General features: G+C 40.9%; 36 protein-coding genes and 1 pseudogene across 60 annotated transcripts; 18 read left to right on the plus strand and 19 right to left on the minus strand.

Annotated features, from left to right (window-relative positions):
* Positions 1–42,529: 42,529 nt before the first annotated feature.
* Positions 42,530–43,999, minus strand: LOC6565089 (calcineurin subunit B). The gene has a single exon (XM_001991351.2). The coding sequence runs from the start codon at positions 43,962–43,964 to the stop codon at positions 43,398–43,400; it is 567 nt and encodes a 188-aa protein (XP_001991387.1). The 5' UTR covers positions 43,965–43,999; the 3' UTR covers positions 42,530–43,397.
* A 7,378-nt stretch (positions 44,000–51,377) lies between these two features.
* LOC6565088 (microtubule-associated protein Jupiter) lies at positions 51,378–53,852 on the minus strand. Of its 2 annotated transcripts, none has more exons than XM_032738173.1 (5): positions 53,689–53,852; positions 53,412–53,608; positions 52,973–53,338; positions 52,045–52,392; positions 51,378–51,872 (listed from the first exon to the last, which is right to left on the minus strand). In XM_032738173.1, the coding sequence occupies exons 3-5, from the start codon at positions 53,154–53,156 to the stop codon at positions 51,724–51,726; spliced, it is 681 nt and encodes a 226-aa protein (XP_032594064.1). In that variant the 5' UTR covers positions 53,157–53,338; positions 53,412–53,608; positions 53,689–53,852; the 3' UTR covers positions 51,378–51,723. The 2 variants fall into 2 exon arrangements, with proteins under 2 accessions (XP_032594064.1, XP_001991386.1); XM_001991350.2 differs by having other exon boundaries at positions 51,378–51,875.
* A 10,124-nt stretch (positions 53,853–63,976) lies between these two features.
* On the plus strand, positions 63,977–66,112 carry LOC6565130 (N-acetylglucosamine-6-phosphate deacetylase). The gene is made up of 4 exons (XM_001991348.3): positions 63,977–64,334; positions 64,694–64,962; positions 65,059–65,599; positions 65,692–66,112. The coding sequence occupies exons 1-4, from the start codon at positions 64,124–64,126 to the stop codon at positions 65,874–65,876; spliced, it is 1,206 nt and encodes a 401-aa protein (XP_001991384.1). The 5' UTR covers positions 63,977–64,123; the 3' UTR covers positions 65,877–66,112.
* A 1,678-nt stretch (positions 66,113–67,790) lies between these two features.
* On the minus strand, positions 67,791–69,970 carry LOC6565129 (ras-related protein Rab-10). Its single transcript, XM_001991347.3, has 4 exons — positions 69,557–69,970; positions 68,534–68,733; positions 68,366–68,455; positions 67,791–68,141 (listed from the first exon to the last, which is right to left on the minus strand). The coding sequence occupies exons 1-4, from the start codon at positions 69,681–69,683 to the stop codon at positions 67,944–67,946; spliced, it is 615 nt and encodes a 204-aa protein (XP_001991383.1). The 5' UTR covers positions 69,684–69,970; the 3' UTR covers positions 67,791–67,943.
* Positions 69,971–70,246: 276 nt separating this feature from the next.
* On the plus strand, positions 70,247–72,731 carry LOC6565128. The gene is made up of 2 exons (XM_001991346.3): positions 70,247–72,006; positions 72,081–72,731. Exons 1-2 carry the CDS (start codon positions 70,303–70,305, stop codon positions 72,498–72,500), a joined length of 2,124 nt encoding a protein of 707 aa, XP_001991382.1. The 5' UTR covers positions 70,247–70,302; the 3' UTR covers positions 72,501–72,731.
* A 395-nt stretch (positions 72,732–73,126) lies between these two features.
* Positions 73,127–74,930, minus strand: LOC6565127 (annotated as a pseudogene).
* Positions 74,931–75,956: 1,026 nt separating this feature from the next.
* Positions 75,957–78,475, plus strand: LOC6565126. The gene is made up of 2 exons (XM_001991344.2): positions 75,957–77,750; positions 77,825–78,475. The coding sequence occupies exons 1-2, from the start codon at positions 76,020–76,022 to the stop codon at positions 78,242–78,244; spliced, it is 2,151 nt and encodes a 716-aa protein (XP_001991380.1). The 5' UTR covers positions 75,957–76,019; the 3' UTR covers positions 78,245–78,475.
* A 169-nt stretch (positions 78,476–78,644) lies between these two features.
* On the minus strand, positions 78,645–82,335 carry LOC6565125 (protein obstructor-E). Of its 2 annotated transcripts, none has more exons than XM_001991343.2 (4): positions 82,079–82,335; positions 79,907–80,122; positions 79,641–79,835; positions 78,645–79,253 (listed from the first exon to the last, which is right to left on the minus strand). In XM_001991343.2, the coding sequence occupies exons 1-4, from the start codon at positions 82,128–82,130 to the stop codon at positions 79,024–79,026; spliced, it is 693 nt and encodes a 230-aa protein (XP_001991379.1). In that variant the 5' UTR covers positions 82,131–82,335; the 3' UTR covers positions 78,645–79,023. The 2 variants fall into 2 exon arrangements, with proteins under 2 accessions (XP_001991379.1, XP_043072137.1); XM_043216202.1 differs by lacking the exon at positions 82,079–82,335 and adding an exon at positions 80,715–80,733 and having other exon boundaries at positions 78,687–79,253.
* Positions 82,336–84,759: 2,424 nt separating this feature from the next.
* Positions 84,760–87,417, minus strand: LOC6565124 (protein obstructor-E). The gene is made up of 4 exons (XM_001991342.3): positions 87,220–87,417; positions 86,041–86,238; positions 85,773–85,976; positions 84,760–85,655 (listed from the first exon to the last, which is right to left on the minus strand). Exons 1-4 carry the CDS (start codon positions 87,269–87,271, stop codon positions 85,402–85,404), a joined length of 708 nt encoding a protein of 235 aa, XP_001991378.1. The 5' UTR covers positions 87,272–87,417; the 3' UTR covers positions 84,760–85,401.
* A 2,527-nt stretch (positions 87,418–89,944) lies between these two features.
* Positions 89,945–98,635, plus strand: LOC6564872 (cytoplasmic dynein 1 intermediate chain). 11 transcript variants are annotated; one of them, XM_032737843.2, is made up of 10 exons: positions 89,993–90,063; positions 90,507–90,817; positions 90,898–91,044; positions 91,181–91,308; positions 91,874–91,936; positions 92,327–92,347; positions 93,908–93,955; positions 96,391–96,546; positions 96,679–97,601; positions 97,662–98,635. In XM_032737843.2, exons 2-10 carry the CDS (start codon positions 90,663–90,665, stop codon positions 98,013–98,015), a joined length of 1,995 nt encoding a protein of 664 aa, XP_032593734.1. In that variant the 5' UTR covers positions 89,993–90,063; positions 90,507–90,662; the 3' UTR covers positions 98,016–98,635. The 11 variants fall into 11 exon arrangements, with proteins under 11 accessions (XP_032593739.1, XP_032593740.1, XP_032593741.1 ...); XM_032737844.2 differs by having other exon boundaries at positions 96,394–96,546; XM_032737846.2 differs by having other exon boundaries at positions 89,994–90,063; positions 91,904–91,936.
* Positions 98,636–99,397: 762 nt separating this feature from the next.
* On the plus strand, positions 99,398–101,313 carry LOC6564871 (annexin B10). 2 transcript variants are annotated; one of them, XM_032738508.2, is made up of 5 exons: positions 99,398–99,574; positions 99,683–100,394; positions 100,484–100,665; positions 100,877–100,879; positions 101,085–101,313. In XM_032738508.2, exons 1-5 carry the CDS (start codon positions 99,563–99,565, stop codon positions 101,139–101,141), a joined length of 966 nt encoding a protein of 321 aa, XP_032594399.1. In that variant the 5' UTR covers positions 99,398–99,562; the 3' UTR covers positions 101,142–101,313. The 2 variants fall into 2 exon arrangements, with proteins under 2 accessions (XP_032594399.1, XP_001991376.1); XM_001991340.2 differs by lacking the exon at positions 100,877–100,879.
* Positions 101,314–101,443: 130 nt separating this feature from the next.
* LOC6564870 (TIP41-like protein) lies at positions 101,444–103,027 on the minus strand. The gene is made up of 5 exons (XM_001991339.3): positions 102,801–103,027; positions 102,381–102,721; positions 102,085–102,304; positions 101,742–101,903; positions 101,444–101,678 (listed from the first exon to the last, which is right to left on the minus strand). Exons 1-5 carry the CDS (start codon positions 102,843–102,845, stop codon positions 101,589–101,591), a joined length of 858 nt encoding a protein of 285 aa, XP_001991375.2. The 5' UTR covers positions 102,846–103,027; the 3' UTR covers positions 101,444–101,588.
* Positions 103,028–103,125: 98 nt separating this feature from the next.
* LOC6564869 (xaa-Pro aminopeptidase 3) lies at positions 103,126–105,190 on the plus strand. The gene is made up of 3 exons (XM_001991338.2): positions 103,126–103,614; positions 103,681–104,491; positions 104,578–105,190. The coding sequence occupies exons 1-3, from the start codon at positions 103,288–103,290 to the stop codon at positions 104,988–104,990; spliced, it is 1,551 nt and encodes a 516-aa protein (XP_001991374.1). The 5' UTR covers positions 103,126–103,287; the 3' UTR covers positions 104,991–105,190.
* Positions 105,114–106,610, minus strand: LOC6564868 (delta(3,5)-Delta(2,4)-dienoyl-CoA isomerase, mitochondrial). Its single transcript, XM_001991337.2, has 4 exons — positions 106,454–106,610; positions 106,142–106,304; positions 105,456–106,080; positions 105,114–105,313 (listed from the first exon to the last, which is right to left on the minus strand). The coding sequence occupies exons 1-4, from the start codon at positions 106,509–106,511 to the stop codon at positions 105,215–105,217; spliced, it is 945 nt and encodes a 314-aa protein (XP_001991373.2). The 5' UTR covers positions 106,512–106,610; the 3' UTR covers positions 105,114–105,214.
* Positions 106,611–106,882: 272 nt separating this feature from the next.
* On the plus strand, positions 106,883–108,128 carry LOC6564867 (ribokinase). The gene is made up of 3 exons (XM_001991336.2): positions 106,883–107,055; positions 107,119–107,667; positions 107,732–108,128. Exons 1-3 carry the CDS (start codon positions 107,000–107,002, stop codon positions 108,045–108,047), a joined length of 921 nt encoding a protein of 306 aa, XP_001991372.1. The 5' UTR covers positions 106,883–106,999; the 3' UTR covers positions 108,048–108,128.
* A 230-nt stretch (positions 108,129–108,358) lies between these two features.
* On the minus strand, positions 108,359–108,890 carry LOC6564866 (translation machinery-associated protein 7 homolog). The gene is made up of 2 exons (XM_001991335.2): positions 108,852–108,890; positions 108,359–108,779 (listed from the first exon to the last, which is right to left on the minus strand). Exon 2 carries the CDS (start codon positions 108,771–108,773, stop codon positions 108,579–108,581), a length of 195 nt encoding a protein of 64 aa, XP_001991371.1. The 5' UTR covers positions 108,774–108,779; positions 108,852–108,890; the 3' UTR covers positions 108,359–108,578.
* Positions 108,891–109,191: 301 nt separating this feature from the next.
* On the plus strand, positions 109,192–115,716 carry LOC6564865 (ADP,ATP carrier protein). 2 transcript variants are annotated; one of them, XM_001991334.2, is made up of 4 exons: positions 109,192–109,368; positions 114,224–114,524; positions 114,616–114,743; positions 114,829–115,716. In XM_001991334.2, the coding sequence occupies exons 2-4, from the start codon at positions 114,228–114,230 to the stop codon at positions 115,301–115,303; spliced, it is 900 nt and encodes a 299-aa protein (XP_001991370.1). In that variant the 5' UTR covers positions 109,192–109,368; positions 114,224–114,227; the 3' UTR covers positions 115,304–115,716. The 2 variants fall into 2 exon arrangements, with proteins under 2 accessions (XP_001991370.1, XP_032593837.1); XM_032737946.1 differs by lacking the exon at positions 109,192–109,368 and adding an exon at positions 111,872–112,042.
* An 823-nt stretch (positions 115,717–116,539) lies between these two features.
* On the plus strand, positions 116,540–118,091 carry LOC6565218 (ADP,ATP carrier protein). The gene is made up of 3 exons (XM_001991333.2): positions 116,540–116,995; positions 117,055–117,182; positions 117,446–118,091. The coding sequence occupies exons 1-3, from the start codon at positions 116,678–116,680 to the stop codon at positions 117,918–117,920; spliced, it is 921 nt and encodes a 306-aa protein (XP_001991369.1). The 5' UTR covers positions 116,540–116,677; the 3' UTR covers positions 117,921–118,091.
* Positions 118,092–118,172: 81 nt separating this feature from the next.
* LOC6565217 lies at positions 118,173–125,060 on the minus strand. Of its 2 annotated transcripts, none has more exons than XM_032737945.1 (4): positions 124,978–125,060; positions 124,513–124,755; positions 119,125–119,292; positions 118,173–119,024 (listed from the first exon to the last, which is right to left on the minus strand). In XM_032737945.1, exons 2-4 carry the CDS (start codon positions 124,660–124,662, stop codon positions 118,827–118,829), a joined length of 516 nt encoding a protein of 171 aa, XP_032593836.1. In that variant the 5' UTR covers positions 124,663–124,755; positions 124,978–125,060; the 3' UTR covers positions 118,173–118,826. The 2 variants fall into 2 exon arrangements, with proteins under 2 accessions (XP_032593836.1, XP_001991368.1); XM_001991332.2 differs by having other exon boundaries at positions 124,944–125,056.
* Positions 125,061–126,888: 1,828 nt separating this feature from the next.
* On the plus strand, positions 126,889–140,150 carry LOC6565215 (rho-associated protein kinase 2). 8 transcript variants are annotated; one of them, XM_032737832.2, is made up of 11 exons: positions 126,889–127,193; positions 127,264–127,340; positions 127,673–127,831; positions 131,864–132,009; positions 132,095–134,980; positions 135,067–135,341; positions 135,581–135,774; positions 135,846–136,030; positions 136,536–136,641; positions 136,718–136,942; positions 139,938–140,150. In XM_032737832.2, the coding sequence occupies exons 3-11, from the start codon at positions 127,809–127,811 to the stop codon at positions 140,038–140,040; spliced, it is 4,143 nt and encodes a 1,380-aa protein (XP_032593723.1). In that variant the 5' UTR covers positions 126,889–127,193; positions 127,264–127,340; positions 127,673–127,808; the 3' UTR covers positions 140,041–140,150. The 8 variants fall into 8 exon arrangements, with proteins under 8 accessions (XP_032593723.1, XP_032593725.1, XP_032593726.1 ...); XM_032737834.2 differs by lacking the exon at positions 139,938–140,150 and adding an exon at positions 137,382–137,865; XM_032737835.2 differs by lacking the exon at positions 139,938–140,150 and adding an exon at positions 137,382–137,864 and having other exon boundaries at positions 135,608–135,774.
* Positions 140,151–143,537: 3,387 nt separating this feature from the next.
* Positions 143,538–150,311, plus strand: LOC6565214 (myristoylated alanine-rich C-kinase substrate). Its single transcript, XM_001991329.3, has 4 exons — positions 143,538–143,666; positions 143,763–143,823; positions 149,082–149,578; positions 149,656–150,311. Exons 2-4 carry the CDS (start codon positions 143,807–143,809, stop codon positions 149,799–149,801), a joined length of 660 nt encoding a protein of 219 aa, XP_001991365.1. The 5' UTR covers positions 143,538–143,666; positions 143,763–143,806; the 3' UTR covers positions 149,802–150,311.
* An 876-nt stretch (positions 150,312–151,187) lies between these two features.
* Positions 151,188–155,561, minus strand: LOC6565213 (serine/threonine-protein kinase PAK mbt). The gene is made up of 3 exons (XM_001991328.3): positions 154,269–155,561; positions 153,919–154,190; positions 151,188–153,104 (listed from the first exon to the last, which is right to left on the minus strand). The coding sequence occupies exons 1-3, from the start codon at positions 155,455–155,457 to the stop codon at positions 152,628–152,630; spliced, it is 1,938 nt and encodes a 645-aa protein (XP_001991364.1). The 5' UTR covers positions 155,458–155,561; the 3' UTR covers positions 151,188–152,627.
* A 626-nt stretch (positions 155,562–156,187) lies between these two features.
* On the plus strand, positions 156,188–156,757 carry LOC6565212 (probable small nuclear ribonucleoprotein G). The gene is made up of 3 exons (XM_001991327.3): positions 156,188–156,274; positions 156,340–156,487; positions 156,559–156,757. The coding sequence occupies exons 1-3, from the start codon at positions 156,243–156,245 to the stop codon at positions 156,607–156,609; spliced, it is 231 nt and encodes a 76-aa protein (XP_001991363.1). The 5' UTR covers positions 156,188–156,242; the 3' UTR covers positions 156,610–156,757.
* Positions 156,758–157,477: 720 nt separating this feature from the next.
* On the minus strand, positions 157,478–158,493 carry LOC6565211 (40S ribosomal protein S19a). Of its 2 annotated transcripts, none has more exons than XM_001991326.3 (3): positions 158,452–158,493; positions 158,085–158,155; positions 157,478–157,961 (listed from the first exon to the last, which is right to left on the minus strand). In XM_001991326.3, the coding sequence occupies exons 2-3, from the start codon at positions 158,153–158,155 to the stop codon at positions 157,562–157,564; spliced, it is 471 nt and encodes a 156-aa protein (XP_001991362.1). In that variant the 5' UTR covers positions 158,452–158,493; the 3' UTR covers positions 157,478–157,561. The 2 variants fall into 2 exon arrangements, with proteins under 2 accessions (XP_001991362.1, XP_032593804.1); XM_032737913.2 differs by having other exon boundaries at positions 158,368–158,455.
* A 301-nt stretch (positions 158,494–158,794) lies between these two features.
* Positions 158,795–161,206, minus strand: LOC6564541 (CWF19-like protein 2 homolog). Its single transcript, XM_001991325.2, has 4 exons — positions 161,095–161,206; positions 159,831–161,036; positions 159,049–159,771; positions 158,795–158,980 (listed from the first exon to the last, which is right to left on the minus strand). The coding sequence occupies exons 1-4, from the start codon at positions 161,179–161,181 to the stop codon at positions 158,852–158,854; spliced, it is 2,145 nt and encodes a 714-aa protein (XP_001991361.1). The 5' UTR covers positions 161,182–161,206; the 3' UTR covers positions 158,795–158,851.
* A 177-nt stretch (positions 161,207–161,383) lies between these two features.
* LOC6564540 (actin-related protein 10) lies at positions 161,384–163,042 on the plus strand. The gene is made up of 3 exons (XM_001991324.2): positions 161,384–161,561; positions 161,643–161,795; positions 161,986–163,042. The coding sequence occupies exons 1-3, from the start codon at positions 161,491–161,493 to the stop codon at positions 162,884–162,886; spliced, it is 1,125 nt and encodes a 374-aa protein (XP_001991360.1). The 5' UTR covers positions 161,384–161,490; the 3' UTR covers positions 162,887–163,042.
* Positions 163,043–163,857: 815 nt separating this feature from the next.
* On the minus strand, positions 163,858–169,813 carry LOC6564539 (exportin-5). Its single transcript, XM_032737910.1, has 2 exons — positions 169,406–169,813; positions 163,858–168,764 (listed from the first exon to the last, which is right to left on the minus strand). Exon 2 carries the CDS (start codon positions 168,674–168,676, stop codon positions 164,903–164,905), a length of 3,774 nt encoding a protein of 1,257 aa, XP_032593801.1. The 5' UTR covers positions 168,677–168,764; positions 169,406–169,813; the 3' UTR covers positions 163,858–164,902.
* A 357-nt stretch (positions 169,814–170,170) lies between these two features.
* On the plus strand, positions 170,171–178,021 carry LOC6564538 (protein ELYS homolog). Its single transcript, XM_001991322.3, has 6 exons — positions 170,171–170,447; positions 170,773–172,071; positions 172,227–172,417; positions 172,492–173,322; positions 173,690–177,734; positions 177,808–178,021. The coding sequence occupies exons 1-6, from the start codon at positions 170,339–170,341 to the stop codon at positions 177,876–177,878; spliced, it is 6,546 nt and encodes a 2,181-aa protein (XP_001991358.1). The 5' UTR covers positions 170,171–170,338; the 3' UTR covers positions 177,879–178,021.
* Positions 178,022–178,440: 419 nt separating this feature from the next.
* On the minus strand, positions 178,441–180,749 carry LOC6564537. The gene is made up of 3 exons (XM_043216224.1): positions 180,637–180,749; positions 180,323–180,438; positions 178,441–179,366 (listed from the first exon to the last, which is right to left on the minus strand). The coding sequence occupies exons 1-3, from the start codon at positions 180,747–180,749 to the stop codon at positions 178,441–178,443; spliced, it is 1,155 nt and encodes a 384-aa protein (XP_043072159.1).
* Positions 180,750–184,082: 3,333 nt separating this feature from the next.
* On the plus strand, positions 184,083–185,517 carry LOC6564536 (RNA polymerase II subunit A C-terminal domain phosphatase SSU72). Its single transcript, XM_001991320.2, has 3 exons — positions 184,083–184,420; positions 184,536–184,794; positions 184,862–185,517. The coding sequence occupies exons 1-3, from the start codon at positions 184,194–184,196 to the stop codon at positions 184,961–184,963; spliced, it is 588 nt and encodes a 195-aa protein (XP_001991356.1). The 5' UTR covers positions 184,083–184,193; the 3' UTR covers positions 184,964–185,517.
* Positions 185,518–186,078: 561 nt separating this feature from the next.
* LOC6564535 (UPF0729 protein GD16342) lies at positions 186,079–186,755 on the minus strand. Its single transcript, XM_001991319.2, has 2 exons — positions 186,687–186,755; positions 186,079–186,624 (listed from the first exon to the last, which is right to left on the minus strand). The coding sequence occupies exon 2, from the start codon at positions 186,609–186,611 to the stop codon at positions 186,294–186,296; it is 318 nt and encodes a 105-aa protein (XP_001991355.1). The 5' UTR covers positions 186,612–186,624; positions 186,687–186,755; the 3' UTR covers positions 186,079–186,293.
* Positions 186,756–187,283: 528 nt separating this feature from the next.
* Positions 187,284–188,155, plus strand: LOC116804924 (small integral membrane protein 4). Its single transcript, XM_032738306.1, has 2 exons — positions 187,284–187,658; positions 187,728–188,155. The coding sequence occupies exons 1-2, from the start codon at positions 187,505–187,507 to the stop codon at positions 187,820–187,822; spliced, it is 249 nt and encodes an 82-aa protein (XP_032594197.1). The 5' UTR covers positions 187,284–187,504; the 3' UTR covers positions 187,823–188,155.
* Positions 187,825–188,155, plus strand: LOC6564534 (protein BRAWNIN). The gene has a single exon (XM_043216261.1). The coding sequence runs from the start codon at positions 187,825–187,827 to the stop codon at positions 188,017–188,019; it is 195 nt and encodes a 64-aa protein (XP_043072196.1). The 3' UTR covers positions 188,020–188,155.
* A 5-nt stretch (positions 188,156–188,160) lies between these two features.
* LOC6564953 (zinc finger protein 558) lies at positions 188,161–189,550 on the minus strand. The gene has a single exon (XM_001991316.2). The coding sequence runs from the start codon at positions 189,471–189,473 to the stop codon at positions 188,217–188,219; it is 1,257 nt and encodes a 418-aa protein (XP_001991352.1). The 5' UTR covers positions 189,474–189,550; the 3' UTR covers positions 188,161–188,216.
* Positions 189,551–189,920: 370 nt separating this feature from the next.
* Positions 189,921–237,843, plus strand: LOC6564950. Of its 2 annotated transcripts, XR_004365268.2 has the most exons (7): positions 189,977–190,361; positions 232,671–232,727; positions 232,828–233,016; positions 233,570–233,763; positions 234,069–234,171; positions 235,812–236,093; positions 236,131–237,843. XR_004365268.2 is itself a non-coding variant. In XM_032738326.2 (6 exons), the coding sequence occupies exons 1-6, from the start codon at positions 190,256–190,258 to the stop codon at positions 235,970–235,972; spliced, it is 810 nt and encodes a 269-aa protein (XP_032594217.1). In that variant the 5' UTR covers positions 189,921–190,255; the 3' UTR covers positions 235,973–237,841. The 2 variants fall into 2 exon arrangements, 1 of the variants encoding a protein (XP_032594217.1); XM_032738326.2 differs by having other exon boundaries at positions 189,921–190,361; positions 235,812–237,841.
* LOC6564952 (protein nullo) lies at positions 210,356–211,087 on the minus strand. Its single transcript, XM_001991315.1, has one exon. It carries the CDS (start codon positions 211,085–211,087, stop codon positions 210,356–210,358), a length of 732 nt encoding a protein of 243 aa, XP_001991351.1.
* Positions 222,261–226,905, minus strand: LOC6564951. Its single transcript, XM_001991314.2, has 2 exons — positions 226,859–226,905; positions 222,261–222,879 (listed from the first exon to the last, which is right to left on the minus strand). The coding sequence occupies exons 1-2, from the start codon at positions 226,903–226,905 to the stop codon at positions 222,261–222,263; spliced, it is 666 nt and encodes a 221-aa protein (XP_001991350.2).
* Positions 237,844–242,109: the final 4,266 nt, after the last annotated feature.

A 242,109-nucleotide genomic window follows, 5' to 3' on the forward strand; every position in this document is an offset into this window, starting at 1 on the left:
TGATTTTCAAACTGTTTCCACATTTATACCGTCGAATTTAATGTAACTGTAATGTAATTAATGTAATGTACAAAATAAACATAATTCAATCAATATTCAGGTTGTTTGTGTACAACTTACTTAAGGCTTAATATCCTCAAATCCTCAAATCAATGTAGTGCAACTTTCGTTTCAAAGTTTAAATAAAAGTAAGCAATTTTTATTATTTATGATTCAGAATCTTTATAATTATTGAATAGCCAGTGTATTTATTTTATTATAATATTTAAAAATGCTAAGTACATGTATTAAGAGTTTAAAAAAGACATATCAATAAATATGTAAAAGAGTAAGCCAAGAGAACATGTTCGTGCTTGTAGGCAATAAAGTGTCGAGCAGTCGGAGAATGTCTTTAAATATTTTATCCAAATATCTCTATATGCTCGCAAGAGCTGCTATAATTTTGTCACGAAATGGGTGTAGTGTGTTGTGTACATCTCCGACTCGATCAAATATGATAATGTTTTTGATAAGTATTCAAAGCTATATCGAACTGGTCAACTAACTTATTTGTTCATACAATTTTAGATAAACAAAAATGGACTTTGAATTACTATATTTTATAGGTACAATCGGTCCAAAAACGATATAATGCTTTTAATGTTTTTGCAGACGTTTTTTAACTTATAATTTTATTTTAATATTCGGCGTTCCTCGGATAGCATTTTGAATTTCCGAATTCACGACAGGGTATTACACAGTCTTTTGCATCTAACGGTGTTCTTTAACTTGTTTTATTTGTTGCATTTCGCACAGCTAAAGAAAATTACCCGTTATACACCAAAATGTACTGCCTGTTGTCTGTGTGTGTGTGTGTGTGTGTGTGTGGAGGGATTGCAAATAGAGACTCCGTCTCGCATTGTGAACAGAATGGGAAAGGACAGGGCTAGGTTGAGGGTAAGGGAGCTGCAGTTGGATTTGGCCTGTGGTCTTTTGGTCGTGGTAGCTGCCAATTGCCATGTTTTGGCCAACGTCTGGTGACGCCTCTTTAAGGCGCCTGCGAAATGCGAATGCGACTGTGAATGCAGTTGCTATAAAATTTAATTCGCCCAGGGAAATGTGAAATGGGAAAATGGAAACAGGAAGCATTACGTGACTCTCTGATGGAGTTGAGACGTTGAATACACAGCCATGTATTTCGAATAGTTGTCGAAATCGTACGGCAGCGATTCCAAAACGAGACGAAACACAACAGCAAATCTAGTGCCACCATTTAAAGATGGCCCTGAACAGTGACAAGATGCCGCCGGAGAAAGCGATGTCTGTGGCCAAAACCAACAAGCAACTTGCAGACCATCGAAAGAGAAGGCAACGAAGGTGGCCACTCATCCTGCACACCCTGTCCAACTCCTAACCAAACAGAAACTCTCGATGTTGACATTGATATTGAGAGCTCGAGGGGTGAATGATCGTACACAAAACGGAGCGCCAAAAGTATGATGATTTCAATGCATTCCCAGAAGCAATCGACTAACACAACAATGTCCCACGCATAGGAGCAACTCCAACTCGAACTCAAGCAGCATCGAGAGTCAGCGATTGGAAGCTTAACAATCAAACAGTGAATTCACGAGAACTGCAAAATTTCGGAATCAATTAAACGACTTTTGTCGCGATTTTCAGTTGAGGTCAATCACCTATTTAGAGATACATTTGGATTATCTTGTAATTTCTTAAATAAGCTCTAATAATTATATTTTCCCAAAAAAAAACAACATACAATTGAAATTTCGAAAGAATCGAAGGTAAGAGGTGTTGTTTCTTATAAAGATTATTAAAGAAAGAGAAGGTAATGAATATTTTGAGAACAACTAATTGTAAATAAAACAATCAATCAAAAGATATGCAGAAGCCAAAATAAAGGAAACAGGTTTATCCTAGTAAAGTTACGGGATTCCATAACTTCAAAAAGAGCTTAAGTTTTTCGATTCATGGCAAACACTTGTAATGCAATTTAGATGCATTCCAAATAGCAATCGGTTGAACTGCGATACAGATTAAAAAACTGTGGTTAGGATGGCCACTTGAGGGAGTCCTTAAAATCTTTGAGACTTTCTTCTCCAATACTCTGCCGTTGGCATCTTAAACTCATTTTATGAACTGGAGGGCAACTGACATGACCAACTTCCTAGGCCACTCAAAGGCACTCCAAGTGAGTTGAATCGAGCTCGAGTAGTTCCGAGTAGAGCAATTCTCGATACGCTCCGTTGGCATTTGAAGCGCGTCTTTGACTAACACTCGAGTCGCTGACGGTTACAATTTCCGGCCTTCCGGCTGTTCACTCACTCATACACTCACTCCCCCATTGAGTCAGTGATTCACTCACTCACTCACTTACCTGTGCGCACATTGGACAGTAGGCAACTGACAGTTGCGTTGCGTTGCGTTGCAGTGCGATGTGATGCGATGCGATGCGATGTGCTATGTCTCTCCAGCTGTCATTTACACTTGCCAAATTTAAAAAAGTTATTTACAGTTGCACATAATCGGTCTTTTAATTTTTTTAATTTATTTTGTAATATTTAAAATCATTTAGTTTAGTTTTCATTGCTTCTGCTCCTGGTAATTACGTGTAATCAGTAATACTACTACTACAAAAAAAAAATGTGGAAAAAATATATTTAATTAATTTTACATTGCACTCGTTTTTGTTGTGTTTGTTGGTGTTGATGTGTTGACGTTCAAATTGGCCTGCAACCGCATCAAAGTGCACCGCAAAACTAGCTAAGCGATGCCACCGACGGCAACCGCAGAATTCATTGACGATTGCAACTGGAACTGTTGCCGTAGTCGTGGCCAACGGCAATGGCAACAGCGGCAGCAGCAAGCAGACAAAGTGGCCAATCAGCTAACAAAAAATCACTCAAATGCAATGGCACAAAACACACACGTGGCACGTGGCACAACACAAAAAAAAGAGGCTAAGCGCAACAGCAACACACAAAAAAACAATAGCAGCAGCAGCAGCAACAACCACAGCCACAGCAAAAGCAACGGCAACTGGGGGAATCCCTAACAAATTAGGTAGTTAGCAATTGCTAACCTGCCAAGAAGTTGGCCAAATGCAGTTGACACAGATGCTGCTGTTGCTGTTGCTATTGCTGTTGCTGTGTCTCGCTTTTTATGGCTTAAAATATGTCGTGCTCCTTGTTGTTGTGAGTGTTATTTGGTTGTTTGTTTCGCACGTGTTATTTTTATTTTTGGCATCCGCATCCGGTACCCGGTACTGATGTCAACAAGCTACCACACGCAACTAATTCAAAAAATCCCAGCGAACGGATTACGCTACGATGTTGCTGTTGTCGCTGGCCATTGCTGCTGTCAGCTGCTGAGCCCTCAGCACGCCAGCAACAGCAGCCGAACAGCCGAGCAGTCCTCGGGTCTGCTGTGGCCTTCGTGTTTTAAATCGTTCGAAGTCGTTCGCATCCCGAGCAGATGCTCGGCGAAACGAGGCGCTTTCGTCGAAACGAAGCCTGCCACAATGTTACACGAAGCAACTTCGTCTGGCATCGTTACCTCAGTCGCTGCTCGCATGCGGCAGCAGCAGCACGTGGCAGCGGCTAACATTGTATTCTGTATGTACGTGTGTGCGTCTGTCTGTCTGTCTGCTTGTCTGCCTGTCTGTCTGTCTGCCTGTGTACTATTAATGTGTTGTGCGTATTATTTAAAAAGCAGCTTAACCTGCTTTTGTGACCTTTTCCCTTGGCCGACTCACAGATTTGTCCATTTCACATATCGATGTTGCAGCCAATCCTCACAACAGTCAGCTTGTTTGTCTGAGTGTCTGTGTGTGTCTCTGTCTGTTGATAAATGAGATTTATTTTAACATTTCAGCATGTTCCCCACCGAATTTGACACATTTAGATGCTTTATTTTTTATATATATATTTCTATATTGTGTGTCTGGGTCCCAAATGATTTTCAATTCATTAGCAATCAGTGAAAATAATATTTCAGAGCAATGCTTGAAACCAACTTAGAGCTTGCCATCCTTGCGGTTAAGGTTGTGGCTAGCGGCGGCCTCCTGCGACGCCTAAGGACTTCCCTCTGTCAAATGTGGATAGCTTTTAATTACTGTCTGTCCCCTGTCAAATGCAAGGAGTAATATAACACTCAACGCTTAAATAAACAATTTAAGCTGAATGCTCTTTCAACTCTTGTTTGATAATAATAAAACATAATGGATTGTTTTTTAAGTGATGTTATTGTTACAGTCTCTGCTAATATCCCATTTAAATTGATAAACATTAATTGATTTTAGAGTCAACATTTTCAACCCAGAAAATTGTTTTTAATTGACAATCTCGTTTTATAATAGTCTAAGGCAATTTTGCTTACCGCTTGAGTGCTTTGTTAACCTTTCTTTATTTGGTTATTTATTTAGATATTGCAAATAAATATGTAATGGAAAATACCTCTTTATAGTTTATCGCAGATCATAACAGTTTAGCCTTCAAATCAAGATTATTTACTTGATTTTATTTCACAAACATAAAATAGTAGCAGAATGCAAGAAAATCGCAGAAAGGACATCAACTCATTGATTATTGACACTAAGCATCATTTTGTGTTTGAATTTAATTGATACAAACATTCGAAATTAAGTGACCTTAGATTAGCTCTATACATCCAATAATTTCTAAGCCATGTATCTAATCACATTTCCTAGCAAATTAGATGGTGAAGCGCCTGACTGCAAGTATATCAGTATTCATTTCGATTACATTACCAGTGCCGCCCTTGCCCCAATTGCGATCCTTGTCAAGCTATAAAAATCATTTGTTGGCGTTTGGCTTTACTGACACGTTCATAGGTGTTTGGAGTTGGGCGCTCAGGTTCTAAGGCAGCTCTGGCATTTTGGCCCCATAATTCGCTCAACATCCGATATGACCGCAAAACGGCAAATTGGTCAAGTCGGTTGCCTTTGCCAACACGTAGTTATGGGAAACAAGAAAACCCCAATCGGCTTTGCACCCATTGCAACATCCCTCCGCAACAACTTCAACGACTCCGGATCCTATTCCAAATTCAACTCCAAGACCCCTTGCCTAAACACAACCCCTTCTGCCTTCCCTCCACAGTTAAACTACCACCTCCAGTAGCCGATGCAGTCGATGTGTCGATACTGATGCAAATGGCAGGAAATGCTTGATAACGACCAGCGACACACATACAAAGTACAGTGATCCCCAATTAATAGGAATCATCCAAGTGTTCGAATTTATGTAGCATTTTCAATGCAATACATGTACTTTTAATACTTTTAATGCTATACACATTTCACACATTTTCTCTAATTAAAAGGAAATTGTTCAAAGCTGTTTAAAATTAGTCTTAAAAAAAAGTATATATATTATATTAATATGAATATTATATGAATTACAATAATGAATATATTATAGCTCTCCCAAAATTGAGTAAAAAGGTTGACTTATTATCATTTGCAAACATATTTTGATGAGAAACTGCCAACTCGCCTGAATCAGCTCTCAAACCCGATGCGATCTACTTTGCGGGCGACCACGGTATTGGAAATTTGAATGAACACACATGCAGACAGGCAGGCAGGCACATATATGAAGCTGACACTAGATTCACATAGACCAGAAGAGATTGGTGGGGCACCAACTTCTGCTGCTGTTGCCGTTGCCGTTGCCGTTGCTGCTTCTTCTTGTGTTGCTGATGGCTGATGGCTCGTAGCTGATGTTGTGAAAGTGTCGACATCAGTTTGGTCCAGGCCAAAACACATGGAAGCACTGCAAATGGCACATGGCAGCTATGGCAGACCAGCAGCTGCCCCACGCCGCTTGCCGCTTTCCATTTGTCTCTTGCCGCATGCCCCATGCTCCATTCAGGATTCGTTTCGTTTCGTATAGCTCGAAATCGCGTATGAATCTGAATGTGAATGAGAATGAGAATGTGAGTGCAAATGGAAAGGGAATATGGAGGAGCAAGCATAAAGAACCGCAAAATCATGAAATTGAAATGCAATAATGAAGGCTTCATGGTCGATCGCTCAAATACACACACACACACACGCACACACGCACAGACACACAAACATACTCAGATGCAGATACACTTTCACACATTTAAGGATAGATAGTTAGAAGCAGCAGAATCAACGCTAGCAGGCAAAGACCCAGCACTGGCACAGGCAAAGTGCAATCGACACGCCACAATGGGGCAAATGAACACATCAATTAATAGCCGAAAGCTAATGCGATGTGTTAATATTCACAAAATGAACATTTTTGTGTACACATATCCTGTCCATAACCTTTTTTTGACAAACATAGTTGAACTTGTGAGAGCTGAGACTGTCGACGATTTTCAGTCAAAAATTTTAAGTGTTCAGAAATTGGCGGTATCTTTCTGATCTACCAAGGTCTATCCGAATGTCCGAGGTTATATCTCAGCTATTTAAATGACATCCAAGTGGTGCTCCAACTTATCAATGATTTTGCCTTATTGGCACGCTTTCATTTGCCTTCCGATCGAAATTTGTTTCTTAGATGATCGCCATAAGATTGAATGCCAAACGATGAATAGCACTTTCAATAAACTGTAAGGATAGAATAGAGTTTGAGTAAATTTTCTGAAAAGCAATAGCAACATCTAATTGATAGATTTTATTTATCACCTCGATAACATGCTTTTTGTTCTTGATTCTTGTAATTTCTTGTATTGCTAACAGCCACTGGGCGTTCATAAAAAGTCGAACATTAGACCATTGTGCATGATGTGTTAGTGTGTGTTAGTGTGTGTATGTGTGTGATGGTACCACAAAGTTGCCATATTTAAAGCATAAAAGCAACATTTCCGTTTGTCGCATGCCAACGCAGGCGGCAGGGGAACGGCAAGCGTACTGAGAGGAGTGGTGAAATATAGGAAAGGTTGAGGTAACCAAAAACTAGGAAACTAAGCAGAGGCCGAGGCCTACACCAGCATATTTCTAAACATGTGTGTGTGTGTGTGTGTGTGTGTGTGTGTGTGTGCGTGCGCGTTGCAGTCATGTACAACATGCAACAAACGTGAGAAACTAAAATGAGTGCAATTTGTATGCCACGTTTAAGGCCAAAGTGAGAAAAGGGGTACAGCCAAGGCAAAGGCTGAGAGGCTGTTGCTGAAGCAGACTATGAGGCTATGTGAAAGATTCTGTCTGCAGGGCACACTGAAGTATGGAAAAGGGGAGTGTGTGTGGGGGGTTGTGGGGGTTTACTTTTGCCAAAAGCCCGCAGCACAAAACTGAAAGGAGTAAGGAGCATATTCACCACGAGGCAATGCGCATCTTTCATTCTTTTTGACCAGCAATTTCATTTTTGCATCAATTGTCGCATAAATTATACAGATTAACACACAACCATCACACACACACACACACAGACACACACACACACACATGCAGACAGAGAAACACATAAACACATGTGGCACACATTATTAAATTAAATTAAAAGCAATTCACCACAAAATGAAGAAGTTGTACTAAAAGCAAGAGAAAACGAATGCATTGGCCATGTTAAGGATGAGAGTTGGTTAGAAAGAGAAGGAAAGGGGTAAACAACTGCAGTTACTTGCCGCTGTTGCCCTCACTCAAATGTTTCAGTAATTGTTTTAAAGTAACTGCCACAAATTGAAACGACCAAAGGACAAGCAGCCAGAAGGCCGACACAGAGTCAGAATTTTAGATGGAATTGCACATGGGGCAATAGTCATAGTCAGAGAAACGAAGAAAGTGAGTGCGTTGCAAGAAATGATAATGAAAAATAATGAAATACCCTGAGAAACAGACAGCAACAAGAAGAAGACTACTGTAAATGTGTACATTCCCAATGAGCATCATCAGCCGATTTTAGTCAGAACTCGAGTCAGCAATCTCAAAATGTTCATTGTTTTGAACGTTTTTATGGATTAACCTGAAAACCTGAAAGTTAAATCATTCTAACAAAAAAAGAAATAAAACATGGTTTCCCATTATATATGCAAAGGAAGCTGAGGGTATCCAACTCATTCATTGAGAATGATATTTAAGATGAGCCATTTTAGAACACTTGTCACATTGTTCAAGAGACAATTGTTACGCAGGGGAATGATATAGATCGTTTTTAACCTTCATAAGGATTGAAGAAGCCCAATATCACAACACAGATTAATTACAGCAGCCAACTCGATCATTTTGACCTCTTTTGATATGCTCCAAGACCAGTCAGCGATGGTCAAACTTAAGCTGCCTGTCAGCAATAAATTTCAGCTGGTTCCAGGGCTGTTGGCTGCAACTGCAACCGAGCGCAATTTAGTGCAGCATGCTCTTACCTTGAAATTAAAGGCAAGTAGAGATAATCGCTTGCAATATTCCCCATAGGAGAGCAGCAGACGAGAGCGCATTTCACGTATGTCAAACGCTAGCCTATGTTAAAGGGCGTTTCACTTCTAGAAGGGGGAAGTGGGTCCAATTGGTGCATGTGCAACGTGAACGGATCGTACTCAAGTTTCCGGGGCGGGCCGTTAATGGCAATGGCAATGGCAACAGCAATGCCTGACTGACGTACACAAAACCGAAATCTAATTTAGTTTGTCAAGTGGCAGAAGCGCGACACATCAGCTACTGCTTGCAGGTTGCAGGTTGCAGGTTGCAGGTTGCTGACGCCTTTGTGACGCTTAGATGCCGTCGCAGCCCGACCAGGGACATGTTGCGAATGTGAATCCGGATGTGGATGCGATATGGTGGCTCGACTGTCTGTCACAATGATACTTAAAGCTGTACCCACACAGCCGCAGCTTTTGGGTGCCATAATTAAGAAGTCCCCCATGCTCAGCTGCAATTGCGAGCTGCAGCTCCATCTGAAAATTGCTTCAGCTATGCCGGCCGGCTGGAGCTCGGCTGTCTCGGCTTAGCCTCGGGCTAGTTCAATTGCCTGGCATTCACCTAGCAGCTGCTGTTGCTCCACAGCACCTCAGCTGGTAGACTGCTCAGCTGCTGTAGATTATCCTGTCGCCTGCCTGCAACTATGAAAATGGCTGACAGCCGCACCAGGCAGCAGGAAGGCAGCAGGCAGCCAAAATTTTAAATTGCCAGCAAAATGTGAGTTAGCCCTAGAGATGAGCTCGTGTCAGATTTGTTTTCCCCAACACGAAATTAACACGACATGGTTCAATTTGTTTGATTTTGTCATGGTTATTTTTTGCCAACTTACTTGCAAAACTGTTAGATAAGTTCTGGGGAAAACGTGTGCAATTATTTAGCATCTTAGCAAAATTGTAAAATACTGTTATTTATCTTTGGATAACTAATACTATATTGATTTAGTATGAGCATCGTTTTCAATTCGTGATTTCGTGTCAAAAACTGCCAAAACTGCTGTTCGAAATCGAGCTATGATTTTTGGAAAACGAACGTGTCGTGTTGAGTGGCGTGGCAAGGAAAGCGTGCAACTCTAGCTTGAAGTACGTGTGGCACACAGTATGTGTAACTGAGTGGTCGGGGTTAAAGGGGTAACAAAGTAAGTGAGGGCAACGGGTTACGGGTTACGGGTTATGGGTTACAGGTTACGGGTTACGGGCTTGGAGTGTTGCAAAAATATACTAAATATAAATGCACATAAAAATTCAATTTCTCTAAAGTGTAGCTAAGCATGTAATTGAATTTGTAATGGCGAATATCGTTGGAATCGTCTACAACTCAGCCATGCCCACACCCCTCTACCTACTCCTACACCTATTCCTATACCTATACCTATACCTATTCCTATTCCTATTTCCATTTTCATTTCGTTCCATTCTGTCGCGAGTTTACGTCTCCATTGAGTGACTGACTGACGGACAGACAGACTGTCGCCTGCATAGATCCATGATTCCAGCATTTATATTTAAGTATGAAGATACACACATACATGCACACATTTGCATGTTTGTCTATCTGTGTGTGTGTGTGTGCGAATGACTCACTCAATAATATAAATGTGTATGTCTGTGTCTGTGTCTGTGTCTGTGTCTGAGTGTGTTTGACTCCAATTTCAATTCCATTTCCGATGCCCGTCTTCACATGTTATGCCGAAACTGGCATTTTTATGCTTCTACATCCTTTGACATCTTGGCATCTACCGAAAACAGTCAAAGCAAACACTGCCAGCGGCTCGTTGGCATCAATTGAGTTTTTAATAAGGACATCTCTGCGCTCACCCCCACCCCAATCCCCAATCCCCCCTCCTCCACCCCTCTACACAGTACACACACTTCAGCCACCTACTTAAGCAGTTCTTCTTTTTCCAACTCTTCTGTATCAAAGTCAACCGCATTTACATATAAATATGTATATATATATATATATATTAAAATATCCATTGAAATCGGCAGCGTCAACTGCAAACAGCAGCCATTTGCACTCAATTAAGATGCACACACACACACACACAGACAGCGCCGGCAAACACAGATTGCTTTAAAATTTCGAATTACCAATTATAATAGCGTTGAAATTATAACTGCGAGTGATATGTGCGAATATATACAGCATCGTCAATAACAAAAACGCTTCTCACTGAAGTGAACACAACAAAATTTCAGACAATTAGTGTACGATATTCATTTGTAAAGATTTCATTGTACACCTGTTTGTATGCTGTGTATTTACAAAGTGCCCACTATAAAAATATATACATATATGTATACCTATATATAAATATATATATGCAACTGCATATTGTATATCGTGCTGCCACACAGCGTCTCCCGCAAGGCCATATAAAGCCATGTAATTGGTTTGCAGCACATTCCGAAATTGGGGCAAAGACGACTCTGCGAAGCATGCAACAAAATGCGCGGACACATTAAAAACAAAAGCTTCTTGCTGTTGCTGCCGCTGTTGCTGTTGCTGTGATACCCTTTAGATGAAGAAGAAAACAGAAAACAGTTCCGATTGACCAAGATGATACATATTACGATATATCCTGCTGTCTGTCTGTATATTTATTTCTATACAAAAAAGTCATTCGGCTTCATGGATAGCTGCTGTTATCAATTTATTTGAAGAGACTTGTAAAAGCTTACTGCAAGTAAGATGTGGACAACAACAAGTGGACTTTGTGTATTAAGGGTATGTAATATCTGGTTTCTCCTGTTTCCTTGTTGCTGTGTAAGTTTACTTCTGTTTGGCCATCAAACACGCTTATACGAGCGTGTATATGTATATAGGTCTGCGTGTCTGTGCATGTGCGTGTCCTTATGACACCAGCCCCAAAGCGAATGAACCAATTTTCGAACTGCTGACCAAGTTGATGGCCATAAACGTTGCACCGTTGCACCGTTGCACCGTTGCACAACTGCTGCCATGGCTAGCCAGGTCATCGGTTCAGCAGTGTAGCCGTTTAGCCGTGTACCAGTCAATCAAACAGTCACTCGGTCAATCAGTGCCAAGGACAGCGCCTACTCAATCAATTAGTAACTGTAGGAACTACTCGTCTCAGCAGAAGACAAGCACGACGCAGAGCAACACGGCACAACATATTGCCATTATCGCCTGTCACCAGTTGAGCCGAAACTGTGTTGGGGAAAGAGGGGCACATTCCAGCCAAGATTAAGTCGGTAGCTGGAGGCAACAGGAAGCGGCAGCAAGTCCGCTTCATTTGCTTGGCATGCAAATTGCAACAAGCAACGAGCAGAGGAAACAATTATGTTGATCCAATGAAGCAAACTGTGATGCGACAGACACAGTTACACTTTCTACTGCTACTGCCACTGTTACTACTACAACAGCAACAACTACTTCAACAGCAGCAACAGCAACAGCAACAGCAGCACACTTGCAACGCGTGACACGACCATGACACATTCTACAGACAGCAGACAGCACACAGCAGTGGACAGTTGACTATCGCCAGCACTGTGGTAAAAAACAATGTTGCTTGTGCTCTGCCTTCATAACTGTGTAAATTTGTAAAATGCAACCAGATATTTTGTGTAGGCGAGTGCAAAGTACAAATTTAGCAACTGATACCTTTGCACCATTTTGAACAACACACTATGCAACTTGTACTCCCGAGCAAAGGAGCAGCTTAAGTGAATAGCGATTTGGTTCTGCTCAAATCGCTGTACAATGCATATCTGAACAGTTTGTGCTGTGTTTTCGATGTGTAACGCGATCTGCATAGAGTTACTTTTCGTATTTTGAAAATAAAGCAGAAAACTTATGCACTGGCTCCATAGTGCTCGGCAATCAGCCAAATGGGGTGTGGGGGGAGGAGTGGCAACAGTATCGTGGGCGGTTGTGCCCGAGCACTTTACAAAATAAATAAAGTGAAAATTTGCTGCTTCCGGCCTTTATGCAGCGTCACACGAATCCTCGTTGCCCGTGTGTCCCTATTCGTGTCCATATCCGTATTCGTATCCGTGGCCATGTCCGTGTGTCTTCCTCCACATCTCTCCCGTTCTTTGCCATATTGCGCCACGTCTGCCCTTCTGCCTGGCTTCTTGCTTTCTTTTCAGCATAATTTTAAATGGGACGCAACGAGACGTAAAGTGAGAAAGCTGCAACGGCAGCAGCGACGCCAACTAACTGTTAACGGCTCGTGGCATGGCAAATGCGTGCGTGCGGCTAGGAAAACCTGCTCCTTACCCTCTTCTACACCCAACCACCCACATATTTCATTTCTCGCCTACCGTCTGCTTCATCGGCATCGTCATTCTCGTTCTCGTTCTCGTTCTCGTTCTCGTCCTCATCTTCGTCCACGTTCTCGTTCTCGTCCTGTGTGCGTGCAAATGCAAATGATGCTATCTGTGCCTGCCCCAAATGCCTTAGCCTACCAGCTCCCTGCCCGACCCACGTCCTCACTACGACTGCTTGGCATACCACAGCCGTGTGCCGGATCCAGCGCAATGTGCACAAAAAAAAAAAAACTTTTCATTGCCGTTAAGAAATTGATCAAGTGAAAAGGTGAAAATTGATTTTGCGACATGTGTCGCACGTAACCCCAACTCTGCCTCCGCCTCCGCCACCGCCCCACGACACCATCCCCGCCCCCGCCTCGACTACTTTGTATATGTGTCTCAATTGTTTATCAGGCGGCAGGTTGATGATGTAGTGATGAGCGTCTGACTTTGAGATACCCTGCAATCATCTCCGAGTTGCTCAAACATTTGTAATTAATTAATGATATAGAAAGCACACAGTAATCAATTTGGGCTTTGGCATTAAAATTAAATAATTTTCATAATAATACCTCAAGATATATAATTAAAACTTTTGAACGAAATATATAATATATAAATAATTCAATAATAACTTCATCTCAATTTTGCCGCTTATCAATTCAGATCAGAAAAATAGAATCTTATATTTGCTTAGTTTCAATATACCCTGTTTGGGTAAGTTTAGGTGCGTTAAGAGAAAGAATACGCACACCTGCGACTTTTATACACACCTTTGCTGACTTTTAGCGACTTTCGCTCCCCCGTCAACCTGGTCACTGGCTGAGTGACTGAGTGACTGGCGTATGCCGTGTCATTCAATTACGTTAATCAAATGATGCACAAGCACAAACACCCTCTCTCGCCATCCCCCAATCCCCATACCCATACCCATCTCCATCCCCATCCCTATCACCTTACCAATCTCAACCTCCATTCCCTTGACATTCCACTGTATGCCTAATGCTAAGCATTGCGGCTTCTGCTCCTCTTGTGTTGATTTTTGTTTAAGAGCATAACAAAAGAGACGCACACACACACACACACACACACACACACTCACACACACACACACACACATACGCACAAACACGCATCTTTATATACTCATATAATACCCAACGGGAGAACAATTCAAGTGGCACAAGCTTTAAAAATGCCTGGGAACCTGGGAACCTGGGAACCTGGTGGGAAGGGGGGGATATACAGAAAGTTGCAAGCATTTAATTTCTCAAACGCAAATGTAACAAAGTTGTAAGAGGAGTAAAACATATTTTAATCAGATTATAATATTAACTAGTTTCAAACATGTTGGTTCGTCTATTCTTATTCTATGCTTTATAAATAATACATTTCATAGATTAAACTGAATAATGATTTTGTGTTTCACTACAAATTCCTGCTTACTAAATCATTTTAAAAATCTTAAAATCAGCCTCAACCGAGTTTTCAGCCAACACAATTTTTTCAGCAAATATCGAAATTTCCCGACATCAGTTGGGTCAGTGCTCAAACCTATCTTGTTACACAGGTTTACAGATTTGTTTATTTTTTCTTTATTTTATGTGTCACTCATGATATAATTTAATTTATAGCTTTAAAGAAGTGTTTACTTATTGTGAACTGCTTTTAATACACATTAAATAAATAAATAAATAAATACATATTAAAAAGTTAATAGAAACCGGGTATTGAAGCGTTCTTATTGCTGAACCGAAAAAAGTGAATCCATTTGTCGCATACTCTCGGCGGGGTCAATACTTGACTGCTCACATGACCAGGCGCTTGCCACAGAAATTGCATTGCCAACTGGAGATGAGCTTAAGAAAGGAGTTTGATTTACACACGTAAGGATGCTTCAGACAATAGCTCCACTGGGATCTGGGTGTCAATAAGGCGAGTGCGAGTGCGAGTGCGAGTGAAAGGGAAAAGGGATAGGGGATACGGGATACGGGATACGGGAAAAGGAAAAGGAGATGGCCATTAATTGGAAACCACTTGAACTGGCCATTCGAATAAACGAAGAAGCCTTAAAATGCAAAGTTCAAAAAGCAGCTTATGTTGTTTTTCTTCTTGTTTGTTGCTGTAGTTTTTGCTGCTGTTGCTGTTGTTCTTAGTGCCGCAAATTGCAGGGCCAAAACTTTATCGTGTAATCATTTTAAGTTCTCTTTCTTATTATTTTTGCAACTGCAGCAGCAACAAAAACAAACAGAGCAACACAGAGGGAGAGAGAGAGAAAGCTTTGATGTTAACCAAAAAGAGAGGGAAGCCAGAGCGAGAGCCAAATTGCAATAGTTTCTGTTGCCTATGTCATTTTCAAAAGTGCTTAGTACCCGGTTTCGACTTGATTGTTGTTCTCATACCCTGTACATATAAACTTACCAATGATGAATGGCATATAAATTGAATTGAAAACTTGTTACTATCACCATAAGAATCACAGCCATACAAAATATTGGAGCTGTAATATTGAATACAACTAATGAATAATCCATATTTATTCTGCTTTCGAAAACATAAGAGAATTTGTCTAAAGAAATTATCAATCGTAAAATATTAGCAACATAAAATATGTGTTTAGGTCTAGAATTAAAGATCTCTTATATTTTGAGCGTTTCTTGGAAATTTCCAATGCCAATAAATGGCTTTATGATATGTATTAATCGAGCTAATGCTTTGGTTTTTGGTAATATATTGGCTTCCTTTTTGGTACAAAATTGTGTACAACAATCGCATCAGAAGCTCGACGGTTAAATTAGTAAATATAGGGTATCTCCGAGTCAGGTGCATGCAACTTTTGCATTTTTCTTTGGCATTGCTATTGCGATGTGTTCACAGTCGGTAATTGTTGTGGCTGTTGTCCTTATTGCTATGGCTGTGGTTGTTGTTGTTATTGTTGTTTTTGCTGCTGTTGCAGCTACTTTGAAGTTTTGTATATAACTTTCATGACACTTTGTCGTATTGTTGTTTTCTACTTTGCAACGAACGTGTCATATTCAGTTATGTATTTATTCCAATTCCACAAGCCTCTTCAATCTCCTATCTTCCCCACTCTCCATTTCACAATTCCACCCACCCTCTGATGGTCTCTCTCTCTCTCTCTCTCTCTCTCTCTCTCTCTCTCTCTCTCTGTGTCTCCCAGTCTTCCGCCTCACCGCAACTGCTCTCATATTTCAGATCTGGGCCAGTGCTTAAGTTCTGCTTTTGAGCATCCGTTTTCAGATTTGCCAGCTAAAAATTCTCTGCATCTGCATCGCAGCTCGCGTGGGTTTCGGACCAGGAGGCGCTCGAAAAAGTTGCATGCAGCAAGCAACAACTTGCAACTGGCAACTGTCAGAAAAATGCTTTGAACACGAATCAAAAATTTCGTCTCAGTTCAGTCAAGTGATAGATGGAAATGTTTTAGCAGCAGACAATAATAAACAGATATTATAGCTTTGATTTCCCTCCTTAGCATAAAACTATTAAATATTCAATTTCTTAGCTAGCGAGAGACTTAAACGAATTACGAATTAATATTTTTTTTTTTAGTTGCCCCACTCGCTTTGTTCACATAGATATTAGCAGCATATAACCCCTTGCAAATGGCCTGTAGTCACAGTAGTTGATTACGCATACGACAAGTTGTATCGCTCAAGGCACTTATCGCAACACCTCACGACTGTCAACTGTCAACTGTCAACTGTCAACTGCCAACTGCCAACTGCCAGCTGCCAACAGGCAATTGACTCTCGGCCGATCTCCGGGTCAGAATTGTAATCAACTCCCCTAACTTCAATATTACGCCGCAGGAGCGGAAAAAAGGGAAATCGCAGCTAAAGCTTCTGGGTGGAGTTTGACCTAAGCGATAAGGTAACCAAAAATTTCGAGCGACTGCGACGTCAGCGTCGCTGCCAGCGTCTCAGTTGTCATCGCTGTAAGTGCTTGAAAGTCAATTTTGAATTTAAAATACACCACGTAACGCAATATGTTGATCTTTTGAATACGAATGCGAAATCCACGACTCTACAACTTAACTCTAATGTTATTTGAGGGTTGGCGGCAGTGTGATACGGCCAGGAGGCACGGGTAGCGGGGGCAAGGGTATAGAGAGGTAGCATGGGTGGCAGCGCTGAATGTGAAATGTGGAATGTGAACACAAAATGGCAGCACAAGCAGAAATGCAAACACACACACAATAGAAAAAGCTGAGGCAGTCGAGAGTGTCCGACTGCAAGTCATCCTGTACCTATCCAAATGTATTCATGCAAACACATTTGCAAGAATCTGTAAGATAAACAAAGCATTTAAAGCATTGATTTTAATTTGCGGAAATTACAATTAACTAGAGCTCACTTAGAACCCTTTCTTATGCCATTTCTAAAGGAACAGGGTATAGAGTGAGCGAAACAAACATATGCACCCAAACCCACACACACACACACGCACACACACACACACACCCAACAAATTTAAATAAACTTTACTAATAAAATGTCGTTTACAAGTGGCAAGTGTCGACGGCGACGGTGACAGGTCCCGAACCTGAAACTGAGGCTGAGGCTGAGCTAGAGACACAAACAGAGACAGGAACTGAGCCTGAGGCTGAGGCTGAGACTTTGACGGACTGTCAGACAGGCACACGACACGACGAACGTATTAGAAGCGTACAGCCGACAGGAGAGAGATGGGGTCGGGGCAGGGGCGGGTGCGGGGGTCGGGTGCCGGGTGTCGGGGGTCGGGTTTGTACGGCTTAGCGAGCTACGTTTGCGACGCATGAGTTGATGCCGATGCCAACAACGTATTAATTTTGTGTATCAAAATAAACTTATTCTTCCTGGCGTTGTTGCCCCACAAAAAGGCAGAGAGACAAACACTGAAAGTCTCGAAACGTGGACGCGGGGTGAGCAGCCAAGTTACAGTACAGTTTACAGTTGCATCAAGTCACAGAGCTGTAGATAGAAAGAGAGCAGCCAGTGTATGTGTGTGACTGTGTGTGTGTGTGTGTGTGTGTGAGTGAGTGAGAGGAATTTCATGTATAAATATCTACATCACGTTCCGTGCTCGGGAATGCCAATGTAAATATTTTCAAACTTTGATGAAATAATCAAGGTAAACAGTAAATGTCGTTGTTGTTGATGTTGGTCTTGTTGTTTTTGTTCTTATGCTGTCGTACTGGCTGTCGGCTGTCGTAGTCACTGTCCTCATTCTTGTAAGCCGTCTCTCAGCCAAACCCCCACCCCCCCCCCCCACCCATCTTCTGAACTTCAATTTCCAGCCCGCAAATTTGCTGTGACTGGCGGCGACTGCAGTTCGTTCAAGTCGAAGTCGAAGTCGACATCGTCCGACAGCGCTGCGGTCCACGTGTCTGTCGCCTGCTGGCATTGTATACAGTTACAGTTACAGCTACAGTAACAGTTACATTTACAGCTACAGTTACAGTTACAGTTACAGTCACATTTACCGTCACAGTTACAGTTACAGTTACAGTCACACTTACAGTTAAAATTACAGTTACAACTGCATTTGGCATCCAATGTTTTTGTATGTGCAACCCTCTCTGCCCTCTCTGTCTCTCTATCTGTCCATTCTGCTGTCTGCCTGCCACCTGCTGCCGCCAATTCCCCTGTTTGCTTGGCCACACATAAATGTTTAACTGCAGCCTGAAGTGGCATCATGGCAGAGCAGCGCTAAAGCAACAGAAAGAGACAGAGACAGAGACAGAGCCAGAGCCAGACAGAGAGCGAGCGCAGCTTGTAACAAAAGCTAATCCGTTTCTAGTTGCAGACTATAAACAATTAACTTTATTGCTTAGCTTCAGTGTTCAAATAGGGTTCAAATTCGCTAAAAGAAAACAAAACTATTTTTAAATGCTGATAGAGCGACCGTTGGCCAAGAGGAATAACCGTTAATGCTTGCAATTAATATGCCATATTTTCTGCTTAATAATATGAATAAAAGTAGTAGTTTTTCGAACGATTGAAATTGATGCATGGATTACTGGAGTAATAATCGAATAATCTTCTGTTAAGCTTGATTGTTTGCATTGTGTGCATTAAATGAATATTGCGCTGTGGGAATCTTTTGCACAAGAAACCGGTTAACTTAAAGCGTTGCATACCTTGTGGCGCCCTCATTTAGTTGTCCGCTGCAGCCAGCGCCAGCGCACAATTGCATGCAAAGTGCGACCAGACAGGCAGACGGTAGTCCCAGTTCCACAGTGTATATTGTACGGGTTCATATCATCAATCACTGGGGACTTCATGCTGGGCTATGGCACAGATTTGGCGCAGTCAACGGCTGCCTTCAGCTGGGCGATTCGAGCCAAGGGATTCGGCCTTTGGCCTTAAGGCCCACTGCCCCCCCCCCCTCCCTCCCTTTAGTATTTGTGAGTAAATGTGTGTGAACCAAGCCCAGTAAATGTCACACGCCGCTGGGTAATGATGAACCCCTTTCGGGCAGCTGTTTAGTCAGCCATAAGATCATCAAGGCTGCTGGCGATAACCTTTAAATTGCTGTCCACAGACACACACACGCATAGAAGCCTGTCAAATGCTGTTCAAACATATAAATGTCAGTAGACGAGGACAATAACAACAATAGCCGTCCCGCAACTGACAGTATCCGACTACTAGATACTCTACAGCCAAGTAGGAATTTTCCTTGTAATTTGCTTCCACCATTTCTTTTTGTACCTAATTCCCGCCAAACAAGGCGTTAGATATGGCAAACGTATGCTGTCAACCACTTGCTCCAGTCCATTAAGCCTCTTCTGTCCTGTAGTTAGGGTATACAAGAAAAAAAAATAGAGCTGAGTGCAGAGCCAATGGGCCAAAAAGGCAGGCCAAGTCGCGCAGGTGCCACAGGATGCCGGGGCGATTGTCACTTTGCCGCCTGCCACTGCCAGAAACCTAAACTCTATACATGTGTGTGTGTGTGTGTGTGTAAGCATTGAGCAGCGTTTAGAGGCAGCCCACACAAACTCACACACACACAAACACACACACACATAATCGAGTGCACTGAGATAAACCACCATAAATCTGTTGCCATCATTTTAAAGCGATTACTACAAATGGATGTGCACACGGAGCGACACCGGTGGCAGCGGTGGGCGAACACGGGGTAGGGTGGGGGGAGGGTTTGCGACTGCAGCGACGGTGACGATGACAACGGTGGAAATAAAAGCAAAAAATCAAAATACAAAAAAAAAAAAAAACGGCAGGAAATGCTAACAGTAAGTATATAAAAACCGTGTGAAAACACAAGCTAGCAAACGTATGAATAGCAAACCAACAGCTAATACGCACACACTCATACACACACACACACACACACACACTTATACACACACACACAGGCACGAATGTGTAACCATGAATACCTGACTCCAGCTTCGATTTGGACTGCGATTCCTTCTCTTTCTCCTTCTCGCGTTGCTAGTGCACTTGGCCAGTTTGCCATTCGACAGAATGAGGCTAGGGGCTAACAACAGTACAAAACTGCACTTCACAACAGAAATAGCAAAACACACACACACACACACACACACGTAAAAAAAAATATAAAAGGCAGACAGACAAACAAAATAGAAGCTGGAAAAAAAAAAAAATACTCACACAAAAATTCGCGAGTAAATTGCTGTGGCGACCAGCGCTCCAAAAATGTAGAGCATGCCGATTGTGGCGCTGCACAAACAGGGTGATTCAACTATCAGTTAAGCGAGGGCAGACATTAGCAGACTACCTATCACAAAATAACGTTGTCGTTGAAGATTAATACGCATCACGATATTTATTTTTAGTTTTTCAAGCTTGGTATTGCCTCTAGTCAAAGACGAGATTAGGCTTATACTTAACTTGAGTATAGTTAAAGCCAACGATTTGTAATTAAATATTAAAAGATAAACGAATCAAAACTCTTGGAGATCGCGATCAAAAGAGCTACTCTTTGTAGTCCTATGTATGTAATTGCCTAAGTACCCAGACAAAATTATTCCAAGCACTTTTAAAATCGGTTGAGTGAATCTTGAATCTCCACCCAGGTATGATAGTTCCTAGGCAGACAGGCTATTAAGTGAATCTCTTCACAACCGACTTATACTAAACATAGAAATTTGTATGTCGAAAGGAAGGTATTCATAACAGATGCCCTGTATGCAGGCCATGTATGAAAACGATGCTCACTGGCTTGGAGTGTTGGTTGGTAGTGTAGGTAGTTGAATTGTTGGGTTGCCGGCTCGTTGAGCTTTTAGTAGTACATATGTGGTGTCAATTGATGTGTGACGCCTGTGCACAAATGAAATTTAATGAGCCAATTTAAAGTTTAAAGCCATATTTATAAACTGTATCTGAATTGCAATTAATTGTCTGTGCGACTGCAATTGCAATTACAACTCGCTGTAGTTCCGGACACAAAAGTGATTGGGGTAAAATTGACTTGCCTGGTCAGAGGCAGATGTTAGCTGGAAGAGAGGCCATATGCCATTAACCAGTTATTCATCGGGTAATATCATCATCACGCATTTGGTGCACTTTCATCGAACTTATAAGTAGATACATACATTTATTTGTATATACATGCATAATTTAATTTAATATTTAGTTTCAAGCCAGCTCAAAGGAGAAGCGCAAAAATGTGAAGCTCATTTCACATCTCGTTTATCAGAGCGCTACATTCATACTTGCTACAAGTGATTGCGTTAGAGTTTAAATGGTTGATGAATGTTACCCGGAGTGAAAATCAACATCAACTAGACCAGCCAAAAATGTAGATGAAATGAAAACAAACCCAATATGCTCACCACGAAATATAAATTCTCTTGAAATACATGTTTTTTAGAAACATTTATATATGATACATACAGAAATTAAAACCAGTTTGGTAATAGCAGTTATAACTCCACATAGACAAAAGGAAGCTGCAAATCAAATTTATGTTTTCAATTTATGAGAACGAGCAAATAAAATAATTGTTTGAAATTGACCTTGAATTGTTGGTAACTCGGAATTGAAAATTGAAATTTAATAATTGTTAGTCTTAAGTCTGGCAATACTCACTGCTTTAAATGAAATGTTTAAGGATTCGACGAAGAGAACATAAGCTAAAATATCCTTGGAGGCCACAGAGACAAAGCGATGCCGCAAATCAAACGTTTTCAAATACGAACGGAACAAGAAAATGAAGATTTTAGATTAGGTTACATTTCATTGAGTGAATGCTTTCCACATTGTCAGGTAATATTCTATAGAGACCTTGATTTTATTGTAACTTCGCAGTTGGCAGTAAAACGCTTAATCAGCGAATGTCTCTCAGCAAATGAAATCTTATCCATCGAATTTGTTATAATTGAAACCAAGAATGGAATGATCAACTCGATTACATGGTCAACAACTCGAACTAACTCTGGTTGGTACGCGGTAGGATTCTTTATTCCTTGATACGTTGCATGGTGCAGAGAGTAGTTGAGTGGTTGAGTAGTTGCTATGCTCATTTAAGCCATAGTGATCCAACAAACGCTCAACATGGTGCCAAGCAGCATTCTCATTCTCATCCTCATCCTCATCGTAGTCGTCATCATCGTCAGCATCAGCATCAGTCAGCGGACTCACGGTTCCAGCTAGCAAATTGATTCAATGCAACGCCCGGCAACAAAGTGTCCAATGTGGTTAGAGTTGCCAGCTGCGGCGGCTGTGGAGTCAGTGGCATGGTTGCATTTTAGTGGGTATTGCCAGGTGGCGCGGTTCCCAGCAGACGTTTGCCCCTAGTCCCCGACCCCGCACCCCGACCGAACGATTTTCATCTATGGTTTTGGCCATTGCCCATTGCCTGTTTTGGTGTGTCTTTGGGACAGTGGCAGCTCTGGCAGTGCTTATGTTTGCATTCCTTTTTGGCATTTTTGCACTTGAATAACTTTGAAATATGGGATTAAATCGTCTCTTACGGGATTTTCTCGATTATAGCTATCAAGGCGCACGGGGCAATGGGCAGCGGAAGCTTTTTAGTTGAACATGGGCATGGTAAGGTCATCTCTCCAGCTTCATACACAGCTTGAGCTACAGCTACATCCACAGCCCAAGCATTGCTTTGGACGAGGGTCGCCAGTGAACCTGAACTCTGCACCCATTCACTGTCCGTCTATCTGTCTCTGTTATACTCCCCGCCACCTCTCAATCCACGTCTCTGTCTGCATTGTGAAAGTGTTGCGGAAAAGTGTAGGCACTATAGAGCGAAAACATATTTTTCTGACAGTTAGTCAAAGTAAAATGAACATTATTCAGAACTCATGCAATGAATATTTCTTAGACCTTATATTGTGTTCTATACAAAGTATATTTGATTAAATTAAGTATTATTACATTGTATTAGACAACGAAAATCTCAATTTTGAATATGATTTTGTATATTCCAAATTATTTGTATATTTATTAATTAATTAGCTACATGTTGTATACCTCAAGTAAGTGTCATGAACAAATACGGTATGTTCATGCCACAAATATGAATCTTATGTTTAGAAGAGTTCAGGCAGCTATTAATGTATGCCAGATAAAGTGGCGTGCGCCCATCGTACAACGTCGCATTCTATGAACACTGGTGCCGCCGGAGTGGAATGCCGTCGTAAAGCAGTAAAACAAAGCGGCGAGCTAAGCTTTGAAGCACACAAGTACACTCATACACACACGCACACGCACACACGCACACACACACACACACGCACATTTCAACACATATATATATATATATAGATATATGTATGTGTTGGGCTGCTGTTGCTCTGGCTGCTGCTGCTGCTGCTGCTGCTGCTGCTGCTGCTGGTGTTGTAACTTTGTAAAGCATTGACCAATCTGCACACAAACAAATCGCGAAGCTCGCAGTGACGCGGCGATGAGTGAGGAAGTAAAAAGAAGAGAGCGGCAGACATTGGGGCAGCTTTAAGCTGCCAGTCGCATTGACGCACTTATTGAGACGTTAAGAGCAAACGCATAAGCAACACAAAACAGAAACAGAAACAGAAACAGAAACCGAAACGAACAACAATTCGCATCATCGCTTATGCTTATGAAGCGGCAACAATACAAAAGCTCTTCAAAACCGTTGCTGCTGTTGACAGCGACGCAAACTGCATGCTGCATGCTGCATGCTGCTGTTGCTGCTTCTGCTGTTGCTACAATTGCTGCTATTTCCCGCAGAAGTAGGCAACAGTTTTTGGCACGGCGCTTGAAAAGTTGTGAATCGACTTTATGCTGGCCACTGCGGCTGCCTGCGCACAATGGGCCAAATATCCTCAGTTTGATAGCTAAATGAAATATCTGGATTCGTTGCTGTTCACCAAGGTTGATTCGTTGCCAGCTAAATGCAGCTATTTGGGCAGTTTGTTAACGCTAGATAAAAAAAAAATAAAATAGTTGCCACCAATAGTTATTGCCCCTAGTACCTAGTACTGTGCCTGTTGTCGACACTCCAACACTGACTGCTGCTGCACTTGGTCGACACACTCTGTGCGGTTGCCTGCGGCAGCAATGAAAATAAATTTTCAGCTACATGACGACTATAAGGCTAGACGTGGACACAAAGTGCTACAGCATGCTACGATTCTCTGCTGTTGCCTGCATGTCTATATATGTTAGTGTGTGCCTGTGTGTGCGTGTGTGTGTGTGTGTGTGCGTGTGTGTGTGTGTGTGTGTGTGTGTATGTGTGTGTGTGTGCGAAAGTGCATTTGCCATTTTGCTGGCCCCGTTTTATGCGCAAACGTTAAGTCAACACAATTTGAAATTTAGTTTTTATTGAAAATTGTCGAGCGTCCGCCCCGCTTTGGACAGCAATCACAAGCCGCTGTCTCTGTCTCAGTCGCTGTTGCTGTCGCTGTCGCTGTCGCTGTCTCTGTCGCTGTTGCTGCCTCTATTGGTGTTTCTGCCTGTCGCATCCTTGACTGCCTTCTGTTTTTTTTCCCCCAATTTGCAAATCGTTGGCTGCACCAATTACCGTTTGATCACCGCCTGCAGTAGCTGTAGCAGAATGAGTAGCATTCGTTCCCAGCCACTTCATAAATTGTTGACACTTTCCGTTTCCCCTTGGCTACAAGTGAGCTGAGCTGAGCTGTACGTCAGGCAATAATTAAGTCGACTTTCCACTCCAAGTTCCTTACACACACACTCACACACACACACATGAAAATAGACGCGAGGTGCTCGGCTTAATGAATCCGAATGGAGAAGGGGCGAGTGGCAATGGTAAATGCAAAGGCAAAGTCAAACCCAAAGCCGAATCCGAATCCGAAGCTGGCACGTCAAACACTGCAAATATTTATGCCGTGTGGCAGAGCGCGCCATCAAAATGCAAATGGCGCGCAGCCTAAATGTCGGGCAGGACGCCAGACAGGATATGCGAGCGCATTCTCGAGGACGTGAGGAACGCGTTCCTCGCTGCTGATTGCACGCCACGCATCTCCTCCTCGACTCTTCACTCGACCGAGTTGAATTGCAAATGTGTCAATTGTCAACTTTCTGACTGCCAAACGGAATCAGTAATCCCCCAACCGCCAGCCCCAACCCCAAATCCCTCTATCCCCTTCCATTAGTCAGTCTTCAGTCGTGTGTGAGGGTTGTGGCGACGATGAGGGCGGCAGAAGGGGAGAGTGGGCGTTTTATAGTTACTGTTGTTGTTGTCCCATTTGTTGCAATTTCTTGGGCACTTTTCTTATTCTTTGTATGCAATTAACGCTGCAATTTGTTGAAGCCGTCCCAAACACCCCCTCTTTTGCCACCCGCTCTTGGCATAAATTTGAGCACAGTGTGCCAGTCGGGGGGAAAACATCTAGGAGTGGTACTTGACAAGATTTGTCTTCGGCTTGTAGCCATTTGGCAACAATTACACGACTTTTGTTTGCCACTTTTTATGCTCGCTTTGGCTTGCAATACTCTGCATTCAAAAATGGCTCTAATTGGGTATACTATACATACAGTTACTGAATACCTTAAGCCTATAAAATAAATAAGGGGAATAGATCTTAATTATCAATAAAAATACATACATTCTTTTATTTAATCTAGATAATGTAACTCAGACTCAGTCAAGAAATATACCTAGTCACTATCGATTTAAAGGGAATCATTTAATACTGCCCATGCATTTAATATTATTATTTTTATATATGCCAATGATTCCAGGGTATCTCTCAGATCTGCACTTTTAAATCCAACGCAGTAATATATTTGATTTTTGTTCTTTGCTGTCAAGTATTGCCTTGCACTTTCGTATGCAGACGACGAGGACGAGGACAATGACGATGACGGTTTGTGGAGCATAGGTCATCATTTAATCAGAATAAAAATTCAATTGGATCTCTCACAACCTCAGTTCGCATTGTGAAGCTGGGCAAGGGACAGAAGGCAACGGTTACTCGAGCCGATTAAGCTCAAGCTTCCTTCCACAGAGTGCACACATGTTGCATGTGCCTCTACCTCGCCCTCCTCATCGCTTTGGCAAACTTTGCCACTCGACAACAAAAAAAAAAGTAGCGATAAAAAGTACAGCAAACGAAAGATTTGAGAAGCTGATGCGCAACAAAATAAAGTACTCCTTAAATATTTACGTTCCATGGATTCAATATATGCGGTGGCCCAGCCTCAGGCCACACACACACACACACACACAAAGACATGGGCTGGTCGACCAATCAAAGGCCACTCGACAGGCTTAGCCAGCGTCTGCGTCTCGCTGCTCGCTGCTGCCTCCTCATCTGCCATACGGCTGGAGTTCAATGCACGCACAGTCCACAGATTAGACGGCACGGACGACTGCCCTCACACTTTATATGCAAACAACAAAAAAAAAAAAACAAAAAATACTAAAAACCATTGGAAAAAATACAATAAGAATGCGACGTAGCTGTTCAGCTGAGAGCGGCAGATAGCTCCAACCCCAAATAATAAAGCAGACCACGATTCTAAACAGTGAGGTTTAAAAAGAGAACAAGTAAAGAACTGAAAGGATGAGACCATGTGCGCTTACTATCCTTAAAGTGATGTAAACAGAAACACAAATTCAACAAAAACTTATGTGTTGAGTCCTTGCGATTGCCCTGCAATTGGTAACTAAGTGCAAGTTCCACATGCTTATACGTTATAAAAGCGTATAAGTAAAGCTTCAATCTTAATGTTTATTGAAATCATTTAGCAGACTCCCAAACTACGCCAATCGGAGGTAAGTTGCAAGCTTGTGGGAACACTAAGAACATTCAGTAGCAATTTTCATTTAAATATGTGATTAAGTTTCAATTTTGTAAATAAAGACTGAAAACCGATAGTCGCTCCCAAAGTTACCACCTTGGCGCCCAACGTGGGCTTCAAAGGCATTTATATCATTTATTATAATTGGCATAAATATACTTTTAATTACACATAAGTCGATTAGTTTGACTAAATTGCTGCCACAATGAGTCCGGTTGTGATACACAACGCAAGCTATTAGTTTCGAGCGGAGAAGTGTTTTTATTTTTGTTGACAAATAAATGTAATGATAAAAAAATGACTGACTGGCGTTTCTTAAATCGTTGCCGTCAAATGGACTGCTCATATAACAGCCGTGGAATTCATTTGAGACTCACTCAATGATATTATAGTTGTTGTTCGTATTATTGTTGTTGCTGATGCGGCTGTTCATGGTGCTTGCAATGATTGTAAAAAGATTAAAGGGCATTTTAATTAAAAATTATATTTATTTGATTTAATTTTTATTGGCGCTTTTTAAAAAGCCATTTAACGAGCGACAATACAAACTGAGAGGACAGAGCACAAGCTTTCCAAGTGGGCGCTGACCAGCAACGGGTCGGTGGTGGTCCGGAGCATCTCACTCTCTCTCTCTCACACACAAAAGTGTGAATTCAACAACGCAAGGAAATTAATCTTAAGCCGCAGACAGCGAAAAGCCAAAAATAAATCAACAATGCAATAATTTATCAGAAAATATGTGTCCGTTGCAAGTGCAGCAGCAGCAGCAGCAGCAGCCCACGTGCTGAGAGTGACGCTGACTCGCTCGCTCTCGCTCTCGCTTGCATTTAGTCGCTGCATCTCGCTCTCGCTCTGACTGCATCCTAGGACTAGGGACGAGAGCGTGTCGCATTTATACAACACGAGCCTCAACTAAAATCACTCGCGACCCAGCCTCCATCGACTGCTACATTCTGCGCTTTTTGCGTTTTGCTTGAATTTAAAATTTCATTTGATGTTTTCTTTTTCCAATTCATTACTTTCTTTTCCAGATTGTGCATAGCAAACATGAAATCATTTCTTTTTCAAGTATTCACCCTAATTTTATGTTGTTTATAATTTAAAAATATTTATCAAAATAAACCCATTCAGTTTTAATGGCTTCGTGTCACGAATGAAAAATCCGACACGCGGCCAACTCTACGCAAAACTATGCAACAGTGTTTGCGTTTGAATTTGGAGCGTCAGCAGAATGAATCAGCTGCATATATCACAAGCAGAGCGGCAGAAAAAGAGAGCTAGAGAGAGAGAGACGGGGTATGGTGAATGAGCTGCTTGCTGCTGTTGTGGGTAGACGTGTAGACTGGTAGACGGTAGACGGAAGGGGGAAGGTGGAGCTGGCTAGCCGGCACTTAAGTCTCTGTAAAATCCACTCTCATGGCAACGCCAGGCAGCCAGCACACAAAAACAGCATCCATGAGCAGCTGCACAAGCCAGTCCTGTCCGAGCCGGCGGACGCAACTGGCCACGTTTGTGGACGCACGAAATATGAGCTAAAGCGTCAAACACACACACACAGACACGCACACAGACACACACTCACACACACTGAGCGGCACAGGCTCAGGTTGGTTGCCGGCTCGTTGTCAGTTCATGAATCAGTCGAGGCGACCACGTCAGAGTTCCACAGTCAGTCTGTCTGGCAATCAACACCAACAGCAACGGGCCCACATGGGCATGGCCAACGACTACATTGTATATCTATCCTATACTATCTACTATCTAGCCCCTACAGTCCACTGTCCACATCCCCCCACCCCCCCACAAACAAACCACTCCCTTTTGACCGCCTGTTTCAACCTGTTAGCGCATTTGCCTGGTTAAAATGTTGCTGCTTCATTATCTGGCCTCTGTTTCCAGACTTGTGCGCCACTGGCAGTCGAATGCAATAATGTGGGTGCATTTCACACCTACCCTTAACGAACACACACACACACACACACACACATACACACCGCCACACCCCGTTCCCCCTCAACAATCTCTCACTTGTCGCTGTCATCGGGCAGCGTCGTCCGTTGCAGTTGCACAAATTGCTTAAATTATGCAAAATATGCGCGCGACCAAACCAAAAGCACAATTCGCACGGCCATCAGCACTTCGCACCATCCTACAGGGCCACTACCCCGTCCTAGAAAACAGACGCAGTCTATCAATGGAGCCAAGAGACACATTTTCTAACAAAAAGTCATTTCAAAAAACTTATGTTGACCATTAACTGATTCCAAATACGTTAAATTGTTCGCTAACAAAAGGCTTCCTTAACAAAAGTGTTAACACCACAAGATAACAGACTAAACACCAATTTAATACAAAATAAACCAATAAAGATTTAAAATCGAACAAGATATGATTGAGATTGTATTCACTATTTGTTTACCATTGTTTGAATTATTCTTCATTTGTGTCGGAAAATGTATCAGTTTGACCCATAGTAAAGTGTGGCAGAGACTATGTTGGCATGTGCTTCGTGGTGGTGGAGGGTTAGGCGATGCGGGGGAGGGTAGGCAGCAGGAATGTTGTCTGTCCGTTGGCCATAGCCTAGGCCCGTTGTCAACGCATATTGACGACAACAACAACACTTTCAAATTCATTTTCAAATTGATGAAACTGGCGTGTGTGTGTGTGTGGGTGTGTGTGTGTGTGAGTGTGAAAGAGCAACTCGACAAATTCCTGTCAGGGAGTCTAGGGGAGGAGAGGTGAAAGGTAGAGGTTAGGGGCTTACCAACGGACTTTGAAGTTGTTAAAGGGTTCGATTGGCAGTTCATGCAATGCTGCCTACAACTTTAGCAGGTCACTTCCAAACCAAATCCATCCCTCCCCCCGGGATCCATTTCCTTTCTCCTATCTTCTATCCACCGTGCACTCCACTCTCAGCCCTGTGCAGTTATATATTTCGTCTTGGCCCACTTTTTATCCGCGTTGTGCTTTGTATTCACAAATCCAATCCAATTTAAGAGTGTAATTACATCAATTAAACTTAATCAAACTGTTTCAAAGAGACGCGACGCGAAAAACGCAACTTCAACTTTCAAGGCGCAACGTCTGCCACGCACAGTGGAGCAAATACCGTAATTAGGATTTCATTATTGTCTAGGAAATGAGTTCAGTAATCATTAGGGCTTCAATTTGGTAACATTTCGAATCCCAGTATCGAATTGGAATATTATGTTGTCCTCAGTTATAATGTTATTTTTATTCGGATTTCGAGTTGATTTGTAAAACTAAGGTAGAATAAAAGAGAGCAATAGAATACACTAGTGCTCATTCGTGTTCAATTTAATTAAACTTAAACTGTCCAAAACCTAGTATTACACACACAAAAACATATTCTTGCTTATAGTGAATCAGTTCCGAGTATTTTATTATTTTTAGTAACTTAACGAATGGAATAAGTTTAAGAATAAGAGTTTCTGGAATATATTTATTAGAATCTTGGAAGCAAACGATTATATTTTTGTATGGCTTTTGAAGTGTTCAAATAATTACAATATTTAAACCACTATGCACATTTGAAGCTCCGCCTATCCTTCCTCAAGTATCTCTCTCTCTCTCTCCCTCTCTCTCTGTCTAACTCGCTGTTATTCTCGCTCTCTGTCTAGCGCACTTTTGTGAAAATTCACGTGCTCAAAATTCGCGCACACTAATTAAGTGCCTGGGAAGTAAGAAGTAAGTTGCCTCATGATGAGCAGCAAGATGCCGCAGCAGGAGCCACCCCCCTCAAATCCAGCAAAGCAACCCAAACATTGGCCACCTCTAGCACCTGCTGCTTCTGCTTCTGCTTCTGCTCTTGGGCTTTGGCATTAAAATCTTGCGCCCTTACTTCATATAATTTATGTTACATTTGCTGGCTGTGGCATAACTTTGCCCTATGCAACTCGTACTTGGCCTCAGCCGCCATTCAATCCCGCACCCGCACACGCACCCGCTCCCGCTCTTCCTCTCTCTCTCTCTCTCTCTCCCTCGTTCTGCTTGTGTGTCTGTCACTTAGTCAGTCCGTCAGTTCGTCAGTCACTTTGAGTTCCAAATCAAGTCAGGCAGCCAGCTGTGCAGGTGAGTGTGTGTGTGTGTGTGTGTGTAGGTTGGGGGCATGTGGCACGTGACTTAAATAAATTGCAAAAATCTTTCTCACTTTGCTTTCCTACAAGTATTTCGCATAGTTCTCCGGAATCCTCAGCCCCAACCCTAATTCCCCTTAACGCCCAAAGCTTTTGCTCTGGCCTTTGTTCTGTGCCGAAAACGTTAACATTTATGTGTATGTGCGAGTGTGTGTGTGCAAGTGTGTGTGTGTGTTGACTTTATTAGCAGTCAGAACTTGGCGTAGCGCCACCTGTCGGCAAGAACTTTGCCACACATAATCAACACCTAATCAAAGTAATAGAAACTTATTGAATTAATCGCTAGGCATTGAACTTCAACTTGTTATTTGCACTGATTTGTAGGCAGTTAACCCTTCCCCACCACCCCCCCCCCCTTCACCCACCCCACAAATAACCCCAAGTTCAACTCAACTTGTAGCAAGCCCAATTCTAGCAACCGATTTTGCCAATCAACAGATTAATTATAAGCACTCGCCTCCTATATATCTCTCTCTCTCTCTCTCTCTCTCTCTCTCTCTCTCTCTCGGTCTCTATCTATCTATTTCCTGCTTCTTTCTCTATCTCTTTGTGTGGGTCTGGGCAGTGTTGACAGCTGTCAACAGTTGTCGCAATGTCCGCCATTTGGTCGGTCGTCAATTTTGATTAGTTCGGCATTCAGCGGAACGTGTCAAAAACTCAAATGAAACCAATGCACAATGCACAGCACACATCCCATATCGAAATGAAGTGCGAAATGGTTTTCAGATTTACATAAAATCAAATTAAGTTCCCACAATATCTTAGTATTCTCAGTAAAATATGAAGTTTCTCTTTCTCTCTCTCTCTCTCTCTCCCTCTCTCTGTCTCTGTTAATAATTTTGCATATATTGTATCGATTAATAAATGTCAAGCCATGGAAAAAGAATAATGAGCTTATTTTTTAACACAATTACTGTGATCAAAATAGTATTGCTTTTTTAATGATAAGTACCTATCGATAACATAGATTGTCTATCGATAGCAATATTTCCATTGCAAGTATTCAGGGAATAACACACATTCATAAAAAGTCTATAATCTAACTGTGTATCTAAATGAAACTATAAATAGTTGTAAATAACTTGTCAGATCTCTGTTTAACTCGTTGCAGTACATATATTACCGCAAGAGATGCTTTTCAAACTACCTAAACAGCCACAAAAAGCCGGCAGCAATGTTTGTGAGCCACAGACGAGGAATAGAGGATGCGATATACAACTTCTTTTGTTGTAGGCGTTGTCATCGTTGTCATCGTTTATCGTTGACGCAAATTAAAGAAAGATATGTATGTGTGTCTCTATGTATTTAGAGAGTCGGGGCATAATTATACAAATTGGGAATGCAATTAAATTTAATTGTTCAATGTTGCCGGCACTCGTGAGAAGCTGGCAACTGTTTTTCCTCAGCATCTCTCGCTATCTCTCACTTCTCTTAAGTGTTGGTATGTGTGTGTGCCATGTGTGTGGGGGTGTGATGCTCCTGCTGCTGATGCTGCTGATGCTGCTGGTCGTGTTTCGGTATTTCTTTTGCCCTGCCGCCCAGTCAATGAAATGTAAAAACGTTTTGAGCACGAACCATGTCTTTCCCCTGAACAACACCACACTCTCCCCAGCCCCACATCCCCTCCCCGATGCTCCTGCATAGTAGAAGAGCGCGTAAGTACCGTAAATAAAACAAGCTAAAATTATAACAATCGTGCTGCAAGAGAAGGGCGGAGTGGGAGCAGCAACACACAAGCACAAGCACAAGCAGCTTGCACGTCTTAAAAGATGAAGCAACTATCCGAAGCGGCCTACCAATCCCGCCACGAGCCCAGCCCCTTTCCCCAAACAGGTCGCAGCTCATCCCTGCTGCAGGCAGGCAGGTAGCCAAAAAAACATCTTTTAATGATACATCGGCTGGCAACGGACAGGAATGAAAATGCACAAGTAATGAGGCGCAGAATGTGACAAAATGAAACAAAGCGCACAGGAATTGAATGAATCACAAGAAGTAGAAGTAGTAGCCAACACACAACAACAGCAATTGGTGGCCACATTCCAACAATTCTTTTGCCCAGCGCTCGTAGCAATTTGCGTACGGCATCCGTTGACCTTCGCATTGGCAGAGAGGGTGTTGCTGGGTGCCGTGATGGGTGTAGGGGGGTGTGTGGGTATTTGGGTTGCAGATTGAGGGTACGGAAATGTATAGCGGGCACATCTTCAGTTGAGTTGGGCAAGGGTAAGCAAAAAAAAACAACGGAGCAGGGCCCAGGTGGCGAATGAATACAAAACAAGGTGACTGCAAATGCCAGCCAAATGACACTCTACAACAAAATAAAAGTACTTGCTATCAACAGCAAACAGAACAATGTTTAGCTGTGTTCAATTCAACCTTGATACTTTTTGCACCATATTGAAACTTAAGAATGAGAGATGCATAGTATATGCATATTCGTCCAATCAATCAATTATATCTGAGTTTTCCTTGGAGCCCTAACAACATACATATATTGGATCTATTAACCATTGAATACCACGCAGAAGTTTGAAATTTGAAACACATGTTTTTAATTCGTAACGTAACGTTAAATGTAAATATTTTATTATTTGTAAGTCTCCTCTGTCGACTGACGATTCGATAATAAAAAATAAATAATCTATTCCATTTATTTGGCTTTAAGACATAGCATTGAAATCGGCCAACTGTACATTTCAAATATCTTGCAGGACAGTGTAAATATTTGTAGCAAGTGCAAAATGTTGCCCTCTGCATTTAGTGGCCTATTCAGAACTGACAGTTTGCTCTTATCGTGCTTTGTTTACGCGCCAATGCACCCAGCTACCCCCAGCAGCCCCAACCCTTGAGCATCCCCAACCCCGCACAACACTTGCTGTGCTCATTGGCACAGAGGGGTAGGGTTGTGGGGTGAAGGCTTTGAAAGCTGAGGACCAAGCAAAGCTTCTCGATTGTGTTTGGTGTGGGTTGAGCATTGGGGTTTGGTGTTTGTGTATGGATGGTGGTGGTAGTGGGGAATGAGTGTGAGTGTGGGTGTGGGGTGGGATGGTGGTAGTACATAATATCTTAATTATTTCTTTACATGTGTTTTAATTTTTAGTAAGCTCGCTTCTCGCTGCTGGCTGCTTTGAGGACCGCACACGCCACTTGGCATTTCAGTCACGTGCTGCAACTAATGCGCCACGCCCACGCTCACGCCCACGCCCTCGTCCGCCACGCCCTGCAGCACACAGTGCCAAGCATTACATTGGCAACTTGAACAGATGAGTCCTGCGGCAAGGAGTGAAGCGACTGCTCTTATTCCAGTTGCTGTTGTTGTTGCTGCACCAGGCCGGCTGTTGAATGCCAGACGCAAAGGTAAATGTTAAAGCAACTAACTAAATGTACCAGGCGAAGCTGAGTGGCTACAAGGAGGGAGGGGGTATGGGAAGGGGGGTTGCACAGCCAGTGCTTCAGCTGACGCACGAATGCCAACGGCGTCGAAATTACTAGCAGAAGAGGGACGGTGGGTTAGAAGACAGGCAACACTCGCTGCCAAGTTTTCTCAATTACTTGGGCTGAGCCTTGTTGCAGGCCGCAACCAGCCACACCTTGTAGATCCCCAAAACACTACCTGCCCCCCAACCCCTCCACTCCCATTCAAACGCTCAGGTCCTGCCTGAGTGTTTGACTGCTGCCTGCGTATGCATGTTGATTAAACGAAAAAGAAGAATAGAACTATGAAATTTTAGTGGGATTCTGCCATTTGCTGTCTCTGACTCTATAATACACAGTCGAGTTGGACGCGTGTCGTGTTTTCTAGTCAGATAAGAGCAGACACTTTTAACAAATATATACAATCATATATGGAAGTAGCCCATTGTGCTACTGATATTAAAGTTTAAGACTATTGTAGATGCTTCAAAGTTATTGAAAATATTCTTTTACATATTTGCAATACTGTAATAAAAGCTATAGATTATTATTGATTCCACTAGTCACTAAATAAAAATGATTTTAAACTTGCGAAGAGTAGGAAATGTATTATATCTTATCAGTAAAGACTTCGTTTTGTGTTAATATGGCAATTTATTATTCATTTTGAAGCGAATAATATCTTATTAATAAAAAATAATAACATAATAATAATACTCATGAGTTTTGTGTGTTGAGAAAGAACCGACACGCGTCCATCTCTAAGACATGCTCCCGCCCTTTTCGCTGCTCAGTGTGTGTGTGTGTGTGTGTGTGTGTGTGTGTCTCTGTTTCTCTGTGTGTATTAATCCAACATAATTAAGAAATTTAATTAAAGTGCAGCGCGTACTGAATGTTGAATATTTTTGTGTGTGCAGCTCTCTCTCTCTCTCTCTCTTTTTCTCGCTCTCTCTCTCCCTTGCACGCACACACATCCTAGCAGTCTTACCGCTCTAGCAAGCGCTGTGCAAGCTGTCAAAGTGATTGAGAGCTTCCGTCATTTATGCCTTCAACACAGTCATCCTCAAGTCATTCAGATAAAACAAATCTAAAGTCAAAACCAAGAAAAAAAAGAAAAGTTTTCAAAACCGTCAATCGGAGCACAGTGTGGCAAGGCACCTAATCCCCATACTTAGCCATGCACTTCAGTAAGCAGTAGTTGGATGTGCATAGCAGCTACGATGCCTATGCGGAGGCAGCCACCGAAAGAAGCTCGTCAGTCAGCTGGACACGGAGTTGCATGATCCGATCGTCACAATCTTTCAGCGCGATTAGGTCTCCGCTTCCTCACCAAAGGGCTCAAACAGACGAACCGCTCGCAACAGCAGCAGCAGAAACTGCAGCTACTGGATTTATTTGGCGATGACTTTAGCAAAACACGACAAGGCCATTGGTCCACAGTAAGAGGAGCAACTACTAGATTGCCCCACTACCGACACTTGAATCAGCCAACCCGTACACAATCAAATATAAGTTACACGTCCTTGGCAGATAGGTAATAATATTCGAAGAATTGATCTAACTTAGCAAAGCCTTTGTTACTATTAACTGTCTGTTAATTTACAAAGAAATAGCCAAATTCATTAGGCGATCAATTTCATTTTTATTTTTGTAATATATAAACCATTTTGAAAAATATAATTTTAAATTTGGGTAAAAACAATTGACGAATATTCTCACCCAATGAAAGCTTTAATTTGCGAAAATGTTTTTAAGTTTTTATCACAGTAAGCTCAAGTTATATTTATTATGACAACTGATAATTGAACATCAATTATATATACACATATTTAACAAGATTTCGTAATATAGTGCTGCGTATATATGTGAATAGTTTACTTGAAATTATTGATCTGCAATATTTGTACTTTTGCAAATACATTGATTTATTGCTAAGATTCACGATGCGCAACAACTTTGAACAATGACTAAGCAAATGTGCAACGCGTGAGTTGCATTGCTGTTATATCAATCAATCAATCAATCAGTCAGATATTCAGTCAGTTAGGAAATTGGTTACTCTTACGCTGTTGCTGCTGCTGCTGATGCTGATACTGATGCTGATGTTGGTCCACACCAAACTTTTGCGGTTGTCTAGCTATGTCACTTTAATGACAACTGTCAGCCGAAGGACTGAGGGGGACTGAGGAGAGCGGTTCAAAGGTTAATGCAGTCACAACAGTGCATGACAAACAAAACAAGAATGAAAGTTATATTCAAAGTGCCGAAGATTAAATACCCTCGCCGGCATCAATGTATTCTAGTTTCAGAGTTGACTATGTTTTCTGATTGTTTTTGAACAGTTTCAGGTTTTTTTATACCCTAAGCCCATTGAAAATGGATTTGTGCAAATGTTTGTAACAAGCAGAACGAAGCATATCCGACCCCCGACGTATTTGTGAGAAAATGTTTGCAATTCGAGATTATAAAAAATATTTGCGCTGCAGTAGTTTGTGCCATAAGAAATGACAGCACTTGCACACCTGCTTACATTTGGGTGTGCAAAACGTTTCAAAGGGAAATTTGGCAATACAGCTAGAATATATTTAAAAGCTGTTTCGTAGTTTATTGTAGTTAGGCTCACTTATTCAGACAGCTTTCTTACTGGTTTAATTAACAATTTAATAATACTAATACTAATTCGAATTAATGCATACGTCTGTAGAAGCACTTTTCAAAATTAAAGACGCAAGGTGAAGATCATGCTTGGCGATTGTTCCAATTGTATATACCCACTGCTAGGATATAAGCTATTTTTGCACAAAATATGCATAAGTACATAAATAAATGACTGCATATCTGCACAACAAACACACAGATACACACACAGATACACACACATACACACACACACTCTTGACTGTTTTTCGGCTGTTGCTACTTTATGTTTATTGTTTTTGCTGGTGTTGAACATTTTTGATTTTTGCGGTCGCTGCGAGTGCTTCGATGTTTTTTTTCCCCCCGATTGTAGTGGACAGTTCCGTTCAGTCTGTATATCGGTCTACTGAGTGTGTGCGTGTGTGTGTGTGTGTGTGTGTGTGTAGGTTCTGTTTGCCTGTGTTTCTGGTTTGTGTCTCTGCATTTGTGCCAAACTGTTTGGCTGTTTGCATTAAAGCTACGCACATTTGTTGTTGCTGTTGTTGATATTGCTGTTTCTGTACTGTTGCTGTTGCTGTTGTTGTTGCTGCCTGCCTGTGTTTCAAGTGCACAATAAACGCGGATTCTCTGCCAATATTTGACTGCAATCATTTCGGCTCGGCTGTTGCTGCCTTTTTGTCTGTCTGTCTGTCTGTGTCTGTCTGTCTGTGCCTGCCTGCCTGCCTGCCAGTTCACTGTCATGTCTCTCTCGCCACAACCCATAACCCCTCGGCTTTGCCACTGTCTAGCTGAGCTGAGACCATGGCAGACCAATAAACCGTATAACACCAAAAATACAAAAAAAAATCCAATAGCAGGCGCTGAAGAAGCAATAAGGCCGCATCAAACACTGTTGACGTCGTCACACACACACACACACACACACACACAAACAGCTTTCGTGCACCATGAGGCGTATGCGCAATTTTTATGCGTGTGTCTGTGTGTCTCAATCGAGACAATTGGTCTGAGCTTCGCAGGCGCTTCACACATTCCATTTATGACCCGCAGACCGTCACCTAACACACTGCCGCGACATCCAGCGAGTACCCAGCCCTTCCTTTCCCCGCCATCATGCTGTCTCCTCTCCCCCCCTCCACATTTGCTTGTTGATTTTACGTCGCTGCTAACATTGGTTTTAGACTTCTCGTTGTATTGCGTTCTGCTTCATTTTTCACACCCTTTCTCTGTCCCCCTGTACCTTGGGCCCGGCGATTTTAATGCGTCTGCTGCGTTTTGGTGGCGCCAGAAAAGTATGCAATGCTTTTTTTTATGTCCCAGCCACGATTGTAATGACTTTGTTGAGCAGCATCCAACATGAGACACACACAAATACACACCAAATGGAGCAACTTAGCAACAACTTGCAAGAGGAGCCTTAAGAGTGGTTATGGAAAATTGTATGCAAGGTTTGGTAAAACCCCAAATCTTAAGGTTTAAGCAACAAGTGCCACTCACCGCTGTAACACAAATTCTGTTTTGTAAATATGTTTACAGTTTTTGTACATATATATATACAATTTACTTAGCTTATATATTATAAAGCTCAAGGATACACGTAACCATTCAAGCTTAAGAAGTTTAAATCAATTCGAAACTTATTCTTTGAACAAAAACTTGGTTATATAAAGAAATAATAATAATAAAAAAAAAGCATAATGAAAAAATTAATCATACGACATTAAGCAAGTTTTCACTTCAAACACGGTATTCAGAGTTTCCAATTTTCCGCAATTTTTGCTAGCGCTTGCAAATGTTTTCGTATTTGTGTGTGTGTGTTGCATGCTATATTAATATCGTTGTGCTTGCTGCGGCTTCTTGTTATAGCTTCCGTTATTGTTGTTGCTAAAAGCGCAGAGGCTCTGCAAGCGTGAAAGGGTGCGAGAGGGAGAGACATGGAGAGAGAGAGAGAGAGAGAGAGAAATGGAGACAAAGTGAAAAAGTAGATTGGGCGGTGGGCTTACTGTATCTGTAATAAGGGCAATAATAGAGTTGACCACAAAAGCAACAGGCCAAAAGCAGCTGGCGCAGCGAACTTAAAAAAAAAAACCAAAGAAAACAAAGCAAAACAAAAAAAAAAGAAGGAAGAAGGGGCTTTAGTATGAAGGGAGCCGACAAACAAAAGCGATAACTAACTAAATAAATAACATAAATTAACAAAATTTGTAGACAATTTTGTCTGTTAAGTGTAAAACTTTGTAGTTGGCTCTTTTTTAAGCTGCTGCTGGGTCAAGGCAAAATGTCGTTGGGGTTGAGGAGTTTTCCGGAAAGGGACACCAAAGGGGCAGCAGTTCGCAACGTTGCTGCAAAAATGTTTACGCTTCGTTCGACTTGTGTTGTCGTTGGTAAAATGAAAATGGGCAATGGCAATGGCAATGGCAATATAACCATATGAAGACCACCCCACACATTCATAGAGCAAAGCGTCGGGCGATGGCAAAATGAAAGGGCTAAAGGGATGCAATGTTGTGACATCAAATGTTCATGTTAACAACTTTTCTAAAACTCAATGAGCTGTTGTTTGTATTGTTGTTTGTCGCCTCTGCTCTCGGCGCAACACTAACACAGATAGTTAGACAGACTAGCAGTGAGTGAGAGAGAGAGAGACAGAGAGAGAGAGAGAGAGAGAGAGAGAGAGAGATAGACAGTAAAAGAGAACGGGGAGGAGAGCAGACATGCACAGTCAGCCAGGCGCAAACACGTCGAGTGTTTTGTAGCAAATAATTTTGCACAAAGTTCTCTCCTTAACGATTTGAACACATGTTAACATGAAGAGTAACAACTACAGCAACATCAACAAACACCGTCATAGCCCCACGGATAGGATAACAACACTTCGACATGATAATAAATATGTTTAAGGGCGCAGGACGCGCCACGCGACCAGACAACAAGACTTCCAACTTCCAAACCCCCCAACCATTCACCTCCCCAGTCAATCCATATCTACCTATGCCAGCCACAAGATCAGCTTGACTTAAATGGTCAGCATTTACACAGGAAGAAATGTTAGAGAAAGTATTTAAAGTAAAAAAAATATATATAATTTTAGCGATATAATAATGATTGAAGGAATGTCGCTTTCAGTAAGTATTTCTCAACAATAATTGACTGATGTTTCAAATGTACTTAGAAATAGTCTGGATTATGGATTGAAAAAAAACACATGCTTAGATATAACATATCTATATTGACTTGGCTAGCGATGATACAGCAATATTATCGAGTACTTTCTGCATGGGCAAACAACACAATTTGAACCTAAAAAGATTTATTTTCAACGGTTTGCGCTATGAGTCTGAGTGTATGTCATGGGTTGAGTTAGTTTTAAAACAATTATGAGCAGAAGGACCTCTCCGACTGTAGGACTGTGAGCGTGTGTTTTGCAGTCTGGGACTTGGGGCGACTCGAACTGAGCCAAATTATCACATGGAAAATCTGTGTAGTGTCATTTGCGGCAAGAAGCCAAAGTTGCAGTCATTCATAAATGTGGCTCTGACAGGACGAGTCGGAGCAGTTGGAAAAGGTGTTGGGGTAGCGGGGGGCATGTACACGCATATAGCCTGGTTTATATGACGGCTAATAAAACAGGCAGCTGGAAGAATGTTCATTCGTATGCACCGAACGGGACGCCAGCGAATGCCAATTTCGCATACCAAATTCGCATGGGCGCTTCTTTTTTACTGGGGTGAGTGCGGGCGAGTTTGGTGGGCGTGCCGGGGCAGGCATATTGCGTATTTGAAACACGTTTAAGCAGCTGCTGCAAATGCATGAGAAGCAATAATGCAAAAATAGACGAAGCAACGAAAAAAAAAAAAAAAAAAAAGAGCAGAAGAAGTCAACGCCGACGACCAATGGAACAAAAGACCCAAGCTGAAGCGTGACAAAAAAAAATAAAATAACGAAACAAGAACAAGTTAGAAAGACTCCTTAGTACGCCGAAGGATAGTTACCCTTATCGATTAGATACCCTTATAGCAAGCTGCTAATGACGCGATATCGAAAATCTAGCAAATTCGAAAAACGAAAGATTTTGTTCAACAATTCAATTTGCAAGTTTTCATGTTAACTTTAAGCCTTAACTTGGTAAAGAGAGTATTCATCGACTTCTCAATAATATACAGATATGTATATTAACAGAATTCAAGTATCCTTCTAGGGTATGCCTAGAACGGTAAAATTGTAAGTGTAAATTATTGGATGGTTGCTCAGAAATTGAGTTATGGCCATAAGGACGCTTTGTGGCCATAATCGTACGGCAGCACTCAATGGATCGCTGATGTAGTGGCAATCAGCACGAAAGGATCAGGCACCAGCTGTGTCAGCTCCGGCATCTGCATAGACAACGGACAAAAGGTGATGGGTGGGGGGAAGGGGGAAAAGGATCAGCTTAGATGCACTTTGAGCGCACTGCATTAAATCTTAATCAATAGTCAAATTATGCTATTCTATTGCATTCAGATGCCAGGTGGCGCATGGAGTTGCCATCTGTTGTTGAAAGTGGATAAGCTGGCACTAAGCTAACTCTGCTGCCTGCTGCATGCCTGCCACATGCAACATCGCACATGCGAGGCAGCCACCGACTTGTGCATATGTCAGGAGCAGCCTTAACAACTTGCCCGGCGCCAGTTGCACGTGTGAAGAGATTTGACAGCAACCCAAACCAACAAAAAGGATACCCACCGCCCACCCACCTGTCACATTCTCCGTGGCCGCCCACCCACAGTCGCTGGCTGCGGGCAGAGCTGCAGGCAGCGAATCATTTGCTGCATCTTTTGTCTTTGCATTTTCACGGATGTCCCGCGGTTCGAGCAGGACTGAGAAGAGCGGGGAGGGGGGAATGAAGTGGTGATAGTAGTGAGAGGGGGTAGGAAGATACTATGAAGTGCCATTGTTCCGTTGTTGGTTTTCCTTATTTTCTTCATCTCGTTGGCTTGCTCGCCGTGTGCTTTTATTATTATAAAATACGCATGAGTTAGTGTGCATATTTCAAGGATTTTGTGTGTAAAGGGATAAAAATGCAATCAGTCGCAAAAACCAGCAAAGTGAAACTGACAAAAAAAAAAACGAAAAAAAAACTCCAAGCGAATGACAGAGACAAAAACGCGACTATCGCTTCGCATCTGCCTATCCTAGGAACCCCATCCAATCCCATTCATCTAGTTACACAAATTGCACTTACAACTTCATTTACATTTTTGCGGAAGGCGTGCGAAATGTGTAACAAATAATTTGAATATTACACGAAATTTGGTCAAGCGAGGAAAATAATACTAGTTCGGGCGATCACTTCAAATGTCCACAGCTAAACTATATTTTCTAGGTCAATTCTTCAGAGAGAGAGAGAGAGAGAGAGAGACAGAGGTTGAAATTATATTTTATTCAAAATGTAACAAATTACTTGCAATAAGATATGTAATTCAATTAACGTAAATAAAACATTAAAATCGCTCAGATGTGTGAAATGCACACCTTGAACATCATCATCATCATCAGGATACCCAGCAGCAGGTGTTGTTTGGATATCAAAGAGCTGCGACACGCGTTGCCAATTACTCAATAGGATGAATGACACCCAGAAGCACAATGAAGTGCCAAAGCAGCACTTGCAGTATGTCACACACATACACAGACACATACACATACATACAGAGACTAACGCATACATAGGTAGAAACAACAGTTAGCTGGTAACAGGTGACCTCAAACCAAATCTCCAAAATTGAGCCGCAAGTTTACGGGGAGCAAGTGAGACGGGAGGCGGTGTCGTAACATATGTATGTAGGCAGCCACATGCCCAATAAAGACACACAAGTCAAGTGGCGCACCATTTGCCGGGGGTGGGCGATGGGGACTTAGCGGAGGACACGACGCTGCTTTCAAGTGCCCCATTAAAGTGCAAGCTGCTTCCATCGCTCGCTCTCTCGCTCTCGCTCTCTCGCTCCCGCTCCCGCTCTCTGTCGCTGTCTCCTTCGCACACTGAAGTGCCTGCAAGTAAATTTCAAGAAACAATTTTCAGGAATGACTTAACTTTTGCGTTTATATGAAAACTTTTGGCAACGTGATGTTATGCGAACGGCAAACCGGCAAAACCGGCAACCGGCAACCGGCGAACAGCGAACAGCGAATATGCAATTTGACTCAACTGTGAGGATGGTTTGGGAGGCGGCAACATAACCCATTTAAGTATATGTTTATATATACATATATAACTTGCTGTTTAGCTGAAGCGCAGCGAGAGACTCTCATCGAGATCCACATTACGTGTGATAAAGTCCAAATCGTCGCAGTTAAGGAAACCTTTCAATTGCTTCACTTGCTGCCCCTCTTGCGGCTGCTGCTGTTCCATTTCATTTGCAGTCACCAGCTGCTTGAGTTTCCAGCGTATGGCACGCAGCTCATGCCGTGTCGCCGGTAGACAACAGATCAGCTCCTCGCACCGATCCGCGCTAAGCAGCCCATCGCCATCGTCATCGTACATGTGCAGCAGCGAGGCCAGCTTGTGTTGCAGCGGCACGTGGCGTCGGAAGCGCGACAGGCCAAGTATAAAGTGTTGGAAGCAGAGTGACGGATACAGATACACTTCGACCAGGCGTTCCGCAAACGGATGCTGCGCCACAGGCGGCACCTTGAGCAGCTCAGTCCGGAGAACCGAATTGTTCGAGTCGCGTCCCAGCGTTTGATACTGCCCCAGCAGATAATCGATGCGTTGCGGCGAGAAACCCGACTCTTTCTCGATCTGTTGCAGCTTCGCGGCGCTCAGATGCCGTGATGCGACGACACCCATTTCGAGAACCAACAACACAGCAGATAAAATAACACTTTTTCACTTTTTGTAACAATTTTGAAAGACTGAGTTTGTTGGAAGATATTTGTTTGATATATATATATTTTTTTTTTTTTTTGTTGCGCTTGACAATTAACTGGGCGATAGCTCGATGCAGCAGTTGTCCCTGAAATAGTATACTCTACAACAATCCAAAGGTGTCAATAATTAAATATTATATATTATATATTATTGTTATCGCAAATCATTGCAGAATCTGTAAATGTGATTCGAAGACAAAATTAAAATTAATTAAAATTCATTGCACTTGTATCTATTTCATAAATATTTTGAATGGATTTTTTAAAGATTTTCTCGATATGCATATTTTATATGCACATTTTATATGTATTTAGCGAAAGTTAATTCAGTGTCTATTAAAACGGATCAATGCTCTAAATTGCAGAAAAAATTTGTATATTTTTACAATTTTACTTTCTGAATAATAAAAATGTACGGCGAGTTTCAAAAATGCAGAGCGATTTTCTTGCTTTGAGAACAATGGCAAAAGTTAGACACTTTTGAACTGTTGTCAAATCGTTGGCCAAATCAACTATATTTTGAATAATATAATAAATACACACACACACATATACACAGGTTACTCCGCATCCCTTGTCTACCTGGCCATATATGTACTTAACTACCATCTCCAACCTCTGGTTGCTCGAATCATCCGTTGAAGCCTTCACGTATTCTGGCATATGTCAAAATTAATTTCGTTGCCAACATTTTGACAGCTTCTCATGCAAACACTTGGCCAGAGCCAAAAAGCAAGCAGCAAACCTATGCCCCATCATGAGGGTGGAATTGAAATGAATGCTCTCTGAACTGCCATGAGCCGGTGTTGGGCCTGTAAAGGAATTGTAGTTGGAGGGGATGGGTGTTGGTGTTGGTGTTTGGGTTTGGGTTCGTTATTCATTGGCTCTCTGAGCTGAGAGGCATTGCTTTTTGTTTGTTTTTTGCGCAATCATCGGTATACATTTTGCCACATCAACGTAAAGACACATTACACGTCCCTTTGCCCCTCCCCTTCAGCTCCACCACCTCCCTACCTGCTCTCACATTTGCTGGCATCATTGATTTGATATGGAAAATCATGAAAAGTCGCGCCTTAAGCCATTTCCCACAATGTCATGCAGTAGAGGAGGGGAATAGAGGGTTGGCAACCCACATTCAACGAACATTGCCCCTTGGCAAAGAAATTACAAAAATTAAGAGAACATTTTCTGAATGGTAGCCCCAGCTGGTAACGATTGGTTCCCATTCCCTTCCCCTTCCATTTTGTATGGGCAAATTAATGAAATTAAATCACCTTCATTTTAATGGATCCCTAGCTTGACCCTTAGGGCAGCCAACACCACCCACCCCACCTATCAGAGCCACCTTTTAGTTTCACACAAACACACAACGCATATCAAAGAGGCAGATCTGATTCCACTATTGTCAATTAGAGTTAAGTGCGTGGTGTATATTTGAATTTGAATTAATTTTATGTTAAGAAATTTATATAAAAATACCAATTTGATATTTATTTATTTCATCTATTTGGGTTTTACTTTTTATTTTAGCTTAACCCAATTTAACCTAAAAATGTAAATAATTTAAAAAAAAAATCATTTTTCATTTTTCAAAAGTATGTTCGTGTTGAGTATATTAAAATGTCGAGACCTGTTAGGTGTGTTATGATAGAAGGCACAACACGCACTTAACACCAGAATAAACTTCTCACATAAAAGAGAAAAACCTGAACTCAATGCCCTGGGTGGCTCGCCGGTGAGGTGGGGGTTGGAGGGGGAGCGGCGGAATGAGAGGGAGGAAATTTTTTGCTGTTTGGTGTTTGTGTTTCGCCTGTTTTCACTTTCGACATCGTGTTAATACGTATGAAATTGTTTGGTGATGGAATCTCGGACGTGATACGAATATTGTGATTTAATTGCAAACGATGCGAACTGAATGGAAGTGGGGCGGGGGACGTGGAGAGAGGTGCGAAAAGGCACATAGAGCAGACCTCAAGCTAACGTTAAAGTTTGTTCCCCTCAGACATGATTCACGCTGCGAATCAATTTCTTCCCAATGTCCAAAACCAATCCATGAAAAAATGAAAAACAGCGTCGACTCTTAATGCTTTTACAGTCTGACGATGAACAACAAAAATTAGCAACTGGCAGCTACAAACGGAAAAATGGTTTTTGGGATGGGATGAAGAGATTGCAAGGCATTGGAAATGTGCGAGTGAATCATTGAATGAGCGAATGAATGAATGAATTAATGAATGTGAGCTGTGCGCAACGTGCGGTGCAAATTGTTTGAAAATAGGTGTTGCCAATACGTTTTAAGCTTTTGCCTCGCCATTTCCCTCTCAATCTCTCTCTCTCTCTCTCTCTCTCTCTCTCTGTCTGTCTCTCTATCCCGCCCTTTCCATCTCGCTCTCTATCTGACTCTGGTCACTTTCATTCCGCGCTTATATGCTGCTGAAATCCAATTCGCTGCTGAAGTTGTTGTTTTGATGGCAACCCGGCCCGAATTATTCCTGATGTTTTTTGTGGCTCTGGCACTGCTTCAACACTGCAAGTACTCAATGTTGTCGGCTTATCGATCTATTTGCTGTCATTGGCATGTCAGTGTCATTCAATTTGAAGGAAATGCAGCAATTGTTAATTAATTGATGACGACCGATAGCTGCACAGCTCTGAATGAATGTAATACGTCTGATATGATATGTAAACACAAATACAAAGCAAAACATAAATGTAATAATCTTCTCAAGAAAATTAAAGCCAACGCAATACTAGCTAGACTTTTTAAATAAAGGATTTGTGGTTGGTCAGGTGCCCTTCAAAAAACCAAATAAAACAAAACAGAGAAAATAATAATATGTACTAATAATAATAATAATAATAATAATAATAATAATAATAATAATAATAATAATAATAATCATAATAATCATAATAATAATAATAATCATAATAAAAGTAATAATAACAACAATACTCGTAGTTATACTAATATGTATAATAAAAATAAAGCATAGCAATCAATTCTTAAATGAACTGAGCTGCAAATCGAGTTTCTCACTCACATTTATTCTTCATTTGGGATTCCAATGGGAATGGGCTGGCTGGCACCCGACCCGGTTATAAATGGGAAAGCCAGCAACTGTTGGCTCATACTCCAAGCTCACAAGCTGCCCAAGACCGCAATTCGCATGTGCCACGCGGCGTCTGAGCATTGTGCTGTGTTTTTTTTTTTTCTTTCTTTTTCTGTTATTCCTTGATATTTTCGTTTTTGTGTTTTTTTTGTTGCAAGGCCCGCATCAGTTGCATTGTCAGTTGATTTGCCTGCCGTCTGTCAACACTCACTTAAAGAGGACACACACAGTCACAGTGGGACAAACAGAGATAGAGGAAGAGAGAGAGAGAGAGAGAGAGAGAGAGAGTAGGAATGCGCGTTGTTGCAATTACGCGAATTCCCCATATACCGTTAAGAGGTTGGCCAACAAAGATTTTTCTAAGAAAACCGCTGGAGGAACGGCGGCATTCCAAACTAAATTACAAACAAAAATGTTGCTTACAACATGAAAACCAAAGCGGAAACAGCAACAGCAGCAACTGAAAATGTAAACAGAACGCAAGCTAAGAAATATAGCTGCAAGAAAAAATAAAAATATCAAAATAAACACAAACGAAAAGCTTGATGCACTATATAATAATCAGCATTCGATTTATTTCTTTAATTTTGGGATTAAAAAATGTCATCTTTAATTCGAATTTATATGTGGAATCCTTTGGTTTCAGAAGTGCGTGCGCCGTTCTGGGTCTTAAATATGTCATGATATGTGCAAAAGACCCTTTTAGTAGGGTATTTGCCGGAAGGATACAAAATTGAATATGAAATGTAGCGAAGGACCACTGGCACTGGCAAAGGCAACAGCAAGTGACTGACTTGCGACTCCGTCTTCGAGTCGCCAGCCACTCACACACACACACACACACACACTCTCACACACCCGCGCACAGGCAGCCTATGGAGGTGGGGGGGTTGGGTTTCGCAGCGCATGCAATTTGGTGTGTGTTTCCCAAGAAACCTTTGTTGCATTATTGCTGCAATTTGCAGAAGTGGTGACGTGAGAGCCATCAGAGTGCTGCGGCCACGAGAATATTGGCCCGAATCACACACACACACACACACACACACAAATATGCACAGCCAACGAAAACACTCTCCCCATCTACCAATCACCCCTGCCTATTGTCCAGCACAGTGCCGCCGTGAAGCTGCCAGACATCCAACAAATAACAACTAAGTTGGCAATTTGGAGTCGCGCTCAGCAAAACTAAAGCCAAAGCAAAACAGCAAACAGCCAAGAACAGCAGAAATGTAGACCAAGTTGCAGAGGCAACAAAAAAAAATAAAGAACACACTGAAGTGAAGTGGGGCACAAAAAATGCGCAGCTCATCTCCAAAAGTGGTTAGTGTTGGGCCACTTGAAGAATGGGCTTAGTGGGGGGTTGGAGGTTGGGGTTGGGGTTGGGAGAAGTGTGCCACTTCATAAATAACCAACAGGCAACGCACCTGCAAATCATTGTGTAACATTAAACCAAACTTGATTAATTCTTGTTGCCAAATATACGCATGGCAACTTTTGGCAGCGCACGCCACTGCTGCTATCGATGAAAACTAAAAGTGCCAATTACAAAAATAAACGACTGCCAAAAACTTGTGCACAAAAACAACAATATAAATTACCGTATTATTAGATAAAAACAACAACAAAAAAATATGAAATAAAAAGTAAACACTTACCAAGAAGTACCGCTGCATTGCAGGGCGCTTGCAGAACTTGAGGTGTTCTTTTGGTTTGTTTATTTTCGTTTTTTATACGATGCATGCAGTCATAAGTTCATGTCGAAGTCGTCACGAAGTCATGGTCAGTTCCAGCTTATATGCATTATTTGCATGCATGCCAACGAACAGTAAACACAGGCTAATGTAAACGATATTCAGCTGCCAGAAAATACATACAAATACATATTACATTATATATTACGCCACATATGTATATACATATACATATACAAAATATATCCACGGAAAATTCAACAAAAAATCGTATATCTGAATTAAACACACGCCTGAACAGCCGTTGAACATTATATATACATATACTTTACATGTTGCGTATACGTAATAGTTTATATTTTCTTACGTAATTGGTTGTTTATACAACTAAACATAAGTTTGTGTAAAAAGTATGCAACAGCCACAAGGCGGGCAGAGACTAAAAAAGTCACAGACTATAAATTGATACAAATTAATACAAATTAAAATATAGGTTCTTGTCCATATTAGTTTAAAGGTTTCGGGCGGTCAACATATCAGTTACGTTTTCCAAAGTATCTCCATATCCTCTATTGAGAGGTATATATATGTATGTATGTATGTATGTATGTATGTAGATGCAATTTTGATTTTATACGAAAAACGTTCGATCGTCTTAGCAAGCGAGCATTGTGGCAAGTTCTTCAAGTGCTGGCAACAAATTTGTAGCATACTTTTGCGGGCTACTGGCAGCCAATTGGCAGCCCAGTGTCCATTGTCCATCGTCCAGAGTCGCAGAGTCAATTGTTGGGGCCAACAAGAGCTCTACGCAGGCCTGCAGCCAAGAAAGCAGACGCGGACAGGAGTAGGGAAGGGGTGGAAGGGGAATGAATAAGAAAATGAAAAAGAGAGATGGGCAGCAAGTTAACTGCAGCTGAGGCCGCAGCACTCGGACAACCGCCCCAAGAAGTTTGCGAGTTGCCAAAACAAGGCCAAGCAGTGACGCAAACAACAGCAACAATTGCAACAACAAAAACAACGAAAACAACAAAAACAACGACAAGGGCAATAATATGAAATAAATTCCAACAAAGAGAGAGGGGAAGATGGCGGATGGATGGTGTGGGTTAACGGGTAACGGTACAAATCCGTACAAATTGAATAAGAACTCAATCTTGGCTACTGTCAAAACAACTTTTTGGGTCCTGGCAACCGGACACAAGCGAACCCTCCGCCAGACACTGAGATGGACAGACGGACCACGACGAAACGGAAAGATAAAAACATGGTAGCGGCACAGAAATGCGGCAAAAAAAAAACATTCACACACACAGACACACAGAGGAGGCAACAACAACAAAAAAGGGGACGAAGCGGAAGCTATATATTGAATTGAATTGAAATGCCTTGGCAATTGTTTGTGTATCATTATAGTCATCATCAATGTGCTCATCGACTCGCCAGATGTCTGTGCGCGTGTGTGTGTGTGTGTGTGTGCCTCATGCCGCATGCCTCATGACTTGCTTGATATATCTATCATCTTCATATATTGTTATTATAGCTTGATAGCTCTGAATTATATTTTACAGTCGAATTTTTGTTGCTGCATTGTTTTTAAACTCTTTTATTTGGGATTCACAATTGTTCTACAATATATATTATTATCTTTCTTTTGTTTATTTTTTATGGAGTAATAATTCTACATTTTATGTATAAAAGTTACCCAACTGCCATGAAAATCCCCCCCATATCCTTCGTCGATATCTCGTCTAGTTATGGAAATTTAAAGTTGAGATTGTGCTTTAATATGAACCCGCCAACAATAGCAACTGGCTGAAATCTAATGATATATTTATTGAGATTTTCTTATGTCATGAATATATTCTGCATGCCGTTCTAACTTCAAAAAGTTATCGATAAATTGACCAGTGTCGCCGTTACATATTGCCGAAAATGTCAAATGCAATTTGCCAAGACTTTGAACTCCCCCACAAATTGTGTGAATGTGGATGAGCATGTATGTGTATGTGTGTGTGTGTGTATGTGTGTGTGTGTGTGTGTGTGTGTGGGTCTCAAGGGGGTGTGGCGTGTATATGTGGAGTGAGACTTGTCATGTTATGTCAGGCGATCAATTGGTTGGTTTGGGTTGCTGTCGTCTCGTCTGTCGTCAGAGGCCGCGGCACTATTAATTATCATGTTAAAATGTAATTAATTAAAGATGTCGTCAACGCAGGGCAACGACGGCGACGGCGACGGCGCCGGTGCCCGCACATAACTTTCAATGAAATGTTAATAAATTACATAATACCGAAAACGAAATTACAAACGCCATCAACGATGACAGGTCCAACAGTCGCAACAACAACAACAACAGCAACAAGGCAAATAACAACAATCGCTACCTGATAACAAATCAAACGAAATTTTTGCTGTGCCCATCGACAGAATCCAATGCCATCCCAGCACAGTGGCCATTCCTCACATTTTTCCATACAATTCTATGGCAATAGGAATTTCAGAGAGGAAACCATTTGAGTAAAAACACAAATATTAAAACGGTAATGAAAATTTTATTTTAAAACAACTATTGATTTTTCCTTAAGTTTATCTTAAACATTTTTAATATGAAATTTGTTGCCTGTTATTGTAGTCAATTGGTCAATTGTCTTTGTTTCCGGTGTGCATTTTGTATTTAGTATTTTTGTGGTAGTTTGTTCCGGGTAATTGTAGTAATTGTTTGGTATTACCCTGTCTTTGGTAATTGTAGTATTCGTTGCTGTGTTGAAGTAATCTTCATTGAGTATGTATGTGATGGCTTTGTTTTGGTTTTTCTTTTTCTTTTTCATTTTCATTTTAACTAGACTAAATAGTTGCTAAGTGGGAAAGTAATTTGAAATTACCAGAGGCCAGACGAATATCCGCCGGGTGGCACACGATTCCCATTATTGACGGTGCTAATGTTAATCGTCTCATGTGAGTTCATGCCCACTGGTCCTATATAATCTTGAGTGCCTGGCTTGTAACCTTCTCCAGTAAGTGGATTGCCTTCTGTCAAAGAAATTGAAAAAAATAAATAAATAAATAAAAATAAACAGAAAAAGAAAATGAACATTAATGGTTGATCCAAAGTTGTTAAAATTCTGATTAGAAACTGTATAATAAATATCCGACACACAATAATTATCTATATCAAAGTGTATTATTAAATAAAACATACCCCGGATCCTTGGTATCATCTGCCTTAGACTACCAGAGCCGTCGCCCTGTATTCCAAAGTCACCAATTGGGTTCTGAGCAGATATGTTAACGGATGTTCCCTGAGAACAGTTGCTTGATTGAAACGCATTTGAATCATGCCTCATATTATTGAAAGAGAACGGACGTTCTGGATTGGTACCCGTATCAGCGCGACTCTGTATATTTACGTGGTGCTTATCTGACTGGTCGTATACACTGTTTTGAGCGGGCACGGGCCCAACATTGGCACAATCAACATCCGATGAGCTACTCGATTTATTTGTAGCGGTACGGGACGCGGCGTCCTCTGATTTATCCTTGCTATTTGCTGCAAAATTGTATTTAGTATCATTTTTTTGTATTTAACCAAGAAAATAAAAGAAAACAAGAGAGAACGTTGCAGTCGACTGCGAAATACTCTGATCCCCGTAAGTCATACCATCTGATAACAGGTGCCACAGAGCAGGGTGGGTGTAGCCAAGAAATTCTGATCTTTGGTGGAGGTTCCTAGTAATCTATCCTCCAAGTTTGCCTTATCTACCGCAATTTAGGTAGATATAGGCTTTTGCCGAAACAAATTTTTGGAGGACGATCTTAATAATCTATCTTTAGTTTTCATAACTACAGCTCCACGTTTAAAGTGTCGATCTCTAAGGGTGTCGGAAAAAGGTGCGTTCATACAGACAGACGGGCTTGATGATAGAGCATGATGGACATTGCACAAAACCAATATAATACCCTGATACCGAAGGTATTATATCAGAGTATAAGCAGAGAAAATTAATTTTAATAGTTGCTTCAAAATTGCTAATATTCAAAACCCTTTGGATGGCAAAATCCACAGGTAGTAGGAATATCCAGCACATAATTATCTACCATCTACTACTGTGATATTATTTAGAACCAACCCTGAATCTTTGGCTTTATCGGCTTCAGAACGCCGAGACCGTCCCCATTTAATCCAGTGCCAGTAATAGGATTTCGAGTAGGCATGTAATTATTGATGCCGACCTTGATGCAATACACATGGTCAGACTGGCATTTTTCCTTCGAGCAGCCCTTTGACTGAGGCACAGTTGAATTATTCTTCATATTTCCGATTGTTAATAGAATCGCTATTGTATATTATATATTGTTTTAGGCCCGACTTCGTTCTCATCAACGCGACAATAAAGATGCAATACACCAATTGGCAGGAGGCACAGCTAATAATTAGATTAATCCGTTCAGACTATTTTCGAAATGCTTTGCTTCTGGAATAACCTTGCTGTTTGCTGCCAAATTTTATATTTAGTATTATTATTATTATTATTATTTTATTTTTTTTTATTTTGTTTTTTCACTTACTGCTTATTTTGTGGAGAGCTGTTGGATATGAACACTTTTCAAATGCGTATTTTTCCCCGTTTGTACAACATATAAAAGTTTACAGCTCGAGAAGTTTTTATTATTTGATTTATATTGCTGTAGCTCGACGGAGACAAAATATTATTTGTATTCAGGCGCTGGCAACTGCGTTTGAAGCGAAAAGTTTGAGGCGACACCTACTTTCGAAGGATTCATATATATTCTTGCTGCTTGCAGAAGAACTCAATTTTTTTGTAATTATTATTTTTGTACTTACTAAATATTTTGGAGAAAGCTGGTAGATTTCAACGCTTTTCAAATGCGTATTATTATATTATACTTTATTATTTTTATTAAAGTTCTATAAAAGTTTACAGCTCAACAATTTTTTTTATAATTTAAATTTTATTTTCAGATGTGTTCAGCTCACAAGCTCGACTAAGATTGAGTATTATTTTTTCCTGGCGGTGCACGATCCAGATGAAGCGAAAAGTTTAAGGCGACGCCTCCTATTCTGAGTACACATTTCCTGAGGCCCCGTTTGATAATAGGTGATTTATCTCAATTGTCTAGTTTATAAATAGCTTTTCGTTTGCTGTCAAAAAGCTTCATTTTTCTTCAATATATTTAATATGGACTACGGCCTACATCGCCAGTCGATGATTTGCTCAAGATTATACACATATATATATAAAAATAAGTGATGTACAAACGTAAAAAAATTGGTGCAAAAATATATAGATTAAATGTATAAAGCATATTCTGATTTCTGCAACGTTTTTCGGGCTTCGGTGCCACAGTGTGGCAACTCCAATCGCTGATGTATGAGTGTTTTGTGTGTGTGTGTGTGTGTGTCACATAGGCAGGCCCATAATCCGCATGTAAAACAAATTAATAAATAAATAATAAATAATAAATGTTCGTAATAATAATGACTAAAGAAATATCAGAAACAATAAATTTTATTTGAGTAGTCGCCAAAACCGCCAGCAAATGCCAAAAACAAAGGCAAAAATTATTAATGAAAACGTTTTGGGGGCCAGCGGGATGCGCTTGGGATTGGGATTGGTATTGGAGTGAATTGTACGTGAAGGTTAATGTGGAGCTGGATGTGGGGCCACTGTTCGCAGGCTTGTCATAAACGTTTATAAATTTTTATGAGCGTAAATATAATTCGTAACAATATTAAAACTGATGCGTCGCGCTTTATTAAATAGATGCAAAGGGCTACGGGCTAAGGGGTTGGTGGTGCGGGGGAATAAGGACTCCTGCCGAACAAACAACAGGCGCTTTAAAATAATTTATCGCATGTAATATTCACACACACGTACACACACTCTGTTTATGTGTGTGTGAGTCGAGTGCGTGCTTGTTTTTGGCTTTTGGATTTTGGTGTAGCCCGTCGCACGTTTTGAGGCACATTTGTAAGCAAGTCAGGCAATCGCTTGCCCAATTAAATGCGTTGAAAACACACAAGCACACACACAGACACACACGCACAGACACACAGACACACACACACACAGACACGCATACACACTCAAACACACATAAATGTTATCACAATAGCTAATTCTCAAAGTCAAAACACTCGGATTTCAGCTCACAATAACAAAATGTACAGCACAAAAACCGCTCACACACACAAACAGACACACACACACACAGACGCACACACACACATACACACACAAACAGACACATTTAAGCCATTTCCCATTCCTACCACGCACCTGCAAGTATCTCGAAGCAAGCGCCCCAATTAAAAATGTTGCACACTGCTAATAACGATAATAATTAATAAATTATTTCTATAAATATATACATATCTATATATATATATATATCACAAAGCTCGGTTGCTGACTGATCTGAGCAATATGATAAGTTGCTGTAGAACGCAAGTGCTCTTGCAACTATTTGCGCAACAGTTGTTGAAGTGCAGTTTCCGCTTTTGTTGCAGCTGTCGCGTTGTGGCAACGCCTCACGCTCCTTTTAAAGCGTCAGTTTAGCTGACAGTTGCCTTCTGAGGCGACGGTGCTCGTCTTTTCAGAAATCATTTCACTTGTCACAGCGACGCACAGTCGATGGGCGAACCCTTTCAATAGCACACACACACACACACACACACAAACACACAGATACACACACACACACACACACACACACTTAAGAACAGCTTTGCAATGCGCGTTGCCCGTTTATCAAACGCTTTTCGAATGTTGTGTGACGTCTTCACGGAGTGCGCTGCCGTTTATCATCCTCTCATCTTAGTCGCTGGCTCTGCCTCAGCCTTTGCCACAGCCACAGCCATTGCCTCAGCCTCAGCCTCAGCCTCTGCATCTTTGCATTGCGTTTCCTTTTCCTGTGCCACTTCTACCACTTTTTCAGCCAAAGTAGAGCAAGAAAAAGCGCAAATCAGCCACAATTGCCGCTGACAGACGTAAGCACCGCATACTTTCAACCTATGCTTGTGTGTATGTGTGTGTGTGTGTGTGTGTGTGTGCAACACTTATGTGTGTGTGTGAGTGTATGTATGGCTTTGACATTATTTGTGCTGCAAGCTGACAGATTTTCGTTACGGCAGCATTAAATTGATTTTTGACATTTCTTTCCATGCATATGGGAAATAGACGACACACAAACAGACACACACACACACACACACATACACACACACACACACAGAGACTTGGTTATATTTTAGAGTGTATTTTATCGCTTCTAAGATAAGCAACTGCCCCGTTCCCATTCCAGAAGGAACCAATTCATTCCATATTTACTTTGGCCATGCATTTGACCTGTTTTGTATTATTTGTATTTTTATTATTTTAAGTTGAACCCTAACTTTGTGTATTGCAACAGACAAGAACGGAGAAGGGCTATCGTAGGCATGCCAAAGACTACATACACTTGTAAAACGGAGTCATAGTGTCGACTAATATATATATTTAAAGAATCGACCGATTGTTCCAATGATATACATATATATATTTGATATGGTATTCCGATGTTGATCATATTTTGTCCAATTATATGTAGCACGCATAACTGCTGAGTTTGAGCACGAAAAGGTTTTCATATATACAAGAACTCATATTCTAACTGATTGTTGATATGATATAGCGATCCGATCAGGCAGACTCTGACGGCCTAGCTTGCATAGAAACGAACAGACAGAAATCGGCTAGTGATGCTGATCAAGAATATATATATACTTTATGGGATCGGAGACGATTGCTTCAATGCGTTACGAGCTGCACGACAAAATTATAATACTCCCTAGAAGGGTATAAAAAGTTTTGCTTAATTAATGCATCCTAGTATGTGTAACAGAAACTAAATAAAACTTTCATAAAGCAATAAAAAGAAAATCAAAAAATATTCCACTTTTTAAGTGAATTAAAATTATACTCTGGCCAAGCAAACTGCTAAAGCCAATTATAACTTTAATATTATTTTAGGAAATTGAATAACTTTCAACTGATTTCATGTGTCACAAATCCGGCAACATAATAATAGACAAATTGTGTTGGACATTTTGTGTTAAAGTGAGATCAAAATATTAAGCTGACTACCATATTAAGCTGAACCTTTAAATGATTAAATGCTTAAATGCTTTAACGTATTTTTCGCATGATACTCTTAATAATCAATTAAAGACTTAAAGAAACAGTTGGCTTTAAAATTTGTTCAAATAACCAACAAATTGAGCAGTTCGAAAAGTTTTATGCACAGCAAACACACCATTAATTGCAAATCATAATTGGTAATTAAACTTCAGATGCAACTAAAATGCAGTCAGGCCTAATTTTAGCTTTATTGCACAATAATTGAGCAATTTATTTTTATACCCTGACAGATAATGAAAGAGGCAACGCCGGCCACATAAAATATATGCATATATATTGCCATAGCTATTTTGCTTTATATATGTATGCGGCAGACAAACTACTTTATGGATGGATCTGATCACCATATGTTATAGCTATCATTCGAATACTTAATCAAATGATGGCAAAGTTGTGCAAAAAACAAAAAAAAAATATTGGAAAAAATTGGACTAATATATCATATTCATACCGATTATATGGATGTGTGCAAGAATCAGGAATATATTGCACCTATCAAAGGATATATGATTAAGCACACACCAAACCGATGTTAACTCTTTTCTATGCGGTTCTTTGATTAAAGTGCAAAATTGGTGTGGCTGCCTAACGCTTGATCGAACCGAACTCTGAACTTTGATGTCCATTAGCTAGGAAAGTAGCCAACCACCACCCATCCAGCTCCAACTCCCCTGAACCATCGTGTGCATGCAGTGCTACTGCTGAGCACCTTGGGAATTAATTTCTCACGTTTCACGTACAATTTGTATGGCCGGAAGCGTTTTCAATGCGACGCTGCCTGCTGCCTGCTGCCTCAACTGGCTGCAATCCAAAGCCAAACCACATAAATCCCCATTCCCATTCAAACTGGCTGCTCGCTAATGAAGGTTTCATATTGTTGTTATACCCTTTGGCTACAATTAGTGTCATCGGGTATTTAGACTAAATGAGAAAATACAAGAATATGCACAAGTATTCTCGTCCATTCTCAAATTTCTTAAGTAATAATCTGCATTATATATATTTTTAATTAACTTTAGTTTAATCAGTGCTATATAACTAACAACACTGCAAGGTTGTCTTAAGCCAAGCCATTGCCGAACAATTAGTTAAGCAAATTAGTCGCATTTATTTGATTCACTAAACAATTTAGTTGTTGCTTTATCTATATTTTGATATAGAGGGTATATCGCAGTTCATCAGTGGTGCATGATTGACACACTTGAACTTAGTTGTAAGTTTGTTATTGCTGCTTCTGGCGTTGGCTTTGTCGAAGCACACAAATCGCCGCACATACACAATGAGTCCGATTCCGCATTTGGCTCAGGCTGGCCAATACGGCCACGCACCAAAATGCATTTGTGTGAGCACAAACAGACACACACACACACGCACACACACGCACACACACGCACACACACACACACACACACACACACACACACGCCCAGATATTGTGAACTGTATTTGTTGGACAAAGCGTGTAAAGTGATATTTGTACCCTGCACGCACCGCACAAAACGGGTATCATCGATTTGTGCAAATCTATGTTGAAGATTTTGAATGGAGTTATCGGCTTGCATGCATATAGAATAGAATAGAATAGAGAATCGAAACTGCGTGTTTACCGTTTTAAATACAGTCTCGGAATCGGAATTGGAATCGGAATCAAAACCCAAATCATTATTTCCCGTCGATCCCGTTACCTAGGCGTGTGTTCTGCGTCTGTGTTCAAGTTGGTATACCCATTTTTAATGTTTTCAGGGTATAATAAGAAATAAAGTCTATTCTAAATTAAAATCCTGATATATCAGCACACCTGCTGACACCTTAATATAATCATAAAGTTTAAATACCAACCGATTATTTTTATCAATTTATGTGCGATGTTTTTAATTATTTTGCTCTAGTTTTTTTTCGACTTTTTATTGTATAATAAATAACATGACAATCAAGGTAACAATAGTTAACCAAGTTTGAAAATATCACTACCAATATTTTTATACTTTTCGTACCAGAAACGGAATTGGAACCCAAATTCGTTTCTTCTTTATATGGGTACATTCACGTGTAAGTTTATCCACTCAATTGAATAGTTCAAATGTATTATTATATTAGTAAGAAATGCACAAGAAAATATATATATATATATATCAAATATATATGTATATCAAAGTACAATATGAGAATTTCTTAGTCTTGCACAACTGCATACAGGCTATTCCTGCAATCAAACACTTTCGTCTACATTCTCACCTATTGTTGTTGGTTATTACTCGTATTAGCTGCAAGAGCTTCAGCTTCAGCTTCTGTTTTGTTTCAGTTGCTTTCAGTTAGCCACATCCCCTCCCCCCCCCCCCCCCCCTTTTAACTGCCTGACCACCAAAACTCCCCATCACAAGCCCATCCTCCCAAGCATCAGCTCCAATTCTCTCAGCATCCCCATCGGGCCACGTCGTCGTCAGAGTTGTCATGCATGTGTTCAAATTGCAGAGGATTATGGGACTTAATTTTATGATTGCTTCTTTAATCAGAGACCTAACTGCACGCCAATTATGTCCTGACCGGTGCTAATTGTTTCTTTGTTGCTTTGATTCTCTATTGCCATTTCTTTCTCTCTCTCTCTCTCTCTCTCTGTTGCGCTCGAGTAGTTGCTGGTTGTATTTCTTGGTTCTTACCATTTAAGACAACTCATTTGATGTGGCCTTAATCGATGTGCGTTATTTGCGATTAGTCGAGCGCCAAATGAGCCACGTAGTCAAGGCATGTCTAGGGGCTGGGATTTTCATCTTGGCTCTCATTTGTCTTCTAGCTTGCTAAAACTTGGCCAAACTCCACCAGCACCCATACCACCCATACCACCAATACCACCCAGCCACAACACCCCCAACTTCTGGCTGATGCTGCATGAGCAGCACACTCTGGAGCATAATGAATGCGTGCTTAGCCATAATAAAATGTAGCGGCATTGCCCAACAAGCCACATAACACGGCACAAAATTCACACAACTCTCACACAGTAAGCAAAAAATGCAATACACACAGAAAAATGTAAGGAAGGCAAAAAGCAAAGATAAAAATTGTCGATGTTTAATATTCTATTTACTATTGTAATTATTAAAGGGCAAGAGAAATACGTGTGGAGATGCAATGATTTAAGGAAATTCAATTTGATGTAAATACTTTTCAACTTATTATAAATCATTACTCAAAATATTCAGATGGAATTTAATATTCTACAATTTCTGCATTTCCAATTGTGAAACCATCGAAATTAATTTATTCTTATTTTTAACTGGTTGGCAAATACTTTTGAATGTACAAAATATTTGTTGAGTGTATTTGAGACTGGTGGCAAGGCTGATTCCGAGGCCGCCCGCAAGTTGTTGTTGTCGTTGTGGCTGCCACCGTTGTTGCTGCAGGCAATGCAATAAAACATGTTGCAATGCAATGCAGCACCGCAATCATTTTGCAGTGCAACATGTGGCGGTTGGGATCGCACATAAGCACCAGACAAACCAAAATCCGTTACCCAAAGCTCCGCTCTCTGTGACCCAGCCACTGCCCCTGCCCCTGACCCTGGCCCATGCTTCACACTGTTTCTAGTCATGCTGAAAAAGCCGTAAATAAATAATATGCAAGTACATGCTCAGTGCAAATGAATTCTCTAACGTGTAAATATGTTGCTGTCCAAAGTTGCCACAACTAAGAACTACCCTGTGCGCAACTGTTACACGATTAAATCAGCGATTGCCAAAATGAAAAAGAAAACATCGGTTTTTAATCAATGACCAAGTGCGACTGATGAATGTGTATATAAAGTTTTCAATTTGACAATTTTATGGATGCGAAAACTTTTCCCGACCGATCATTTTTCTAAAAAGAAACAACAAAAGGACTGTGGCAAATTTAACTCAAAAATAAGAAATATTTTTATAATTTTTTTTATTTTTTTCTTTATTTTGTTTCAGAAAAGGTTATATAAGTGTCTATGGCTATTTCGATTATTCCAATAGGAACTGTTCCAGTACGATATAATGGTCCAATCTGGCCGGTGTACTTGGTGGCGGTGCAACAAAAAGTCGAATATCTTCCAAGTTTCACACATGAAAACAAACTGAAAATATTCTCTATAAGAGTAATAATAAAAGAACTAACTTTAATGGTATCTAGGTGGAAAATAACGCTGCAGATTATCCTATTGATATTGAGAAAGAAAAAGTTAGTAAGCTGGAAGGATTGAGCAGGACAGACGACAACACAAATGCTTAAATGACAACGTCTGTGCAAACGTCCTCAACACACCCCATCCAGTCTCTGTGGGATCACCGTGCCAAAATCTGTGCAAGTAACTCCTGTCTTCAGCGTGTCCTGTAAGAAATTATGAAATGTGGTAATGTATCTCACCTGCATTTCTGTCAATCCATTGCGATGGGTTGGGAGTTAGCAGATGTGTCCATCTTCCATGCCCTGCCGACGCTGCATCGACGCTGCTCTCGCAGATCAACTGGCACCATTCCTGTCAGGACCACGGCTGCTTCGTCCGAGACCGTGCGAATTCCGGAAATCACTCAGCCGACAGCTTCTTTCGTAGTCGTTTTTTAATTGGACACTGCCGTTGCCCAAATTGGTGCCGCGCACAACAGGATAGAGGCTGCCACTCTCGCGAACAGTAGACGCCTCCCTGGCTTTGTGCCCCAATATTAAGCCACATGCGCGCGCTGAAGACCCCTGGATTTTAGCTGCTTTTTGGCTCACATACTCGATATGGGGCCGGAAGCTGAGCCTATTGTCCAGCATGACGTCCAGGTATTTTATTGACTCCTTTGATTTGACTACGTGGCTGTTGACTTGCAGCTGTATGTACTCAATTACTTTGCGGCTTGTTATAAGAACAGCCTCGTTTTAATGGCCTGTAAGTTCCAAGCACGCATCCTGCATCCATTGGGCCACAATTTTTATTGCCGCATTCGCTGTCGACTCTACCTCCTTACGCTCCTTGGCCACCACGACCAGTGCCAGGTCATCTGCAAAGTCTATAAGGCTGCAACCCTGAGGCAGCTGAAGCCTGAGTACCTCGTCCACAGCAGTGGACCTACAACCGACCCCTGTGGAACTCCTGCTGTGTGTGTGTGCGTGTGTGTGTGTGTATGTGTGTGGTGAGTATTTATTTTTTATATTTTCATTCGGTTTTTGTGCGACTTAACTAATTATAACTTTAATGCAGTTGCTTGTTTTCAGCACTTTTGTTTTTTTGCGCTCGGGTTTTTTGTTTTTTTTTGTTCATAATTTGCGAGATTTGCCGTTGGCGAGCATCATCAAAGGGTTGCCAATGACAACGTTTGTCCTTTTAACCGTTCAAACTTTGCTGTAGCTTTGTCTCTTCACAAAATTCAACACAAATGCAAATGGAATGTTGGATGTTTTTTTTCTTTCTTTTCTTTTATTTTGTTTTTTTTTTTTTTGTTGGTTGCGGGTCGGAAATGGACTTATCAGTTGGCTTAAATTTTGAAGACGATGGCGAAAACTTGAAAGCTTTTAGGCGATTTTCAAGCAGCATTTGCGAAATGCGGCTTCGAGAGTCATTAAGTTTATTAAGTGCCAGTGCAGATAACCTAAATGAGTGCATGCCAAAATGGAAAACCAAAGAAGCTAACAACTAACCCTTCATTCTCTCCCCCCTTCAGTTGCTGCTGTGCCTATGCAAAAATACAGTAGAACTTTCAGTAAGTAAGAATGTTAATGAAATTCGAGTTTTGATAAACTTTCAGATTACAAAAAAAAAACGTTCATAATCAATTTTGAAATAAAGAGAGACTAATTCGAATACTTATAGCTTATTCAAATTTGAATTAATTTTGAAACAGAAACCGACATAAGCGGGTTAGGAGCGACCACTGTACCGCCTTACAGTTTCTGAATCATAGCCCACCCGTCCGTCCGTCCGTCCGTCTGTTCGCTCACAGCAAAGTTGGCCACCAAAAGTATACGAACAAGTGCAAGAGATAGCAAACAATGTGCGGCTGTGGTGCCTAGCAAATTGCCACTGCAAGCCGCAAACTTCAGTGAGGACCGCAAAGATTATCGCTATCGGTATGTGCACTATACGAAAGAATGGGAGCGTGTAAGAAAGATAAGCACAGAGTTCCGTGACCGTATTACTCACTTATCAAGTGCTTATATATATATACATATGTATATTGCTTATCGCTAGCTGCTCTACGCCACTGCTGAAAATAATTGCATTGCAATTTAGGTGACGACCAAATAGCCACCAGCCTTATCGCCGAAACGACCACCTTATAATTGATAAGAATTGCAATGTAATTTGCTTACAACGCTAAATATTTTATTTTTTCCTCTTAAGCAAATGGTTAAATTCAAACATTTTCTTGCGAACTTTCTATGCATTTTTTCCGCTATCTGCTTGCATTGCATCAAATGCAAATAATGTCTTAACTTTTTTAATAAGCCAATTTGTACCTAGAATTAGTTTAATAAGTGAATTTAAATTCAAATTCAAATAAAGATATATCGATTGTAGCATTTCGACTTATCGCTTATCGATTTGCAGCCAGTCACTTTCTCGTTGCTATGACATGTTACAGCATTGCAGTAACAATGGCAGTTACGGTTATCGATAGTAATACTATCACATATGTTGCTTGTTTACGGTACGCAGCTCACAGCTGTTTGCCGTGCGTATAAAACGAATCAACAAAATGTTGATAAAATAGCGATGCATAATAATTTAAATATTAACTTATTATTAGTATGTGCACAAAACCATAGGCCATAATACTAAATAAGTACAGATTAATGGCAAGCCCTATAGCAATTAAAGCACAGATTACTTACGTTTTTTGCACACCTATTGTGTAAACAGCATACCTAATAAATGACAAGCGTCAGCACCGCCGCTTATTTAGACTGGAGCTTCGCCAATTGGAAACATTCGCCATTCAGTTTCCCAACAGCAAAGCGGGCGTTGTTCAAGTTCGACTTGTTCGCTATTGTTTTTGTTAACCCATATTTTATTTTCGCTTTCTGTTATTTTGTTTTCGGATTTGTTTATCGCTGTTGTTGTTATTCGCTCACAATATGTCGCAGAAAAGTGTTAGGCAGCTAATACAATTTACCAATTGTCGCCTGGTGCGTGATCATCGAATCGTTCCCGATGATTTGTGGGTGCGCGATGGCAAGATCATTAATCCGGAGCCAGTGTTCTTCGATGAGCGCGTCAAGGCGCATCGTCGCATCGACTGCGGCGGCGCCATCATTGCGCCCGGCTACATCGATCTTCAAATTAACGGTAAACATTATGTGTGCGCTGTTGTCGTTGTTGTTGTTTTTGTTGTTGTGCCAAACTGGGCCAAGGTCAATTTCACTTTCAATCCTTATGCCAAGGTTGCCAATTTTTCCTTCACTAGCGACAGCTGGTAGTGGGATCGTGAAGTAAGCATAATAACCTACTTGTTAATCTAATCAGACACTTGACACTGCCCGCCTCCCACTAAACCCAATTTGTAATCGTAAACACTGCGAAATATTTAGAGAGAAGTAGAGAAAGAAATAAACAATAAATGGCAAATGAATACAATTGAGTAGTTCAGTAACTCAACGATGAGAGCGCTTCACATAATTCGAATGTTTGCAACGTTTCGCCAACAGGTGGCTATGGCGTTGACTTCTCCCACGATACAGAGACAATCGAGGCGGGCGTCCAAAAGGTTGCCACTGGTCTCGTCAAATGCGGTGTCACCTCGTTCTGTCCCACCCTGGTGACGTCACCCAATGACACCTATCACACAATATTGCCACGCATGCCACACCACATTGAGGGCGGCGCTGGCATTTTGGGCGTACACGCGGAGGGACCCTTTATCAATCCGCGGAAAAAGGGCGCCCATCCCGAGAACTGTATACACACGATTGACAATGTGAGTACAGCGATCTCTTCTCGATCGATGGGGTAGCCTTTAAAGTATATCGAGATTTCCCCCCATTAAATATTCAACAATATATTTTGTAATTAGGGCATGGAAACGTTGCGTGCCACATACGGCTCATTGGATCGGATCAAGATCATAACGCTGGCGCCGGAACAGGTGATGGATGCGAGCGTCATCAATCAGCTGGTCGATGCGGGCATCACTGTCGCCCTGGGCCACTCCATGGCCACCCTGGGCGATGGCGAACGGGCCGTGGAGCATGGGGCGACACTGATAACGCATCTGTTCAATGCGATGCTGCCGTTCCATCATCGCGATCCGGGACTGGTGGGACTGCTCGCCTCGGATGCGATACCCGCTGGCAAGACCATATATTATGGCATCATTTCTGATGGGGTGCACACGCATCCGGCCGCATTGCGTATAGCGTATCGCACCCATCCACTGGGCCTGATTCTTGTGACGGATGCGATTTCGGCGCTAGGATTGAAGGAAGGCATCCATCATATTGGCCAGCTGCCGCTGGAGGTGAAGGGGGGCAAGGCGTTCATAGCCAATACGGATACACTGTGCGGCAGCATTGCGCCCATGGATGAGTGTGTGCGCATCTTTAAGCGTGCCACGGGTATGTCTTCCCCCCATCCCATGCCCCCACCCTCACCCACTGGGTAACAGTCTAAAAACTCGCATGGTTTTTCTGCTCTTTCGTTTTTTTAGACTGCTCCACGGTGTATGCAATTGAGGCGGCCACCCTGCATCCCGCCCTCTGTTTGGGCATTGAGCATGAGAAGGGCACCTTGGACTTTGGCTCGGATGCCGATTTTATACTGCTCGATGACAGGCTGCAGCTGGTGTCCACTTGGATAGCGGGCATTTGTGTGCATCAGCAGTGCAGCGAATAGAGTACATCTACCATCTGCCATCTCCCTCTTTCTCTCTATCTCTGTCTCTTTCAATCACACAACAAATAGCTGTTTTTGTTTTTTGTTTTTTATTTCTGATTTATGTTTTTTTTTGTTTTTAATATGATTGGATTAGATGACGCTTTAAATTGTTCTTTATATTTAATCATTAAATCATTTGGTGTGCACAACTAAGCTAAATCCATATACATTTACAAATAATAAGTATTACGAAAAAAAATTATTATTATTATTATTATATATATATATATAATAGGTACAGTGGTCGCTAGGAAGTTCGAACTTACTGGAATTACAATCAATTTTATTGCCTAGTGAACATTTTTTTTGTAATTACATATCTCTTGTTTGCAAGTCTTCAATATAGGATTTGGTATATTACAATCATTTTATTTTTTTTTGTGTAATGGGAAACAAAAAAAAATACTTAGACAAATTATAGTTATTGGCTAACTGGAGCGACCACTGTTTATACATATACATATAAATATGTATATTTACCGAGGCATGGTTTGTTCTCATAGACACGGCCCGACTGCCATTTTTTTGTTTTTTTAGCGGTTTTTTGTTGTATTTTTTGTTTTTGTTGCAATCAGCTGACGAAACATAATTACATTAAAAAACATACAATACGATATTTCAATATGTATCTCGTTCCTAATCTCACTTCGAGTAGTGATCAATTTTTCACGTTTTATTCCTTCTTTTTTTTGTTTTTTTTTTTTGACAATAACAGAACAAAAAGCAAGTTGAAGCTAAGCTAACTAACGGTAAAACCGCAAAGCAGGTAGGCAGACGATGAAATATGTATATATATATATATATATATACTTATATATATGCTAGCGTTACACATATGTATGTATGTGTGCATGTATGTATGTATGTTTGTAGTTGTTTCTGTGTGTGTGTGTCTCCTTGTGTATGTATCCAAAAGTGGTTCCCTTTAAGCTTTTAGAAAAACTGTTAGTCTACAAAAAAAAAAAAACACACACACACTCTCACATGCATTTCAGTGTGTGTTTGTGTGTGTATACAGAGAGACAGAGAAAGAGAGGGAGAGAGTAAGTCACATGTGCGTCTGATGCGTTCGTTTCCGATCGGTCTGTTTCACGTTAGCTAACTAGGGTCGCATGCCACAAATAAATGCGTGGCATGCAAAATGCAGTTTAATTTATTTGTTGTTGTCATTTTACAACTATTGCTGTTTTTCGATTTCACTTGGTTCTTTGCTGTTTCAATCCGTTCGTTGTGCGTCAACTAACGAACACTGTTTGCTTGTTCACATGTTGTATTCCTGTGTGCATGTATGTGTGTGTGTGTGTGTGTATGTTGTAAATTTACTCGAAATTACATTTTACAATATATATATTAAACATTGGGTAGGTTCATCATTCTTGGTTCTTTCCACTGTCTGTCTGTGTGTGTGGCTAAGTTAATTGCTTTTTGTTTTGTAATACAATATTACAGTTAAACACTGTCATTCCGCCTTGGATGGGGTTATGACACTTGTTAGTTTCCCATCGTGTTGTCCACATTGGAAATGCAATTGGTTAGAGCGAGACAACATGTAGTACAATGCGTTGCTTGCAGGATTGCCGCCGAGTAGTAGTAGTAGAAAACGCATTTTGGTATTGTTCGATTTTTTTTTGTTTTGTTTTTGTTCATTTCATTAAGTAATATTATACAACGATCTATATAAAAAGTTACAAAAGGAATACACACACACATCGAAAAAACACTGCTTTTCAAGTTTGCTATATATAATGCTTATGTGTGTGTTCAACATTTGCATGTACAGTTTGTCAAACAAAAAACAAAACACACACACACACACAAACACACGCTAAAAATTCAAATGAAATGTTTGTATTTAATTAGAAGACATTTGACTTGAAATTGTGTGTGCTCTTTTCATATTGCTAGCAATTGTTTGTATTTATGGGTATGTGTATGTGTGTGTATGTATGTGTAGATCACAAAAGCAACCGTGTGTTTGAACGTTAAACTAACAGTGTCATAGCCACCCCTCCCCCCCACCACACATTACGCACAACATTTGTTGTAGCCGGGCGCCTTGTCGCTATTGCCGCGATCGATGACCACTCGTTCGGGATTCTCGGCCGATTCGCGTCCAGCTGTTTTATCTAATATGGCCTCGGCAAGTTCACAGAAAGCGCGCTCAATGTTTATATTTGATTTGGCGGATGTTTCCATAAATCGTATACTATGCTCCCGAGCAATCTGTTTTCAATTAGACAAAGAAAAAGGCACAGTGAGTAACATAGAGAGAGAGAGAGAGAGAGAGAGAGAGCGAAAGCGATAGTGAGTGTGAGCAGATTGTTGATGGGAGCAGTCGTGCTTTCTTTCGTGACACGAACGAACAGTCATGATTCAACACAAATGCGCCCATCTTTAGTTGTTGATTAAATTGTTTATGCGTGCGTTTCATTATGCATTCTTCTTACCGCCTCGCCGCGCTCTTTGTTGACCACTCGCTTGTCCGTCATATCGCACTTATTGCCCAATATCATCTTCTCCACATCCTCATTTGCATGCTGCACAAAGCAAAAAAGAGAGAGAAATTGAGCAAAATGTATAATATTTTAAGAGACTGCTTGTTGCAACGTCTATACCTCGTCTATATTTCGCAGCCATTTGACTATGTTCTCGAAACTCTTCTCGTTCGTTATGTCATAGACAAGCATTATGCCCATCGCTCCACGGTAATAGGAGGTGGTAATTGTGTGAAATCTCTCCTGGCCGGCCGTATCCCATATTTGCAATTTGATTTTTTTGCCCCTCAGTTCGACTGTTTTGATTTTGAAATCGATGCCTGCAAGGTAAACAACAATAATAACAAATATGTTGATTAATAGTTTATTATTTCAGCAATGACGTCACAAATACATAAATATTTATCGCTTTTGCAATAGAAATTTGCGATCGATTTATTCAGCTACAAACTCCAAGGTAAATTACAATAACAACAGGTCGTTATAATTGGCTAAACTTTAGTTAAATATGAAGTAATGACGTCACAGATGCGCAGTGTGTTTATCGTACGATGAACATACATATTTGATAACGATAACTTATTAAGTTGAAGGAATTTATTAGTCAAGTGAATCATAACACGCACACTGTTGCATGTACATGTGTGTATGTATGTGCGCATGTGTGTGTGTGTGTGTGTACATACTTATTATTGTATATGCGTCACAACAATTAATCTAGTTTACCAGATAACTAGCTCGCTTGCAGTGGTTAACCAGCAACAGCAACAACAACTTATAAATTGAGTTCGACTAATGCGGGCTTCTCAAGTCCAAAGGCTATCGGCTCCGGCGCAATAAACCATTTAAAGGTCTTTGTACACACACACATACATACATACATGCATTCACATATGCATTGGTGAGGAAGGCTGGGGGTGATGCTGCTTTTAATACAATGCCACGCCCAAAATGCAGATTCAAGTCAGGGTATCCTTGTTGTTATTGGGCGCCGCCAACAACTGACAACTGCCGCTTACCAACACTCACTCACCCACATTGAGCGCACGCAACTCTGCAGGGATGTACATGCATATATACACACACACACACGCATTCACACATGCACATGTAAGTGAAGAGTGCACTGCGCCATTTACTTACCTATGGTTGATATAAATGTTGATGTGAAGGCATCATCTGAGAAACGAAAGAGTATGCAAGTTTTTCCAACTCCCGAATCGCCTATGAGCAGCAGTTTAAAAAGCAAATCGTACGTTTTCTTTGCCATTTCACGTTACGGCACGCGCACAAACGCACACGCACTCACAGTGACCAACACACACACACACACGCAACGCACACACACACACTCGCAGGCTCTACAGAACAAAGCAAAAAAACGCACAGGTGACACAGGTGAATTGTAGGACTAATTTGCTTTTGTTATGCGAATGCTTATTTTGTTAATATTAGCGCGCTAGTTAATGCTGTTCAATAATGTTGTTTGCTGCAGAACTTTTTTGAATGCCTTAGCACTTTATTTTTCTACGCAATGCAATTGTTGCTGTTGAATCCAGTGTGACCGCAAACGGCGAAAATACCAAAACAGTTTATTTGGCTGCTTTTTGCGTTAGCTATTTTATAGACCCATTCGCTGTATTCAAAACGATATTTCACTTATCGCGCATATTGCAAAATGCAACTCTGCATTCGATTACATGTCTCCCATAATTTTGGCTAACGGGTTGTGTCTTGAGTTACAACAGAAAGCATTTATCGAAAAACTAGAGAAAGTTTTGTTCGTATTCTTAGCGATATTTTTGCCGATGTATGTCGTTGCTTATTCAACACTGAAGCCGCGACATACATATAAGCAAAGATACACAATAAATAAATACTCGACCATTATGGACCTGGACTGGCAAAACAGTCTGACAGAGATCAAGGACCGTGGCCAGTATCTGCTACATTCGGAGAAATGGGCCGATTGTCGCTTTGTGGTGGGCTCGCCGCCGAATCAACGCTTAATCGTTGGCCACAAACTGCTCCTGGCGATGGCGTCGCCCGTCTTCGAACGGATGTTCTTTGGCAATTTGCCGGACAAGACTGATCCGATCATCATACCCGATGTGCAGCCGGAGGCGTTCGAGGCGATGCTGGAGTACATATACACGGATCGCATAACAATCGGTTCGTTTGACAAGGCCTGCAAACTGTGCTATGTGGCCAAAAAGTATATGTTGCCACATGTGGTGACACGCTGCACTCATTTTCTATGGACGGTCCTGAGTCCGAAAAACGCCTGTCGCGCCTACGAGTTCGCCAAACTGTTCGATGAGCCGCGTCTCATGCAGAGCAGCATGGATCTGATTGCGGCCAATACTCGTGAAGTGCTCTCCGATCCCAGTTTCCTGGACATTGAAGTGTCCACTTTGATGGCCATATTTGATCAGCACCGGCTCAACATTGACTCCGAGCTGGATCTATTCAATTGCCTGCTCAAATTCGCCAGCGAACGTGGCATTCTCAATGAGAATGCCAACGATGAGGTGGCCAGAAAATCATCCAGTTCCGTGGAGCGACAAGATGCGGCTGACAACAACAGCAGCCACATTGCCAACGATGTCGTTGTCGAGGAGATCAAAATGGAGCCCGATGTGGCCGCAATGGTGCGTCATCTGCATCAGGATGAGGATGTCGATAATTTTAAGCAGATCGCTGGCAGCAGATCCGCTTGCAGTTCACCCATCACTGTCGCATCCGCGTCCGCCTCCACTTCGAATTCGAATGCCAATTTGAGTGCGTCGACTGGGCAAGATGATGATGTTATCATTGACAGTGATGCCTCCGGCAATGCAAATGATGAAATGAACGCCGCCGAGGCGGCAGCCAACATGATCAATATGATGGATGCCCAGCGCACAATAATGGATGGGGCCATGTTGCGGCAGGCGGTAAAGAAGATACGCTTCCTCACGATGACGCCGCAACAGTTCGCTGAGGGTCCGGCACGGTCCAAGCTGCTGCAGCAGCACGAAGCACTCGCCATACTCATCAAAATCTTGAGTCCCACGCTAAATGATATGCCCGAGGGTTTCTGTGTCTCGCGCAGCACACGCAATTTCTATGAATCTTCGCATCGTCAACGCGAGCTGAGCTCCTCCATTAGCAGTGGCAGCGGTGGTTACGGTGGCGATATCGGTGGCAGTGGTGGCAACAATGCCACATCCATATCTGGTTGCTTGCCGGGCACAACGGGACGCAGCATCTATCAGCCGGTGTTAAGCCGGCGGGTCAGTGTGCCCCTAAATTTAAACGCCTCGCACATGGATCATATGTCGATGAACGCCAGCTTTGGGTTTGGCGATGAGCTCACGCTATCAAATAATGCCAACGGTGCCGCCGCCGCTGCCGCATTCGGTGATGCGTTCGAGGGAGCACCAGCTCAAGCACCATCTCAAGCAGCTGCTCCGCCCGGCAATGAGAACAGTGATGTCAGCGTGGAGAGCAGCTCGCATCACGACATGACCCAATCCTATTGTATGTGCTCGGTGTCACGTCAATTTGACTATAAAAACATCAGTAGTACAGACTCTGTGCTCACCTTTCAGGTAAGCAATCCTCGCTAGAAATAATGTTCTCCATGTGCAGTAATCATTTGTTAAAATCGAATTTTCATTTCAAGGTGGATACCAATATTTTTATACTGGGCGTACAGGTGCCGACGCAGGTGCTCTGCGGCGAACTGACGACTTCGGCAAATTTTGCTAAGCGATACACCGAGGAGCTCTATGCGCACATTCAGGATATGAACGGCTCGAGGATTACGTATACGCACTGTACGGAACGGGTGCGATACGATTCACATCTGGACATTATGTTCGATCAGCCCGTTTACATCTATCGCAATCAGATCTACAAGATATATTTGCAATTCAACAAGATGGGCTGGTATCCGATGTACTCCTGTTTGCCGGACACCATTTGGCAGCGTGTCAAATTCATGTTCAATGTGGGTAATCCGACGGAATCGGTGCGCGATGGCCTCATCCATGCGATCATATTCTCCACGCCGCAGGATCACATACGCCATTTGATCGACTAATGTCGAAATGGATGTGGACGTGGTGGCGTGTCTTGTTCGGCATATTCGATGTGATAGACTAATTTCTTCCAATGTATCAATGTACAGTGAAGCAAGCCCCCCTCCCCTGGCCACTTGCAGCGATACAAATCCCCATTATTTTGTATCTTACTTCCACAGCTCGCTTCTACTCATACAATAAATACTTCTACAATAAATAAATAACTACTTTTCTCAGTTTTGAGTCATTAATCAATGCTGTTGTTTTCTGTGCTAAGAAATGGCGTTTTCTCTCAGTGTACACACACATACATCTATATCTATATCGATCGTAATTCTATATATATTTTTATATAATTTTTGTACATTTGAAATAGATCCTTTCATAATACAACAACAAAAATAAAAATAAAACACTGAATTTTCACTTTTCAAAAATATTACAATAAATAAATTTAAGGTTTATTGCATTTTGTGCTCATTTTTTGAAAATAACAAAAAAAAACTTTACAAATGATTGTTAAAAAAGAAGGGAAAATTATCAATAATTATTGCAATATTTAATGCTAGGAAACGGGAACGAGTGCGAGTGCGAGTGCGACTGGGATGGGCAGTGAGTGAGAGAGAGAGAGAGGAAGAGCGTGTCAAAGTAACGGAAGAAAAGAAAACAAGAGAGCGAGCGAGCGAGACAGAGAGAGCTGAAGTGAGCTTTGAGCGCAGCTCTTTACATATATATGTACATATGTACACTTGTGTGTGTGTGTTGCATGTGTGTGTGAGTGTGTGTGTGTGGTTCACACTATTTGCCATAGCTGGCACAACCGCCACTGGCATATTCGGGCTCCTCGCATGTCAGCGTGTGCTCATCGAAGACCTTATCATCGCCGCAGCTGATGAGGCGCGGATAGCCCTCGACGCAGGTGATCAGGCGATGGCAGTCACCCGACACCGGGAAGCGGGGGAACGGCCAAAAGCGTGCGGCAACCGAATTGGGATCCACCTTCTTTGGGCACTTGAAGCCAACAACAGCTGCAAAATGTTCAAATAAATATCAAATTTTGACTATTTATTATTTAAAAAAAGAATTGATGGAATTTGCTAAAATGCACTTAAACCAAATGCAATTCAAATTTTAAAAATGTCTACTTAAAATTGACAATATTTATTTATTTGTTTTGAATATGTTTTTTTTTTAATTGATTGCATTTTCTAAAATACCAAGTTTCAATTATAATTTTTAAAAATTTCTATTTAAAATTTACTAGTTTGTTTTGTTTGAGTTTGAGTTTTTAAGAGTTGATTCAAATTTTTAAAATGCATTCAATTCCATTTTTTTCAAATTTAAATTAAGATAAAAATGAACAGAAAAGATTAGGCTCACCCTCGGGATTGCAGTGATCAAGGAGCTGATCGGGCAGTCCTGCTCGTGGGGCTCGCCATGGGCGCACTTGATGTACGTGGTCGAGCAATCCTTGGACACCGCATACAGCCCAAACTGATACTCGCAGCCGGGTGTTGAAATAGGCGTGGCTACAATCGCAACGGAGAATTGAAAGTGAATCATTTGAGTATTTTTCTTCTTTTTTTTTGGGATTACTTACGATCCCAGTGGCGTCCCTTGCAGTCGACGGCCCAATTGTAGTTGCAGTGATTGTGAACGGCGCCCTTGCCATCGAACAGCAGACCATTCCAACAGGTCTCCAGGGTCAGAGTGCCGTTGGTGCAGAGGAAGAACTGATCGCAGTTCTCGGTATGCGCATAGGCCTGTTCGCCATATTTCTCGGGGCACTCGGGTGTGCCGACGGCTAAGCCGTGACCTGTAATTCAAAACGTAAGCAAGTGAGGATCGTTATCGTTATCGATTATATCGGTATGGGCAATATAAGCTGCTTATCAGTTTGCTGAACTTGTTTGTTATCGTCGTTATCGAATTCGTTATTGATACTGCCAATGTTATCGATGGCAGCCAGCAATTGTCAACAGCGGAAAGTGTCGTTGTTGTTGTTTTACTGTTTTCCCACCCATTCCAATGGTCATTATTCAACTTGATCGCGCACTTCCTTCCTTCCCACAACTTGTAACTGATCCAACACACGACTGGTTTGCTTTTTTTCCTTTTGTTGCAGTTGCATTTGCTGTTTTTGCTGTTGGTGTTAAGTGCAAGTGACGTCGTTTGGGGCCGGCACCGGCTTTGTGAGCATCTTCGTCTAGCGATGCAGTGATGTAACCAAACAGTGGACACCCAAAGCAGCAGCCTCTTTTAACAGGTTGATCGTTTTACGACTGCATGTGTGTTTTCCAGCTTATCTTCTGATTTTTTCTGGATAACCGAGCCATCGCTTATGTGCGACAGCATATACAAATATATTTAAAAATTTACTAAATATTTCCGGTAATAACTTCCCCATAGCTTATTGGTAATTTTTCGAAAACGTTTCTCGAGACATTTCGCAATGCCATTTAATATGTGTTTTCAGTTTGGCTTGAGAGGCACTTCAACCTTTTGTCGAGCTGTTTGAAAAACTCGTTGGGTCTAGATATTTATAATATATACTGTTATTGCCTTTAATTATCAACTGGTTTGACGGGCCGAGTTCTGCTTCAACATTGATATCATTTCAATGTTTGGCCATTTTAATTTTAATTAGAAACCCATTCGTTTTGCTATACAAATGCAGTGCTACAAAATCGATTAGCTATGCATAGACACCGTACTTCGCCTCTCGGTTGATATGCACTCACTCACCCACATAGAGCCCACGCAACTCTGCAGGATGTATATACACACATACACACACACACGCACACATACATAACACATGTAAGTGAAGAGTGCACTGCGCCATTTACTTACCTATGGTTGATATAAATGTTGATGCGAAGGCATCATCTGAGAAACGAAAGAGTATGCAAGTTTTCCAACTCCCGAATCGCCAATTAGCAGCAGTTTAAAAAGGAAATCGTACGTTTTCTTTGCCATTTCACGTTACGGCGGCACGCGCACAAACGCACACGCAGGCTGTTCAGAACAAAGCAAAAAAAACGCACAGGTGAGTTGTAGGACTAATTTGCTTTTGTTATGCTAATGCATATTTTGTTAATATTAGCGCGCTAGTTAATGCTGTTCAATAGTGTTGTTTGCTGCAGAACTTTTTTGTATACCTTAGCACTTTATTTTTCTACGCAATGCAATTGTTGCTGTTGAATCCAGTGTGACCGCAAACGGCGAAAATACCAAAACAGTTTATTTGGCTGCTTTTTGTGTTAGCTATTTTATAGACCCATTTGCTGTATTCAAAACGATATTTCATTTATCGCGCATATTGCAAAATGCAACTCTGCATTCGATTACAAGTTTCCCATAATTTTGGCTAACGGGTTGTGTCTTGAGTTACAACAGAAAGCATTTATCGAAAAAGAAGAGAAAGTTTTGCTCGTATCTTAGCGATATTTTTGCCGATGTATGTCGTTACTTATTCAACACTGAAGCCGCGACATACATATAAGCAAAGATACACAATAAATAAATACTCGACCATTATGGACCTGGACTGGCAAAACAGTCTGACAGAGATCAAGGACCGTGGCCAGTATCTGCTACACTCGGAGAAATGGGCCGATTGTCGCTTTGTGGTGGGCTCGCCGCCAAATCAACGCTTAATCGTTGGCCACAAACTGCTCCTGGCGATGGCGTCGCCCGTCTTCGAACGGATGTTCTTTGGCAATTTGCCGGACAAGACTGATCCGATCATCATACCCGATGTGCAGCCGGAGGCGTTCGAGGCGATGCTGGAGTACATATACACGGATCGCATAACAATCGGTTCGTTTGACAAGGCCTGCAAACTGTGCTATGTGGCCAAAAAGTATATGTTGCCACATGTGGTGACACGCTGCACCCATTTTCTCTGGGCGGACCTGAGTCCGAAAAACGCCTGTCGCGCCTACGAGTTCGCCAAACTGTTCGATGAGCCGCGTCTCATGCAGAGCAGCATGGATCTGATTGCGGCCAATACTCGTGAAGTGCTCTCCGATCCCAGTTTCCTGGACATTGAAGTGTCCACTTTGATGGCCATATTTGATCAGCACCGGCTCAACATTGACTCCGAGTTGGATCTATTCAATTGCCTGCTCAAATTCGCCAGCGAACGTGGCATTCTCAATGAGAATGCCAACGATGAGGTGGCCAGAAAATCATCCAGTTCCGTGGAGCGACAAGATGCGGCTGACAACAACAGCAGCCACATTGCCAACGATGTCGTTGTCGAGGAGATCAAAATGGAGCCCGATGTGGCCGCAATGGTGCGTCATCTGCATCAGGATGAGGATGTCGATAATTTTAAGCAGATCGCTGGCAGCAGATCCGCTTGCAGTTCACCCATCACTGTCGCATCCGCGTCCGCCTCCACTTCGAATTCGAATGCCAATTTGAGTGCGTCGACTGGGCAAGATGATGATGTTATCATTGACAGTGATGCCTCCGGCAATGCAAATGATGAAATGAACGCCGCCGAGGCGGCAGCCAACATGATCAATATGATGGATGCCCAGCGCACAATAATGGATGGGGCCATGTTGCGGCAGGCGGTAAAGAAGATACGCTTTCTCACGATGACGCCGCAACAGTTCGCTGAGGGTCCGGCACGGTCGAAGCTGCTGCAGCAGCACGAAGCACTCGCCATACTCATCAAAATCTCGAGTCCCACGCTAAATGATATGCCCGAGGGTTTCTGTGTCTCGCGCAGCACACGCAATTTCTATGAATCGTCGCATCGTCAACGCGAGCTGAGCTCCTCATATCGCCATGTGGCCGCTGGTTGCACCATTAGCAGTGGCAGCGGTGGTTGCGGGGGCGGTATCGGTGGCAGTGGTGGCAACAATGTCACATCCATATCTGGTTGCTTGCCGGGCACAACGGGACGCAGCATCTATCAGCCGGTGTTAAGCCGGCGGGTCAGTGTGCCCCTAAATTTAAACGCCTCGCACATGGATCATATGTCGATGAACGCCAGCTTTGGGTTTGGCGATGAGCTCACGCTATCAAATAATGCCAACGGTGCCGCCGCCGCTGCCGCATTCGGTGATGCGTTCGAGGGAGCACCAGCTCAAGCACCATCTCAAGCAGCTGCTCCGCCCGGCAATGAGAACAGTGATGTCAGCGTGGAGAGCAGCTCGCATCACGACATGACCCGATCCTATTGTATGCGCTCGATGTCACGTCAATTTGACTATAAAAACACCAGTGTTACAGACTGTGGCGTCACCTTTCAGGTAAGCAATCCTCGCTAGAAATAATGTTCTCCATGTGCAATAATCATTTGTTAAAATCGAATTTTCATTTCAAGGTGGATACAAATATTTGGATACTGGGCGTACAGGTGCCGACGCAGGTGCTCTGCGGCGAACTGACGACTTCGGCAAATTTTGCTAAGCGATACACCGAGGTGCTCTATGCGCACATTCAGGATATGCACGGCTCGAGGATTACGTATACGCACTGTACAGCACGGGTGCGATACGATTCACATCTGGACATTACGTTCGATCGGCCCGTTTACATCTATCGCAATCAGATCTACAAGATATATGTGCAATTCAACAAGATGGGCTGGTATCCGATGTACTCCTGTGTGCCGGACACCATTCGGCAGCGTGTCAAATTTATGTTCAATGTGGGCAATCCGACAGAATCGGTGCGCGATGGCCTCATCCATGCGATCATATTCTCCACGCCGCAGGATCACATACGCCATTTGATCGACTAATGTCGAAATGGATGTGGACGTGGTGGCGTGTCTTGTTCGGCATATTCGATGTGATAGACTAATTTCTTCCAATGTATCAATGTACAGTGAAGCAAGCCCCCCTCCCCTGGCCACTTGCAGCGATACAAATCCCCATTATTTTGTATCTTACTTCCACAGCTCGCTTCTACTCATACAATAAATACTTCTACAATAAATAAATAACTACTTTTCTCAGTTTTGAGTCATTAATCAATGCTGTTGTTTTCTGTGCTAAGAAATGGCGTTTTCTCTCAGTGTACACACACATACATCTATATCTATATCGATCGTAATTCTATATATATTTTTATATAATTTTTGTACATTTGAAATAGATCCTTTCATAATACAACAACAAAAATAAAAATAAAACACTGAATTTTCACTTTTCAAAAATATTACAATAAATAAATTTAAGGTTTATTGCATTTTGTGCTCATTTTTTGAAAATAACAAAAAAAAAACTTTACAAATGATTGTTAAAAAAGAAGGGAAAATTATCAATAATTATTGCAATATTTAATGCTAGGAAACGGGAACGAGTGCGACTGGGATAGGCAGTGAGTGAGAGAGAGAGAGGAAGAGCGTGTCAAAGTAACGGAAGAAAAGAAAACAAGAGAGCGAGCGAGCGAGACAGAGATATACAGAGAGAGCTGAAGTGAGCTTTGAGCGCAGCTCTTTACATATATATGTACATATGTACAGTTGTGTGTGTGCGTGTGTGTGTGTTGCGTGTGTGTGTGTGTGTGTGGTTCACACTATTTGCCATAGCTGGCACAACCGCCACTGGCATATTCGGGCTCCTCGCATGTCAGCGTGTGCTCATCGAAGACCTTATCATCGCCGCAGCTGATGAGGCGCGGATAGCCCTCGACGCAGGTGATCAGGCGATGGCAGTCACCCGACACCGGGAAGCGGGGGAACGGCCAAAAGCGTGCGGCAACCGAATTGGGATCCACCTTCGTTGGGCACTTGAAGCCAACAACAGCTGCAAAATGTTCAAATAAATATCAAATTTTGACTATTTGTTTTTTTTTTATTGAATTGGATTTTCTAAAATGCATTTTTAAACCAAGTTTAATTCAAATTTTTACAAATTATTTATTTAAAAAAAGAATTGATGGAATTTGCTAAAATGACTTAAAATTGACAATATTTATTTATATGTTTTGAATATGTTTTTTTTTTAATTGATTGCATTTTCTAAAATACCAAGTTTCAATTATAATTTTTAAAAATTTCTGTTTAAAATTTACTAGTTTGTTTTGTTTGAGTTTGAGTTTTTAAGAGTTGATTCAAATTTTTCAAATGCATTCAATTCCATTTTTGTCAAATTTAAATTAAGATAAAAATGAACAGAAAAGATTAGGCTCACCCTCGGGATTGCAGTGATCAAGGAGCTGATCGGGCCAGTTGCAGCCATGGATGCGTTCATCGTAGGCCAAGCCAGCATCGCAGTCCTGCTCGTGGGGCTCGCCATGGGCGCACTTGATGTACGTGGTCGAGCAATCCTTGGACACCGCATACAGCCCAAACTGATACTCGCAGCCGGGTGTTGAAATAGGCGTGGCTACAATCGCAACGGAGAATTGAAAGTGAATCATTTGAGTATTTTTCTTCTTTTTTTTTGGGATTACTTACGATCCCAGTGGCGTCCCTTGCAGTCGACGGCCCAATTGTAGTTGCAGTGATTGTGAACGGCGCCCTTGCCATCGAACAGCAGACCATTCTCACAGGTCTCCAGGGTCAGAGTGCCGTTGGTGCAGAGGAAGAACTGATCGCAGTTCTCGGTATGCGCATAGGCCTGTTCGCCATATTTCTCGGGGCACTCGGGTGTGCCGACGGCTAAGCCGTGACCTGTAATTCAAAACGTAAGCAAGTGAGGATCGTTATCGTTATCGATTATATCGGTATGGGCAATATAAGCTGCTTATCAGTTTGCTGAACTTGTTTGTTATCGTCGTTATCGAATTCGTTATTGATACTGCCAATGTTATCGATGGCAGCCAGCAATTGTCAACAGCGGAAAGTGTCGTTGTTGTTGTTTTACTGTTTTCCCACCCATTCCAATGGTCATTATTCAACTTGATCGCGCACTTCCTTCCTTCCCACAACTTGTAACTGATCCAACACACGACTGGTTTGCTTTTTTCTTTTTGTTGCAGTTGCATTTGCTGTTTTTGCTGTTGCTGTTGGTGTTAAGTGCAAGTGACGTCGTTTGGGGCCGGCACCGGCTTTGTGAGCATCTTCGTCTAGCGATGCAGTGATGTAACCAAACAGTGGACACCCAAAGCAGCAGCCTCTTTTAACAGGTTGATCGTTTTACGACTGCATGTGTGTTTTCCAGCTTATCTTCGGATTTTTTCTGGATAACCGAGCCATCGCTTATGTGCGACAGCATATACAAATATATTTAAAAATTTACTAAATATTTCCGGTAATAACTTCCCCATAGCTTATTGGTAATTTTTCGAAAACGTTTCTCGAGACATTTCGCAATGCCATTTAATATGTGTGAGTTTTCAGTTTGGCTTGATGTTAACTGAGAGGCACTTCAACCTTTTGTCGAGCTGTTTGAAAAACTCGTTGGGTCTAGATATTTATAATATATACTGTTATTGCCTTTAATTATCAACTGGTTTGACGGGCCGAGTTCTGCTTCAACATTGATATCATTTCAATGTTTGGCCATTTTAATTTTAATTAGCCATTTAACCCATTCGTTTTGCTATACAAATGCAGTGAGCTCAAATTCAAATCAATTTGCTATTTTTATACATTTCAAGAGAAATTTGTTTCAATCAAAATATTGAATACTACAAAATCGAATATTAGCTATGCATAAACATCGTACTTCGCCTCTCGCTTGATATGCGGCAAACGTTAGATTTAAGAGGATATGTCCAGTTTTAATTAAGCTATAAATACTTATTATGGGATTCAATTTATTGAATCTTGATCTGATTGGAATATTGTGACTTTTTAATACCAATCTCGAATGAATTTCAAATTATCGTCGTACACTAATAATAGTGCCTACGAAAAACCATAAATGTTATAACATACGAAAATAGTTTGGTGTTACTTTTCGTTGTCAAGAGACTTGACTTACTTTTTTTCTCAGTGCACACATATGTAAATATCTGGATGCTTATGAAGTTTTCTTGGCTGACAGGGTGACTCAGTGGCTCAGTAGCTCAGCGGCTCTACCTAACAAAAGCAAAATTATTGAACGTGATTTGCATGCGAAGTCCGTGGACAATTGCGTATTTTATGGCAAGGGAGGCAGGGGTGGCGCAACCACCCAACTGAAGTTGATCAACTTCAGGGTTAAACGTCCGTCACTTTTACAGTTGCAGCTAATTGGAGCAGAAAACGTTAGAGAGGGCAATTCGAATTCCAGTTCGAATATCGAATCGAAATCGAATCAAATCAAATCAAATCTTTGGTCTAGCCTTCGTCAAACTAGTCGACCACTGGTTGACTAGGTAATTAAACTGGATTCTGGTTGGAGCTGGTGTGCGAGAACAAAAACAAAAGTAAAGAAAAAAAGAAAAAAAAAGCAACAAAAAAACGGTCGCACTCAAATGGTTTTGGTTTCAATGCGATTGCGATTGGAATTTTTGAAAGTAAAAGCTCAAGCAATGTGCCCAACCCAACCCAACTCAACCCAAGCCAACCCAAATCACGCAATGGAAGGTTGCGCTAATTGCTAATTCTCCCATTGGCGATTACATATATTCCACAATAGTTAAATAATTCAAATGAAAAGCAAAAAAAACATATACAATTATTAATATCACGCTCACTTACCGAAGGCAAACATGGCCAGGATCAGGACGCTGCTCACTTGCACTCGTTGCATGTTGCGGCGAATTCGAAATCAGCTAACGGAAATGCTAATAAAAAAACAACAACAAAAAATGGCAATTGACTAAAAAAAAAAAACAAAAAGTGACAACAGCAACAGCGACGACGGCGATTTTCAATTTCGATTTAAATATTACAGCGCGACACTCAAAATTTCCGCTGCAGACGTTTCACGTTTTAACGGTTGCGCGTTCCAAACTCAACTGAAAAAGATTTATACCGCGCTCAAGAAGAAGAAGAAGCAGAAGTAACAGCGCAGACAGCAGCAGCAGTAGCAGCAGCAGCAGCAACAGCAGCAGCGGAGGCGTCCGCAACGGTGGCGACAGAAACACAAAAACAGAAACAAAAGTTTGCAAAGCTTTTTTCTGCTTTTTTTTATTTGGCTTTTGCGTTTGCGCGCCGTATTTGAATTGAGTGTAGTGGATGAGGCGGAGAGGGAGGCGCATGCAGTGCATGAATACATGTGTGCTGCACACACTTAGGTGTGCGTGTGAGTGTGTCTGTGTGTGTGAGTGTGTGTGTATTGACTATGTTGTCACAGCGCAGAGCATGCGCAATGATTGATCGACCGATTTTGGTATAAGTACAAAATGCAAAACGTGATTTGGGATTTTTCTTACTGTTGTTGTTGCTACTGGAGTTGCCAACATGTGTGATTGAAAGTAAAAGGCAAAGCTCAAGCAGCTCGTAAGCTTCATTCATTGATTGCATTCGGCTTGCCTCGGGCTCGTGTGTGTATGTTGTGTTTGTGTTCGTGTCTTGCTTTGCTTTCGTTCGTCTTGCCGATTACCGTTACATTGTTAACTATTGCAAAACTGTTGTTGTTGTTGTTGTCAGTTAGCCCAGGCAACTGACGATTGCATAACAAAAACTTAGCTCGAAAGCTTGGCTTTTGCTGAAGTGGGCATCATGGCTTCGTCATCCTGGTTGTTATGCGGATAAAATCAACCCTATCCCAATCATATTTTAAATTTCGCATTAAGCCAAAGTTGTTAAAAGTATGTCTGAAATCGTTCACGGAATTCTTGAGTTTAAGTTAAAGTGTACTTGAGATGAGAGTGTGAGCTTAAATTCAACATATCCATCACATTTATACCCTATAACCACAACTACACCACAAAATAAATAAAATGAATTGCACTCACAAATTTTACGAAATCCGTAAGTTTTTTTTATGCAATGAACACAAAACTGATATATAATGAATACAGCATTTATCTTGTGCTTGAGTAAAGTTTTTATTGAAGTTATCTTTTTGTATGAATTGTGTTGCTGAATATTTGTATGAAGACACAGCTTTGTAAGGGTATCAATAGTTCAGTCTGTTTTAGATTATTTGTCTTGGTTCGTTTACTTATTGGCCAAATGCAATTAACGGTTATTGTGTGTGTGTGTGTGTGTGTGTGTGTTGGTTGACAAGGGGCTAATGAAGCTCACTTAATGTGGACCTAAGGGGCCCCTTAGGCACCTATTAAATAATAGGATGCGAATGCGGAAAGGGCAGGGGCATGGGGAGAGTGGGTCTCCATTTCAAATGCAAGACTAACGATAAATCGATTTGCCCTCGTATATGTATTATATATATACATATATATAAATCTTCATATTCGCAAGATAAACACAATTGGCATAATTTCAATCTTGTTATTTAATCGAATGAGTTGGCAAATGGAAATGAATATTTTGTTGTTGTTGTTGTTGTGTTGTGAATGTTGTATGAATGTATTCGTTGTTGTGGGTATTAAATAAATTGCGCTCAATCTATGATTAATCACTCAGTGCATTCCTCTTTTTATTATAGGGGAGAAGATATAGTATTATTAGTAAAGATTGCGTGAATAGCGCAGAAAATGGAAGTAATACGAAATAGTTCAGAAAAGTAAATCAAATTATTGATTCAAACAAAAGAAATTCAGTGTGAAAAAGAAAAATGTTGAAAGATCAATTAAGAAAACAGTTTAGGTTAGGTTATATCGGCTGTCAGCCCGGTAGGCAAGAAAACAGTTTAAGTTTAGCATAAAAAGGAGTCAAGAATGAGAGAGAGAGATAGACAGAGAGAGAGAGAGAGAGAGAGAGAGAGAGAGAGAGAGAGAGAGAGAGAGAGAGAGCGATAGAGAGAGAGAGAGGGAGGGAGAGAGAGAGAGAGAGAGAGAGAGAGATAGACGAGAGAGTGAGAGAGAGAGAGAGACACAAGAGAGTGAGAGAGAGAGAGACAAGAGAGTGAGAGAGAGAGAGAGAGAGAGAGATAGAGTATATAGACTAAATTAATAGGTCAGTTGAGGAAAGTCATTGGTAATAAATTTACAAGAAATTAATGGGTAGTCTAGACCAAAGAACCTTCACTTAAATAAGATATAAGTGGAATAATCTAGAAAAATAGTTTAAAAATAAAAGATGAATATTGACAAACTGTCCCAAGTTTATAGATCGATTATTATGGACATAAAAAGTGAGTCCATAGCTATATTAATATATTAGAGTAGATGTTCATAAGGATCAAAGAGGTACAGAAATGTAATAGAAAGATACACAGGAAAAAGAAAACGAGAATTTTGATAGATGATAAAAACAGAATATGAATAGATAGATAGATTATAAAAAGAATAGCAGTTTATATTTTTAAATAGATACAATATTTAAGAAAATAGATAGTAGTAGAAAGGAAATGTAAAACAGCACAGATGGTTTGTTATTTTTCTGATTTTGTATATTAATTAATAGATAGTAAATGAAAGAGGAAATATATACACAAAGAGTCATATAGAAGTTAAGATCATAGATAGAAAGTAGACAGTACAGAGGAAAACAGAAGATTGTAGATAGAATAAAAGATACAGAAAGAGTGAGTAAAAAAGCTTAACAGAGAAGAGAGAAGAAAGTATGATACTCGTTGTTCGTTAGGACAAAGTAGCGAGTAACGAGCAACGAGTATCGAGTATTAAGTAAAAAGTTTTGGAAATTAAGTGCTACACATACGCGCTATAGGAATAGGCTACAAACTACTAAGTTTTAGTGACTACTACGCGCGTCCGGCCAGTGGCTCCAATTTTGCCTCCGGCTCCAGGCTCCGTATGTCTTGCTGTCCAAGTCCAAGTCTAACTGTGTCTTTTTCTGTGTCTGTGCATGTATGTGTGTGTGTATGTGTATGTGTGTGTCTCTCTCATTTTGGGTATCTGTTGTAGACGCGCGTTTTGGGGGCAATGGGTGAAGAGGATGTGCGGCTGTGCGTTGTTTATCGGCGGGTGGCACACGGCAGTGCGTCCGGCTTAATTCTTATCATCGGTCTCCTTGTACCAATCCTCACAGCCGGGCACATTCTCGGGCGCATCGCACATCTCGCTTTCATCGTTGTAGACCTCGCCCAGCTGGCAGCCCAAATCGCGCGGATCCTCGCCATTCAGACATACATAGAACTTCTGGCAATCGGTGGGATGTGGATATCTGGGATGTGTCACCACTTGGCCGCGTAAATCTGACTTTGGCTGATCTTTGGGGCAGGTGAAACCGCTCTCCGATTTTTCTGCGCAAAAAACAAAGAAGACAGTCGAATACAGCCGGATAAGTATTACAAATAATAATTATGGACAAATATAAAGTGTTAGATAGTTAACTATAAATTGATAAAGTATGTGCTTACTCTCTGGATCGCCGCAACCCTCACGCTTGGCGGTGTCGGGCCAGACACAGGTGCCAGAATACTCATCAAAGTGCAGACCGACGGTGCACTTCATCTCCAGGGCATCGCCATCAATGCAATTGTAAAAGAGATTGCAAACGCTCGCATCCGGATGCGCAAAGAATCCGTTCTTGCGTGGACAATACTTGCTCGACTTGGGCTCCTCTGTTTTGTAAGGATATTGGGAAATGTCAACGGATCATTTTGGATTTCATTTTGAACAACTTACGCAACTCCGTCCGATCCTCACAGTCTACATTGAAGGGCTGATCGCACTTGTTGAACTTGCGATTGAGCGGATCAAAGACGAGGCCATCGGGACACAGATGCGCCTTGGGTACGCCCTCAGAGCATTCAAAGTATTTGTCGCACTGCACCTCATCCGCAAATTGGCCATTGGGTTTTGGGCACTCGAAGTCAGCTGCACCTAAGATCGCAATAGACAACAACAAGTTCCATTAGCTATCGATAATAGGAGTCTTTTTTTTGGGGAAAAAGTTCATTAAACTGTATATCGAGCAGTTTTGTCTTCTTTTTATTATTTTTGTTTTTTGCCTCGCTTTCACCGGTCCCAAACCAGTGTTTCCTACTTGAAAAAAAAAAGTGGTAAGAAAAACAGATCAATTGACGATCGAACATTGGCAACAAGCCGCATTTGGGTTTTTCCTGTTTCTGGCCCTGTCTTGCAGCAATTGTAGCTGTTACCCGCAGCAGCAGCAACAGCAACAGCAGTTGCATAATCGAGCTTTGGGCTTGGCTCGGTCGCAGTCGCAGTTTCAATCGCAGTCTCAGTCGAAGTCGCAGTCCCAGTCCCAGTTTTAGTCTCAGTTCCAGTTCCAATTCCAGTTACAGTTGAAGTCGGTTGTCCGGTTTTCCCAGACGCCCAGGCCCAGACTTAGCCACAGCTCTTAGCCGGTTTTCTATTACCTGTTTTTGCAATTGAACTACGGCATTTAACGCATGGCTAATAACGCGACATTTGACTGCCATCTAAATGTCAGACAGGGTCGTACACACCTATATTCATATACATACAGATATGTACATTCATTTCCCGTTTCTAGCATTAGCCCGATAAATCTATCAAATGCAAGCGTGCACTCAACCGAAAATACATATTTACCGTTGCTCAACGGCAGTGTCGCAATGGTTGGCGTAGATAACTTTTAACGAAAGCTTGCACACATTAACTAATACCAACTAATATGAAGTCAATGTCAAAGTGTTTAGCACAGAGCTGTCAAATTTTTCAGTTCTTGTTGTTATTGGTTTTATTTCGTTATTTCGTCAACTGGCCAAAACGAACGGAATAAAACCGATCGTTGCACAAAAACAAATTGCTTTGTTGCTCGATTGATCGATTTGAGTGCAAACAAAGGAAATAGAAATGAATTAATTCTTCACTCACTTGTCGCCGCCACATAAAGCGTCACAGCAATGGCACATAAAAATAATTTCATTTTGTTTTTTTCTTTTTCTATTTTTACAACAAAACTAAATTTAAAAAAAAATTAATGTCTCACAACTGTGTGAGTGTGTGTGACAATCCTTTCAGGCAAAAAAAAAAAGTTATAATAACTTTTAGCGGACAACTAAATCGCGACTCCAGCGTGCGATGGTTAAACTTAAACTAACAACGAAACGCCAAAGAGGCGCACTTTTCAAGACTTTTTCACCGGTAACGGCAACAGCCACAGCAACAGCAATGCTCAATGCTGGCAGCGCCGTCGACGTCGCTTGGGCGCAGGCGCAAAAGTAAACCTGGGGAAGCAGCAGCGGCGGCGACGGCGAAGAAAGGCAAAACAAAGCTGTAATGAAGCAAGTAAATACATGAATACATATATATATATATACATATGTATATATATGTGCCCCCATAAAGTGTTCAATTTGTATGTGCATGAAAGCCCCAGTGAAAAAAACAAAGAATACTAAATTCATATGCGCCAACGATTTAACTGAAACTTTGCCGGTTAACGACGCGCATTCAAATGCTGAGCAATTTACAGCAATAAAAAGCCAAAAGGTATAAGAAAAGAAGCAGACAACAACAGCAACAACAACAGCAACTTGATAGCCATCCAAATGTTAAATTCAAGACGAGCGACAAAACCCTTTCAAATAACAGCTACACCATTTCACTTGGAGCTGTTGCGCGTGTACATATATATATATATATATATATATATATATGTGTGTACACGTTCAAGCGCCATCGATTAGTAAATGCAATTTTAAAAACGTCATCAGCCTTTCGCTCTGGCCACACCCAAATGAAGTGGGCAAAAAATAAAAATAAATAAATATTAGCATATGCACATAAATTTTGGCTGCCAGTTGGCAAGCCAGGTGGACAGGATGCGTAAGCGCAAACCAAGAAAAAGGCAACTGTGTCAAGCAGTTCCAAATTGTATGAATTTGAATATGAAATATGTACGTATGAAATGAATGGTAAATATATTGGCATTATACATAATATAAGCATTAAGCATACATATGTAAATGCGGCTATGCTAAATGTGACGCAAACGCATTGCCCGATAAAGTAAAAAGAAGAAGAAAAAACCTGTTGTCCTTGAGCAGCATCCAAATAGCCGGCAAACAGCACGAGCATAGTACGAGTATTAAAAAAATAACTTAATTAAAACAAAAAAAAAAACAAGAAAAACCACAGGCAAAGGTAGACCTAAAAATCAGTTAGCAACTAGTTAAAGTTCATTAAATAAACTTTTACTTTCGACCGGCATTCCACAAAAATACCAGAAAAAACTAACAGCTTCCACAAGAGCTTCTAGCAGAAGCAAACAATATCAATTCTAAAAAATTGACCAATATTAGCAAATGAATTTGTAAATTATGTGCGCATCATTATAAACTGTTTTCATAATAAATGCAAACAGCTCTTGCAATTAGCAAAAGCTGATAAACAAAAAAAAAAAGACAAACTGCTTCACAGTTTGGCAACAACGAATTTGGCTTCATTAAGTTTTCGTTGTTTTCGTTGTTTTCGTTGCTGTTGTTGTTGTTGTTGCTGTAATAACTGGCAGATGCGCTGATTTACCACAATCAACAACAGCAACTAACAGCTTCTGCCTGGAGCATCAGCCAAATGAAAGATTTTGTAATTCAAGGTTTTTTTCTTTGTTGTTTTTTCTGTTTTTTTTTTTTTTTTTTTAGTTCGCTTGGACTGCAGTCAGCCAGCCACGTTAGCCAAAAGAAAAAGCTCCAGCTTTGTGTTGTATTGGAGACGCTCCACAATCAGAGTTAATATTATTGGCATTACGACATCGATGCATATGCAATTTATAGGCCATCAACTTGGTGGCTTTTAAAATGAAGATGCGCCAACCTAAAGGAAAAATAAAAACAAAAATAAAACTTGTAAAAGACAAAATACATAAAAATCAAGCAACAACACTTTTGTTATGTACAATGCATATGTACATATATTAAAAAATGTATTAGTGTACAATTTTTAAGGCTGGGCTGCGCTGTCAAAAGTGAACGAACCGCCCAACTATGTCATTGTCACTGGGTGCGTTTGTGCGTGTGTGTGTGTGTGTGTGTGGGTATCACACAACTTGGCAGACAAGTTGGTCTTTCACATGGCATTTGGTGCCAGGTCAGCCAAACAATTAATGGGTAATTATGGAAAAGGCCGCTTAATATGCCAATTGCACACACACACATACACACACAGAGAGTAAACCCACAGTTTACAGTTATGTTTCGGTGCATAAAATCACACATTACAACAAGTAGCATTCTCATTAGCTTTCTATTTCCATTGTGGCCACTTGTGGGTGAACCACTATCATCGAAGGCGGATTCTTAATGATTTCACTTGACGTTGAAATGCTTCTTGCATTAATAAATGTCACTATTGGTAGGTGAAAAAAAAAGCTACAACAATTAAATTGCGTTTGCGACATTTTCTTTGTTTTCTGCTTTTGCACAACAAAACAAAACAAGTTAAGCATTTTTCAAATTGGCGCCCTCAAGCCTAGCCAGATCAAATGAAAAACGAGCATAAGTGTAGTGCTGCCACCTCTGCGCATTCCGCAGGCTGTTGCTAGCTACGGTATTTCTGGTATATCGATTATATCAACAAATTTCATTTGCTGCCTGCGGTCACACTGGCGTTCTTCGCAAAACATTGCAGTCGCTTTTTCAATTGTAATAAAATGTTATTTTAACAACAATTTGAGAGCGTTAAATTCGACAGAAACCAGCGTGTGAACAACATTTAAAGGTGTGATTCATTTGTGTACTAAGTAATAAGTGATGTGCGTTATTCCGTTGATCATTTATGGAAAGCAGAAAATGGGCACACGAGCGAAAAGCTGAAAACGACGTCACAACGACGACAGCGCTGTTTCTGCTGTTGCCTCTGCTTCTGCTGCGCCGCCGTCATCACATCATTGTGGTTGGCATTTGAATATTGATTTTTTTTTTAATTCGACATACAGTTTTGTTGGCAATCCGGCTGCTGGCATTTACCCAACGAATTAAGGATAACAAATTTGCATAAAGTTTTATTACAAACGCAGACACACACACAATTGTGAGGCTTTCTTAAATTTGGCCAGTTGCTGTTGTTGTCTTTTGTTGGGGTGACATCATCAAGCAGCTGCGCTGACCAATATTGGTTAGATTTTGGCTAAAACTGATTCATTGTTTTTCTATCTGTTGCAGCAAGCGTAGCTTAAACTGCTGCTTCCAAACTGCACTCGCTGTAGTTGTAGTTGTTGTAGTCCAATAGTCAACAGCCAATCCCCCACCCTCTGCACCCAAAAAAACAAAAAAAAAAGACATTTACTTGCAAGAAACGAGAATTGCCACACCTCCAAAATGGATCGCAAGGCTGAGCTGGAGCGTAAGAAGGCCAAATTGGCTGCACTGCGCGAGGAGAAGGATCGACGTCGTCGAGAAAAGGAGATAAAAGATATGGAAGAGGCCGCTGGACGCATTGGCACCGGCACCGGCATCGACAAAGATCAGCGCAAGTGAGTCGATATAAAAAAAAATATATATATATAATCTAATCTGTATAATCTCCATTGTGATATGAATCATTTTCCTTTAGAGATTTGGATGAGATGCTCTCATCACTGGGCGTTGCGCCCGTTTCGGAAGTGTTGTCATCGCTGTCTTCAGCCAATTCGCTGACATCCGATAATTCCAATACACAAACGCCCGATGTTAGTTTGCAGGCGACCGTCAATGGACAGGGGTAAAAAGATATAAATAAGAAATCATTGGTCACACGAAAAGATGCTCTAGAAAGAGTGCCATTTCGAGCGACCAGCGTAATAGATTCTGTTTTCTAATCTGATATTTATCTAACTAATATGAAAATTAACACACAGCGTTGGCAAAAAGCAGCCACTAAATCTGAGCGTTTACAATGTGCAAGCAACAAACATTCCACCAAAGGAGACACTTGTCTATACGAAACAAACACAGACCACCAGCACCGGCGGACACGAGCGTGATGGTGCGTATACAATATATATTTATATATATTTACATATATATATATATATATATATATATATATATATATATATATATATACTTGATATATACTTTATATAAAAACACAACACACAAATGTATATATATAGTACCCTATGCTAGTTAGTGTAACCAAATCGAAATCATTAATGGCTATTGTGTAAACACTTTCCATAGTTTGTTATTTTCTGACTACTACTTTATTTTGTGTGTATGAATTCACAACTCTATCTATATATATGTAACTGTGATTGCCTCTCTATTTTGCCGTCTGTTCGCTAAAGTATATACTCGAAATGCTCTTCTAATATACAACATATGTATTTAATACAACACACCCCGTCCATTCATACAACACTCCAAAGTAGCCCGCACTATGTCCACTCTTCCCCCCGCAACCAACCCGCCACCAAATCACACATATTTGCCACATTTGTGTTGCGCTTTAATCGTTGTTGGCTCTGAGCTCTGAGCTGTCGCAAAGTTCTGATCGAAACAAAATAGAGCAAGCAAATATCATAAGTGAAATAAAATAACAAATACAGTTTCTTCTTGCCACTCATCGCCTCTGTCAGGATATATGGAGGACTGGTGGCGTCCACGTAAAGGTATTAAACATAGTTTTAAGCAGCCACCAATTTCAAATTTTAGATAAAAGCACATAATAATTCTTTATGATAACCAATAATGCAAACATATACAATCTATGTATGTATTTGTATGCTATATATATATATATAAATTTTTCATTTTCCTTGACATATTACATAGGCTCATTTATTTATTGGTTTTGTGTTTTATAATATCATTTGGATCATTCATCGTTTGATGCTTTCAGTTTACGCATTCGCTGCTTTCAATTTTGAATTCAAACACACAAATAGGCAATGTATTTCATTGTATTTGTAGGCATTGATTGAGCGCATTTAATAATTTGTCTATTTACTTTTTCTTCCCCCTTTTATCTGTTCTTGGTACGCACGCAAAAAAAACTGCAGCTCATGCTACGGATTATTATGGTGAGTAGTTGTTGAGTTTTGTATGTAACTACTTAAATACCTATCCCAAGTAGAAACTATAGAATATATATATATCCATCATCTATATATCGATATGGATATGCTGCATATGTATCTCTTGTATTCTCTCTCTATCTCTCTATACGTATGTGTATCTCCCAAAATCTCTCGCTCTCGCCTTCTCTCTCTCTCTCTCTATTTATCTCTGTCTCTCAATTTCTTGCTGTAGTTACTCGCTACGTATAACCTCTCGTTACTTTTTACTCGTTAGTTTTGTGTGTATGTAGTTTCTATTCTATAGTATTACTGCTTGTCGCTCTTTGGTTATGACTGATAACTTGTATCCAAATATCCGTACATATCTATATAAATTCTTAAATTGCTTTTTTCCGAAACAAATTATTCCCTTATTTGATTTAATACGATTTGAAACTACAATTTGGAGATTTTTGTTTCTAATTATATTGATTGACTTATATGTAGCGCTCTGACAGCATAATATGCAAAAAAAAAAAAGAAATTCAGTTTCTGTCAGCATTATCGTCTATATATTTATATATATATATACATATATAAACGAAACGTTTATAACTATGTATATGAAATTGTTCAACTCCACCCAATTTATAAGTTTTTTTTAATTCGTTTAAGTAGTTGACATTTTTTAAGTTTTTTTTTTATATATATATATTTATATACATATATTCTTTTCTTAAGAACAAAAAAAAAAACAAAGCTCGCATTTTAATTTTGCGGATAACAGTTAACTGTTCTGCACTAGTATTAGTTATTAGACGAGGTTTGCCTTGTTAATCTTCGTACTTTTTTGTTTTTAGCATAACCAAAATTATACATACATATATATATATATATATATATATATTATATATATATGTATGTCTAATATTATTATAATGTGCCTAGCCAGCTTTTCCAACGCAAGTATCGAGTATAACTACTGATTATAATCTTAAGTATAAAACAAAATGTAAGCTACACCTACACACTCACAAAACACACACACACAACACACACACACATTTATATTGAACACGAATGCATGTGATAAGCACTGAGAAATATCATGTATACTATATAATATATAAACATATTGAATTTAGTATTTATCAGTTATAATCTTAACATTGTATTATAATCTGAATGGTCGCCCCTTTTGGCCGACTTGTGTGCTAATACTTATCGAAAAACCATAATTTATGTTTTACATCTGCATAATATATATGTACTCCAGATGTGTCATATAACATCGATACACCTCCACGAAACATTTATATCCATAATACTCAATTGCTTTTTATCGTTTTGTTCAAACATTTTTTTTTTTCAATACTTTATTTTAAACAACAACAAAAATTGATTAATTCAAAGGGCGGTTCGTTATGGCCACGATGCGAGCGTTAATTTCCGTTGATTTTGAGTGAACCAAGAAAAAAAAAAAACAAAAAAAAAAAGAAAAAAAAATAACAAAACACCAAAATCAACCAACAAACAACCACAATGTATATGTACAATATATTTATTTCTTTATATTTCTTCAAGATGAATACAATCTTAATCCGGGTTTAGAGTGGGAGGATGAATTCACAGGTAGGTACACCCAACCGAAAGGCGTTTTGAAAACAGTGACGGGAATCGACATGAAGCAAAATAGGAACGTACAAATTCTAACTACAACGCGTTGATCACAAGTTTAATTAATCAAATTAATTAAAAATTAAAAATTACAACAACAGAAAATGAAGATAATAAGCTTCGCGCTGGCTGTCACACTCTAGAAACACACACAAACACACACGCAGACAAATACACTACCCTACCGTCTCCCTCTCTCTCTCTCTCTCGCTCTCTCTCCCTGTCTCTATATCTCCCTCTGTCTGTCTTTAAGAAGATTATAACCGTTACTTGCTGAATACTTAATAAATTCCATGTGATAATCTGCCTGCCTGCATGGATCAAGCCTCATTTTACAAAAACAATAACTCCCATTTCTTCATTAATTTGTGCTCTAACCTCAAAGTCGCAAAAACCCATCTACATCATTCAATGCCAACAACTAAGCTAACTGCGTGCAACAATTAACCTTAAAAAATGACTCGAATACCGAATACTCTCATTCAGAAATTATAGCCTAAATTCTTCTGTTTCTTATTTTGGGGAAATTTTACGCTAGCTGAGAATTGTCTGGCTTTGTTTTGGCCGTTGACGTTTTACTTTCTAAACCTATCTATCTCTCTGTCTCTCTCATTTTCTTACGCACAATGTAGCCCAATACTGGCTGTCACACACACACACTCTCTCCCTCTCCCTCTCTCTTGCTATATTTTATTTCACCAATACACAAGCAATTTCCAGCTCGCTATTTCTCGCCATCTCACTCACTCTCTCAACGAAGCACAGCAAGCGAAGCGCGTTGTCGGCGGCTAATTTAAATGTACCGTTAACTGTTAAATGTACCCACAACACAGCACACACAAAAAAAAAGCGAACTCTGTTGGCTGATTATGTTAAATGATAAACATAAAACAAAGGAAACAAGAACAAATCTGTAATATATTCTAGCATAAAATACATACATACATAATTATAAGCGCAAAAATTTATAAACTGGGTGGAGAAAACTGAAAAAAATGTGTTATACAATAATATAAATTAGAGACGAAAAAAAGGAAGTGTTAATAGAGTTCTGCAGACATATGTGTTAAAATTGAAACTAGTTCATATCTACCAAATACTCACTACAATACATTATAATATTACTTGAAATATACCTCTATTCTTCTCTCTCTTTATCTCTCTTATGCTGCTACACTATATAAAAATGTACATCCATATATATAAATATATATATATACACACACACACACACACACATATACAAACATATATTAACGGCGTATGAGATAAAAATTAATTTGTTATTTTTATATTTTAAAAATAATCATTTTTTGTTTTGTTTTATAATTGGCTTTATGTATTAAGTTGAACGGTGTAAGTCGAAAGCACAACTAACAGCAACTAGTACATTCGCACACACGCACAAACACAGAACACACACACACGCACGCACACACACGCAAACCATACATAAATAAATACTTAGTGTATAATATCTATTAAACATTTTACTCTTCGATATTGCACTAGTATATGTGCGTGAGTGTGGGTGTCTCCCTCTCTCTCTTTCTCTCTTTCTCCCACTGTCTTACTCTTTTTGGCGGTTAACCGTCATTCACCTGATCTCCCTGACTATTTATGTATATATTATATACTGTGGTCGCTCAATAGTAAGCGGAAACGATTCTAATTTCAAAACAATAGCAATCTTAAAATTCTATTTTTCTACAAAACAAACTTAAATATTTAAAAAATTAAATTTATTAAAAAATGTTCTCAAAAAGAAAACGAAATTCAAGAGTTGGACAGCTACAATGTCGAATTGATATCTTTCGAGCGACCACCGTCTATTTTATCTATTCTATCCATTTTCCTCTTTCGCTAAAGCCCGCTCTCCATCTACTCCCACACACAGGTGTGTTGGAGCTGCTCTTTAAGAGTTCAAGAGTTGTGCTCTATCTCTCTCTCTCGCTCTCTCTCTCTCTCTCTCTTGTCGATCCATATTTCTTTTGCTCTTTCCCAACACTGCGCCTTAACCTAACCGCACTTTCGCGAAAACAAATCTACACAACAAACACACACACACACACCCATACCCACAAAGCCCCTTTAACAAAGCCAAAACAAACAAAAAAAGAAAGGAAATAACGAATTTTGCTAGAATGACAGAGACAACAAGCAAAAACCAAATATACGAGAAACTATATGTGTAAAAAGAAACGCCACGAATAACCGTTAAAGCGCCCGTTATAAGAAAAAAAGAAACTAAAACAAAATGCAGCTAAGAAAAGAAAAAAGAAAGTCAATCAAAAACTAAAAAGTAGAATTGTTCCTGTTCTGTCGATTGTCATGTTCCTCTAGCTGTGTTAGTTTTATACATTAAACAGTGCTTGCATTTGATGCCCAAGGAGATGACGAAGAGAGCTCGCTGCCACATCTCGATCACGGCTTTAGTTCCAAACTGCCGCCCGGCTATCTCACCCACGGACTGCCCACGGTCAAAGATGTGGCGCCGGCCATTACACCACTCGAGCAAAAGAAGGAGCAGGAGGAGAAGAAGGAGGGTGAGTATGCCGAAAACAAAAAAAAAAAGAAAAAAGAAAACTAAACCAAAAATATATAATATATAAATTATGCAAATTATCACAATTGTACACAATATAATATAATAAGCGATTTGTATCCGATTTGTGCAGTCAAGGAACTGTCGGAGGAGCAGAAACAAATGATCATCTTGTCGGAGGACTTCCAAAGGTTCGTATTGCGCGCCGGTCGCGTCATTGAGCGCGCCCTCTCCGAGAACGTGGACATCTACACGGACTACATTGGCTGCGGCGACAACGAGGAGGCCAACGATGAACGATCCCATGCACGTCTCTCGCTGAATCGTGTATTTTATGATGAGCGCTGGTCAAAGAATCGCTGCATAACGAGCATGGACTGGTCGACACACTTTCCGGAGCTGGTCGTTGCCTCGTATCACAACAATGAGGAGAGTCCCAATGAACCGGATGGCGTTGTTATGGTATGGAATACAAAGTTTAAGAAGCAAACGCCAGAGGATGTATTCCACTGCCAGAGCGCTGTGATGTCCACCTGCTTTGCCAAGTTCAATCCGAATCTAATATTGGGCGGCACCTATTCGGGTCAGATTGTGCTCTGGGATAATCGTGTCCAGAAACGTACACCCATACAGCGTACACCACTCAGTGCTGCGGCGCACACACATCCCGTTTACTGTCTGCAAATGGTTGGCACACAAAATGCGCACAATGTCATCTCGATTTCGTCGGATGGTAAACTGTGCTCCTGGTCGCTGGACATGCTTTCCCAGCCGCAGGATACGCTCGAACTGCAACAGCGCCAGTCGAAGGCAATTGCCATCACAAGCATGGCATTCCCGGCCAATGAGATTAATAGCCTGGTTATGGGCAGCGAGGATGGCTATGTTTATTCCGCATCGCGTCATGGCTTGCGATCGGGCGTCAATGAGGTATTTGAGCGACACTTGGGTCCGATAACCGGCATTTCAACGCACTATAATCAATCATCGCCGGACTTTGGTCATCTGTTCCTAACGTCATCGATTGATTGGACCATTAAGCTCTGGTCTCTCAAGGTGAGTGACTACTCTGTGATGATTCTTGGTATCATTTAATTAATATGTTTGCGTTTGCAGGATACCAAACCGCTATACTCATTTGAGGATAACTCGGACTATGTGATGGATGTCGCCTGGTCGCCCGTTCATCCCGCCCTTTTTGCTGCTGTTGATGGTAGCGGTCGTCTTGATTTATGGAATCTCAATCAGGACACCGAAGTACCAACAGCATCAATCGTTGTCGACGGTGCGCCAGCGCTCAATCGCGTCTCCTGGACACCATCCGGACTGCATGTGACCATCGGTGATGAGTCCGGCAAACTGTATGTCTACGATGTGGCTGAGCATCTGGCGCTGCCGTCGCGCGATGAATGGTCGCGATTCAATGCGACACTCAATGAGCTCAAGATGAACCAAAACGACGAGGTCTAAACTTAACCCCAGGGCATTCAGGCATGATTCATTTCCAGCCGAGATACGTTTCGTCTAAACAATAATCGTTATTGCTATTCGCATTCGCTGCCAAAAAGTTGACAAACCACGCAAAAAAGCAAACACAAAAAATCGAACCCAAAACCATACAATTTTTGTAATGTTTTCTGTTTTGTATAACTTTTAAATTTACCTAAGTTAGCCAATTTTATAATGTCAAGTTCGATCCAAATTTGTCTATGCACAGCATATTTTCCGCTTACAGTCGTCACTCGACAGTTGGAAAGCTTCAAATTTATTTGCCGCTTTAATATACAAACAAAAAAGTAGGTGTCGAAACGTGTATAATAACAGAGAAATAACCATTAATTATATACTTGAAAATAGCGATTACCATTTCCTTTTTTCTACTTCTGATTTTTCAATTATTGAGCGACCACTGTAAACATCTAGTTGGCATAATCCTCCCCGTTTCTGCGATTAGCTGGTCGATTATTAGTATTTAAGTGAAATTCATCAAATGAATTTCGACATAAATACAAAAAACAAAACAACATAAAAAAAGCGATTAAATAAAGCATGCAATGTAAGCTATAAACGGTTTTAGTTTAAATACGAAACGATATGTTCTGCGTGCTGAATTGAACAACTTTGGTATTGTAATTTATTCGATATACATATTATGAGTATGATTAGAACTGATTTGTATTCTTTTTTTCTGTTTAATATTGAAGTAAAAGTAAAATGAAAACAAATTGAAAATAACACCTCATTTGCTCTGTTTGTGTTCTCCCAACAGCAGCAAATAGATACGTTTATATAATATAAATAAAATAAAATATGAGAACAGAAATACACATATATATATATATATATATATATATATACATATATAATGCGATATTTACATACACGTGCATGAAACGAACATGTTGAGAATTAGAAGAATGAAGAATTTTTCGACCCCCTCATGTTAAATGTAGTATATTTAAAAATATGTAGCTCATGCAACAGACAACATCTAACTATTTAACGAGATTTAATAAAGATAACAAATATATATACACATATATATATATATATCTATATACATACACACATATGAGTAATGAATTAATTGGCTATACTCATACACTCATTTGTATTTGAACATGAATCATGCGAATGCCATGCGCATTATATAAGCACAAATGCATTCCCATTTCGAATAAAGCCGAAGTTAAACCGAATCAAAAGCTTCGTCATAAAAAGCTCTCTCTCTCTCTCTGTCTCTCTCTCTCTCTCTCTCTCTCTGTCTGGAAGAGGGGTAAACAGAACAGAAGCAGAGACTACGACAACTGCGGGCAGAGATAATTGTTTATTTGGTCATCGTGCGTCAGTAGCAAAAGGTACGGGCAAGTGACACGTAGATAGCTACGCAAGAATTCACTTTAAATAGCAATTTTGCAATAGAATTGCATCGAAGAGAGCCAATTGCCAAAGAGAGCCAAGTGGTGCAATCAACAGTTATACTCATTAAGAAAATCACAACACTAAAAACAAGAGAAATGGATTACAAGGTAAGTGAGTACATGCAATAGATGCAATTTTATCGATTCTTTCGATGATGGGCTTGCCACCACCCACCTACAAACCAACCAACCAATCAATTCATCTAATTTCTGCAGCCCGTACCGTGCATTGTGCCGCATACGAACTTTGATGCGTCCGGCGATAGCCAGGATTTGCGTGCGGCCATGCAAGGATTGGGCACCGATGAGCAGCAGATCATCGATGTGCTGGCTACACGCAGCAATGCCCAGCGTCAGGAGATGATTGCCGCCTATTTGTCCGAATTCGATCGGGATCTAATTGAGGACTTGAAGGGTGAACTGGGCGGCACATTTGAGGATGTGATTATAGCACTAATGCTGCCGCCCGTCGAGTATCTGTGCAAGCAGCTGCATGGCGCCATGGCCGGCATCGGCACCAACGAGGCCACCCTCGTCGAAATACTGTGCACCAAGAGCAACGAACAGATGCACGAAATTGTGGCCACTTACGAGAGACTGTACGAACGACCGCTTGCCGAGCAGATGGGCAGCGAAACGTCCGGCTTCTTTCGACGCCTGCTCACTCTGATTGTGACCGGTGTGCGCGATGACCTGGATACACCTGTTGATCCCGAAAAGGCCAAGGAACAGGCCGCAGAGCTATATGCTGCCGGCGAGGCCAAACTGGGCACCGACGAGGGTGTCTTCAATAGGATCATGTCCCATGCCAGCTTCAATCAGCTGCGTCTCGTTTTCGATGAATACAAATCGCTCTCCGGCCAAACCATCGAGCAGGCCATCAAGCATGAAATGGCCGATGAGTTGCATGAGGCCATGATGGCCATTGGTAAGTCCCCATGTAAATATATATATATATCGTTCTCTTTCACTCAATCGCTCTCTTTCTCTCTCTCTCTCTCTCTACCTGTACTCCAGTGGAATGCGTTCAGTCGCCGGCTGCATTTTTCGCTAACCGCCTTTACAAGGCAATGAATGGCGCCGGCACTGATGATAAGACACTCATACGCATTATTGTCAGCCGCTCGGAGATCGATTTGGAGACGATCAAGGATGAGTTCGAGCGCATCTATAATCGCACTCTCCTCAGCGCCATCGTGGTAAGTGACTCAAAATCGATTTCGCGACCAACTTTAGTCTTTAACCGTATTAAGTAATGCATTTTCCATCCACATTTTTTGCTTTCGGTATTGATCCCAAAACTCTACACTCCTCCGTACAATTGTTTACGTCGCGGTTGGTGTGTTGTCCTCCGTGCGTGTCCTTTGTGTGTCCTTGCTATGCTTGTGTTATTGTTGTATTTGGTACTAGGACGTAAGTATTGATATTCGTAGTCGTATTCGTATTCGTATTCCTATTGATATTCGGCATTTTCATATTGGTTTGTCTTCAGTTTCTGCATGTTTGTGGAATTCCCAAAATTTCTTTGCCAATGCATTCCTTTATCTACACAACCCCACCCACTCCACCTTCTCACTTGACCCACTGCTAATTGTGTCCCATTTGTGATCTATTGCAGGCGGAGACTTCTGGAGATTACAGGGCGGCTCTGGTTGCTCTGTTGGGCGCTGCCTAAATCTGGTGATGATCTACTAACATTTTATCGAAATTATAGTATTGTAGTTGCTTTTAAAGAATCTTGCTTTTAATGTCTACTAATGCGCACAGTTGTGCCAATAAATAAAAATAAATTAATAAATACGTGCATACATAAAAGTCCAATATGAATTGGCTCGCACAAAAATTGACATTTGGCATTATATATATTCTGATACCGAAGATAGAGCTGAGCTATTGAAAAGTTTAAACAATGAATTGGAAACTTATTAACGCAATTCGAATAGTGCTTTTAATAAACATCGTATTTAGCAGTTGCACTGTTGTGCCAAAAAATGTATTCGCTGACATATTTTAAAATTTAATTGGTACACACAATACATGGAATACATGGACCTGAGCGCCTTAATATTATGGGAACTGGGGGTCCCACAATTTATTTACTTTGTAAATACTACAAGTAAAACTATTCAAAGAACAGCTTGTGCAACTCCTTGGATTTTACTGGCAGAAAGTTTTGTATTTCGTCGGGATTCGTCCATAAGCTAGATGGTGACTAAACAAAGAGAGAATCGATTATACGTTTTCTCAATTTACACATTAAGCTTAGCCGGAGTACCTGTAATAATGCGGAGCAGGGTGCTTCGCGGTGAATGTACTCCTTGAGTATGTAGTCATTCTCAATCTCGCAGTGGTAACGTGTGTCGTGCATCCGGATAAGCACATCATCGATGCGCAGAAAGTGACGCAACAGCACAAAGAAACCGGAGGGCATCACTCGCTGCAGGTGCAAAAGAATAAGCAATACCAATCTTTACAAAAGGGAATAGAAGAGAGCAAGCAAACAGACAGACAGTTTGGAGCGTCTACTATTTGAAGGGGTTACATATTTTTATGACCAGATAATAATACACTCTCCAAGTGTATAAATATCAGATGCTTATTGGATGCTAGCTACTCACAATCCGAACGCTCAGCGCCGAGATGCCGTGATCGTGCAGCTCATCCTCGTAGAGTGTGAGATCATGATAGAATAGAATATTCTCGCGCTGCATCAGCTTCATCTTGTTCAGCGACTGAGTAGTGGACTCTGTGCGAAACTTATCGTTCAGCGTGCCCTGATATGTGGATGTGAATGTCCAATCGAATGGCTTGTATTTTTGCTCCATATTCTGCTCCGCTCTGCGAAGATAAAAGGCAGGGTAGATAGAGATAGAGAGGGTTTGCAAATGGAGATGGTGGAGAAAGATTTGCTTACCGTGTTTCGCGCCATTCCTGAGCGCAGGCGACTTCCATTTCTTCAGCCTGTTTGCCGTTGGCAACCAGGGCGAGTGCATCCATGGGCTTGAATTCCATAAGAGCGCCATCCTTGTGCTGGAGCACCAGCTTATTCTTGTGGAACACCATGTCCGGCAAATGTGGCAACTCCAGCGAATGTTGATAATTGCAGAGCTCGCAGCGATTGGCATCGTTCTTATCGCAGCACTTGTCGCTGCCCAAATGGCACATGCTCTTCAATATGTGCGACTTCTCATAGCTGATCGTCCAATCATTGAACCGTATCGACTCCGCGTCCACCGGCAAACGGAACACATTCGTCTACGGGTGATCAATGTTTCGCATTGGCAGGCACGTAAAGCACAGATGTAAATATGAAATAAATTCGCAGGCCACTTACCTCATTCGCCATAGCTGCTGGATGTGCAACTTGCGTTTGTTGCATTTATGTTGGCGTGCTGTCAATAAATTAACTGTTAAAGGATACACAAATAACAAATTTGTCATCGATACATCGTTTGCATTATTCAATTGGAACATTGAAATAATTCAAATCGTTTGCATAATTGAAAATTCGATTTCAAGCATATGGGTACATGCATTAAATGATAAATGACCATCAGGTTTATTGCTTTTATTTTATTATTTATTATTTACAAGCCAAGTGAACACAATCTATCGCATCGATATCGATACATGGGATCTAAAGGCACGAAAACATCGATAAGTCGAAGCTGGCTGGCGATGATTTTCTGTGCCAGCACTTGGCAAGCGAAGCGGCAAATGTTTTGTTTTCATCAGTTACTTCATCTCCATGTGCCAAATCAGTGAGTTGGGCCGAGATTAAACGTACTTTTTAAAACACGGACTAGAAACCAAATCCCGCCATGATTGCGCTAAAGCGCATGCCACGTTTCCGCCTGCTACGCGCTCTGGCCACAAACCCCAAATTCTCCACATGCTCGTCGCGGCGGATGTGCAAGGCGCAGCTAACCGCCGAGCCTGTGGTGGATACGCTCAAGAGCGGATCGCGTTTGTTGGGCCAGCCAACGAGCGCAACACATCCACATCTGATAAGGCCGCACGAGCTGGTGCCGGGCATCGAGCCAACCGAATTTCAAACGCGTCGCACCCAACTCATGCACAGCCTGCGCGCCTATGCTGAAAGTTTTGGCGACAAATTCAACGGTGGCAGCAACTCCAAATCGCACATGGTAAGCCGGGCAGGGGAGAAATGGTGGACTGTGTAAAACCACTAAAAAACACATGGCTAATTACAGCTGGTGATTGGAGCAGCGGCCAAGAAGTATATGAGTGGAAAGATACCGTATGTGTTCCGTCAAAGCTCTGACTTTTACTATCTCACCGGTTGCCTGGAACCGGACTCGATCCTATTGCTAACCATTGATGAATTAGACGTTGTGCAGTCGACGCTCTTCATGCGACCCAAGGATCCGTATGCGGAACTATGGGATGGTCCACGCACAGGTCCCGACTATGCCGTCCAATTGTTTGGCGTCCAAGAGGCGTATCCCATCGACAGTTTCCACAAGATGCTCGCGACACGTTTCACCCAGCTAAAGCCGCATTTGTGGTTCGATCTGAAACAATCGGAGCAGCCCAATGTGACGGATGCCATGCTCCAGGTGTGCAATGCAGAGCGCACCCAACTGCTGCCCCTTCACACATTCGTGGAGAACATGCGGCTGATTAAATCGCCCGCCGAGATGCAACTGATGCGACGCACCTGCTCCATTGCTTCGCAGGCCTTCAACGAGGTCATTGCCGAGACGCGGCCAGGTCAGTCGGAGCATCAGCTGTATGCCGCCATAGACTTTAAGTGCCGCATGCGCGACGCCAGCTATTTGGCCTATCCGCCGGTGGTTGCTGCTGGCAAGAATGCCACCGTTATACACTATGTGAATAACACACAGCTGCTGCAGCCGCAGGAGCTCCTCCTCATGGATGCCGGCTGTGAATACGGTGGCTATACCAGCGACATAACACGCACCTGGCCGATCAGTGGACAGTTCACTGAGCCACAGCGCACCCTCTACGACATGATGGAGCAGCTGCAAAAGGAGGCAATTGGTGAGCAGCTCGATAGACTGACTAACTGAATGATTGATTGAGTGATGCACTGTATGATCAGCTAATCTCTTGTTTGTTTTTCGCAGAGCTGATTATGCAACCTGGTGGAGAGACACTGGATCAATTGTTTGAGACAACATGCTTCAAGCTGGGGAAATATCTGCAGGAAATCGGTCTGGTGGGCAAGCATGTCAGTGGGATCAAGGAGCTGGCAACGCTCGGCTACAAGTTCTGTCCGCATCATGTGTCCCACTATTTGGGCATGGATGTGCACGATACGCCGCATGTGCCGCGCAATATACGCCTCCAGCCGGGCATGGTCTTCACCGTGGAGCCGGGCATCTACATTGATGAGAATCGCACAGATGTGCCGGCCGAGTTCCGTGGCATTGGCATACGCATCGAGGACGATATACTGATCAATGAGCGTGGCCAAATTGAGGTGCTGACCGCCGCCTGTTGCAAGGAGCGTCGCACAATCGAAGGTCTCTTCAAGTAGAGTACCCTCATCCGTCGGCCTACCAAATTCCTAGTCATAATTAATAATTAAAGCTAGCATAGAATTTTCGGAATAGATGTGATCAAAAAGACGATAACAGCTCCCAAGCAGCGACTGGGCCAATCTAGTTAGATGTTTGATATATAATGTGGATATGAAATGCAAATAAAATGAAATTACATTTGATTCGTTCAAGTTTACACAACTGAAACCGAATTAATCTCTTAAAGTTTGGCAAACACGGGCTTCTCATCCTTGGTCAGCTGAGCGGCAACCGCTTGGGCAAAGTCCTCCGACTGCAAATGCAGCTTGTTGATAATACGCTGCAAGGGGTAAATAATAAAAGGTTTGTAAGAAATTCAAGATGTGATCTGGTCGACTAACATATACCCTACACATCTGTTGACCACAAGCACTTGTGTATCTATTATTTAAATTTAATTCAAATACTATTCGATTACTCACAATGTGATCGAGTCCTTCTTGATTGGTGTGCTCGAGGGAGTAGACCATGCTCTCCTTGGTTGTCTGGATGGCAATGGGACTCTTGCCGGCAATATCTTCGGCCAGAGCCAGAGCACCAGCGAGCAGGGCGTCCTTGTCGACAAAGGTTCGACTGACCAGGCCGCTGCGCTCCGCCTCGGCCGCCTCGAAACGGCGTCCGGTAAAGCAGAGTTCGCGTGCCAGGGACTGGCTGCCAATCGCTTTTGGCAGACGCTGCAGCGAACCGACATCGGCGGCCATGCCAATGTCCACCTCCTTCACCTGAAAGAATGCATCCTGAGTGCTGTAGCGTATGTCGGCGGCAGTAATCAGATCAACGCCAGCGCCAATGCACGCCTGATGCACCGCCATGATCACAGGCTTGGGGCAACGTTCGACGGAGCTTATTGAATCCTGATACAGTTTGATGGTACGCTCGAGAATAACGCCCTTGCGTGCGACATCATCATACTCGCCCATCTGTTCGCCCATGCTCATCATGGACGACAGATCGATGCCCGCACAGAAATGCTTGCCAGCAGCAGACAGTACAATGGCGCGACAATCGGGATTGATGGCCAGCGCTTCGAAGCAGTCTTTGATCTCACTGCGCACACATACAAATAATATAAGTAATATGATAATATACAGGCAAAGATAGCACTTACATCCACATTTCCCTGCTGATAGCATTGAGCTTCTTGGGTCGATTCAGTTCGACATGGAAAACGAAAGGTTTGGGCGAACTAATGGCCAGACTTTTGAAATGTCCAGTTGCATTGGCCGCAGGTTGTCTGTGGCCACTAGTATTGTTGCGATGAGGCTGCATGACTGCAATAGAGGTTCAATTAACTGTCCAAGGTTTAACACTAGACTGTCGGCCAAACGAACAGAATCGGACTTTGAACCGGTTAGTTGGTCGACTCTCGATTAACCTCAGTGATTATCCTCAGACATCATTTGCAGTTAATTACACTTACCACTTAGTCTGGCTGGCAGTCTGCTTGTGTTAGTGAGTTGTCTTAGCAACGACGACATATTTGTTTATTAGCGAAAACTTTTGTCAAAACTCTGCCTTGTTTATTTATAACGGATTGTTGGCACTTGTTGCACCTTTTAACGATACTTCAAATATCGATAGTGCACACACACACTCATCGATATATTTACAAAAATGAAAAACGGTTATTTTCAAAAGAAATACTCGATTTGATTAGCAATCAAATATTTTGTTAAAATACCATTGAATATTTATTTTAATAGTTTTACGAAATTATATATATAGTTAAGCATTTTATAAGCGATACTATTGGTACAACTCTGCTGCGTTGACGTCACATTTGACCAACGCAACGCACACAGATTCTCCCCGGAGGGCGGCATGTGGTGCAAGGCAAAAAGAACACACACATAATGGCATCAGTTGCTGTTGCTGTTGATAAGCCGCCGGCACTGCACTTCAACTTTTTGCGAATTATCTACATAAGATAAGCGCACACTAAAATATATTACAAACAAAACGCAAAATGAGCGAGTCGCCGGAGGTGCTAGTCTTTGGCTCGGCCATTATAGATTTCATCTGGTAAGAGATTTGACTTTGTATTGACTAATCACCTCAACCCATTCCCCCCTCTCTTCTCTATAGTTACACGCCCCGCCTGCCGAAGGCAGGCGAAACGCTGCATGGCCACAAATTCCAAACCGGATTCGGTGGCAAAGGCGCCAATCAGTGCGTCGCCGCTGCCCGATTGGGTTCGCACACAGCACTCATTGCCAAACTGGGCGATGATAGCTTTGGGCAGGACTATCTGCGCCAGCTACGCGCCGAGTACGTTAACGTGGAGCATGTGCAGCCGCTGCCAAACCAAACGACGGGCATTGCCCAAATCGCTGTTTCCGACGAAGGCGAGAATAACATAATCATTGTCGTTGGTGCCAACAATGCACTCAACGCCAGTGATGTCACAGCTGCAGCCCAGTTCTTTGACCAAGCCAAGGTGCTTGTCTGCCAGCTGGAAACGCCCATTGAAGCGACACTTCATGCTTTGCGTCAATTCAAGGGCATTTCCATAGTGAATGCGGCACCAGCACTGGAGGAGACGCCAGGGGAACTGCTCCAACTGTCGACCATTCTATGTGTCAACGAAACCGAGGCGGCACTCATGACCGGCATGCAGAGCATCAACAGCGTCGGGTGAATACGAAATAATCGCGCTCCATTGACTTGTTTCTAACTGACTTTTCTTGTATCTTGTCAGAGAGGCAAATGCGGCAGTAGAACGCCTCATCGAAATGGGCGCCAATGGGGTGATCATAACGCTGGGAAAACTGGGCGCAGTCTGTGGCACAAAGCAGACGCAATGCGAGCATGTGCCAGCGCCACATGTGCCGCCCGAGAAGGTTGTGGATACGACGGGCGCCGGCGATGCCTTCATTGGCGCCTTGGCCCACAACCTGGCCCGCTATCCCAAAGAAGCGCTCACCGTTCACATTGCAGCCGCCTGTCAAGTGGCCTCCAAGTCGGTGCAGCTGCCGGGCACACAGGCCAGCTTTCCATTTGGGGGAGATCTTTGAGTACCCTTCTATTATACACTTGCAACGGTGACAACCATCACTTATGAAAAAAAAATAAATTGAAAAAATTAAAAGGTTAAATTTTCTATCGTTTTTAAATGTTTATCATTCAAACTTATGTATATTATTTTGTTATTGCATTTCATTCAAATTATAATTGTAGTATCACAAGAGTTGAAATATTTGTTTAAATTCGATTTCTTGATCAAACAAAACGTGTCATTTTGTTTTAAAGTTTGAATAAAGAAATGGTCATTGAAAGTATATTAAAAGATATACATGTATTGATATTTAAAAAAAACGCCGGATCGTTGTATTACAATATTTAATCTGCTATTTGTATTAAATCGTAAGTATAAACGGAGAAATGAATTGTTCAAACATGAATTGATAAACAGTCAATTTTTGTCACTTAATATTGGACGCAAACTGAATTTGGCAAATAAAATTGCATGGTTTTCGTTTGTTGGTGTGCTGGCAAACAAACAAAGCTCTCCAAAATGATTTTTCCGTCTTCATGTGCGTTCATTTCTATTTCTTGCCCGATTTCTTGATGCCTCCACCCACGAGTGGTCCCTTTTTGGAAGCTTGCTGCTTGGCAGCTTCGAGCGCCTTTTGTTGTTCCTTTTGCTTCTGCTTGAATGCCATTTCGTCTTCGTCCATCTCCTTGCCTTCCTTCTTGGGCGCCTTCAATGGCTTCTTTTTTCCACCCTCACGTCCAGACATGATATTCTAATATGCAAGAAAATATTAAATTTTAATTACGATTTTCATTTGCCAAAGCGTAGCAAAATAGTCACGAACTCGCACGTTTTCCCAACTTTTCTATTAAGTGTTTTATAGTGACAAAAAAAGAAATACTAAATGTCAAAACTACACTGAATTTACATATCGATACCTGTTATTTGAACTTCGAGCAATAGAAAGTGTGACCGCACAATATACCGATACCTTTTATTATAACTTTATTCGTAGTGTTTTTTGTTATTATTACTTTTGGTTCCATAGTTGTACTTACAATAGCAAAGCGCTTAACTACGCAGGTAATTCTTAACAGTTCAACCTAATAACGATATTGATATTACTTTTTTTTTACCCGATCACGATGGTGACTTGCATTATCGATAGCTGCTTAATAAAAACGATTTTTTGCTAATGCAAGCGTCTCGATAGTTTGACAATCTGTTCACGTTTTGCGAACACTTTACGATTTACGGTCGTTAAGTGAGCACGCGGCAAATTTCGACGCCAAGTGGGAAATTACATTTCTGCAAAAGAAGTTTTTATTCTGTGACTTTTGTAAGAAGTTTAATAACTAAAGGTATTGTGATTTTCTTTTATACAACTCTTTATATTTTTTTTTGGCTGAGAGCTACCTCAAAAACGGACAGTGCATCATAAATTTGCCATTGAATTTTTTTTACGTTCACCTTGCAGTAGATTTAAGTTATGTAATGTGGTACTTTTTTTTTATGTGTCGGTGTTGCTTTCATATTCCGGTGTATAAATCTAACTGTTTAATGTAGCTAAGCGCCTTTCCGCCAATAGAAACATGTACATATATATATATATATATATGTATATATAATTTTTTTTGCTGCATAAATTGTGCTTACATAACCACAAAAAAAAGAATAATTCGCATGCTAAAGCAACGCTGTTCAAAGAGATTCATCGTCTATAACAGTCACAAGGTAAACGAGTCGTCCGTGTTCGTGTCCGTGTCCTATTTTCATTACACCAACACCTGCAATGCAATGTATTAAGAACACTCACGAGTTCTAACCTATAAAATTTTCGCAAGAAAAAATTGAAAGCAGGCACAATAAAATACGGTGCCACACAAGCAGCGTAGTCATACACACACACAGATGCATATAAAAAAAGTGACAGCTGCTTTTGTATTACATCTAATTTTTTATGTGTGTATTGTGCATTGTAAAATAAAATTTGCACTATTTTTTTTTTATTAAAACTGACTATTGCGGCTAGAAAAGCGGCACACATGCATATTACACATATACATGCATATAAAATCCATGTGGCTATCGTGCTCTCTCTTTCACTCGCACGATGCGCCATTTACACGCGCAAGATACGCTGCGTCTCAATGTTTGTGTACATGTGTGTGATGAGTCCAATGTGTTATTTCTTCCACAATTCTCTTATTTCTGAACTTTCTAAGAGCGAAGCTTTCATTCTTTGCACGAATGACCGCTTTATTGTTGTCGTTTTTTAAATCCGAAAGATTTTCTAACTTTTTACCTGTTTCATTGCAAATGTTTGCAAAAAAAAAACAGAACCGGTTGCTAGACAAACACTCACAATTGAAGACGCTGCTGATGCTCTTTGTGATGTCAGCGATTCAGGAATCAACGCGCCATGTAAATAAATGCCGCATGCCGATTTTTTTGTACAGATTCATTTCATAACGGATTTTAAAGCACGCATAACAGCGTTGTGTGCAGTTAGTCGTCCTATTTTAGTGTTGTGAAATTGCGAATTTTATGTAACTAATATGACCCTTTACGAGTTGGCAACTGATTGAATTGGCGAAAGCGATAAGCAAGCAAGCAAAACGCCGCCCTTTATGATGATGCGACAGCGATCTTATTTAGATAATCCTATTTATTATAATCTCCCGTTTATTGATTATATTTGCACGTCTGGCGTTGTACATAAGTGTGGCCGTTTATTGTCTGACAATGCTTGACAATATAACCTTGTTGTTTGTCGCACCTTAAGCCATTGAACTGATTTACTGCAGGTGTTGCGCACTTGGACCCATTTACTTAAAATAATCCAAACAATTTGTGTATATTGCATTTTGGCGCGCTGCCAGCATTTATCTCGCTGCTACTGCAACAGTGTCACAGATTAGCAGCTATTTCATTAATCACTCCGTAGACGAACGCTGGACGTTCATTTTTTATGTAATTGTCGCCGATAAGAAAAGGAGGCCTTGAAAACTGCTTATATAAAATATCTGTATTAGTTAAGGCGTTTATCTAATCGCAATACGCACTTTCAAGTGCGCTGCTCTCTTTGCTCTGCCAAAAAATGCCCTGTGACGTATCAGTTGCTCAATTATATTTGTATTTGAGCGAGAGCTTGCCAGAGAGCGGGAGAGAGAAATATGGCACAGCACATGCGTCAAATTTTCCACAAGTCACATGCTATGCTGTTGACGCGGGCGTCAACGCTGCTGTTTCTACTGCTACTGCGGATGATATCGGCGCGTTGCCAACTGAGTGAAAGTTTACAATTTTGGCAAGCAAATATTTTTTGGTGGCGCTGCCAAACCTCGAAAGGGGTAAATGAAAAACAATCAAACGAAATTTAAATGTGCAAACAATATTAGCATATGTATATAAATATATATATATATATATATATATATGGCTAACACAGATGACCATTGTAATCCCACTTCCTTTTCCTATCAACGCCCAGCCCAACACTTTTTGCCTTGCAAGTGTGAGTAGCAAGTGAACTGATTAAGAAGAACAGCTAGCCGTGTTATGCAATGTGATGATTGGCATAGAATTCATATATACATATGCATATATACATATAGGCAAGATGATAAGGAGGCACCGATCTATTCTCACTCTCTGCCTCTCTCCATTATTTGCCTGTGTTGGTTTTCTTGGTGCGCACACGTGCAGTTACTTCCTCTTGTACATGTTTCTGTCGTCTGTTGCCAACGCTTTTGTTACCGTTAGACTATGCGGTATCTCTCTCTCTCTCTCTCTGTCGCAACTGTTGCGCTGCGACTGTGACGCGTGAGCACCTGAACTTGAATTCGCTTCTGCCAGCAGAGGCAGAGCAGCTGACCGCCGCAGCGCAGCGCCAGGCTAGTTGGCCGCTTTTGCTGTTCGGTGTTGTTCACAAGCAATTCAGTTGCCGTCCGGTTCAGACCTCTACCTTCGCGAGGAATAAGGATAAATTAATTTTTTTTTGTCGGTGCTGTGATATTCAAACACAAACAGATTGTACGTATTACAAAACAATTAGTGTACTACTCAGTTGTGCATAAGCATCTTAAATCAACATCAATAACAATAACTAAATAGCAATAACAGCTAAAAGCAATGATTAGTGGTTAACCTTTTTTTTTTCTACATGCTAATGGGACCATTTTTTTTATTGTTACATAAACATTTAAATTCACTGAGAAACTAAAAAACGACAACAACAAATGCGTTTTTGTGTTCAATTGAATATGATTCAGTTAAACAATTTAAAAATTTTTGTTTTCTGGTGACAGTTATGTAATCGACAATAATGAGCTGCTATCACACCTCAATCATCATCATCATAGCTAAATAACAGTGCAAAGAAAACACAAAATTCAGACCAAAGGAATTGTTCCACGTGCACAGCTTTCGTTCAGTTGATATTTTCCCTTCCTCTACTAGAATTTTTTTCTAATGTGTCCAGTTATTGTAACTGTTACATCACGGTCGCGCGTGCTCTCTTTGCAAAAGCTCTTTCAATCGGCAGCCACACTGGAGATTAGATAACAAGGGCAACCAACGCTCTTTTATAATTGTTTGCGGCTGCACTCAATAAAAGTTCTCTCGCACACTAGCTCACTCTTAAGTGTGCCTCTCTTTCTCTCTATCTCTCTTTGGCTGTGCTGTGTGGCCAAGTGTTACATAAATTCCGTGTATGTGTGTGTGTTCGATGGTCAATGAAAAGCGGCCTAGACTCTGCTGGGGCGTCTAATTTAATTTTGTACATTCACATTCATGGCAAAAAAAAAAAAAAGAAAAAAGCAATGAGAACAGTCTTGGCCATGCAAGCTATTTTGTTGGTACACTTGAATTCTAAAATTAACAAAACCGAATCAAAAGAAAGCTCTCTCTTATTTGGTCAATGTCACTTGCGAGAACATATGCAATATGCATGTGTGTGTGTGTTTGTGTCGCTGCTGCTGTGTTCTGTGACATCTGATTTATATTGAAAGCGCCATCTACAATGTTATACAAGCGATTAAATTATGCAATGTGTACACATATACGTAAACTGTTACAATACAATAACTGTTACAATAGTAATTTGTAACCATTAACAGTGTGTTGTTTCAATTAAAGTTGTTCTCTCTCCCTTAAATAAGAGTAAGCAGCATTTATTAGCCTTTATTGATACTGGTTCGAACTGAGCTGATTCGGTTTACATTCACATCCAGTTACTGATTGCTGCTTGTTTACATAAATGCATAAAGTGAAGTGACTACTTGTTAATGCGCCACGTGTTGGGGGGTTTCAATTCCGAAACTGATTCATAAACAAACAGAAATAAAACCGCAAACCAGTTTTGTCGGCGCTGAGAGCACCAAGTCGAAGCCAGCCGCTTGGCAACGGCTCCGCTTGAGTCAGTCGCTCTTTAAAAATATATATATATATATATATATATATATATATGTTTATATATATATATATTTAATATGTACATGTATAAGTAACGAACACATTTGAATTCGGATCGAAGCTTCAAATTTCAAATGCTGATACCAAAAAAAAAGCTCTTGTCTGGCTCTCCTTGTTTCTAATTAATGCCGGCTTACTGCCGGTCTTGTTTACATTTATTTTGATTTAATATTAACAATTCATCTGCATGGCTAAAGTTATATTATTTTATTGTATAAGTTAACCTACTTTAAGCATCCTTCATTTCATTTAACCCCTTCTGCTTGCATTTTGCACAAAACGCCGCGTAAAGCAGCTTTAAACTTGAAAAGCTCATCGCACGTTGTATAACTGTTCGATTATCCGCCTGCATTACTCGATAAGTGCATAAGCGACATCGATTGACTGGTTACCAACGGGCGATCGATTGTTTTTTAAGTTGGCCGCCGCCGAACGTCGTTTTTCATTTAACAAACTAATATCATCTGTGCCTGTAATAATCTGTAATCTGTTTTCATTTGGCTTTGGTGACTCATTTTCTATACATTTTATTTATATTGTGTATTGTGTGGAAAGTGAAACGTGATTAATACATAACAATTAACATTATGCAAGCAAATGTCAAGAATGCACAACACTCATAATCATAATCATCAAAATTGCTGAAGACTCTGACTGATATGAAAATGATAAACAAGACGAACGAAGATACAGATGAGGAAGAACAAGTATTATAATTTGTGACTTGAAATTTTAATACAGCAAAATGGGCAAGGATTTCGATGCTATGGGATTCGTCAAGGACTTCGCTGCCGGTGGTATTTCCGCAGCTGTCTCAAAGACTGCCGTCGCACCCATCGAGCGTGTGAAACTGCTCCTGCAGGTTCAGCACATCTCGAAACAAATCTCGCCCGATCAGCAATACAAGGGTATGGTTGATTGCTTTATCCGCATTCCAAAAGAACAGGGTTTTGGTTCATACTGGCGCGGTAACTTGGCCAACGTTATTAGATATTTCCCAACTCAGGCTCTTAACTTTGCCTTCAAGGACAAGTACAAGCAGGTGAGCATCGTCTCAATCATCTCGCTCCTAGATGATAATCGAAACGCGGATGTGTATTTATGTGTGTGTGTGGTTATTGTTTTGTTTGTAGGTCTTCTTGGGTGGTGTTGACAAGAACACCCAGTTCTGGCGTTACTTCATGGGCAACTTGGCCTCCGGTGGTGCCGCTGGTGCTACATCTCTCTGCTTTGTCTACCCATTGGACTTTGCTCGTACTCGGTAAGTTTCATTATATGCCTAATAATGGTTACCTCATGTATCGATCTCGTCTTAATCGCCATTTATACATATTAATATCTTTTAGCTTGGCTGCTGATACTGGCAAGGGTGGTGCTCGCGAGTTCACCGGCCTGGGCAACTGCTTGACCAAGATCTTCAAGAGTGATGGCCTTGTTGGCTTGTACCGTGGCTTCGGCGTTTCCGTGCAGGGCATCATCATCTATCGTGCCGCATACTTTGGCTTCTACGATACCGCTCGCGGCATGTTGCCCGATCCCAAGAACACACCCATCTACATCAGCTGGGCCATCGCTCAGGCTGTTACAACTGTTGCTGGTATTGTGTCCTATCCATTCGATACTGTGCGTCGTCGCATGATGATGCAGTCTGGCCGCAAGGCAACCGAGATCATCTACAAGAACACAATCCACTGCTGGGGCACCATTGCCAAGCAGGAAGGTACCGGTGCCTTCTTCAAGGGCGCCTTCTCCAACATTCTCAGAGGCACTGGCGGTGCTTTCGTGCTTGTGTTGTACGATGAGATCAAGAAGGTCTTGTAAATTAAATTATTAAATTATTCAAACAACAAGAAAAACAAAAATTAAATCAACAACAAAACAACAACAAACCACTACCAGCTAATTATATTATATAAATTGTAAACAACAACAGCAACAAGAACAGCAATGAAACAAACACCCAACAATAATAACCCAATATAATTACGAAATTATATTATATATAATAACTGGAATATAATTTAATTGCACTTGCATAAAATAGCAACAACAACAACAACTACAAAAAACAACATCGATCGGTGGCCAGATAACAGACAACGGCAACAAGCAAACAAACAATAACAACACCAGCAAAAGGAGCAAAACGAGAGGATAATGGAGAAACGAAGCGAAAACATCCAAAACATGGACAGACCAACACACCCCCCCCCCCCCCCCCCCCCACACACACAGATAGCAAATGAGGAATGAGGAAGAAAAAAACAAAAGAACCGGACGAACATTCTAGACATACATATATAATTATTTATAAGATAGTATTCTTGTTAAGTTCGACAGTTGGTGGTGCTGGTGGGTCGGTTGCGGGCAGGGCGTGGATGTTTTTAACAAGTTGATCCATTTCCCACAAAACTACTCGAGCCGCGCATCCCTTTTGCAAAACACAAATGTATGTTGAAACATAGAGTGCGCATTGCAAATGAAATAATTCCAACACATTTCTCTTGAGCCTCTGCAAAAACAACAAACCAACAAAATCAACCTACGGTTGGTTTAAAAATATAAAAATTGATAAAAATAGTAGACCAATTGTGTTTTATTTGTCGCCCGCAAAATGAAAAGCAATTTCCATTTCCAATTGCTATAAGGAAACAACAATAAGCTTTACTCCTTTGTCCGATCGTCGCTTAACCTTCATTATTTTTGAAAACTTATCGATATCGAAATATGAAATCGGCATGTGTTTCATCGGTTATCGACCTAACCTAACCCCAACAGCTGCAATCAGCGGAAACTGATAGATTCGTCTTTCGGTGTATTAAACGCATTGAATTCGGCATGTTCCCGTTCTTTTTACATCTTTGGTCTGATGGTTTTCATCAAAATGCAAAACATGGTATAAAAAACACTCGTGCAAAGCCGACAGTTTCAAGTGTGATAAGGTTTGTATATCCATCCCAGTAGTCGTAGACATTTGTTATTGTTTGTATGATTAACATTTAGTTGAAATTCCAAATCGATACTAGTCACACCTAGCTGGATTTATTTAAATTTCAGATTTTTTTTGGGAGAATATTAGAAAAATTTTGTTCTTTGGACGCTACATATACTGTGTAAAGGTTAGAACACTTGATAGAACCCAATTAAGGAGATAAACACATTCAAGTACAAAGTAAGTCAAGCCAATTCGACAACATGGGTGATGAAGGAGGCGGCATGAGACCTGGCGGCGATTTGAAGTCATTTTTAATTGACTTTATGATGGGCGGCGTGTCGGCTGCCATTGCCAAAACAGCGGTGGCACCCATTGAGCGCGTCAAGCTGATTCTTCAGGTGCAGGAGGTATCGAAGCAGATACCAACGGATCAGCGCTATAAGGGCATCATCGACTGCTTCGTTCGCATACCGAGGGAGCAGGGCTTCTCCTCGCTGTGGCGCGGCAATTTGGCCAATGTTATTCGATACTTTCCCACACAGGCACTAAACTTTGCCTTCAAGGATGTTTACAAATCGGTTGGTGCTTGTCTGGGCTCGTTAAATTCATTATCTTTATTATTATTATTATTTATTAGATATTTTTGGGTGGCGTCGACAAAAAGAAGCAGTTCTGGCGTCATTTTATGGGCAACTTGGCATCCGGCGGCGCTGCCGGTGCAACCTCTTTATGCTTTGTCTATCCACTCGACTTTGCGCGTACGCGGTAAGTGTGAATATCAAATCCAAGATCATATTTAACAGCAGTAGCTAGCAGCAATCCGTATCCATATTTTATATTTTGGAGTATTTCTCCACCTTCTACGTTATCTTATCTATTTGATTTACCACGTTACGCGCTACGTAAAAATTGTTTTTATTTTATCGTATAAAATTCAAATTAAACGAATGAAAAGTGCTCTTATTTTGAGTTATCGATCAAGATTTATTGAATATTTAAAATTATCATTTAAATTGTACAACTTTCAGTTTGGCGGCGGATGTGGGCAAAGGCGGCCAGCGAGAGTTCAGCGGACTGATCGACTGCCTCCGGAAGGTTGTCAAATCGGATGGACTGATTGGCCTATATCGTGGCTTTATTGTGTCGGTGCAGGGAATTATCATCTATCGAGCTGCTTACTTTGGATTTTATGATACGTGTCGCGACCATTTGCCAAATCCAAAGAATACACCGTTCTATGTCAGTTGGGGCATTGCCCAGGTGGTGACCACAATTGCCGGCATTGCGTCCTATCCGTTCGACACGGTGCGGCGTCGCATGATGATGCAGTCGGGCCTGAGGAAATCGGAAATGGTGTACAAGAATACCGCCCACTGTTGGATGGTAATTGCGAAGCAGGAAGGCATTCCCGCCTTCTTTAAGGGAGCCTTCTCAAACATTATTCGCGGCACGGGCGGCGCTCTTGTCCTGGCGATCTATGATGAGCTTAAGAAATATGTATAAATAAGAATTCATTGCAGACAGACGGAGAGAATCTCTGCTTGGTGCGCTGAAGTACACCAATCAAATTTAAATAGACAGACTTATCAGTGTCTGTTATTGATTTTGATTTGTTTTTGACCAATCGTATTGATGGGAACATTTAGCTTAATAAATGAATTTGCATTTTTCTTATTTTGTGTAGTGCTTTCTTAATTTAATATTAATATTAACGGACAAAAGCACTGAATGTAATAAATTATAATTCTTATTTACTTATTTTTGTTTGTCCAAAGTTTCGTCGGGTGTGGAACTTGGCTAAGCCGGAGTGCATCAAGTTGCGTCGAATATGGATTTGGAATGAAACCCAACTCACATTAGTCAAGTTTCACTCCAACGGCAAGTTGACGGCGAAATTGTTCTGATTTTTTATTTATTTTTTTTTTTTTCAGTTACAAAATACGAATAATTTATCGAACTTATTGTTGCCATGTGTGTGTGTGTGTGTGTTTGCACTTAAATGTTAGCAGGCGTTAAAGTTAAAATAAGCATTAAAATAACATTAAAAACAAATCAAGTTGCACGCTGAGCGCGCCGTGAGAGCAGCGAGCTAAAAACTGAACTGATTGATCTGAGCAAAGCTTTTAGTTGAGCTTTTTGCGTGCAACACTCGTTGCCGTTGTATATATATATATATATGTGTGTGTGCGTGTTGTGTACCACTCAAAGAAAAAAAAAAAATAAAGAAAGAAATGCATGTAACAACTTTCGGAACTTTCAGAAATTGCACAATTTAATCTTATTCTACGCTACGTTTGCTGCTTTCGTGGTGGGTGCGCTTGACTATTATTATTGTAAATGGTTACGTTCTGGATCGGATAAGATCAGATTAGATCGCATCGCATCGCTCGACTCTGCGATTCTGCGCAATTAATGTGTGGCACCCGATCTGTGTGCCATAAATAAGAAGTACGTGCCCGCCGCATACGCCAAGAAATTGAACAGTCCAAAGACGCCGGCCGCCGTATTCGAGCCATGTCCTTTCGCATTCGACTCGGACCATCTGGCCAGCTGCACAATGAACCCAATGAAATAGAGCAGTGTCAGCACAGCGGTAGTCAGCAGCTCCTGCGAGTGAAAGAGAGCAACGAATGTAAACGCTGTATGTATATATATATATATATATATATATGTGTGTGTGTGTGTGTGCAGAGCACTGTTAACTTACAGAAAATATCCAGTTGACAGCGACATTGAGTGCTTCGCGTATGCCCAGCAAATAGGCGGCCATCAACAGAATGGTAATTATGAAAGAGAGCACAATGGCAAAGAGAAAGAAACTTGTTGCAGCTGTCTGGGCGGGTGAGGCAAGCGCCATACAAATGATGCCTAATACCTGAAACAAGAACAAACAAAAAAACAAACAAATTCTTTATCTTAATTGACATTTCGGTTTTTTTTTCGTTTTCTTTTTTTGTGACGCCTTATGATGTCATTGTAAGCAATTGGTGACCGACCATTTAATTGCCATTTGCATGCATGCCTCACATATACATATATATATATGTGTGTGTTTATGTATGTGTATTTGTGTATACATTGGTAATTACCAGATCGGTGAGCAATTGAATTCAATCTTAATAGCGCTGCACATTGACAGTCTCACACAGATGTCTGCATGTGTGTGTATGTGTGTGTTTGTGTGTGGGCGTCCATTTCAATCGATGACACAGATTTCGTTGAGATGCCCATTTCTAGATGTATGAATGTGTTTTGTGATTGCAATTAAAAAGCAATAAGTATTAGGCGTGTGTGTGTGTGTGTGTGTGTGCTAACAGGTGCGCACACAGCTTTCTTGTTGCTGTTGCCTAAAACAAAAGGCGTACAAAAAGTGAAAGCTGAAAGTTGCAGACATTTGTTAAAGCCAAAAGCGACGGCGGCGACCCGTTCGCATAGCTTGCAATAATAATATAAGCACAAGCAACAACAACAACAATAGCAGCAGCGACTGAAGTCAACTGGTTCTTGCTTATGTTATTGTTTGTCTTTCGCTCACACAAATTAATTCGGTGTGTGTGTGTGTGCGAAGTAAAAGCGCCCCCTGTCGTTCAAAGTTGATTAAACTGCAGTGCAGCTTACACTTGACCACCCCACACTTATTTATTGTGTGTCGCATCGCATGTGGGCAACTCTGTTTTCCACTGGTCAAAAACAACAGGCAACGAGACAAATTTGCGTCATCATGTTTCAAAAATAAGAATGAACTACTCGCAAATGTTGACTTATTTACATACATGAGTGTATAAGTGTGTATATGTATATGTATGTATATATAAGCATACATTTCTCAAAGAAAAAATTATGTTTTTTTAAATATGTATAAGCGTCACAGTATAATTTATTTGACAGCCTAGCGTAATATGTACACATGGATGTGTGTATGTGTGTATACTTATATATAGACATCTGCTCAAATATATATACATACATACATATGTATGTATGTAAATCAATGCTTAAAGCAAGAACAACACTTAACGCTTCAATAGCCCAATTTATATGATTTGTTCGTTGATAATTTGACTGGTCTGCTGGTTAATAATAAATGAGAAAATTGCCTTGTGAAGCGTGACATATGCAACACACATACATACATATGGCTGTGTATTTATATATGTACATATATATACATACACACACACAAACCCATGTGTATGTTTCAGCAAGAAATACTCGCTTGATTGATGACGCGGGACGGCAGAATTGTAATATATATCGATAAAATTGAACACTATGTGTGGATAGAGGAGCAGCGGGGACGGTTTGCTGTTTCTGAAGTTCAATAGCAGCGGCATGATCATAATAACAGCGATAGCGATAACAGTGCAGCTTCCACACTTGCGCACAATGCTTTGCACTAACAGCAATGGAAGCATGTAAATTGTGTGTGTGTGTTGACTATGTTAACAAACAAATAAGAACAAAGGTAATTGCTTCATTTGACTTATGGGCGTGTTGGTGACAACTTAAAGATGAGCTCACTTTAACAGCGTGCATTAACATGCACAAACACACACACACACACATACACAAACAGACAAGAAATATTCATTTTCAGACTTGATTTAATTTGCGAATTTCATATGCCATATTTGAAATGAAATTAATTTTGTATTTTAGTTTCATTCATTCACTGTATTTTTATGCCAATTCGTAGTAACTGGCAAATTCTTGAAATTCTTGATAAAAAAAAAACCGAAAAAAAGAGAAAAAAAAACATTCGAAATGTGTGTCATAATTTCCGCTTTGGGCAAAGACCACAACAATCTATAACAATGTAGTCAACAGACATACATACAAATTTACATATGTACACACTACATATATATGTATATATATATATATATATATATGTGTGCATATATGTATAGACGACTATAAAGTGGCCTGTGGCAAATCGCACAGCTTCCAAAAAATATACATGCATATATATGTGTGTTTGTATGTATATAATTCTCTTACGTAATGTCTATTATAATGCATAAATATGTACACATTTTGAGAAACGTCTACTAAATCGTTGGGTGCCTCGGAACCGTTTCGCGTCTTATCGCTCTGCCCATCCCCCATGCAAATTTGCATATATATGATGTACGTATGTGCGTACGTATGTATGTATGTATTTAAATATGCTTGTAGACACTATTCTTACGCTTACAAGCGACCCTGGAACGACATAAATAGCTAGGTGTGTGTGCGACAATGACAACAAGATTGTCAACAAGGCGCCCAAATGTTTGACCAAGTTAAACGAAAACACAGGCAAGTATTCGCCGCTAATGAAATGCAGACTGGAAGTGGAACTGGAATTGTGCATTGGAATTCTGGAAAGGACAATCTTATCGTCTGCGTTGATACGAGGCAGCTGACTATAAAAATCGCTAAGTTTTGTTTGTCAGCCAGTTTATTGGTTTGATAGTCGATTGTCGGCCAAAACAAAAAACAAAAAAAAAAAAAAAAAAAAATCACTCATTTACACATCGTATGAGTAATAACATAAGTACATATGCATATATGTAAGAGGAGTACTTAGCCATTTCTTGGACCTGGCACATTAAAGATAAATATTATCGGCCAGGTGTGAGTAATGCGCATGACTCATGCGATTAGAGATAGGCCCAGCCAAGGATTATCAGTTAATTACAGTCATATTTCATATTTTCCGCAAGCTCTTTAATTACAGACAGGCTATCTACCAGTCAATTGGGGAGGCGTCGATTAGATTAAGCGCAAAAAATTGCATTTAATGCTGAGAAAGCATTCGTTATTTAAATGCATAACACACAAAAGAAAATTCAAGCAAATTAAATCGATGTAATAATAATAATTATAAGTTCAAAATTTATAAATTACCATTGGAATTGTTGTGGCTAATTGAGATACTTATTGTTATTTCCATGTATATATGTGTACGAGTATATATAATAAGCATGTAAGTGATTTGCCCAACTTCCCAACTCTATCGATTTCCTAGGCATTTTCAATGTTTGTGACCTTGGGGCATGGGGCATGGGGCATGGGACATATAGTGTTGGCGTATGCGTGACACTTGCATTGATTGTTTCAAAATAAATGTTACACTTGAATTGGTATTCAATTAAGAAATAGATTTGCATGCATTCAAATTTCCATAATAACGTCAAATAATCATTACTCGACCACAGATTAACAGACTTGCTTGACTTAGGTGTATGCAAATAACGAGGGCAACATTATTATTTTTTTCTTTCTCTATATTATACAGCTGTCATAGAAGCAATAGTTCTACAAATAAATTCATGTATGGGCAACTCCTTTATCCTTAACAAAACCAATTAGATATGCCTTTTAGTTATATATGTGTAGTTATCATAGAAAGAATCGGTCAAGTATATATTTATATATTTTATACAATGTGGGACAAAATCACTTTGTAGCTTTGACAAACATCATATGGATAATTGGCAGCCCCCACCCCCTACTACCCCCACCCCGCTCTCCTATTTGAAATGAATTTATTAAGAATATGGAATTTAGCATAGAGTTTTGATTTTATCGTATCACTAAACGATAAGTGCCTAAAAATCAATAAATTAGCCCAATGAAACCCGTTAAGTTTTTGACATATGGTCAAAATCGCAAAAGCTCTGTTTTATACAATTATTGTTACATATATACATACATAGGTATGTACGCAGATTTCTTGTTGTTGTTGTTGTTTTCATATTTTTCAATCTAAGGCACGTTTATAGACCAAAAGTTATAAGGGCATAGCCAGCTTTTCGGGGGCGAATTGCCCTTGGAAACATGTATGTACATAAACACATACATAAGCACATACATACATACATAAACATAAATACATATACATACATACATACTTAACAGCAACATTAATCTTTGGATGATCTGTGCCCAGGGAAGCTTTCTCCCTACATATAAAGCATATGTTGTTGTACTCATTCTCAATGCTTGCAATTTAGTGTGTATGTATGTAAATATATATATATATATATATATGTGTGTGTGTGTGTCAACTGCTGCTGCTGTTGTACTTGTTGTGGTTGTTGCGTGTTGGCGGCCACCTGTGGGCAGGCATTTATATGTATGTATGTGTGTGTGTGTTAGTATTTTGATATTTTGGTATTTTGATATTGATGGCAGGCAGCATTTGGCTGCAGTTGTGCTCCATGTGCCAGTTGTGGTTATTGTGGATTGTGGGTTGTGGGCATTTGCATGGCTAACCGGTGACGACTTCCCACGCCTTCACACACACACACACGCGCGCACACATCTAAGCACTTACAATTATATATGTAAATTGTTTTAATTTTTTGTTCCTTTCTTTCTTGGTGCGAGCGCACAGCTGTTGAACGCAATTCGATTTCGAGTCATTTTTTTAGCCCCTGGAAGTGTTTAATTGAAATTGAATTGATGACAATCGGATTGATCGTTATAGAATTGCCAGCAAATTGTTGTCAGCCACAAGCAATTGCTCACATGGCCTGGCTGACTGCCTTTTGAGCCCTTTCACGACTCGTATCTTATCCGTCTAATGAATGATCCTGTGTGTGTGTCTGATTGTGATCGTGATTGTGTGTGTGCGTGTGTTGTTATGCAAACCATAGATAACTATTGGAATATAACAGAGCTGTGATAAACTTGAGCTATACCCTGTACCGCAGCAGAGAAACACAATTAAATGACCAACTTGGTATTCATTGATTGGTAACAATAGTTCATATTTCATTATACCCACCTGCGCATGGCTACAGGGTATGCTACAAATGACAAAATGGCGGCTCGGCCCCGGGAAATGTGCATTAATTGGCAAGGCTTTCAGAAATCTATAGATAAAAGCTCAATTTACACAGCATATCAATTTGACACTATGGCTGTGTGTGTGTGTGTGTGTGTGTGTGTGTGTGTGTATGTGTGTGTATGTGTGTGATAAGCAAAAGCCCAAGGGGGGTGGGGTGGGTGTCGCAATGTGTCGTATACGCAATGTGAGTTTTACTGTTTCTAGGCAATGCTTATTATTATTTTGTTGGTTAGATAGATGGGTTGCGCTACTTACCAATTGCACAATCTTTATCAGGCCCGGCACCGTTCTGTAATAGTCCAAATTGATGCGTATGGCGCTCCAGAAGCCGCCATTGTCACCCGCCGCTGGCCCAGGTGGCCCAGTTGTTGTTGTCCGCTCAACGGTAATCACTGTCTCGACCATTTTGTTGTTATTGTTGTTGTTGTTGTTATTGATAATGTTATTTGGACAACTATTTTTTGAACAGCACTTGAAAGTTGTATTTTAGCGGACGATCTTCTCGTCGCGATTGTCACAAAAAAACAAGACAAAAAATATGCATAAAACAACTATAGATCTATTCATATACTGATAGATATATATATATATATATTATATATGTATATATAATATATTTATATTTATATATTTGTACTATGTATACGACACCCGCGCGCGTTTTTATTTAAATTTAAAGCATATACATATATGTGTGCATGTGTATGTGTGTGCTCATACAGCTAGTTAATAAACGGAACGCCAGCTATAATTTTTTTGGACTGCAGTACGGTGTTCCACGACTAACGAAACGCGTCTAACGACTGACGACGCTGACACTGACTCTGACTCTGAATACTGCTAGTGGCGACGCTGCGCTGCGCTGCCGTCTCCTACCTTGCCGTATAACGGTTAACTGAGCGCACACACACATTCACCGAAATAATGATTGCCGTTTTCTGTCGTTTTCTAGCAAACACAAACTGCACTCGCTACTCCCGCTCTCTCACTCTCACTCGGTCTCTTTGTGCTCTCTACACACACACACACACATATATACATTCGCAGATCGCCTGGACAGCCCTTTCGTTCCACTATCATGCATTCGCTGTGCTCTGAGTGCCTTCCATTTGCCTCCCCGCCAGCCCTTCTGCTGATGAAGCAGCAACGAGCCGAGCACAATCTGGTTTTCACACCGATTACAGCCGAACGAATGTTTGCCGAGTCGCGCGAGCTGAAACAATGTAATAGGCTGCCGTTGACTTAATGGCACTGCTTTGCTCCACTGTGGCGCTCTATGGACTCTATGAGCAGAAACGCACACTGGTATAGTCGCCAGAAGATAATGTGAAACTTCACAAGTAGTTCTAGACGAGAATTCTTGTCAGGTGTCCCATTTTCATAGATTTTTATTTTTATTTTATTTTATTTTTTTACATTTTAGTTAAAACTATTTTTTCTTCATATGTGAGCTAGACGTTTAATTATTTTATTACAAGATTTAAATTTTAATTTAATTTTATATCAAAGTCAGTAACTTTAATTCTTAATATATCCTAAAATGCCGTTTCAACCTATACTCCCAACGTTTACGTAGACTTTGAAATGCAGTCCATCAAAATAAATGTTAAAATTATATTAATGTTCATTTTCGTTGTAATGTGGTTAATGTGTTCTTATGCACGCAGCCCACACAGACGTTACAACAATTGTTTAAAACCACGATCAGCGGCGCAGTGTGACCGCATGAAGAAGCTTACAGAATGCCGTTAAGCGAATATGAAAGCAGCATTGTAATTGGTAGCACTATTAGGGTTGCTTCAGAAACTATCGAGTGAGTACTCGGTAATTGTGCGCGAAAGATATACTGGTAAGTGCATGTAGCGAGTTTTCGATTAAAATTCGATTGGTCTTCAGCCCATTCAACTTTCCAGCAACAGCTGTATTTTTTTTGCATATTAATGTAATTTAATTTAATGCAAATAAAATCCTTTGCTATTCCATTGATTAATTTAGCAAACAATAAAAAAAGTTGAATGGGAAACTATCATACATGTATGATCATGTATTCAAAATATACAACAAAAAATACTGACATTAAAATACCAAAAACACCAAAAAATAAAAATGTAGCATGTGACCACTTTTGCTTTGAATTGCCATTTGGTATATTTCGGTGGCAAAAATTAGTGTGATCGTAAATAGGTGAACGATTTGCTGTGACGCTGCCATTTGGATTTGGATTTGGGCCCTGTGTCTCCTGAAATAATCCTCAAAACAAAAAGCGAATAACGCAAGTGTTTGGCAACATTTGGCCAAAATCAATAATTTGCAACTGTTGCATGCGCACAGCGCAGTCAACAATCGATGTGCCACACATTGCATGTTTACAAACACAACGACATCGAGCTGCTGCTGCTGCTGTTGCTGCTGCTGCTGTTGCTGCTTGTTTCGCCAAAAATTGCAGCCAAATAGCCAAACAGAGAAAAAAACACACACATAAAAGTACTTCAAGCAACAACAACAACAACAAATTCAATCACAAATATACATAAATCATAAATAAAAAGTGCCAAGTCAAACATCAAATAAACGGCAAGGACATTGCAATAAATATACATATATAATCACAATACTTGCTGGCTTGTTGGCTGGCTGGCTGGCTGGCAGCTCTGCTGATCCGATCGTAGCCCGTATGTGGCGTTGGCCAACGACGGCCTGCTCTCGCCTAGGCATACTAACGGCTAACCGTTTATTTGAATCCTCAAGTGGTTTAACAACGCTCGTGACCTCATCGTCTGCCAACAACAACAAGAACACCACCACCAACAACACCAACAACAACAACATAAACAACAAAAAACTACTCATCTCTGCCCAGAACCGTTTCCGTTGCATCCCGCACCGCACCCCCTCTCACCCTCTCTGTAGCTGTGCTTCCTCAGCTGACTAGACAGGTAAGCTGAAGCTGAAGCAACCAAACAAATTTAAATTGGTATTATATGTTTTCTTTTTTGTTTACTGCAGCTCTAAAAATCCTGTACGACATTCAACTGAGCTGTAGCAGCCAGGAACAGCTTTGGGGGGCGGGCACACAGCAGCAGGTAAGCCCAGTCCAAGGATCAGCCATCTATATATGTGCATATATTGCCAAGCGTGTACGATTTATACAGTGCTCCCAAGTTAATTACAATTTACAATTAACAATTTATATATTATTAATTTTAATATATTCCAAATGCAATTTGCTTGTGCATTTAGATGATTGTTAAATATTGTTAGTTGTACATTAATGAGAATTATGACAATATATTAGACAATCTACTGTTTGTGAAATGAGCTAGGTGTTGAAGTGTTGCAATTAGCAAGCGAGCACCGTTAATGATGATATATGATGATAATATATATTTAATAATAAAACATATATGTTTTACAGTGCTGCTAACGCCCACACAGCTAACAAAGGCCCCAGTAGAAAGAACGAGGCGTGGACACAACCCAGTTGCATGCTGCACGGTTGGCAACAGGACGAGCGACGAGTCGAAGACAGGAGGTTTAGCAAATAATCAAACATGGATGTGGAAAGGCGGCGTCGGTGAGTATTATCAGCACACAAAACAAAACAAAAGAAAACACGATCAGGCAAATTGAGGTGAGGCGGGACACGCAACTGGTGTTCAACTAATTGTCAAATCGAGTGTTCGCTGAGATTTGTTCAGTTAAGATTTACAAATTTAGTGTAAAAAAACGAAAAACGAAAAGCGAAAAGCGAAAAACAAAAATATACATCAGTGCCAAACACCTTCCATAAGCATATGTGTTTCAAAGCAGCGGCGGCAATCAAATTGACAAGCGAGTGAGCAAAACGGTTTGACCGACCGTTTGGGCCACTTCTCATAAATTTGCCATTTTCGCATTAAAATTTGTAAGCAAACCAAATGAAAACGAAAAAAAAAAGCCAAAAAACAAAACCAAAAAAAAAAAAAACGAAACCAAATAGTCGAAACAACAAAATTGCAACTGGCCAAAACGCAGAGCGTTTTGTCTCTGTTGTCAGTTGCAGGCGGCGCATCGCAGCGCGTCAAACGCGTTTCCAACCAAATCGCAATCGCCATCAAATAAATATATAGATATATACCTATATATATATATATATATATATATATATATATATATATATTTATATAGTCTTGGCCAGCGGCAGGAGCAGGGCCCACCCAAAATTGCTGGCCAAGATGTGGTGGTGGGGTATGCCCCCTGCTCTCCACTTGTTTGAGCCGGAACGGTACGATTGTTGTTGTTGCTGTTGTTATTATTGTTATTGTTATTGTTATTGTTATTGTTACGCCTGCGTATCATCTGCAGAATGCATGCAAATTCTTGACTTTAATAATGCATTACATCTCGCTGCTTTCTGCTTTCTGCTTGCTGCGCTGTGCGTGTTTACGTAAAACAAAAAAAAAACAAAAAAATAGTTGAGTGCTGCACAAAATACATTTGGCCATTAAAATGCTGCAGCGGTGGTAAAACATTTGGCTAGAACAAAAGCAGATACGCCAATTGCATTGCACATTTGCACGTTGCGCATTTGGCCATTAAAATATATTTATATATATATATATATATATATATATATATATATGTATCAGATACAGTGATCGTTGCCTAATTGAAACGACAGAGTTGATGCTTATAAATGGCAGACAGTTGTTCCTCGACTCAAAAATTCAACCTTCAGCGAAATCAATTCTCATTTTATACTTGAGCATTTCGTTGGCTTATATATCAAAGATTAATAATCAGATTTCATTTCAACGTTAAGAGTTAAGGCTGTACACACACACACACACACACACACACACACACAGCCAGCAAAATACGCGCTGCCTGTTTGCATTTTCATTGGCACGGAAATAGGTTTTGCATTTAGAAACTGGCAATAAAATGCGTAATAGCGGGCAAAGTGTGCTAATATTTATCATGCATACAATTGTGTGACAGCTTCTCTCTATCTCTCTCTCTCTCTCTCTCTCTGTCGCTCTCTCTCGCTCTCTGTCTATTCACAAAAGAAAAACAAGCTAAATTTGTAGCTTGAAAAAGCGTTTAACGCGATTAAATAAATCAAATGAAATGAAATTAAATGCTTAGCTGCAGCGCCTTGTCTCAATTTGGGTGCGTGCATAAATTAAATTTACAATTATATTGTCTCTAGGTGACGATAATGTTGTCGTCGTTGTTTATTATATATTATTATTTTTCGTACTGAATGCTGGCTGTTGTTTGTTGCTGTTGTTGCTGTTGTTAATAATTATGTTGTTGTTGCCATTGCCAAAACATAAAAAAAAATAAAAATTCATCGCAGCATTTTTGAAAATTCCACTTTTCCAAGTATGTTGTTGTTGTTGTTGGCGCTGCTGTTGCTGTTGCTGTGATTTGTTTTTGGTTTTTCTGTCATGCCGTAAGTGGTGATGATGAAATCACAACAATTCAAACACCTTTTAGTATCAATTTTGCGCCGTCTGTCAACGGGTCTATATTGTGGACTCGACAACAGCCATACTCTGAGACACAAAACGAGACACTCTGCCTCTCTCTCTCTCTCTCTCTCTCTCTCTCTCTCTCCCTCGCTCTCTCTCTCTCTCTCCCTCGCTCTCTCTCTCTCTCTCCTCGCTTGATTCTCTCGCTCTCTCTCGGCTTTTCAGTATCCGCAACGCTTCGTGTGATCTGCGCCATGTGCCACAATCTTAACTTACATACAAACATAGAGACAAACACAGATCTGTACTTACTGACTTACCTATGGACTTGTATAGACAAAATTGCTTTTCGGCTAATTACCAAAGATTCGAGAATCAAAACAAATCGTTCAACATTTTTGAAATCGAGAAAGAAAAATATATATTTGGTATGCAATTGTAAACATCATTTTCATACTTTAGATTTGCGTATGTTTCACGTATAAGAAATACTAATCTACTGAAATACAAATATACAACTCATTTGGAAAAGAAACAAACAAAATTGATGGCATAAATCAAGTACGGATTATTTGCATTATTTTCTTGAATTCATTCAAGAAAACAACTGACAACAACATCGTCAACTAAACTAAACTGTTATCGCCAGGAATTAAATACTCTTGCAGGCAGATATGTCATAGATTCGATATATATATATATCATATTACTATCGATTTCCTATTAAATATATATGACTGAAGATGCTATGATATCCGATGTTAGAAAGCTGTTGTTCAAATTTTAAACAGATGCAACTTAAATTGTAATATTGTTAATAAATTCGCAAGATACAACAAATAAGTAATATTACATGCTATGCACAATAAAATAATATTCTGTTTTTGAAAGCAATGATCCATTTTTAGTTGAAAGTTTTTTCAAAAAAGTGAGAGAAAAATAAAAAAGCATGCATAAAAAATGATATATCAATATATACATAACTATATATATAATTACATATATATATATATATTGTTACATGTTGCATGACATAATTATAATACCCGCTGACTGCATGGCTAATACCAACGGACGGAATAACATGCTCATCTTTCTATTGTTGTCTGTCTGTCTGTCTGCTTGTCTGTCTGTCTGTCTGTGTGTCCATCTGTCCATATGCACTAAAAGAAAGCGCGACGCGTCTTCGCATAAGCAAGTCATATCAACATTTTCACACACACGCTTAAGCATTCTTCCAGCAAATTATCAAAGTCAACAGTTGAGTTCGGTTCTTGCGATAAAGTTGTTGTTGTTGTTCTTCTTCTCTGGCAGTTGATTGCAACTGTATCTGAATCTACATGCATACCATACATGCATACATAAATAAATAAATACATGCCTTCATTTGTTGTAGTTGTTTCGAAAATGAATAGATTCTCAAATATGCTGAAAAGTTGCCAGAGTTTGTCCAAAGGTTGCCAGGTTGCCAGGTTGCCAGACTATCAACCGGGCACAATAATTTCTAATTTTTACTTAAATAGCGCCCATTTGTCTGTCGGTGCACCATAAAAAAAACTGAACAACAAAAAAAAAAGCCAGTTGGAGTTTCGTGTTTTGTGACTCATTCCATAATTTCTATGAAATTCCTTTAGCTTCTGCTGGCTGCTGTTCATTTGTTTGTATTTTGGGGGGAGGTGGTGCGTTAGGAAGGGAAAGGGGAGGGAAGGGTGGTTGGCAAAGTGGTTGTTGTCTGTTCGTTTGTGAGTAATCAATTCCGATTTTCCGCAATTTATTTACATGAATGACTTGCTCTTGGTGGAGCTGATGATGTTCTGTTTGCCATTACGCAACTTATTTTGTGTAAACACTTTTTCCCGTTTTTTTATTTTTTTTTTTATTTTGTTTTCGCTGTCGGAAGTGTGCTATCATATCTTGGCAATGACCTAATAATACTATACAACACACAAATTGTTTTGGTTTTTTTTGTTGTGATTTTTCATATTTTTAATAATGGTACTTATTGAAATTTTGATTTTAAAATTGTACAAATCGAATTCGAATCAAATCGAATGATAAAAAGAAAGTTATCGCTTCTGTTTTGACAAAGATCGGAAATTTGTCTGCTCGCCGATCGGTTGTTAACTTTTTAACCCATTATCCTCTTCCAGAGCGACGGCGCTGGAGCGCGAGATGCGCGATCCGACCAGCATATGCAACGTGGACTGCCTGCTGGATACGGTATCGGCACTGGTTAGCGATTGCGAGCACGATTCGCTTAAGCGTCTCAAGAACATTGAGCAATATGCATATAAATGTGAGTAGTGTCAACTAAAATGATTTCGAATATTGAAAAAACTTTTCTTTTTTTATTTATTTTTGTTTTGGGTTTTTCCCTGCAGATAAGCCGCTGGCGCAGCGAATCAATCAGCTGCGGATGAATGTGGATGATTTTGATTTCATTAAGCTAATCGGAGCCGGCGCCTTTGGTGAGGTGCAGCTGGTGCGGCACAAGTCTTCCAGCCAAGTGTATGCCATGAAGCGTCTATCCAAATTCGAGATGATGAAACGACCAGATTCCGCCTTCTTTTGGGAGGAGCGTCACATAATGGCACATGCGAACTCCGAGTGGATTGTTCAATTGCATTTCGCATTCCAGGATAGCAAATATCTTTACATGGTGATGGATTTTATGCCTGGCGGTGATATTGTTTCGCTAATGGGCGATTATGAGATACCAGAGAAATGGGCCATATTCTATACGATGGAGGTGGTGCTGGCACTGGACACCATACACAACATGGGCTTTGTGCATCGGGACGTCAAGCCGGACAACATGCTGTTGGACAGCTATGGCCATCTGAAGCTAGCCGATTTCGGCACCTGCATGCGCATGGGCGCCAACGGACAGGTGGTGTCCAGCAATGCTGTCGGCACACCGGACTACATCAGTCCCGAGGTGCTGCAATCGCAGGGTGTCGACAATGAATATGGTCGCGAATGTGACTGGTGGTCGGTGGGCATATTTCTGTATGAGATGCTGTTCGGTGAGACGCCCTTCTATGCGGACTCGCTGGTGGGCACCTATGGCAAAATAATGGATCACAAGAATTCGCTCAGCTTTCCCGCCGAGGTGGAGATCAGTGAGCAAGCCAAGGCGCTGATTCGAGCCTTCCTCACCGATCGCACACAGCGCCTGGGTCGCTTTGGCATTGAGGACATTAAGGCGCATCCGTTTTTCCGCAACGACACCTGGTCCTTTGACAATATACGCGAGAGTGTACCGCCAGTGGTGCCGGAGCTGGCATCCGACGATGATACGCGCAATTTCGAAGATATTGAGCGCGATGAGAAGACGGAGGAGGTGTTCCCGGTGCCCAAGAGTTTCGATGGCAATCATTTGCCATTCATTGGCTTCACCTACACGGGCGACTATCAGCTGCTCTCCAGCGATACCGTCGACGCCGAGTCCAAGGCATCGCAATCGGTCAACAGCAGCAGCAGCAATGCCAACAACAATCACGGCCACAATCATCGCCATCGCCCCTCAAATTCCAATGAGCTGAAACGGCTGGAGGCGCTGCTGGAACGCGAACGCGGACGTGCCGAGGCACTGGAACAGCAGGACACGAGTCTGCGGCAGCAGATCGAGTTGAGCACAAAGCGGGAGGCCGAACTGCAGCGCATTGCCAGCGAATACGAGAAGGATCTGGCGCTGAGGCAGCACAACTACAAGGTGGCCATGCAGAAGGTCGAGGTGGAGATCGAGCTGCGTAAGAAGGCCGAGGCCCAAATGGCGGACACGCAGCGCAAGCTGGAGAATGAGCTAAAGACGCGTACGCGTGATCTGAACATCAATGAGAAGGTGCTCACCCTGGAGAAGCAGCTGCATGACATGGAGCTGAGCTTTAAAACCGAAACGGAGCAAACGCAAAAGCTGAAGAAACAAAATGCCGAGCTGGGATTCACGCTGAAGACGCACGAAGAGAAGGTGCGCGACATGGTCGAGATGATCGATACACTGCAGAAGCACAAGGAGGAGCTCGGCCAGGAGAATGCCGAACTGCAGGCGCACGTTGTGCAGGAGAAGAATCAGCGATCACAGCTCAAGGAGCTGCACAAGGAGGCCGAGAATAAAATGCAAACGTTAGCCAACGATCTGGAACGATCGCTGACACGTGAGCAAAAGGTGCAGGAGGACAATCGATCGCTGCTGGAGAAGATTAGCGAACTGGAGAAGACGCACGCCAGTCTCGACTTTGAGCTAAAGGCGGCACAGGGACGCTACCAGCAGGAGGTTAAGGCGCACCAGGAGACGGAAAAGTCACGTCTGGTGTCGCGCGAGGAGGCCAATCTGCAAGAGGTTAAGGCGCTCCAGTCCAAGCTCAACGAGGAGAAATCCGCCCGCATCAAGGCCGATCAGAATTCGCAGGAGAAGGAGCGACAGCTGAGCATGCTGTCGGTGGACTATCGACAGATCCAGTTGCGTCTGCAGAAGCTCGAAGGTGAATGCCGTCAGGAATCGGAAAAGGTGGCCGCACTGCAGTCCCAGCTGGAACAGGAGCACACCAAACGCAACTCGCTGCTCTCGGAGCTGAGTCTGCATAGCTCTGAGGTGGCGCACCTGCGCTCGCGCGAGAATCAACTGCAAAAGGAGCTGGCCGCACAGCGCGAGGCGAAGCGTCGTTTCGAGGAGGATCTGACACAGCTGAAGGGCACCCATCACGAGGCGCTGGCCAACAATCGGGAACTGCAGGCGCAGCTCGAGGCAGAGCAGTGTTTCTCGCGCCTCTACAAGACGCAGGCCAACGAGAATCGCGAGGAGAGCGCCGAACGTCTGTCCAAGATCGAGGATCTTGAGGAGGAGCGCATCTCGCTCAAGCATCAAGTCCAGGTGGCTGTGGCACGCGCCGATTCCGAGGCACTTGCCCGCTCCATAGCCGAGGAGACGGTCGCCGATCTCGAGAAGGAGAAAACGATTAAGGAGCTCGAACTGAAGGACTTCATCATGAAGCATCGCAACGAGATCAATGCCAAGGAGGCAACGTTAGCCACGCTCAAGGAAACGGAAGCCGATCTCCACAAAAAACTGAAGCTCAAATGCAACGAGTGCGACGATCAGCTGGTGCAGCACAAGAAACAGCTCGACGAGCTGCAGCAACAGCGCACCACCAAGGATGAGGAGATCGTCAAGCTAACCGAGAAGTGCAAGAACGAGGTGCTCCTCAAACAGGTGGCCGTCGCCAAATTGGCCGAAGTGATGAATCGTCGCGATTCCGACCTGCAAAGTGAGTATCTCGAGAATTTCTCTCTCTCTCTCTCTCTCTCTCGAGAATCTCAATCGAATATGTTTGTTTGTGCAACAATTTTACAGAGCAAAAGAGCAAAGCCCGTTCGACGGCTGAGCTGCGCAAGAAGGAGAAGGAGATGCGTCGGTTGCAGCAGGAGCTGTCGCAAGAGCGCGAAAAGTTCAACCAGATGCTACTCAAGTGTCAGGATCTGCAGCAGCAGGCCGTCGAGGATCAGCAGCTCAAGCAGAAGATGAACATGGAGATTGACTGCAAGGCAACCGAAATTGAGCATCTTCAGAGCAAACTCAATGAGACAGCTTCGCTTTCATCCGCCGATAATGATCCCGAGGATAGTCAGGTATGCTCCCATGCACACACACACACACACACACACAGACATACACACACACACACACACACACACACACAGACATACACACACACACACACACACATACACTTACACAAATACACTTACACAAATACACATACACCTTTCTTTTTCGTTTCGTTTTTCGTTTCGTTGCTTTCGTCTCGTTTTCTCTATTCGAAACTGTTCTTGTTCTCGCTACTCGCTACTCGCTCGTTCTGATTTAGCACTCCTCTCTGCTCTCACTTACACAGGACTCGGTCTTCGAAGGCGTCCTATCCGTTCCAAATAAGCAGAAAAGCCGTCGCGGCCAAAGCTGGAAGCGTCAATATGTGATCGTCTCGTCGCGCAAAATCATCTTTTACAATTCGGAGATCGACAAGAATAATACAACCGATCCCGTTCTCATACTCGATCTGAGGTTAGTTTCGTTATCTGCCATTCAATAGACGGCAATAGACTGACTAATCGAAATAATTCTGTGCTCAACAGCAAAGTGTATCACGTGCGCAGTGTTACCCAAGGCGATGTCATACGCGCCGATGCCAAAGAGATTCCGCGCATCTTCCAGCTGCTGTACGCCGGCGAGGGCGCCTCCCATCGTCCCGATGAGCAGCTCGATGCGACGCTGCATGTCAGCAGCAATGAGGAGCGACCTGGCACCATAACACACAAGGGTAAGTGCCTGCCTGCCCATCTGGCCCGCCTGCCATATACCATATACTATATATATATACATATATATCTACTAAAATCTATCTCAAACTTTAACTACGGTTTATTTATGATATATACACGTAAAGAATTTGTGATTCCCTAGCGCTTAATTCAATCAGTCATGATTATTTTCGTTTTTCCACGCTTAAAAAGCAACCTAAAATTTGCAAATGGAAAGTTCCAACGTAAGCAACCAAAAAACAAAAAAACAAAACAAAAAATGTATATATATTTAAAGTGAAACGTTATCCTTCAAGAAAAATATATATTTTAATGGTTTTTTAATTCGACTTATTGGCTGCAAATCTAATTTGTGAATTGGTCAAAGATTGGTGCAAAATTCAATCAATTTTTAATTACAAAATTGTACAGATTTATTTTTATTTTTTGTACTTTTTTTTTTTTTACATATATCTCTCTTATATATATATCTCTCTCTCTCTTTCTGTGTCTGTCTCTGTCTAGGTCATGAGTTTGTGCACATTACGTACCATACGCCAACGTTCTGTGATTTATGCTCCAAGCCGCTGTGGCAACTGTTTAAGCCGCCGGCGGCCTACGAATGCAAGAGGTAAGTTTTCGTTTTGTTACATTATAACTTACATATATATACATATATATATATATATATATAATTTTTGTTGTAGATGCCGCAATAAGATACATAAGGAGCACGTCGAGAAGCATGATCCACTGGCGCCCTGCAAGTTGCACCACGATCCTCGCAGCGCACGTGATATGCTGCTGCTGGCCGACTCGCCCGAGCAGCAATCGTTGTGGGTGGCGCGACTATTGAAGCGTATCCAAAAGAGTGGATACAAGGCGAACTCATCCAACAACAACAGCACCGATGGCAGCAAGATATCGCCCAGGTAAAACAGCTGGTCCACCAACCCACCAACAACACCCCCCACAAAAAAAAAAAAACAAAAAAACCCACACACACAAGCTACACGCTAACACCGTCCGCGTTTCCCACCCCGTCCCCCTCTAATTGACGTTGCCAAAAAAAAAGAATATTTATATATATATATATACATAATTTAAAAACTCGCTGCTAATTAAAGGCTTTTTGTGTGTCTAATCTTAAGCTAATAAATCTCGTATTTTTCTTTTCTCGCTTGTTCGATCTACTCGCTCGTTCGTTCGTTCGTTCGTTCGTTCGTTCGTTCGTTCGTACGTTCGCTCGCTCGCTAACAATCTCAATCATCATAATCACCAAAATCATCATGAACTTCTCGTTGCTCACACTCGTTTCGCATACTCGTTGCTCGTTGCTCGCTACTCTCTACTCGCTACTCGCTGATGCAGCCAATCGACACGTTCCGCTTACAAGCCATACGCGGCGAATGTGCAACGCTCCGCCACGCTGCCGGCCAACTCTTCGTTGAAACAATGAAGATGACGAGCGAAACGAGAGAAACGAGTTGAGATGTGGCACATATGTTATAGAATTGTGGAGGCATGTGGAGGCGTTGCACCGGAAAAAAAAATGAGAATATGTAGAATGGGAATATGGAGAGAAAAACAAGTTGTCTTCTAACGATATATATTTAGACTGCTTTAACAAGAAGATTGTATCTAATGTTTATACTTACCAACTACTTATAACAAAAATATTTACTTAATTTAACGCTATACATGCATACTACTATCCTACCTATTTACCATATATACCTACCTATATACACATATATTTTTTGATTGATTTACAAACTACAACTGCAGCTATATAAATGTCAAGTTGGCCTTTTACTTCCAATTTGTGAAACTCGTTAAAACCGCTTTATTAACAATCAAAAAAGAATATCAAATAATTTTTTTTTGTTTTTTTTTTGCTAAAAATGGCAACGTCAACTTCCACAACAACAACAAAAACAAAAACAACAAACGATAACTGAGTTCTCTATTATATAATCCTTAGGTTCGTAAAATAGTTGTACTTATGTATGTAGACCATATACTATATATATATATATATATATATACATATATATAGGTCATGTCATGTAGCTGCCTATTCATGTGTAAAAAAAACATACAATTACACACATATGCATATACAAGGATATTTTATTTTGTATTTTGTCTGGTTACCCAACATTTTGTTAGTTCTTAAGCAACCCAAAGGCAAGGGCAAAGTAACGAGAAAATTATTACGAGGACGAGCTAAGATAGATCGGTAAAGATAGACCGATAACGATAACGAGTAGAAGATGCGCTGTAATTATGTAAAACTTTTAGCAACAAGAGTCGAACTAAAAATTCTAATTAACTTATATATACTATATATGTGTTTGAACATATGTGTGTGTGTTATTGATATACGTATAGAGTGTATATATATATATGTAAATATATATATATATATATATATACATGTATGTATGTGCCTTGTAGTTTTGTTTTAGCGAATTTCATTGGCCAAATTTTTGTTGTTGTTCTTATATAAAACTGAAACGTATTTGAGTTAAGAGGGAACTGACGTATAGCTATAGACAGGCGTATAATGTACACATATATATATATATATATGTATATCTATATATGATATACTATTCTTAAGTCGCATGGCAGCTAAAGTTAGTTACAAATATTTCACTTGGATTCCAATCAACTAACAACAACTCCAGAAGTTAAACTAAAACTATAATACCATATCGCAGTTACTTAAGAGCTAGAAACGCATATGCCAGAAATATAGGGGAATAAATAGAGGGACATAACGATATATGACAAGTAAACGCTGAAAAATTGAAAAACAAAAAACAAAAAAAAAACGATAAGAAAAACGGCACAAAAGTTTTTGTGTAAAGGCTACATCTAAGTATTAAATATCAAATATGTTCTAGTTCTTAAGTTAAACAAATTATTTATTTTCATTGTATGTGTGTGTGTGAGTGAGTGTGTGTGTGTGTGTATTTTTTTTAACGGGCAGCAATCGTACTAAGTCTAATCGAATCTATCATACTCTAGCATTCTGTATTATTTTCTTTTGTTTTTCTCAAGTATGTGTGTGAGTGTGAGTGTGTGTGTGTGTGTGAGTGTGTGTGCATCTGCATGTGTGTGTTGTAACTGTATAAAGTGTAGGCGCTGCAATTGTGTAGCTGAGGGGGAAAATACATGCATTTATCGCAAAATCACTTTTTTATAAGTCTTGGACGTATTTTCTAAATATATATATAAATATATATATATATATATATACGTATGTTTTAGGTTGTAGCTGGAGTGTGCCTAGAAACTGTTATATCAAAAATCAAATTGGGTAAAAATTACGAAACGAAACTGAATCAAAAGCAAATCAACAAAATCTAACAATTAATCGAAACTACAAATACACAAACATTCTACATATTTTTTGACTTTCTTTTAGCATTTAGTAGAAACGAAAAAGAAAAAGAAAAAAACAAAAACAAAAACAAAGAACTTTGAAAGCGCTGCTTTTCTTTTATTATTATTTTATTATTATTATTATTATTATTATTATTATTATATTATTAGTTGTATTACGTTTATGTTTAATGCTATTTCTAGTTTAACAACGTATGTAATTAAATGTCTCTTAAAATCGAATGGATTTCCCCAAACGCAATTCTACGACTAAATAAAGTAATGTGTACAAAAATCAATTATTATCAACACGTTTGTATCCTTATTAATTTGTGTCCTATTCTAGTTACCCTTCTTTCTTCTTGCCTATCGCATTTCAATTTTCGTTAATCCTGTTTTACCATTGATTTATTTTTTTTGTCTTTGTTTTTTTTTTTACCATCACACACACAACACACAATGATTTCTTTGTTTTTTTCCATCACACACACACACACACACAAACATCGAGTTTTCTTATTTTATGTCAAGCAGCCCAGCAGCATTGAGCAACAGCATACAAACCTTGAGACTGTCGAATCGGCTCCTGAACAGCTTTAAGAAACGGTTACGTGGCGTCAGCATCGTCAATGACTAAACATAATCACAAAATATATGTAAATATATTATATACACATACATATACACTTATATTATTCCTACTTTGTATTACAATGTTAACATGGCTCTAAATTTAGTTCCGTTAAAGTCTGAATTATTGGGAATAAATGTTAAAAAAATGATTTTAAAAAAAATCGCGTTGCAGTTTCATATATATGTGTATATTGAGAGGACTTACAACAATTGAAAATTGTGTTACATATCATCTGTTATCATATCATATGCAGTATTTCAATAAATCCATGTTTTTTTCTCTTTCATTCAGTCTGCAGGGAAATCTTTCAGCAAACGGTAAGTACAATATTGACTAAGATTTACACAAATATAGGGAGTATATCACTTTGGCAGCCGACTGCATTGGTCAAAACTCTATGGTAGATGCAAAGATAATCTATCTGAAAGATTGCGCCTCAGCCCTGTTGCAACACTCTCCGAATTGACATTTATCTGTATATCTCTTGTATCCAAAATTATCGTGTCTGGGTTGGGCTATGTTTCTTTTGTCTGTGGCGCTGTCTCTGAATCTCTGATTGGGCATCATCGGCATTTATCATAATAGTTATTAAATCGTTGTAATGCATAGAAAATTGTATGAATAAAAGATAAGCACGGTCGAACATATTTTATTATATTGATTGGCTTGGATTGGATTGCGTTGCACTTACATTTGCATTTGCATTCGATTGGGTTTTCAACAAAGGTTTCATTCGTTTTTTATGTGACCTGGTCGTCGACGTACTAACGAGCTTGTTAAACGGCTAACCCAAGCTAAATATGACCCACCTTCGATTATAATTTGAGTATTGGATCCGGAATGAGTTTCGAACTACAAGATTGAAGAGAAAAAGCTAGAAAATGCCTTATATTTCTGATCGAAGCTACAAAACTAAGTTGAGTGATTAACCCAGAAAAATCAATATCACTATTTATAAGTGTATCTAAAAAGAATTGAAAATTTATTAATAAGTCAAAATCCACTATGGCAAACAATTGAAATGGTTTTTGTGCGGATTCCATCTTATCCTGATGAAGCCAAGACCCATATCATCAAGATTACAAGCAGTGTAGAAGTATGAAGCGTTTTAGTAATATAGGAATTGTCAGTGGATCTATGGTAATCCGGAAGCAACCTGAACAAACTCAAAATACACTTTCTCTGTTCTAAGAGTTGTGAGGGAGATTAAGAGTGATTTGCGCAATCAAAAGCCTTACTGAAATCCGTGTAAATAAAATTCGTTTCCATTTTGTTTAGAAAGCCCTCAATAACAAAAGAAATGAATTGAAATGAAATTCGAATAAGTTGGTGGTAGTAGATCTATATTTTATAAACCCGCGATTTACAAAGATGTTGCAGTTGAGAAGTCATCAATTTCTCAAGCATTTTATGAACAATTCTCTATAGTTCTGATGGAGAGGAATGATAAATGATTCGTTTCCAAATTTTAGGAAAAGAGCATATCTCAACGGAAAATTTAATCTATTTAAAGCAATGGCTTTTATATACCATCAGCACAGATAACTATGTAATGATCAAAGGCCCAAAAATGCAATTAAAACTGTGAACTAGTTAAGGATCAGGCAAAACCAACTAAAGATGATGATTGAAAATATTTCAGCAATATATCGGCGATGGCCAGATCCGAGTCTGACGTCTTCTTTTTTTTCTTTTTTTTTTTCTTAAAAAAATACGGTTCAGTGTCGTTTCTGCAATGCAAATGCATGTTGTTGTGATGATGATTATTTAACAAGTTTTCATTATGTTGTTGGTTTTATGTACATATGAGTATGTATGAATGTATGTGTTTTACAAGCAAAGTTTTATGTCTCGCTCTGCCCTGCCCTGCCCTACCCTGACCTGACCTGACCCGCCCTGCCACGTTAACCCTGCAGACATTTTCATTTAATAGTTCAAGGTAGAAATGGCCTCGTCGTTGACCAGTTTTGTGGTTAGAGTTAGTGATCAAATAATTAGCTGGGGTTCGAGCTGCACTAGGTCCAGTCACAGCTACAGCTACAGCTACAGCTAAAGATGCAATTGAAGTCAGAGCTATAAGCTGGTTAGCAGAACATTTGCAAAAGTTCAAAGAGTCAATCATTAAGATGATAATTAGGCGGCACCTCTCCGTCGGTTTGCTGCCCCTATGCTGTCGATTTTTAAAGACCCTCATTCGAATGGGTATCATAGCTTGATTAGTTTATTACTATTATTATTGTCATTAAAGTTTCGCCCGCGCCCAGTATTTTTAATTTAGTTCAAGGCCAATCATAATGGCTAACGAATCTACCAAATTATACAAATCTGCAAATCATTCAATATATAGATATAAGATGGGCATAAGATATATGAAAGATAGTTAGAGATGATTGGCCTCTATATGCATATGTAAATCGATAAATTTCTGGCTTTTTTGTTTACATGCCGCATCTTAATTGGCAGCCCTTTCGTTTCGGGTCCCAGTCTGAGTTTGGTCTCCAAGCTCGGGATTTACCAGCGACATTTTTATAACAACAATTGGCACAACGTTAATAAATTAGTTTAAGAAATTCATACGTAAAGTATGTATAAGCCACAGCATAAAAACGAATGAATAGGCGACCTACAGATACCCTGTAATGCGATCATACGAAGAGATTGAACGATAAATATATATATATACATATCGACAATCTCTACAAACAAGTTGAAAGTTGCTCTCATTCCAAAACTAGAATTTGTGCAGTCAGAAGACTATTTTTTTATTTTCAGCTTTAGCATTCTTTTTTCTTCTCCGGAATGCCCAACATATGCTTGTACATGTATATAAAATATATATATATATATATATAAATATGATACCCACTTTGAGATGTTTGTATGATTGCAGGGTAGAATAAAATAAAAGCCAAATTTAAAAGCCAAGCGTCAGCGACTGCGTCTCTGTCGTCGTTGCCATCGTTGCCATCGTCGTCGAATGCCGAAAGCCAAAGAAAACCTGTCACTAGCACAAAAGCCACAAGTGGCGTCGGCTGCGCAGTCAGCGTCGCTGTTGACGTTGGCGTTGCCGTTGGCTTTGGCGTCGACAACAGCAGCAATGACAAATTGGTTGAAACCAGAAGTGCTCCTGCACTCTTTGCATATAATTACGCGTGGAGCCTGCGTCAATAGCAAAGCCAGCCGCCAGCCGCCACACGCCACCCCCCACCCGCCACCCACCACTTACCCTGCAACTGGCCGATTATCTAGCTAGCTGGCTAGCTGGCTAGCTCCTCCAGTTGGCACAGTTGGTTGCTTGGATTAGGGCGGGCACCAACCTGTTGTCGCTGTCGCTGTCGCCGTCTGCGTCACAATCGCAGCTGCTGCTGTTGCTGCTCGTGTTGCTGTTGTTGCTGGCTCTGGCTTACTGGCAGCGCCGCAGCGGACGGTTGTTGTTGGTCACAAAATATTGGGTGGCCGTAGGTTAACTCCATGCACACGGCATAAGTAACGTTCAGTCAGCCTCGAGAAGTCGATCGTGATCGTGGCTCAAGCAGCACAAACAGTTGTGCCCAGACTCAGTCTCCATTCACCAGTCTCCAATCTTCAGTCTCCAGTCCTCAGTTTCCAGTCCTCAGTGAATATACCCCGTGCGTCTTCCATTCGATTAATCGTCGTGCAATTTTTTGTTCGTTTCGCGCGTTTTCAAATTTTTCATATCAAATATTTTTTTTTTCAAATTCAAGTTTTACAAATACACACACACCACACACACATATACACTGACAAAATGAAGTACTTCAACATGTGAGTGAGAAATATGTATTTAAAAATATTTTACATACATTTTTGTTTTTTTGTTTTCACATAAATCCTATTTATTTATTTTTTTTTTGAATGCAAAACTGCCTGTGATTGCCGCAAAACTAGCACATTTATTTGTTGCTGACGTGTTTGAAATACTTATTCGATATTGTTAAACCCAACTGGAAATACCAACATATATTTATAGTACAGCATGAGGAAATTACAAATATTATTTGCATCATTTTCAAATTGGTTGAAAACACACACTTTGGCAGCTGAAATCGTTTAACATGCTCAATTAACCCAGTTACCCATATCAACATTTTATTGATCTCGTTGCCTTATTTACCCTTATTACCCAGACAAGATTTTTGAAAATACGCAAGACTTTTTAGCTGTTCTTAACAGAGAATTCATAAGAATTGCATTATTACTAATTAATTATTGACCATTAACATTAAGAGACTATGCCGTGTAAATTTCAAAATAGAGCAGCTGCTAGTCGTTCAATTTTTGGGTTATTTTCTCTAAATTTTATTTTTGGGCACGACTTCAGCGTTAAAGTAGGTGTAGCAAATCTGTGAGCGGAATGCCAAAACTGAACTTTAACACGCCAACGTTTCAAAACTCACATTTACACACACACACACATATATATATATATATATATATATATATGTATATAAATAGATATATATACATACATACAGCAAAATGCCAAAGTTTGTTACAATAATCATGATGATCATTATAATGATGTTGCTGTTATGGTTGTCGTTGCTTTGTGGCATTTGCCGGCACAAAGAAATGGCAAATGCCAATTCCCAGCTGCAGTTGCAACCAGCAACAATCAGCAGCAACAGCAATAGCCACACATAATGTGAGAAGACGAGTGAGCGTCTTCTTTGTCTGTCTGTCCGAGCCGTCTGTCAGTATGTCAAGCTGTCAGCTGCATTGATTGAAAGAAATGTTTCAAGGTCGCCAGCTGATGCTGATGCTGATGCTGCTGCTGCTGCTGCTGCTGTATGCTATTGCTGTTGCCGTTGTTGTTGTTGTTGTTGCTGTTCTTGTTGCTATTGTCGTCCGCTCAACAGCAACACATGGCGACCAAAATGGCAAGTTAGCTAGAAACTGATCGGGGAGGTTGTGGGAGGTGCTTGTGGAGGAAGGGGAATTGGTAAATTAAGTGCGAGTATATTGGATTAATTATCAGGCACTGCGGCTCTGACGGTTGCTGCTAGCTGATGGCTGATGGCTGCTTGCTGCTTGCTGCTGGCTGCGGGCTGTTGCTGCGGCGTTGTCTTATAAATTAACGGTTGCACTTTTAATGCAAGCTGACAGACATACACAAACACAAACACATATAATATATATATATATAGATATATATTTACACCAGTTGTAGTTTTCTTTAATATGTATGTTAATCTTATAGCGTGTGGGGGAATTAATCACAGAGAGGCAAAAAACGCCAGCAACAGCAACAAAAGCAGCAGCAACAGCAACAAGCGCACATTTGACGGCAAGATCAGGATTTTAATTTAGTTTCGCTTGCGTTTCGGGGGTTTGTCATGTTGTTGCTGTTGTTGTTTTACATGCGTTTTATTTCGGTCTTTTTTTTTGTTGTTTTTTTGCCACAAATCGCTCGCATTATGCAATATTATTTAAATAAGAGAGATCAGATCATGTACATGCCAAAAAGGCAAACCAGAATACTCGCACACAAAGACGCACAGATGTGTGTGTAATAAATATGTGCATTTCTGCCTGTCAGTTTGTCAATTATTGATTATTGATGTAGCCAGCAACAAATTAATTTACCCATATTATTTTGTTTAACGTTATTTTCAAGGACTTTGCCATACTGTGCATATTGGCAACAAGGTGTTAAACACATACACACACACACATACAAATATATATATATATATGTATTTATATGTATGTATGTATGACAAATACGTGTGTGTATGCATTTCATAAGCCAAATTCAATGCAAGCCAACAACAAATAACAGAAACTGTAACACAAATCAAAAGACTCAGGCAACGAACTTGCGACTGGTCGCTGACTTGACTAACTGATTGGCCACGGCTTTAACAACGACAACGACAGCGACAACGACTACGACTTCGATTATGGCTTTAACTGTGACACGCCACACGTACTTGTCGTCGCCACAATGCACCGTTATTGAACCCACTTTAGCGACAACAGCAACAACACCAAGTACAACAACTACATTTAAAAGGAAAAAAATACAAAAAATCAAAATACAAATAACAGTTACCAACAACAACAACAACAGCAAGAAATGCGCACGTTTTTAGTACTCTTAATTGTATTTAACCATTAGAAACGCCCCCTTTGTATATGGACTTTACCTATAACCAATACCCATACCGATACTTAACTCAAACTGTAGATGCAGCAATTAGCATAGTGACCCGTTTTGGCATGGGGCAGCGCAACATATATACATTTTTTTTGGCAAAAAAAAAAAAAAAAAAACGCTTTTCAGCTTGTTTGTACAACATAACGAAGTTCAGCCCATGACGCCATCGCCATGAACTAATTCCGCAAATGCAAATCATAATCATGTGATAAACCAAAGAGTGAAATAAAAATAAAAAACAGATTGAAAAAACAAAAAACAGACCATGTGTTAACGAAATACTTAAAACCAGAAAAAACTTTTAACTTTTAACTGAACTGTGAAGTTTTGTTGACCAAGCTCTCGACGACGAACACTCCACACACAAACAAAAGTGGCCAATCGTCAGTCCCCTAAATACCCTGTGAGCCCGTCAAATATACACATAAGCATATATATATATCCAAACATTGCCGTATTGAATCTATCATCTACAATGGCCATATACTATTAGCCAGATTACTTTTTAAGGCACTTATCAAATAACTTATCATCCCTCCTCCACTCGACTTCCACTTGAAGAAGAAAAAAAGAAGCGATTTTTAGTCGTATTTTTTTAAGCTTGCCATAGGGTAGCTGTTAGTCGAGCATACCAGCTAATGGCTATTTCGCTTTAGTGCTGTTTATAATGTTGATGATGATGATGCTGCATCATTACAACAAGTGGTTCCGCCAACCACTTAAAGATTCTCGGCGCTTGGCTGATGTTTCCCTTATCATAAATTTGCAACTAATGTTTGCTTATATAACAGGTTGTTGTTGTTGCTGTTGTTGTTGAACTGAAACTCTTTTTCGGGGCTTGGCTAGAAATGTGCCGTATTGTTTCTGAGAGCGTTTTAGCAGTTTCCCAGTCCCCGCAAATGCTATAAACCGGTTAGCGACTAGAGACGCCAAATGTCATATAGACATGGCAGGCATTGGACATGGACATGTAGTCACACTCCAGCTTCAGCTCCAGCTCCAGCTCCAGCTTCAACACCAACACCAACGCCAACTACGATCTCAACTGTTGACTTGAATTTTGATTAAGAAGTAACCATGATGATGGTAATCGTATAGAAGAAGTTAATAATGCCAGGCACGACACCGATACGCACCCACAACATCGAAAAAAGAAAAAGAAAAATAATTAAAACCGAAACAACAACACTAACAAACAGAAACAACAGCAACCACGGACGACAACGCCTTTCACCGTTCCATGCATAAGTTGCATAAGTTGCGCGGCGATTGAAATGCAAAGAGTCGCTTGGACATGCCACAGTTGACCCTAATCAATGCGAAAAGATGCAACCCGCCGGCAACAGCCACATCCACATCCACAGCAACAGCAACACCTACAAATAAAAATAAAATAACAACAGCAGCAGCAGCAGCAATACCTAGCGGCAATCACAAGGGGTAATCGATCGGGCGAAGAAGGTGTGTGTGGGGGGTGTGTGTGTGTGTGTGTGTGTGGGGCGCTAAGCTGAACTGAGCTAAGCCTCTCCCTCATGACTTCAGTTGACTTGGCGGCGGCTTGCACATTTTACCGTTATTAGCCAATTGCATGTGCCGATCATGTGCGCATTTAAATTTATTCTGGCGCTGGCAAAACAGGCAACTGGTTTATGAACGCTGCTGTTGTTGCTGTTGTTGTGCTGTGTTATTGTTATTGTTGTTGCTATTGCTGTTGCTGTTGACTTTTGCATAAGCACCTGTTGCCTTTTGGGAAGCTGCAACAAGGGGGTGGGGCGGTATTGGTATTGGATCAGCTTGTGCAGCCAGGCTTACCAGCCATAGGAACAATACTTCCAGAAGTATTTTTGAAAACAAGTTTGCTGCCCAGATCTTTTGTCTAGCATGCTAAACAACAAGTAAATATGTGGCTAGTAAGAAAAAGTGGCCAACAAACCAACCCGAAATCGAAAACAGAAACAGAAACAGAAACAAGCCCAACATTAGTATTCGTAATGGCATAAATTTTAATCGAAAGTGAGAGACAAAATAAAAAACCCGTTTAGCTGACCTTTAAGCATAAATAATTGTTAGCACATCTTAGACGCAAGAAACACAAAACACTCACAGAAAAAATACAACAAAAACGGAAAAAGAAGATCGACACTGAAAACGTAACAGCGCCAACATATCTTCAAAGCTATCTCTTAATTAATATATATATATATATATATATATATTTTGTATTGTTCATCAAACGAATATGTATTATAGACATACATTTCATGCGTCGTACGAGTCTAATATCCAAGTCCGGTTCAGGTTCTCAGCACAACCCGTTCAACCAGAAAACCTCAACTGAAAGAAATATATATGTATATATATATCTATATGTATATTTATAGATATGCATATATATTTAAATGTTTATAGAGATGCCTTGTGGTCGTTAAGCAACACATCGCTTGCTCTGAAATCTTTTTCTTTTTCCCAAGCCGGCTTAATGGAACAAAATATGCATATGGGTCTACATATGTAAATTAATTAATATATATATTATATATAACATTTCTGTTTATATTTATAACTAACTTTGCTTAAGCTATAGATGATTTCGTAACATATACAAGGAATATTAGTCAATCCATTAAAACCAAATACTCAAGCAATTTCTATAAAAAATACTTTTTTAGCTAGACAATATTAAAGATGTTTTAGTTGGATATTTGTACCCAATAAAAACAAGTACAAATTTGATCATACAGTAAATAAGAATTATAATTTCTGTGTTTTAATTACATATTACTTATATCCATAACCCACAACAATATCAATCCAACAACTCAAATTTAATGTTGTTGCGTATTTTTATTTGGACCACTTGCAGCTGCCTGCTTTTCATTATCTGCTCACTCTGCTATGGACTGGTGGCGGCCCAGGAGGAGGGTGGAGCGAAGAGAATCGCTGCACTGCGTCGCCCCGTTGGTAAGGCGGCCAAGGTGACAACAACAACAGCGGCGCCAGCGCACGACGATGCCGCCGAGGAGGATGAGTACAGTGAGGATGTCGGCGCCGGCGAGAATGGCCAGTATGGCGATGAGCAGGATGAGGCCGGCTTAGCGAGCTCGACGACCACCACAACTGAGGCGCCCAAGAAAGTTGGGCCAGTAATTCGGCCCTTCCGCTCCAATGATGATTTCCTGAACTCGCTCAAGCGTCGCCAGCAAAACGCTAAGAAGCACCGCTCCGAGAAGGCACCAGCCAGCAAACAGGCCAAGAAATCTGACGATCAGGAACCCGCCGAGCGGGATGAACCCGTTGCAGCAGCGGCGCCAGCGCCGGCACCAGCTTCACCCGCCAAGGGCTACAAGGGCAATGCGGCACGTAAGTGATCTGATCTAACTCCAATCTCAGCCAGCAACGATCGTCTAACTCGATAATGCACAAAATTACAATTGCAGTGAGCCGTCGCAAGCTGTCCAAGCCAGGGAGGGCTGAGCCAGAGGTGGATGCCGCCGCCGAGGAATCTGAGCAGCAGCAAAAGGAGGAGGAGCCAAAGCCCAAGCGTCCGCTCAGCAGTCGCTTGGCCTTGAGGAAGCGCAACTAAAATATTTTCTACAATTATCTAAAACAAAAACACAAACAAAAAAAAAAACACACACACAATTTCACTCTCTCTCTCTCTCTCTCTGTCTCTCTCTCTCTTCCTCTTTGTTGCCCTCTCACTCACACTCATGGCTAGCTATAGGCAGCTGCAGATCTGCCGTTTAGTTTTTAGTACACAATTTGATTTTTAGTGTGTGAGCATCGCGTGTGTGTGTGTGTGTGCGCGTGCTGTAAGTAGAGAAGCACACACCATGCCATGCCATGCCACACAACACACCACACACAACACACACAACACACTCACACACAAAATACACCACCATCCTACGCTCCACGCTCTGTGCTTATGTATTTGTGTATGTATATTTATATTGAATATATATAGCTCATATATGTCGGCACTCACATCTATTTACATATTCACCTATTCACTATTCAATTTATAAACTAAAATAATAATTAAAATAACAAACATCAAACAACAATTATAAATAAAAGAAAAAGATTGATCAAAAATATTTTAAACATATTTTAATATTCTTTTGCTTGGGTAACTCTCGAATACCTCTTATGTGCGAAACTTAAACCAAAACGATTTGAATCTAAGGTCCTTTTAAATATACGATATTGTAGATGAACCCTGAAAACTTAAAGTTATTCATAATCCCATAACCCCAATCAACAACAAATTAAATATCATTCTCTTTGGCTGAATAATATAAACAATTGTGAAACACTGTTTACCAAAAAAACTGAAATCTAAACGTATATTTTTGGCTCAATCGAACCTAAGAGAAAATAATACAAAATCAAAAATAATAAAATATATAGCAAACTTGTTTCACAAAATCAAAAGCTCCATGGCATACTTTTAGGATTTAGAAAAAATAATTCCAGCTCATTCATACCCTTCCAGATTTTTCAAGGATATGGTGCGATGAAAACCGCAAAATCCAATTCTATCGAACTGCGTTCAAGGATTAGGAGGGCATTTATGAACCCTTCGAGGACCTTTGTTCGTTCGGATTTGGCTGGACAAGAACTATTTTCGAATAGTCCTTAATTTGACCAAGCTACGCCGACTTACGGATTTTGTAAATTTTATCACAATATCGCAATGAATATCACAAATCGGTAGACTTGCCTTTCGCAAGTCAGAAAATGTGCGTCCTTTTAAGGATTTAAAATGTCCTTTTACAAACTGCATTTTTTTAAAGGACACAACATTCTAAGATCGCAGGGATCAACAACATTAACTGCGGCTAGACAAAAAAGAAACCCAAAGCCCAAGATTGCTGGCAGTTCAATAACTATCTAGACGCCTCGGATGTCATTTGGATAGCTCGCAGACGGTCAGCACAATTTGAAAATGTTACAAACAAATAAATAAATTATTCAAGTACGTTTCATACCTGTGTTTTTATTCGTTTATAATTACAGACCACTGTAAATCAGAATGTCTAAAAAAAATTATTTTTAATGGGGTTTTCAATTGGGGAAGGGGGAATGTATTTTGTAATCTTGGGTTTAACAGTCCACAAATGTCAAATCTGTTGCATTCGAGCAATTTGAAATATATTTCTTTAATAGATAGTAGAACTTATTTTTGATATAAATAATTGCTATACATAGGTATATTATATAGAGCCTTAGCTTGGAGCATGCGTTCAACTGACAACAATAAGTACAGGCTTGCTTAAGCATATTATATGCGTGTATTGTATGTATGTATGTATTCATATGTATATATATGTGTATATGTATATGTATATGTATATATTAAAATTTCGATGGATGTGTAAGCAATATTTTTGATACATATTTGTATATTCGTTGTTTTTCAATACTTATGATAAATACTCATAAATATACTATATTTAATCATCTTACAGCATTATATATTCGAACAATGTTAATGCAGCTCTCAACATTAATACACACAAAAAAAATGATAATAATTATAATAATAATAAGAGTTAAACCAATATATTGACAAGAACTGTGCCCGCTTGCACTTTTGAGACAGTAAAAATAATGTGAAAGAACAGAGCACGAAATGCAGTTAAAATTAAATAGATCTGGTTTGGTTTGGATTTAGAACACTATAATCGAGAATAAGCTGTTACCAAATGGCGCTTGTATAAAATAATAATAATAACATTTGCAATGGCTGCGCATTGGTTAAACGGCATTAACTATCCGAGTGCTGTCCTCCATGGTCACATTATATATGGTAATGTTGTGTTTTAAATGTTTCTTAAGTCTGTTTCGCGAAAGGCACATTTTGCGTTCAAAAAACATATTTAAAAAAGCTACAAATTAAATGAATAAACAATAACAAAAATTTGTTGGTGTTGGTTTAAGTGTACGGTAGAGGGTAGGGGAGGTTATGGTATGTTAGGAAAGGGGAAATGACAACGACGACGATGAGGACTACGAGGGAGGGATTTAACTACTAATTTAAAATAGAAAAAAAATATTTTATAGCATTTACTGAATGCCAACACGGAATACTTAATGGACATAGTACATCAAATGTATGAGACTTTACAAGGTGGAATGCGGGGGTATTAAACTACACGCTGTGTACAACTACAGTTTACAGTTTACAGTTTATAGTTTTAAGTAGAAATAGCCGAGAACAAAAAGCGTAGCCAATCAAAATATGAATAATACTACATTTAAGTGGATTGAAAATATATAAAGGGCAGAATAGTGGCTGCAGTGCATCATTATCCATTATCCATCCTGCTGCCAACTGTGACAACTGTGCACAGTTAACAATGAGCTGCTACTGCTGCTGCTGTTGCTGTTGTCCAAGGTGTGCCTAGGTGTGATGCCTGGAGTTACGCATCAGCGGCACCAGAAGCGATGGCGGGCCCGCTTGACGCAGAAACGGATGCGCCAGTAACTCGGCGGCGGTGGCACGCTGCGCAGGATCACGCACCAGCATCCGATCCAGAAACGATTGCAGCCGTGGCGATACCTTGTGGGCATTCTTCAGATTCGGCGGCTGCATGTCCCGTATGCGGCGCATTGCCTGCAGCGGCGGCTCATTAAAGAACGGTGGCTCGCCATCGACCATTTCGATGACCATAATGCCCAAGGACCAGATATCCACCTCGGGACCGTATGGCAGGCGCGATATAACCTCCGGCGACATCCAGTAGGGCGTGCCCACTAGAGACTTGCGCTTGGGCAGCTCCTGCGACACCTGCGCACAAAAACCAAAATCAGACAACTTTACGCGTCCATCGGCGGCCAGTAGAATGGAATCCGATTTGATGTCGCGATGGATGACGCCCTGTGACAATGATAAGATACAATCAATTAATAGATGAGATATGTTGGTAAACGTACAATACTATGAGATAACCAGCCAAGTATCTCCGACTACATGCCATGTTCCGGCTTAAGCCGCACAAATCTTAATATTCGTATGCAAATTTTCGAATCAAGGTGACCGAAAACAACAAGTTTAAATTCTGCATATTTATAGATAATTTTCGAGGCACCTATTGCCTATTGATCTGCATAGCAGACACATTTGCCAAAACTCGTTACGCGATGGATATATGCTTCCGACAGACTAGAAATTCATTGCTAACTAGATAAAGACAAATTCTGAAGATCTTATATCAACTCAACTAGCGTTTATATAATAACATTTCAATAATAAGACCCTCGCCTAAGCCAATTAAGCACTTTTCGGTTAATTTTGTTTACAAACATTTGGATTCAATTTTGCATAAGGTAACACAAGCCAACAGCAACAAACATCAGCCCAGACCCAGTCCCAGTCCCAGTTTCAGTGCCAGTAGTACCAGTAGCAGTAGCAGTGCAAAGCCGCACCACCCACTTATCGCATTACACACGCAGCGCAGCGGTGACAATTTCGAAATTGAAACCAAACCAAACCAAACCAAACCGAACCAACCACAATATGCACGTCGCGAAAGCGGGACGCAAAGAAAGCGCACAAAAGAACTGAATAGAAAGGCAGACAAGTGAGAAGACATTGGGCGAGGCTTTGGACTGAGTTGTTGTTGTTGCTGCTGGTTGTTTTTGTTGTGGTTGTTTTTGTTGTTGTTGTTTTGTTGCTTATGTTGGTCACGCACCTGTGAGTGCAAATAGGCCAAAGCCTTTAGACACTGCTTGCATACAGTGGCTATTTGCTCCTCATCCATGCGCGAATGTGTGACAATGTCGGTGAGTGCGCCACCTTCGAGATACTCCATGACTACCCAGAGCTCATCGTTGACCAGAAAGCTGGAGTATGTCTCCACAATGTTAGGATGATGATAATCACGCATGATGACCACCTCATTGAAAAGAAGCTCGCGTCGCTGCTGTTTGCGCAAATCCATTTTCTTTACAGCCACTTGACGACCTAAGAAGACCAAACAAAATGTGGAAATTAATTTGAGAACTGGTCAACAACTGATCGGAGTTCGGCGTGATCACTTGCCTGTTGACTTGTCGGTGGCTATGCAAACGGTGCCGGTGGATCCTTCGCCAATCTTGTTAAAATGATCGAGATTCTCGCGGGGATCGCCAGCGGAGACAACCATCTGCAATGCGGCACGGAATTGTTCGTGTGTGAGTCGCTGCTCCTGTTTGGGCTGTGACTGCGTTTGAGCCTGAGCTTGGGCAGCCAGGGCAGCAGCGTTGCCGCTGGAGCTGGATGCACGCGATGCGATCGTCTTGGCGTGTGGATTCTGATTCTGATCGCCGATCAGTTTTGGTTGCTGCTGTTGCTGTTGGGAGGCAGGATACATTGGAAAGCTCTGACCATTGTTGTTGTGATGCGAATGCGTGGAACGCGTTGCACTCGCCACCGAGCTCACTGGCGATGTTTGTTGTTGCTGCTGTTGCTGTTGCATGCCTGGAATAGCCAAGTTACCGCTGCCGCTGCCACCGCCCCGGTATTGATCAGTGCGCACGGCAAGCGGACCAGTTCCAGCGCCGCCATTGGGATGTGGATGTACATGTGGATGCGTGTGTGGATGCGCATGTGCATGTTGACTGGGATAGAGCATGTTGTGTGGCATCGGCTGTGGCGGTTTAAATCCATGGCCGGGCATCGCTGTTGGTGTCGGTGTTGGTGTGGCCGTGCCAGAAGCAGCCACCGTCGCTGCCGCCACAGCAGCCTCCTCCTCGGGAACAGATGGCGGCACATTGGCCATGCGACGCACACGCGGCGGACTGGAGCTGCGCAACGAATTCGAGCGTGCCACATGCGATGTCTTCGGCAGCACCAGACCCTGTTGCACACCCGGCTGCAGCTGCTGCTGCTGCTGTTGATGCAACTGCCCACCAGACTGACTGCCAGGCAGCATCGATGAACCTGCCGGCGTATTGGTCATTAACATGGTGCTGCTACTATTCAGCGATGTGGTGTCCGCCTTATTGTTGTTATGATGCGGACGGACAATAGTCTTCAGGTCGAGTATTTCGGTGGGCGTGATTTCGGAGGGATCGACCAGGGGCAGGGGTCGATTGCTCGACTTCAGTATTTGATTGTTGCCCACAATGGAGGCCCATTGCAATGGCAGACCCACATATTTATTCTCACGCTTGTCGAAGCCCGTGTGGACGCGATGCTCGAAATTGCTCGGCATCGAGATCAGCGGTTTCTTCTTCTTCTTTGTGAACATTTTAGCGTGTTCCGTTATGGAGCCGTCAATTGCTCAAGTGTGGGAAGCAAGTGCTGGAGGAGGAGGAGGAGTTGTTGCTGCTGCTGCTGCTGTTGTTGCTGCTGCTGCTGCTGCTGTTGTTGCTGCTGTTGCTTCTGTTGTATCTGTTGCACTTTCGTCAGCCCTTGTTGACTTTTCTTTTTACCCGCCCTTTTGGCCCGTTGGAAAGGCGACAACAGACGACAGTCTTCTGGCACACACACGCACACACACTAACGCACACAAGCACAGGCACACGTATGTCACGTACATACACACACGCACACACACGCAAGCATAGCGACAGCGACGGATGCGATTTATGTAGATTTCGTGTTATGCGCTTTCAATTGACTTTCACATTAACTATTTGCATGCTTGCCGAGTGCAACTGTAGTCATCGTTATCTATTCGTTAACATAATAACATCTTTGAACGTAACAGAAACAAAAAATAAACACAATTGGAGAACTAATAAAAATAAACTTAAAATATTAATTGCCGATGCTAGCAGTTATCGTTGCTCGAGTTGCTATGAGAGAGCTGCAAAACGATTGCCGATTCCTTCGATAGTATTGTTTGTGCGCAAGTCGTGACCCAAATATATACGAAATACAGTACTCTACTCGATAGCCCTATTGCCGCTCGCTTTACAACACTGGCTAAACGTTAACAACAAAACGGTCACACTGGTCACATTCACATTATATTTTAGCTCCATTGTACCATTTATTTGTTTTAAAAAAACAATAAATACATAAATCGAAATGTCGAAAGCACATCCACCAGAGCTTAAAAAGTAAGTGTGTGTGTGTGTGTGTGTGAAGGCAATAAGTAACGACAAGTAATGCTTGCATTTTCCAGATACATGGACAAGCGCATGATGCTAAAGTTAAATGGCGGCCGCGCAGTCACCGGCATCTTGCGGGGATTTGATCCATTCATGAACGTTGTGCTTGACGACACCATCGAAGAGTGCAAGGACAACACCAAGAATAGCATCGGAATGGTGGTACGTATTCTCTGCAGTGCGAACTGATAACGAATATTAACCAATCAATTACATTTCTTCATTATTTTCAGGTAATTCGCGGCAACAGCATTGTCATGGTCGAAGCCCTAGATAGAGTCTGATCCTTGGAGTACTTTAGCATACCTCAGCATTGTCCACCAGTGGGTAATGAGTTAAATGTAAACTATTTAACATACGCACTAGTCCTAAGGCTCTAAAACATAACATTCGTGAACACTTGTGTTCATCAAATTTAAATAAATTTATTATAAATCAAACAAAAGTGTTGAGACCATTTACACTATGTATTATATATTGCGAAGGCAGTCCACGAATCTGGCATTAGACAGTTGTGAGCAGCAGATACGTTTGTTCTATTAAATACGTGTTTACATATTTATTTTGATCAGCCTCTTTCAACAATAATCAGCTCCTCAGATACTACTACAAGCATGTAGCTGATGAAGCGAGCTATTTGGATTCTTTCCTGGAACTTAAAATGTGACTTGCCTAGTTGCGTAGACCAGATCAAGAAATTGCAAACACCATGCAAAAGTGTTTGGAGATTCTGTGATGAAGCCGTCGATGATTTGATCAAAAACCAATCGAATCTTCGAATTTGAACAATGCCCGTTTGCAAAATGTAGCTTTTCATGTAGCTTATAATAATAATGGAATACTTACGTTAATGAAAAAAGCGCAGCTAGGCAACAAAACATTTGAATGTAATCGCCGGACTGAAACCCAATTTCGACCAACAATACTATGCACCAAGCATCGCACATATCGCTGACTGGCTTTGATTATTCTTGCCACTTGTCAGCCTTGCTAAAAGTATCCCTCCCTCTGAGAGACTGACTAGTAGTCCATAAGAAACAAAGCTTGTGCAGATTTACGATTGTTGTTTGTAGACTTAGAATTGGTTTTTATATTTTCGATTTGTGTGTAGTTTGCCGCCAGGAGCAAACAACAAAAAAAACGCTTACGATAGAAGCCTAGAAAAAAGTGTGTTTAATGCCCGCTTAAAAAGAAGACACAAGACAATCGTGTACATATCATCATCATCATCCGCTTTTACTTGGAAATAACAATGGGGCCCGTCTGCTTGGCGGCGTCACGCTGCTTGGCAACAATCTGGTTGGCAATGCGATCCAAATCACGCTGTCCAATCGAGCTCAGTTTGCGGCCACCGTCCGGATGCTTCTCGACGAGGCGGGCATGCTCGAGAGCCTGCAGCGCCTTGCGTGCAGCCCCATCAGCGGCACGGCAAAAGTGAGACGGATGGACGCCGTTGCGCTTGCGACCGCCATAGATCTTGGTAATCGAGCCAACGCCAGCTGGACTGCGATGGTACAAGTGACGCAGAATCGAGGCGCAACGCACATAGAACCAATCGGGATCGTAAGGTGCCAGCTCCTTGAATTTGGCCGTCTTGATGATGTCCATTTGATCGGGCACCTTCAATTTGCCAGTCCTAAAATATTTGAAATGAGAAGATTTTAGTGTGTGAGTTTGAGGTTAGGTGAGGAATGCATCAATTTAAAGTTTGTGCTGGTTTTTTTTTTTGTCGAAGTTACTCTTGTTGACAGAAACTCACTTCTTGAGGAAGACGGCGACCGCCTTAGTAACGGCATGTTGGTCAATATCCTTCACTGTGACGCCTGGCATCTAAAAACAAACAACAAAAAAGCACCATTATATTTAAAACATAAAAATTATTTTTTAAAAAAATAAAAACACGTTGTTATTCGCAAACACACACACATACACACACACACGCACAGAGACAACAACATTCTGTGAATGCACGCCGTGTCATTTAATCTACATGTCGGCATTTTTCAACTGCGTCGCTCACTCAGTCACATTATTGAACACACATTTTCATTTATTGTATTGCATTTGCAATTATTTGTGGCAATCAAAAAAAATTTATATTCACGTAAACGAAAAAGAACCACTACCTTTCTTGTCAAAGTCAACCGGAAAAAAGAACAAGGCGAACGAAGTTGGCTGCGCTTATTGTAGCAGACAAGGCTGCCACCTGATCGAAACAAACAAAGCCAGTGCTGGTAAGTTGACCCTTGCAATTACTTATCGATATGTTGCAAATTTATTCGATATGCACTCCGATTTTAAAAATTCAAATTTAAAAAAAAGAGAACTAAATGTAAATAATTTTGTAGATGACTAATGATAAAAATATCGAATTTAAGCATAGATCGAAAGAGTATTGAATTTTCGAATACATTATTAATCTAGCGGATAGTCATTGCATATAAAAGTCGATTTATCTAACATGTATATTTATTTACTAATGATTTAACTTAATTTATTTAATTATCTTCTTATGTTAAAGATTGCTTAATGTTCTGTACAATCGTAATTTTTCCAACTATTAGCAAATGTTTTGACTTTGGCAATGATGTTTTTCTCCTTATGCGGTTTGCGCCACGATTTTGCATTAAGATCCAGCATTCCACCAATTATTTCCTAGAATTGTAAGATCCAATTAACGCTAAATAAATATGAGGTATATAATGATTCACTCGGCGACAAACCTGTGCAAAGTTGGCTGGAAAACGTTCCTGATCCTCGATGACGTGAGCAAAGCCCGACTCCATGCCAAAGTTAACCCACAAATAGGGCAAACCCTTTGGAATGCCAGCGCGTAAAGATTTGTGTTTCAACGATATCAGCTGCTTGTTGATGCACCACTCGTGCTCCGACTCCTCAATGGCCTTCTTGAAATAGAACGGCGCCATTTCCGCATGTGACTCCGGTATGGGAATACAATGTACGGTGAGATGTGGTCGCCGATGCAGCTTATTGGCAATTTCATAGAATATGACATCCTTGCGCTGAGCGGCAAACATGCGAGTCAAAGCCTTGCGAAAATCATTCAACTCCTGCCAGGCATCCTCGTCGAGCAGCGTGCAGGCGGCTGCATGTTGCATGCTCGTCAATATGCAATGGCCGCTCTGCAGGCCCACATGGCTGGGCAGGCTCAAATAGATCTTCGAGCCCATGGCAACCAACAGTTGCTTGTCCAGGCACGACGAGTCAAAGCAACGCTCACAGTTCTCCAGCGTAGCGACCAGTTTCTCATGCTCGCTAATTGCCTGGCGCACTTCGCGCGCTGCAGCATCCGCCTCAGAAATGTTGCGACGCACTTTGTCCGCGAATATGTCCTCTAGATCATCGTTGGGGTTCTTGTGCTTCGATAGAATATCAGCGTATTGCAAATTCGATTCAGCGGCTGTTGCATGCTTCTCACGCTCGAACTGCAATTGAATAAACGATTGATTTAGAACTTGATAAAGTACTCAACAGCTGTAATTACCATTTGCTTGATGTCATAGCGATCATCGTCCGCAAAATAGCGCACACGCTGCCCATCCACATGGGTGTCCAGCTTCTTCTTGTTGGCTCGCTTCTCGCCTCCTCTCCTGCGTCCGCCATACAGTGAATTTGGATCCAGCTGTGCAGCTCCCGATCGTGATTGCATCAGCGGACGCACATTGCCGCTGGCATCCGTGCGCGTGAGTAGCACATCATTTGTATCCCGATCCCGATTCCGATTTCGATTCCGGTCACGATTCAGTTGAGTTTTGGTAGCAGCTGGTCGCATTTTACCGCTAGCCAGTAGCTCGTTCCGTTGCTTTCGTGCGGTTTCCACCTGCTTCTCGAGCTCCGACGCCAGCTCAAGTTTGCCTTTGAGTTGAGCCTTGAGCGCCTTTGAGGCCAACTCGTTGATTTGTTCATCCGTTAGACACGATGGCTGCTCAGCATCACTCTCCTCATCCGAGGCAGCAGCTGCACCTGCTGGCGGAGAGCTAGCTGGAGATGAGCTGTGCTGCCTATTGGAGACAACTGTGACAACTGTTGCGCTCTTTTGCCAATTGCGCGTGCTGCCTGCTGCTTGCTGCTGTTGTTGCAGCCGCCTATCTGGGTACTCCGGCTCATCGTCAGCTTTGGGTCGCTGAAAGCCGGGCAGGCCAGTGCCGTTGCTTTTCCAGTAGGGATTCAGTTCATGTTTGCTCTTCGACGGATCGTACGCATCAATTTGCTGCATCTTCTCGTTGGGTTTCGCTGGATCTTTGCGCTCCTTGGCGAAGGTTCTCAGCATTACCGCATCGCTGTCTGTCATCCAGCTGTCACGTTGCACAGCGGCGGGCTTCGACTCACTCTGGACGGGCTCACTTTCCACCCACTCATCCCCGCTGCTTTCCCTCTTCTTCGATTTCTTGTGTCGTCGGCGCTGCTTCCTGTCAGAGTCACAACTGGAGCTGGAGCTATCGCTGTCACTTTCACTATCGCTGCTGCTGCTGCTGTCGTGTCTGCGTTTTTTGCTCTTCTTTTTGGAGGATTTCTTCTTTTTGTCTGACTTTGCTTTGGACTTCTTCTTGGTCTTCTTCGCCTTGCTGCTGCTATTTGCTTTGCTCAACTTGTCCAATTTGTTGGCTACTGCTGGCAGCATCCAATCCTTCTCGCCGCGCAGCTCCTTTTGCAACTCCCGCTTGTTGCGCTCCTCAGCTCGCTCCTTTGCCTGTTTGGGGTAGTTATTAGCTTTTTATACAATTGGTGTTTTCATGTTTTGGTTTTACCTGTTTAAGCAGCTCGGTGCGAGCTTCTCTTAACTGTTCACGCGCCTTTTCCTTTTCGCGCCCGCTCTCGAATTGTATGTAGCTCATCTCTAATTATTAATAATAATAATATATTCTTTGTATTATTTATTTTTACGTGTAAAACAAATCTTCCACAAATAAACACAACCGGCTCAATACGATTTTCGCGTTCGATACGCAATCAGCTGAGCTTATCCATAATATCGATATTTATTTATATTTACCGATTGAAAACAATGCATCGATATGTGTACGCGAATTTTAGTTGAATGTTATCGGTATCAGTATTTGCAGAGGCGCAGCTGTTTGTTATTTCTAAGTTAACACTTAGTTTAATTAATTTATTTTGCTGCCAGCCCAAAAAGCACAAAAATTATGCCACTGTATGAGACTGTTATGCAGGAGAAGCCCCCAATTGTGCTCGACATTGGCAATGCCTACACAAAGTGAGTGCATATTGATTTTGTTTTTGTTGCCGGAGATATGATATCATCACTGTTGTTGCTTTTTTTTTTGTTCCTTTTCAGGCTCGGCTTTGCGGCAGAGGCCTATCCACGTAAAATCATACCCACAGAGGTGGTGCTAACCACAACGGGCGAGACAAAGCGACTCTTCGATTACGTGGCAACCGAACAGCTCTACGATCAAATTGTGGACTTTCTGCAAACTATATTCTTCAAGTAAAGCAACAAGTTTTCGATAATTTTCTTAAAAATACTCCACAAATTATTAACAACAGACCATATATAACACATAGATTACAATTATATACTTATCTCAAATCTAGAAGAATATGTCTGTGAATGTTCACCGGAGCTTTCTTTCTTTCATTTATATATATATATTTAAATAAAGTGTGATTGCTTGCAGACATCTACTGGTCAGTCCCAAGGAGCGTAAATTTGTTGTTGTGGAGAACATCTTTGGACAGAGCGTGATACGAGAGACGCTGGCACGTGCACTCTTCATTCACTTCGATGTATCGTCCGTGCTGTTTGTGCCCGCTCATCTTATAGCGCTATCCACGCTGGCCGTGCCCACCGGCCTCGTTGTGGACATTGGCTACAGTGAGACGACCGTAATGCCTGTGTTCAGCGGCGTGCAGATAATGTCTGCCTTCAAAGATCAAAGCTATGGCAGCAGTGCTGTCCACGACGAGATCAAACGGCAGTTGCTAGCAACGGGCGTCAAAGAGTCTCTGCTGACGCCAAGCGTGCTGGAGGACATCAAGATACGCACCTGCTTTGTCACCAGCTTCGAGCGTGCCCAGGCGAAGCCGGATAAGGAGACGACACCGGTGCCAAATGTTGATTATGCGATCTGTGATGATGACGCCGTCATCAGCATAGCGGGTAGCGTCCGGGAGACTGTCTACGAGCTGATGTTCGAGCAGAATAACGAACGCGACAGCTTGCCGCATCTAATACTGCGAGCCATACTCGACTGCAGCATGGATGTGCGATGCGCCCTTGTCGAGAGCATATTTGTGATTGGTGGCGGGGCTATGGTGATGGGCCTAATGGCACGCCTCAAGGCGGAGCTGCAGCATCTGTTGGCCAATGATAGCTACTATGCGGAACGCTTTCACGGCGATCTCCAGTTTAAGTTCTACAACACAATTGGCAAACAGAATTTCACGGCCTGGCTGGGTGGTGCTCTCTGTGGGGCAACGGATTTGATTCAAACGCGCTCGTTGTCCAAGGAGACGTATCTGAGGAACGAGCATGTGCCCGACTGGAGCAATCTGTGCGACAACAGGCATGGCGGCTAATTGAACACAACAGACACACATACGCATGCATATTTATTTCAATTGCATTATTGTATTATGAATTATGTTCTATACAATTAATTCTGTAATAGACTAAAAGTGAACTTTGAGTAGGAAAAATTACATACGAGTATAAAAATGTTAATATTGCGCTTACATCTATTATCTTTGTATATTATTATTTTAACATTATTGTGCATCGATAAGCTCTAGCTGCATACGAATATAACAAATTGTATTCATATATTCATACGCAACGGTCGCTCGGCATTTAGAATTGTTGCTGTGTCCTTTTCAATGCATTTATCTATCATTCTGATGCACTTTGGGATGTCTTTCAAACCATTTTCCATTTCATAGTTTGTTTCTAAGCAATTGATCTTCTAATATGCTTAAACCCTCTCAAATTTGTCTTTAGATATAATTATATTTTAATGTTTTGCAATCATACATATTTTTATTATTTGTATATAATAAATAAGAGTTTCATAAATAAGAACGCATTATAACTGCCCCGAATTAGCGGCTCGTATTTTTCAATTCAACCTAAATTTTCAAAAAAAACAAATTATTTTCGAAGTTTTTAAAATCATTCGAAATTGCTCATTAATTTTAAGATTCAAATTTTTACCATATAATAAGGACTGTTGAAAAAATGAGAAGTTTTGGGTGTATAAAATTGATCTTTGAATCCGAGAAACTCTTATTTTCGAGCGACCACAAATCAAAGTTGCTATATCCCTTGAACGCAAATTGAAATAACTTACAAAGGCTTTTAAATCGTGTTTGGCAATGGGTTTTTAATTACATGATATAGGTTATAAACACGATTCTCTTAGGCAGCTGATGCTTTCAATATAGGTATGTATCTCATAAAACCCGCATTATATAGGATGCTCAAATAAATGTCTCTTTCGGCACTTTGTGTGTGTTTTTCTTTTTTTTATATATATATTTATATATAATTTTTATATGTTTCGTTTGTTTATTTCAGTTTTTCGTTTTGTTTTCTTTTTCGTGTTAACTTTAAGTGTATAATTTCAGTTTGAATATTGTAAATATACTCGCATTACATTCTTTGAATCCCGATGTGTGTCTTGGGGTGTGTGAGTGTCTGTGTTCATATACAAGATGCATATTATATAATAATAACTCCTGTCTTATAAACTAAATCCTAAGCGTAATTTCAATATTTCTTGAAAATATATTTTTATAAATACAATATGTATACAATATAAATTAAGGATTGTTTTTTTTTTAAGTGTGTTTTTGAATATACAAATTGAAAAAATGTTCTCTATATGTATGTATTAACAGTGATCGCCGAGAAATACAAATTTGCTCAATTTAAAATGATTTAAAAAAAAAAGAAAAAACAAGAAAACAAAACCAATTCAAAATTGAAAGAACGTTTTGGTGTTTCAAGAATTTGACAGAGTTTAGAATTGAATGCGACCACCATATGTAATATACAACAATAAAAAAAGAAGGGATAACTGTGCTCCTGCATGTGTAACACAGCGCGGATACGATTTCGATACAATTCGCTAAGTTGCCTTAGCGATTGATTAACTTATTTCGGTTTTGATTTTTCGAGGAATTTTGATTTTTTTTTTTTTATGCAAAATAACTAACAAGTTTTTGGGTAAGAATAAAAAACCTGCCATTTGGAGTAGGCCGACATAAAAAAATAAAACATTTGTCGCGGGGGGAGGGAAAAGGAATCACGCATTGCGAAGGAACTTAAACATTAGATGTTACACAATAAATAATAATAGTACAAAAAAAACCTAACTAATAAGCCTTGAGCACCGCCAGAAACAGAAGGATGCAGCGCCAGCGATAGACGTAGTCTGAGTCCGAATCCGAAACCCAAAAGCGGCGACTGCTTAAGCTGCCTAAACTGCTTGATAACAACTAGTTGACAATTAATTTAAGTTCAGTCGTCGTCGTTGTCATCGTCATCGTCATCGTAGTTGCCGTTGTTGTTGTGGTCGCCGCAACATTTCGGCGCTGTCACTTCTCGGTGCGGAATAGCTGGCTGAGGCTGGCATTCTGATTGCTGTCCATAATATCGTTGCTGTTGCTGTTGCGTTTGCCCCCCGTCGGCTTCTGGCTGGCCATCGGCGGCAGATTGGCAATTTGTACCTCATGGCGGAACAGCTGATTGACGCTACGTCCGACCAGCTGAGCGGTCATCTTCTTAAATATATCCTTCTTGGCGCGATCCACCTTATTGCCCTTGACGGACGCAACGGCGACCTTCTCATCAAATTTCTGTATGTCCGCCGCATTGACGCTGGGTATGTGCTTGAGCACCTCGCTCAATATGGGATATTTGGGACGCAACAGCTCATAGAATTGGACGCCCAGCGTGATTAGGCCGGATTGATTGGCCTCGTGCTGGCCATGCACCTGCATGCCCTGAAGCACAGCGGTGAACGCGCTCACCGCCTTATTCTCATCCATCAGCTGTTCAACGTTCATGAATCGCATGACGGGCGCCGCAATATTCACCGCCTTCATGTTGCACATGCTGTCGTTCCAGGCGATCGCCTTGATCAGCGTCATCAGTATATAATTGCCGGTTAGATCATTGCGCAACAGCTTGCCACCCAATTCGCTGATGATGTCCGACAGCAGGGCGGATTGAGCAGCACGCGATTGTGGTGCACTGTCCATGGAGTGCTCTTCGTTTTCCATGGCCACCGCATTGGCGCCGGCGGCATTTACATGATCAGCACCAATTTGGCCGCCGACTAATGCTATTTTCAGCAAATCGAGATATTCGCGGGTGAGCGTGCGATTCAATTGATCCTCGAGCACCTCCTGGGTGTCGTTCACTTCGCCATTCAACTGCCCAGACTCGTACAGCGATGAAATGTAGAGCCAACGACGCGTCAATCGTTCGCACATCAGCGGCGTTAGGTGGGCGAACAGCGGCACCAGCACCATATCGTAAAAGCAGGGCGGGCACGAGTAAACGAATGGCTTCAGAAACACCCGGATAATGGGACGAATGCGAAAGTCCGGTATGATGTCCATGCAACAAAATACATTGCTAATAATCGCTTCCGACAAGCCCAACAGCTGGTAGAGATCACGGCCGAGCGATGGCCCCGCCGAGCCCATCAGATGGTAACAGCCCTCGGTGATTAGCATCATGAACGTTTGCATCTTCTCGAATGCGGTCGGTTCGGTTTTAATGGTCGTATCGAGCGGATCCACGGGTACGGCGCAAATGCCCATCAGCAGCTTCTTCTCATGCTCGAGCATGCCGTGAATGTTGCGATAGCCATCGGAGAGTGCTGCCAAAGCTTCGGGACGAAAGAGCTCATTCAGGACACGCATCAGGCTGAGGACTTGCGAGAGCAACGGCACCACATGCTTGGTGGCCGGATTACGGCATATGGGATTGCCCAGATCGGTACAGCCAATGATGAAACCGCCACGCTGTGCCCGATCCGGATCATCGGGCCAAGTGCAGCGTTTCACGACACCCAAAACAACATTGAGTGCATCCAAAATGCGGGCACGATTCGCAACGGATGGATCGCTATCGATGTGAAACACCGGCGGCTTATCCAATCCCACAAAGCGCATAAATTCCTGCGGCGTTTTAAACACCTCACTAAAACTCAGCCATTCGGTGCGCTTCTGTTGCACGATGTGCTCAATGAATATGGTCTGCCGTTCGAAATCACAAAAATGATTCGAGATTAGAATGAGCGCCTCCTGCAGCGTGGTGCGCATCATCCGGCACAGCTGTGTGGGTGATTCCTTAAGCAGGCACTCGACATGCGTGTTGATCTGCTCGAAGACGGGCAACAGCAGCAGTGGATATTTGTGCGCCAATTTAACCAGCAGGGAGGCGGCATGTCGGCGCAGATTCTTTGCTGACTTCATCTGCACCTTCTCCAGCTCGTTAGGCGGCTTCAGCACCAGGGCCCGAAAGATTTTGTCGAGAACGCGCGGCAGCAGGGCGACACCACTCATGGCGACACAATTGTTGGGCGTCAGCTGGCACGACGACATGCTGAGGAACACAAAGAGCGCCGAGATGCATGACAGCAAAATGGAGTAGATGAGCGGATTAATCGTCTCCAGCTTGAGGCATTCCTCGAGCAGCCGCAGCCCGCCGGCTACCGATGGACGCTCGGCCACAAGTAGAATGCGACTAAGTACACCATCGAGCACACAGACCAGTGCATCCCATTCCAAATAAATTGGATCGAGGACACTGCAGTCCATGTTGCTGCTCTCCCGCTCCGATTGTGCATGACGCAGGCGCGACTGCAGCCACTGTTCGCAATAGCCATACGTGATCAGCGGCTGCACCAGCGTCGATTGACGAAAGATCTCCAGAAAATCGGTGCGGCAACGAAAGAAGAAAATCGCAAACTCCTCCTCGCTGTCGTACTCGAGGCGAATGTACGCCTCGGTGCTATTGACTGCATCCGGCTGGGCCTGCATCAAGCTGCCGGCGACACCGCTGGTGCTGCTGCTGCTGATGGTGGTGTTGGTGATTGTGCTGCTGGGATATGGTATTTTGACAATGCGCGGCGCAATGGTGTGTATGAGCTTGGGAATGTAATTGACCATCAGGTAATCCTTGGAGCACGGATCATGCTTAAGCAGCAGCTGCCAAATGAGCACAGCGCCATGCGCCACAGTCAGCGATGGATGCTGCACCAGCAGCAGCAGGCATTCAAACATAAGCTCCAAATGTTGCGGCCGCTGGATGCCATCATCTTTGCCCCAGAGTGCCACGAGCTGCTGCACCATGCCATTAAGCACCTGAATTAATTTCTTTAGGAAATTATGCTGCTGCTCAATTGACTGGGCATTGTTGGCCTGGGCCGGAGGCAATTGGCTGGCTGTGTAAATATAGCGCAAAGGCTCCTCACCATACAGCTGGAGCAGTGGTTTGCGCTCCTTGGTCTGACCCTTGCGATTGGTGATCTGGGCCAGGCACTCGGCGGCATTATACTGGAATGCTCTGTCGTTCAAAAGTATGCAAAGGAAATGCATCAGTTTGCCATTGCTCGACATGATGTGATTGATGCTGACCCATTCGACAAAGCCGCTCAGCGTTAGTAGCACTGTTTCGACGACGCGACTATGTGCATTTGCCTTGTGGTAGTTGCCAATACGGGTCGTCTCACGGAATGCGTTCACATGCTGCTCGACCAGTCCCAGAAAGAATTCGAATATATCGTTCATGTTGTTGTTGAGCGCCTGGTACATGTCCTTGCGACGCTGATTCGATTCAATTGTTTGCAGCAGCGCCACATCCTCGACGAGTCGCAAAAAGACGAGCAGCACCAGTTCCGTTTGGGCCTCACCATTGCTGCACGCCTGCGAGAGTTCGGGCAGCAAATCGGACCATTGTTGCGGCCACTCCCGTTTGATCATCTCGACAATGATGCGCGAGAGGGCGTCCTTTAAATGCAATAGACTGCGATCTTCGGCGGGGCCAACGCCCACATTGAGCATCTTTATGGCATTATCCTTAATGTACACCTTTTCCTCGTGCGTTATGCAATTCCATTTGAATTTGATTGTGTATTCGATTAGTTGCAGTCCAAAGTGACGCACCTGCTGATTGAACTGCGCCGAGCTGGCCAAATAGAGGCCCACTTGGGCGCACAGCGGTGACTCCTCCTTGAAACGTTCGCAGGCCATGTATGCCTCGAGGCGTGCCTGCTGCACCGTCTGCGGATGCATTATCAAATCGACGGCTTTGGCCAGTTCTGCGGCCAGCGCCTCCGTCACGCCATGCTGCGCCATCCCCTATATATATATATATATATATATGAATATATATATATATATTTTTTTTTTCAAAATGTATGCACAAATTGTTTTTCGTCTTCTTCTGAAATCACAAAAAATACATTAAGTAAGTCATAATTAATGATGCAATGCAATGAATTCAATTGAAAATATTTGCTATGGGTGATATATATGTAAAATAGAATGGAGTGCGTGCGTTAAAGTATGCGAGTGCGAGGGCGTATCCAAAAGTAGCCGGACCAGTGGAATGTCGCAATGCAAGAATCACAAATTGCAAGCACGCACACACGCACAGTAAAGTTAAACAAACGCGATCAATTTCAAATACTATGCAAAAAATTATAAAACATTGCCCGAAATATTCGTTTTCAAATTTCGCCAAGTCCAATTTCAAGAACAAATATTTATATATATATGCCCACAACATATAGGAATGGAAAAATTGTTAGCTGAGAAAATATTCCCACCATAAATCAGGGCAACATTAGGCTAAAATGAGTATGCATATATTTTCCCAAAATTGATTGCTTTTTTGCTTGGTCGCATACTTCAGGAACGACCCTCGTATGCACGCGTATTAGAGCACGTTTAGTTGTAAAGCTGCTTCTCCTTCCACAGTAGGCGTGTGTGCGTATGCTTGAAGTAACGGCACTACTTCCATTCCATCATCCATTTGCATTTCGCTTTGTTGGAATGTTTACACACACTGCTTCATTGTCTTACCCGGTTCGCCGGTATGGAAGCTAAGTATATTTATGCTGATGCTGTTGCAGTTGTTGTTGCTACTGCTATTGCTCCTTGGTTTGGCCGCCGCCTTTCTCGCGCGCGCGTGTGGTGTACTTTCGATTTTTGTGTGTTGCTGCTGTGTTGTTGTGCGGAATTTTTCGCCAATGCGGTTAGGGCCAGACAGACGTATGCGATTGCGATTATTTTGCTTCTGGTGGCTGTTTTGTCTGTTTGTTCTATTTGCTGATGCAATGGCTTGAAAGTTGGTATTTCCCTTGCATTAACAATTATCGCCAAACCTGAAGCCACATTTGAAAGCGAATGTGTTTCACATTCGAAATATTTTGGGGTCGGTAAAATATGTCTATTCCGGGGAGCTATTTTTCTGTCCACAAGGAACGCAGCATGCTGACTCGATTACAATTTTAGTGCGATAATCGATCTATCGATAGGCATCTTGCCGTGCACGCAGAGTTGCCACTAAATGGAGTTCGTCTAGCTGACAAGTGTTATCAAAATAGGTTTTTACACGAATACATTAATTAAGGATCACGAGCACCTTGTGCACCTTGTCAACACAACGCCACTCGGCATATATCACTCATTCCAATGAGTCAATATAGTACTATTTATTTCATGTACATATTTAAGTAATTTTTATCAAACAAAATACCTTTAATTGGTACCGCGAAAATTGTAAATTTTGGGCACTTTCGATATTTAGTGAAAAGAAAAAAGAATATAACCGATAATCGTTCAGTGAAAAGACAACTTTATATCGCATCGCTAGCGTCTGATGGCAATCGAAATAAACACTACCGGCATGTGTGCAAAAATCGCGAAAACTAACAACATTCATTTAATTTAAAACGTGTGTGCTTTTTTGTTTTTTCTTTGAGAAAGAATAAAATAATACAAGCCCCATAAGCCATGGAATGGACAGAAGTAGAATTGGATCGCACATCCCAGTTCCCTGTAGGGACCATCCCCAGCTATGAGGATATGCTCAGCAAGCCGCTCAACAAACAAGCCCTCTGTGGTAAGTTGTCCCCAAGCTTTAAAACACGGTCACAAATGTATTCACTATTCACTTTATTTTATTATGGATTTATTTGCATTCTTATTTGTTCTACTATGACGTGGAGTTCTTAAAAATAGTTAACAAGATTTAAAAAAAACACCAAGAATATCCATTATTTGCAATTCCCTTTTCAGCCGATCCCGTTAGAAATGAATGTTTTTTTTTTGGCTTGCCGTTCGTCAGTTACTAGTTTTAAAAACTCTAGTTAATAGTAGAAAAATAAGAAAAGTAAAAAAATGAAATGTATATGTATATCTACAAATGCAGCTTCTATTATTTACAGCTGACTATATTGGTGGCATCATAAATGACGGCCGTTGCGGTTGGGTGACACGCCGGAATGCCGAAAGAGCCGAACTGCAAATTTATTGGCTGAAAAGCGGCGCTACCATGGCCAATTACATATTCTTGAAGAATAATAACAGGGTTGGTCAGGTTCGCTGCACCATCCGCGCCGTCGTAGAGATACTGACAATTGATGCAGACGTGTCCCCTTTGCTGGCTGTTGCCATACAGACACCAGAGGGCAAAACAAAGGTGGCCATCTACACGCCCAACTGTAGTCAGGTGTTGCGCTACATTGATCTTGACATGGGTGGCATCAACGCGCACACTTTGACCTTCGTGAACGCCAGCATTTGCAAGAAGAGTTCAATTCTTGATAAATATGATGGCTGCCTGGCAGTGGGCACCATCGACGGCAGCGTGCTGCTAATCGATGTGAAGGCACAGCACTTGATTGCAACACGTTGCAAAAGTGTTAACCTCCCAGACAGCCAGGTGCAACGCGGCGCCATCATTTGTCTGTCCCTCAATCATGCCCATGACGGTGGACAATTGGATGCAACGCTGCTTATCAGTCGCAAGCAGGACAAGCATATGGTGCTCATTGTGGAAATGCCGCCGAATGTGCGGTCATCCATCATGAACATTAAAATGATTGACATTATTTCGGGATTTGCTGCTGGCTTGCAGGATGGACGCGTTTTTATATATGATCTGTGCCGTTTTCATATGGTCGCTGAGGTGGCCGGGTTGCCCGAAGACTCGTTCGTGGATATACTGGGCCTGTGCTACATTCTGCCGCCGGATGATCCGCAGCCATGCTTTTACATATGTGCCGTCTACAATCAATCCGATTATCTGATGGCCTCCCTGCATGTCGTCAATTATAGACGCTTCGGATTGCCGGATGACAATTGTGAGGTGTTTCGCTCGTGCGACTTTCGAAACACATCGCTGCTCATTCGCCTCGTACTGGACACGGGCGAATGTTCACTGATTGGCTGCAGCACAGTGTCCACTATCGGCATTCGCGGCGACAATGGCACATTGCTGATCGTCATCAGTTGGCAGTCACAAGTGGACAGCAAAAACAAGCTGATGCTCTTTGACATCAATCAGTGGTACAAGGACGAAATGCCGAGCAGGCGTTCGGGCAGCAATCCCAACTATCTGTGTGGCCTTGAGCTAAACGGACGGCACAGCGGTCTCGATCTGCAGCTAAACCCCAGATCCATTGTCCATTTTAGCGCCCTTCGTCGCCACGATGCACACTTCTATCCCAATGCACTCTCTTTCGGTAAGTCGATGTAATGTGTCATTCGTTTTGATTTCGATTGTGATTTGCCTATATTTACTGCTTATGGATTACAAAGTTGAAAAATCTCTCGCTAATTTTTTCCATCTCTCTCGCCCTTCTCTCTCTCTCTCTCTCCCTCTCTTTATGTGTTGTAGATTGTACCCTGATGACGGTTACCGGCTGTCACCGCTATGTGCATGATGGTGTCCAGAGACGTTTTCTGAATACAATGTACATGCAGAAGGCAAATCTGTTTCTCGATCCACAGCCATTTCTCGACAAGATTATCAAATGCAATTTGTCGCCACAGTTCTACGAGCACAATGCGAATGCTTCGCTTACAGGGGTATGTTCTCTATATGCCGTCTCACTCCCATTGTCTCCCTCCAATCATTCACAATTTGTATTCCGTTTATATAGCACGATATGTACGAGGTGATACTTTCGGTGGCACTGGAGCAGGATGGCAATTCTCTGCTGTTTAGCTGTGCACGGTATTGTTTGGATGGCAGTTTTCTGTGCAACATGTTGGGTACGACAAAGCTGACGCTGACCGTACTGACCAACTGGATTGTGAAGCGAGCCGCGCACATTAGGGGGCGTTGCTCGGAGCTGTGTCAGGGCCTGTTCGACTACGGTGGCTATCCGCTGGACGAGTGCGAGCACAGAGAGTTTCAGGCGTTAAACGCACAGCTCTTTAAACTGCACGAGCTGCAGTCGTTCATTTTTAAGCAGGGCCAAAATCGATTTGTTCTATCTACGATCAACACTCTGAACAATACGATGAAAACGCTAAGCGTCCTTTACGAATATCAGCGCTTGCTCTACTGGTTCATTAAGAGTGGCATCTTGCCCATTAATGGCAGGGAGAATCAGCAGGCGTTGGAGCACATTCGACGCAAATATGCGGAACGTCGCCACAAGTTGCACCAGAGCGATGCTAAACTCTATATTGATGAGCAGCTGAAGCGTAGCGGTTGTGCGGCTGCATTGAAGCACAATTGCCAGCAAGAGGGACTCTATCCGCCGCAATCGATGCAGGCCCTGATGCGCCTCATCCTGCTGCCCACTGTAAGTTTGCTGAATAAGCATGAGCTAGTCCTCTATCTGCTGCACGATCTGGATGAACTGGTGGTCGTGCCTCAAAACAAATCAACGTTGGCTTCGGACTTTGCCACGGTCTTCGGTATTGGTGTGGAGTCCGTGAAGCGAACACGCTGCTTTTGGTTTCTCGACAATGACAATATTAAGGTAAGAATTACTGATTTGCTGAAAGTCCTGCTTGAAACTCATCTAAAGAATAATAATAATAATAAAAATAATAAAATAATAGCACTAGTCTCACAACCAATGCTTTAAGAAGCAAAGTTAGAAAAAAAGCAAAGCTTTCAATTTACTTCAATTTAATTAAAATTATAAAATTAAATTTTCATAAACCGCAGAAAATTAACGAAAAATATAATAGCAGCATTCCATTTATAATTATGAAAAGTAAAAATAGGTAAACGATTTCCATGAAGTGCGTAAATTATGCTATAATTTATAAAAAATAAAATATATATATACATCTCATTCTAATTCAAGTTTCTATCGCTATATCTATCTCCGTATCGTTTAGCAAGCCATGAAAGATTTTGAGACTGGTTATCCGGACTGGCAGACAGAGCTGCTGGTTGGGGTGCTGTTAGCGCAGGGCGCCAAAAAGAGTGCAATGCATGTGATGATCCGAATGTCTGTCGACATATCCTCGACAGAGCTGCAGTTGAAGGTGTTGTTGGAGAACAACAACATACCGAAGGCATTTCATCTGGCGCGTTCGTACATGGACGCGAGGGGACGGCAACCGTTTCTGGAGTATGTCTTCAATCACTGCATATCCACGGGCAAGTTCAGTGTGCTCAACAGCCTTGCCATGCACGAGACCGAGGAGCAGCTCCTCTATCGCCTGTTGCGTCAAAGTAAATCAACGTCGGCGAATTGTGCACACTTAATCATGTTGTTGAAGCGCCATAATTATATTGATGCCGTGTCCCTTATAGATGATGGGGCGGCGGAACAACAACAACATCAGGGCACCGAAGATTACGACAGATTTACATATTACATGAACAGTTTTCTAACCTCCTATCGCCGCTCGATGGCGCCCATAAATCGATCACTAACTGATAAGTATTTTCGCATACGCGATCGTCTGACTGGGGATCGTCTGTGCAATCTGTCGCCGGTGCCGCTAAGCTGCCAGCTGGCCGCACAGAATACTAAAGGCAAACTGGGCGACATCTTTGAGAATGCCGTGTTGAGCTCACACTGGGCCGGTACAAGTTACCGGGAAGAATCGCAACTGGGGCGACCTCTAAATGGTCGCAACATGCCATTTCTGTGCAAACCGCTTCAGGGTCTTGACTGGCGCTTCATGCAGGCGCCACTGTTGCGTTCCACCGCCTTCTCCACCTGTAGAACGTTGCCGCAGAAAGCGCAGGAAGCGCATGCTCGAAATAGCAAGCGCAAGCGAGGAGAATGGGCAGAACAGGAGCGCAGAGCGCTGCAAGATGACAGCTTGGTGGAGGCGCTGCTGCAACCGCCCTCCTATTTGCAGCTGAAGACCAGTACTATCGTTACAACAGCAACAGTAACAGCACATCAGGAGCAGAGTCCGTTGACGCAGGCCATCCTCAAGAAGCGCTTAAGCGTGCATGCAACGCAGCCATTGGAGAAGACGACAAATTTTAGCTTCATGCCGCCAATTCCACTGGCCGAAGCCATGCAACAGTACAGCGGGGACGAGGACAATGAGATGGAGGAGGAGAAGCACCAGCCAAAGTATCATTACCAGGAGGCGAAGAAGCAGAAGCTGCATCATCAGGAACAGCAACAGCAACAACAGCAGCAGCAGCTGTTGGAGGTGGAAGTGGAGGAAGAGGAGGAGGGTTTGGATGAGATCTTTGTGGAAATAGACCAGCAGTCGGCTAGTCCTAATCCGGAGCGCATGGACACAGACACAGAATCCATATACCTCTCACAGCCGGCCAGCTGCAATGTATCATTTGCCGATAATAGCCAGCAGTTGACTGACCAGAAGCCAACTACAATGGCACCACCAACTGGTCCACAGCCACGCAGTTCGCTGCTGCGGCACACGAGCAGCAGTGGCTTTGGAAGCTTTGCTACTGTCCAAATGGGCAATACGGGCTCGCTGCAGCTGACTGAATTTGTGCCGCCTGTGTGCTCCTCGAAGATGGGCTCCAGCTCGCAGGTGAAGTTCTCGGAGCGTTCCACGATCTGTGGTTGTGTGGATGATCCAACTGTGTTGGTCTCACAGCCCGCTTGGTCGATGCGATCCGTGACGCATACGGAAGCAGTTGAGCCGCCCTCTCCACAGATGCTAGACACCACATTGGGCATGTCCAGTTATGATCTCACCGCATTGGAGCCGGCAACAGAAGCTGAACCAACGGGGGCAACTAAGGATGAGCCGTCGTCAGTGCGCACATATACATATGAATATGTGGTGGATGAGCAACAGAACTATGAAGAGGAGATCGAAGTGGATGTGGATGTGGAAAAAGTGGAAGAGGAGGAGGATAATGTGAAAGTGGAACAGGAAAAGGAAGAGGATCGGGAGATGAGGGAGCAGGAAATGAAAGAGTGGGATTTGATGGAACGGGAAATTATGGAGCGGGAGCTGCTAGAGCGCGATATAATGGAGCGGGAGATGAAGGAGCAGCAGGTGGAGGAACAGGACGAGGATGTGGAGGTGGAGGAACAAGAAGAGGAGCAGGAAGATGAGCAAGATGATGAACAGGAAGAGGAGCACAAGGAGGACGAGGACGAGGAGGAGGAAGAGCCAATTCCAATGAGCTACATCCGCGTCACGTCCAGCTTTAACATCAATAGCGAACTATTGGACTTATCCTCGTCGGAAGTGGTGGCGCCTCGACCAGATTCACCCATCTACTCGATTGCGGACTCCTCAACAACATCACGTTCGCCCACGTCTCACACACCCACCTCATTCCTGCCCAGCGACACGAATGTCTCGTCGAGTCCACGTGGCGTGCATGGTGGCGCTGGCAATGGCTCCAATCGATCCCTGTATCGTGCAAACAGTCTGGAGACGGTGGATGATCAGGACACCACCAAGGGCTCACTGGTGGAGGATGATGATGTTGACTTGGAGGATGACTGCGTTATCGCACTCGATGGTACCGAGGTGCGCGGCTATGTGGCACGCCCGGAGCCAGCAGCCGCCACTGTCTTCAAACAACAGGATGAGAAGGAAAACCAAAGTTCAACGGTCGTCCATCCCATTGAATCCGCTGTAGAGACACTCCAATCCAACGAAATACTGATTGTCTCCGACAATGAGGAGAATGAAGCGGAGCCCGTAACCCTCGTTCTGGTCGTCTCCGACAACGAAGAGGAGGCGGACCCGCAGCCGAAGGCGGAGGAGGAGCTCATACCTCTCGCCGATAAATCTGCCGCAGGTAGCCCAAAACAAAAGACGGCCGACTCGTCGCCAGTGGCCGAACACAATATTGACTTGCGCTCACGTCTGCGCAGCCAAGATCCACTTCCCAGTGCATCAGTGAGTCCAATGAGACGTAGCCTGCGCAACTCCATAGAAGAGCAACCCACGCCTGAGGTGCGACTGTCACCAGTGACCACCCCATCATCAAGAATACGTAGTCTTCGCAGTTCCAGTCGGGCCAGTGATGACCAATCCACGCCCGAAGTGCGTAAATCAGTTGATACTCCCTCAACCAGCAGGGGTCGCCTGCGCAGCGCTGATGATGCAAGTAATCTCCCAGAGCGTCGCTTGCTGCGCGGTGGCTCCATGCCAGCAACATCAAAGCCTGTTCCGGTGTCCACGCCCAAGCGACACAAGCTACTGTTGCCAAAGCCATTGGGTGGAATTCAGGAGGAGGCAGAAACGGTGCGCAGTAGCAGTGAGCCGCCTGCAGCAGTTGTGGCCAAGCGTGGACGCAAACTGAGCGAGGAGCCCAACAGCCCAATTGTGGCTGCATCCGATAGCGTGGAGCAGGCAGAGCTGCCTTTAGATCCCACCGCTAAACCACAGAAAGGGCGCCCAAGACGACGTTCTTCCGAACAGTCTGCATTGAGTGACCGCATAGCCGGCCTGCGCAGCCAAGATCCACTTCCCAGTGCATCAGTGAGTCCAGTGAGACGTAGCCTGCGCAACTCCATAGAAGAGCAAACCACGCCTGAGATGCGACTGTCACCAGTGACCACCCCATCATCAAGAATACGTAGTCTTCGTAGTTCCAGTCGGGCCAGTGATGACCAATCCACGCCCGAAGTGCGCGAAACAATTGACAGTCCCTCAACCAGCAGGGGTCGCCTGCGCAGCGCCGATGATGCGAGTAATCTCCGACAGCGTCGCTTGCTGCGCGCTGGCTCCATGCCAGCAACATCAAAGCCTGTTCCGGTGTCCACGCCCAAGCGACACAAGCTACTGTTGCCAAAGCCATTGGATGGGATTCAGGAGGAGGCAGAAACGGTGCGCAGTAGTAGTGAGCCGCCTGCAGCAATTGTGGCCAAGCGTGGACGCAAACCGAGCCGGGAGCAGACACAAGACAGCTCGACGCTTCCGTCTAGGAATCTCCGCAGCAGACGCAACACCGAAGATGCCGATGTGGTCCCAGGTAAGTGTTGATCAGTAATTGGTAATCGGTAATCACTTCAGACACTTTATAATCCTAAACAATTTTGTTGCAGTTGAGGTGCCACCGTTGCCAGATGCCAGTGTGCCCCCAAAAAAGCGTGGGCGACCAAAGAAGCTTACGTAAGAATACGTTAATGATTACGTTATATTAACAAAGCATTATTACACACTTGCTCGGTATACACTTGAATTATTTGAATTATTATTTGTGTTGTTAGTTGATGGAATTAAATGTTATCTGAATAAATGAAATATTTGTATTTCCAAGCAATCCGTGTAAATGACTCGTATTAATTAGGGCTATGGTCTGACCTCATCCTCATCCTAGTGACCATTTAGACGCTATCAAGATTCTTACTGAAAATTTTCAAATACTTCTTGTTTTTTCTGATCACCAACCGAGTGGTATCTTCACAAAGACCCACAGCACATACAGAAAAATGCTATATATATGTATAAAAATATGTTATATTGAAAATCATTATAGCTATATACAAGTATTTACAAGAGTTTAAAACATTAACGGCAACTGGGGCAGCGGCAAGTTGGGACATCATTAAAGCTAAACGGTGGATGTCGTCTATAACTATCAAATTTATCGATTCGATCTAACAGCTAGCTTAATTCGATTTCGCATTTATGTATGTGGGAACTGGGAACTGGGACTATGTCGATCGGTCGTTGGCCTAGACCAGAGTGGATAGCTCGTGCAGCGATATGGTTATGTTGCTCATGTCCAGCGTAGGCGGTATGCCCGGACTGACGGATCCGGTGGCCTCGCGACCCACCAGACAGCTACCATTGGCCACAATGGCAATGGGTTTGGGTGTTGGCGGCGTTGCCGTCGCTGGACGGACAAGGAACGGTGCACCGATGCCATTGCCATTGCTGGCGGTGCATAGCAGCGGATTGAAACTGCCATGCGAATGATTCGGCGAGACGGGCGTTACCGATGTGGGATGATGATGTGACAGCATCGAATGATTCTGTTGGCCATACGATGACACCATTGCCGGCGGCTGGCTGTGCGCCTGATAACCGCCGCTGGTTAGATATTGCACAGGTGGCAGCGGCGGCGGCGGCGGCGATGACGGCATTATATGCGTTGCGGTTGATAGCAGCGACATGTTGAGCGGCAACGGTGGACTGCGATAGCTGATGGTCTTCTCCTTCTGCCAGACGAACACATTGTGGACCATGGCGCCGCCGCAGAACACGATACCGACGCCAATCAGCACGCTCGTGATAATCGCGGGTGTTGAATGAAAATGATTAAACGTGTACAGTATGATGCCGGTGAGGAAGACGGGTATCGAGATGAAGAATCCGCTAACCGCACACGTTCTACTCGCGCTCGACTTCTCCAAGTATTTGTTGTCGCGTCCATCGAACATCGGCGAGCGCAGCAGCTTCACAGCGAACAGGAACTGAATGGCGCAGACGAGTAGACAGCAGAGATTCAGGGATAGCGATAAGGCGCATAGCGCCAGAGTCACATCGTAGACGATGATGAAGTCCTCGCTGCTAATGCTGCGAGTCTGCGCATCCTCGCGGCTGTTCGGCGAGATCTTCAACAGGAAGATCAGCGATAGCAGCGCCAGCAGCAGCGAAACTGCAACGAGCATAAATAATTATATATAAAAAATATACACATATCTGTGTGATCAGAAATAAAATCAATCTAAAATGAATATCGTCTTAAAAACTAGAAAGTTTTTCTAATTCTTAGAAATCATTTGTAAATATTTGGAACATAATTTCTAAAATTAAGAAAGGCTTGTCCTAAATCGACAATCCCAAATATATGCAGATTTTTTCTATCTTTTCTTTTTTAGAGATATTTTCTATTATTAAGATAAACGTTTCTAAAAAAGCAGAAATGCAAAACCTTAATTTTTAGTTTATATATTAGTGTTTAGCTCTCGTTTGAATTAGCTCCAACCAAGGATTCGAATTCCTTTGAAATCGTAAGTTTAAATATATAATAAAGTGTTTGTGCGCAAGATCTAAAAATACTCATTTTTAATAACAATATTAATATATATAACAATAACTCAATGTAATATTTTATTGATTTTATGTTTAATTATAATCATAATACAAGTAACATAAATTCAATGTAATATTTTTGTTACTTATATTATTATTATTAGTAAATATTCAAACAATAAAATATTATTATTATTATTGAACGTTCATATTTTTAGACCTTGCCTATACACACAAAACAACAAACACAGCAAATTAGACACATTTCTCTTTTCCAAATTGTAGGAAACATTCAGCCAGAAACTTAGAAATGCAAGCTGAAGTTCTTAGAAAGCCGCAATCATAAATTTTAGAAATGTACTTTCTGAATAAGTATAAGAGGGTGACTAAAATGTTGGTTGCTTTTTATGAGTGTATAAATACAATATGTGTGTGTTTGTCGTAGAATGAGCATTTTCAATTTGCCAATTGGCTGGAGGAATGCTTGCAAACGCTGCCTGCCCAACACTGTGGCTCAACTGTGGCTAGTTTTATTGAAAAGGTTAATGGAGTTGGCAGGCTCAATTCAAGTTAACTCACCCAAACAGAGCAATCCCAGACTGGTGAGCACTTCGCGTGGTCCTGGACCATGTTTCGTTTGCTTGGCGCTCGCCTGCAGCATCGAATTTGGATTAATTGCCAAATTGTTGCAGTGGCTATAATTATGCATATTATTGTTGTGATTATGATTGTTATGATTGTTATTGTTGTTGTTGTTATTGTTGTTGTTATTGTTGTGTAGATGGTGCGGGGACAGGTGATGATGGTGGCAGCGTTGCTGCTGCTGCTGCTGTTGCTGCTGCGACTGATGCTGCTGCAGATGGACGTTGCTGCTGCTGCTGCTGCTGGCCAACATGTGCTGATTTGTGTAGGTGTGATGGTGTAGACTGTTGCTATTGCTGTTGCTGTTGCTGTTGCAGTTGCTATTGCAATGGCCATTGGGTGTTAGGGGGGTGAGCGGTTTCATTGGCACCGTTGCAATATTGAGGAGGGTCGATGCGTTTGCGATACGGCCACATGCGGCACCATTGAGCAGCGTTGTGCTGCTGCTGCTGTTGTTGCACGCTGCCGCTGCATTCAGCGCCGAAATGTTTAACGGCTGTGGCGGTCGCAGGTGTATATTGCGTGCTGTGCTCGCAACGGCAGCTGCCGCCGGTGTTGGTGATGCACCCGCTGCTGCTGCTGCGGCTGCGGCTGCAACTGCTGCTGCCACCGATGCGCTTGGCACAGGGCTGATTTTGGTGGTGGTTGCTGCTACTGCTGCTGCTGTAGTTGTTGTTGTTGCTACTGCTGCTGCTGTTGCTGAGGGTGTATTGCTGCTGCTGCCATTGCAATTGCTATTGCTACTGTTATTGTTACTATTGTTATTGCTATTGCTGTTACTGTTGTTGCTGTTAGTGTTGCTGTTGCTGCTGCTGTTGTTGTTGTTGTTGTTAGCGGTGCGTAGCAGCTGTCCGTTGACAGGGGCAGCAGCAATGGCGCTGCTCGCATTTGAGGCGTGCTTCAGCATTTCCTGTCGCTTGCAGTTGAGCAGTTTGATTCGGCCTTTAACTCGGCTTCCTTCCTTTCGTCGTTTCGTCCTTCCTTCCTTGTTCTTCGCTTTGTCACTGCCGATGGCACCTGCTGCTGCTGCTGCTGCTGCTGGTGGCTAAGTCTGCTCCTCATGGGTGGTTCACATAATGAATGCCTTTGCAGCAAGCTGTCTTTGCAAACTACAAATGCATATGTACAAAATATAATATATTTGTAGTTTGCATATATAATTATACATAATCATCTAAGCATAGTTTGAACCGTTTAAAATGACTTCACAGACATAATTATGTCATATCATATTTCTTAATATAAAAAAAAAATACTCCCTGAAAGCGCATACGATTTATCTATGTAGAGTTTAAGCACACGGAAACTGAGCTACTCCCCGTCAATGCTGGGTTTTCAATTAATTTGACTTCGGCACCGATTTAATGGGTTTCTTCCACGTTGCCACATACAACATGCAACGAACTGATGGCTAGCTAGGCAGATAAGACTCCCATTCGCACGCTCAACTTACAATAAAAATTAAATGACCGAAAGCACGGACAATGTTTGTCGATAAGACGAAAAACACCTGAAGAGTTCCACTTTAGTCAAGAATGACTTCCAAGTGCATTACAAATACATAACGGTGCCAAATACACTTCGATTAAAAGTCTGGCAAAACAAAAATATACGAAAAAAAATTGATTAAGCTGAAAAAATCCTTGGCAAATTTCAGTGGAAGACACAATTCAATTTTTAAGCTGACCAAAGCGAGTTCGCTGTTTTTGTTTGTATACCCTTACAAAGGGTGTTATAAAATGTGCGCTGATCATCATCAGAAGAGTATATATACATATATACATATCGGCCTATGGGCAAACATTTGATTAGGTATCTTGATAGCCCATATTGATTGACGTTATTATCTTTAGTTTTCTCTTGGGGCAAGCGATAGTTAATTGTACCGATTAAATGTCGAATAGAGTATTTAATATTCGGCAACATTTCTTTGCTTTACACTGAATTCAAAGATGAGCTGAAGCTAATTTTGATTACCTTGCAAATTGGCACATGCACAAAAAAAAAAAAAATAAACACCGAAAAAACAAACAAACGAAAACTTTGTAAATTTGCGCATACATAATATGTATGTGTTTATATATGTATATAATAAGTGTATGGTATGTGTGGTAAACACTGCGGGAAACTGTGATATGGCCGAAATGCAATTTGGCGAGTTGTAAAACAAGTTTACCTTTTTTTTGTTTCTTTTTTGGTTTTGTTTGTTTTTTTTTTTTTTTTTTTAATTTCCGTTCAGTGGCTATGACATTTGCATAGCCATGGCTAAGAAGTAATTGTTTAAGCCAAATGGCCTAAAAAATAATTTCAAATAAATGTTATAGAAATGAATGTATATCGCTGAAGTGTGGCTAAAACACGCATGCCACCGATAATAGGTTTGGCCAACGCAGCGGCATCCTCATGCTGCGCCAAACAACAACCAGCAACAACAGAAAAATATAAATAATAATAATACAAAAAATTACAAACGCGACGCTTAAAGATCGACGCACGACAAGCAACTGGACGCAACCGAGCAAAACAAACGGCCAATCTGAGAGCCAAGGCAAAAAGAAACCGCTTTGCAGTTAACAGCGCTCCGATGTAAATATGTAAAAATACACATTTGTCCCTGTGTGTGTGTCTGTGCGGAGCCGGAGTTGGAGTCGGGCGACAAGTGAACGATGAGAGATCAAGTAACAAACAACGACTATCAGTCGTCGTCGGCTTCGCCTTCGTCTTCGTCTGCATCGTCGTATTCGTCGGTCAGTTCGATGCCGCAGTCGGCATTAGCCGTTGGTTCTATCCACAGGGGCTGACTGGCTACCGAAGCCGAAACTATTCGCATAACCAGTTAGCAAAGCATCGCACATTCATTCATATATACAAGTATATGTATATGTGTGTGAGAGAGCGAAAGAGAGCCGTGTCACCGTGGTAAAATTTACTCGTGTCCAGGTTTGCCAGTGCTGACAACCCTGCTTGGAAAATTGTCGAAAAGTGTCATACAAAAAAAATTGTAACAGACAAAAACAAGACGTCTTAGACTAGAGTTAGTAAGCTGCAATTTGTACAGAAATATGAAGAAAAAACTGTTAGTCAACTTATTTTTATGCTTATGTATAGAATCTGCTATGATTTTTGATAATCCAAAAAATATATTTATATTATTTAAGTTTTATTTTCAGCAAAAGTTCAATTTATTTTTGCTTGCTAGCCGAATTCCACTGTGAAACAAGTAAATAACCTGAACCTGATCAGCACTCAGCACTGTGTTGCACATCTGCATTTGTGGCTGTATTTGTGTGTGCTACCAACACCAATACCAACAGCAGCAGCAGCAGCAGCTTCAACTTGCTAAGCCGCATTCCACGAGTACCGGCTGGATTTGGATGGGGCAGCGGGCGCGCACTCTTTGCGCTTTTGCTTTTGCTGAGGATTGCTCTAGCAACTTGCCACATGCAACATGCTGTGCCCACTTTATGTCGAGTTTTAATATTCTTATTTCTATGTAATATAAAAGCCAGCCAAGTGACACGACCTTACAAATTTTATCTTGCCGTTCTTTTTTCCTATTTCCCATTATCGCTGGTGGCGAATCAATTTTTAAATAGTAACGTGCAAATTGTTGCGCTGCCAGATCAAGAGTGTCAAATTTAGTCAGTTCGGCAACGCTGTCAAATATATCGGCGAACTGCCATCTCCTCGTCACGCTGTGCAATAACATTGACGAGGAGACCATCTCGTCATTCCGTGCGGAGTCGTTTTTTTTTAGTTATTGTAAATTAGTTTATTAACAAATTGTAATCACACTGCCAAAGTAGACATGACTGACCCGAGCAAGCTGAGCGTCGCTGTGGTCTGTTCATCGAACATGAACCGTTCCATGGAGGCGCACAGTTTCCTAGCGAAAAAGGGATTCAATGTGCGCTCCTACGGCACCGGCGAACGGGTCAAATTGCCCGGCCTGGCGTTCGACAAACCAAATGTCTACGAATTTGGGACCAGCTACGAGGAAATCTACCGCGACCTGGAAGCCAAGGACAAAGAATTGTATGTGGCTTCACTGATGATATTTATAACTATTATTATTATTATTATTATTGTTATTATCATCATTACCATAAGCATCTCGTTCACTTTGTAATTTTCTTTTGTCCTGGTCTAGTTACACACAGAACGGACTGCTGCACATGCTGGACCGCAACCGGCGCATCAAAAAGTGCCCGGAACGCTTTCAAGAAACCAAAGAACAATTCGATATTATAATCACGGTGGAGGAGCGCGTCTACGATTTGGTTGTGCTGCACATGGAGTCAATGAATTCCGTTGATAACCGACCCGTGCATGTGCTGAATGTGGATGTCGTTGACAATACGGAGGATGCACTGATGGGCGCATTCCTAATTACAGACATGCTCAATTTGGTAAATTGCGCAAAACAAACAATTGTTTAATAGCTAAGAACTGTTTTTTTTTTTAACCAATTGTCAGATGGCGAAGTCAAACGACATCGACAACGACATCGATGAAATGATCCAGGAATTTGAGGAGCGAAGAAATCGTGTGATTCTCCACTCCGTCCTCTTCTACTGACAGCCAACGGTACAAAAAGTCGAGGCAACAAACACCTGCGATTCACTGACCACAATTGCTACCATTGAATGTGCGAAAAGCGTTTTACACGATTTCACTCGCGGATCAGCTGTAAAAATGCGAGGAGCAAGCACATCGAATAATAATAATAATTAATGTATATTTCTACCAATGGGACGAACCGAAGAACAATACAACCACACACACACACACATACACTCGCAAAAAAGGTCGAATTTCCAAAAAAGATGCAATAAAATTGTAAAATGTGTTTACTGCATGTGCATACAGAATATATTCTGAATGCGACTTTAGTTTAATTGTGCCACACACAAAAGTTGGCTCAATATTTATTATAATAGTTTTTGTTCTCAATTGTGTATGTCTAGTTTGATTGTAAATATAATACAAAGCTATAATTCAATATGTCCATTGGGCTATTGGCATCACACCTAATATATCCAATTACTAAAATATACTGAACGTATATCATAATAACAGCAATAATTAAAATAATAATACCGTGGGCGTTAACAAATGAAAACTTGCTTGAATCGAATCGAATATTTTCATTGCTGAGAGTTAATGTTAGCTGTTTTTTTTTTTCACTTGAGTTGGAAAATTTTTTTTATGTATTCTGTATCTGAGAATCTGTATTCTGTGTTCAACCTTGCCATTTCAGGGATCAAGGATCCGGATGTGAAATGTTCTTGGCCTGCCATTTCAAAAAAAGCAACCAAAAAGAACGAAAATACTTCAAATAAAATGACACAGTAAATGACATATAGCTCAACCATCGACTGACCAAATGACATGCAAATCGTCCTTGTAGCTGCCAAGAAAACTATGAATTTCGGGTTACGACTTCTGGCAGTGAAATTTTTACAGCTGTTTGAACTCTTCGATGACGAAACAAGCCTTAAATGCAGTTCGATAGAGTTGGTCGTTGCGATCCTAGCTCGCGATGTCCTTTGAAAATATGTAAGGATTTAAGCAAGTTAGCAATTTATCAATTTCACAGTATGTCTTACAACTTTTGATCTTTGTGATACGCCTAAAAGAATGCTTCTTAATAATTACTATGTGTATCGCCAACAAAATAAAATCATAAATCATTCAAGTAGTATCATTCATTTTATGCTATAGACACATTGCCCTCTTTGAATAAACATTTTCGTTAAGCGTAATTTGTTGCTGTTGTTGGTTTTTTGGATGTGACAATTTTTGGAATGCCAACTATGCGTGCATCATTAAAGCGTATTAGACCCACACACACACAATAGGAAAAAAAAAATATATATATATATACTATAGCTATACAGATTTAAGATTATTTTTGTTTTTTGGATTCCGCTGTTGTTGTTTGAGGCAGCGATTCAGTTGTTGATGCAGTGGCAGCCACTCCCTCATTGTCAGTGACGTCCTTGATAATCGCGGCGGCAGCATCGTTTGCCTCTTTCTTGCCACCGGGCACATATGGACAGACGCCGCCTTTGCATTCGAAGGGGAAATCCGGTCCGGCCTTGATTATGTTGCCCTGGGCATCTTTTTTCTCCCAGGGGTTCCAGTAACGCAGCAAAATGGGCTGCACAAATCGATGCCAGATGAACAGCAGCAATGGGATGATGAAGCAGGGCAGGCAAACCATCTTGCGCAGTGGTCTTAATTATGCCACATATGAATTATTTAAATCATTCATTCACTGCCAATTAATGCAACTCACCTTGTCAATAATTACGATTCGCTTCTTCTTCTCTTGTTGTTTTATTCAGCAATGTGACCAAGTACTAAATACCAAATAAGCTCGAGAATGTTGAGCACCGTAATCAAAAACAGTTACAAATGTGCCGCACAAGTATTTTGATTGCTTCTGTTTCGACAATTTGTTACCCAAAACACTACTATCATATAAGATTTTTTTTATCACGATTGATAGATATTTTTTATAAGTTTTGACAAAAGAATAACAATAGCTTTAATTGACAATTTGGAAAGTTAGTACGTTGTAGGCTTTGTATTGTTTGTAAGAACCAAAGGTTGACAAATTTGGTATGCCCATGATTTTTATATAGTTTTATTTATATAAGGAAATGTAACAAACTATAAACTACAATACAACATTTAAATTTGAATTAATAATATATAAAGAGTGAAGAGTGTGATCTTACTTGGAAAATACCAAATACGTAATTTTGGTATTTTTTTAGGTTTTATAAAGTAAATAAATAAGCTTTAAATGCAAAGCTTTGCATAAACAGCATGATCAGCATGCAGCGGAGCAATGCCAAATGGAGTGTAGTTAACAGCAACTTAACAGCTGTTAGGGACAGCTGTTTGTGGGAAACATTTCGAGAACTGAATTGAAAAAACACGCGCAGTTTGCATTTTTATTTGATTATTTGTATTAAATTTACGGTTTACTGAACCCCATTGGATGCAGCGACGCTCTCCAAACTCATTGCCTTGAAGCAGACCGGAGGAAAGGAGGGCAATTTGAGCTGGGCAGCTGCTGGTTGGCTTCTTATATAATCGCTATAACCGATGAATCTGCACAGCGGCTACGTGCGACGTCTCCTCGACAGTTGGCCCGGCAAACGTCGCTTTGGCATCTACAGATTCCTGCCCATCTTCTTTGCGCTTGGGGCAGCACTCGAGTTCTCCATGATCAACTGGACGGTGGGCGAGACCAACTTTTGTATGTTCTACACCAAAAAAAAAAAAAAAACGAATACTTTAATATTGCTTTTGTTTGCTCTTTGCACAGATCGCACATTTAAACGCAGGCAGGCCAAGAACTACGTGGAGGAGCAGCAGCATCATCATCAGCAGCAGTTGCCAGAGCAACAGAACACAGTTTAAGCATGCCCGCCGGCGTCTCGTGGGGTCAGTACACAAAGTTTCTGGGCAGTGCTCTGCTGGCCATGATGGCCGGCTCCCAAGCTGTGCATCTCTACTACAAGCCATTGGATGATCTGCCTGTTTACATAGAACGCGAGCAGCATCATCATCAGCAGGAGCAGCAGCAGCAGCAGCATCATCAGCAGGCGGCAAGCTGATTTTTAAATCCATTTTTTCTTTAAATATTAGATTCGCATTGTTATAAATGGATTGAACGCAAAGAGGATCAGGAGAACCTATCCATCTGAACCCATCTCTTGCTGAAATTACAAATATTAAATTTATTTCGCAATATGTACTTGCTGTATATATTTAAATTAATATATTTTTAAATATAAGTAAGAATGGCTGCTGTTCACTTGGACTTGTCGTGGATTTTGCCATGGTTCTTGAGGCACGTCTGCTGGCGGAATGCCTGGCCGCAGATGGGGCAAACGTAGGGTTTCTCGCCCGTATGGATGTACTCGTGATGTTGCAACGTTTTGCGCGACGCAAACGATTCGTCACAGTAGCTGCAGGTGAATGGCTTCAACTTGAGGTGGACGGCCCGAATGTGCGATTCCAGCTCGAATTTACGGGTGAAGAGACGGCCGCAATGCTCACAGGGCGTCTTCTCGGCACTGTGCGTCAGCATGTGCTGGATGAGCATGAAACGCTTGGCCATTCGACGGCCACAGACACGGCACTCGTGCCGATCCTCGTCTGCGTCCGTATGCTGTTGCATCCGATGATATTTGAGGGTGTAACGCGAATGGAAATGTTTCTGGCACAGATCACAATAATATTGAACGCTATCGCTGGCATTGGCTGCTGCCTCCGCCGCTGTGGGATGTTTGGTGCGACGATGATGCTTCAGATTCGCTGTCTGATTAAAGGTGGCGCCGCACTGTTCGCACACATACTTCCGTGTGGAGGCCGGCGTTGGCTGTTGATGCTTCAGTCGTTTGTGTTTGTGCATCGCAATGCGACTGACATAGACACGCTCGCAGCCGGGATGATCGCAGCGATGCGACCGCACCGCGCTGCCATGCAGCTCCTTGATGTGCGTATAGAGGCCGCCCATAAAGCTGTAAGCCTTGTCGCAGCGATCGCATTGAAACGGACGCTTGTTGCCCTCGTGCACCTTGCGCACGTGGGCATCATGGGTGAGGCGGCGGGCAAAGGAATGACCACATTGCATGCACTTGAAACTGTTCTTCGTCGCACTCGGGCAGCGCTTGGACTTGCCTGTGTCATCATCAAACGGGTCGGGTGCGGGATGAGGCGTCTCCAGTAGCTGTTCGGATGTTGGCAACGCAGTTTCCTCATCGTAGATAATCTCAAAGCCGGCAGGTTGCGGCTTTTGTTGCTGCTGCTGCTGTAGGTTGTCCAGCAGCTGTTGCCGGCATATGCGTGCCTGTTGCTGAAATTGTTCGAAACGCTGCAGCAGCTGGCAGCAGGTGCAGCACAAGCGTTGGGGCAACTGGTCCGAGGCGAGTTCGGCTTGCTGCCAGTCGAGCAGCTGCATTAGCAGACGTTGCAGCTGCACATCGTTTGTATTCGTCGCCTCACCGCTGTCGTTTTCGATTTTGTGCAGGCACGTTAGGCAATTGTTGCTATTCAACGCTTGCATCCTTGCATCCTTGCAACGCAAAGGGTACAAAACAAGCAAATGCAGCAAATGTAAACAAAAAGTTTAGTTTTACAGAGCGCCACAAACAGCTTATGTTAATGTTAATGTTAATGTTATGGCAGGCAGACAGCGTTGCCACCACGAAAAAGCTCACATCACCACTTCAATAACTTCCATTGTATTGGAAAACAGGTTTAGAAAAATTTTTAAGCAGCTGCATTTGGTGTATTACAAACTCAAATCAACTACTTTTATTTTTATTATCTTCTTTTTTTATTAAATATATTGCATGTTTGCTACACACAAGCGAACTTGTCACATTTGAATTAACAGAGTGTGACCATATTTGCGCATTTTTTTGGCATCATGTATGAATTTTTGTATTATTCCTCTGCTGCTTCCACTTTTTTTTTTTTTTGTTTTGGAGCTCGCGCGCCAACTTTAGCCACTCGCGTTCAATTGCTGGCAACGCATCATCAGTTGCATGCTGGCATTCAACGACAGCGCACGGCCCTCGTAGGCATGCCTATTGGCCAAGTAAACAGTTTTTGGCGCGCATTTTAATCGACATATGCATGTAGTTCTGTTGTTGCTGTTCTTGTCCCCATTCCTAATTTGTAGCCTACATTTTTACAAAATAATACGACAAGAAGTGACACTTGGAGATTGAGTGACTTGCTATTTTTGTCTGTATTTTTGTTAACGTTTACGTTTGTGTGTGTTTGTGTGTGTGTGTACTCGAAACATTTCGCGTTATCAGAACAACATGTAAATCCTTATCAATGGCGTCGAGCAGCAGGCTTAAATACCGTTACGAATCGCTTGGCTCTGCCGCCGCACAACTTCATTGGCTGAATTGCCTTATACGGCTCTGCCTGTTTATCAAAGGTAAGTCCAATAGCAGTTTCCATAACGGATACGTATCCATTCCTGCATCTGACGCAGTGCCTCAAGAAATATAAATATGTTCTGCCAGCCCCTTCCACAAATTTGTTGCAGCTGCCAAGCGTTAATGTGTGAGCAGCAGCAACGGCAGCAAAAAACGGAAATTCTATTAATATACAATTTTCCAGAATAAATATTGCACAAACCCGAACATAGGCAACATTAGCATTTACAGTGAACATTCGACAATAAGAACTTTTAAAGAATTTCGAATTTCTCTCTCTCAATAACGGTCGCTACAAAATATATTTTTGTGTTTTTCCTTTCATTCCATAAATATCTTGATTTGAAGTGATTTGAAACGAACAATTAGATTTTGATGATTTTTTTTGGAGTGTGGTGACAATTTCCAATTAAACATTATGATTGACGCTTCGAACAATATTTCTAATTATAATTTCAATCATAATGTTTAATTGGAAAGAAGTGTTATTATTTCACAGTATACTATATTAAAAATTGATATCAATTAAATCTAAAGCTCAATTTCAGCATATTCGATTATTTTTTAAGAAAAGTCACAAGAAACCTTGACAATTATGATACTAATTAAAAGTTTCCATTTTCGTGCAACAACTGTACTATAAACTATGGCACTTCTCAACCAGCAGATGTTGAAGTTAACTGCAGCAAGGCAAAGGGAGAATATAAAGCAGAATGAGAAAATGCAGGAGGGAATCGTTGGGCGAATGGATGGGGGGATACAGATAATCTGTGAAAAGTGTGAAGAAACTTTGTTTGTATGCCACTGGTGTCCTCTACCCTCCAGGCCCAGGCCCTCACTACTGTCCTTCTCCTCCTACGTCCAATTATTTTGCGAGGGATTGGGCAACGGGTTTGGCATAAGCCATAAGCTGACTTTTGATTGACCCACTACCTACTATTGTGGCATCTTGTGGCTCAGCCATAGTTCGAGATGATGCTCCCACTGATTATGATGTGAAGTGAAGTGGTTTTCGTTTCATTTAATTCAAAGTCTTACAAATATGCGCATATCAGCATAAATGCATTGAGCACGAACTAAAATCTGAAAGTCAATCACAGCGATTTGATTGCTATGCAAGTGAATGTCTTCTCAAATTTGTTGTGAATCGTAGTCAATCCAATCCAATCGTAGTAATCCACACAATCAGAAGAGCTTATTTCCACAGAGAGGTGTACAAATTGCACACAAAGTGATCAATCAAAGGAAATAAATTGGAAGGGATCTCCACTTAAAAAGAGAATCAGTGAGAGAGAGAGAGAGAGAGAGAGAGAGAGCGGAAGAATAATCTATCTATCTATCAGCAATCTAAATACAGCTTTAAATCGACAGATTAATCATAAACATCAGCGCAAGTTGAAAACTCATCAAACCAAAATAAATACAAACATGTTAAATTAAGTAAAAACTTGCCCACAAGCTTTATTTTAAGCGATAATAACCAATTTTTGAAAATTCGGCAGAGAGTCATGTCTATCGACACTGCCAGCTAGTAAAATAATCTAACACAAAGTTTATCTATTATTAGATAAATGTTATCATATGAAAAAAAAAAGTTTGCATACAATAAAAATTATTTGATGAAAGCCACTTTGGCATTTACTTTTTGTGTTCCCATTTAAAAATGTTGTTGTTATCTTAGTTCTTTGCAAACTGTCAGAATTTATGTAAATTTTGAATTCACGAAACTACAACAACTCAAAACTGTATAAAAGCTATTTAGTTGAAATGATATTGCATTTGTAAAGCTTTCGAGCTAGTTAGTATAGGGTATCTTCTAGTCCAACTCACTTCGATTTTTCGTTTATTTATTTATTATTTTGAACAATTTCAATGTTTATGTTACTGAATTTAGATAACAACTGATGAGATGCAGTTTCGATTTAATGTGGAACCATTTTTTAGCCGGCAGGTAAGATGAATACAAATTCGAAACACCTGCATTAAATATATTTTTGATGCTTCGACATAAAAACGGTGCGCCCGATTCTGGGAGCCCCTGGTGGAGGGGGTGTTGGGGCAACGCTGGTGATGAATGGGGAACGAGGCGCGTTCTCGTTACGCAAGAAGTCTTTTTCATGTTTTCATATCGGATTATGATTCAATAATTTGTTTTGCTTTTCTTTTTCGGGGGTCGCAAAGTGGAAGACAAGCTCTTTTGGGATTTTCTTTCCTGAATTATGTATGGATGTATGCATGTGATTTATGTATTTCTTTGTGTGACATTTTTCATTAGAAAAGCAGCCGCCACAGGGCGTTGTGGCCCTATCAACTTTCACTTCAAATTTGTTAAAGCAATACACAATTTGTTCAACTGTTTCAAGTTGATATTTGTATTTTGTATGTTTGTCGTTGTAGGTTTATTTGCTTTCTGTTAGCTAAAATGCCAAAATGTAAATAGAAGACCGAGAGGAACTGAGCGAGTGATAGAATCGCTACCTTCAAGTGTGTCCTACTCCCTTCCGTCATCGGTTGTTTTGTTGCCATCTGCAACCTCAAGTGAAAGTTGTGCATTGTTTGTGTGACGCAGACATTGTCGTAGTCGTCATCATCTTAGCTGCAGTCTGTCTGTCTGTCTGTTTGACGTTAACACCACTGTTGTCCTGCAGGTGACAGTTAAATGGACTGACTACTAATCTGTTGCAATAGCAACAGCATGCGGCAGAGAGGAGAGGGGGGTGAGTTCTTACGCAAGCGAGGTTCAAATCTCTGATACACATTGTTGGATACACAATACCGGATATAGATAGTCTTGCTTTGTGACAAAACCAGATACAAACGCGTATTTTACGAATTATTCACGTATCTTTTGTTATTGCTGCTGTTGGTGTTGCTTTTGGACTTCCGGTTCTGTTGCGTGGGCTCTCCTGTGGGGATTTACCCTTCGTGTGACAGCCGCCCTAAGCCAGTTAAGACAGGTTCTGCATTCACCCCTGCACCACCCTCCCCCCGCCACCCAACTTCAGCCTGTCTAGGCTTTAATTTGGAACTGCTGACTTTCGTAACATAAATTGATGGGCTATTCTCATCTGTCTAGTCAAGCCGCAGCAGATTTCAAAAGTCCCCAAACACTTTGCACTTGTCCATCAAGCATGTAGATTTAAATTCTCTTTTTATTTTAGATTACAAATTTAGCAGTATTTTAAATACTAGTCCTAACCGAGAATCTGGTTAACATAATTAATCTTAAACTGTCAAGGATTCGAATCTTAATTTATCAATTAATTGAATCTTGTACATTGGCAATTTAAACAATATTAATGAAGAAACTGCATTAATCAAATGTATTGTTTGCTGCTGAGCTCTTTTTATAATTTAAACATGTTTTATTTTTTAGATATTGCAATACATTTCGATTCCTAACGGAATTCGTCTTCGGGCTGTACAAAAATGACACAACATTGAACATTTTCAACATAAATTTGTATTGCGAAAACATTTTAAATGAAAAATTGAAAACTTAATTGAAACAAAATAGGAATCTACAATTCTTCATTTTGGTTTTGTGTTTTGTTCTTGAGCACTTTTCAGTTTAATATGCTTAAAACCCATTTAAGTTTATTTTCTCTATTAACACAAACTTGTTGGAGATGTTTAAATGAAGTAATAATTATAATAATTATCAGTAACGAAAAAACGTTTACTTATTTTAAGTAAATTATCAAGTATATATCACGTGTGTCAAGTGGTAATAAATAGACAGTAGTGGGAGGGGTGGGGAGGGTTAGTAGAGGGGCAGAGTGTTTGAGTGGCAATAAGCAACAAATGCTGGGCTGGAGGATGAGCGTTGAAATGTTTTGTGCAAATATTAAAATTTGTACATTATAACCGCAAAAATCAATCAAACTCGAAAGGGCAGCTGAGGCGGCAGCGAAGGGGGTCTGTCAGCGGGCTAGAGAGAGAGGCTGGGTGTGTGGGGCGCGTGTGTCTTAACTGAATATTTGTAAACATTCGAGCCGATTTTTTTTTTATTATTATTATTTTTTTTTTTGGTTCAGCTGGTTGTGTACAAATGAACGATAAACAAAATTTTTGCGATGCTGCTGCGAAAATTGCGAGCGCTTCAACATCTTGCTTAATCATTTTCACCATCATCATCATCTGCTTTATTATCGCCATCAACAATATGATGTGTGTGTGTGTGTGTGTGAGTGTGTGTGTGTGTGAGTGTGTGCTTATGCCCCTACACGCCTGTCGCTGCTGCAATTTTTCCAAATTTGTCAACTGTGCTGGTGGCCTCCAGTCACACAGCCCACATCCTTTTAGGACGAAAGGACGCACATGCATATGATATATGTATGTGACTTTATTTTGTGTTTCGGTACGTTATTGAGAAATTGTATTGCTCCGAGCCCAATTTTCGACATTTGTGAAGTTATTTTCCATATAGAAAGGGTGATTGTTCCAATGGAAGCTATATGATATATGGTGGTCATTTTGTAAGTTTGAGTAAAGAAAACATTTTATTATACGAGATCAAATCTTTCTGATCTGATGCTGATAGACGTCCACTTCAATGCGTTACAAACCTCGCGACAAAAAGTATAAAACTCTCTACAGGTGCAAGTTGGAATGAAATATATGTATTAAATACATATTAAAAATGGCGAAAAAAAATGTTTTTTGGAAAATTGTAAAGCACGAAGCGAATTTTTGTTGCTTCCTTCCCTTTCCGTTTGGCTTGCATGACTCCTGTGTCCTCTTCCCCTCAGCACCACCCACCTCTCATCCATCGTATGCCAACACTTTCCATTTGCCATTTGCGTGCGAGCTTTTGAAGTTTTCAGCATTTGGGTTTCGGATTCGTTATTCGGTTTACGGTTTACGGGGTATGGTTTTCAATTCATTTATTTATGAGACCACTCATACGAGACATTCCCCAACCTCTCCACTTCCCCTTTCACCTTGTCCAATCGTAACACGCAATTGAAATTGTTGCTGCTGACCAGGCCAATAATGTAACATATCTCTGATTATTTTTCACTTATCAGGATTGTGTATTGTGTTTAGTTAATAGGTCCTAATTGCTTTTAAAATTGCACTTAATGGATATCTGGATGCAATTTGGTTAGCAATGGATTAGCTTGCAAAGCAGACTGTTATTTTCAAGTCACATACCATTGAGTAATTCAACGATTTTGTGTATTTATTGTATCTCGGGCAGAGAATGGATAATAGTTATAGTTTATCTTAAACTGAATTATATCATTAGCTTCTTGCATTATTTAACTAAGTGTTATCAAAAATATTCTGCTTTCTTTTTAATACTCTTCTTTTTCGCTTCTCTTCGCTCCTCATTTGGCCAGTTCAAAAGCTTTTGGCACGCGTTTTCTACAGACTTGAGACAAGCACACAGACATACACACACACACACACACACACACACACATACACATACACACACACACACACACACACACACCCCCCCTCCATTCTCCTAAATCTGTTCTTTTCTCTGAGTTCTTTTCATTTTTCTACCATTTATTCTTTGCGTCGCGTTAATTACTTAAAGTGCACGTTATTCACATTTCTCTGGTGGGTCCGTGTACTGCTATTGGTATTGCCCCCCCCCCCCCATGCTCCTCCCCACTCCTTATCTATTCTGCATTACTTTCAGCTCCGTTTCAGGGATTTCTTTTGGCTGTTTGCCGCTGTGCCAAAATCTGTTCACGCGCTTTAATTTCATTAGCATTAAGTATATTTTAACCTTTTGCGTTGCTGTTTTTCTCATTGTTGCTGAAAATCTTTCTAAAATCAAGGACAACATTGTTGTTGTTGTTGTTGTTTTTGTTGTACTTCGTGCGGGCAAATTAAATTTAAAACGCCAGCAGTTCCATAGCTAGAGGCTGACAACTCCAGTGTAATACATACAAACCTAGTCAGACATATATATATATATATATATATATATATGTGTATGTGTGTGTGTGTGTGTGTGTGTGTACTGAATGACATGATAAAATTAATTCAATAATCCAAGCCGAGACAACTCAAGAGACGTGAAGCACTCGGAGTAAAACCGGGCCTAAGTAGTAGAGACTAGACTAGAATGGAGATGAGAATACGAAATTGAATGCAGACAAGTTAATTAATATGAAATACTAGCAAATCTGCCAAAAAATATATTTTCCAAATAATAAGCCAATTTCTCGCCTAAACCTAGTAATAAATTGATTTGGCTATGATTTTTAAGTGAGAATTAAAGGCAGAATTATATTTTTCTTTTAAATGACCTCAACTATTTTATTTGGATATTAAAAATTGCATTTAGCAGATAAAGCAGCTGGTCTCATTGAGCTGAAAATCGTCATGTTCTGCTTTCAGTTTGTCAGAGTCGTGTGTAGATCCCGCCCATATTTTAATTGCCTTAAAATCATAATTTAAAAGGAGCATATTGTGTGTGTGGCCGACTCACAGCTGTCACCGAACATGTTCGAGGCATGTTCGCACGTTGTCACAGCATGCGGCAGGCACAACAGCCACGCCCACAGTCCAAAGGCCAGGGCAAAGTTGCAACTTCAAGCATAACTAAATTGAACTGACCACGCCCCACACACACGCTTACACGCATACACACGCCCACAAACCCCTACCAGCACCCAGACGCATTAGTAGACACATCAAATTGGCGACGGTTTATAATGAGCAGTTGAGCTGCCCGTCTACCTGCGCTGGCTACACTCAGGAAAAAAATCACCCGGCATTCTAGATCATTTTAACCAGAAATTAAGAAAATCAAATCTTTTTTTTTTTGGAAATATACTCTCTAAATAATAAGATGAATTATTATTATCTAAAATGCAAGACTCTTTTTTTTCTAAGTGCACGCGAAGAAACATGAATGTGCAGCAAGCCGATGATTTAAATACCCTAATTGACCAGAGTTGAACTTACTACTGGGTTGTCCGATGTCTGACATAATCATAATACCCACAGCAAGAGCTTACTAAATATAATTTTTGGTTACGGCTGCGCTCATTTTGTATCTGCCGCACACTTTCTCTGGGGAATGCTTGCGACTAGGGATTAATTTTGTAATCGGCTCAATGCATAATTAACCAAATGAAATAGTTGCCGCCCAGTGGGCAGCGCCTTGTTCACTTAGTCACATCGTTTAGACTCCGTCTCAGTCTAAGTCCCAGTCTCAGTCTCAGTTTCCGTTTCCAGTTTAATTCCCTTTATCATGCTACATGCCATCTTCTTCTTAGCGTATCGTTCTCTCTCTCTCTCTCTCTCTCTCTCTCTCTATTGCTCACTTAGTAATAGGCAGCAAGTGCTTTTTGGGCCACAAGCCCAATAATGCATTGTTTGCCGGTGCGACTTTGGCCAACAGAACTCATCACACAGAATTCACTTGACAGGCTCCCCTCCAGACTTGTAATAGATGCCTCGATTTTATGTACATACTCACAATCTCTGTGTGTTTTGTGTGTTGTGTTTTGCGTGTTGTGCTGTGTGTTGTGTGGGTTGACAGTAGACAATCAAGAAAGTTGACAACTATGTCCATCGGCAGTGCTGAGTTGTGCTTGGACAACCTGAATCTGAATCAGAGCTATTTAAATAGCCAGCTCCACGTTTTGCACTCAATGGCCAGTTTATTAAATTGAATTAAGTTGAGTTACAATTACTCTTAAGCGACATCATGTATTACATGGCACTTGAATCGTTCTGCATCCATAAATGTCTCGTTTATTGCTTCGAACTAATTAAGTGGTCACATAATGTATAGTTATATTGGTGCTTCTTCCTGGACATCCTGTCTGAAATAAATCCTATTGGATTCATTTTCAACTATCATTCACCGTGGCTACTTGAGCTTAATTGCTTCGGTGCCTTGAATGTCTCCATGTGCTGGTTGGTATATACGATAACAATTCCTTATTGCTTGTGAATTGCAATTTCTTCTAGCTGAATGCCCTCCAAGGCCACTTCAATCACAATCACAATCACAAGTTTTCCCCCAGGGTTTTTGGGGGTCGAGCATTTGAAAGGTGCTAGTTTGGCAACTGATGTCGTCCACAGAAGCTTGTGGTAATCTCCATGGTCGCTTTAATGCTGTTTCCCCGATTAATCTTCTCATTTGTGTGGCTGTAAAAGTTTACGGTTGCCTTTTTTTTACATCGTCTAATCTCACACAAACACAGTTAAATCTCTAAATAAATAAATGGAAAAAGGGCAAACTTGGAATTGTCGCAATAAAAATTACATTTCAACTGCATCAGCAATCACAATAGGGACTAAAGCGACTTTTAACTGCAACATTAACTGCAGATACGAATACAAAATGCAGATGCAGATGCAGATGCAGATACAGATGCAGATACAGATGCAGATGCAGATGCCGTCGCAGATGCAGATGCAGATACGGCAAGGCCAACTAAACGCAATTGGATGACTTTATATTTACTTTGCACCAACAACAGCAACAACAGCAACAACAGCAACAACAACAACAATAGCAACAACACCAAATATTCTCGCTGTTTTATTCTGTTTGCGAATTTTCATTTGGGAAATGTTTATTCACTGCGAGTGGGCAGATCTTATGCATATTAATATTTACTTGGAAAATACTTACTTATATCATGTTCACACTGCGCCTCGTTAATTATGCACCCGAGCGAGCTTAAATGGGTAGGCAAATAAGTGTCACTTATGGCTAATGGATCACGACTATATATATATATATAGTTGATGGGGTCGGAAAAGCTTCGAAGACAAAAATTATAATTGCCTCTACAAGTTTATGTAAAAAGCACTCGCTGCATGAAATTGATGAACAGCTTAACATTTTGGTAAACGTCCTGATGAATTCCACTTATGTCTAATTCCATTTGCTTATGGCAGCAAACTGTTTAGGAGCTAAAATACATAATCTTTTCTGCAGAGAGTCGTTAAGTTAAGGGTTTTCGATAGGAGTGAGCCAGAGTATATAGTTCAAAATTACTCGTCCTTCGTGGCCAATTGTATTTGTAATACACATTTAGCTTTGGTGGACAAAAGTTTCGTATTCAAATAGCACTCGTTGATCAATGTCAGTTGTGACTTGCTATTTAATAAAGTTCATTGTACAATTGGCAATGTATTTGTGTAGTAATTGTAAACATTTGCTGGCTGCGTGCATTTACTTTGGCCACACACTGTGTTCCTTGGGTCCATTCATCAAATTGATTTAGACAAATGCGAAACAAAACGATAAAGGCTAAGATGTGTGTGTGTGTGTATGTTGTGTGTTGTGTATTGTGTGTGTGTGTGCGAGTAATATTGTGGGCGGCAGATTTTGTATTTGTTTATTCGAGTTGTGCATATGAAGCTGAAAAGTAAGCATGCCAGTGTGGCACACTTCTTGCCTCTTGCCACACAGCTAACACATTCAGAGCATGGCTGCTAATTTGCATATGGGCATTGCCGGCATCGCCAGTTAAACTAATCTTGCCTTGCCAGAGACGGCAAGCAAACTAAACAAATGGCACGGCCTGGCCATAAGGCACAAAGTCAAAAGTGACCTTATAATTATGGACAGACAGGCACACACCCCGTATATACATATATAAACACACGTTATGGTTGGATGAACAATGCTTCCAAATCAATTTCAGACAGCGATAAACGATAAACGATAAGCGATAAGCGATAAGACGGTAGACAAACAACGCGCAGACCTTTCCCACAAATACAAAAACAGCCCACAATAGGATAAAAGGGATGTCACATAAACCGCAGCAACTGGCAGCTACACTCAGAAAATAAACAATTGATTTGAATTTAAGAAAAATATATCTATTTATTACTATTTTTAAGAAAAAATGTTTTCTTATGTTTAGAAATTATATCCAAAAACAAGATAAACTGTCGAATTTTAGGGGGATTTTTTAAATTTGTAGTTGATTTTTGTTCTTAGTGTATCCGCTTCCCAATCGGGTCAAGCGTCGCGACACACATTACTCAAACCAAAAAAAAAAAAAAAAATGCAAGGTCTACAGTTATGGCTAATCAGTAATGGAAGACGATCTTATATCCTTTCTGTGAATCCATTGGAATAAATGGTTATTTTGAGATATGCACAAATTTGCTGAGATTGTCAGTTGAAGGAAGTGAAGAAAATATTAAAACATGAAGAATTACGATTCATATATTAAAACGGATACTTAGTGGAAAATATTCAACTTAAATTGTTTGTACATTAACACATGTTTCGAAAATAAATACAAAATTTTGATAATATATCATTAAACTTTTAATTTCTCATGTGCTCTTATCGGTTCCAAGTTCCTTAAAACGATTAGTTCTTATTTGAAGTAATAGATGCGAATCATTTGACTTAGATATGTCCAGCTAGTTTTATATTTACGATTTGTAGCTAATTCCATTATTCTCTCCTTTCCATTTCAAAAATAATCAAAAAAAACCTTTAATTTCGCTTACTGCTGATTTGTATTAATTCGTTTCTTGTTAAGGATTTGATTTGATAGCCAAATATGAATTATTTTTCGATAAGCTTCAATTTATCGGTTTGATTTTTTCAGGTCCGATTCGGTTTTGGGCTGAACTTCAGTCCGATCTGCATCATTTCCTGGGAAAATATCTCTCGTGGTGACTGTTGCCAATTCACGTAGTGGGATGATCTCACCGGCAAAGTTGTCATTTGGTTTCTGCTCCCCAATTGTCCAGCCAAGCTTGACCAGCTGGCGTTGCAGTTTCGCCTGTGTGCGGTCCGACATATTTTATGCCAAATGCAAATGCGATGCAATTTTCGTTTTATGAATATAAATATAAATACGAATTTATATGTTTGTGTTGCTGAAATTAATTATACTTTCGGTGATAAATTCTGGTTGACTGCGTCGTTGTGAAATAAATATGATAATTTTCAATTTTGACTTTGAGCTAACGTGATAATAAAGTCAAGGATAAGATGATTAAAGCAAAACAACGCTAAACCGCAAGGCAATTTAGAAAGTTTAAGTTCGAAATTAAATTATGCATGCTGGGATGCTGAGACATATTAAAAATTTAATTTGATAAAGGAGTCACAACAATGCAACAATACAACTTTTATTTCTACTGTACCAAATTTGATAGACCACAAATCAGAATTAGAGCTCAGCCACAAAGATCGACTTATCTTGTGTGATGAATGAATGGTCATCTGGCGTATGATTTGAAATATTATGAGATAAGGGTATTCCTAGCTCGACCTGCTTTGCATCTTTATTTATATATTTGTGTTGTTGTGTGCTGAATTGTCTTTTAAGCGCGTTCCGAGTGCCCCTTTTGTTATAGCGTAAAAGAAATAATAAAATTAAATATGCGTAGTATACTTTTCAGGGGCGTCTTCTGCTGCTGCGGCTGCTGGCTTCAATTGACTTAATATCCTTTGGGCAAACAATCAAAACATCAGCCATCTAACCAAGCAGACAGAACAGCCAAGAAACGGCTGATGGTGGAGGCTTAGCCATGTGGCAAGTGGCAAGTGGCAAGTGAGCAAATGAGCAAGTGAGAAAGGAGAGCAACTAAAAGTGCCACAGTCATAGGAGCCCGGACTAGTGGATACCCTGTACGCAAATATACCAAAATATATAATACCCGTTAACTCGACTCGATATCAGCTTTCGATGTTGATCAAGAATTTACAAATCGAGATGCTTCCCTCGCATAATGCTCATTGTATCCACTTTTCGGGGGAGTGCAAGCCAAAAACCGCAAAAGTTGCGTGGCGGCCAAAACTGTAAAAACAATTGGCATAAAGAGAGACAGATAGAGAGAGAGAGAGAGAGAGAGAGAGAGAGAGAGGGCGGAGGGAAGAGAGCAGAGAGAAGGCAAAGAAAAACTAAGTATAAAGCTAAAGCTAAACCAAGTTGAAAACTGAGACCAAAAAAGTTTTTGTAAGGGGCCGACTGGTGAGCAGTGAGGAGTTTGAATTGGGCACTTCGAATGATTATGGGCATGAGGCAAGTTTCGGGATGCGGCTCAATTTGCAACGGTTAGTTGCACGCATTTATTGAGCACTTCGTAACGGGCCAGAAAAGTGGTATTGCGGTGGATGTTTTGGGGATTGCGATGTGTATACACTATTGAATCTGGGATTTTGACCTGCTGTTCTCTTTTCTTTCCTTCGTCGTTTTTGGTGTTGCTATTGTTGCTATTGTTGCTGTTGTTGTTATCCTTGGCGTTTTTGTTGTTACTTCATTTGATGGCTGCAATTATGGCGTCATTTACATTTAGCCTTGTAGAAAAGTGATGGTGCCTCCGATTTCCCTCCTCTGTTCAGCTTGGCAAGAATTTTGCAGTGGCTGTTGTTCCATATCCTCTTCTACTGTTTTTTTTTTCTTTTGGTATATTGTTATTGTTATGTTTTCTTCAATGCCACTTTGCCCGCTGAAGCGCGCTGATAAGTATGCTACACATTTTTTCTTTCAATTTTCTTCGTTTTTCAATGGCGCGCTTAAGAGCCGTGTCAATGAGGGGAGGAGAGGGGCGTGGCTGGACGCTGTATGTGGATGTGCTTATTATGTTCTTAAATTCTCAAATATTCCTCTAGCTGCAGCATCGGTTGAAAAGTAATTTATAAATGCAATGACATTGGCAACTGAAGTTTATGGATTTTAGATCTGTTTTTGGTCGCTGGATGTTAACATCTCTTTCAACGGATTTGTCAAGCAATGTTTGAGGGCCAACGAGTATTATTTGACTACGAGCTTATGAGTAATAAACTGGAGATTAATCAATAGCAAACAGTATATTATGAACGATTAACTGAACAAATACAAAAGAGTCTCGATTGACCATATTTGGCTAGCTATTTAGCTGTATAAAGTGAATAACAATCTATGAATATGAAATTGTTATTGATAATTAGCTCAGCAATAATGTGATATCGATTCAAATAAGAGAGGGAGAGAGATACACACCTAAGTATGATTTTCTTTGTTAACTTCTTTAGCCAAATCAAATAAATAAGCAAAAAAGGAAATTTATTTCAAATATGTCATTCGTCAGCCACAAATGTGGCTTGAATGTGATTATGCTACTTGATTTGATTAAACAATTGTTTTTTGTTTATTTTTTCTGTAAATAGAAAGATTTTTGAATTACGATCTAAACCACAGTCTTCACTTAACAACTCCTCTGTTTTGTTTTTCGATCTACATAGTATTCTGTAGTATTTATGACAGCTGACGTTGAATAAGTCCAAGACTGACGTTGTGATACCCTTACACAAATATCTAAATAACTTAAATAAACGAAAAGATATATGGAAATTAAATCGCATTTAAATCATTTTGACAATTCTAATGTAAGACTTTGGATTTTGCCTGAGCTTATTTAGGATTAAGTTTCAAGTTTCTTTGAAGCTGTTGCCCTTGAAAACATTCTGAGTTTTAAATACAATAAGATAATTTTTTTATTTTGGGTACATTAAATTAGAAAGCAGTTGTTTTTCCCGTACCTTTCCTATTCACACCCCCCCCCAGCCCCCTCCCATTTTCTTAACTTACTTTTTATACCCTGAACCCATTGAAAATGGATGAAAAGGGTATAATGGTCTTGTGCAAATGTATGTAACAGGCAGAAGGAAGCATCTCCGACTCCATAAAGTATATAAATTCTTGAGCAGGATCAAAAACCGAGTCGATATTGCCCTGTACGTCTGAGAGATGTCAAATTTGGCATATAAATTCTCATATACAAATTTGCTTCATTGTATCGATAACTGCCGCCGTTTATCGATCATCGATACATGCGCTGCATTCGTTTGTTTTTTACTCTTAAGTGCCCGTGCCTGCTATAAGAATTGAGTGCACTTGCAGACCTGCCTTGGGTCAGAGAGAAATTTGAAAGTATTACTATTATATATTTAATATAGATAATACCCGTTTAGGGTATGTCGTAGTCGAGCTCAGTTGACTACAGCACTCTCAGTTGTTTTTTATTGCTGGCTGTCTGGGCTTATTTAGCATGCCCTTTCATTATCATTTACTTATGTCCTGTCTTTCGCTTTTTTCTCATCATATTTTCCCTTTGCTTTGTTTTTTTTTTCTGTTAGCTTTTTAATTGGCCCTTACGCTTAGGTTTAGGTACAAGCCATGTCCTTGCCACACCCCCTCTCGTCCTGTTGTGAGCTTGTTGTGCTTGCGCTGCCTAATTTATTTTTCGGCAAATGCCTTTTATCCTTTTGTCATTTGGTGTCTGTTCCTCGTTCCTCTATCTCGTTCCCCTTCCTCTGTTACATTTTCTGTCTCTGCTATTGCTGCTGCTGCTTTCGGTGTCGCTGAAATGAAGTTGAACTAATTGCGTAACGCATACGCAGCGTGCGCCTTAAGTGGGCTTTGCTGCAGGACTGCAGACAAGGGTCTTAGACAATCACATCTCCCTAAACCGACTGCCCGCCTCACCTCCCCCTAATCTCCCGTCTGCCAGCCAGCCAGCCATTTTGTGCTGTTGGCCTGGCTTTTTGGCTGGGTGGTCTTCAATTTATTGTGCGTGTCCATGTGGCGTTTTATTATCTCAATTTGCCGTTGCCAGCTGAAATCCAGCGGGATTTGTGGCATGATTTAGTGTTGTGTACAATGTCATTAAAATTTAATTAAGCACCAACTTCATATGAATCAAACACAAAGACAGAGACAGAGACAGAGGGCACTACCATAAATACATATAGAGTGCGAGAGAGATAGATATAGAGATAGGTAGATATATAGATAGAGAGAGAGAGAGAGAGAGAGAGTGAAGAAAGTAACGAAACGGCAAAAGTCTAATTTGCTGCTGTGAGTGCGCATATAAAACAGCCTGTAATCATTTATGACATGACAAACTTATTTCTGTCACACACACACGCACGCACACACACTCACACACACTCACAAACACTCACACACATACAAACACACACACACACACACAGAGGCTGGCACGCATGCAAATAATTTGTTTGCAACCTTTCTGCATATCTGCGGAGACAGACCAGCGAAGGGAGCAAAAACTTTCGTATTAACAATCATGATACTAACAACGAACACACGTAAGGTTGTCAGACTTTAGCATTGGCATTCGCGACTGGCAAATACCCTGCAAAGCGAACAGTTGCAACACACTTGCCCAGTTCTCAACACACAAAAGGTGATGATGAATGAATGTGGAAGAAAGATGCTGACACAGCTGAGGCAGCTGCCATATTTGAAATAGTTGTTAGCTGTTAATGTTAATTAGCGGTAAATGATTATAATTAGATACTATTTTTATTAGTTGCTAGATACATTCGCCATAACAGAGTAACAAGCAATTTGAAACACTTAAGGAAACTCGAAAGAAACAATTAAATTGCAGTTGCCATTTTCCTAATACGCACTCAATTGAGTCAGCAGAATGTGTTAATGCAGTGTGTTAGAGGCATAAAGATTGTTACCATATTGCTATTATTTGCACACAATCTACGTCACGAGCGTCGCATAACAGACGCGCAACATTGCTGCTATAAGGTGGTAAGGTGGTAAGGGGTAAGGGGATTGGAGGGGGTGGGTTGGCAGCACGTAATATATGCATAAGGAATACAATTACAGAGTGGCATGAGTGTCGCCAGCGATGCTGCGCCAACGGCCGCCGTCGGAAGCGTCAAAGGGAAATAAAACGATTTGATAGCGTTGCCACAACGATAACGGCTGCGAATGACGTTGCCAACCACACAAACAGGCATGAACGTTGGATAATAAAGAATGAAGCAGTGATGCGAGACGGCCAGAGACGGGGAGGCGGGGGCGGAGGCGGAGGCGATAAGCGACGGACCCAACTTGCTCTTGTTGTCAATGCTAACGGCGGCCTTGTCATCGAACCAATGTGAAGATTGCAAATAAATTGAAAAAAATATAATAATAAGCACCACGTAATCAAATTTCACAGAAACATTGCAGAATAAGTGTATGTGTGTGGGTGTGGCAACCAATTGAGTTGGCTGACAGACAGCTTATTTCTAAAAGACTTTATTCAATCCTTGCCCAGCTGGCAAGTGCGGGTAAATAACCCTCGATATTCATTTCATTAGTGTTGCCAACTTTTAACGAGCGAGAACAGCTTGCTTTCTTCCAGTGTTTAAATATTAACGATACAATTGATGCCAAGTTATTGAAGTTATTTGACTAGTTGCTCGTTAATAAATGATTGTGTGAGATTCTGCTCGTCTCTATTTATTTCAACCACTTGAAAAATAACAAAAAGCGGAAAGAAGCCAACATCCTTGTTGTTCGCTGTTTTCAATTTCCTTTCACTTATAGCTAGATTGAATGAGGAATAAAGTGATATTGACAAGGCTAGGCACACGCCCACATTGTCTTACCCACTCCGCTCTACCCCTCCCCCCTCCACGCCCTCACTCTTCACACTGAGCGTACGCCCCAATGAGCTGTTAAAAAAAATATAAAAAAAGAAACTTCAAATTGTCAAACGATTAAGTTTTGTGGCTCGAAAAATAGCTGTCTTTTGCCACCAGGCTCCTCCACGAAAGAGGCGCAGAGACAGAGGGAGAGAGATAGAGAGAGAGAGAGAGAAAGAAAGTCGCGACCCACTTTAAATGCGTGAAATGTGGCAATTCGCATAAACTGAGGAATTTATTTGATTAGCCAAAATGATGCCAGCCACAGCCACAGCCACAGCGCCTGCACGTATGCAATCATTTATGTTGCCCTCTCTTAGTGCTGCGTAATTGCCTTTAGGTATGAATAAGGGGTAGTGGTGGTGGGGGGGGGGGGGTTACGGTAGAGTGTAGTGAGTGCTACTGTGATTCATTGTGGCTCACATTCGGCTTTGGCTTTGGCCTCGGCCTCGACTGCAGCGGCATTAAGTCTGCCCCAAAAAATGGCCAAAGTATATGTTGGCTGTTTATCTTGCTGTTCCTCTGGTTATGGCCTCCTTTCCATTCCTTGATTGCTTTGCTTTCGTTGTTGCTGGCTGTTTACTGTTGGCAAATCCGAGTCACTTTGTTCTGCTCTGTGCTGGGCTGCTGTTTGTTGTCATCTTACAATTGAACGCCCTTCCATCTCATTTGCATTAAACTCAAACACACAACAAATATCTAAAAAGTGTGTGTGTTTTTCTACATTGTACATGCAATAGGTGTGCCAGTTAACTCTTTCATTATAACAAGAAAAAATGGCCATCAGCGAAGATTATATGCCCTTGCAGATCGAAGTTCATCTGCTGACACCTCAATTTTATTATAAATTTCTTCTTTTTTTTTATTTGTGTGTGCAAATTTCAAACAATGATTAAAATTTATTCAGAATTTTTTAAGTTATGGCTGTGCCAGCTAATATATAATTATAACTTATAATTATATTAGACTATGTTAAAGTTTAGTTATCGTCGACATAGCCGAGAACGGTTTGTGTAAAGTCTAAAATTACAAATGTGTAATGTATATAATATTTGTAATATATTTTTTGTAGTGTAGATCGCTGCCCGTATTTATCTGCTCAGTTCACTTATTTCATATCCGTGCTAAAGATATTAATATGCATTACAATCGCTGACTTGTTCTCATTAGCTGCTGTGCTTCAACATACTCGTATGTGTGCGATATTTGGGAAAGACTCGTTACTCATACGCCGGGTGTTGCCGTCGCTTTCGATGTCGACGCATGTTGCATGCTTCATTTGACTGTCTGACTGTTTGCTCTTCGCTCTCCTCACCCTATCTCTCTGTCTGCTTGCTTTTCTCATGTTGTTCTATTTTCCGTTTGCTGTGTACATTTGCTTATAATTGCCTATTAGTTTTCATTTGTTGAATTTGTTTGCTCGGCCAAACACACACGTGATGCGTCGCTTGTGGCTTTTGTTTTGGCTTTGGTATTGGATTTTTGTTGTTGTCTATTGATTTTGGCATTTACGATTAAGCCAAACAACACAAGGAACACAGCACACACGGCCCCCTTAAGTGGACAATATCGAAATGGCCAGAATGGGATCGCTTCAACATGCTATGGGCAAGAACGATTTGGATAAATGTGCTAGATATACATACTTATTTTGGGTAGTATCTGCGATTTAAATAGGCCAGCGTGTTAGAGTGTTGGACAACCCTTGATTGAGTCCATTTGCTATCTGCCACACAATTTCTCATTCAAGTTGAAACGAGAACTCTTTGAACTTGAACTAATTTTTGTTGCTTGGTTTGCTTGGTTTGCTTGGTTAGCATGGTTTTTGTTTTGTTTGTTTTTTTTTTTTTTGTGGTCAGCTTTTGCGGTTCGTTCAACTTGTTGTCAGTGTTGTGGCCCAGTGTAGTGTGCCTCGTGTCTGTCGGCGCCACAAGTGCCACAAATATTTCATTGTGGCATTTGCATTATGTGGCGCGTCGCTTTTGGCATTTCACTAGCCACTTGGCAGTCTCATAAATCTTTCGAATTCCCATCTCTTCGGCCCCCATCCCATCACATCCCATCACATCCCATCCCATCTTAGCCAGCCAGACGTCAACGCACATTTTTTCTTCTCTTGCCTCATCTTCTTTGTGACTAATGAATGAATTTCGCATTTCGCATTTCGCATTTTGCAGTTTTTATTTTATTATTTAATTTTCTTCTGGCTTGTTCATCTTAATCAAATTCTAATTAGTTTCGACAGCTGCAAACTGATGCAAAACAGCAGTTTTAGGCTAATTAATTGACACTTTATCAAAACCGTATATAATTTTAGAACTATATATTTCTCATATATATATACTACAACTATATACTATATATTCTCATCTAGTTGTTAGGGGCTTAAAAATATATTTCAACGCTTCTGGGCCAACTAATCAACCGTGCACATCCACACTTATATATGTACACATATATGCATAGATACACTCAGAAAAGAGAAGTGTAGATTCTTTATAATAGAAAAAATAGACAAGAAAAAAAACCTTTGTAATTTTATGAAAAATGTTTATTTATATTTCGAAATTATTTCTCAAAACAAGAAAAGCTTTCTAATTTGAAGAATGCTGTTCTACTTTTCAGGGCGATTTTATTTTAGTGTACTCACAGATAAATAGTCAGCCGCCGTCGCCGTTTTCTGTGTCACACAATTTTGTGAGCGTTTTTATTTTTTGGCTTTTGCATTTGTTGGCTGCATTTCTTTTCTATTTTTTATCGGTTTATTGCTGACTGCTGCGCGCAGCAAGTTGGCAGCAAATTCATTGACTCTGATTAATTGCCACAGCCACTGACCCTGCCCTCATTAAGGGGCGTTCGGTAATTGCGGCCAAATTGTAGAATTTTCTCGAGATTTGTTGCCTCCACTCTAACAAGAACTCGCCTTACATTTGCTGGGGTCAGCTTTATCCTCACCTTCAGACATCACAGAGCGGATGCACTTGTAGTGGATAGCACCGTGTTGCATTCATTTTGTACTCAAGCTATTTGAATTGCATCGTTAAGATAGACAAAGCTTATGCAATCAGCTCTGATTTTCTTGATTTAAATTCAAATGAATTTTGCTTTGGGTTTGATGCGCTCTTTTTATAATTTATAATTTAATTATGTATTTCGCTGGGGGCAGCCCAATGAAAAATTCATATTTATTATTCAAATTGTACACATGAGTGTAGTTTATTTTTATGCAAATATATTTGATTAAATATTAATCAAATTGGTTATTGGTGTGATAAATAAGCGCAGGTTTTATGTATATTGAATGATATATCTATTGCTGATTTATGAATTTGCTTATTTTCGCAATTGTTCATTCAATTTGTAACATTGATTGTTTAATTGATTGATTGATAAGTGAGCATATGAAAAGTTAGCTCCAAGAACTATTTTAATATCTTACGCCCGACTGATCAATTCGTCCACTTGAATGGTTATGATATATATATTCCACAACTGATTTTCAATTTTGAATTTTATTCAAAGAAAAGCATTTTGAAATTTAAAAAGAAAAAACTATATCAACTTAAAAGCTATCACAAGGTTCTTATCTCAAATGCGTCGTTCGTTGCGGCGTGCATAGTGAAAGCCGCCATAGTATTCCTCCAGATCGCGCAGCTCCCGCTGCAGTTGCTCCTCCAGTCTGGCCTGGGCGGCCCTCTGGCGTGCCGATAGACGCCGCACGCTGCCCTGATTGCTGCTGCTGCCGCTGGGCAATCGAAAGCTGAGGCGGCGACGCGACTTCTTACTATCGCCCATGTAGTCATAGAGCGGCTGCTCCTCCATCTGTTGCCCCTGCTGCTGGACATTGGGCAGTGGGCAACGGCGTGCATCCGTGTGCGATGGAAAGCCACGTGGCGTTGTCTGCCCCGAAAGCGCCTCGCTAATGTCGTGCGGCCGGTGCGCCGCTGGGGCAAGTAGTCCCTGGCCGGACGCATGCTCGAACATGCATTTCCATTCCGCATAGTTGTCCGTCGCGTTGGGCTTCTTTTCGCTGCGCTTGCCGGGCCTGCTTGTGGGCGTTACCAACAGCGTGCTGCAGCTGCCAAAGGAGGAGCAGCGTGGCATGGGACGCAGCAGAGCAGTTCGTGCACCACAGCCGCGCTGGAAGCCGCAACGACGTTTGCGGGTCGGTCGCAAATGATGCGTCAAAGTGCGACGCAACTTGGCCAACAGTCCGACAAACTTTGGACAGCAGAGAGCGCAATCCGTTGGTGTGTTGTCCGTCTTGGTTGATGCCGCGGTAGTTGCAGTAGTTGCGGTGGTGGAGTGAGTGCTACCCATAATGCTTGCTTTCCTTTGTGGTTCCTTCGAGTGTGGTTTACTGTAAGCTGCTTGACTGCCAAGTGGCTACTGTGTGTTGTGCAGCAAGCGGCTGCTGCATTTATATTTGAATTCGACGACAGATTCGAGTACAGTACCTGCGAATAGGTAACAGTAGGCCTGCCAATGCAGGTATCCATTTCATCAGATCATCAAACTTCCAGGCTGGCATCTCAGGTACCCAATTACTTTACTTGCAATCTTATTGCGTTTGCTTTGCATATTTTTATGACCTGTCATTAGGTTGGGTTGTGGGTTCTGAGTCCCGACTTTGATTTTTCGGCTCATAAATGGACACGTGTTCCGCACACACACACACACCCACACACAAAGCCACTTGGCTAATGGCCTGTCATTTTCTGACCCTGCGCCCAATCCGCGTTCAAGTTGTAACTGCCACCAGGCAAAGGACTTGACGCCAGCGTAGGCACTTAAGACATGACCGCAAATTGTTAATGGCCGAGATCAGAAGGGGGGCTACACACATACACACACACACACACACAGATGCTCCAACTACTCCTCATGATTATAATGATGTCCGGATGCGACGCCCCACACAATCAACTGGTTAGGCGGTAGAGGACCGTGTCAGATTGTGCGTGTCTGTTCAAGTCATGTGGCAGCAGCAGCACCAGCAGCAGCAGCTGCAGTTGATGCCCCTCAATTTCCTTTCCTTATGCCTTTGTATGTCAATCAGGCGACATGAACGTGGCTTTTGCATGTCAGCAACGCCCTCATCGGGCATGCTACAATTGTTGTTGCATTTCTGCTGTGCCACTTGTGCATGCAACTTGCGTCTAAAGTACAAATTCAATATGTCGTAACTCAATAGAGGTCCTTCTAATTAAAAGGCACTCGAGATGACAGCAAAGTTCAACAATTGCCAATTAGCAAATTATTCAGTTTAATATGGCCAACATATATAATGTATCGATTATATATTTACCTTTTTATATACATGCATGTATATTTTATATAGACGTTATTTACTTACTTGCTCGCATCTAAAAGACACAAAGAGCCCAATTAGTCAAAGGTAAATCAATAACATTGAATATTATTCAGTTTGATTAATGTTGATTATTTAATACGCTTATTATAATTTCGCAGTTTGCAATCACAGCGCGTATTCGCATTATTCATATGTAATTGTATAAATGGGAAATTAATGTATGTTAATACCACATGAGAGAGCTGCGAAAATATTATATTTCACATGGCTGCTTGGGTGCGCTTGAGCAGGTGCGAGCTATTCAAATCTCCGATGGTGCGTCCGTTTTAATTGGATTTGCTATTCAAATTTCCATGCAACTCGGCTCTCTATAATTATCGTTGAAATTATGCTTGCAACGGTTGAACTTTTCGAATTTGTGGGCTGCTTTGGCCGTTGTGAAAGTGTGTGTGGCAATGTGGCAGCTGCGAAAGCAACAAATGCATCCAACAACATGATTCAACTGGCCACAAGCTGGGAAACTTGACAAACAGTTCCAGCTGAAAGTTCATTTGCAAATTCCAGAACACAAGCACACAAAAAAAAAAAACAACAGAAAAGAATGCATTTAATGATTGCGCACACAAGTGGAAAACTGCAGCAAAACTCTGGTCCAAGGACCTTTGCTTTGCTTAACTTTTTGGTTGCTATGTGCTCAAATAACAGGATCTAGTACAATAAATATAATATTAGAATTAAAGTAGTTAAACGGTCTTTGTAACTGCAACTTTGTAGCAAGTCATCAGTGCTGGCCAAGGATGTGTGGAAAAACTCTTTTAGTTCTTTATTTGCTTATAAATATATTCAAATATATTAATACAAGATATGATATGATAAGTGATACGCTACAGATTGGTTAAGTGAAACATCCTTGAATGCCGCTGTTAGTCGTAGTATCTACTTTATGGTGGCTGTTGCAGCTGACAGTGATGTGCAGTTGTGGTGAGCAGAATTTCAGTATTGGACAACATCACGGAGACGAAGAGACAGTGGGACAGACAACTGCCAAGTTGTGTGGACCAAAGCACTTTGTCGACTGTGGAATGTAAATTGAAAAGTGTTCTGTTTTGACTAGAGATGGTCAGGTGGGGACATCTTACAATATATTGTGTGTGTGTGCGCTTTTATACTGTGCATAATACATTAAACAGAACTTGAAATGGATGGACTCTCCAGTCTCTGTGATCACAGATGTTATCAGATTGTACAGATAGAAATATTGGGGAAAATCAATTTGGCTTTTCAAACCGCTAACAATTTGAATCGTTAATTTCATTTCGCATGCGGTCAATTCTAGTTTTGGAATTGAAACATTGGTAACAACATAATTTGGCCTTTTAACCGCTCTTAATTATAGCAATTATAGCCTCCTTTTCCAGCTGCAACCTTGAACTATTCAAATGAATCTCATAGTTAATGCATCAAATTTTCAACTCGGTAATTGGCTGTTTGTCAAACTTAATTATTCTTTTTTTATTTTTTGTTTTCAACATTAGCTGAGTTTGTGTTTGCAAGTATGAATTCTCGTCATAATTAATTAATTTCCCACTGAACGCCAACCGCTGACCGCTAAAAGAAACCAGCGGCTGTCACAGCAGGAAAATTACCGAATCGCCTCCTCTCTCAGTTGATTACCACCTCACCGCCCCCCTCGACATGTTTTACACGGCCGCCAAAGTTTTTCAATTAAAGTTCAGTACCTCTGTAGGCGGTTTATTTTTTTTTTTTGGTGGGGGTGTGATGGGTTTGTGTGTGTAACAGCAAACAAAAGCATGACATGACAAAAGTAGTAGCAACGAAAACAACAATAACAGCAACGACAACAACAACAACAACAAACAACGTCAATGCCAACAACGCCAACGACAATGAGAACAACAGGTGGCACTGTAGGCATTTGCTTTTATTTGGTTCGCAACCCAACTGAAGCACCAGCATCAGCAGCAGCAGCGCCGCCTGTGACTCAAATTTCTCTCGCCCTTTCCATCGCATTCCGGATCACTCTCTCTCTCTCTTTCTCCCTCTCTCTCGCGCGTGCTGTCTGACAGCTTTTGCTTAGGCAATGTGCATTAGAGATGAGTGTTTCATATTTTATTAATTGCATTACTTTAACAAGATTTTGAATAACGGCTAGGTTCAACTTTATAATATTGTATAAAGAAAGTCATTGTGCGATGTCATTGCAATTTTGTGCTTGGATTTGTTATTATACAAAGTTGTCAGTTGTTGAGTCAGCCGGTTCGAATCGCGATATGAAAATGAATTTTGAATGTGTGAAATAAGGATCATAATACATATGTATGTATATGGGTATAATAATATAATAATACATATATATATAATCATTTTTTATGTGTACCTCTTTCCTCTGCCCCTCTCCCCACGCCCTTCCCTCTCACTCTTTTATATTTTGCATAGTCGGCGCCCATCTCTAAGGCTCTAATGCAATTTACCGTTGTCGTGCGCAACGGTGCGCAGTGGAATTGCATTGGAATGCTATGGAATGGAACGAAGTGGCGCGACAGCATCTAAAAGCGTTTACAACTGTTGTTGCTTTTGCTGTTTTATGGGCAGGCTGGACCAGGCCAACGTACGCAGATACCATAAAAATGCCATGAAAACGCTTCTTTTTTTTTTGTCGCTTAACCCTTTAACCCTATGCACGTTTCAACCCCAAAGCATAAAAAACGCATCAGCATCAGCCGGCTACCGTTCCCAGAATACAAATGTATTTGTATGGTTTTGTAGTGTTTCGCAACACTCCCATCCTTTAACCCTTTCTTTACACAGCCAGGTAGCAAATTGAAAAGGCTCTATGCAGAAATCGAGTTTATTGAGGCGCTGCATTTTCTCATGCGCAACAATTGGCCAAAAACAGTTGACACTCTATCTATCTATACATATACATTAAGTTAGTTGTGTACATATACACATACATACCTGTGTGTGTCTCCCTTGTTGGCCAGGCCACAAAAGGTTCTTATGTGTGTGGCTGACACAAAGCTGACAAAGCGATTTTACCAAGCTTCAGCTGAATATGCCCTGTAACTATCAATTTGCTGCAGTAGGCAATGCCAATGTGATGAAGACATTGGTAAGAAATGGGTTGGACTCAATTAAATAGTCAATCAGCATATCTTTTGATTGGATGGGTATTTCATGTACCCCATTCTTATCATGGTTTTTCTTTTTACTGATTCTTAGTTGATTAAATTGTTAATTGTTTTTCCCCTCCTGCTCCATTTGTATTTTTCGGTATTTATGAAGTGTATTCAATTGCAAATCAAAAATTTAGAATAAAAAAAAGTACATTTAATACAGTTTCTTTTAAAAATGCAGCTTGAAAACTGCTTTTTATGTAATTGTGAGATATTTGCCAAGTCGAGCAGTACTGACATATATTTTTGTGGTTTTTCCCTGCGAACTGCGAACAACGATGAGTTGTATAAAATCAAAGTTTCTTATGGGTCTTGGGCATAAAAGGTATTCCCATACAATCGCACACAGATATGTGTACTCAACAGCTCGAAGATGTCCTCCAAGTGTTCTGGTTGGGTTTTGTTAGTCAGCAGTGCAAAGTTAAAGCGCAAGTTGTTAAACTTTGCAAATTCGCATCGAATTTGAATAGAAGCCAGTTAAAAAAAAACAAAACTTTCAAATTTTATAACTAAGAGTTTCAAGATGTGATTGAATTAATGAATGTGCAAGTCTTATAGTTGTTGGAGCAAGACCAAAACAGTTTAAACTCAGTCAGCTCCTAGACTGCCTTCCAAACTTGTATACCGAATAAATGCACTACATTGAACCCAAAGCTTTAAACTACTTGAACTTTTCGTCTTGACTTGATTGGCCATTTACCCATTTACCCATTTACCAATTTCCAGCCAGATCATACTCCCGTTTTTAATAATGATAAGTGGGACTTGATAACAAAGTTTACAAAGCAAAGTCAAGTGTAAGCAAAAGTTAATAATGCTCACACACACCCGCAACACACGCACACACACACACCCACACACACACACACACACACACACATAGATTTGTATTTTTGTTGGCCTAAAATGTTTGGGCTGCGACCCACAACTTGGGCAGCCGAAGATAACGAAAGCAAAATAAACCAAAGGCATCTTCATAATATACTTACATATGTACCATATACATATGTATGTATGTATGTATGTCTGTGTGTGTGTCTCGTCCTGTTTTTGTGTGTCAGGGTTAAGGACAACCGCTGTACGCATCGATGGCAATCAATCAATTTTCACGCTCACAAACAAACAAAACAAAACGAATCAAAAAAACCTATGGAGGAAGAAAGTCACTGGCTAAAGTTAACAGCATCTAATGTGATTTTGACACACTCGCTTACAGATAACAAGAACAACACACAACACACACACACACACACACACACATACAAACACAAATAGGCCAACTGCTTAGACATAGCACTACACTGAGCACAAATATATGTGGCTGTCTAAGATGCTATCTACGACATCTATCCTAAATTTGACACACGTACAAATCACATTTACACATGTATAAGTCACCGTTAGTCATCTCTGTTTTAATTATAGATTTAAATATACATAAATATGTGCGGAAAATGTAAAAAACTTTTGCCTTGGTTTTACCGGATTCCGGATTCCATCCAACCACTTTGTAGGCACTTAGTGTTTTTTGTTTATTTTTTATAATTGAATTAGATTAAACACAAACCGATTCGGTAAGTTCTTTTTTTTATTATGGTTTGTTTGCATTTGGCTTTGGGTCCTATCCAATCAACGAAGGAGCTGCCTAAACGTCAACCACAACGTTCCCTCGGCCCAGTTATTGTTTACACGCATCAAATTCCAGGGCTACGTTTACGCTTTGTTTAGGTGCTTTTAGGCGTGGCCGCGCCCCCTTATAAACGGAGTCTGAGAGTGCACGAGCAGCAGATGGTGGCAGGAAGCAGAGAATGGCCAAGAAGGAGCCTGGCTTTGAGATTGGCCATAAATTCATCAGAATGCTAAATGGCTTTGTGATGGTGAGAGGCAGCGTTAGTGCGTGGCTAGTGGATGGCGGGATGGTGGGATGAAGAAGCAAGTAGTGAGATACATCGCACAGCTGCGTATAAAACCGCAACATGAGCCATAATCCTGCCAAGGATTTCGTGCCTAACGCCTTGTGATGAACGAATTAAACTGAAGCCCCGCTACGTTTTTCCATAAAATACCAAGTGCTATAAACCACACACACCCACACACGCACGAGCACACACTCACACACACACACACACACACACAGGCACCTATACGGGTTGACTAGTTAATCTGTGGCTTTGGCTCAGCTGCGGCTATCATTGGCCCAGCCCTAATCTCGGCCTGAATTCACACAATCGCGACGCGCACGCGACATATTCAAGTGGGATTTGGCACTAAACCCTTCAGACCCAAGGAGAGCACTCAATTGTGCCATCTCAAGTGTTGCATTTAGTAATTAGAGCTGCCTAAGCATAGCATACCATCGAAGCGTATACCCAACGCTGCTGTAAGCATCCTCCACAAGATGACAATTCAGTTTTGTAATCCTCGGTGGCTCAGTGGCAGCGAGAACTATGCTGTACTTTTTGGTGTGGCTTAATTGATTGTCTTGGCTTGGCTTAAGCCAGCATCACTTCAGCCTTATTGTCGCTTGAAGTGTCGCAACAACAGAAGCACTCTTCCTGCTGCTCCTAGCCTCCTTTCCATGGCATGTTCTTTTTGTTATATCCCCGAGCTACCATTAAAATGCTTGAATTATGCATGGTCAGGGCTAATAGATGCTTGCCCACTGTCAGTCCACAAAAGGTTTATATATATGTATGTATGTATATATACATATTTATGAATTTAATATGTACGAGTCCACTTCTCAGCCACCTCCAGGAACCAGCTAATGAGCCATGCACTCTAAATATGACAAATCCTTACTTATGCATGCCATCACTTATTCAACTTGGTGTAGAAATGCCGGAATTTTACATATTAATATTTTATATTATATAATTATGTATATATGATTAGACTGTTAGGGGTTTGTATGTTGTTCATTTTAAAATTTAAAAAAAATAATAATTCATCTAATTTTATTCATTAGCTTAATTTCGAGTGGAAAATGTGGCGTAAGCAAAGGCAATTTCATTGGAATTTCTTTGACCTAAATTGCCTCAGAAATTTAGGCTTAATTTTAGGGCTTAGCACATTATTAATGAATTTATTATTTCAACTTAATGAGTGACACCTTTTTGGTTGTACACTTTTCATTTTGTATTTAGTATTAAGTGTTATTAAATTCATTTCATATTTTTGTATTTATGAGCATTAAAAGCCGTAAATAATATCAAACGACATGCCATGGCAGGGACCCCAATAATTTATACAAACAAATACATACATACATACATACATACATACCATGTTGGCCCCCATTTTTTCCCCAGTTGACCTTTTCAATTTAATTTGACTCATTTTTCGCATAAATTCAATTGAAAATAGCTCGATTTACTATTTATTGCTGGACGCAGAGCTCCGGGAGACCCTTTGACAGTCACACACACACACACACACACATTGCGAACCATATTTTCGATGGAACTACGCCCACACTAACACCCCGCCTGCCTGCCTCCTCTTCTTCGATGCCCTTCGATAACAATCAGAGCACTCGATGCCTCGGGGCAGTTTTTGCTGTTTATATCGCTCTATTCGAAACCCAGAAAGTTAATAATTCTATATCACTTTTATGTGCGTGCATTCTCTCTCTCTCTCTAACACACACACACATACACATATAGATTGCGAAACTTTTGTCACACTCACATAAACCATTTGCTATTTTTTCTCCAGGCAGGAAAAAAGTTGGAACGTTTGCACATAAAATTGTTAAATTGTGCGTTGTCGCATCTGAAAATTATTTCATATTATTAGCAGCAGCTCCAACAGTTTTCTCGCCCAGGCTCCTTCTCCACTCCCCCTCCCCCTCCCCGTACGACCCTGTAACCATGTATCCTTCCTTGTACAGCACGCAAACAGAAAACAAGCTGCCGGGATTGGAAGCGACAAAAGTTTTGCAATAATGAAGGCGTATTCTCGCAGGCTTTACAGGAACTTGTCGGCCACCTGCGTCGCAAGTGCAAAGGTGCTGCAATTTGCCTCGCCCAGAAATGTTTACAATCGTTTTTCGAGTCGGTTTGTGAAAAGCAGCTTTTAGTTTGGGGTCAGATCGTGTGCACTTTGGCAAATGCTGTCATTTTGATAAGGAATGTTTCTGGGCTTGGGCAGCTACACAAGTGCTCAGCATATAGACACAATTAAGTCTGAGTGCACTGTGCAAATTGTGAGGGTATATAAACTAGAAAAAGTAAAAAACTAAACATTAAACGTGATTACAACATGCTCTTATTCATTTTACAAATTAAATATAACAAACAAGCAAACAATATACGATTGAGATGATTGATCATAGTTCATAAATTGTCTTATGTTGTCACTGCTTTCGCTCAGTGTATGTTTACACAAGACACGCGAATGAAATTATAACTGACCCCACGCTGCAACCTCAAAACGCGGCTTTTGCTACCTGTGCATAGGTCGCTGGTAACGGTGCTTGGGGCTTTTGCCCGGACGGAACGTCTGACTGACTGATTGAACAATTGCGGGGTGCACAATTATAGCTAACACTGTCACGCCATTGTTATATTGCTGGCGATAGCTTAAAAATGCAAACCGCCTGCAATGTCAGGGCTGCACTTGTGCTGAATGGACAAATATATAGGGATGGGGATGGGGATGGGGATATGGGCCAGACTTGAAATTGCTCGGTAGAATGTCAATTATTGTGTTGGCTAACCAAGGCAGTGCCCGTCAGCAGTGGCCCCTCGTTGACGATAACGTAGTCGATGACAATGATGAGGCCAAGAAACCGGTGTCCTCGACACCGCCACCTGGTCTTGAAAATCGGTCCCAAGACACTTCACATGGCTAACGGCTACTACAACTAGAGGTTACAAGTGAAGGGGGAGTGGAGAGGTGGGCTTGTCTAGAGAAAGCCAAAATCAATATCACTTTAAATTATGAACAATCAAAAGAATTGTTGTAGTGCCATTGCTGTCACTGTCATTGCTGTTCGTAATTTGTGGAAAGTTCAAACGAATATTTTGAGCATTTGTTAGCAAACTTCGAAGCCAACTTTTTAGTGTTCCTGCGGCGATTTAATAACTAATGTCACGACATTTGCAACGCATGTTACCATTAAAAGTTAACATAGATATTCCTGATTGGGGCTCATTGCCTTTTCAATGGATACTTTACTGATTGATGAAATCAGGATACAGGTACTGGAATTCTGTAAATCGGAGCATTGCCTTACTTGAGTAGCATAGGAATGATCCATCACAATACAACTGATTTTCTATAAATCTTTCTGTTTCTACAAATATATATATATATACATATATGTACATACATTTCATCGAATTTTTATTTTAATCCAGCCTTCAATATCAGTTGTTGTTATGACGTAAAGAACTCTCCAAATATTTTGATATACATATACCTGTTAGGGTATGGAAACTTCGACGAATCGCAGGTAATATTTGACTGCCGATTTTCTGTATGCTCGCTTATTTGTGGCTGGTTTAATTGGATATCCTATTTGTAATTTTACATTTGTATAAATAATGATTGCAAATTTAAATGGAGATATCAATTTTCATTTGTACGTTGCGCATCCGCCATGTGGCTGACATTAAATTGGTGCCCTTCCCTTATCAAGCACATTGCCATTGGTCATCAGCTGACCAACCCAACTGCCCCGCTGCCAGCTCTGCACCGCAATAAAATCATTACATTGAAATTGTGGCAAGACAGAAACAATGGCAACAGACTGAAGTTTAGTGCAGAAACTCAGATCGATGAGATGAGAGATGCATAACGAAGTTGAATTGGGGAGGCGTGGGGAGAGGATATTCAATATGAAAGACTGGGGGAGAATAGTGGAAAAGTGGAAAAGTATAAATGTGCAGAAGGTCGCTGATTAACAAACACAATAAAAGGGAAAATCAGACAAATACAAATGTAGCCTTATATAATGAAAATTATAAGCTGCTGCCAGAAAGAGTAAAACTGAGAAAGGGAGAGAAAGAGAGAGACTCATAAGATGAAGTAAAAAAAAAAAAAACAGGAAAATAATCATATCAGGGAACAAAGCCCGAAAAATTAATTCAATTGCAAACTATCGGAAATGATGGATTTGAAACAAATGTAGAATGCAAAAGGCGTAATTATGTTTGCATTGAGGCTGAGACAAATCTCTGAGAAATTGACCAAGCGTCAATTCGAATACAGGTTAAAGCGCTAAGTGGCCTTCGACCCGCTGCACAGCACAATGACAACAAGGACAACAGGTTCAGCAGTAGTTAATGCTTCCGGCTGCTGCTGCCTGCTGCCTGCTTCTTCTTTGTCTTGTTAAATATTTGTTTGCTTTCGACTAATTAAGAAAGTCCACAAAGTGACCAGCTTCAAAGTGTGTCCTGCCGAAGGAATGACATTTTAAATTTAAACATCAAGATAAATGTGAATTTTATTTGCATGTATTTATTATGAAATAGAATTTAATAAATTCAATTTGATTAAAATACGTTCTTAAAATTTGATTTTAAATTGTCAAAAAAAAATGTATTTTAAATTAAATTTGTGTCTTAAGGCTAAGCATAAAAAAGGATGTAAATGTTGTTGTTGCTTTTGTACATCATTGCTAGGCAATTAGTTGTTGTTGTTGTTGTTGTTGTTGCTGTGTGTGTTGAAGCCGAACAACAGTTTGATGAATTACTTAAATGATAGATGACAGATTTGATGACTGATGAATTTGCATCTGTACAACCTGTTGGAAGTGATTCAATGCTTGATTGATTGCTCTCCTCGCGCCTCTTCTCATCTTTGTATATACAAATTGTTGCGATTGAGGTATTGGTTCGCGGCTCGATTGACTGACCGACAACCTGTTGCCAGTAGCCAGCAGTCAACCCAAATGTGCAAGCAACTGTGACAACTCCGACCCAAGCGGAACCTGTCCAGTTGCCCACATGCCCACATACCCTCACCCCATCCTCCTCTAAAGATCTGTGCTAATGGGATGCGTTAGATGCTGCTGCTGAAGCGGACTGCTGACCGCATATACTGAGACATTTGTATCAATCTTGAAACGCTTGGCGGCGCTCTCCATCTCCTCCAGATCGCTGAAGGCTGGAAAATCGGTGGGACAAAAGTGGCCGGCTATTGCCTCCGGTATGTGGCTGACATTGTGGAGCATGTGGGCGGGCGTACTCTGCAGATAGTTGCGCCACTTGTGATAGGAGCGTGAGTTCAGCTCAAATGTGGAATCGCGACGCTGGCAAATCGGAGACGATGTCTTCGGCATAATGCGCTGTGCGTGCTGCATCATATACATCTCCCATTCCAGGTTGCCCACGGCGGATGCCAAGTCGCAGCTGGTGCTGTTATCATCATCGTTGCTGCGATTGTTGCATTGATTACTTTGATTGGCCAATTCCATGTCCTGAGTGCGTCGCAGCTGCTGTTTGGTGGGCGTTGAGGCAGCGCTGCTGCATGTATGATAGCCACAGGAGCGCTCCAATTCCGTTTCAGCCACTGGCTGCTCGGCAAAATCATCGCAAATTGGACGCGTTTGACTGCGACTCCAAATGCTGCCACTTGGATTGCGACGCGGCGTGCTGCAATCGCTGCCCAGCCCACTACTGTTGTTGCTGGCGCTGCTGCTGCCACAGCTGCTGCTGCGACTGCGCTTTGTGGCATAAGCGCTACCATTCAAACTACCACGACTCGTATCCAATTTTAAATTGCTCGCACAGCAGCCCATTTCTATCAAATTATATATATATATATATCTGTGTGAGAAGTGTTTAACTAGATTTGATTTCAACTGAAGTTATTCGCGTTGTGTTCGCTGCGTTGGTTTACTGTCAACTGTTTGGCCTAACCGTCCAGCAGTTGCCTCTTATATAGCCCTGTCCTGTCCTTTGTCCAATGTCTGTCCTCTCAGCTTTCAACGCAGGTAGTTTTCGCGAATTTCCACGAATTTTGTGTGTTGTTTTTGGTTTTGCTATCGCTTTACCTGATAGCCAACCAACAACAATCGAGGACAATTGGCTAATCCGATGCGCGGAAAAATGTTTTATGGCCAAATGAAAGTCCGTTAGACCCTGTGCACGTGTGCGTTTGGCTTAAAGGCATCATAACAGCAACATTTTACCTGCCTAGCGTCCTTGATTGTCGTCGTTGCTTCGTCTATCGCAGTTGCCTTGATGGATTTTCAATAGATCAATCTTGGATTTTCGCAAGTACATATATTTGAAATCAAAAACCCTAAAATCACAATGTTGGCCACCATTTGTTTATTGGCAACCCTTTATGCTTGCTTGCTTTCACTTTTGCACACACACACACACACACACACAAACAAGCACACTCCCTATATGATTGCATCCAGCTCTTAAAATATATATTTTTGGGCCTTTCAATTTCAATTTGGATTTTGTGTGCGGCGCTGCGGCTGCGCTTAACCTTGGCCCATTGCAATTGTGGCTAATTGTTGTGCAAACGCCGTTGACGCCGGACACGGACACGGACACGGATGCATAAGGTGCTGTCCCGGACAGATAGGAGGGAGAGACATCGTCGCTGCTGGAGAACAACAGATGCGCATTTCGATCACTCACTTTGAGAACTTTGAGTTTTATTGAGAGATTTTACTTAGTTGCTCTCTGGCTATTTCACATGAAATTTCTGAATGGAATCGAACGTTCTTGGCCCAAACTACTTATGACTGCGCCTCCTGCTGCTGTTGCCACTCTTCAAGGTTGTCCAATAAATAGTTCAATTGTCTGTAGCCAGTGCCAATTATATTTCATGAAACTATACGTAGATATGCAATTGAGCCAGTTCAAATCACTCCAAATTCTACATAAATGTTGCATATATCCAATTAATATATAATGTTGTGCTTTGCGACTAAACTTCGAATTTCATTCACATCATTTATAAATTGGCTAGCTTGACATGTTCCAGAATAAATGTAAATTAACTAAACTTTTTTTCATATTAAATCATACCAAATCCAATATTGCAGTGTATTATTATTTCTTTAAGTGTCCATTTCAATTCATACATAAATTCAATATCGTAATTGAATATGAATTTATGTTTTCTTAAATGCTATAAATCAATCGTTGACTGTTATTGGATTTTCTATCAATCGCAATACATTTCCCAACCAAATATAAATCATTCTTTAGAAATTTGACAGAATACTAATTAAACCACAATTGCATAAATTAAATTACACATTTGACTTATTTATCGCTCTGACTTTTAGCTCATAAATAAATAAACGAAATAAAGAAAGAGTCAGGCAAAAATATGTTTTTAAGTATGATATATCGTTCTAGAATTTAGTTTAGAAGCTTCTAGAACAGACGAGGTACAAAATCTTGAAGATTTACCTGCTTGCGCCAAAGATTTTGTTTGGAAACTTCTCGAGGAGAATTTTGAGTTTAACAGTAGAAAGTAGAATGTGACAAACTATTTTTGGGATTAAAAACCCCAACGGAAATATACTTTTCTGTATTTTCCATATAAAAAATATGCAAAAATGGACATTCCAGTAATCTACAAATGATGAGATGGGTAAACATCGAAGGGAAATACGCATCTATAGCTATAAGAAGAATATAGGCGCACTCAGCCTCACATGGTTATTGGGTAAAGGGTGAAGGATGAAGGGTTAAGGGTTAAGGATGAAGGGTTAAGGCGTTACATTTCCCACACTCGCTGATGTTTTGGGTGCAGCCCATTTATTTGGCTGGCGTCAAAAGGTTGCAACTGCGACTGTTTGGCCATTTGCTGGACTGGATTTGACTATCGGCAGGAAACGTGGAAAGTTGCATTTTCACACGCAATCGCAAAAGAAGTCCGAAGTTTTCCGCAACCGCCAACTGGAATTTCCCCCTGGCCCAGCAGCGGGCAGCGGTCCGAATACAATGTTCACACCATTTTCACATTTATGGTCAACAACAAAGTCGACTGTGTGTGTAAGTGTGTTGGTGTATGGTTGACAATTTTCCAAATCCCAAATGGAATTCAGCTCGGGGTTTTTCATTCTTTGCTGTTTATCTGCGAGTGCGTTAAAGAAATACCGGATGCCGGGCCAAACCACACCAGACCAGACCGGACCGGACCGGACCGGACCTCAAATGCTTCAACTCGAGTCCCCCAAACTGCAGTTGTTCAGATTGCAATTTTGTTTTGTTTTGCCTTGCCAGCACGTGACTGTAACTACAGTGGGGCAAAGCAGATAACAGTGGAAGCACTTGCTTCCAGCCATTACAACTGCATTCATATCGCCAAATTTATTAACTTTATTAACTTTAAAGAAACTCTTTGAAACTGAGCCAAAACTTTGCCTTTTGCTGAAATAAGATTACACAAAATATACAAATAAAATAATATCCATGTGAAACAAACAGCAACTATAAAAGTAATATATTTATATGCCCATGTCTACATATAGAAAACAAATATGAGTTAGGTAATAAAAACAACAGTAAAGCTTAATAGCTATACTAAAACACTGTTAGCTTTTATCTTCAGTTAGTTGTGCACAGCATTACTTTCGCCCAATTAAGTTGATAGATTCAACTGATGGATTGATTAGCAATTAATTACACATTAACGACATGCTCTAAATTGCACAAGGACTATCTACTAATTAACAATCATTTAGCAATTCCCGGTGCCCTTGCGGCACATGTGGCTATGCCATTAATTGGGCCACCAATGCAGAAGTTGCACGCAGCACAAGTTCCAATCTCTGCGCCAACACGAGCAGCATGTGCAACTTGTGTACTGAGCATGCACAGCCTTGAAACAATCCAAACAATTGAAATGCCATTGACATAAGTACAACTGTGATGTCCTCGCATACAAAGTATCCTGTAAGGAAAAAATATTAAGATTCACTGCTTCATCTGCTGGCAGAGCTAGAATATCTTATTATATAGAAGAGCGAGGAGATTGCAAATTTTTCTCAGTTAACTTAATATTTTATAGTCTTATGGCTTAAAGTCCCATTTGCAAATAATTAAATATGTACTTAATGAAATGTTGTCCAATTCAATAATCAAAGTACTTCATTTAATTCCTTCCTTGAACTTTAAAGTCATTAATTTTCATTAAAGCTATATAATAGCTTAATAATAATAACTAACAAAATAAAGTCAATTAAAAAGTAATTTGAAATAAATCAGGTGCACAAGCGAGTTGCCGCAGTCACACAACACCCCATTTGCATTAATTATGCGGGGTACAATTGAAACACTCGAAATGAACATTTCAGCAATGCAAAGATGGCCACTTGGGTTAGTTCGGGACGTGTCTGAAATGCTAAAACCGAAAGTTGTCCAAACTTGTGAATGCAACCAAAAAAAAAAAAAACACAAATGTTTTCACATTCTCAAATGCAATTTTTTTTCTCTTTTTTTCTTTTGAGTGCGTAAAACAATTGTTTTCTATGAAAACACAAGGACTAATGCATTGAGTACAGGGTATGTGAGATGCCAAGTGGTGAGAGAAGGAGGGGAGAAAGACACAGAGAGAGAGAGAGAGAGAGAGAGAGAGAGGGAGAGAAGCACATACAAACACTCGAGTCCCCTGTTAAAGCACATCTGGACACGTCTCGTCATATTTTCTGAGCGATTTTTTAACTCACTTCCTAAAAAAAAATCATACAAAATGAATAAATGCTATAAAACTTTTGTTGCGGAAATCTGTCAAAATTTGCCTGCTTGTTTATACATATATATGTATATATATATATATATATATTCGTCTTTTTTTTTGTTGTGTGTTTATGAAATGCATTTGTGGGCCAGCATTTAGGGCCGGGCCACATCGTTGCGGCCATTTGGGCCATAAAAACAGTCGATTGGCCCGGCCAGGTAGGCCAGAAGTAGCTAAACAGCGCTCGTCCTGTCGTGATTTCCTGCGAGTCCTTTAGCTGGCCACTTGTTGATCTGCTCGGCAAGTTGGCGGCCAAGACGACGGGGCGCTCAATCGCTCAATTGCTCGATCGCTCGCTTTGCTGGCAGCGCATCTTAGCGGTATTTCCGTTTGGTATTTCCGCTTGTCGATAGCATTGGGAATTGCCAAAGAGCAATGCGCAAATCGCGTCCACATGTGGCACTTAAGCTGCTCGTTAGCATATGCCACGCGGGGCGGCAACTATTTAAGCGTTAATTTGGCCAGGTTGCCTTGGACTTGGCCCTAAGCACTTGCTTGCTGGAAGAGTGCTTCTTGAAACAAGTCAACTAGCGACAAGTGTGGCAACTAGCCAACCTTTTGGGATTTGCCCACAACACTTTGACCAGGTGTCAAACGATCCCTGCAGCAGCCCAGACCAGACCAGCTCAGCTCAGCTCAGTTTGCGTACAGTTGTGCTGGCTGGCAGTCATGTGAATTCAGTTTACAGCTTTAATTAAGCAGTTCAGCTTTGTGTGCACTGTCCTCACCTCACCTCACGGTGACCACTTAGACAGCACTCTGAGTTTTATATGAGCCTTGCTCTCTACGTGGCTAATTCAGCAACTTTGCTCTTACTTGCTACATACAACTTGCTTTGCCTTGCGGTCAGCAAACCATTAAAATGTGAGCCAAACGAGCTGCTGGTTGGCTATGCAGCACATATTTTATACACCTACACTCAGCAAAAGAATTGCCCTACATTTTAGAAAATTTCCCTAAAAAATTAGAAATTTCATATTAATTTTAGAAATGATTTCTAAATATAAGAAATAAATATTCTTAAAATTACAAAGGTCTTACAAATAATAAAATGCAAACCCTGATTCTTAGAAAAAATCCTTTAGAAATTCAGAAAATGGTAATGAAAAATTACAGAGAGAAAATATCAAATTAAGTAATGCAAAACACAATCGAGCAATCCACAATCTTCAATTTTAGAAACCTACTTTCTGGTTAATAAAGTGAGGAACTCTTAACGTCAAAAGTATGGCAATTTTTTATCTGAGTGTAGCATGAGAGGGAAGTTGATTTGCCTGTTTAGTATGCCCGATGGCATGCAAACATTTAATGCACCAAGACTAACACATCTTAATCGGCGGGCTTGAGTAGTGTATTACTGCGAATCATCTGAAATTAAGTTAAACATCGTCAGAATATAAATATGCCAAAGACTGACTGAGCAACGCTCTGAATACTTGATAAAGTGAAAGTTCGAATTGTTTTGTAATTAGAATAATTATTTGCAATCACCTAAAACGATTATTTAAAAGAAAAAGACGAACTTTCATTTGCTATTATATTATTGCTACTCTCAGCTGAAAGGGAATCATTTTTATTATGATATAATGAACATTTCCAAAATATGTTTTATAAAGACAATGTTAACTGGCTTCAAAGAGATATAAGCGATGAAGCCATATGAATTGAATCTGTTTCTTAATATTCCATTCTTATATATTCTATTATTACACCTTTTGTTTTTATTTACCTGTCTGCTGCTAAGTCGTATACATATATCAATAAAACTGAGGGTTTTAACAGTATTTCTGCTTCTGTCTGTAACTTTTGCATGTCTCATGTCGAATTAACAAAGCTGAAGTTGAATGCGTGTGAGTTATAAGTGTGTGTGTGTGTGTGTGTGTGTGTGTGTGTGTGTTGTGAGTGCGTGTATTTTTTGTTTGAATGATTTACAAAGCAACTGACTGCGATTGTGTGTATATGTGTATTGCAATATATAGAAAATCAATAAATGTTACTTACATTCCATTTTCCATATACACCTATATACATATTTGTACATATATATTAGTTTGTATTGTTCTTGTTGTGATTTCATTATGAATTATTAAACGGCAATGAGTTCCCTGCTTTGTATATTCTCTCAAGCACACTTACTCATAATGGAAACGACAATCTCGAGCGATATTATTGTTTCGATACGTGCTGATTGAATTGAGGGAAACAACGAGAATGTTGTTGGAACCGGCAGCTGCGCCAATTTGCAATTTACGTGTGCAAATTGATTCTGTGCCCAACTCAAATCACAATTCGAGTGTCATTTAACAAAGGCGCAACCAATTTAATTGTTCTTTTTTTTTTGGTTGCTTACGATACCCTGTAATATCTAGCGAAATATATAATTGAGCTGATATGAAATTTGTAGTTGTCATCTGATTATAATCGAAATGTTTGTTGATCGATCCTATCTACAATTCTAGGCATCTCAGATATGTCTCTACTTTGCATCATATCTTTCAGTCACCCACAGTCAACTGACAAACTTTTACTTGTTTTGTGAACATCTACAACACTATCAAGTATATACATATATATTCTTGATCAGGATCAACAGCCGACTCGATGTCCATATGTATGAGCGCGCGGATATCAGAGGATAGTTAGAGAATTCAAATTTGAAATATACGTTTATTTAATTTTATCGATCGCCGCCTTCATTTCGGTCGTGAATATCGATTCATTTCGATTTCCGATATGCGCACGTGTATGCGTGAGAAAGGGATAGCAAGATAATCAAGGCGAGCGTGAATATGTTTGTGTATTTATTCTGCATTCTGCAAAGGCTCTCTAACTACGATTACGTGTATACACACACACACACACACACACACACACACAGACACACACATAAATATTTATATATATAAACGCGTTTGTCAATATCTGCTCATTTCAGTTGGGGATTGCGTTTATATATATATATATATGCTCAGTATCTGTGTCGACCATAAGAAATGAAAGTACTTTTTAATGGGCAATTTGGCAATAAAACTAGAATATACTTTACAGCTGGGTTCAGGGTATATCGTAGTCGCAATCACTCAACTTCTTATATTTTTTTTTTGGTCTGCCTTTCAATTGCGTTAAGTAATTAGAAAGGAGCTCACATCCTGCTGCTGCTGCTGCTGGTTTTGACTTAACGAGCATTTAATTGCCAGGCTTACCCTTGGTGACACACACTTACATACCCACACACACACACACACACAGTCGCACACACTGATTACCTGCACTTCCTTTCCGCTTCACCCTTTGAACACGTTTTTCAGTTTGAGTGCATTGTTCGTTTTACTGGCTGGATACTTCAACTTTCCTACTCGATGTCTTACTTCTTTTATGCTCTACATTTCACTTAGTTTTTCGCTTACACTTTGCATTTTTATTTTTATGCGCATTTCAGTTTCATTCATAAATTTCAGGGAATTTCTCATTGTGGCACCAGAGAAATGTTCCAGGAACTTAGTCAAGTAAACGCTGTGTGTGCTCTGCGTGTGTGTGTGTCCATGTATGTATGTGTGTGTGTGTGTGAGTGTGTGTGTGTGTGTTGTAGGTTTGTTGTCTAGTCTTGTTTTGGTCTCTCCCTGATCTTGTGCCCGGTTTTTGCCTTGAGGGAATTGTGCATAATTTGTGCATGTTAATTAGCTCATTTTCGGGCGTAGATTAAGCAAATTAACCAAATTAACTAAATGAGCAGCAAGTAAATAAATAAATTAAATACTCCAGAAGGGCAGACTTCCAGTATAGGGATATCTCTACGGTATATATGTACATAAAGGTCAGCACTTGATTTCAAAGCCTACATAGGCTTGTATGTGTGTCAAACAGAGTATGGCTAAAGTGTTCCCACATCCGAGTATTCCATTTAACACGTCATAAAAGCTAGTCGCTAATAGTATATTGTGATGATGTAGGGATGTGTGTGTGTGTGTGTGAGGTATTTTCCATACCCAGATTACATTTGTTAACCATTTTCATTCTTCAGCAAATAAATATAATCGAATCTGTCACAAGCATTAACAATTTAGGTGATTATGTACATGTAACAGACTAAGTATATATGTATATAGTTATATATATATGGATTAATATTTCGTATTAGCATTTAGCTGCTGGGTTAATCGGAAGTTTGACAAGCATTGATTTTAGATACCTAACTAACTATTTGGATATTCGGAAAGTTTCGTAATGCTGAAATAATGAAGAAATTGAAATGAAAGTTATTTTGCCAAAGGACTTATGCAGATATGTGTGTATGGTATACATGCAAACATACTTACATACTATGTATGCATGTCCTTCGACCAGAGTATCTGGCACTCGAGCACTGGCAACCGGAGCATAACTACTTTTTGGTCGAAGTTTACTTGAAGATGTTAACTTGATGGCATTTTGGCTGTGGATGTGGTTGTGGTTGTGTCTGCGCCATAAATCATCATCATTACAACAGGCACTAAGTAATGTTACCCCATGCCCCATGCCCCCTACCCCCTGACCATCTTCCCCGCTAGCTGCGAAGCATACCAATTCGCTTGCCACGCGACCTTCCTTTGCTGCGAAATAATCGTTACTGTTACGGCTCTGTAACTTTTAATGCACTAAACAAGTGCCAAAAGTTGCGCATATTCCTAAATTGTGTTCATAACAACAAGAACAACAACAAATTCTTTTATGTGTGTGTTTCCGGGTGTCTTCTGTGTGAAAGAAGCACTTTGCACAGCAGCATTTTCACGAAACTGTTTATGAACTATTTTTGGGGCTAAAAAGTTGCATGCAGAACTCTCAGTTGCAGATGTGAATTGCCCGAGTCGTTGGGATCATCCTGAAAAATGATGCCGATGCAGTGCTTCGTGCTTTCAACTTTTCCAACTTAGAAATTTTACTAACTTGAGCACTCGGTAACCGGTCCATGGAGACGCAAAGCTTCTAATAAATTACAGCGAAATGATGTTTGACTTACATTGAAAATTGACTTAGGTGCAGCCCTATCTGGGGGCACTTAATACTCCTGATGTGCCCCTTTAATTTGGTGCCGCTGAATATTAGCAATTGATTGAGATTGGATTAGAACAACACATAAATAAGCCAACTAGCTTTAAAGATTGCATTCATTTTCAAATTGACTTTCTGAACTTGGCTAATAAATTCCATGAAACATTGTTTTTTTTTTTTATTTAACAAGAATTTAAAAGCCAATTGAATTTACAATTTAAAATGCATCTAGTAAATGAAAATAAATAGGAAATAAGTAATGAAACAATTGATACTCTTCAAAAATGTTGAACTCAAATACTGAAATGTATCCACATATGTTGTCATCATGGCTAATACATCTATATGGAAGGATCTGTGGCCAAAGAAACTTTTGACTTATTTGGCAAAAGTTCTGTCAATTTTGAGGATAACCAAATTAGCTGCTTGATTCCTCCAAAATTCTACCGAATTCATTTTGGCTGCTGGCCAAAGTACAGGCAACAGAAGGCCAATATGGTGGCCAAGTCAATATTTGCCACTTGCCACATGAGAGTGCCGCACTCGAGAGTTTATCGTTTGTCTTTGTTGCTCAAACTCATTCCCTCTCTCACTCTCTCTCTCTTTTTCTCTTCTCTTCTTTTGCAATTGCCAACTGCAGTTGCTAAGCTGGCTGCATACGCCGAGGAGGTCAGCAGCGGGACTGGCATCTCGGAAGGTGAGTAGATGGTGCATATGCCACGTGCGGCATGTCATGTGGCGCATGTGGCATGCCGCATGCCACTCGATTGACGAACTTAATCAAGCGAGTTTTACAGAATGGGGCTCTGGTTGGAAAGGCGGCACCAACTTTCTTGTGGAAGTCGAGGAAACAGCTGTCATGTCACCGAATGTCGCACGTGGCAGCAGCAACACATCCGAGGATTACATCGCTGAACTAGCCAACAGCCGAGAGATAGACCCCACTGGCGCAACCATCTCTGCAAATGACACAAAAATTGAAACGGGTAAGTGAAGCGGCTCAAGACAAAGAAAAAACAAACACAAAAATTTGCGGCACAAATTACATCATCGAATATGTATGTATATATATACATATATATGTGTATATAAGCATCAGTAAAATATGGAAAATCTTTGCATATAAATGGGAAATAAAAGTGAAAGCCACGTTGAACAAGTTAATGCGTTGTCGTGCAATTTAAAGAATATTTGTAAATCATGTGGCATAAACATGGCACATGTTCGGCTTGCCGGCAAAGCCTTGAAGATTTCTTGCTACAGATGCACACAAAAGCGCCGCAAGGTGCGTGTAATTGAATGTTTATGGTCTTAACTGTAATCCAATTGCCACACGTTGGTCGGAATGAGGCCCAGTCAAAAACCGAATGTGTTTTTTTTGCTGGATAATTGAATTCCAATCAGCGTCTCTTGAGTTATTTATGCGGTGTACGTGTGCAGAGTTGAAATTCAAAATCGAATCGATGCCAAACCGGATTGAATCCCAACAGCACTTCTACAACTGAATTTTTTAACACATTTGTCTTTTTGGCATGGCAGGACCCAAGATCATAGTGCGCACCGAGGAGGTGCTGATTGTTGGACTCGTTCTTATGCTCTGGGTGGGTGCAATAATGCTCTTCTTCAATCGCTGGGGCAAGATACGCATGCTGGAACCCTATCAGCCAAAGTTCCAGCAACAGCATCGCAGCTCCTGTCCCTTGGTCGAATTGGACGCAGTGACAACGCATCAGGTAATATATAGCCAAGATCTCTGTTTTACTTTAAGAATATATGTTAAGCAATATATATATTATTTATTCTAAATTATTCTAAATATATTATGTTATCGTATCACAGTCGACAACTAACTCGACTTGCAACTTGTTACATAGAATCCAGATGCGAGTTGCGCATATTGCACAGCCAGAGAGTCGTTGGTTTTTGTATCTAGTTATACGCTTAAGTATAATACTGTATAATATATTTAATGTAAGAAATTATGATAACATTTAACTCCAATTAACTGGTTTTCTCTGCGTTTACCTTCTTTTTCTAGCGCACCTCCGTTTCACGCATGTCGATGGGAATGGTGCATAATCATGCTCTGAATATGCCAACGTGTCATTTTGCGGCCTATAACCCGAGTATTTATGCAAAGGGTAAGCTTTCTCCTTGACTTGGCGCCACATGACACGTGCTGTGACCGCCAACATCCCCGTCCCCGTCCCCTCCTTACCTTACCACACTCCAGTTGCCACACCATCTCGTATATTGCATGCTGCACGTTATTCGTGTTCCGCTTGCAGCACAAAAAAATTATCGTAAAATGCAAATGCAAGTGGAAATGCCATCAAAATTGAATCCTCCCTGAGTGTGTGTGTGTGTGTGTGTGTGTGTGTGTGTGTGTGTGTGTGTGTGTGTGTGTGTGTGTGTGTGTGTGTGAGTGTGTGTGAGTGTGTGTGTGTGTCTGTGGCTGTGTGCATGTTTTTGTTTTGTGTTAACTTTTGCTGCATTTTTTGTAGCATACTTTTTAGCGCCGCTTGAAGCGTTCCAAACTTTGCGCTACAAAAAAATATGCACTTAAGATATGTGTTAATCGCATCATATTCACTAGCAAAAAGTTGTCAAAAAACTTTATTACACTCTCACTTTGAAACTTTTAAGCAACTCTTAACAGTGTTTGTACGATTAATCTATAATAGTATTTAAGATATAATCTTTATTAAAGTAAAACAGGCTTGGGGGAAAACTCAATGTTGTATTTATTATGTAAAGATATCCCACATATATCATACTTAATGGATCGATGAGGCAAATTAATTAAGTATTGAGTAAACTAATCGCTTATACTAAATGTGTACGAATTTGATTAGTATTGTGAACAATATTTACTTTAGAAAATTACATGATTTATTCTTTCGCAAGAATGCAAATACTTTACTCATCATTTATTGAGGACTAAATGTAATACTTACACCCATTTTTAATACCCTGTACAAATAACACGTTATCAAGGGGGAGCTCAGTTTAAGCAGAGAGAAAAGAATAGAGGGAGAGACAGAGAGCCTTAAAAAGCAGAAAAAGAAGCAAAAAGCTGAGAGTCAGGGGGAAAGAGTGTGAGAGTAAATTGCCTATAAAATGTATAATATAAATACTATGTTGAATGCGTACTAGTCGAGGCGAGTCATCTGTTTTAAGTGCATCATTTTCGTTGGACTCTTAATGAGTTGCCACACAATTAAGTTGCACAGTTGGGGTTGGCATGCTTGAAGCGGCTGGCATTGGGGGGCAAGGGAGGCAAACAACAACACAATTTTATTGCCATTTGTCGGCTCTCGAGGATGCTGCGAATCCGATTTGGGTTCTGTGCTCCGGCAATAGCACGCACAACCACACACACACTTAAGCAACTCAATTTGGGTATGAGAAATGGTAATTAAAATAGAAGCACGACGCGCCAGCAAAAAGTTTTTTGTTTTGTCTGTGTGTACATTTGCACAACAAATGTATAAATTATAAATAATATGAAAACATTTCCTGAAACTGTACGTTTGGCAATTGGCTTTTTCAACGCAATTATTGAGGTGACAATTGGATAAGATGTCAAGATAATACTATTGTTTAAGTGAATGCATTCAGATCGTGTGAATGAGAACGTTATGGCAGTTTGAAGTCGTAGAATGACTCGACAGACAACAAATTAACCTTTCCTATTTGCCTCACAACTTGACTTGAATAATTCAGCACTTACTAATTATTATTAAACTTTAACCTAAGCACATTTTATATCTCGTTGCAGGCTACGCATCGCATGTCTCGAACGCTTCAAGGCCTCGCCAGAATTCAGTCTTCGTTGGAGCCAGCACGAGTCACTATTTGATGCCGAGAGCGCCCCGAAAGACGCGCTCCGCCATGGATCTGCACTCGATGGTGTTGGATGAGAGCGCCGAGCAGGTTTAGATACATTCAAGAGAGATGAGTTGAGTCCGAATGTGTGTGAATGTGTGAATGAGTGAGTGTATTTGTATTGAGTGTGAGAGTGCACAATGAATGGGAAATAAGTCAGTGAGTAAGTAAGCAGGTGGTAGGCAGTAAGTGTAAGTGTCAGTAGAGCGCAGAAGATGATCAAGAAGCATTGAATATAGATTGACAATTGATAAGAACAACAACACTGTCCAACAAATTGCAACAACTACTATTTACAACGTGTTTTTAAACTCAAAACTACGCATTACTTAAGCGAGACAGCTAACATCTACCACATCTCCTCTCCGATCCTCTCCTCTCACTCTCGCTCTCCCTCTCTCTATTAATTGTTCTCTCTCTCTCTCGCTCTTATTTGATCGCTGTCTCTACTAAGTGGCTGTTGTATCTATCGTAATACAATTTAGTCGTCATCCATTCAATGGAATCCCAAAACATATTTCTCCAATTGGAATCACATGAGGCACGTAGCAGTTCACTTCTGTTCGAGCAACGAATGCTGATTGCTATAAAACTGAACGGTTTACATTTTCGCTAGGCAGCTTTTGTCAGCCATGCGCTAAATAAATACATATATATTTTATAGTATTATTAACTAGTAAATATCTAAAATCTATTCTATTCTATAAATATATGCTCGTAACAGTCTCCCAGCTGGTAACTACCACACACAAATTGATTTCGTTATATCCACAAATAAGAATATACCTAAATGTTTACTTAGTATTACAAATGAATATAGCTGGTTCTGCAAATAGTTTTGTTGCAAAAAAAAAACAAAATAATAATAAAAAAAAAAACAATAAGCATAAGCTCAAAATATCCCAAATACGAGTACATATTACGCTATATCCTAAATATAGATATTAGATTTCATTGACGCGATCAGCTTGAGTCCAATGGGAAACGGAATAGATCGAGAATATTAACAGAATAATGCTGAAATTATGTTAAATTAAAATCAAAATTGATGATTGATGATTGATGCTTGATGTCACTCTGTGTGAATCCGTCATAAGGAGCAGAATGGGAGAGACATAAATTATAACGAGTCAAACAGACGGAAATGACTCCAACGAACAAAGGTAAGGAAATCTGAGCTCCAACGAATGGATTGAAGGAGAATGGGACTCACTCGAATCAAAGGAATAAAACAAACACGGTGAACTGTTTGTTCGTACGCCAAATTATAAACAAATAAGCCCAATTCGTTCAATTAAACTGCAACGCGCAACTTTTTCGTTTAAACTTCAATTTGGTAGGCTTGGGAGATTTTATTTTTATTGATCTATTTATTCAGGCTTAAAACAGGCTTGTTTTTTGCGCTTTTGCGTATATGCAAATGCTACAAGCCGTTTGAATGTCTTAAAAGTCAATTTGACCCCCTCTGCTTCACAGAGGTGTTGCCTTCATTTGCATAGTGCATAGATTGTAGAAATAGAAATATGGTATCTTGTATTTGTATCTTATAACCTTACTTATAGCCTATACCATAAACTATCTGGGCTCAACGGCTGCCCCTCAATATTCTCGTAGTTCATTTTATTGTCTTTCGCATAGAGGCGTTACTCTTTCTAAAAAACTGTCTGTCTATCTATCTATCAACATATACATATGTATCTCTATCTATCTCTATCTATAACTACATATATAGAAATGAAGCTTAAGCACATGTTAGATGACGTAATTTGTAAGTAACTGTGCTTACTTTCGACCAAGAACAAGAACCAGAACAAGAACAAGAACAACTACAACCAAATGTATGACTAACGAAAGCTTTAAACAAATAAACAACCCATCCAACTGAATAAACTAATGTTATATAAATATATATATACACGAATATATATTTAAATATATATATTTTAAGGTTCTTATCTGTATGATATAAAAATAAAAATAAAAAACCAAAGTCTATTGCAAACTTTGCGGAACAACTAATTGACCTAAATTGCTACTACAACAATTAAATCAAAAACAAAATGCATATTAAAACTCGTCCCCGAGTAAATAAAAAGTATAATTTTAAGGCACATTTTGGGTATTCCCTAGCTCTGATAAACTGATCAATTAATAAGTTGACAGGCACCAAAAGAATTCTCTTAGCACAAAAACCAAGTATAAAATAATTTCAGTTTTGGTAATGGCTCGATAAAAATATTTTAAAGCAAGCAAAACTCCAATATAAACTCAAGAGTAAGTTGTTAAACAGCAACAAAAGCAACGTGTACCGAAAGTATTGAAAGAGTCACAGCTACATAATCCGGATCTTCAAAAGGTTCGTAAACTATTCGTGTGTGATATATATTCAACAGTTTATCAGAGCCGTGGAACACCAAATATTAGTTTAAAGCGTGCTCCAAATTTAAATGGGTAGTACTAAGTGTTTGTCTCTTATCTTCAAAATGATAAAAACAAAAAAAAAAAAAACACACACACAGAAACAAATACAAATACTTGTGTATACATTCTCTAAATATTACATTGCAAGTTTGTATGCATATGTATTTGTCAATTTGTATTTTACATAATGTACAAGTACGAAGTAAACAAAAAACTTTTAAATAAATATTTATACATACATATATACAACCAAAAGTATATACGTAAGTGCGCGAGTAAGCAAGCGATACATATATTATATATACTCGTGTACTACAAATATCAAATCGAATTATAACAACAAATATATACACTAAATTTCAATGAATAAAGGAAACAAATATATTTGGTTCAAGGCAGTAATAAGTTTCAATGGGTGGGTCAAATAAACAAAATGAAACGTTTTTTACTAATATTATTTATTTGTTAATATATTATAATTATAACTTGGTCGTGAAGTAGTGCTGGACGAAGTATCGACGTAACAACGACACATCGATGTTATTGCATTTATTTATTTTCTTTTTTTTTTTTGTTTAATTTTATTGTAGTGATTTATTACCATTTGATTACTTAATAACACTTTGTATACTTAATAAGAAATATTTCATAAAGAAAACATATTTAAGAAAATGAGAATGTTAATTATTTGTGAAGTGTATTTGTATTTAATAAGAAAAAAAAGAAGAAATTAAAATTATTGTTTATTTGAAATAAACATCGCACATCGTAAATATTCTTCTTCATCAGCAATATCCTTGATCAAGGTTTGGCCTCTAGATTAATACTGCTTTTAAATTTGGAACAAAACTAGTCAAAGGACTTTCGAAATTTTTTTTGTCTTATTACAATCAGTATGCCAATGACTATCTGTGCTCCAAACGAAATTCCTGGTGCGCTTGATCAGGGTCAAGTGCAATTTATCTCATTCTTACTGACCAAATCCTTTGTGTAATTTTATCTCAAATCTTTTTCTTGAATCGATAATCCTTCTTTATGTCAGCTTAAAAATGTTTGATTCTTCGAGATCTTTAAAGATACAGCCGTGCTGTATTTATGTTTTATGAATGTTCTTTGCACAATAATATTTCTCCATGTCTCCATATCCCTGCCTTTTTTCAAAGGACACGGTATGTTCGAACCGCAGGAGTCACCAAACCACTTGCCAGGATGTGCTACGATATGGCCGAGCTGTGACCAATTTTATATTTTAAAAAAAGTGCTAAATTTTAGACGTACTTGGAAGCTATTTTTTATATCGCTATTTTAAACGAGTTGTTGCAAGTGTTACAAGTTTACCGCAACCACTAATAGATTATAAACAGTTCATAATAATATATCTTGAGCACAGCTCAACTCGGTACAATGCTGGCTTGGGGCTAGGAAGTGATTTGCCTCAGAGAGTAATGTGTATAGCATTAAAGCAATGTGGCATTATTATATAGGGCTGTGCCTGTTGGCAGCCTGATGGCTTCTGGCTCTTTGGCATTTGGGTCATAAACAATTAAAGCAAATGGCCAAACGCCGCGTAAACTGCTGACAAGGATGCATAAAGCAAAGGGGAATTGCGCCCTCCGGCCATAAAACAGCCGACCCGGCACGTCCCAATGGCATCCAGTCAGTGCAGCTCGATCCACTTCAAAAAAATACCCATCACAAAAGATTGGCTTGAATTTGAAACCAACCAAAAAAAAAAAATCATTTATCTTAGGTACGTCGAACACCCTTAAATGGGAATATGTAATAAGTTCTTTTTCGGTCGTCGCTCAGAAAAGGGAGGCTAACTGTTATCGATGTTTCTTATTGCTCGATCAGCAGAGTTGCTTCATGATTGTAAATATCGATTAACAAAGTTGCTTAACAGAATTGGTATATGTAAATACAACATTGGGTAATTAACATAATGACGGTTAGATTTAAATGTGCCATGTTTATGAGTAAATACGAGACTAATTAAACCAATTGCTTGAGTAATTGAATGATGAATGCATTTCATACAACACTTAATATTGAATATCGCAAGAGATTGAATTGAAGCATATATTTTTACGAGTGACATCAGGAAGTCGCTTGGCCTTGAAGGCAGATGCACACAAATCAAGCAACTGCAACATGCAATTGCTGATGCTGCAACACAGCAGCAAATGCAGCAAATCATGGCCATGCCCTATTGTTGCACACATTCTGCTGAAGCTGCTGCATTTGCCAAATGGCCAACGGGGTTCCTTAAGGCCTTAAACAACTATTTATTGGCTTGGCAGCTGCACGTGCTTGCAACAGTCAACACCGAAAGAAACCCATCTCCATCCCTTTCCCTCTCTCTCTATTTTTAACTGCCAGATTTTGACAAATGACATTTGCTGTTCATGTCTGTCTGCCATTGCAGCTCGCCTCTGTCTCGCTGCCAATTAGCTTCCAGTTGGTTTTGGCCATTCTGCATAAATACAAAGATCCTCGCACGTCAGACGTAATTGATAGCTATTGAGGCGCAAGATATTTGCATATTGTACACGATTTGGTACTCTCTGCTTCCCCCCTCTACTCCTCAATACACTCTATACAGCTTGGCCCATTTTTTTGGGCGTACTTTGGCAAATTGATGTGCTGCAACTGGGGGGACTTAATTACTTTTGGTTGTCGCTCAAAGGTAAGGTGTACACAAACAGAAATGGTTGCAGTACACAGAAAAAGGAATCGTCTCCATCATCACTTGAGATACACACAGTCGAACTTACGCCGGTCCGTCTGTCCGTCCGTCACATATTGTGCTGTATTTCACTTTAGTTGAACTTGGTCTGTGTGTGGTGCAGGGTATATCCTAGTCGGAATCTCGGGACTGGTATTTGTGTTCAAAGGCATTGTGTTACGTGTTCGTGTACCGCTGGTGGCAGGCTCTTGTTATTGTTGTTGCTGATTTTTCAATGTTTCTTGGTGCGCGCTTTTCAGCGCTTTTCTTGTTTTGCCTGTTGTGGTTGCTGTAGCAGGCGCTTCGTTAACTTTGATTTGTCCACTGAGACACATTCAAATTAAATTTCTCATCTTCCCCAAATACACACACATACACACACACACAAACTAACATACTCACGACTTAAGGCAAAACTAAGCAAGCGCTTTTTGTACCCTACAATTTTGAACGTTTAACGTTTACGAATGCAATGCAAAGCACAATACAAAAAAAGCAATAACAAATACTTAAAAATAGAAAGAGAGAGAGACGCATACAGATCGCAAATTTCGATATCAGGTGAAGTGCCATATTAATTACAGGATATTGCATAGTCCATCCATCATACACGGGCAACGAACGGAAACCTTCGCCTGTCGTCACATTGTCTCCGTGCAAGGACAAAGTCATAACTGCGTATTTGAAGACGTGCTTGTGTGTATGTGTAAGTTAAGAGTATAGGGGATATGGGCCAGGAAGTTAACATATATGCGTAGTATCTGTGAGTGCCACATTTGTAGTGTGCAGTGCATCGAGTCTGTCGCATGAGCGATGGCTTTAATTGCTGCAATTCGCTTGACAATGAACGTAATAAATTCGATTTTAGATGGCTAGTAATTTATGGTACATACATATACAAATATATACACATATATATATTCAGTTAATGCATAGTTTGACTACGCAGTGGATCAGACAAGCTAAGCAAATCGGCTAAGTAAGCTTTTGATCTGATAGTTCCTACAGCTGATTGATTGCCTCCTCCCTTAGCTGTTCGCCAGAA

The sequence above is a fragment of the Drosophila grimshawi genome, unplaced genomic scaffold, assembly GCF_018153295.1.
Source record: "Drosophila grimshawi isolate 15287-2541.00 unplaced genomic scaffold, ASM1815329v1 contig_848, whole genome shotgun sequence".
Classification (NCBI taxonomy): domain Eukaryota; kingdom Metazoa; phylum Arthropoda; class Insecta; order Diptera; family Drosophilidae; genus Drosophila; species Drosophila grimshawi.

Excerpts from the sequence above, each read along its gene's own strand:
- LOC6565089 (XM_001991351.2), bottom strand. The coding sequence starts at position 43,964 with ATGGGTGTCGTCGCATCACGGCATCTGAGCGCCGCGAAGCTGCAACAG.
- LOC6565088 (XM_001991350.2), bottom strand. The coding sequence starts at position 53,156 with ATGAAGAATAATTCAACTGTGCCTCAGTCAAAGGGCTGCTCGAAGGAA. Across the intron at positions 52,393-52,972 it reads GATAAAGCCAAAGATTCAGG|CAAATAGCAAGGATAAATCA; the intron begins GTTGGTTCTAAA and ends ACAATTTTGCAG. Across the intron at positions 51,876-52,044 it reads GATGATACCAAGGATCCGGG|AAGGCAATCCACTTACTGGA; the intron begins GTATGTTTTATT and ends TTTCTTTGACAG.
- LOC6565130 (XM_001991348.3), top strand. The coding sequence starts at position 64,124 with ATGTCGCAGAAAAGTGTTAGGCAGCTAATACAATTTACCAATTGTCGC. Across the intron at positions 64,963-65,058 it reads GTATACACACGATTGACAAT|GGCATGGAAACGTTGCGTGC; the intron begins GTGAGTACAGCG and ends TTTTGTAATTAG. Across the intron at positions 65,600-65,691 it reads CATCTTTAAGCGTGCCACGG|ACTGCTCCACGGTGTATGCA; the intron begins GTATGTCTTCCC and ends TCGTTTTTTTAG.
- LOC6565129 (XM_001991347.3), bottom strand. The coding sequence starts at position 69,683 with ATGGCAAAGAAAACGTACGATTTGCTTTTTAAACTGCTGCTCATAGGC. Across the intron at positions 68,734-69,556 it reads AACATTTATATCAACCATAG|GCATCGATTTCAAAATCAAA; the intron begins GTAAGTAAATGG and ends TTTACCTTGCAG. Across the intron at positions 68,142-68,365 it reads ACAAAGAGCGCGGCGAGGCG|ATTGCTCGGGAGCATAGTAT; the intron begins GTAAGAAGAATG and ends AATTGAAAACAG.
- LOC6565128 (XM_001991346.3), top strand. The coding sequence starts at position 70,303 with ATGGACCTGGACTGGCAAAACAGTCTGACAGAGATCAAGGACCGTGGC. Across the intron at positions 72,007-72,080 it reads ACTCTGTGCTCACCTTTCAG|GTGGATACCAATATTTTTAT; the intron begins GTAAGCAATCCT and ends TTTCATTTCAAG.
- LOC6565126 (XM_001991344.2), top strand. The coding sequence starts at position 76,020 with ATGGACCTGGACTGGCAAAACAGTCTGACAGAGATCAAGGACCGTGGC. Across the intron at positions 77,751-77,824 it reads ACTGTGGCGTCACCTTTCAG|GTGGATACAAATATTTGGAT; the intron begins GTAAGCAATCCT and ends TTTCATTTCAAG.
- LOC6565125 (XM_001991343.2), bottom strand. The coding sequence starts at position 82,130 with ATGCAACGAGTGCAAGTGAGCAGCGTCCTGATCCTGGCCATGTTTGCC. Across the intron at positions 80,123-82,078 it reads CCTGGCCATGTTTGCCTTCG|GTCACGGCTTAGCCGTCGGC; the intron begins GTAAGTGAGCGT and ends TTTGAATTACAG. Across the intron at positions 79,836-79,906 it reads CAAGGGACGCCACTGGGATC|CCACGCCTATTTCAACACCC; the intron begins GTAAGTAATCCC and ends TTGCGATTGTAG.
- LOC6565124 (XM_001991342.3), bottom strand. The coding sequence starts at position 87,271 with ATGAAATTATTTTTATGTGCCATTGCTGTGACGCTTTATGTGGCGGCG. Across the intron at positions 85,977-86,040 it reads TGAGGATCGGACGGAGTTGC|AGGAGCCCAAGTCGAGCAAG; the intron begins GTAAGTTGTTCA and ends CTTACAAAACAG. Across the intron at positions 85,656-85,772 it reads GGGTTGCGGCGATCCAGAGA|AAAAATCGGAGAGCGGTTTC; the intron begins GTAAGCACATAC and ends TTTTTTGCGCAG.
- LOC6564872 (XM_032737843.2), top strand. The coding sequence starts at position 90,663 with ATGGATCGCAAGGCTGAGCTGGAGCGTAAGAAGGCCAAATTGGCTGCA. Across the intron at positions 91,309-91,873 it reads CGGCGGACACGAGCGTGATG|TTTCTTCTTGCCACTCATCG; the intron begins GTGCGTATACAA and ends TAACAAATACAG. Across the intron at positions 96,547-96,678 it reads GCAGGAGGAGAAGAAGGAGG|TCAAGGAACTGTCGGAGGAG; the intron begins GTGAGTATGCCG and ends CGATTTGTGCAG.
- LOC6564871 (XM_032738508.2), top strand. Across the intron at positions 100,395-100,483 it reads TGAGGCCATGATGGCCATTG|TGGAATGCGTTCAGTCGCCG; the intron begins GTAAGTCCCCAT and ends CCTGTACTCCAG.
- LOC6564870 (XM_001991339.3), bottom strand. The coding sequence starts at position 102,845 with ATGCAACAAACGCAAGTTGCACATCCAGCAGCTATGGCGAATGAG. Across the intron at positions 102,722-102,800 it reads CAGCAGCTATGGCGAATGAG|ACGAATGTGTTCCGTTTGCC; the intron begins GTAAGTGGCCTG and ends GATCACCCGTAG. Across the intron at positions 101,904-102,084 it reads CGGCGCTGAGCGTTCGGATT|CGAGTGATGCCCTCCGGTTT; the intron begins GTGAGTAGCTAG and ends TTGCACCTGCAG.
- LOC6564869 (XM_001991338.2), top strand. The coding sequence starts at position 103,288 with ATGATTGCGCTAAAGCGCATGCCACGTTTCCGCCTGCTACGCGCTCTG. Across the intron at positions 103,615-103,680 it reads GCAACTCCAAATCGCACATG|CTGGTGATTGGAGCAGCGGC; the intron begins GTAAGCCGGGCA and ends GGCTAATTACAG. Across the intron at positions 104,492-104,577 it reads GCTGCAAAAGGAGGCAATTG|AGCTGATTATGCAACCTGGT; the intron begins GTGAGCAGCTCG and ends TGTTTTTCGCAG.
- LOC6564868 (XM_001991337.2), bottom strand. The coding sequence starts at position 106,511 with ATGTCGTCGTTGCTAAGACAACTCACTAACACAAGCAGACTGCCAGCC. Across the intron at positions 106,305-106,453 it reads ACTGCCAGCCAGACTAAGTG|TCATGCAGCCTCATCGCAAC; the intron begins GTAAGTGTAATT and ends CCTCTATTGCAG. Across the intron at positions 106,081-106,141 it reads ATCAGCAGGGAAATGTGGAT|TGAGATCAAAGACTGCTTCG; the intron begins GTAAGTGCTATC and ends ATGTGTGCGCAG.
- LOC6564867 (XM_001991336.2), top strand. The coding sequence starts at position 107,000 with ATGAGCGAGTCGCCGGAGGTGCTAGTCTTTGGCTCGGCCATTATAGAT. Across the intron at positions 107,056-107,118 it reads GCCATTATAGATTTCATCTG|TTACACGCCCCGCCTGCCGA; the intron begins GTAAGAGATTTG and ends TCTTCTCTATAG. Across the intron at positions 107,668-107,731 it reads CAGAGCATCAACAGCGTCGG|AGAGGCAAATGCGGCAGTAG; the intron begins GTGAATACGAAA and ends GTATCTTGTCAG.
- LOC6564866 (XM_001991335.2), bottom strand. The coding sequence starts at position 108,773 with ATGTCTGGACGTGAGGGTGGAAAAAAGAAGCCATTGAAGGCGCCCAAG.
- LOC6564865 (XM_001991334.2), top strand. The coding sequence starts at position 114,228 with ATGGGCAAGGATTTCGATGCTATGGGATTCGTCAAGGACTTCGCTGCC. Across the intron at positions 114,525-114,615 it reads TCAAGGACAAGTACAAGCAG|GTCTTCTTGGGTGGTGTTGA; the intron begins GTGAGCATCGTC and ends TTTTGTTTGTAG. Across the intron at positions 114,744-114,828 it reads TTGGACTTTGCTCGTACTCG|CTTGGCTGCTGATACTGGCA; the intron begins GTAAGTTTCATT and ends AATATCTTTTAG.
- LOC6565218 (XM_001991333.2), top strand. The coding sequence starts at position 116,678 with ATGGGTGATGAAGGAGGCGGCATGAGACCTGGCGGCGATTTGAAGTCA. Across the intron at positions 116,996-117,054 it reads TCAAGGATGTTTACAAATCG|ATATTTTTGGGTGGCGTCGA; the intron begins GTTGGTGCTTGT and ends ATTATTTATTAG. Across the intron at positions 117,183-117,445 it reads CTCGACTTTGCGCGTACGCG|TTTGGCGGCGGATGTGGGCA; the intron begins GTAAGTGTGAAT and ends TACAACTTTCAG.
- LOC6565217 (XM_032737945.1), bottom strand. The coding sequence starts at position 124,662 with ATGGTCGAGACAGTGATTACCGTTGAGCGGACAACAACAACTGGGCCA. Across the intron at positions 119,293-124,512 it reads TGATAAAGATTGTGCAATTG|GTATTAGGCATCATTTGTAT; the intron begins GTAAGTAGCGCA and ends TTCTTGTTTCAG. Across the intron at positions 119,025-119,124 it reads CTGTCAACTGGATATTTTCT|GAGCTGCTGACTACCGCTGT; the intron begins GTAAGTTAACAG and ends TTTCACTCGCAG.
- LOC6565215 (XM_032737829.2), top strand. The coding sequence starts at position 128,472 with ATGTGGTGGTGGGGTATGCCCCCTGCTCTCCACTTGTTTGAGCCGGAA. Across the intron at positions 132,010-132,094 it reads TGAGCAATATGCATATAAAT|ATAAGCCGCTGGCGCAGCGA; the intron begins GTGAGTAGTGTC and ends TTTTCCCTGCAG. Across the intron at positions 136,031-136,535 it reads TGGCACCATAACACACAAGG|GTCATGAGTTTGTGCACATT; the intron begins GTAAGTGCCTGC and ends GTCTCTGTCTAG.
- LOC6565214 (XM_001991329.3), top strand. Across the intron at positions 149,579-149,655 it reads CTACAAGGGCAATGCGGCAC|TGAGCCGTCGCAAGCTGTCC; the intron begins GTAAGTGATCTG and ends TTACAATTGCAG.
- LOC6565213 (XM_001991328.3), bottom strand. The coding sequence starts at position 155,457 with ATGTTCACAAAGAAGAAGAAGAAACCGCTGATCTCGATGCCGAGCAAT. Across the intron at positions 154,191-154,268 it reads AGCCACCGACAAGTCAACAG|GTCGTCAAGTGGCTGTAAAG; the intron begins GCAAGTGATCAC and ends TGGTCTTCTTAG. Across the intron at positions 153,105-153,918 it reads TGGCCTATTTGCACTCACAG|GGCGTCATCCATCGCGACAT; the intron begins GTGCGTGACCAA and ends TCATTGTCACAG.
- LOC6565212 (XM_001991327.3), top strand. The coding sequence starts at position 156,243 with ATGTCGAAAGCACATCCACCAGAGCTTAAAAA. Across the intron at positions 156,275-156,339 it reads CATCCACCAGAGCTTAAAAA|ATACATGGACAAGCGCATGA; the intron begins GTAAGTGTGTGT and ends TGCATTTTCCAG. Across the intron at positions 156,488-156,558 it reads AGAATAGCATCGGAATGGTG|GTAATTCGCGGCAACAGCAT; the intron begins GTACGTATTCTC and ends CATTATTTTCAG.
- LOC6565211 (XM_001991326.3), bottom strand. The coding sequence starts at position 158,155 with ATGCCAGGCGTCACAGTGAAGGATATTGACCAACATGCCGTTACTAAG. Across the intron at positions 157,962-158,084 it reads GTCGCCGTCTTCCTCAAGAA|GACTGGCAAATTGAAGGTGC; the intron begins GTGAGTTTCTGT and ends CAAATATTTTAG.
- LOC6564541 (XM_001991325.2), bottom strand. The coding sequence starts at position 161,181 with ATGAGCTACATACAATTCGAGAGCGGGCGCGAAAAGGAAAAGGCGCGT. Across the intron at positions 161,037-161,094 it reads GCACCGAGCTGCTTAAACAG|GCAAAGGAGCGAGCTGAGGA; the intron begins GTAAAACCAAAA and ends TACCCCAAACAG. Across the intron at positions 158,981-159,048 it reads TTCCAGCCAACTTTGCACAG|GAAATAATTGGTGGAATGCT; the intron begins GTTTGTCGCCGA and ends TTACAATTCTAG.
- LOC6564540 (XM_001991324.2), top strand. The coding sequence starts at position 161,491 with ATGCCACTGTATGAGACTGTTATGCAGGAGAAGCCCCCAATTGTGCTC. Across the intron at positions 161,562-161,642 it reads ATTGGCAATGCCTACACAAA|GCTCGGCTTTGCGGCAGAGG; the intron begins GTGAGTGCATAT and ends GTTCCTTTTCAG. Across the intron at positions 161,796-161,985 it reads CTGCAAACTATATTCTTCAA|ACATCTACTGGTCAGTCCCA; the intron begins GTAAAGCAACAA and ends GATTGCTTGCAG.
- LOC6564539 (XM_032737910.1), bottom strand. The coding sequence starts at position 168,676 with ATGGCGCAGCATGGCGTGACGGAGGCGCTGGCCGCAGAACTGGCCAAA.
- LOC6564538 (XM_001991322.3), top strand. The coding sequence starts at position 170,339 with ATGGAATGGACAGAAGTAGAATTGGATCGCACATCCCAGTTCCCTGTA. Across the intron at positions 173,323-173,689 it reads TCGACAATGACAATATTAAG|CAAGCCATGAAAGATTTTGA; the intron begins GTAAGAATTACT and ends CGTATCGTTTAG. Across the intron at positions 177,735-177,807 it reads AGATGCCGATGTGGTCCCAG|TTGAGGTGCCACCGTTGCCA; the intron begins GTAAGTGTTGAT and ends ATTTTGTTGCAG.
- LOC6564537 (XM_043216224.1), bottom strand. The coding sequence starts at position 180,749 with ATGAAACCGCTCACCCCCCTAACACCCAATGGCCATTGCAATAGCAAC. Across the intron at positions 180,439-180,636 it reads ACCTACACAAATCAGCACAT|CCACTGCAACAATTTGGCAA; the intron begins GTTGGCCAGCAG and ends GCATAATTATAG. Across the intron at positions 179,367-180,322 it reads TCTGGGATTGCTCTGTTTGG|TTTCGCTGCTGCTGGCGCTG; the intron begins GTGAGTTAACTT and ends TGCTCGTTGCAG.
- LOC6564536 (XM_001991320.2), top strand. The coding sequence starts at position 184,194 with ATGACTGACCCGAGCAAGCTGAGCGTCGCTGTGGTCTGTTCATCGAAC. Across the intron at positions 184,421-184,535 it reads GAAGCCAAGGACAAAGAATT|TTACACACAGAACGGACTGC; the intron begins GTATGTGGCTTC and ends GTCCTGGTCTAG. Across the intron at positions 184,795-184,861 it reads TTACAGACATGCTCAATTTG|ATGGCGAAGTCAAACGACAT; the intron begins GTAAATTGCGCA and ends ACCAATTGTCAG.
- LOC6564535 (XM_001991319.2), bottom strand. The coding sequence starts at position 186,611 with ATGGTTTGCCTGCCCTGCTTCATCATCCCATTGCTGCTGTTCATCTGG.
- LOC116804924 (XM_032738306.1), top strand. The coding sequence starts at position 187,505 with ATGAATCTGCACAGCGGCTACGTGCGACGTCTCCTCGACAGTTGGCCC. Across the intron at positions 187,659-187,727 it reads GGTGGGCGAGACCAACTTTT|ATCGCACATTTAAACGCAGG; the intron begins GTATGTTCTACA and ends CTCTTTGCACAG.
- LOC6564534 (XM_043216261.1), top strand. The coding sequence starts at position 187,825 with ATGCCCGCCGGCGTCTCGTGGGGTCAGTACACAAAGTTTCTGGGCAGT.
- LOC6564953 (XM_001991316.2), bottom strand. The coding sequence starts at position 189,473 with ATGCAAGCGTTGAATAGCAACAATTGCCTAACGTGCCTGCACAAAATC.
- LOC6564950 (XM_032738326.2), top strand. The coding sequence starts at position 190,256 with ATGGCGTCGAGCAGCAGGCTTAAATACCGTTACGAATCGCTTGGCTCT. Across the intron at positions 190,362-232,670 it reads GCTCTGCCTGTTTATCAAAG|TTGCTAAGCTGGCTGCATAC; the intron begins GTAAGTCCAATA and ends TGCCAACTGCAG. Across the intron at positions 232,728-232,827 it reads CGGGACTGGCATCTCGGAAG|AATGGGGCTCTGGTTGGAAA; the intron begins GTGAGTAGATGG and ends CGAGTTTTACAG.
- LOC6564952 (XM_001991315.1), bottom strand. The coding sequence starts at position 211,087 with ATGGGTAGCACTCACTCCACCACCGCAACTACTGCAACTACCGCGGCA.
- LOC6564951 (XM_001991314.2), bottom strand. The coding sequence starts at position 226,905 with ATGACGAGACGTGTCCAGATGTGCTTTAACAGGGGACTCGAGTGTTT. Across the intron at positions 222,880-226,858 it reads AACAGGGGACTCGAGTGTTT|CACGCCGCGTCGCAATCCAA; the intron begins GTATGTGCTTCT and ends CAGCGATTGCAG.